Source organism: Corapipo altera, unplaced genomic scaffold (assembly GCF_003945725.1).
Source record: "Corapipo altera isolate COAL_440 unplaced genomic scaffold, ASM394572v1 78, whole genome shotgun sequence".
NCBI classification, from domain to species: Eukaryota; Metazoa; Chordata; class Aves; order Passeriformes; family Pipridae; genus Corapipo; species Corapipo altera.
The window spans coordinates 2,463,030-2,740,277 of NW_020884904.1; the positions used below are offsets into that span (position 1 = coordinate 2,463,030).

Genomic DNA, 277,248 nt, shown 5'->3' on the forward strand with positions numbered 1-277,248 from the left:
GCTACACCACAAAGCATACACAGATTCTGATGCTTAGAGATTCCTAGAAAAAGGCAATTTCAGACCAAATCTGTACCAAGACACAGGGAGTATTACTGCCAGTTTTGTCCTTTCTAACCATTAGGATAGAAAAAAGTCCAGAGCTGTAGTGACAACCTTCCCAAAAAAAGACACAAGGGGAGACACTTCATCCCATCTGCTCTCTCCAAATCAGCCAGCACAAGTCTAAGGAAGGACATCTGTTAATTGGACTTTTGGGGGGGGTGGGGGTGGGGGGTGTTTTGCTCTGTTTGCTTGACCCTGGAGCCTGAATCTCCAGGCCACCTTTTCCATCAGTCACAGCAGACCCTCTGCCCTCACTTCACTACTCTCTGTAAGCAATCACACTATGTCACACAGCTCTACATTACTCAGCTGTGTTTTATTGGGTCGTACCACCTACAGTAAATTAACTGTTGTATTTTGGATTTCTCCCACGTGCACCTGATGGAACAGGGATGTTCTCTTTCACACAGACTACTTCCACCATGGATCTTGAACTGATAAAATCATTCAACTAGGGTTGGTTTTTTGCATTATTTCAGTGCAAAGCTCTGCTGTAAACCATCATCACATGAATGTTTGCGACTCTCAGCAACAACACCTTTCAAGAAATACACTCCTAGGTAATAAGAGCACCCAAATCAAGATGTGGCTTACAGCTTTACTGCTAGTGCCTCACAGGGCAGCAATCCAAAAATCCAGCATCAGGGACTTTTCAAGTTATTACATAGATCAAAAAATTGAAGTCCCAATATTAGTTCATATATCCCAAAGCATACAGGTATCCACAACAGCCACCTGGGATGTTATACAACATAATTTTAAATTTGGAGGAGTAGTTAAATGCATTTTTCAGTAGCCAGGGATGGAAGATGAAGACAACACAGAGCAATCATGTATCTTTGAGACACAGATGGTAACATATCTCAGTATCAGGTAGTTTTTACTTGAAAATGAATCCACAAGTCAGTCACAGTTAAACAATCCTAGATCTCAACACAATATGACTTTTCTCACCCCATCTATCTAATTAGTGTTTGGGCTGCTGCAGCACTTAGCTCTTATCACGGTTTCAGTTTACACTGAAAAAGCAAACAAGGACAAAAGCCCAATATCTAACCATCACTACAAAATTAAAATGTCAGGTGAACACAAGGGAAAACATAGGAAGCCAAAACAGAGTAAGGCTTCAATTAGATGAATATCTCAACAGCACAAAGTAAGGTGACCAAGCCTCTCTGCATCACTTTTCTAGAAAACTGGTTGGCTTAAGTCTCCCTTTTCACAGCATGAACACCTCTGAAATTCAAGCTTCTGAACCTTTAGCTTTAAAAGTACTGCCCATCTATACAATGCAACTTTTGGTAAAGCAAAACACACTTCCCCAAAAAATTATTTGAGAATTATAAATCAAATCAAGTATGTTTTCTCTTGGCCAGGTAGTCACAAGACATTGATGGTACTCAGCTTGAAGCCAGGCTTAATCCATGTAAAATGTTTGCTTCATTTTTCAGGTAGATGCCAACACACAGAGAAGTTCCTAACAGTCTCACTTGATATTTCCCAGAACTATCAGGGATAAGTATTCCTGTAGTCTGTGGTGATGGAGCAGCCAGATCAGTCCATCAGAGAGAGGTGGAAGCCCTGCCTACACCACAGAAGTTTTTAGCAATTAGGATGTACTTGAGATAACAGGACTATGGCATGCAAGGACACAGGAGCACAGTTCACTTCACTTTTCCTGGTAACATACAATAACTGAAAGAGAGGGAGTGAATCTGAGGACAGGGTGCCTGGATCACCTCCAGGAATACACAGGAACATTCCAAGTTATCTGCCTGCACTAAGACTCCTAAGGCCAAGACAATGGGGCCGTTTATGAAATTTGTCCCTAAGAAAACCACCATGAAGGCTTTAAGGAAGGACTGTAGGTACAGACCTATTGTACAATTTTTTTCTCCATGACCCAATGCCTTCAATGGCACAAAACATCAGTGAGTGCAGGAACAACCTGGACAGAGGCATTATCTTTTCTGACAGTTCTCAAGGAGGTCAGGGAGAAGGTTTGAGTCTTTCATGCCCTGTTATCTTTCTTCTTCTGTAAGAACAGTATAACAGGCATAAAGATGATTCCAAGTGGAATCCTAAACCTGCAAGTATTCCATTTCAATACAAGAACTCTTGGAAATAAGCCAGCTGATGGAACTGCAGTTTTTAAGCACAAGGAGCATTTTTGGCAGTCTGAGAGCTTGCAGGCAGGACTTCTGCCAAGTCAGTGTTTACACACAGGTTATAAAAACCAAACTAAAGTGTGGCAATAGGCCGAGCGAAAAGAATTGCACAGGAACACACTCTAAGTTGTTTGCCAAACCAATTTCCAGAAAATAACCGTGTTCTTAAGTCTTTCCCCAGCCCCCAAAAGCTTACAGAACACAAGTTTTCTCTGTGCTAACTGTTGTATGAACAGGTCCATTGATTTTGTATTTGATTCTACAATCCCCTACTGAAAAACTCTTCAGTAATAAATCCAGTTTCATGACAGACTTGAACACAAGCAAACTTTCATCACCCTGAAAAAAGAGGTATGATTAGCTCAAGCATGCCTTTGGCATTAGGGTTAAACAGACTGAAGGCCTGAAGTTAGAGTATTTTAAGAAATATACCATAAAGGTCCGTCTGTAGGAAGATTCTTCTCACCCACAAGTGTACTGAACTTTGGGTCTGTTTCTGTCACAATTTGATCACACAGAGGCAGGTACACTGCACACTGTGACGTGCAGTAATCCAAGACATCAACTGCAGACGTAGGAGCCAATCTTTCTAGCATTTAGGATGTGCTTGGAAGTTATGCAGTATCATGAGGGAGAGATTTGAGTGCTCTCCCGCATGTCTCTCAGATTTTATTTCAAAAATTACTTACTGTGTGAAAACGTGTGTATAAACTCAGTAGACTGAGAGAAAAAGAAGTGCTTTCTTAGAAATACCCTTACAAATGAAATCCAGTTCTCACTGTGGCTCATCAGTGCCCAGCAGGGTTGCACATCACATCTACTACAGCAGCTGCTTCGCACTTCAAGCAGCCTTGAGCTCTGCAGTTGAAAGATTCTGTCCATTGTAATGGATGTTATGCCCTTAATATGACATCAGCTTAATACGATATTAGCTATTACAAGAAAGGCATTTATATGCCTTTGAAAATCTCTCTCAAAGTCATTATACATAGGTAGCTAATTGTTACCATTTCAAAATATAAATCCTTATTACAACCTGAGAACCTATCTAAAGTAAAATATCCCTAATAATTCTCACTGGAAGCAGAATTACAAGGTTTTTAAACCCTTCATGACTACTGAAAATGCCTTTTTTTTTTTTTTTACAGACCTTTTCAGTAAAGTACCCAAACTGTCCAATATTCTAGACATGTGTCAACTAAGAGCAACCTCCTCTTCCTCCTCAGGCTCTGAACCTTTCCTCTGAAGTCTGTTTGATCTTTCCTAACCATCAGAATGACAAACTGATGATTATATCTAAGCATTTTACCCAGTGACTACTTAGTGTAAAATACATGAGGAAGTTTTGGAGAAAGGACTAGAAACCAGGCCTGCTCTCTTCCAGGTAAATGCTTTCATCACTGGGATATGGGTTCAGGCATCTTTCCCTCTTTAGCCCATGCAATCCTGCTCTTTTTACTGCACAGAGAGATAGTTTTAACAGGATTAACAAGTCTTACCTCACCACACCTCTGAATACCAATCTCACCCAAGAGGAGCATACTACCTGGTAATGAGAATTCTGTGGAGTGTTTTTTGAGAGACATATCCAAAATTCATTAATGTTTGAAGTAAAAAAAAAAAAACAAACTAATTTAATCCAGTTTCATACATATATAGGGCCATGGCAGAAGTGAAGATAAGGGCTCTTCTGTACTCTTTCAGGATCAATGGAATAGACATATTCCAGTCCTTTCCACTCCTGCTCCAGTATCTATCAATTCTGCTTCTGTCTCCTGACACAGTTCTCTTTCATTTTCTAATTTGCAATGCAATTTTAATGTTTTTCACATTTTTTGCCTAACCAATTGCAATTTCTGAGTTTTAGCTCCAGCATGAAACCATTCATGTTAATGGTGTTAAGGTCACCAGGACCCTTCTCCCAAGAATAACCTCAAAAATATCCTCCTGGGAAAACAGGAAAAGCATACCATAACACACTGGAGAGAAAAGGAAAAAGGACACATGTGACAGAACACGATTCAGGATGGAGAAAAGCATGCAGCAATTGGCAGGACTTTCATATAGACGTTGCTGTTATTGTGTGGTTTCATAGCCCACCCTATATGACACATGCATTTCAAGAGGCAAAATAAGATGCCAAAGACGTCTGTGGGCATAGATAGGCTGTCTTCTGCTCTGAATAATTAAACATAAATGTGATGCTCTCTACTCATACCTGATTCAGATCAAATTTGTGGTTAAGTGATTTAGCAGTGCACAAATCCATTATTAATGAGTGTGAAACCATTCATAATTTGAGTTATCTTATGTAGCTATTCTTAGAAATTGGGTTCAGAGACCATTAAAAAAAACCAAAGGAAATACTTTGACTGTAGTAAATTCTGAGAGAAAAAAAAGAAATCCCATGAGATTAAAATAAAACCCGGAATGACAGTCACAAAACTCTGACTTCTGCACTCAAAACATATATTTGTCTAAGATGAATTGAAGTAGAAGAGTCTTCTGATGGAAAAAGAAGTAAAAATATGAGTGCAATAACTATTTTTGCCCCCGAGTTCCCCCATGACCCTGCTCTCTCCATCTGTGCAAAAAGAACCTTTCATATTCAACTGTTCTGTTAGACTTCAGAGATGGTTTCATAATTAGTCCAGATGCATAATACCACACAGAGAAGATCCTGACTCTGCATGCTACCAGAATACATTTGAAGTCACGTTTTCTTTATCTATCTAGGTAGTAAACTTCCAAAGCTCCCCTCAATATAACTAAAAGCTAATTAGGATATATATGTCCAGATGCACATTCCAACAGGTTGAAAATCCTCTGCCATTCAAATAAGAGCCTGGCAATATTCTCAAGACAGAAAATGTGACATTCCAGAGGACAAATCCCAGTATTTTTCCTAGAACTAACAGGCCTTAATTTAAATCATAAATTAATCTCTTATTTTACGTGTCGACTCATAGGAAAATCATTTTAGGAAGCAGGAAAAACAATGGAGCTCTTTGAAAGATAAGGTGTAAACAGAAATATTTCTGTAAAGTTCTTGTAAATGGATATTTTCCATCAACCTATGATGATGGATATGAGAGTCACCCTCTACCCCTGTCCTTGGAGTCTGGGACACTAGAAGGAACTAGGAGCAGTGTTTCCCAGAACCTGCCAAAGCCAGGTAAGGGGAGCTGTCATGTTAGTGCTCCTATGAGTTATCTGTTACACACTCCATCATTCCTCTCAATGAGTCTTTAAGCAATTTCTCAGGTCTATTAAACAGATCAAACAGGAAAAAATGTAGCTTCCAGAGACAGTGTGGCTGCTTTTTGGTTTCTTCACTGTTTAGTACTTTTCCCCATTTATCAGCTTCCTAAATTTTCTTTGGGAAAATTCGATCACAAACTTACACCAGAAACTTCAACTCTGGTTGGAGAGATTGCAGCAGTATAAGACCTGCCTGAAAGCATCAAGAAAAGATTTCAATGTGCAATCCTGTAGTCAGACAGTGCTGACAAACATGATAGTAACGTAGGGTAGACAGCCTCAAGTTGTGGCCAGGGGAACTTTAGATTCGATATTAAGAAAAATGCCTGCACCAAAAGGGTTGTCACGCACTGGAACAAGCTGCCCAGGCCAGTGATTGAGTCACCATCCCTGGAGGTATTTAAAAGCCATGTAGATGTGGTACTTTGGGACATGGTTTAGTGAAGGACTTGGCAGTGCTGGATTTATGGTTGAACTCGAGCTTAAAGGTCTCAAACTACATGACTCTATGGCTCTATAATTCATACAGGGATCAAGAGGAACATCAGTCTGCATAATAAAGACCTGGATAATTAATCATTAATGTAAGTGTTGGGTGATGATCGTAAGAAACACAAATACATTAACTTTCGTTTTGACTATGCCTTGAGAGATCTGAGAATGAATGTCTTTCTTTTTAGAAGCATTAGTTAGCTACAATGTTTATTTTTTCCGCCAAAATATATAATAATCTGTCTATTGAAATTGATGTTACTTTTATAATGTCTCCCATCACTGCAGCCATGCAGTTGCAAAATTTCAATATACAAACTACTTCCAAATTACATTTTATGTTTTAGCAGGCTAATATTACATCCCCTATGGATTATTCCCTGATAGGTTGTCCCCAAGGAGAAAAATTGTAAAAGTGAGATAATTTAAAAGAAAACTCATCTTGCTCCCTTTGAAGTTGCTGGAAAATGTACTGTCTGAGTAAAATTATAACTATTATTTTAAATACCAATTTTCTATTCTTGTGAATAATAATATATCTTTATTCTACCAGATCATCTGATCAGTAATTTAACTGATCCTTCTCTTCCTACTTTTCTGGAAGTCCTCTTCTGATCTTGATGGATATCAAACAGAATTACTGTGTTAACCTGTGAAACCTTTGGAACATTGATGCTACCTTTCAACAGGAATCACTGTCTCTGTAGAAATGACAGCATGACTTTTGAAACAACAGCAGGCCCACGAGCTACAAAATCTTCTAGATTTACCTTCAAATAAATAAACTGCAGTGAAAAAATACTAGAGTATCTTTCAGCCCGTTTTAGCCATCTATGGAACATTTAATCCCAATAAAGAGTCAGATTTTGTACTTAGTCGTCTCAGTGAGAGGTCACTGCTCATATTAAGAAAATGACATTAAGAAAATGCATATAAGTTACTATAATTTTTTCAAATGTGGGTTGTTCAGGTTTGGTAATGTCAACTCTACATATTCTTAAAAGAAAAGGTGCTCAGACGTCCTACTTTTTTTTTTTTTCTAAGGAAAACAGTATGACACAAATACTCATGCTGATTTTCCCATAAAAATGCCCAGCAGGTTCAAAAGAATGGACTGATACACTACTCCTATGGAGTTCCAGTAGAACAGATCAAATTGGATGTTTGCACAGAGTTTCAGCACTCAGTGACATGCCATGGTAGTTTTATTTCACTTCTCTGGGTTGCTGGGTAAGCAGAAAACCTTTTGCAGACATCTTGAACGATCAAAAAAATCTGCTCTTGCCCAGAGGAGCCCTGTCACTTGGGAAAAGGCACAGCAGAAGGACAGAGTTTGTCCTGTATGCCTGTTAGAGCTGCACAGAAGGGACCAGGACACTGAGTAGGCCCAGGCATGAGCTTAAGGCAGCTGCAAAGGATGTGGAGATCTGCTGAATACGGCATGGGAAAAAATGCCACACATGAGAAGCTGACAAGAGGTACAGAGAGCATCATCAAGAACAACTGGGCTTCATAGGTGGTAATGTGGAAGTTACATGAAAAACAGATGAATTCCATAGATAACTAAAGGAGAGTGCTGGGGATCTTCTGGAGAGCAGAGGCCAGCAGCATTTAGGTGACTGCACCAGTAGCATCACTCAAGACTGGGATTAGCTAAGTAATGGTATCAGAGATGTCAAATCTGGGTATAGATGCAGCAAAACTGGGACCAACAGGGAAAAAGCAAGGGGAGGCAGGGAAGGGAAAAGACTGAGGTGTGAGGTGGAGAAAGGGAAGTACAACAGCAGGAAAAAAGGAGGGCCAGGAAATGGGGAAGGGGATAATAAGGTATGAAAACCATGCTGCCTTGGGGTGCTTGCTGGGAAGCATTGTGTTCAAACATCTCAGTCTAAATCAGGACAATAAACCAAAGCCCATTGTTCTGGCCATGCCACACAGCCCAAACCAACTCCCATTAGTTAGGAGACACAGGAGGAAAGGAGTACTTTCCCTGACAAGCAAGGGAACACCCCACTAGACAGGTCAAGCATGTCAGTACTGCTGTGACAGCAAGGGTGCTACCCACTGCCTCATAACAGTATCATTTTTTAAGAGAGTACTGTCTTACAAATCCTGATGCTCTCAGTGAGCTAAACACTTTCGTGGCAATTATTCCAATGTCACTGAATCCAGTTACAATACAGAAACTGGCTAAAATATGCTGCTTTTACCTGGTGCCTGAGTTACCAGATGAACAGGGGTCTTAAAAAGATTATTATCCAAAACAAAACAACAGCAAAACCACTAAGAACAGCAAAATGCATTCACATGGATTTAGAACTCAAAATTCCCTTCAGACCAACTCATGTTGGGTTTTTGGGTTTGGTGTTTTTGAACCAAAATGAAATGAAAGCTTAGACTTATAGTTATACCCATATAAAAAAAACCCCCAACAACAAGTCTTTGTGCCATATAGTAAACATTTTATTATAAATGTGATCAGGAGTTCGGAATTTCTTGCACTGCAAGTAGAGGAGAGTTATACTATCACTTGCTGCCAAGAGCATGCCATTTATAAAAAGATCCTGAAGCTAACACATTTGGAGTCAGGATGAGGACTAGTCCAGGTCCTTACAACATGATTTGCAAAGTAGTATAAAACTGCATTTGAGATACTCAGAACTAATCCAGATCAAAGATTAACATATTGCCTCAATGGAAACAGCACATGACTAATTCAATATGTTACATTCATCACAGCACTGAATTTAACTGTTGGCTCAATTTAGAGTTCTACCACCTGACATATGGTTCTTGGCTGTATAAAAATGCCAATTTTAACATGTTCCAACTAGGATTTTAGTAAGAACATCTTTTGCCTCTCACTCTCAAAAGCAGAAAGAACTGCCAGTGGCTCTCTGTGCATATTCAGAGTTTTTTCACATTTTCCTCTACGTTTCTGAGCATGTTGTTCTATGGAGCTTGCATAAATACATGGGTGAGCGCCTCTGCACCACAGGCTGGTGAAACTGTTAGATACTAATAGGGCAAATATCTTTGGATCTGAAAGACATTCTCACACTTTGTGTGGAAAGGATCACTTTCCATCACTCCAACTACTATTGGCCTACAGCCTCTTTTCAAACCACGTGCAGTGCAGCAACATCAGCAGTAGAGTTTTCTTTTGGTTTTTTTTTAAATAAAGGAGAATACAAACCAATGAATATGCCAGGAGTTTGTGTGCACCCGACCATTTTAGGCTACCTAAGCAAGGACACGCAAATAAGCTCTGACACAGGGTCAATCTTTAAAGAACCACCAGAATCAAGGACACAAAAGGCATCTGTTTCTCCTCTAATCAGAGCACAAAGCTATCAAGGCAATCACAGCCTCCCCCAAGGATCCCCTAGTCATAACTCACTGATCAGCTGGACCTGAGCTAAACAGCAAGATGTTAAAAAAAATTGAGGCCTTCAAGGCTTCAACCACACTGAGGGGCAGGAGGGTGGGAAAGTAGGAAATCCAGGGAAAACTGGAAGAACAAGTTAAAGCAAACTCCTAAATTAATGGAGGAAAATACAGAACTTATAAAAAGTTATATACTGGAAAAGTGTTTCTCTCTAAGTTAATCTAAGAATGATAACTATCTTCAGAGATAAAAAGCACTAAGGCCTACCATCTCCACTGTGTTTGAGGAGTAGGAGCCATTTTAAACACTGTAAACCAGACATTTATGGACCAGCATCAGGCACTGGAAACAATCTTCTCACATAGCAAGAAACCATCAGGACTTCTCCCAGGGTGTACTGCAGGGTTTTGAGTCATCAGTCTGGAAACACTGCATACAGACTTCCTGACAGAAGTGAGCTGTGCTGCAGCCCCATTCAACCTTTTTGTAGAGGCTTTGTGCAAAACCTGCTGCTAAGAAAACAAATCCAAAGCTATTTTCTCATCCTTGACCTCCAATCCCCCTAGACATTTTTTCTAGGTCCAGGAAATGCAAACAGACCCAGATTTTTTTGAAATCCCTTTTGTATGCTGGGAACATTGCAGGTATTTGACAATCCTCAGTTTAGTCATCAAGAAGTGCCCTCAAGCAAACTTCATAGAGCTTCAGTGTTATTTCTGAAAAGCAGCATACTACTGAAACAGCAAAGTGCTATGTACTAGTTGCCAAGAAAGTTAAGGAAAAAAGGAGTTAAGTCCTTGAAATGTAATGAGAAGGATTATTGCAACATGAAGCCACCCTCTTGAAACAGATTATATCTGGAAAGGAATTCAAGTCCCATTAGAAATCAATGGAAGAAAGTTTCAAAGTGATTGCAAAGTAATTTTCTTTCAAGTTACTTAGTTAATTTAAATGTATTAAACCATTAAATTAACAAAACACATCTTTAAGTTGCAGCAGTTTCTTTAAAGAATCTTCAAAATCGAATCTCACTGGATTCAAATATAGTCTAAAGGTTAATTAGTTTTAATTGTCACATTAAAAAAACAAACCCTTATCTTAAAAATATGTATATTTGAATGTGGTTGAACCTATTCTCCCATTCCATAATATTTCTTTAACTTCTTGATCACACCAAAACCACATGATTGAATGAAAAATGAGCTACTATACACTGACCATTCAGGCTTCAAAGCCAGCATGGAGAAAACAGGACTGAGAAGAACTCTGATAGCAGAACAAAAAAAAAAAAGAAATTCTTGTGGATAAAAGTATCAGAAAATATCCTAATTTGGAGCTCATTTTGTCAAATATACCTAGTGTCTTAGATGATACCACCTGCAAATATTTTTTGAAAAAGTATTTCATGTGAAACTATGCAGAATCCAATAATTCTAGGATTTCTGTTCACATACACAACCATTAAAGCAGTGTGAGGGTCACTCATATGAGTCAATATAAAAAAGAGGTTAGCTTTTTTCCCCCACTTATGCACACTACAAACCAGTAAGAGATGGGGATTTTTTAATATCTCTGCAATTGCACAATAAAGGTTCTCTTACAAAGGTAAATTAAGTGATCTCAGCAGTGCCATTCCTGACAGTGGCACCATTAGGAGCATTAGCATTGAAGTTAATGAATCTCACAATTTAAGGAAGGTTTCCACAATGGCCTAGCTGTGCTTTCACTCTTTCAACCTGATTAAACTTCACTGACATGGAAGCTAATTAGCTCAGTGCAGAGTTCTACATTTGCCTGTAACCCCTTCTGGGGTCATTTGGGATAAAGGAGGTCATTCATGTCACAAGTAGTTTCTTGAGCACCAGCAATTTCCAAATCACTATGGCCCAAGCAGTTCTTCAGTTTCCAGCTTTTGTCATGTCCCAGAATGTAAGAATATGACCCAAGCTAGCTGTTCTAGCTACCTGTGTTGGCATTAATTGATTTAGGACCTTCTACACTGGAATCAGAATTACTTGAAACAGGCCATAGATTACAGTGCAGTCTTGTTCTGATTCAACATGTATTTCAAAGCCCAGAACTCAAATTGGATATAGGCTTAAAATGCCTTATGACTCTCATTTGGGTTAATAGTCTAGTTATAATTCATTTTCTTTCCTCTTTGCTGGACTTGATTTGCAGCTTGAGCAGCATCACAGTTGTTTAATTAATACAGTAACAAGGAAAAGCACAAATACTGTTAAATCTTAACTAGAAAAATGAGCTTATAATGCTATTGTCAGCAGCTTGGCTTATGTCCCCTGGTTCAGTAAACTAGGAAAATTTAAGTCGACTCAATTGTACTTCCTACAGCATTAGCAATAATCCAGACATGCATCACTGTGCACAAGAACATCCACAAAACCTTCATGACAGCAAGTTTCCCTTGTAGCTCACTGCAAACCTTTTAGCTTATTTAACATTCCCATTCACGCAAAAACCAATGCACTTCAGAGAAGAGATCCAATTTTTCAAGGGTTTGATTGTTATTCTTAACAACCCCAGTTTTACAGGTTCACTAGAACAAGTGTGAAGTTTGCCTAGTGACTGGAGGCCATTTCACTAGAGGGAAGTTATTACACATCCTCCTCCCTATACATAGGGACTTCTATACATCCCATTAGGTTCTGTCCATTCCACAGACATCCTGTTGCAGAGAGCCAGGTTCATAATCCAAGTAAAGTGATCACTGGAGAAAAAGTCAACCCTAAAACCAGTAACATGGCCCATGCAACGACAAAGGATTTACCCCACAGCATGACAAATGCTCCTCTCTGTAACCAAAGTTACTGATTAGGACCACAGCATTGTAGGAACTTCAAAGTGTTCCTGCTGCCCATCAGTAATTAATACAGCCTAAATTTCACTACATACATTTTCTTTCAAAAGGCTGGTACTAGAAAGGCTTAGAAAACTTTCAACAAGAAAATAATTTCAGCAGAAAATGTTATGTTGGGGGGGAGGGGTGAAACACAGAGAAAACCCCATAGATTTTACCACATATTTAATACAGTTTCTGTCAAAAAAGGGCTTTCTTGTGTATAAGAAGAAATTTTGTTCCTGTATATATGTGAGGATGTAGACTGTGGCTTCTCCATCATTTAAAAATGTCTCCCCATCCCTCTGCAGCAACTTTGACCCACACTCACTCCTGCCTTCACTGTGTTGATGGAAATGTGTGGGAAGTCACTTTACAAACCAAACAACTGAAATATTTGAGTTGAAGGTGGACAAAGGAAGAGTTCAGTGGTAAATCATCTCCCCAAAATGTAAAAGAAATGCCAAACTATTTACTTCCAAACATTCTCCTCCACTGTGCATCATATATCAAACAGTGATTTTTTTTTTCCCCAGGGAATCTCCAGTTTGATATGTTTTTGTTAAAAACTGTAGATAAATTCGGGGGGAGGGGGGGATGGTGCACCATGGAAAAATAGCTGTCTGAGAAACATATGAATAGGGATATAAATATTTTTTAAAGGTTACAAGACAGGAATGAAGATTTTCACCTGTGCCTAACTAGAAAAAAAAATAAATGATAGGTCATATCTAAGTTGTTTGGATAATTGACAGATCCTTCTACCATGAAGACAGGATGGATGGTACAGACTTTGGACTCATTTGCCTCAGAACAGTGACCATTTCTTTTTATGTACTGAGTCAGAAAAAGAAAAAAAATGTAGAGCCAGACAAAGATTATCATTCCCTGGAATTCTCTGAGAATAACGTTGTAAGAACAATCAACAGGAGAGCTGCAAAAAGAAGAGATCAATCTCTTTTTGTGCTGTAAAAAAAGAGTGACTAGAAATTTCAGAACTTGATAGCTTTGCCAAAAGGGAATCAAACTTCTGAATTTATGTCAGTTGGTATTTCTGCATTTCCAAAAGACCAAACACAAAAAGCTCTGAAGTTACATTCTAATTCTGCAACACTGCTTTGATTATCAGTGTTTAATGACTAAAGCCAGAGAAGAGCTGAGGTACTTTCTGCAGAACATGTGATACAAGACAACAAGAAAAATGACATATTAAAGCAAGGACGAAAGTGTTTACTGTTCCTTTTGAAGAAAACAACAGAAATGCAACATAGACAGAAAACTGAGCAAATTGATTTTACAAAGCTTGATTTAGTAGCACTCCTTCATACCTTTCTTACTGCACCGTTCATTTAATTCCACACTTATGGGAGGCCTAAGGAGGGGGGGAATCCTCATCTTCAGAAAAAATAATAATGTTGGTAGAGTAGGGTCATTAGTTTTTGTTCTGTCTTCCACTTCCAAACAGAGAAGCTGTTTCCTCTTCTCTTCTTTTCACTGCCCCAAGGCATGAAGTGATTAGTAACCTGTCAACTATTTTCATGATGACAACTTATAAAAAAAAACCTTCAAGACTCCCAGTAAGACACTGAATGTACCTTAAGAGGTGAAATAATTATGCAAAAATATAAAAATAAGGCAGTTCTATATTTAGGACATTTCTAAGAGAGAAGTCATAACCCAAAATTGTAGCAAATAAGTCATGGTTAAAAAAAAAGGACAACAAAAAAAAAAAAACACCTGTTCCTATTGGAACAAAACAAATGAGATTGTTTCTAAACAAATGCACACAAAAGAAATAAAATAAAAAAAAAAAGAATAAAATGTAAAGATTAAATACATGAACAAATGAAAATATGGTATCTCTGATCAGTAACAAGCCCTAAATTCCAAGACAGCCAAAGGAGAATCAAGGTAAATTGGAGTAGTGACAGACTGGTTCTAAGGTACTTACACAAAATGGACTCTGACTAATGCACCTCATACACAAACACAGGAGGAAAACACATAATGGTGCTCTAGATACCATTTTTTATGCAAAATGTCCTATCCTTCCATCTCTTCAGGAACCTCCAAGCAGAACTTGGAGTCTGAGTCACTCTTTTTTCTTTACTTTTGCCCCTCTTTAATTGCCTAAAGGCTCACATTGTTTAGCAGCAACAGGTACCTGGACTCTTACCTATATTTAATATTACAGACATTTCCAATGGAACCAGAAATATATTGATTTGTATTGCTATATTTCCCATTTCAATTCAAGAAAATACAAAATTAATTCCTGTGTACTATACTAGATTTGCCAAACATGGAGAGGGAATTTCTCCATTTCTTCATACCATTGCCACCTGCCCGATGGCAGCAATTTACTTTAACCCATGTATCTTAACCCTGGTCCTTGGAGAGAATTTCTAAGTTGACATCTATACCTAGTTTAATTTTAATAGTTTAATCGGTGAATTCATTTAAAATGCTCAACAGAACAGGATTACATGTGTCTGCAAATAAATTCACTGCCTAAATACCCTAAATATGGTGTCAAACACACACACTCCTTGCTCCCTGCTGTTCCACATTTCCTAGAAACCCCATAGACAGTACTATGAACACAGCTTAACTGTGACTTCCCACCTACAATTCAGGTAATTACCTGATACTTCAGTTACTACTGCAGCAGCCTTTCTTCTTTTTATGATGTAAAAAGCACAGATGAGTAAGCAACACTGTGCTGCACTTCCTCATATGAACATCTCCTGAGATCAACCAAATCATTTCCCATAGACTGTTATGTTTCATGCTTAAAATGATTCCAACAGGGAATTGAGACAGTATTCTGGGTCAATACTTTCCAGTGTGACTCTTAGCAACAAACTCCTGTACTAGCCAAGAGATTCACTGTGCTGCCAATCCACGTATTCGGATCCCTACCTGTGGGAGGAAAATTCATGCATTCTCAGCCTCTAAAAAAAACATCTAAATGCCACTCCAGAATTATTTTATTAATTGTTGCATGATTCAAGGGGGGGGAAATGATAATGTCCATTGCTGTTCAGAGAGATTCTTGCCATTAATTTCCAGGGTGAGAGATAAGACATAGTCCTTCGTATGTATTGGTTTTCCTTCCTTAAAGAGTGTATTTGTGAATGTTTTTAAGTCTGTATTTAAGCCCTCCCTCCCTTCCAGGTCTTTGCTTATCAGGTTATTTTAGATGAAGCAGCTACTCTTCAGAAGCTTTATCAGACAAATATTAATATTTTTTTTCAATACCTAGACACTACTTTAGTTGCTACTATTACATTTGACTTCACACTCAAAAACACTGCAAGACATATCCCCAAATGTCAGAAAACAGAGTGCCACTTCCTCCAGTTTAAAACAGTAGCAAATCAGTTACAGTCTCAACAAAATAGTAAATACCTTGTTACTGAAGCATAATCGAACTTAACAAATGAGTAGTGTTTAATGGAACTACTGATCTACACGATCACACTGGAAAGCATCACCGTATCTCCAGCTGAGCTCCAAGCCTGCATGACTCCAGCAGGTCCTCAGGCTTCCCCTAGGCAAGGTTCAGACAATATTCACACATTAAGGGGTGCTACTCCAGCACAGAAGCAAATACCAATCACAGTCTGTGATATTATCCTCAAATCACACCATTTTTGCTTTATCATCAGTCGTACACGATTTCGTCTTCAGTATCAGAAATGTAAAGAAATGGTGCTTTTAAAAAGTCTTAATGAGGACAGAAATGAACATAGCAAGTACTGTGAATACAATGGAAACAAACCCTTGAGAGTTTTCCTTTATAAAAACTGGTACCAGAACTGCTCTGTACAGCTATAATGTGCCATGGCGTTCATGTCTCTCTATTTTGCCAGAGGGAAGGTGAGAAAAAGAGGGAAGATCATGCTTACAAACTTCTGCTTTTCCACTGGAAAATTGTGATGACTGATATTAGGAGATAATCATACAAGCAAACCCATTAACAATTTGCATTTCAATGCCTAACACAAACATATGTTCAGGATAAGATGGAATAACCACATGTTATTAAAAATTAGGCAATTATGGACAGATGCAGAGAAAAGGGTTTTAGGTTTACTATTATACACATTAAATATCTGATAAAAAAACCTGAGGGGGGTAATTTTCCCAACTGCACATAAAGGCCTAAATATTCAAAATGTCTCTTCTCACCAGTAAATGCCTGTTTGATCAGACTGTGTCAGCTTCTCATTTGTACTGAATGACCCAAATGCAATCTGAGCATAACTCTGAAGGCTTAAACTGCTCAGAATATAATTATTTCAAGATAAAAAGTTTATTTAGTCCTTGAAAATAGAGCAGAACTTGTTAAACTTCTTTTACAAATAATCTTTGCTGTGCCCAGAATTCAAACCAGTTCAAGACTCAACTCCTGGTAGCCACTGTTTTGCTAGAAGTTCCTCCAAGAAAATAAAAACTAAGAGGAGAGCTAGAATTGGGAAGTCTCTCATCCTGTAACTTCTAGGGAACATGATCTTTACAAAATGAACGCTTTTTGCATAGGATAATATAACTTTTTTTAAAAAATTAATGGACACAAGAGAGGAAACGAAAATGGTTGGTTTAAATTACCTTGTACTGTCTTTTACCTCTAAACCGGAAAACTTTTAGCAGAAGGCTGGGCATGAAAACACTGACACAACATTTACCAATAGCCTCCCAAAAATGAATCAGATTGTAGGACAAGAGGTGTGATTTTGGGTCCTGAATACTCAGATATCATCAAATACATTAATGATTACCACAGCCAACATTTTCGACGGAAATGTCCAAGAAAACTGAATATAAATATTTAAAGCATATTTTTTCAAATAGGAACAAAAATTCTGCATAGCAGTAACACAAAAGCAAAGCACAATAACATCAAATCACTTCACTTGGCATGAACAAGATGCCAGATTCCTCACTGCATTTAGCAGAGCCGATACCACAACAAATAACTCAAGTTGCTACCCTCTGGGTGGGATGTTTCTTCTACTGGCACAGGTTCTACATTCCATTTTCTCTTCGATTATCCTTTCACCTGTTCCCCACTCCAGAGGCTGCATGTGGAGTGAGGTGACCATGCACAAACTGTCATCCCTCCCTCTTAGGCACTGGCAAGGCTGATTTCTTGTCAGTGTCTCAAAGGCCAAGGCAAGGAAGGCTGCCAAGGGCCACGTATAATCTGCAATAATTTAGGCCTCCTTATGTTTGTTCAATAACTCACAGATGGGACTGGAATACAAACACATCGATTTGGCATTTAGGGGATATACACGGAGTAAATGCTACTGACAACTGAAAAACTAAGTTAAAACAGATTGAAATACTTAATCTCTGTATTGTTTCTGGCTGTTCAGACTCACATCAGCTGTTTAAACTTCCTCTGTGGGAACAAAGTCATCAAAGTACAGAACTTCCAAACTCAGTCTTGGTGCTTCACTTTCAGCCCACAGAAGTGTTTACTGTAATATGTGGTCACAGGGAAGGGAGAGGAGGATTTCTGCATCCATTTTGTCCCTTCTGTTCTGACTTTGAATCAAAGTAATGTGACATTTCAGTATCAAAGACTTGAACTTCACAAATCACCTTAGAGGAACGTTAATTTCAAATCTCATTTGTGACCAATATATGTTGACATTGTAAGCAGCAAAACAAAGAGCTAAATTTCTGAGTTGTGTCATTGAAATGTAATTACAGAGGGGCAGCTTTGTGCTGTTCTGTGTGACCCTGAGGAGTAGTACAAAATAAAACACCACAGAACCAGAAGCATCCTGTGACAACTTAATGGAACACAGGCAAACAAAACCTGTGTGATATATTTTAAATTGCTGATTCTAATGGAGCATTACAGAACATCAATTAACGAGCAGTTTAGCTCATTGGCATAACCTAAAATGACTTTTGGGAGTGTCTCTACTGGCATCAAATCCTTCTTGTATACTGAATGTATGAAACGAGCAGCAAGTGATGGAAAGGAATGCAGTTTTATCCTCTCCGTGAAAGTCACTTCTATCTTGGGACTGTAGAAAAGCTACATTTTCAAACGAACAAAAGCTAAAACCCAAACAAAGCAAGTAAACAAACAAATAAACCCCAACATTTTAAGCACGGAGATTAAATAAGGAAAGGTTAGATAACAAAGGAAAAAGAAAGGAAATTTTCTGTGGAGAATCAGGTCTACCAAGCCCAGGGGAATTGCTTGCAACAGACTCATTAATATATTCTTTCTTACTACCTGAGAATCTTATCCCAGTGCTTCCTTACACTAAGTTTCACACCATCCCCTCTTCAGAAACAGCCTAGAATCACACAAGCAAAAACTAATCCTACAGATCATCATTAACATTTTCAGCACTTTTTCTCCTTTAAAAAAAAAAACAACTTAAAGCCATGAGGTTAAATAAACCTCTTTAAAACTTCACATTAAAAAAAAAAAAAATCCCAGCAGACCAGGTATCAGGTTTATGTAGTCAACGCCTTAGTATTAAGCTACCACAGATCTAAGCTAAGAGTGACATCCAGTGGAAAGAGCCTATATCGTCTCCATTCATGCTACTGTGGAGACACCTTTAGCTCAGATAAAAGCCTGCAATAACCCATTTACGTTATGAATATTCAGAAAGACATGTCTGACTTTTATTATACATGTCACTGGGAAGGCAAAGGTGTGCAAGAGTGAGAAATAGTACTGGATTTCCAGAGTGTCACACCTTGATTCATTTGGCCTAAGACACAAAATTCTTATCAATGCTTCACCAAAACAAATTCTTTGCCGTAGATTTCACTATTAAACCAGTGAGCAAGTGAAGATTTTGCATTTAAAAAGTAACGTGCTTCTGACAATACATTTGCATGGGCCAGTTGTCATCAATAACTAAGTAAGCTATTTTTAGTAATACTCTATCCAACTTCCTAATGGCAATTAATATTACAAGTTAAGAGAGACACTAATGGAAGCTGCTATGTTTTGATCAAATGGAGCTGAACAGTGAACAAGCTAGGTAAAGGCTGGCAAACAATTTTTTTTTTTTTACAAAATGGAAGCAAATCCCTTGTATGTGAACAAGACTGTTTCCCCAGTTTATCACTTTGGATATACACTCTCCTTGATCAAAAAAAAAAAACCCAAGGAGATACACTCTGGACTCCCAGGTACATTTCTCTGCACTTGTGAGCTGTGGGAGATACAAATACTTAAACAAAGGGAGATGTGCTCCATGTCACCACCATACTTTACCTTATTTTCTTTCCTATACACATAAGGGAGATGCAGGATGTTCCCCCTTCTCTCAGGTGTTCCCAATGGTCCCAACACACTGGTTTCTCATTCCATTATTCCCTGACCAGACTTGGAAGAAAACTTCCCAATACTCTGGCTCCATTTTTACTATCTCTGTCTCCCACCTTGCTTGATCTTAGATTCAACACAGCTTGAGAAAGGACTGGGTGAAAATAGTGCTTTTGCTTTCCATCATATGTCTGCAGCTAATGGCTGTTCCCATATCAGGTCTTACTTCTGCAAACTCATATTTAAATCAGTCAAAATCTCTTTGTTAGACAGGCAGCCTCTGCTGCAGAAGTCTGGTAGGCACTGGAAAGTCTCTCTGTCCCTGTAAATAAAGGCACTCACTTGTCAACAGGCACTGATAGAAGACAAAATAGGCAAATTAACCACATGATGATTGTATGAAGCTTTTTGCAAGATTTCTGGGCTCCTGAAAGAATTTCCAAGTATGTTCTAATCCCAGCTTCAAAGTAAATCCATACTCACTATAGTTAGACCTGGTGTTATAACCAGGCAAATTCAAATCCACAGGCAGGAGCTCTTATCCACCCTCTCACCAGGACTGCCCTACACACAATATTGCCTCTCCAAGAAAAATTACATTATTTAACTCTTAAGTTTAATAATAGCTACTTATAAGGTATGGCAGAAATAGTCTTCCTTTGGTGTAGTCATCTTTACAATATTCAAAAGCATTACCTTTTTCCTGGATACATCTTCAAGTAATTTTCCTAATATGCTTCCTGGCTTCCAAACCAAATAAGTACTAATAAAGAAAAGATAACATTTATATTTCTAGCATTCCACAGCCAATGTCATGTATCAAAAGATACAGAATTAGTGTTGAGTATTATTTCAAATTCTTAGACAAAATAGGAAAGACATCAAAGCAAGAACAAGTACCTGCCTTATTTTAGTGAAGGTTCCTTTCCAGTGCTTAGCTTTCCATTCACAGATTCTAACTAGGACTTAGTGTACTGATAATATCTTTATTCAATGAGATTCTTTTTTTATAACAATAACTAGGCATAGTACCAGGTACTGTAGCATAAGTGTGTCTGTGGGAGTGTTCATTATTCAGAATGCATCACCCCATACAATACTCTTTCCATAAGTAAATACTGAAATTATTTTCCACTCAAAGTGTCCTTAGAGCAGGAGCTCAGTAGGGTGGTGAAGCAAGCCTAACCAGATGATCAATAGCACTACCCAAAAGCAGAATTTCACTCCACAAAACTAGTTTCTACAGGTATAAAGGATCAACCTCTCAAAGCCACAACAGATGAGGTGCACACCTGCATAAACAGAATCTTGTGTCTAATCAGTACATGCACTTTGTGTAATAATATTAATCACTAAATGGGCAACCAGCTGTGGGAACACTTGTCATAACTAAGCAATATCCCAGGTGGTCAAGAAGGCCAATGGGATCTTGTCCTGTATCAGAAATAGCGTGGCCAGCAGGAGCAGGGAAGTGATCCTACCCCTGTACTCTGCGTTGGTGAGGCCACACCTTGAGTATTGTGTTCAGTTCTGGGCCCCTCAGTTCAGAAAGGATATTGAGGTGCTGGAGTGGGTCCAGAGAAGAGCAACAAGGCTGGTGAAGGGACTGGAGCATAAGTCCTATGGGGAGAGGCTGAGGTAGCTGGGGTTGTTTAGCCTGGAGAAGAGGAGGCTCAGAGGTGACCTCATCACCGTCTATAACTACCTGAAGGGAAGTTCTAGCCAGGTGGGGGTTGGTCTCTTCTCTCAGGCACTCAGCAATAGGACAAGGGGGCACGGGCTTAAGCTCCGCCAGGGGAAATTTAAGTTGGATATCAGGAGAAAATTCTTTACAGAGAGAGTAATCAGGTATTGGAATGGGCTGCCCAGAGAGGTGGTGGATTCACCATCCCTGGAGATTTTTAAACGCAGATTGGACGTGGCACTGAGTGCCATGATCTAGTAAATGGACTGGATTTGGACCAAGGGTTGGACTCGATGATCTCGGAGGTCTTTTCCAACCCAATCAATTCTATGATTCTATGATTATATGAATATTGCATAACAGTGTATTTTAAAATATACACGAAATAACGTGAAACAGAACACTGAAATATCCCTCTATAACAAATAGAAATTATATAGATCTTCTAATTACTGTATTGTAGATGGAGCTAGTTAAACCAGGAACACGACTGGAAGTGTGAATATCAGAAAGATCTTTCTTTAGAGACAGAAATAGTGGCCATAATAATTGAGAATGATTATAAGTCTTAGAACATTTTGATGGGAAACATGGGAGACAACTTAGATAAAAATAGAAAGGCATGCCCTGATGTACTGGATACACTATAATTATGAGTGGAATTTTTCTCAGTAGAGGAAAAAAACAGTCCTTGATTACTGAATCCTTTGAAAGCAAATTGTCACTTTTTGTCCCATCCATTTATAACTCAGTCCTGCAGCTGGAGCTGCATGAAGAGGCATTTATTCTTTTTGTGTTACACTTTTATTTTAGTGAGAGACTTCACTTCAGTGGCAAATATATCAACCTTAATATCTAGCACATCTATGCAACAGCTCAAGAAATACTCTTTCTAAGGATAGAAGCATAGTCTGCTTTTTGATAGAATTTGTCAAAAGCCTACAGTTGTCTCACTATAATTAAAAGCAGTCTGGAAAGTGAAAAAACAGGCCTACTTCTCAAAACCAGACATAGTTACAGATAAGTAAAACGAGATTATTAACCTAGTACTGAAAACATTGACTACATGTTAAACTGCAGGCACTACAAACAGTCCCAGTCATTTCTGTGCGGCTACTTAAGTAGCTACAACATGGCAAGTACAGTTTAAGAACCATAAAAACTTATTAAAAACAGAAGGCAGTTCTTTCATTGCTTTAAAGCAACGAAATTCTATTTAAATCAACAAAGCTGCGAAGGCTGCATCAGTTGAAATGCGAATTTGACAGATGTCAACAGAAAGGCAGTTGATTACAAAACTGCTGTTCATGTGTGTCACCTTCACTACACTGACAAAGTTACACAAACAGGGTGCTGATGGCACCTGAGTAGCCAAGAGTCACATCAGATTAAACAATGACACAAACAATGATAACCAGCTCTTGAACCCAGGACACTCAATCAACAGCCATTCCTAAGAAGTCAGTAGAGTGAATTAAGTAGAGTACTTAATCTTTTCATTCTGTGAATGAAACAAAGGAACAGAGCAACAAGACCCTGTATGGGTCTCAGTGATCCTTGGGAGACCCTTCCAGCTCAGAATATTCAGTGCAATCTGTGAAGACATTGGCAATGACTTGCATAGGCAGCACAACTCAGGGACTAGAGTCTCCTGAGTAAACAGAATAAAGAGATCAGAAAGGCTAAGGGATGTTTCTGGTCCCCAAATCTCTCTTAACAGAAGAATTAAAAGGTTCCCTTGGGTCCAAAATCCACAATGAGCAGAGGAGGAAAGATCACTGTGTCTGCACCAAATCTCATCAGCCTGGGCTGAGCTTTTATACACCCAGTGATTTGTCAGTAAAAGCTGACAAAGAATTCAAAGAGTAACTATATGGGATAGAGGGCAGCAAGTTAGAAGAAAAGAAAGGGTTGTGTAACCAGGTTTAAAGAATTTGATATTAAAAGATGATAGGAATTTAATTTCACAGAGAAATGTACATCACCTAGGGACAAAGCAAAAGAAGGATCTCTATATTAAATAAGACAACTGTGCTGGAAAGTTGGTAAAAAAGAGCAAATGAGGCTCCCTGAAGGCATTTCTGTGAAGTTACCAGCACGCACTGACAATATAAAAAGGAAAAATGGGTACAAAGATTCATTCCCCAAACAGAAAAACAGTCACAAAATATGATGTAACTCTCAAGGCAGGTTTATGTTGTTGCTAAAAGAAATTCTGGGTATCCTTACTCATACTTCTGAAGCCTTGAGGGTCAAGCAGTCACTAAGGTCAGAGCTCCAGGTTTTCACAGTACCTCATGCAGACACAGTACCTCATGCAGCAGCATCTAAAAGCATCATTAGAATTTAGAGCTCCATTAGAACAGGGACACTGTAACTACCGACCACAAAAACAGGAAGGAGAACTTTTAAAAGTATCCATCATTTCTCTCAATTATTTTCTCTGTGTCAGGAATGTGGCCTGAAACACTGTAAACAGCATTAAGCAGAAAGTCATTGTGTTTTACTTGTCAAAACAGCTTCAGAGGGAATGAAAGTCAGACTTGCTTTTTCACAGCAAGAATTCCACTGGAACTAAAATTAAATACAGAAGAAGCAAGATAAATCTGCCACTGGTACCAGGCAAAACTCAAAAAACGTCACAAAAATAACAACCAAATCTAAAGATGGACACAAGTCTTTTAACAATGGGACAGTCTTTAAGTGGACTGGGAAATATGTTCCATTTGCTGTAAATGATAGCCCTGGTAGAACATTGCACATTAAGTAACACCATTGAGTGGCTGCTATAACAGGCATAAATTCTCCAGAAGTGTCCAGTCCTACAGCACTGCCAATCAAAGTGAGTGTCACTAAGGCTCTCTGGAAAATACCATCACAGGAATAGTCACTGCAGATTGCACAGGCACATGAATTCAAACCACTATAACAACCTTGAGCCACTGTGTTTGCCTTACCTTTAGCAGCCCAGGTTAATGGGTTCTGTGAGGATCATAAGGCTGTCAAGAAGTTTGGGCACATTGAGCTGGAGGTTTTTGGTTTGGTTTGTGGGTTCTTTGTTGTTGGTTGGGTTTTGTTTGTTTAGGTTTTTTTGTTGATTTTTTTTTTTTTTTGGAGGGGGGGTTGTTTTATTGTATTTTGTTGGGGTTCTTTTATATATGCATTGCAGCAGCATCTAAAAGCATCATTAGAATTTAGAGCTCCATTAGACAAGCAGAGCAAAACATTCAAACAGAAACAGTTCCCTGCAGAGTTGATTCAAAGGGGAGCTAATAGGGTGGGAAGTAACTCGTGAAAAACATCATAAAAGCATAAAAGATTTCAGAACTTCATTTAAAAGTTACAGGTTTCACTTTTTGGCCTAGACACATGACAGAACAGACTTCTTCAGCAAAACATTCTAATTATGCTGAAAACAATATTTTTTTAAGTTCTATGCTTAATCACTACTCAAAACACAATCTCATTTAGCATAAGATATAATAAGAGAACAGAACAAAACACTGTAAGGCAGATAAAAATTGCTAGCATAACTATTGAAAGTACCAATTAAGTTGGTACTTAATCTTTTGAGGGATCTGTATTTTAATATTTGCCTTGTTGCAGTCTATGTTTCCCTTAAACTGCCAGTTTACAGTCTCTCCAAGACTAGTTATTTCCAAGCCAAAATCCAATTCCTCTTAGATCAAACTAACTAACCACATACTAATAATTTGGATTTGTACAACAGGATAAAATACATGAGCACAACAAAGGCTGAATATCAGATCTAGATCCAAAACTATTCAGAAATGAAGACCATTTCTGGTCAACTAAAAGGAACTAAAAGTCTAAATGTTAATTACTCTTTTCTTATAAGATTTTGAGAAACCTACATGGTAAGGAACTAAAATATTCTGTATGGTATTTGACCACTGAAATTAGTACATAAAGTGTTCTAAATTTTTAGAAAGAAGGTCTATGATACAATCAAAACTTTTGTGATTCAAAAAAATCTGATGCCAAAAGCTCCAAAGACTAAACAGTATGCATAATTTTATCTTCTGACTGTATTAACGCAGTGCTCTGCATAATAGAACAAAACCACGTAATACTGAAGAATACTGATAAAGAGATTTAATTCTTTATATTCAGTCTATTAACTCAGCCACTATCCACCAGTGAGAATATACATTATGTTGTATCAGGAAATGGCAGTAGTGTATTCCATTAATTTGTATGCGAGAATAATTCCCTTATCTTAGGAAGAATTGAAACCATTTTAAATTATTTTAATTTGTGCCTGAAGCCAGCTGCACAAAAACTTGTGTAAAATTGCCAACTCACCAACGACACCTATTCTTTACAAACCTTCCATCAGGGCCTCGAGTGCCCCAACAGTCCTTAAATGCCCTGAGCAGTCTGAGTTGGGAGTTGCAGCCAAATCATCACTGCCCGAGGGCCCAGGGACCTTGCAAGGATTGCACTGCAGGCAACAAGGACACTGTCCTGCCTGTGCCACTCGTGGCTCCCTTGCTCTTCCTCCCTCATGGAACAGCCCACACCACCCTGCTCCCAAAACACAGGTTCTCCAAGACATAACTTATCTCCTTGGGAAGGGTAAGGCAGGGGAAGTATTACCCATCTATTCGATCTCAATGGCCAAGATGTCAATTAAAGCTATGAACAGGATTTCATCTTTCACAGATACAGCAATTCCCTCTCCCTAGAATTAAAAATTTAAGCCTGCCATTCCATTCCAATTCACTTGCCAGTTTATCTCATCCCCCTCTAAAAAATACTAAAGACAGCAAGTTGGAAATAATTGGAATAAAAGCAAAAGATGCAGTCAGTGACCAAGGCCTACCAGAGAGAACACTGAGCCAGGCAGCCAGTCCTCAAAGATGGAACTGCTGCACTTCTGCCGACTCCAGAAACGATGAGGAATCATCAAAAGGGCCTTCTCTCACACCAGTGATGGCAGCACAACAGCACTAATTAAATAAGAGTAAAATATCTGGAACAGAAACTGATGCTTCAATGATTTCATGACAAGTGATAAGACTGAAAACCCAGATTATTAGTTGAATTTGTTCCAAGTGTCAGGTAGAATGTTCTTTATCTCTCAACAAGGACTTCCAGTATTTTCTTCAGACCGAAACTCCTAAAAATGTTAAAAGAATATATTGCTATGCTATTCTGTGAACACACCAGTGGAAAGGTTTTATTTTACAGACCCATTCGTATGTAACTCTAGAGTACAAAGCAGTAACATTTACAGAATCGAAGTGTTTCAATAAACAAAATTTGGAGGAAAAAGAGAAAAAATAACTCAGTACAGGATTAAACCCATCTTCAAAATAGGAAGGTGAGATTAAAGCCCTATCAGTATTTAAGTCTAACTTCTACCTCCTTTCTTACTTCATTCAGTACCTAAACGACTCCATAACATTTGCTTAATAACATCTTATTGTTATGTGAATTACCATCAAATTGTGCTCATGAATTAAAGCATTGAGTTTGGGGGGTTTTTTTATTATCCCCAAGCATCTTCAGTGTGCTGAAAAGTGATACACAGACTGAACCTCCAGCGACCCCAAAAGGTCTGTCCCAGTTACTACGCTCCCAGTTATTTCACTACCATGATAATTCAGAAGGTTTGTACAATTAAAATATTGGTATCATTGATGTTCTGCTGGTTATTTTACACAAAAAGTCAAGCTGGGTAAAGCAGCCACTGCTTGGGATGCTTTTACTGTTCAGCCACTGCAGAACACAAATTACTCTACAGGACAGACATCACAGAATCATAGAATGTTAAGGGTTGGGAAGGACCTTGAAGACCATCTAGTCCCAACCCCCCCAGCAATGGGCAGGGACACCTCCCTGATGATGCTGAGTAACAGGGAGCTTAAAACATTATCTTTCATTCCAGCACAGAATGCTGAAACTTGGTAATTAGTGCTTGAATAAGGACTTTGTCTTTCAAGTAAATTCTTTTTCCCCCCATCTCCTCACTCAGGAAATAGTTTGGTCTTCTGTGACGTAACTGCAATGGAAATGAAAAGGGACAGAAACATAACTTTTCTGCAGAATTAACGGGGGAGGGGAAAGAACAGGCTATCAGAAAGCAAGCCCTACTTTTGGAAATTCATATCTTCATTTCTGGAGGGTTCTTTCACTAGACAGCGAGTAATTTTATTTATTTTTGTTGCTTCGTCTGCAAGTTTCTTCCACTGCAATTTCCCCTTTCAGATGCAATTAAAAAAAATCCAATACTCAACAGAAAGTAAGCTAATTGCTTGATAACGACCTTTTAAATGCCCAGATTAACCTTAATGGCTTTAAATGGAAATTTAATGAGTTATTCTGAGTATAACTAATTATTGGCTATTTATACACAGACACGTACAGAGTATTTTTTATTAAATGGAGTTTTAGCATAACTGTTATTTTAAGCTGCATTCTTTGCACAGAGCTACACCATAGGAGAGGCATACATATGTATATATTCACATACACTTGATAAACCTGTCTAATCAAAAGCTGAAATTCTGGCTTAGACCACCCAATTTCAGGAGAATGGTCAAAACATTTAATATTACTATGACATAAAAGAGTAAAACAACTTGAATCATCAGGAGTTCCTGATTTGATTTAGATTCGCACTGCACTTGCACAGGGCTTTACCACGAAAAGAAAAAACTCAAAACATTTTATCTTCTGGAGGAAGGAAGCCACACTTGCCAAAGTCCTAATTTATTTAGCCTCTTAGTCAACTGATGAGGTGAAGACACTTTTTTTTTTTGCTTTGCTTTTGATGTGATTTTGTTTTATTTAAGGGGTAGTCAACGTTCCTTTACAATTCTTAATTCCAATAGCTGCAACTCCTAGGGTATGATGACTGAGGGAAGAGAACACTACTTAGAAGATTTACAAAGGACAGAGAGGAGAAAGAGAAGAGGCAACATTAAAAGTTGTCTCAGAAGGAGTTGAACAGTGGATGTTTTGAAAAACTGGCTTCCTTCACAGGTCCATAAAACCAACACTGATATGTGAACATGGCATAAACTTGGACACAACTACTGCTACACTTGAGCTGGTGCTTGAACATTTATATATCTTCCAGACTGCACTGGCAAATGAACTTCATCCATCTCCATTTCAACCACTCTAAAATTGCATTTCAAAATGTTTTATATGAGGTTGCACAAAACTGCCTTTAACTGCGAGCATGTCACCTGGCTATAACAGAACTTCAGGACATCATCCCAAAACAAATTACGGATAATCATTGAGTTCTATTCTCTTGGTCTTAGTTTCGATTAATGCATTCATTTTTATTTTGCACTTCTCATTTTAAAAAAAGTATAGTATGCCTCAAGATTCTCTGTAGAAGAAAACTGTTATTAAAATTCAAATCATCAGTTTGCAAAACTGAAGTGCTCCCTCCATTTTGGATTGCTAAAGTAAACAAAGACATTTCAGCAATTTCAGTATTAGTGCAAACTTTACCCCATTGCTAGACTAACTCTTAACTTTCCATTAAAGGAATTCAAATTCTTTCCACTTTTTTTGATTTGTGTTTTTTGTAAGGTTCATATGAACAGTTCCAAAATCTCTTCAATACTTTCCCTTTTTATCATTAGAAAATATTCTAATGGAAACCTTACTTTTCTGTATGTCACACAATATTTTTTTGGATATCAAAAGTCACGTGACTAACAATCTATTAATCCCTTTGTCTTTTCATATTTATAAAATATGTTCCTGGCACCACTACTATTTTTTTTTTAATTTCCCACTAAAGCAAGTTTAAGAGTCAACTGAAATAGGTTTTTTAGAATAAATGCCAGCAGAATTCCTCCAAGTAGCAGTGCTTGCTATTACATTGAAGACAGAAGTATGACAGAGCAAAGATAACTTTACCCTCAGAAGTTCACTGGCCATATGTCTGTACAGAATTTTGGTTTGGTTTTTGGGTTTCTTTTTCAAAGAGTTAAAAGGCTGTAAAACAATATTGCCTTTGCCTGACTGACAAATTCATGATGTGCACTTCTCACACAGCAGACAGGCTGAAGAGAACAGAAGCCCCACAGAGGACTTGAAATTTAAATCACCATCATTAAGGTTTTTCTGACAAACAAGTGTAGAAATTCAAGTCATGAGGAGCTTGGCACAGAGTGATGGATTTGTCATTTAAACACATCATAATCCTCTTGTGGGTGATGTTGTGTGACGCACAACAACATGGCATGCCTAAATGATAAACCAGCAGCTTTGCACTGAACAAGTTCACAGTTATTGTCACCTCAGTAAGCTGCAATCATTCTGCATTTCCATGATAAAAGGAAGCAAAAAATTGGTGTGGCGTAAATAGAAAAAATGTCCATGTGCATTATATGCTTCCAAGTAGAAAAGGGAAAGTTAGTTGACCCTTGGGAGTAGAACCAAACTGCTCTGTTTCATCCTCATCTCCTATGGGGCCCAATGGGATTCATCCCAGGCTACTGAAAGAGCTGGCTGATGATATTGCAGTACCCCTCTCCATTATTTTTCAGAAGCCTTGGGAGTCCAGAGAAGTTCCAGCTCATTGGAAAGTGGCAAATGTTAAATGTTGTCCTAATGCTCGTGAAGGGTAAGGAAGACCCCGGTAATTATAGGCCTGTCAGTCTCGCTTCAGAGCCTGGTAAAATTAGGGAGAAAATTATCTGGGGATCTCAGGATCTCACTAGTCAGATTCCAGCATCTCACAGTTGGGATGTATCCCATGTTTGATAAGTAAGCTTTGGGAAAATGCAAAATAAAAAGATACACAGAATTACAGAATAGCCTGATTTGGAATGGACCTTAAAGATCTTCTAGTTCCAACCCCCTGCTATGGGCAGGGATACCTTTCACTAGACCAGGTTGTTCAGAGCTCCATCCAACCTGGCCTTGAACACTGCCAGGGATGGGGCATCCACAGCTTCTCTGTAAACCTCTTCCAGTGTCTCACCACACTTACAGCATAAAATTTCTTCCTAATACCTAATCTAAACCTTCCCTCTTTCAGTTTGAAGCCATTCCTGCTTGTACGAAGTAACCTGCTCCTGATTCAAGGTTTCTTCCTAATTGTCAAAGTTGACAGCTGTGCACAGTCACCCAGGAATTATCATGTTCCAATACCATCAACCTCAAATACAATTTTTCCTACTGTAGACAATTTTTGGGTTTATAAAATATAATCATTTGCATAGGGTTTTCACCCCATTACATTAAATGAAAAAAATTAATGCTCTCTACAATCTTAATACACAGAAAGCATATTTTAAAACGAATTTCACATGGAATACACTGGTGAGCAGAGGAGGACACAGTTAACCTGAATCCTATCAGAACCTAGGTTCTCACTTACATATAACCTGTATTTTCATTACAACTGATATATCCTGATATCCTTAGTCTTCAGCAGGCCTGATTATGACACTGAAATATTAAGAATGTATTTTTTAATTTGAAACAGAGTTGCAAAACACAATTCGAGGGAAAGTAGTTGCTGCTGTTCATGGAGGAGCCTAGCAATCACCTATGACATATAAAGCTCAACTTTGGTTTCTCCTCAGAATGAGGGAGCTCAAATTCACGTCTTCCATTTTCCCAGAGAACATATTAACAAGCAAGGGGAAAACTATTCCAAAACATTCAGCTGAAGCTGCACTGCTGTAAGGAAAATAATTCAAGATTTCCTGGGACAGGTAGAAGGATCACATATGAGAGTGCAGCTCAGCACCTCATTACTGATTTTTACATTTGTTATTAGTGATAGAAACTTTACTGGAAGCCAAAACAAAAACTCAAGATATTTCTCTTCTCAGACAGATGCTCTATTGAGTAGAATATAAAAATATCACATATTTTCTTGATGGCATAAATACAATTATATATGCCTTGAAGCCTGCTCACCACATACTTACACAGAAGAATAACAAATCCATTGGTTTCTAATGCTCAGTTTGTCAAAATTGAGAACACTTTGGTCATACTGGGGAACTTTCAACGACAAAAGAAAAAAAAAATGACTACACAAGCTAAGAGAAAGCAATTGCAATTTTCAGAACTGCAACTTAAACAAGTAGATTTGCCAGAAATTATGCCTTTAAATGTGTAATCTTTTGGGAGCAGGAATAAGATTCAGGCTCTAAGATACTAAACATATGTAAACAGAACATAGCCATGGAAAGACAAAAAGAGCACAAAATCCAGTATGTTTCAATATGCCACTGTTAAATCTTCTGACTGGGGTGGGTGTTTTTAAGGAATTAATGGTCAAATAAGTCCTACAATGTTTAGCAGAAGCAGAGACAGGATGTCAGGAAACATGTAAGTTACATTTCTGCCTTCTGTAGTCTCTCTTCCAATAGACAATGCTATAAGGAAGCAGGGGTGGTATTTTCCCACATGTCCACCCATTAAACACAATTCTCCTCCCATGTAAACTTACCAGGTACAAAGGTGGTATCAAACTGACATCCTCAGGTAGGTGCTGAAATGTCTCATTTATGCCTTCCTACTACAGCTCCGGGCATGAAATCATTCCACAGTATTTGTTATCATCTGCTGGATAATGGTATTTCTTTCTCTGCCTTAATGCTGAAAAGTATTTTGAGGATAACTTTTTGGAACGTACAAATTAACCACACACCTGACAACCGCAGCAACAGCTCTCCATGGAGGGGAGACTGAGCTGTTCTCTCTCCCCCTCACAGCTGGGAGCTCCAACAAATTACAACTTCACTCATGGAATATCTATCAGAGAATTTTATGCCTTACAAAAATAACAGCCTTTGGCATTAGACCAGACACAGATCTCCTGGAGAGGCAATGTGACAGGAAGTTCATTTAAAAAGCTTCCCCAATTAAGTGTTCTAACCTCAGGTGATTAGATAACTGCCTGAGCAGCAAAGATATCCAAGAGAGTAATCAAACAATTGGAATCACAAGGAAACAAATACTATCATTGTTTAATGGAAAGTTAATTTAAAATCAGCAAAATCTGTTTAAAAATGGTGTGTTGATACTATCAAATGAAGGAAAAATATTTGGCATTAAGCATGCTCAAACTTCTTGCACTGCTTGTCACAATAACATTCCTGATAAATAACTGAATAAATCTGAGTCAAGCTCAGTCTGGTGCCTCTGAGAAACTAAAGGCTCATTACCAATATCATTATCTAAAACTAATTAGTAGTTGGTGATTGTAGCCTGCTGGCACTAGGAAGCTGATTAACATTCCTGAGAAACAAATAGGACTGGGTTGGGGGAGGAGAGGTTTAGTTTCCTTTTGCTTCAGACTCAAGGACCAGAAAGGGAGTTAAATATTTAACTGTTCATACCTGTGCACGCTGCAGCTCAGCTTCTTTCATTAATTTATAAAACAAGGTGATATTTGATGTGCTTGAGCCATTTTCATTGCTTGACATACGTTGAGTTCTGAATTTTCTGCCTGGTTGGATGACAGACATAGAAATCTTAAAGCACAATTAAATATTTTATTACCATTGTTTAATTAAATAAATACTGGATTAACTTGTCAAAGCAGATTTCACTGGCGTGCTAGAACAGCACTTTCGTTTTTCTTCATGAATGTTATCTGTGCCTAAATACTGTGATGATTAGTATAATTACTTTAAATAGTACTGGATGTATTTAGGGGAGAGGGATGGACCAGTCACTGACAGTTCATTTCATTTTCCTAATAATATTCTATGTAACCAATTTCCTCCTTTTTTAACTGAAGAACAAGTTCATTTAAAAATCCTAAACTGAAGTTCAGGTCAAACTTAAGTTCCATACGAGAAGAAAGCCCTGCAGTGTGACATAAGTGTCAGTGTCTAATTTAGTGGACACAGAAAGAGCCATATTTGCAAGCAAGCTTTCAAAAATTGAGATATATGTGTTGGAAGATTTTCCTTTTGCTACCATCCAGGCACCTTGTAAAAAAGTGTTACTGTAAATAGTTTATGTCCTATGTAAATCTACCACAGTAAAAGCTCAGAGGAGCAGGAAGAGGTGAAGTTTCACTTGTAGCTCTGTTGTGTGCAAAAAACACACAATTAGCACAAAATATTTGTACAAAGAAGTGAGCAGTACCAGTAACACTAAGCTGGACTATGTTCATTACAGCAGAATAAATTGAAAATGCTCAAGTTTCTTAAGCTTTGGATTTCAATGCAGGTGATTATGAGGCTGTATTTATAATGCTCAGACTCAGAAATGTTCACAACTCATATACAGCAACTGAAACAAATTACAGAGATATTTCTGATTAGACTACTAGTTTATAACAAGATTGATACCTTTTATATAAATACATGTCTAAATGCTACAGAACTATACGGTTTTAAATAGGAACGCCTGCATACCATGATTCTAACGTGGCTTAGGAGGACACCATGTGGCAGAATAATATATGAACAGACCTCGTAACTTTCCCACACAAAACCCCTCCTTCGACAGGGGAGCAGCCCTTGCAGCCAAAAATATTCAGTACTGTCGACTAGGCTCTGTGAACACAGAAACAATGTCCAGTGCTGGATATGAGAAACAAGAGAGGATTATTGAGATGATCTGCAATTCTGTTATGAAGGTGTGGGTGAACGATTGACACAGAAGAGGTTTCCTCAGTTACCAAGCCCTAAGCAGCCATTTTAAAATTTTGGAAGTACACGGTCCCATTTAGAAGGTTAAATTTCATCCTTCTGTGCACTCAGATCAAACTGTCTTTGCCAGGGTCCTGCCAAAAACAGGAATTTGTGCACCTATGACCTGAAAGCATCAATAAAGAACTCCCAGGCATATACATGAAAGTGCCCCATCCTACTTCACCAATAAAATCTCCCCTGAACAAATTTGTGATTATTAGCACACGAATGAAAAAAAAAAAAATACATATATTCCCAGAGTGGTATTTCTGGAACTATGTGGTTTATGTTGCATTTTTCTAAAAATATCCATATGATTTCCCTTGTCAGAGGGTGATAATAAATCCTTAGAATATCAGATGAAGATGGAATCTACTTATACTTTAATTTTAAAACTTAAAAATAAAGCAACCAGTTTTAGTTATAACACTAGTCATAAATTATGGAATCGATTCAGATGTTATGGTATCAGTCCAAGAAATAATACAGAACTGGAAGAACAAAGAACAATTTAATGGCATGGCTGAGGATGTACACAGTTAAAATTTCCTTCCTGAAGACAATGGAAGTTCTGAATCAGAAAAAAAAAATCTGAAAAAGAGAAATTCTAAGGAGATTTTTCTCTTTCCTGTTTCTGGCCAGAAGACATAGGCTTGGGTCATGTTATTTCCTTTCACAAAATCATAAATTCACTCTTGAAGTACTTTTTTCACTGAATTAGAAAAGCTATCATAGAGACACTACTTTTCAATACATTCTAAAATTAAAACCTCCTATGGACGAGAAGAATTCTACAATGCTGACTTTAAGCATGTCCTGAAATATTTTATTTACAAAGCTTTTGTAATCAGTTTCAGGCTGTCATATTCAGAAAAGCCAAGCATTTCTTCCCCTCCTACAGTAACATTTAGCAACCCTGGCTCTTCCACCCTCTTCCTACATTCTTTACAGAATATACACTGACAAAATCCATTTGTGCATTCCCATAGCTCACCTCAGTGAGCAATCTTAGACATATCTGACACAAACCTCCCCAGAAGAGTTCTGGCAACCCAAGAAACCACACAATCAAGCATAAGCTGGGTAATACCTTCCAAGGCCAGGCCAATTAGCCAGGAAGGCTGAACACAGAACTCTAAGCAGTGGGGTCCCAGAACAGCATCTGGCACGAGCAACTGGAAAGAAACAAACACCTACACATCATATTTCCAAGTGTTTCTCCAGCACTGAGCAGAGCTGGAGCCTTTCAAGTTCACGAACAGCATTTTTTAAACAGTGTAGGATAATCTCAATGCAGGTGAGGTGGGTGACAAAGTAGTTTCAAGACTGAGTTTGGTTGTTTTTAAATGGGATTTATGAGATGTGATGCCTGCTGCAGCAGAGAGGTGGATTCTGTGATCCAGTGAGTCACTTCCAGTCTCACATTGCTACTCTGCAGGCAGAGACTGGGAAAGTTATTGGGAAAGTAACAGCAGCAACCTACAGCAAGACCACAGTTGCTCACTGCCTTAATCAGAATCAAACTTAAATACAAAACAAAAGAAAGCTTCCTTTCAGGTTACCCTGACAGAGAAAAAGGGAAAACTGCATGGCTAAAATCACACCATACAAAAGGGGTCATAGGGCCACCAAGTCTTCTATTGGCTACATTAAGTAAAACTCATAACTGAATTTAAAAAAAAAAAAATTGTCTTTACCTGCTCCCATAAAACCTGCTGTTTATTAGTTAAAAATGTAGAGTGATTCTTCTGTCATATTCACTCTCTATTTTAACTGCTTTTGCTTTTTCCTAGGCAAATACATCAATAGATACAATATTTTTAGAAAAGGAAAAAATCAGCATCAATGAAAGCACATTGGTGTTGCAGAGGAGGCTTCTATTTGAGCAACAGATCCCTCCACATCTATTCCAGTGAAGCCACAAAAAGATTACAAAGAATGCGCCACCAGAGCATTATTTTACCTCAGTAAATGGGGTAAGGGAAAAAGAAGAGTATTTACAAATGAACACACTGTTTTAGAACCCTGAAGGAACACTTCCCAAGGTCTATCCAACAAATACTCCCTATGAGGGACAGAAATCTCTGCATGCCAGCAAGAGAGTTTGCAAAATGGAATTTCAGTCTCACCTGCCCTCACCAACCCTCTCTGGTAAAGCCAGTAGGATAAAATGCAAAAAGTAGGAAAGCAAATTTCTTCAGCCACAGTGCTCAGACAGCAAGGAAAAGGCTTTTATCTGCCAGTATCCAAAATAACCTGAGGTCAGATTTCCTGGCACCCAGCTGCAGAGGGCACGCACTTGTGTCCAACCCTCTGCCATCCTCCTGTCTCCTGATTCTCTCCAGGCTGCTGATTTACATCTCCCACCTGCTGGGGAATCACACGCTCTCCAGCAGTGAGATTTGTCCTCCCCATCTCACACATTGCTGTTTTCAATCTCAGGACAGTTGAAGTTCCAAATCCCAGGTGACTATTCCAGTTGTCTGAGACAGAATTGTACAGTCTGGCTTGGCAGGTGTTTTGAAAGGATTTTGCATCTCATCTTGTTGCCTTTCAGCAGTCAGACGAAAAATTTCTTGAGCATCTGGGATGACATGTATCTGGGGTTTTACACTTAGTCAAAAAAATATTTATCCAACAGATGGAAACATGATAAACCAGTCTCTAAAGTAAGCATGTCTTCTGAAAATCTCATGCCTGAGTCAATAACCACAGTTGGCAGGAGACTGTTACAATTTCAAAAGTGTCATTGCACTCAACTGAGAAAATGTCAGAATCAATCCTCCTTCTCCTTTATATAAAAAATGTGTTGATAACCTAAGAAACATATGAGTAATCTGAGTAATTGAGAAAAATCTCTTACTTTAGAGGAGCTATTTATACACAGGATGAGTCAAAATTACATTTATTTTACGTATGGTAATAAATTAATCCAGTCTTTGAAAAATCCTAAATAGGGCCTGATCTACAAGTAAAGGCTTTTGCCATCCTAGAGAGGCTGGCTAAAACGATGACAAAAAGAAAATCACTACCCTACTTAGTAGTTTTATTGCAGCAATTCCCTCCATAAAGATATAACTGTATTTGAGAAAAGAAAATTGCTTTTCGAGTTTATTTTATTGAGGTGTAGGGGCAAAAGAACTATCTGTTTAAGTTGGTTTTATGTGAGTGGGGATTGTCGATGTCAGCACAAAAAAACTGTGGTAGGAACCAAACTAAACACTGGGCCTAAACTAAACAACTGATTTAACATTGGTCATCTTTGATATTTACTTCCAGATCTGAACTTTGCAGACAGAGCATTTACCCAACTAGTAAGAGGTGGTACAGCTGTGTTTGTATTAGCAGGCACAAATATTACCTCGATTTCCTTTATTTCCACTACACATTGTACCATCAGAGTCACAGAGAGCCGAAAAACCTTCGGACATGTAGACACAATAAACTCTTTCCTAACAAAAAATTAGTCACCCTTGCATTTTGATTGAATGACTTATCACAAGCCACAGGAAGAAGATGTGACATTTCATTCTGAAGAGCCCTTTGTCAACAACTATTCACGGAGGTAAAGTTCAGGTAAAATTGCTTTCTACTTCCTCAATGATAACATTTATGAATATCATCAATTAGATCTTAAGAGTATCTTTAAAGCTTTTGTTCTGCTTCGAGGGATTTCACAAATTATCTGTACATAATATAATAAGCAAATTGGTAAGAATAATCTGTATGAATTACCTGAACATACCTGTCTTTATTCTTCACACATGGGGTTTTTTGCTGCATTTTGTTTTGTTTTGTTTTAATTTATTTAAATATGCACTGCTGGCTTCTAGAATAGAAATTAATTAAAATGTTCTTGTTGAGACTTCATAAACATGATCATGCACTTGGAAATCAATTATTTTTGGTAAAATAGCTTTCAGTTTTGTGCAGGACCTTCAATTTGACAGATGTCAAATATCACCTTAAAGGAAAATAAAATAAAGGAAGAACAAAATAGATTTTCTTTTGACAACACAATGTCTACTGACAAAAAAAAAAAAGCATTGTCTACATGAGTTCTTCAATCATAAGAATATATTCTTTTGACAATATAGGCTATGGTCAATCTGTTAAGATTAGGGCAAAGACTTTCAGAGGTGAGTGAAATTTGGATTTTTAAGTGTTGTAGGCTCATATGCAGGAGCTGATTTCCAAAAATATCAAGACAATTTCCTTAACTACTCAAAATCCTCAAATGTCCATGATCTTGACTGTTCAGTACTTCTGAAAACTGCAATGACATCTGTATTAGACCTCCCTCCCCAATTAGTAACCACTTCCAAATGCACACAGAAGAACAATTAGAAAATGTGTTTGCAAAAAATTTACTTTGCCTTTACTTTTATCCATTTGTCTCATCTGTCATAAGGCTTCCCTTATCCAGGGTACAGCCACTGATGTGCCTTTGAGCAGCACCTGCACCTGCACATGAACCAAGGGATGGTCTGGCAGGTGTGTAACCTGCCCTGACTGTATCTCAGAGTCATCTCTTTAGTTGCATTCACCCGAATTTCAATAAACAGAAATCTTCTGGGTTGAAACCTTTTTTTTCTGGATCTCACTTATTGATATCATCTGCTTTTCAGATCAAGTAATTCCTCTAAGGTAATTTAAATTCTGAGGCATTTCCTATTTTTAAATGCTATAGTTCACAGACCTAATACATTTTCTTTTGCTTATCATATACCTTTTGTGATGATTCTGCTATTACTTGTAATTATCCAATTCCAATTGGAATATAATGCCAATCGTATTTGAAGTTAAATAACTTTCAAGGAACAAAATAGTCAGATCACAACCTTATGGAACTAGTGAAGTTATACTCAAGCACTAATAATTTTTCCCCAGGAAAGTTCTCTCTGAGTTCTACAGATCTTCTCAGTGAATAATTTTTGTAAAGGTGAGTATTTTGGGGTCAGATTTAGTACATTATGTTATACTTCTTTCTTTGCTGCTTTCTCAGAAAAGGTGCTTTTAACCTGCACATTTGAGCTTACTCATTGCTCATAAATTGACACATCACACAGAACTTGTTATTCTTGTCCTCCGTCTGTATCCAAAATTTGAAAGTATCCCCTCATTCACCATTGGACACTCTGAGGAGCTCTCAGAGGTGTCACAGGTACTTCAACAGAACTAATTCACCATCCTTACAGTACTGCTGATAGATATGTCAGCCTTAAATGCATATTGACAGACACCATTTTTCAAAAGATTTCAGAAGAAACATACTTTTAAGTTTCATTGCAATCAATAAAAATGACCAAAGATTACACAGGCAAAAATGCTTCTTAGCTATTTGCTCTTCTGAGTCTCAAATCAGCAGGTAGTAAAATTCCTGACTCTCTCTGTTGCAGGTATCCTATGAAAGGTTGGAGGAGGGAAATAGAAATTTGGTATTTTTCAGGTTTTTTTTTTTAACCATAGTTGCTTAGTTGCTGAATACATATGAACATGCAGAAAGATCCAGAAAATCAGATTGAGAGTTAAATAGAATTCAAAAACCTGCAGGGAATTAATTAATTCTTACATATGCTGTAGCCTTAAAAAAAAAAAAATAAAGGTCATACCTTGAGGTACCAAGTAGCACTTACTAATCAAGCAATGGTTAGAATTACTCGTGCCCAAAATATGATTAAATAGTAGATGTTCACAGTAAGATGTTCACAGTAAGATACCTCAAATGGTCAGGGGGCAGAGATGTTTCAAATGTATTATGCTACACTTTACTCTTTTTTTCCCAATAAGAGGCTGACAGTGTTGACACTTATCAGAATTTAAAAATGCCTCCAACTCTAACAAATGAAATGCTGTTCACCATGTGATCTTAAAATCAGCAGTATGATGACAGCAGTGCCCAGCTCCAGGGCTTCTGCTGAGTTCTGAAGGAGATATTGGTTCTCCAAGCCAACTCTCTCAATGTTATGGCTCCTAACCTCATGCTAACTCTGCTGCCAGCCTTTTATAATCTGCAATCATGGGTTGCCAAAACCTGCTTTAGACTGTACTCTGGTAAAACTCCCACTGACCACCAGACGTGCTGATGTAGTGCTGAAGGAAGTAGGACATGGGGAACACCAACATCTAGTGGTTCAGAAAAAGGGAGAGAAAGTTTGAGTTAAAAGAACGCTCATTTTACATGTATTTTTTAAAATACAGCTCTTCAGTTATGTATTTACATAAAGCCAACAATACTGATGTTTAAAGCTACATGAATGCTGCAGCTATCACGCTAAGGGTTGTAAAGGCTTTGGCAACTAATTTCTACATGGCTCATTACCTCTGCTCACTTGATCCATTACCTGTTTCAAGCAAAGTCTGTGTAAAAAGTACCATGGCCTCTTGTCTTAGTGTTTTTACCTGGGTGGTATATACTGTGTTACTGGTTTCTACTGAGAACCACACCAAACACAAGTGCAATAAAGCATTGTGCATACAGTTTTTTAAACAGAGTTTGAACACTAAGATGTAGGGTTCGATTCCATCCTGCTTTAGAAATTCATTATTAGGCTGCCTCGGGAAAATGAATATATTCATTACTCAGAGCAAGTCCTGCTTCATCTCAATAAAAGGCTGCAGCATCAGCCTCCTCATATTGTCTTTCCTCACGGGCTTCTGGGCCAGAATTCCTGTAAACAATCACAGTCTCAGAAGACAAGACTTGGCAAGAAATCCATAATTCTGCTAATTTCACAAGTGTTTGAATTACACAACCTTCTTCAGTTCCACCATTATTACAGAACTATCACATTTCTCTGTATTCACTGCTGCAGTATTTAACAGAACTGACTCAGAAGAATAAAGGTAGCAATGGTCTCCTGTGTTGTCTGCAACTAGAATTGCACTGCTATAGAATTAAGCAGTGTATTGGATTTCTTGCAAGGTCTTCAATTTATCAGTTTTCATTTTATGAAGAATAAAAATATTTCAAATCAGGGAAAGCTGTCTTAGTTGTAGATTTAGAAAAAGGTAAATAGTGAAGGCTTTCAAATAGTAAATTCACATATATGGAAGACATGTTTCTGCCCATGTACACTCCACATTAGTTATGAAACAGGATGTCATCACTTACCAGAACAGTCCTTTGTTATTAAATGAACAAGTAGCTTCCCTTAGGAACGCCCTTATAATCTATCATGTTTCCCCCTCTCTCATCCTAGAACAGAGAATATATACTGGAATTAGTTCTTTTAAGCATCAGTGAATACAGAGAGAACTTGTTTTCAAAGGGGAGAAGGCACTAATTCCCTACAGTCTGTGCTGGCTGTATATACAATCCCTACAGGCTTTATATGTTTGCTTTTCAAAAGATCCAGCCAACGGATGCATCTTTGTAAGTCCAGATCAGGAGTATGCTTTTGAAGGGAATCTCCTGTTCATTCCCTCTTACCCTACTTTGTTTCACACAGCCCAGACTACAGAGTACAGCCAGATATCCCCCCAAATGAAACAAAGCTCTACAGAGCATCTCACGTGCTCCAGCTATTACTGGACTTTTAGTTCTTGGGAGCAAACTGGAGCTAGTTCAAAGCACATTCCCTCCTTTCCACCCACTCACATACAGTGTGGACATGAGGTTCTTGGCACCAGGGATAAACTGGCTCTAACTGCACTGCACCACTTGCTGCTGTAGACGCCGACAATATTAGCTCAGGGTGGTGGGTAGGCTGGAGCCAAATTATGCACGGCAGGATGTATTTCCTTTTTCCATCTCAGCTTTCCTCTTAATAAAATTTCCTTTGATTTAATGATTTTAAAAATAGATCTTTTTGTTTGTATAGGAGGAATGGAGCAAGCTAGATTCACGTATGTCAGGAAGTTCAAGATGGAAACTCAAAGTTCCAGCAACCACAGCATGTTATCTGCATGTACAAAGATGAATATCCTGAATGTGTGGCTTACACACTTCTTTTTATCATGCTGTCATGCTTATCCTGTGACTACAACACATTTTACCTAAAGTTTAAAAACCTATGTATTTATTTCAGAATATTTTGTGGCAAACAACTTCAAGTCTCCATTGAAGCACTGTAAAAAGCAGAAGTTTGGAAATCAGAGCTAAATCAGTGAGAGAGAACTAAGAATCTGATAGATTCATAAAATGCAGTTATTTAGTCTGGATACAAACTCATGACTGAGATGGGTTTTGCTATTTTTGAGGGGCTATCATGGAAAGGCTGAGGAGGGTGGATGAACAAGCTCTGTTAGAAGACTGAACTGTTTCTTGAAAATAACCCCAATTTTTCTGTAAAAAAAAAAAAAGAAAAAATAAATGTATTGAATAGAATAGAAAACTTAGGTTGGAATGATCATCTAGTCCAATTGTCTGACCCTATAGATACAAGTTTTTATAATCAAGAGATTTGGTGATGTATCGTAAGAAAATTGCCCCATAAGAAACTGTCCTATAAGAAATCAAAATTTACAGTATTTTTTTTAGTGAAAACAAGCTAAATTACCAAAAATATAGGATTTTTTTTAATGGCATAAAAGACAAAAGTATTATTAACATTGTAGGTACTATTTGTAATTATTTAATAACTTACCATTTTCCTGCTTCCGTCTGTAACATCTTAGAATTAGCTTCTCTGCAACAAAATTCTCCTATTACAAGAAAAAAAAAAAGACTGGCTAGAATCAGTAAAAGAAAATAGCTAGGGTACAAGTATAATATAACATTATATTAAAACCAATATTTATAGTAGGTTTAGCTTGGTCAGATGTAGCAGATGAAGACATGGTTTAGTAATTTAGTGGTGAACACTGTGGTGGTGCTAGGACTTGGTGATCTTTTGGAGGTCTTTTCCAACCTTAATGATTCCACGACTCTGACTTGGGATTTGACCTGAAATTTGTAACTGAACCACCAGCACGAAAGACAACCACTGCATTTCTCCATCTCCTCAACTGTACTTGCCAGATTGCCTCAGTCCCTAAATATGGTGAGTGAGATTGAAGAGGTGAGAAAAGCAGTGGTGCCGTGTGGGAGCCATAAATAATAGCAGTGCTATGACAGCAAAGCAGAAAAGAGAGTTTAAACCCTCCCTTCACCTGAAGCCCCACTCCATGGGATCACCCACGGCATGCGATCATTTCTATTTTTAAATGCTGTATTTGTTAACATGAGTCAGATACCAATCTATTTCTGATCTGAACAGGAAGGACAGCGGAACAACTTTAATCACAGCTGAACCAAAATTAGAACAGAAAATGGATCAGTTCAGCTCCTTTATTTATACTAACCACCTTTGGGTGCACCTATAGGAGCCAATCAGAATTTAAAAAGGAGTATCCATAAACTCCTTTTGTAGCTCCTCAGTAGAGGATCAGCAGCTGGTTTAAAGAGGAGTCAAAAATTCAGAAACGCATATTGGAAGGGGCCTGCTCTCTCCAAAGATCTTACTTGGAAAATTAATCCAGCCAGCCAAGTCACCATCTACAGGGTGACAGCAGCAATGCCTGCAAGCGTCACCTCTCCCTCACCTTGGTCTCCTTGAGGTGTTTGTGTGGATCCAGGGAAACACCTCCTTGGATCTCACTTCTACACTTCCAAAACTGACCCTGACACGTAGGAATAGATATGTTAAAAGCATAACCTGAGCTATTAAAAATCAATGTAAAATAATTAAAAAAATAAATAAATAAAAAGGTTATGCCAATGTGTGACATCAGAAGCCTTTTCCTCCCTGGCAGAACCGTGATACTCTAGCAACAAAAATTACACTGAAGAAAATAACAAAAACCCCATAGTAACAAGGCCATGATGTTACAGAGCACATATTATTAGAAGATCAACAAAATACACTGGATGTCAGTGGAAATGCAATCAAGCACCAAGATGGCAGATAGGAGCTCACTAAATTATTAAATGTATAAGCTTTGTTAAAAGTGCAGAAAGACTGCTGTCACTATGATCTGCTGAAGCCCTGCTGTTGGTTTTCAAACTAACTCCTCTGTCTCATAATTCCTTTGGAAAACCTTGCAAACAGAGAATCACAATAATCAAAATCTTACAGAGGGATTAATAAAATTAGGGAAGTATCCTGATGTGGAAAGACTGCAGTAATTAATACATAAATCTGTATTTTTTTAGTAGCCCAAAACACAGAAGTAGTTTTCAGCACCAAGGCTGCCCTTTAAGTTAGTTGCATGTGGGGCAAATAGATCTAAAAACACAGTGGTAAAAATATGTGCCTTTTTCCAAGCTGTTTGGAATATTGACAACTCAATTTCAAGATAAATTCAATAGGTCTAATATATGCAGCATGTTTGCACTCACCATTTACAGCTGCACTTATGTAATTTTATAGATATATGTATAGATAAGCACAGGGTCAGCCATGGATACAGCAAACTGCTTCACACAAAGATGGGGATTTCTTGTTTAGTTGCTTAGCAATGAGGTCTGACTCCTGGAAGCTAACAAATACTGATTAGAAAATGGAATAGAATTATTTAATGTATCTAATGCATCATACAGAAAGGAACATAAGGCTATTAAAGAAAGGGAAATGCTAGGCCAGAAAAAATAAATTCTATCCAGTGAAATCTATTCAGGAAATATGTGATATTAAGAAGCTACAATATCTAAATAAAAGAAAGCCTCAGTCTGTTCACTCTGACGGTAATTTTCATCATTCTTCTTTTAGCAGAAAGTCTAATTCCATCTTGGTTAATGGATCTGACTTTTGAATTGCTGTGTTTAACTTCGTCCAGCCCCCTGAATAATGTTTAGAAGCTGGAGACAGAGAGATATTTTTAAAAATCGAACTGGATGAACGTGATGGCATTTCTCTTCTTGGAAAACACAGCATGGTACTAATGGAAAGTTTGATGACATCTACTACACAGGTGGAGAGGCAAAAGTCCACACTTGTGTTTCACTTTTTACAGAGAGCTTTAAAACTGCACTGATTCCTCTCAACACATTTATAAGGTCTCTTCTCTCAGTTCTTTCAGTATTACAAATGTTTTTCTTTCAGTACTTCAGAGGAAGAACAGGAAGATCACAATCCAAGGTTAGGTAGCACACTACAAGTCCAGCACACATCAGCAGTACTCACTTCTTGGAGCAGTACTGACATTGGCCTTTTCCCCTTATAGTCTAAATTTAAATAGATTAGTCTACATTAAAACTGGGAAAACAGGGGCCACTGGATAGTATTCCAGCATTATAAGCAGTGTGGACTTGTAATGCACTATTCATGCATTATTCAAGCTTGAAAAAAGAACGTGACTCCTCTTTCTGCTATTTCTAACCTTTCTTTAAAACATTCCTCTTTAACTAGCCTTTAAAACAGCACCTCCCAAAATCTGTTCCTGTTGGAGCTGTCACTTAGCAGTATTCCATCTGTTTGGGACAGAAACAGTCATAAAATTTCTCTCATGTGTCCTGTTACATCAGCATAAACCCAGAGTAACTCCACAGACTTCCTGTGTGACGCATTTATTCGGGGTTTATCTACACAAGGAAGTAAACATAAAGGAAAATCAGCATCAATTGGAGCACAGCACCAACCCTGGACTAACTCCTGGTATAAACATTCTTACCAGACAGAAAAAGGCAGCTTTTCCTACTCTGAATATGGATTAAACTACTTTGAACAAAGACAGTCCCAGTAAAATCCAAAGGGATAACACCATTCTACAAGGCAGTGCTTACAAAAATAAAGTGTCAGCAGCAGAAGCAGCCTAATCATACATATCCTGCCTCTCAAACACTCCCTAGTTCAATTTAGAGGTACTTTTACATACTGTACACAGCTTTGCATTTTGGCACAAAAATACCCTTTCACCGTCTGTAACACACATTCATACAGAATAGTCTGTAACTTTGTACTGAAAAAGCACTAATTTTTTCATGCAGACAATGCCTTTATTTCTTAATCTTCCTTCCCCAGCTGCAAAGACAGTCACACAGACCAATTAACTACATCTTAATTTGGTCTTGTACTGTGGCTCCTTTGTCCTTGTTACAGCAGTGTAAAACACCCTCCAAAGGGACATAGATTATGTTTACTACATGAAAGGTCTTAATAAAACAGGAATTTACATTAATTTACATTAATGATTTTTCCATGTTGTTCAGACACTACAGTGATAGAGACCACACAAATATCTAGAAAAACAAAAGCAGATAAAAATTAAAGACACACAAGTGAAGATTTCGACATGTGAATCATGGTAAGGTATTTAACAAGTTTAATTTACTGAGATGCAAATCAATTGGTGGTTTCATTACAGTACTTTCTGTATAATAATAATTCACAGATTTCTAATAATTAAATCACTTATGTGCCTACCACCTACACATTTAAAAAACGAAGAGAGAATAGAATTTATTTATACACATCCCTTAAAAGGCACTTGCTGTTTACAGAGATCTGTCAGTAAAGAATAGATGGTCTGGGATGAAAAGCATGGCTGAGCCTTCCCACACACATCTGCAATTTTGAGACTGCAGAGTCAACCCTCTCTACCCATCTCTCTCATAGATCTCCAGAATAATCTGGCACTAAGGAAATCCATTTGGTCAACATAAAAAAATCATACTCTTATTGGGGAAAACTGTAGAGGGAGTAGGGAGACAGAGCTGGCTCTGATCTCTTGTTGATTCTCACAAGTTTCATACACGTTCTGTGCTATAAACAGTGGCTTCCGAGAGCTTCAGAAAAAGAGCAAATTGGACAGAAACCTGCAAGGTGGAAGTAATTAGTTTCCTCATTTGGGGTGATGTGGTCATCTCTGCATCTATTCTCGTATGCTAAGTACAGAATCCAACTTTTACTTTTTCCCCTATGTCACAAGACATAAGAGCTTGAGCCATTAATTTCAGTAACATCCACCTGTCATTTGAGCTCTGCTCTTCACTCCATTTTTTTTGATTTTGACAAGTCACAAGAAAAGTAACATATTAAGTTTGGACTCTTAATTCATTGTGAAAGTTGTACTTCACCTACCCCACTTCATATTTCCATGCCACTACTGCCTGAAACACTATTCAAAGACCTGCTGTCAGATATGCAGCAAAAATCACATCTAATTTGTGAGACAGCTTTATGAATGTATGAATTAAAATAGTTCATGTTCTCAACCACAATTCAGTAATGGTGGTTACTTATGGATACCCCAGTGTGGAGAATGTGAAAAGGAGATGCTCTGGAAAGTATTTATATACTACATACGACTCCTTTCTATCTTTTTATCTAAATTATACACTAGAAAATATCCAAGAAACTGTCTTAGCAAATCAATTTGATAATAAAATGTTACACATATATGCATCTCAAAACATTTAAATGTTATGAAGCTAAATGCATCATAAATTCTCACAGTATCACAAGCAAAGTAGAAGTGCCACTCCTTCTGCAGTTAGATGTCAGTGTGGTGTACACTGCTTTAGGTAGTCTTATCCTCTTCCTTTTTTGCCACCCAAACTACAAATCTTGCTTTCACTGACTACTTCTAAAATTCAAAAATTAGTAATTTTAAGGCCTGCATGAATCCTGCTACTGAATAACAAAAACCACATTTTGGTGCAAGCATATTTAGAATAGTTTTGTCTATAGATTTGGAGATTTACACTCTCTAGGTAAACATACTTAAAATTCAGATAAAGCATGTGTTGTACTCCCTCACTGTAAGTGGGAAACATCCATCCCACTCCATGTTTGTTGTCCTCTTAGCCAGGTACACCTCAGGCATATTCTCCCTGTGAGGCAAAATGTTGTCCTTTGAATTCTCCCTCTTAAAGAACAGACCATAAAAGCAAGAATCAATTTTATAGTAGTCTGACCACCATTTTTTAGATTACAGTTAATTCCAGTTGTTATCTGTAATAGGTTATAACACCATAGAGAGGAGCTGGCATCCTATGAGGCCAGATCACTGACTGACATCAAAAGGAGGCCAACATGTTCTCAGTTCTTTTTTTCCAGACAGCACCACTTGCATTAGCAGCAGAGCTCAGAGGGGACAACAGAAGTGACAACTTTGCATCTTGTAAAAGAACAAATGGTTTGGAACATCAATGCCAACCCTTTTAAGATCAGCTCTAGCAAGACTGAGGAGTGAGACTTCTGACATCAGTTTTGTTTGTTTACTTTCCTGTAAAGTTTGTAGCTGCAAAAGCTTCTTTTGAACCCTGAGGTTCAGTGATTCTGAGGCCTTGCTGGCCTAGAGTATAAATACTGAAGTGTTTTGTTGGGGCTTTTTATTTTTTCATTGCTAGTTGGCTAAACCCCAAAGAACACAGTGAACGTTTCTCAGTAATATTTTACAGAGATTTTCACATCTGTAAACATAAGTACCATGGTGATGTTCTGTATTTTCTCAAAGAAGCCTGAAGACTTCTTTTAGATTCCTTCTGCCTAAAACATGTAAATTAATGAAATAGCAGTCTGAATAAATTTTGCCATACCAACTAGGATGTGTTTTCTGTTGAAATGTTCTCAGTCTCAATAAAGACTTGCAACTTGTGAAACTCACCTTTCCTGCAAAGATTTGTGGAAAGAGACCACTATCTTTCTATGTGGACTACGTGGAGGAAGTCCACATATCAGCAACACAAATATCAGATCTTCAAATGACATGTCTTACTCCAAATTTCTGCAGATCTGGGCAGTCACTGGACTTGAACATTGATAACAATTCCTTTTAAAAGAGCTTTTGTTCTTATTTCAATTGAGAAATGACAAGACTCTCCAGAAAATATAGAGTTAAATTTCCTGTTCCACTGGCACTGAACTAGATAAGATTACACCTAAAGGTTTAGAGTGTCTACCAGCTTTGATAAGAGTGGAGAAAGGATCTCAGAAGTATCCAAATCATAGCTGCTAGGAAGTAAAATACCTGCCCAGGTGGGTTGGTTTTTTCCCTGTATTCTGTCTGATGTTTCTGTAGCAGTTATGATACAGTTTGGGCAGGATGAAGCTTGTTACAGATAAAATCTGTCTTCTGTAAGTTGGCTTATACTGCTTTGCAACTTTTGCTAACACAATACAGCAAAAAAAAAAAAAAAAAGCTGTTAGAAGGGAGCACTCTGCACCCTGAGTTCACCTCCAGTCAATGAAACTGGAGTGTAACTGTTCCTGGCACCTCTCTTTGCTGTGCCTGTTCATGCTGTGCTGCTGCTCACCATTCACTCTGCAAAGCACTGTCAGTCCCTTTTAAGTGTACTCTTCTTAAAGAAAGTATCTTTTCAGCTGGTGACCCTCTTGGCAACTCATTATCTGTGAATACAGTTGTGTGTTAAACAGGAAAAGTATAATGCTGGTCGATCACAGGTAGGAGGATGGATGAGATTACCCATAATATAATCTAGCTTTGTATGAGTTCTTCCTCGTTTTAGTCAACTGATGTGACTACACCTGTTTCTACCGAACTTCATTATCTATTTCCTGGAAAACAATGCTTACATTGAAGAAATTAATAGTATCCGTGGTCCTTGCTTGGAAAATAGAGACATTAAGGATACTGCTCAAATCTGCTGTTAAAGAAACAAAAGCACATTATGTCTTTACTATTAACTTGAAGGGCACAAATATGAAAATCAGAAAGCTGTATATTTTGTTCATGAGGAAAACACAAGTCAGGAAAATGCAAAAAAAACACAGAACAAAAAGGCAAAAATTACGGAAAATAAAGCTCAAATTGTTAATATACCCAAGCACTGTGGTCTATGTCACTAACATTTATGCAGGAGCAGTGTTTTCCTTTCTGCAAAAGTCAGCATTACCAAAATAAGCTTTTTTTCCCCTGTACATACTCTACTTGAAAATCAATCCCTTATGAGTTCTGATTGCCATGAAAAATGAAACAGAAACACAGCTTAGAGTACTGAAAAAGGATAACAGTTTTATAAAGATCACAGAATATGACAATTGTTTCACTCCACTTTAAAGGCAGACAGCTTTAGTCCTTATTTACCTATATGAGGTGAACTGCTCTGCTTAAGTCCTCTGTTGTTTCTATGTAGGTTATATTTCCCCCTACACGGGAAAAGTAATCTTAATTATCTTTTCAAATAACCAGTCAAACTGTGCTATATTTCTAATCAGACACTCTTACTGCTCAAAATTAATTTGGTTTAACTGTTTTTATAGTTTAATAACTTAAGAAAGTGCTTTAATAATCTAATTGAAGGCTCCTGGCTGAAAGTACTCAAGTTCTAATTTTGATTAATCCATAAACTCCATACATTTGGACTCATCTTCCAGAGTGTTCTACTGCTGACACATCCTCAGCCTTGCACTTTTTCTATTTGTCACAGTGCTATCTGTGATTCTATATCAGTGATTCTATATCTGTTTTGCTAAAAGACACTATGTGAGTATAAATATACCATGTGGTTGCTGGGAGAGACATGAATGGGGAACTGGCTAAGAATGTATTTATCACTTAAGAAAATCAGAGCCAAGGAAGAGAAGGACAAGTGTAGAAGAAAAAGAAAGCTTTTAGCAGGCTAACTGAGGATGAAAATACCCACTGGGAGAAATAGCTTTGACATTGTTTATGTATGTTTTGGCTTTTGGCTTCCCTTGGTACTTCAGCCCCTTAGAGGAGTAAGAATCTCAGCTCTTGCTGAGGTTTTCCACTTCAGCTTCTAATTTGCAAAGGTGGACAAGCCAAGCTGTCTCCTTTAATCAGAACAGGCTTTAAATTTAAATTACTGACTCCTATTTTTCTTAAGCTTTTCCACCATTTAGGAAACAACACTAAAACAAACCTGTTATTTACTAATGAAGCCAGGTGGAAATCAGTATTTGAAGCAAGCACTCTACAGTTCTGTTCCCAGCTAATTCTCTGAGATCTGCTGCATTCAATAAATGAGTCAATGAAGTATATAATATGGATAAAATCCTGAGTCAAATTCACCCCTGATAAAACTAACCTTAAGTCACTAGTTACACAGCCATGTTCTTTTGAATCTGTTTAGGGCCTAAACAGAGTTCCATTGCTAAAAACACAACACTAAGAGTCTGCAGAAGGAATAAAAGCTTTTGATTAGCTCTTGATGTCACTCTTTCAAATATTTTGTTCCTGGGAGTCTCAGCTCTCACAGTATCTGAACAATGCTTGATCCAGAAATTACCTAAGAGCTTAACCTACAGAAACTTCTTTAATTCAACCCAATATCCTGTCAGTCTAGGGATCCAGCTATTCACATGGGAAACAAACATGTGTCTCTGGGCAGGTGCATTAACTTGGATTCACTGTGTGTTGGACTTCTGTTTCAGACACAGAGAACATAAATGCTAAGCCTGGAAGCCTTGCAGAATTAGTATCATTTCAGTAAACCATTGATGTTAACCAGAATAACTACCTGGTACGAAATTATGCTTATGCGTGTCATTTCCACTTTAAAAACAGCACCAACAACAAAGGAACAAAAAACCCAATGAAAAACCAAAGCAAACAAACAACCAAAACCCAAACAAACAACGAGGGGAAAAAATACATATACCAGAAACAAACCCACTTCCTTTATACAAAGTAAATCCAGGAAAACATGCCCCAGTTGAGGATTCTTTTGATTACAGGTATTTTACAATAAGCACACACAGAGTTTACCTCTCCCATATGACCCCATTCACCTTGCAACCCTTCCTGAGACCACTCACCAACCATAACACAGCAATTCCCACACTTCCATGTGAGGCTGTGCCAGGTGGCAGAGGCCACACTAGCTCAGAACTTTCAAAAGAACTAGGTTTTCAGAATCTTTTCTTTTCAGACCTTTCATTTTTACTCAAAATTACACAAGAGAGAACCCAGAGAAATGGGACCATGTTATTCAAACGCATCTCTGAAATCCTTTTTACCTTTTGTTAATGACTACTCATTTCCTACATTCATTACATTTGTGAAGCTGCCTAGCTGGAAATAATTCTATGGTGCTGAAGTGGCCTGTGTTGCCCCTGAGAATTAAGTACTTTCAGTCCACAGAACACATTTAACATTTTCATAGAATTATAGAATACTTTGGGTTGAAAGGGACCTTTAAAGCTCATTTGGTCCAAACCCCCTGTAAGGAGCAGAGACACTTTCAACTAGATCAGGTTGTTCAGGGCCTCGTCCAACCTGACTCTGATTGTGTCCAGGGATGGGGCACCTACCATCTCTCTGGGCAACCTGTGCCAGTGTCACACCACCTTCATTGCAAAGAAATTCTTCCTTATGCCTAGTCTGCCTCTACCCTCTTTTAGTTTAAAACCACTGCTCCTCGTCCTGTTGTTACAGGCCCTGTTAAAAAAGCTGCCCCATCATTCTTAAAAGTCCTAAAGTACCAAAAGGCTGCATTAAGCTCTCCCTGAAGCCTTCTCTTCTCCAGGCTGAACAACCCCAGCCCTCTCAGCTTTTCCTCACAAGAGAGGTGCTCCAGCCCTCTGATCATTTTTGTGGCCTTCCCCAGGACCAGCTTAAGTTTTCTGTGTGATATAAAATCATGCCACATGAAGCCAGAAATACCTACTGGTTAATAAAAGCTACACTTCAGAGTCAGATTTAGCCTTTTTTTTTTTAACATCTTGGAGCCTCCCAATGTTTTCCCTGATTTAAGTCACATTCCAGTAGTGGTTTTGGTTCTCTTCTCCTGTCTCTCTTCTCAAAGTAGGTATGAGCAACTATCTGGGTAAGAGTAAGAAAAAAGCCTCCTTTATGCAATTTCTTTAAAAACAAAACAGATTTCACCAAAATAGGAAAAAACATCATTTCAATGAGCAGCTGCACTTTTTTTAAATGGACTGAGGACTAAGGAATGACAATATAAAAATAATCTCCATAAATGCAAAACAACTTTAACACACTCTAAGTAGACTGGATTTAATAAAAGGAACCATAGGTCAAAAAATGGAAATGCTGCTTTTTGTAATCTAATGGTTTAACGTTGCTGAACCTAGTTAAAAATACAGGTTTGCAATAACACCCTCATATGTACAAGTAATCATCTTTTCTTTTAAATTAAAGAAAGGTTTTGAACTTTTCAAATGAGTAACAAGGGAAAACAGCAGGACTTCACTGCCTTTCAAAAGGGTAACCTGGATTTGTAACTGTTTTTGCTTCCTCTTGATGACTGAAAATGCTAAGTCGTTTTTCCTTACCCTTTTTCCAGCTCAAGTGGATCTTTGACCCCTAAATAACAGAAAATATGGCCCTTACAGAAATCTAAAGGAGAATTAATGCTCTCTCTTTTCATTAATAGAAATCATATTAACAACAACTACTAATAACTAATATATGTGAATATTACCTTAAATTGCAAGAAGACATGCTGTGTTTCTGCTCATGGAAAAGTAAGGCAAACAACAAGGAGTAGCTCACTACTTCCAAAGCCCTTTCCTACAAGCAGCTAAACATATATAAATGTATAGAAATGTTCTGTAGTGTATTCCTACAAACCACAGCATTGGCTGCAATGAAAAAGATAATATAAAATTAGTTTGGTAAGACCATGTGCAGCATTTTAATAACAGTAATTTCCTATCCATGCTTCTGAGTTCATCAACAGAATGTATTTTATAAAGATAAGAGAAATGCAATGGAGCTACAGGACATTCTGATGCTCTTCCAACTCCACCAACTGTACTTTGTGTTCAGCTGTTTCTGAATATCCTAAGTGTTTCATATAGAAGATGACTGACACAAAACCACTTAAGCAAGCAGATTACAAAGGAATCAAGCCAATACCTTTTAAAAGGTATTGATACAAGGACTATTACTTCTTAAACATGGTACAATTAAACAGAATTCATTAAGACATGATACTGGAAAGCCTAAAAGGTATAAAAATGAGACATTACATAGAAGATCAAAATACTAGTAACTATAAAAATTAAAAATCATAGACATGCTTTCAGGTAACTCAAACATGAGCTGGCAGTGTTTAGGAGAAAGAAAAGCTCTTCTCTTGGCAAATAATAAAAATTATAAATTGGAAAGCTTACTTACTTTATGATAAAGCTGGTGCTAACCAATGCCAGAAACAGCACACTCACTCTGCTGAGCTACAGAAAATGAACAAATATGTTGTTTTAGAAGACTAGAGGATGTAAAAATTTTGCAACTTATATATTTCATTGAACTAGACCTGCTGAGAAGACAGTCACTGTTGGGTTTATTTTTTGGTTGGTTTGTTTTCCAAAACCATTCTGGGAATACATATGCAATCTTCCTCTTTGCAAGTTATGATGATTATGCATTAGTACAATTATATTGGCTAAAAATATTCCCTGTTCTAAACAGGACTCTGAAAGCAAAGCAAGCTGTGCTGCTATGGGCACTGCCTCACTTTCTTTAGCAGCCTGTATAAACATTCCCTGGTGAAACATCAGTATCTCTAACACTTGAGGATTCTACACAGTTTTCACTGGCTAACTCTCAAGTCACACCCCAAATATCTGTCCAGATATCTGACAAAGAACCACTGTAAGACTCCTGCGCAACTGTAACTGCCAGACAAATTGTTACATTTGAGAAATCTAGCAAGTCTTCTGGGCCTTAAACTGGAAATAAGGAGGTGAATTGGTTTTTTTCAGTATCTCTGGTTTTGAACACCACAAAATCCAGCCAGTGAGTTAAGGTATAGGGTGCAGCATGTCAGAAGACAAATGTGTGAAAGCAAAATAATTTGTTTTATTAGACAGAAGACTCAGTGAAATCTACTGCAAAGGATTTTCCAAAGAAAGGGAAGAGAGAAGTGACTTTCCAGGTGGTTAAAAGTCCACCACTGTCTAGAAGGGTTGGAATGCTCTTGTGTCAGTGAGCATTGTTAAATCAGCCTCACTAAAAGTCATCTCTACATATATTCAGATTGAATACCAACATATATTCTGCAAATTAAAATCCTGTAGAGAACAACCACAAAGCCTTCTGCAATGCTTTGATACTCTCCATGCTATGGTTTACAAATTAGGCACATACCCCATATATTAGTGCATTTCTGCAAGTGACAATGCAAACAATTCTTATAATACTGAATCTGCACAGTAGAACCATAGAATCACAGAACGTGATGAGTTGGAAGGGACCCTGCACAGGACACCCCAAGAGTTACACCATGTGCCTGAGAATGTTGTCCAAATGCTCCTTGAACTCAGACAGCCTGGGTGCTGTGACCACTTCTATGGGGAGCCTGTTCCAGTGCTCAATCACCCTCTGGGTGAATTATATCCAACCTAAATCTGCCATGACTCAGCTTCATCCTGTTTCCTCAAGTCCTGTCACTGGTCATGAGGGTGAAGAGATCGGCACCTGCCCGTCTGCTTCTCCTCGTGAGGAAGTTGTAACTGCAGTGAGGTCTCCCCTCATCTCCCCTGGCTGAACAGACCAAGTGCCCTCAGCTGCTCATCATAAGGCTTCCCCTCCAGACCCCTCACCATCCTCATTGCCCTTCTTTGGACACTCTCTAACAGCTTAATATCTTTTTTATGTTGTGATGCCCAAAACTGCACACAGGACTTGAGGTGAGGCCTCCCCAGAGCAGAGCAGAGCAGAGCAGGACAATCCCCTCCCTCAACCGGCTGGTGATGCTTTGCCTGATGCCTCCCAGGACAGGGTTGGCCCTCCTGGCTGCCAGGGCACTGCTGACTCATATTCAGCTTGCCATCGACCAGGACCCCCAGGTCCCTTTTCGTGGCACTGCTTTCCATCTCATTCCCCAGTCTGTCTGTACATCCAGGGTTGCCCAATCCCAGGTGCAGAATCCAGCACTTTTCCTTCTTGAACTTCCTATGGTTGGTTATTGTCCACTCCTCTAATTTGTCAAGGTCTCTCTGCAGGGTCTCCCTGCCTTCGTGAGAGTCAACAGCTCCTCCCAGTTTAGTGTCCTCTGCAAACTTGCTCAGTATCCCTTCCAGTCCTGTGCCCAAGTCCTTTATGAAGATGTTGAAGAGCACAGGGCCCAAGATGGAGTCCTGTGGAACCCCACTAGTGACAGGTCACCAGTCTGATGTCACCCCATTCACTATTACCCTCTGTGCTCGACCCGTGAGCCAGTTGCTCACCCACCACATGATGTGTTTATCCAGCTGTGGGCTGGACATTTTGGCCAGAAAGATCTTGTGAGAGAGTATCAAAAGCTTTGCTGAAGTCCAAAAAGATTATATTGACTGGGTTTCCTAGATCACTTAGGTGGATTACCTTATAAAAGGAAACCAGGCACAACAAGCAGGACTTCCCCCTCATGAAGCTGTGCAGGCTGTGACCCATGACTGCATTGTCCTCCAGGTGTTTTTCAATACCTCCCAGAATAATCTTTTCCATTATTTTACCAGGCACTGAAGTGAGACTGACAGGCCTGTGGTTTCTGGGGTCCTGCTTCTTGCCTTTCTTGAAATTCAGAACAACTTGAGTTGAGTATGAACAGGTTTGCCATCAAGAATATTCTGCTTCAGTACAAGTGCCAAAAAAAAAGTTTAAATGAAAAAATATAGGTGTATTTTTTAGTTTGGATTTTGTTGTTTGCTTGTTTTTTCCCCCACGCCTTTCTTTCTACAATACAGCTCTCCTTGAAACAGGCTTCTATCACAGGAAAAACTAGGAGTACATTTGGTTAAATGTGTGTGCCAACTGCTTCATTCATGGGGTAGGTCAGGACAGCTTTGGAGAGAATTAGGCTCGCTTGAAAAGGCAGGCAGAAAAACTGTTTGGAAAGTAAGAAGGTGCAGGAGGTCATTATGTTGGAGAAATTAATGGGGAGCAAACCAGGGTGTGAATTTTCAGTGAATTACTTTGCAGTACTTATCCTCTACATGGATGTTTTGGATCACATTATATGCATGTGTACACCACATTATTAGGGCACTCTGCATAAAACCCAGCCTAGCCAGATCCACAACCAGCATGAGAATGAGATGCAGGATGAACTGGGGATGGTACAGTGCCACACTGCCACAGCTACCCTGTCATCAGCACTGTCTGGCATCCCCACCCAGCAGGGCTCAGCTTTGTCATCACTGCAACGCGACCTACTACATGGATAAGTTGCAGTGATTCCAGCTTGGCAACAGTAAGGAAAAACTTCTGTCCCACATTTTGCGGGTTGTTTTGGTAGACAATGCAGCCTGTCCAGGTTGTGAGCTATGCCATATGTGCAGCCAGAGGTATCCCTCTTCCTCTCAGCCAGATGCTGCATCTGTGGAAGCAATTCCTGTTCCTGTGCCACACAGTCAGCAACGCAGAGGGTTCCTCATGACACTTTACAGACATCCCTTCTCCAAATAACCAGTGGCAGTGCACTCAAGTTGGAATTACCCATAGATTCTGCAAGTTCAGACTTGCAGAAACAAATCCAGAACTACCACTATGCCAATTGCAAACCACCTTATTTGAATTAAAGCATCACTGGTGTTCAGAGCAAGTGGAAGAAAACATGGGGAAAATACAAAGGGAAGGTGGAATTTGTACTAGTCACTCAGGTGACTGATGGATGCAAGGTGATACCAAAAGTGGTAGCTATTAAATTCCATTTGCTGATTTTCTGGTTTTCCTTTTTTTTTTGTGTGTGTGAAGTCAAGGGGACAGATTGAAAAAAAAAATCTTTATCTAAATTTGTTACTGAATAATCATATAAACAATTGGGCTGCTACATTCGCAGACATGAATAATGGTGTCTTCCATGCCAACAAGTAAAGGAATTTAAGAAGAAGGTGAGATGTATGAACTAGAAGGCATTTCACAATCTTTTTTGTCCTCTGCACTACAGTTCACTGCCTTCATCAACTGTACTCATGCAGCAGGTCCCTGAGGCTGACAAAGTGTGGCACACATGAAGGGAAGCTACGAGCAGCCGAGCACAGAAACTTCTTCGGCTCCTACCTGCCAAAGTCAATGTGACTTATGGAATAGCATAGGTGTTAAAAAAATGCAGGTTTCAGTCATAAAAAACCAGTCACAGCTTTAAGAAAACAGTGATCATTCTCTGTTATTCCCTTACCGACCAAATGTTGGGGGATTTTCTGTTGTTATGGAAATAAGTATTTTACAGTATGCTTTAAAATAAACCAAAAAAGGTGATACTTTAGTCTGTCAATAGGTACCTACCATGTTTTTCAGCTTTTCCATTCTGTCCTCTTCCCCCTGCCTCCAAAAAAAAAAATTATTACGTGTGTGTGTGTATAGATATATATACACATAAATTCTCCTTAGTTTTCATTTAACAGGGTAATGGTGTTGGAATGCTTATGCTGGAAACACTGCACAAGAATATTCTCCCATTCAATGCAAAACAAAATCTTTGCTTTCCCTTCCATTTTTAAGATCTGCAAGTATTTTTACTACTTTTTACTCCAAAAATGTTCATTTCAGTGACATTAATTGCTTTAAATCTCGTTGACTTTGCTGTTTCCTCTGTGCCCCTTGTCACCTCCTTTCAAACTGGATTCCACGAATTTCAATGGAGTTCTGCATAATTCTGTTCTTGCAGATTTACATGTGAGGTCCAAGCTCTTGCAGCAATACGATTATTGTTACATGCAGGAAAGTGCCATTATATAAAAATTCTGTATATCTAAAATACCTGTCACAGTTACATTCACCTTTATTCAACATGGATGTGCTCAGAACTTACTTTCAGGTAGTTTATTCAAGACTTTCCGTAACGCAATCCGCTAAGTAAACTGTCCTTAATGCTTACGGGTCTGAGATGGGGAAATCTACCTTGAACAAACTTCATCCCAGATAAGATGCAACATAAGAACTCCTGTATGACAGCCCCCCTTAGGCCTTACATAACCCTCGTGACATTGTGGCACACTGTGTCGAAAGCATCAGGAATGAGGATGTTTTTGGGAAGCTGGAAGTTCTGCAGTATCATCTGTCCAGACTTGCCATGTGTGTGGCTCAGGAGTTACTACATGTATCACTTTCTCCCAGGCATCTGAACTGTGAGTCATACAAACCGAAAGCGGAAGGCAAGTGTGTGAACAAAGCAGATGTAGCTGTTTATGGGGTTTCTCGTCACCTTTACTTAGCCCTTGTTTTTTCTGTATGGCCCCTCCCAGGGCAACTAAGTTTGATCCTTTCGCAAGTCGGGGGAGCTGCCACCTCAGCGACCACCTGGGATGGAGACCTGGCTGTTAAAGGATGAAACCTCTCGTGGGTGACTCTCTGGAAGTCTCCATGATTTAAACTTCCACCTACAGCTGGAAGCCTGGCCACCTTTGTTTTGTTTGACTGAGAGGAGCAGGAACATCCCACCAGCGGTGTGCTTAGCATGAGAGACACACAAAAATGTCTCTCCGGAGCTCTGGTTGTCCAGGGGCCGCCTGCAGCCGCGGACAGGCCAGTTCACAGCTGAAAAGCACATGCAGAGGGAGAAATAGTTTCCAACCCCAGAAAGCAAACCTGAAACTAGATCCGTGCAGACGGGCTCCTGGAGCTCACATGGCAACCCTCCTTCTCCGGGTCTGATTGCAAGCTCGAGGCTACAGTCTGTTATCAGCTTATTTCTTTTACCTCCAACAAAACCTGAAATGTGGTCTGTCTGAGGGGGAAACTGGGGAAAATCAATTTATTAAATAAAAAAACAAACCCCAAACAAACCAAAACGTTACGAGGCTACATAAACAGTAAACTACCGTTGTGTGGACGTGACAGAAGCGGCTACAGCTCGCACCGCAGGCCCCGAGCGCTGGGGCTGTGTGAGGGGCTGCAGCTCGGTAGCGAACAGCGCAGGGGAGCAGCGGCCAACCGGCCGCCATGGAGCGCTTACGCCACTTGCGCAGGTACCGCGGAGCTGCCTGGCGGCCCCACCGGCCCCCAGCGTAGCGGCCTTCGTGAATACCGGTGCTGCACTGCGGCGGCGGCGCGGCGCAACCAAACCCCCGCTCCCCCCCGCCCACCCCGGCCCTGGCACCGCCCCCCGCCTCGGCTGTGATTGGCAGGGCGGGCGGAGCGCTCGGCGGCGATTGGCGGGTCCCGGCCGGAGGTGGGGTAGGTTGCGTGAAGGGTGATAAAGTTAGTGGGGCTGCCGGGGAGCGTCCGAGACGCGGCGGCGGCGGTCGGCGCTCTATGGAGGTGGCGGGGGGAGGCGTCGGGCCGGTGCTGCTCTTGCTGTGGTGATTCGGAGACTCGCCCTGTCCCGCGCGTTCCCCCCTTCCCCTCCCCAGCCCCGGTCCCCGGCTCCCTTCCCCTCCCCCCCCTTCTCTTGCCTTTTCCCCTGCCCTTGGTAGCCGCCGGGACCCGGGGAAGCTGACAAGGCCTTAGGGAAGGTGAGAAACGCGTGAAGTGGTGAGAGGAACGCGGGTCTGGGACCGGGAGGGAGCGGGGAATGCTGCAGCTGCAGCCTAAAATGGCGGCTGCCCGGCGTGGCCGCCATTTTCTCACCGGCTGCTTCTCTGTGGCTCCCGCACAAAATGGCGGCCCGAGCCGGGGGACGCTCCCGCTGCCGGCTTTGGTAGTGCTGCTGCCGGCTTGGGGGGTCCCGCCGCTGCTGAGGGAAGGGCTGCAGGAGCTGTGCAGCCCCCACCGGGCGCGCAGGGGACGCTTGAGCAGCAGTGTTAGAGGTTAGAGCGAGGGAGATGGGGTCGGGTGGTGCTGGTCCGTAGGGACGGTCCCTTTCGAGGATCGGCTCAGTTTGCACAGTTGCAGGATGGTGGTCTGGCTGCGCGCTGTGGGCACCCACGCTGCCCCACTAGCTCCCCTTCCAGGGAGTAGCCTCGGTTCACGTAGCAGGCTGCGGATCCTTAGGGATCCGCATTACCAGGAAAACGTGGCGAGAGGATTTTCTAATGTATGGGGGGCTTTTTATTGTTTATTCTTTTCTCTTGGCTCCTCGTGGGAGGGAAGAGCGGGCGCTGCCGAGGCGCCGCGTCAGCCGGGCAGCAGCCTCGCCCACGTTTCCTGTTGCGGGGGTGGCGGTGCAGGGCGATACCGGCAGCTTCCCGCGGGCGGACCGGAGGGGGCCGCCTCCGTTTGGCGGCGGCTGCGGAGCGGATCCCTCCCGGAGAACAAAGAGCGGGGAGCGGGCGGCGCCCGCCGGGCGGGGCGGGGCGGGGGGCGGCGGTGCCGAGCGGTACCTGCGGGGGGCGCCCTGCGCGCCCTCAGCCCATTGTTCGCCGCCGCCGCCATGTTGTGTCCGCTCCTCGTGCCCGCGCCGGGCGGGCGGCGGAGCCTCGGGGGGTGCCCGGCGCTGTGAGGGGCTTTGTGCGTTCCCCCTCCCCTCCCCCCGGTCGTTTCTGTCCCCGTGGTTAGTTTCCTGCTACGTGAGCGGTGCAGCGAGATTTTTTTTTTTCTTAGTGCAAGCTAAAATTTGACGGGGGGTTGGAGGGGGGTGGGCGGTACCTTTTTTCGTTATTTTGCACCTTAGTAGGCAGTTTAGACGCAGATTACATCCCTTTTACTGCGTTAAGTAGTGCGTTCTGTGGTCTGGTGCTTATCACTTCAAAACTTGGTTACTTTGTGTTACTATAATTAATCATAGTTTATAAGCCATGTTAATAAAGGATTAGTTATGCTGTGTTAAAAAAACCGTACATGTTATTTTCTGCAAGTGCTTTTCAGAGTGGACTGGGTAAATAAATATGAGGCTCTTCCTGTTTTAGTCTGTGATTCCCTTATGTCTGTTCCCTGACCCCCGTTGGAAAACGTGGCTGTAATGGTGAAATTGGCCTTTCTGTGATCACTCCCAAGTATCAGGATTATCCCAAGTATTATAAATAAGATTTTTCGTACCTTTTGTGAAGCTCAGTGTTTTAGAGGTTCTCGTTCTTAAGCAAAATTTGTACTTTTATTGTAAGTTAGACACTGTGGCTGATAGTAAAACAACTATAATATGAATGCTTGGTTTGTCTTTCTAGGTTTTGTTTTTCCCCACCCCGTCAATTTAATTTTATTCTTTTGAAGATTCTTCGTTGTCAAGCCGCCAAAGTGGAGAGTGCGATTGCAGAAGGGGGTGCTTCTCGTTTCAGGTACTAATGCCTTTTGTTTGATGAACAGTTGGCAGTGAAAACTGTCCTTTGAGAATTGAAATTCTTAGGATGTTTATACCAAAACTGAGATGTAATTGAAAGCATGGAGTTTTTGAACTTAGCAAGGATTATGTTTTTTGTTTTTTAACAGTGCTTCTTCAGGCGGAGGAGGTGGTAGGGGTGCACCTCAGCACTATCCCAAGACTGCCAGCAACAGGTATGTCATCTTGGTCTCTAATTTGGCGTGATTTGAAGGCAGAGCATGCTTGATGGTGAATTCAGAACTGAAAATAGTGCAGCTTTAGAGTTGCAAGAGGGACACCTACTGAGTTGATAACCTTATGATGTTCTGCAGTCTGTGTCTGTTAAAAGTGTGCATTCTGGGTAATAGGTGCACAAACTTGCTTGCTCATGCCTTTTACTTAAAAAGTTTAGAGGGTTTCCTCTGGGGTATGGGGTTTTATTGTTGAGTGAGTACTTTGCTGTGCAGCAGATGCTGCTGTGTTGGCAGGGCCAAGTGCATGCTTTTAACAAAGCAAGCAGCAGAGTTGGTCTGAGTAAGGCAATACTGAAAGGTTAAAAAGCCAATTTTTTAAGTCATTTGTTTAAATCATATTCTTCAAAATTCTACAGCGAGTTCCTGGGGAAAAACCCAGGGCAAAACGCTCAGAAATGGATTCCTTCACGAAGCACTAGACGAGATGACGACTCCGCAAACGACAAAGAACGACATGATGCAATCTTCAGGAAAGTAAGAGGGTAAGTTCTTCACAGGATTACTTCTTTCTTTCCTTACTGCTTTTGTTAGCAATGTGTATCTAATAAATGGGCTGGAGGAAAGGAACTCACGTGGGTTGAGTTTGGGAGAGGTGAGTCCTTTAGAGAAGACAAATTGATCATCTAGCAGCAGCAAACACTTGAACCCTTTAGAGTAATTCTTCTAAGAGGACTGGAATTTTCAAAAGTACATTATCTAAACATCTTCCAAAAAATAGTTGAAACAAAAATTGCACTTCTTTATTTTTAGTAGGCTTAAAAAGTAAAGATAAATGTGACTCTGAAATGACCTGTAGCATGCTTACAATATCTGTATTCTTGTTTTTGTTTGTTCCTCTTTAGCATACTAAATAAGCTTACTCCTGAAAAGTTTGACAAGCTATGCCTTGAGCTCCTCAATGTGGGTGTAGAATCTAAGCTCATCCTAAAAGGGGTCATACTGCTGGTAAGATGGCTGCATTTCTTTAAACTACATTTTTCTTGCATGTTAAAAGTCAGAAGGCTGGTTGGTTTTGGTGGGATACAGAAGTAGTATGTCTAATGCATGTGTGTATTTGGATTATCAAACACCACCTCACACCTGCTTTCTGTGTGAGAAGGGTGTACTAAGGAGGAAGTAGGTTTAATGCTTAACTTGTTTAGAAGTTTCAAGAATCACTAGATGTGATTGGGGATTCTATGACAGGCTTTTTAAAAATGTGAGATGCTAGTTAGCAGTCCTGTTTCTGTGCCCCTTCACTGCCCCCTGCCCTTCCTGTTTTCCTGAGGAGCAGGCCTTTTGGTCTTGGAAAGGCTTCTGCAGGTGACTTTTTGGGACACTGATGTAGGTGTTATGTTGCTTTGTTTAATCTGAGATCAGATTGGCAATGCTAACATAGGTGTTGTGATGATCAGTTTTGTTGACCAAGGATTATCGAGGCTCTTGAATAGCATAGAAGAGCTTTTTCCCTTCACTTCAGACTAGCGTTAAACTACATTAATTCTGTGCTTCATTTAGTAAAAAATAGTTCTGGATCACAGTGGTAGTAATGCCTTCTGTCTTCCATCTCGCTTTCCTAATAACATTTGCATCCTCCTACATGCTGCCTTACTGCAAATCCATCTGTTCAGATCGTAGACAAAGCCCTTGAAGAGCCCAAGTATAGCTCGCTGTACGCTCAACTATGTCTGCGACTGGCAGAAGATGCACCCAACTTTGATGGCCCATCAGCAGAGAGTCATCCAGGACAGAAGCAAAGCACAGTGAGTGTATCTGTCAATCTGGAATGATAACTCTTGCTAGGATGTGCAGTTGCACAGATTAGCTTAATTGTTTTCTTTGTTCTCTTTTTTTAGACATTCAGACGCCTCCTAATATCTAAACTTCAAGATGAATTTGAAAACCGAACCAGAAATGTTGATAGTAAGTTTTAAAACCACTTTAATACAGCATTTGTCTTTTCCCACAGCCACACTAAACAGGCTTCTTTGTTTTCCAGTCTATGATAAGCATGATGGTCCCCTCCTCCCCGAGGAGGAGGAACAGAGAGCCATTGCCAAGATCAAGATGCTGGGGAACATCAAATTCATTGGAGAACTTGGCAAGCTTGATCTTATTCATGAATCTATCCTTCATAAGTGCATCAAAACAGTGAGTATCCAGATTGGGGCAGGGCCAGGAGTGAAATAGGACTTAAAAAAAAATTGTTATGCTGCTTTGGGAATGTTGAAGCATAAAATAACATGTAAATGTTTCCTGACAATCACCTGCCCCCCACTGTTTAAAATGATCAGTCTTTTGGCATGATTAAGAAGTAAAATTGGCTTTGTTCAAAGCCATGGGAATTGTCTCCAAGAGAAGATGTAGTTTGGCCCAGAGAGAAATACCACAGGTACTTAAAAGTACATACACTTAGGAGTAATAAATACTTGAATTAGCAGTTCTTAAAGTTATTGTCAAGTCCATTTGCCTTTAGAACAAGATAAAATGTTTCTGTATTTGCCAGTGTACTAAGTTTGTTGCTTATGAATTGTTAATATGCCTAATTCCTCTTTCAGCTTTTGGAAAAGAAGAAGAGAGTCCAACTCAAAGATATGGGGGAGGATTTGGAGTGCCTCTGTCAGATAATGAGGACAGTGGGGCCTAGATTAGATCATGCGAAAGCCAAGGTATGTGCCTATCCCTTGCAGTCACTGACCTAATTAAATTATGTGGCCAGGACTTTGATTGGCTGAACCTTCTGTATACAGTATTCATAAGTACAGAACTGAGGTTTGACTTTCAGAGAGGAGTGCCAGCTATGGCTCCTGCATCAGGAGATAGCAAAAGCAGTTCATCTTTGGAATGGTTTTTAACGTCTTCCTGGGATGTAGTTAGGGCCATCAGGAAGTCAGAAATGCAAGACTGTTGTTTCTCTAAACATGGCTTGAAATAATGTCATGAACTATTCTGAACACAGCTGATTTGACAGATGAGTTCTGAATGTAAACTTGAAATGATGTCAGAGTAATGAGGATTTGGGCTGTGTTATTTATCTCTGACTCAGATGTCCTGATGCATTAGCTTGCTTTAAACTGGACTGCCATCAAGGAGATAGAGATGGCAGGAAAGGGCAACCTTTTCTATTATTTGATCTTGGGTGTCTTGAATGAAAATACTCAAGACACTGACAGAATTACTCCAACTTGTAATTTTGTTCCCCCAGTCCTTAATGGATCAGTACTTTGCCCGTATGCGCTCCTTGATGTCAAGTAAGGAATTGCCAGCAAGGATTCGTTTCCTGCTGCAGGTATGATGGTGAAATGGGTTGTACTGCTGCTTTTTTCTTGTGAAGTTGTCTTGAATCGTTTCCTTATAATCTTTTATGTTCCAAGGATACTGTGGAGTTGAGAGAACACAACTGGGTTCCTCGCAAAGCTTTTCTTGACAATGGACCAAAGACTATCAATCAAATCCGTCAAGATGCAGTAAAAGTAAGTGTTGCATGTGAGGTCTCGTGCTTGGCTTTGCTCTGTGTCCCAAAACCTACACTGCACTTGTGAGTAGTTCTCATAGAGTGTGACAGTCGGCTTAAGGGTTAAAATCAGATGTATTTCTGTAGTTGAGGGCTAAAAACTTTAACTTTTTGAGGGACTGTGAGTCCATACTAATAAAAATTTACAATTCCTGTTTTAAAGGATCTGGGAGTTTTTATTCCTGCTCCTATGTCTCAAGGGATGAGAAGCGACTTCTTTCTGGAGGGACCCTTTATGCCACCCAGGATGAAACTTGACAGGGACCCACTCGGAGGGCTTGCTGATATGTTTGGACAAATGCCAGGTAGGCTGGAACTGCAAACCTGGTGGGGGTGGCTGTGGCTGTGCTGTACTGAACAAGAACTAAAGCTGTCGTTGGTCTCGTCCAGGTAGCGGAATTGGTACTGGTCCAGGGGTTATTCAGGATAGATTTTCACCCACCATGGGACGCCATCGTACAAACCAACTTTTCAATGGCCATGGGGGTCACCTCATGCCTTCTGCTCAATCCCAGTTTGGAGACCTAGGCAAATCTTTTCTGAAAAGTCAGGTAAGGAAGATATTCACACAGTGACTTCAGCTTGTTTAGGAGCTCTTCCTCAGATGCGTATGTTACGGATTATAGTCTGCTAATGTTAAAAGACTTATTCAGATTTGATTCTCATAAGAACTGATGCTCAGCTGATACAAAAATTCTAAACGACTTTTTAAATTGTGCAGAAGATGAAAGCAATACACTTTTTTTGTTGTTTTTGGGGTTTTTTTAACTGCAAGAAAAGGTGCATGTGGCTTTGGTGGGTCAGAATGGTGTGTTTTATTTAAAAGATAGCCCTGTTTTTAGGGATAGTTGCTACTCTCCCACCACCCCTGCTCCTTCTTTCTCCCTTCCTGGCAAATAGAATCTTTGTTCTCTGGTCCCTGTGGTACTACTTACCATATGATGTACGCCACTCCATCATCTGCACTTCTTTCTCTATATCTCCCTTTCTGAAATAGGGGCAAAGCCAGCTCTACCATACCCAGAATCAGGGACTCTTATCCCAGCAACAAGGACAGTCGAAGGATATGCCACCTCGGTTTTCTAAGAAAGGACAGCTTAATGCAGATGAGGTACATGACATGCCTACATTACTTAAAGCCTATTCTAAGTATTGCCCAATGATTATAGCAAGACGCGTTATTATGAGGACTAATGCTGGAACTCTTTCTTCTTCTTCTTCTCCTCCTCCTCCTCCTCCTTTGTCCCTTCCTTTTTCACCTTACCCCTCTCACTTTCCTCAGGGTATCCAGCGTCCTATGAGCAAGACTGAGATATGAGGGCAATTTTTTGGGGTGTCCCTTCCTTCCCCCACACTTCCATGAACACTACTCTGACATCAGTTCCCATGCATCATAGTCATAACAATACATTTAATTAAAAGTTCAGAAAATCCTGAACTTCACAAACCCTGAAGTGCTGGACCAGGCTAAATATTTTTTTTGTTTTGTTTAGAACTGGCTAATAGGCAAAATTTCAAATGCAAAGTAAAACTGCATTGTGATTTTGAGTGTTAACCAGACTTGTATCCCGACTTCTGAGCAATTGGCGGACTATTATCTTGGCTGTAAAATACATCAGCAAACATGCTGATTATCTTCTTGGGTCTCTAACATACTGCATCTAAAAGGAGCATTTCCAGTTCTTGATACCAGTGGAACTAAGTACCAGTAACTTGCTTTTGGGGGAATTTCAGGACACATGTGGCTTAATCTGTATTCAGGTATTAACACTGTAGAAACGAAGTCGTGCTTCAGTGAGATCACTTGGTGTGAGTCCACGGCTGTGTTTTGTTGGTCAGAATACTTGAAACAGTTTGAGTTTTTTCTGACTTATCTGTTTACAGATTAGCCTGAGACCTGCTCAGTCTTTTCTAATGAATAAAAACCAAGTGCCAAAGCTTCAGCCCCAGATAACTATGATTCCTCCCAGTGCTCAACCACCACGCACTCAGACACCACCTTTGGGACAGGTAAATACATAAATCAGTGTATGTTGTTGGCTGTACTCTTCATGCTTGCAAAACTTAATTTCTAATGGGGGAAGGGAGAAGCTTTTGATTGCACAGAGCAGGACATACAGAGAGAATGTATGAAAACACAGTGATTTGACTCCCATCTGCCTTCGTATGTTAGATGTTGTTCAGCTTGATATAAGCATAGGTAGATGTGCTGCAAAAAATCAAATTGTGGTATCTTTTTTTCAGCCGCCTCAACTTGGTCTTAAAACAAATCCACCGCTTATACAAGAGAAGCCTGCAAAGACCACCAAGAAACCACCTCCTTCTAAAGAAGAGCTCCTTAAACAAACTGTAAGTTAGTGTGTAATAGTGATTCTTGAAGCCTTGTATGTGCTCTTCACAAAGAATGCTCAACTCTGCCTTTTTCCTTTGCAGGAGGCTGTGGTGACTGAGTATCTGAACAATGGAAATGCTAATGATGCTGTCAATACTGTGAGAGAAATGAGAGCTCCGAAACACTTCATTCCTGAGATGCTGAGCAAAGTAATCATTCAATCCCTAGATAGATCAGATGAAGACAAAGAGAAAGCAAGCACCTTGATCAGCTTGCTCAAGCAGGAGGGAATAGCCACCAGTGACAACTTCATGCAGGTACTGCGGTCTTACAGTCTTGCAGTCCTTGTTTCTTGGCTCTTCGTGGTGGGTGGTGTGTGTAAAGTCAGCGTGCAAATTTTTGATAAGTCACAGTGATCTGGGGAGGTAAAATAATGTTTAATCCTGTGAGGGGCAAATGAAGTGACAAAAGGAAGAAATGTAATATTTGGGGAACCAGAAACTGGGAACCTCTTTGGAAGTGGTTGAACGCAGAAAAGAAACTTGAGGCTCCTGTGTAGTACAGGTATTAATTACTGTCCACAGGTACAAAATTACTTCAGAATTTCAGCTTGTGTGTGTACTGTTTCATAGGCATTCCTGAATGTATTGGACCAGTGCCCCAAACTGGAGGTGGACATCCCATTGGTGAAATCCTACTTAGCACAGTTTGCAGCCCGTGCCATTATTTCAGACCTGGTGAGCATTTCCGAACTGGCTCAACCACTGGAAAGTGGCACCCATTTCCCTCTCTTCCTGCTCTGTCTTCAGCAGTTAGCTAAGTTACAAGACCGTGAATGGCTAACAGAATTGTTCCAACAAAGCAAAGTGAATATGCAGAAAATGTTACCAGGTAAGAGTTGCCACGTAGCTCTTCTGACACCCGATCCTAGTGCATGCGAGATGTTTGCCCTCTAGTTTATGCCAGAGTAAAATAAAATACAGGGTTATCTTGGTGGAGTCACCTGTCCTCGTTGTTGGGAGTGGTGTTTGCTAAGAGATGTTTAGAACCATGAACCACTGAGTGCAGCTCTTGGTCAGCACAAGCCCTTAACCTGTGTGTTTTACTTGTCAGAAATCGACCAGAACAAGGACCGCATGCTGGAGATCTTGGAAGGGAAGGGGCTTAGCTTCTTGTTCCCGCTTCTGAAACTGGAGAAGGAACTGCTAAAGCAAATAAAATCAGATCCATCCCCTCAAGCCATCTACAAGTGGATTAAAGATAACATTTCACCCAAACTTCATGTAGATAAGGGATTTGTGAATATATTGATGACCAGGTGAGATGTTGTTTTGCTGTAGTTTAGACACCTGTTCGGTAAAGCTACTGACAGGTCAGTAACTGTAAAGCCTGACATGTAGCACTGTGTGCAGTGCACAGGGAGAGACAGATGGTTCTAAGTGAACCTCCTCTTAAAATCCCGTTGTATTTGAGAAGAAGAGCAAGTCTCTGAGCTTGCATCCAGGGGAGGTGTTTTCTTTGGGAAGAAGTCTAGACTAGACCTGTGTGTTTGTAGAGTCATAATAGAGGCAAAACAAGGATTCTTGTGGTGTGCTGTCAGCCACAACACAAATCCCTGTGCGTGCACCTGACTACTGGTGCAAGCAGGAGGCTATTGGTAGTAATAGTCAGCTGAACTTGTTGTCTAAGGTGCTCCATTTCCCAGTTTACAGAACTGAGCTTTGCTTTTCTTTGTCCAGTTTCTTGCAGTATATTTCTAGTGAAGTAAACCCACCCAGTGACGAATCAGATTCTTCATCTGCTCCATCTAAAGAGCAGCTAGAGCAGGAAAAACAGCTGCTTCTTTCCTTCAAGCCAGTAATGCAGAAGTTCCTCCATGACCATGTTGATCTGCAAGTGAGTGCTTTATATGCACTCCAGGTGCACTGCTACAACAATAATTTTCCAAAAGGTGGGTGCATCAAGATCTTCCCAGAACTGAACTTGTATCTGTGTATGGCTTTCAGGCTTGTCACTGCATCTGTTGAGAAGGTGATAAAGCTAACAAAGGTTTAATTTACTTCCATAGGCATGTTACTGCGCTTCTTTGTTCATTTCTATGACATGGAGATCATTGAAGAAGAAGCCTTCTTGGCATGGAAAGAAGATATTACTCAAGAGTTTCCAGGGAAAGGCAAAGCTTTATTCCAGGTAAATTTGCTAATATCAGAGTAGAGATTTGGGGTTGTGATCTCTGCTGCACTGGAGTTCTTGAGAACACTTCCAAAGTGTCTAAAAGAGCAACGAGGCTGGTGAAGGGACTTGAGCACAAGTCCTATGAGGAGAGGCTGAGGGAGCTGGGGTTGTTTAGTCTGGAGAAGAGAAGGCTTTAGAGGTGACCTCATCACTCTCTTCAGCTACCTGAAGGGAGGTTATAGCCAGGTGGGGGTTGGTCTCTTCTCCCAGGCAACCAACAATAGGACAAGGGGACATGGGCTCAAGCTCTGCCAGGGGAGGTTTAGGTTAGATGTTAGGAAGAAATTCTTTACAGAGAGGGTTATCAGGCGTTGGAATGGCCTACCCAGAGAGGTGGTGGATTCACCATCCCTGGAGGTTTTTAAAAAGAGATTGGATGTGGCCCTTAGTGCCATGATATAGTAATTGGAGTTGGATCAGGGGTTGGACTTGATGATCTTGGAGGTCTTTTCCAACCCAATCTATTCTATGATTCTATGAAAGTGTCTAGCAGCTTGATGGAGTATTTCGCTGGGGAGGAGTTAAGCAAGATGAACTAAACCTTTTTGATTTATTGGAGGCCTATGAGTAGTGCAAGTGTGGCTGAAAGATTTTAAAAATCAGTTTGGTGGGGGGAGGAAAAGCAGTGTTCTGCAGAAGTAGCTAGTGGGGAAATAATTCCTGCTCCCTTAAACGAGTTTTGTGTAACTGCAGGTAAACCAGTGGTTAACCTGGCTGGAAACTGCTGAAGAAGAAGAATCTGAAGAAGAAGCTGACTAAAGAACCAGCCAAAGCCTTAAATTGTGCAAACATACTGTTGCTATGATGTAACTGCATTTGACCTAACCACTGCGAAAATTCATTCCGCTGTAATGTTTCACAATATTTAAAGCAGAAGTATGTCAGTAGGATATCCTCTGCAAAAGGTTTTTGTAGTATGTCTTAATAGTCTACAATAAAAATATTTTAGAGTATCTTTAATGTTTAGATAACAGTGTATTAGCAGCATGCAATAATTACATCATAAGTTCTCGAGCAGAAGCAGTCTGTTGCAAGGGTCTTCTTTGCTGCCAGTTATCATAGGCTGTTTTTAAGTTAGAAAACTGAATAGCAACACTGAATACTGTAGAAATGCACTTTGCTCAGTGTAATACTTGAGTTGTTGCAATATTTGATTATCCATTTGGTTGTTACAGAGAATCCTTAACTGTAATCGATGGTTGGTTGTTGCCGTAATAGTATATTGCCTGTATTTCTACCTCTAGTAATGGGCTTTATGTGCTAGGTTTTAATATCCTTGAGCCTGGGCAAGTGCACAAGTCTTTTTTTTTAAAAGGAACAGTTTACTTGCACAAAAACTGATCGGCTGAAGAGATGGTTTAATGCCCTTTGGAAGAGGTTTTTGTGGGTGTGAAACATGGCATGGTGAGAAATTTGAATTGGTCCCTCTTATAGTACTGAAATTAAGTCTACTTAATTTATCAAGACATGTTCATGCCCTGATTTTATATACTTGTATCTATCAATAAACATTGTGATACTTGACTTGTTTCTGAATGTCTCCCAGTAGAAAAGCTTTGGACTGGTGATTAGTTCACTTAAGAAAGGAAATATCAGTGGGAGTTGCTTTAGATGGGAGCATCTTGAAATTATTTTTACACTCATTGTCTGAACATGCAGATGAATTCTAAATAAGGTCACGGACAAGATTAAACACTACAGATGTGTTATGACAGGAGAAAAATGATGTAATTCTGCTGAATAAGTGGTAGGGGTTTGCCTTGTGGTCCAGTGTATGCTTTATCAGTGAGTATGTGCTTTTTACCTTGGTAATGCTTTGAGCTTCCCCAGGCCACATGCATGTTTTCAAATTAAATGGCATTGTCTGTTAGCTGCCTGTTTCTCAAATCAGATTGGCAAAAAGTCCCTACAAAGGAGTTCAATGATGTTGCATTGTACAGGCTTGAAATGTCATCTATTAAATACTCAAAATACCTTACTTCTTAGAACCTTGTCCCTAGTGAATTTTTTTTTGTCCTCGCTGATACTCAAGACTTCACCTGTTGCAAGGTGATGTATTTGTTAATGGCAAAACAATACTGTCTCCTGGGTTTGCCAGTGATGGAAGTGCTTTAGTCTATAAACCCTTCTTAACCACTGGAGACAAAGTGGAGCTTTTCTGTGACTGGGAGAGTTGTGCCTTGGAGAGCAGGTCTTGGCTTGCTGTGAAGAGCTTCCCAGGTACAGTCCCAAGCCAGTCCCAAGCCCTGGTCTCTTGCACACTGTCAGCCCGGGTGTCTCAGGGTGCCTCAGTCACTTGCTGTACCAGCTCAGTAAATCAAGGTAGTGTGCTTCCGTAAGCCAAGTGTATTTGACAGGAATTGCTACCACAAGTTCCATGACACTGCACTTTCAGAAATGTGTATGTAGCAGTGAACAGGAGAGCAGGATAGTTCTGTGAAGTCTGGCTCAGGGGAGACAGGAGAGCCCCAAGTGCACTTCGGTGGTTCAAGGTTCAGAGCTGGCTTTAGGTGCAACTCCTGTGTGACAGTGGGAATCACTGGGGCTTCAAAAAAAGTACTTAAAGCTATGGTGTTCCTCCCAGGCATGACAGAGTGATCTGAAATTTATGACTATTTCCTATCTGTAAAGTAATGTTGTCAATGCTGGAACTACTGGCATTGCAGAGTTTGCTCCTCCCTTCATATGTGGTCTCAGGGAGATAAAGGTGGGTCTCAGGTGTATGTCTGCTGTACTCACCAAGGTTCTGCAGTTAAATACAGGATAGGGGTACATAAGTACAGTTACAAGGTTCATCTATTAGGAATAAATTCAGAATAATTCTGTTTTAGAATTGCAGCTTTACTTTGTAGTAAGATGCAGTGAACTTACACATTGTTTCAGCAGCAGGGTGGTGCTCCTCCAAGTTTGTTAGTTTATCTCTAAGTTTTGCTGTTACAGCTCACTGGTTAGTGGTGTTGGCTGCTCTAATACAAGTTTTGTGTGCTTCAGGTGTAGGTTACTAGACAAACAGTGCACTGCATGCCCATGTGCTGTGGAGTTGGAAGTCTGAAGAACCACAGGTCATGAAAGAACAGTCCTAACCAGTAGTTTCCAACTAAATTCACTAGAGGTGGAAGAAAAAGGCAGTAGTAGAAGGATGTGCAAGTAAAACAATTCCTAGTCAAAACTATAGAGTAGATCCAGAACCTGTACCTAAGCTTTTCTGCCAGGTTTTGGAGAAGGTGAAGCTGGCAGCAGCTGTAGGCTGTTGGAGTAGTGTAACTAAGTCTTGTATTCTTGCCCAGCCCAAAATGGAATTACTACAGTCTTCCATACTTGTGCATGAAGGCTTTGCTGCTTGGCTTGTTTATAACTAGTCACTGTGTTGGGAATTCTGTTGGAGAAAACTCCTGTGGGATAGAACAACGACTAAACACACAGAATAGAACATAAACAGTAAAATGCCACTAAACTCTGGGATTATTTACTGCCATCGTGAGACACTTGCAAAGTTTACATTTAGTTAGTGTGATCAGATCTGGGTTCTTGAAACTGGTATAAAAATGGTGCTCGTTGCAGTGTGTATATCCAAGTGGTATTTCCCTAGATAAGGAGATCTCCAACTGCTTGTGGAGTTTTTAGTGCTCAAGTCCAGTGCTGTTGGCTAAGTGATCTGGAACAGGGGATGGGTGTTGGGTTGGTCTCACTTCTGTGTTCTTTCACCTACAAGTTGCATTGTACTTAAAATGCAACTTTTAAATGTACTTTTAAATAGCAAAGTCATAGCAAAATTAAACCAATATAATTGATCAATAATGATGACTTTTATTGATAGTCATTTTTTAAAATGTTAAGGCGTAACTACATTGGCAGGAGAGTGGAAGAAACTGCTATTAAACACATTTCACAGCAGTTCAGTTTATCTTTGAAATCCTGGTCTAGGTTGCAGTTCCCACTCAGGAGCCTTTACTGAACCAACAGTTGTGGGTTGGTTATTGAAAATTACCTGTCGTGGTGAATTCTCACCTGCTCCTAGTGAGTGTCACAGTGGGACAGCTGCTGCCTTGTCCCTCTTTATACCAGTAGGAGACCATCTCCTTTCCAAGCTGCAGGGCTGCTTAGGTATTAAATCTGCGTTTCAGGAGTGTGTTCTGATCACAGAACCATGGAATGGCTTGAAGTGGACCTTAAAAAGTTGCCATGGGCAGGGACAGCTCCCAGTACACCAGGTTGCTCAAATCTCCATCCAGCCTGGCCTTAAACACTTCAGGGATGAGGCAGCCACAAGTTGTCTGGGCAACCCGTTCCACTGTTGTACCACCTTCACAGTGAAGAACAAATATTTTTTTCTAACCTAACCCCGCTCTCTAAGTTTGAAGCCATTCCCCCTTCTCCTGTCAGAAGTCTCTCTTCAGCTCTCTTGCAGAGGAACCTTCTGCAGGCTGAACAACCCCAACTCTCAGCCTCTCCTCCTGGGAGAGGTGTTCTGAATCACCTGATCAGTTCCTAAAAGTCAAAACATCTTCATAACTCTGCACAGGCATTTTTGGGGGAGAAATTTCAGGAAGTCTTATGGGATTTGGAGATGGGTGGGGGGGTTGGGTATGGAACAAAATCTTTGAGTGTGGCTGAGCTGACCTGCTTTTTTAGCAGATGGAAGCTTCCATCTGAATGCTATTTAGATTTGGAGGGATGTTTTCCCCAGAGCAGTGAATAAATCCAAACAATCTGATCATTTCGGCAGAGTCTTGAATAGTTGATGTAAATTTTTAGAACACATCTGAAACAGGAATTATCACAGCGTATGTTGCAATCCAGGCTCGCAGCTGCAGTGACTGATTAAAAAAGTGAGTTTATTGCCAATTCATGCTTATTCTCAAAAATGAGTTCCCAGAGAGCTGGTGCAGTGCAGTGAAGCGGAGGGAGCTCACGTTTACAGGTACCTGAGAAACCTCCTGTTACTGACTGGCTGCTGCAGTGTTTACTTCAAATGCTGCATCTCCTACGTACAATTTTATTTGAATGAATAGGGGAAATGGCAATTAGAGTTCTGGGAGACCAGTGGCAGAATGGGTCATGATGTCATGCAAAGACTGTGTACTCAGTCACCGAGTGCCCTTGGCTGAAGCTTCTTCCCTGCCCTCACATAAATTGCCAGGTCCTTGTAGCTTTGTTGGTGCTGCTTTTTGTCTGGAATGATGTTGGCCAGAGAGCAGAGGTTCACAGCAGATACAGGCTCAGTTCAGGGGTGAGATCTCCTGAGGGGCATATCTATAGCCTGGAACAGCTACTCAGATGTTGCTTCTTCAAAAGCAAACCAGAAATGGTATCTGCAGCTGAGCTCTGAGCTGCAACAGGAAAGGAAAGCTCTAGCAGAGCTGCAGGCATCAGGGTTTAACTGTAATCTAAAGGAGACTCAATCAATACGGCCTTAAAGGTTCTGCATGGTGGTTCTACATCTGCTTCCAGGACAAGATATCCAAGAAAGTTTGCCAATCCTTCAGAAATAGCTGCATTTGTTACTTAGTAAGATACAGACCACTTCCAGTATCTCCCTGGATCCTCTCCTATCCAGGCATTCCAGAATAAGTTTCTCTTCTAAGTGACCAAGAAATCTCTAAAACAGAAGCAGGCCTTTACCTCTGAGAGTCAGGGACACTGAGTAAGACTCCTGAGGTAGGAGCTCCTTGAATAATGTGGCTTTTAAGTGGTGATGCAAAGGGACACAGGCTCGTCTGGATTCAATTTAGAGAGCGCCCACATCCCTTTCCTTTAACGGAGGGGAGTTGGAGACCAGGGAACTGTTATTTTTAATGAGTTGACGAGGCAGCCATGGCAACAGTTACACTTGGCATAAATACATGGCCAGAGTGAGGAAAGCAGCCATCTGAGTGGGATTTTCATCTTCAAATATTTTGCAGTTTAGAACAACGTCAGTCTCACATTTAGTTTTTGTTTATGTTCACAATGGAAGCGTCTGAAGGATCTGATGTGTGAAGTATTCACACGATTTTGTTATCTAAGCAGCTATGCAAAACACTTGAGTTTGTGAAACAAAAAGGGATCTTTAACTGGTTTGATAAAGTGTGTGGAGGATGAAGTTTATAGAGTTCGTTCTGTTAGAAAATGGATGGTTTTTAAGGACAAAGTGAGATTGGAGAAGCGAAGGGTAAATTAGCAAGAACATGGAGTTAAAACTGCAATACAGGTGAAGGCTTGGTCTCCATTTCTGTGGTGATTTTGTTAAACCCTGTAAGAAATGATTGCATATTCATAGGCAGTTGAAGATTTAATCACTTTGGAGTGTAGAATGCTGGGTGACTGGCCTTTCCTGGAGAGGAACCTTGCAGATTTAAATGTTCACAACAATGCTAAATTACACAATCTTAGAGTTCAGTGGGGTAGAGGCTTGATTTCTGCTCTGAGCCAGGGCTGTCATCTGCCTCAGCTCAGGGGCCCGTGGTATCCACTGAAAATACATTTCATTGGAATTGGTCCCCCTAACATTTCTCCCATATAATAGTCAAGTTACAAACCCAAAGTCTAACACACTTTTGTACTGGGAATTTGCCTTCTGGAGCAAATGAACTGTGCAGATTCCTGTGGTGCTGCACTGCCACTGTTATTCAGGATAGGTGCCATCACCTAAATCTAAGGCTGGAGAACCCAATCCGAGCTGCTCCTTTGGAAAGCAGTTGCCTCCACAGCAGAGTCACAAATGAGGCATCAGGTACGTGTTTAGGCCAGCTCTGCATTCTTTCACAGAGGCATAAAGCACGGGAAGGACTTAAGGTCTTGGGCTTTTCTATATTATTTTAAGCTTAGTGGTTTGCTGAGTTAATATTTCAGTTTCTGGGTAACAGGAGAAGCATCGATACTAATCCCCCCTCCCAGTACTGACAACAAACCAGGAACCATCCTGGGGTACAGCTGACATCTGAACCTTAAACAGCCCTGTGAGCCAAACTGGGAAGTGCAGGGCTCTCTCAGTTCCATACCAAGAACACTTCTGAAGCAGGGAGAGCCCCAGCCAGGCTGCTGGAGGAGACAAAGCCATGAGGGGCAGGGGAGGTGCACTGCACTTTTTGGGCTGTAGAGAAATGATTATTCACTTGATCAACACAGCAGTTTCATTTCCTGCTCCAGCGAACGTTTCCATGGTGACCTCCAATTTCCCATAGTTTTCCATCTATGGAATTGATGCAATTTAATTTTCAAGACCATGAAGTATTTAGCTATGATGAAAGGCCATTCATAAATTCCTCGAGATAATTATCTCAGTAGATATACAGTGGGAGTAAGGACCATAATGCAGTAACACCCCAAAACCCCCTCCCTTTCCCTGCAGGTTGGCACATTCCTGCAGAGGCCCACTGGAATCCACTGGGAGTGATTGCAGCAATTCAGGGGCTGGAATGTCTCTGATAAAATACATCAGTTATATAAGTACAGAATAGGCTATTATATCAGCTATCCTTATGGAATTGCCAGTGCAAATTCCATAGTAACCTTCATAAAGGACTGAAGCAGAACTCAGTCCAGAAGTGGGCCAACATGGGAATAATTTGCTATTTTGCTTCTCCTTGAAGACTCTACACACTTAATCTGGTTTGTAAGGGGAAATGTTATTAATTCAAACTCTTCCTTTCCCTCTTACTTTAGAAACAGGCTGCTCCTTGGATCACACGTAAATCTAGGTAACACTGTTATTTCTGACATCCTGTGAGCTTTGGATTTCATCTTTAAATAAGGAACATTCAAGACACTAAATGATCGAGTTGAATCCTGGTAATACAGGTGTTCCCTGTGCAGTAAAGCACACAACCAGCAGCTGAGGAATCAGACCCTGGAAGCACTTACTGGGCTTCCCATAGAACCCAGTGCAGGCACTGGAACACCTCAGGCTTGCACGTGCCAGGCTGAGACCTCTGTGCCACCAGCACTGCACCGATGAAGATAAACACTGTGCACTCACCCCAGAGCCTCTGAGAGCTCCACCTTGATTTCCCAGACACTTTGCTCAGTACTTCACAGATCCACAAGAAGCAATCCTTAAATTTAGGAAGGAAATTTCCTGTGAAGGAAATTTGCTGTTGGTATTCGCTGAAGTAGCAAACCTAAAATCCAATGTGGAAATAAACCTCTAAACGTAACAAAAAACTCTCATAAAAGCAAAAATAAGAAGGGAACTGGTAGATGGATGCCATGCCTGTTTGTGGAAATCTCCCTTTCAGTTCCTCAGTGTGATCAAGGTTCATGTAAACTTGATCCTACTGGATTGTTACTGGGAGGAGACAGAGGGGAAAATTGCATCTAAATTGGAAACTAATTCAAATGAATAACAAAGAAAACATCTGAGCTACTGTTGTGCTGTGTGGGATTCCTCGCTTAACTATCCAAATGCTGAGTGTCTAGACAGCTGTACAGAGAGAAACAGGTTCCTCACAGTGACTCATCCCACCTAACTTAAATTATTACCTTGGGAGGGGATGATTTGCCCTCTGGGGGTGCCAGTCCATGGGCCTCTACAAGGTGTCTAGACTGCTAATTTTTAGATGTCTGAAGATAACTAAAATTCACCTAAATCACCTGGCCATATAACACTGAAATAAAATGTGCCATAATTCTGTATTAACACATAATTGTACTGCACACACACCGTGCTGTCCTTGTTCTGCCAGGACTGGGCACATCTATGTTGTGACACCTGCTGAAGGCACAGCACAACTGTCCCAGAAGAGCAGTAGCATTAACAGGTGCCTCTCGGTTCATCAAGGCTAAGTTTTAAATAGATAGGTTCTGTTTTGATAGGACACTGAAACCCAGTCCCAAACTGCATTGGGGGAACAAGCTAAACCTCCTGCTCCCAGCAATGTTCTATAAATGCCAGTGTCTAGAGATCTGGAATTGCTAGAAGTTCAAATCCTTTGCACTACTCCACCGATTTTCTATTACTTTCATCATTAAAAATTTACACTTTATTTCCTCTTTAAATTAATTCATTTCAACTTTTAGTCTATGAATCTTGCCTTGCTTGTGTTGGTAGAGGAAAATTTAGGAATATGATTGATCCAACCCTAAATTTCAATCTAATTTTCAGTATTAGATTGATTCATCTTTGGAAAGGAAATTTTAAAACCAATATGGGAATTTTCTCTATAGAGCACCTATGGTAACCCATTTCATTACCATTTTAAATTTAGATATGTGACCCGTAAGATCTGATGCAGGAAATACATCTGTATGGGGGAAAAAAAGACAGCAATACACATCATGAAAATCTTGAGCAAAACATCTCCCAGGGTCTCTAAAATTAATATTTTTAAATATCGCCTTTCAAATGCTGATTTTATCAAACTATTAATCATTATATACAGATTTATTTTGTCTTTTTGTTTTTCCTTCCTGATTTTTCTACTTCTGGATACTTCAGGAGTTTTTCCAAAACATTGTGTTTCCACATCTATAACCCACATTCCTTTCCCTTCTCTCCTTTGCTCTATCCAAGGGTTTCTGCCTTTCAGCCCTCACATCCCCTGCAGCCTCTTCAGCTGCTGCTGCCCGTACTGTGAGCCCAGGGGAGACAACTGTTGTGAAATCTGGAACCACCAGAAAGGAAAAGAAATGCACACGTGCTTCTCCACTCATCACCTTGTAGATGTGCAATCTCCCTCCTCATTTTCCATCTTAACCGTTCGAAGATGTGAGATGAGTCCAGCGAAACCTAAACCCAGAAGGTTTGAATTAGAAATCTTGACACATAGTAAAATTCTGGTTTGTTTTGATTTGCTTTTCCCCTTTTGTATCTCTGGGGGACTGTCCTTCAGACATCCAGACTTTTCACTGCAGCCACAAGGGCTGCAAACAACCCAACAGAAAACCCCAACCAAGAACAACAAAACAGAAAACCCCAAAACACTGAACAGTGTTAGTTCTTCTCATTCTTGCAGGTGAGGTTTAGCAAAAGCACCAGGTAAAACAAGAACTGGGATCAAACAAGGTGGCAATACTGGATACAGAAGCTTGATGCTCTTCTTCTCAGGCTTTAATCAAAAGTAACTTCTATGAAGCAGACAGTAAATAAAGAAGTCTTCTAATCTGACAAAATTCACTAGATTTATCAATATACTGATACCTTTTAATTAAGGCACTTACTTGCCTTTAAATTTAGATTTTTCCTCCCCTGATTCTTTTCATGCTCTACATTACTGTTTTCAAAGATAACTTTCTTCATTATTCCATGCAGCCCATGAGCTACTTAGAGCACACAAAAGGAAGTATATGCCACATGTTGGTTGCCACTCCCAGCAGAGAGATGCAAACCAGAAGGGTTTCTGCTTTCAGAAAAAGAAATGTACTGGCTATGGAATAACCAGCCCTGCTGAACCTTTTCTCCTATACCCCAAGTTGTAACACTAGCTCATTTTAGTCATGTCAGATTTACTAATTTTTAAAAAGAGATCATAAAAATGCATCCTCTGAACTATTAATAGAAGCAATGTCTGCATTTGTAGCAATTAACAGCACCATAAGACAGTTGACCAGGGAGTTGACAACAAAGATGATTACAATTGGGCATTAAACTAAGCCAAACTGGAAGGTAGAGGGAAGGATACTAAATATTAGGATAATATTAGGAGATACAATCATTGGACTGCATTTAATGCAGTTGTGGTTCACTGATTGTGAGATCTGTGACCCTGCAGGTTTGTCAAGAGAAACATTTCCAAATAACCCCCAGAACAGAATCTATGTCAGGACCTACCAGGTGTTTGAAGGCAGAGCATTCTTGGTGTGAAGTCCCCACCTCTCTGTTCGCCTCTAGGTTCTTCTTTTAAACTGTCTCAGTTATGGGCTGCCTCCTTTTTCTCTTGAAAATGCTGCTCCTGGTCATGAGCTTCTGCCCAGGATTTCTCCACCTCTGCTAAGGGTGCAGCACAGCTCTGCTTCCCGCTGGGAAGTGCACAGCTTTGGCCTCAGCTGCAGGACATCCAACGGAGGAGATGTTCTATAACCCAGCCTCGAGCACAGCTTGAACACTGAGCACAGGTTCTGCTTAGTTGGGCAGCTCCTTCCAGAAATTCTGAAAGAAACATCTGACCTGGAACATTTGTCCTGTCCCTGCTGTTACTTCGGTGTGATGGAAACCCTTTGCAGCAGCCACCTCCGAAGGGATTTGGAGCCCTGCCAGTGCCAATAGCAGAGGAACTGGAACCTTTCTGGTCTGAGTTCCCTCAGGCACCACCTGTGCTTCAGGGCACAGGGACATCTCTTCTCTTTCCCCTCTACACTAGAAAAGCTCACTACTCTCACAGAATTATCACACATTAAATTAGCTCAGTCTCCCAGGGATTTACAAGTTGGTCACTTATCCGTATTTCTGGATTTTGAGAGGATTTTTTGTGGGTTTTTGGTTCTGCATCCCACACTCACCCTCGCTCCCACCACCGATGATTGCTCTGTGGTTGTTTTGGTTTTGTTTTTTTTTAAACAAATCATCACAGGGAAGTTTTCCCAAACAAAACAAATGCATGTGATTATTTGGCAACCTCAGGGATTGTGCAACTACAACCACAGCCCATGCTGAAGCTCTCCTGGAGATAGCGATTAATTGCCCACAGAAAATACTCAGTAAAAGCAAAGCAGCTTCATAGCAGTTTACTTAAGACAGGAATTGAATCAAGGCCTGCCTGGCCAAAACCCAGCCCCTCAACATGGGGATCAACAACAAAGATCGGCTTTTAGCAGTAAAGGTTTAATTCTGTAAGACAATTCTGGCCCTAATTTGTTTGCAAGTCATACTCTTGGCCAGGCCCTTCGACCTTTCTACTAGTAAAGTTATGTGTTTATAACCTTCTCTTTTTAAATTAAACCATTCAAAACCAAAATCAGATCATTTTCACTACTTTGTATTATGAAGGTGGAGAAAGAGGCTGTGGTTCTATTACTAATCAAGCAACAACATTTGCCATTTTATAATCAACTTATGCTCCAAGGACCTTGTAGATCAGACAAAAATCCTGTACAACTCAGTAAGAAATCACCCTGGCACAAAACAGCTTCAATTCTCTTTGAGTCACACAAACTGTGAAAGGGGAAAAATGATTGCTCCTTGGCAGATCGGTGTCAATGAGAACATGACACATGAAATTCAGTCCTCCTGACTGTGGTGGGTTGACCCTGGCTGGACACAAGGTATCCACCAAAGCCACTCTCTCACTCCACTCTGCAACTGGACAGAGGAAAGAAAATACAACTAAAGGTTCATGAGTTGATATAAGGACCAGGAGAGATCACTCACCAATTACTGTCATGGGCAAAACAGACTCAAAATGGGGATATTAATTAAATTTATTACTGACAAATTCAGAGAAGGATAATGAGAGATAACATAAAACTTAAAAACACCTTCCCCCCACCCCTTCCTTCTTCCCAAGTTCTACCTCCACCCCCCGGCAGCACAGGGAGATGGGAATGGGGGTCATGGTCAGTTCATCCCCGGTTGTTTCTGCCACTGCTCAGGGAGAGAGTCCTTTCCCTGCTCCCATTGAGGGTCACTCCCACAGGAGATAGTCCTTCATGAACCTCTCCACTGTGAGTCCATCCCATGGGCAACTGTTCTTAACAAACTGCTGCCACGTGGGTCATTTTTCCAAGGGGTACAGTCCTTCAGGCACAGGCTGCCCCGGTGTGGGTCACAGGGCCACAAGTCCTACAGGAAAACCTGCTCCAGTGTTGGGTTCCCTCTCCATGGGTCAGCAGGTCCCTGGCAGGACCTTGCTCCAGCATGGGCCCTCCACGGGGTCACAGCCTCCTTTGGGCATCCAACCACTCTGGCATGGACTTCTCCACAGGCTGCAGGTGGAACCTCTGCACCTGATGGTCCTCCATGGGCTGCAGGGGCACAGCTGCCACACCATGGGCTGCACCACGGGCTGCAGGGGAACCTCAGCTCCAGAGCATGGAGCACCTCCTCCCCCCACTTCTGCACTGACCTGGGGGTCTGCAGAGCTGTTCACATGTTCTCACTCTGCTCTTCTCTGGTTGGAATTTTTATCTGCCCAATAACTTTTTTTCCTTCTTAAATATGTTATCCCAGAGGCATTACTGTCATTCCTGGTTGGCTTAGCCTTGCCCAGCAGCAGGTCCATCCTGGAGCTGGTTGGCATTGGTTCTGTCAGACATGGGGGAAACTTCTGGCAGCTTCTCACAGAAGCCACCCCTGTAGCTCCCCCACTACCAAAACCTGGCCACAGAAACCCAACACGCTGATGGACAATTTGGATCCCACCTCTTTGCCTACTGTGCTTTCTTACACCGAAATCAAAGACAAAAATGTACAAGAACAGTAAGAAACACAACATCCCTTTTGCTGGAGTAAAGCAACAGGGCATTCTGCAAAAGTACAGTTGAGGGTAACTGCTGCTGTTTGCAGGCAATTCACCCAAAGATGACAAACAACTTAAAACTTGCAGTTCTTTATCACTGAGAATCATTTATATGAAAAGTACCACCAACCTTTCACTTAGGTACAAGCCTCACTGCAGCCAGCTGAGGTGAGCCTTGGGTTCTGAGGATTACACCACAATCAGATTGGACTGGACAAATCCACTTGGATCCATGATGCAGAGGCACCATGGCAGTTGAGAGAAGCAGTCAAGGCATGTTTTTCTCCTCCTGCTCCATTCAAACTTTCCATTAGGAATGCACAAAACTCCACTGATAATGCTGCTGCTTATACAAGAAAGTACCTCTGCAACTGCAACCATGGAGTGCTGCTTGTACGTCTGAATGATGTTATGTCTCTAGATTAAGGATTTAATGTTATATTTTTTCTATTTTTAATGTATATTTCCACTTGATTTTCCTGCTACTCTCTGGTTTTACAGCTGGATAGATGGATAGTTCTTGCACACCTGCTAAAAAACCAAATATATCCTTTTCCTGCACAGTTTAAAGGCAACAGAAATTGAAACAGTCTTGGGCAAGGTGAGTGTCTCTCGGGGCTTTACTTATAAATAAGTGAGTGCAGAGCAAAAGGTAACCAAAGTAAAAGATCCAAGTTAGAAATACAGAGAACCAAGTAATTAAGGATCAAGACTGTAAATAATATCTATTTTAAGCGCTAATCTGACACATAATTATTTTTTCATTCCTTTCTTACCCCTTCCAGTAATGGCATTCTGTTTATATGGCAACACCTTACAACCATAACTCAGGTAATGCCTGTGCAAACCTTGAGCAACCCAGACTGCAGAGAGAAACAGGGAATGCTCCAAGAGTTATGAGTTAAGCCTCCTGCAGTACGTGCCCGTTCCCCTGATGCAGTGACCATAAAAGAGCTGCATGAAGATGAGAGGAACTTGTCTATGTGAACACCAGGCAGAAAGCCCAGTGCACCCAGGTATCCATCCAGGGCAATGCCTGTTACTGTCTAACCAGCACAGTCTTCATCTGCAAGGAGCATTTAACAGAAATTCAGCTTTAACTGATAATAATCTGAAAGAGAAAATCTGACCAGAAGTAGCAGCTCTGGCATTGAAAGAAATATTCCAACTTGTAGGTCCTCAGGACAGTGAACAAGAACTGGTGTTAGGACATCACCTAAAGCAGCCAAATATGCCCCAGGAGCAGCCCATACCCACCATTAAGCATGAGTATCCTTAACAAGGATGTCCCTGCTGCAGTTCAGAAATACATGTGCTGGAGGTTAAAAACATATGGACCTGGAAAGCCAAGATCACTTTGACTAAAGTCACCAAGTTGAATTTGTGCATGAACATGCCTCGTTCCTGCAAACCCAAATGAGACATAATTCCCTCTTTCCTTTTTAGTACAAGAAAATAGCTGCTGACAATAATTCTTCCTCTCCAGCTGGTCTGGGACAGCTTCCCACAAGAAAAAAGAATGTTACCTTTTGCTTAGACAGATTCCCATGAGAATGAGACATGTACTAGAATAATTTAGCTCAGCATAACAAATAGACAGAAGAGTCTGTTTAGAGCAGTTCAAAATCTATTGAAAGCTGGAACAAAACAATTATCTGTCTTTAAAGACTGGAGATGGGTGAAAGGATGTTTCATATTCTCTGAGGCATCTTCAAAAATGGTAGTAAACTGTCATCAGTGCAAGGCAAGACTGGTATTTATTAGTATTTATTAGTATTAGCCCTGCTTAGAGGAGTCTGTTGGTTCAGCAGTGCCTGTATAGCCAGAACCTTCAGGTGCAAAGGTGAGAAGACTCCAAGAACAGTTTCCTCTGAATAGACCTGTGGAACCAGACAGAGGGAATATAGCATTGCATAAGCTTCTTCTTAAACTACAACCTCCTCTGTCCTAGCGGTACAGAATGAGCAGCCAGCAAAGACTAAGCTCTCTACTAGTACCTGTGTGTCCTAAATTAGAAGGTCACTTCTGCATTAGCAAAGGAGTCTAAACCAGACGTTCCACACTGTATCTGTCACTGAAGATACACTGTGTAACCAAGTCAACTGCACCTTTGACAGGAGGCCCTAAAAACCAGAGTGGACCCACGATATTCCTCCATGTGTCCAAGAATGCTTTAGCTGTTGCAGTTAGCACATGGGACTTGCACAGCCTTAAAGAGAGGCAAGATTTACCTGCTGAGAACTCTGAAGGGCTCAAAAATGTTTTAAGAGCCAGAGCGTTGCCTGGACCCTTCCAAGACAACAGAAAACACCCGTGAAGTCACTGCCACGTGATACTCACTCTCAGGTGCCACACAAAAAACCCTAAAGCTGGGTATTTGTATTTTAATCACCATGGGTGGGAATGTATGAAATCCTTGTATGCTACTGAGCCAAACAGCACTTATGGAGTTCAGGCAACACTAGAACAGTGTTGGGGGCATCTCCTAACAGGCAGATACAGGGACACGTGCAAGATAAGCTTTTATCATTTCAAATGGAGCTGTAAGAGAACAGTAAACTCAATCAAGGGTGCCAGTGACACTCTGCAGTCCAAACACTCAGCAAGTCCCAAGATCTGGAGGCTGCAGAGAAAGGGAAAGTTTTTGCCTAAGGCCAAAGGACATATTAAAAAGGGGCAGAGAACAACCCAGAGGCACAGGTCTATCCCTGGCAATAAAATAAGCTTAATTCAAAGAACAACATAGCTACAATGAGCACTCTTAATTTCTCCAGCAGTTATGAACCAAAGGTAAAAATGACATTACAAGCTGCATGACTACACATTTGTACCTTCTATAGGTGCTGTCAAGACTAAAATACCCTGAAGTTTCAAGTATTTCTAGTATAAGCCATAATAAGCTTGAGCAAATGCAGACCAAAATTCAGAGACAGGATAGAAATACTACACATTTTCACTATACTTACTTTGAATTTCTCTCCTAAGTATTCTCATATTTGTTATTCTCTTAGATTGCATCTCCAATTCAAATCCTCCTCTGTAGAGCAATTATTATATTTAGCTAAATAACAAAACACTATTATGAGTGGTAAGTACTATTAGCTATGAGAATAATGAGTATTTGGTTACATACCCTTCTTCACATCCATTTTGTCAACTTGCTTTTTTACCTCTATTACTACTGACTTTGTCCTTGCTGACTTCAGCTCCAGCTGTAGGAATTTTTCCAGGTAACTTGTGAAGTCAAGATTCATTTACTGTAAGGGAGCTACCACTGTTGAACAAGTGGGTCATCAGAGAGCACTACACTGTAGGACCAAATAAAAAACAAAGTAGGGAAGAAACTTGCTCCAGAAAGCTTGCAAGTTTTAACAGAAGATGTCAATAGTATTAATTAACCCCCAATGTAAGTTTAAATCTGTGCAGAAGGAAAACATTGCTCTAAGTAGTGAAATATTTAACATGGAAAGCAACTTATTCCCATAAAGTGACACTTCCTTATAGAAAGAACTGATATAATTTTAGCTGTCATGCTCCTACCATAGGTCTTGCCTTGTCCAAAGCATTCCTTGGCAGCACATTCCAATATATTCCTGCACCTTGTTTCTATGTAGATAGATGACTGTGTTTTTCAGAGTTAAATTAGCAGAAGTGGACATTACACACAGATGCTTTGTTATTCAGCAGTGACAACTACTCCTTCCCACGAAGTACTGACCTGGAAAAGTTTCTGAAAGAGAAAAACTTGAATAGGTGGATTAAAGAAAACCCCAAAAGCAAAAAAACCACCACAAAAAAACCCTCCCCCAAAACCACACCCAACCCCATAACTTCAATTACTTTACTAAGTTATATTTGAAGTGTTTTGTGAAAGCCAAACCTGTAAATTTCAGGAATGAACATGCTGCTCACATGTGAGGAGAGCAAAATGCTAAGCTGCAACAGAGCTCAAGAGAAAACACTTCCTACAGTCATGCAACTGTGGATGCAAAACAGACACTAGGAATAAACCACTCCTCTAGGAAGGCAGTGTTACACTTCTAACCCCCTGTATTTTATCCTGGAATAGATTACTGCTATAAATAAAGGAATTTAATAGCTGCAAGCCAACCACCTACTTCAGAAGGCAAGGAATGCTGCCAAGAGAGAATTACAGCAATGTTATTCCACCACTGCACTTTGAAAACACAAGCTTTATAAAATATGAATTAAGCTGAAACACAGCTTTCAGTCCAATTACAGCAACATGTGACTTTTTATATAACGTTAATCCTCCCATTAACCATCCTCATCAAAGAAAGAAATAAGAAAAACTGATCTCTATTTTTTGGTGGGGTTTTTTCCTCTTCTTTTGCTTTGTCAAAGCAGAGAAGCAACAAAGCAAAAGCAACCCCTGCCCCCTTTCTGTCCCTGTTGACTGGCCTCTTGTATATCACACAGGTCAAGACATATTAAGTCATAACCTCTTCTTACACGTGTCCTTTCTGTGGAAAGGCCAAAAAATACACTTACCTCTCAGATAAGAGATGTATGAAAACCCCTATTATTTTACACTTACTGAAAGCATTTCTCTCCAACCGGATATTAGATCTGAACACTCACTCAGCACTTCATCTACAGCTAAATTTTACCTACAGAAAACATATTTTTGTACAGTTAGCACCAAACAAGACCTTCAGAACTTTCATCAGAAGAAGACGACCATGCTAGTGGAGATGTATTTGAAGCAGAAAAAAGTTTCTAACATCCCATAGTAAGCACTCTACGTTTTTTCCTTCCCATTTTTGGTTAAAAGCTGGCTCCTCTCATACCTGGCATCACCTGGCATGTATTAGTCTTCCTTAGTTGCTCTAATTTCCTCACACTTCCTCAGAGCTTCGTAAATGAAGCAGCGTCACGTCAAGTGTAACACCTCATCCATCCACTGCTTCCTTGTGGCTCTGGGTCATGATTCTCTTGACAAGAGAATCATTTCCTACAAGGGCCCAACATTTTCCTCAAGTCCATGTCTTCAAAGCTAGCTAGCTTCCAGCCTTGGCTGTCACAAATCTTCCCCCTAAGCGACTCTGTGACAAGCAGACTGAGTTAAGATTCAGTTTTGCTCTAACCCAACAAACATGAACAACACTGTTGTTCTACTCTGAATGTTGTCAAACACGTAAGTTTTAGGTAAGGCCTCAGACAGAAACTTGATACTAAGCTGAGCCACAAAGAGAGACACCCAACTGTTCTGTGTGTCTGCTGTGGTTACCAACAGCCCATAAACACATGAAAACCCCATAAACACGAAGAACAGCTCATGCTCACAGCACACCACAAATAGCAGCATGGGAAACTTCACTTTCAGGCAGTGCTTCAATGTGAACTATCAGCAGTGACAACCCAGAACTCCTAAAAACAAAGCACTATACTTTGGGTTACGCAGTCTCTTAAAACTGGTAGTGATACACTATCCAGATCTACATAATCTTCTCTTGGCAAATACTTAACACAGGACCGCATGACCAGTGCAAAAAAGAAATATTACTTTGGACTGGTATAAAATACAGAACTGCAGAGAGAAATCGGATTTACTTCAGTCTACAACACAGCAATTTTTCACTGTTATTCCTGAACACATTGTATGAAAGGACTTAATTCCAAAAGCCACATACTTAAGCTAAAATATAGTTAAGACTGCTTCCTCAAAACAGATTCCTTTGTCAAATTTAACATTTTCACATTTTCTGCTTATACCTTTTGAGGGGCAAAATAAATCACTCCAAGCAAATAAGCAGGAACAGTTTATTGTGACATTGGCAGCTTTACCCTTCTCAAGCAATACAGAGTTCTCTCAAATGTTTTTACCTGCCAATTTAAATATTTCACCCACATCTGCATTGCTAGTTTGTAAAATTTAAGATCTGCATCTTTTCAGCTGATTTAACACAAAAACAGAAGCAAAAGAACAAAACCTCTTGGAAACATAAAGAGTCACACCATGGCACATTTATTCTTCATAGAAAGTAAGAAAAACCTCCCTACTGACCTTTACTTAGAATGAGGAAAAAGATAAATATCCACTTCTTTGTCCCATGTGGTAGGATTTTAAGATCCATCTATGCATGTACAGGTAGAGAACACGGGTTTAGCCACACTGAGCCACCTAAAGAGATTTTATGTTCCATAGTTTTTAAATGCATTCTGTCTTTGGCGTGCTGACTACAGGACAGGGACTCTGTGCATCTACAGCAGTTTCAAATGAGGAATACACCAGAAGCCAACTCAGAGAAACATCCATTAGTAACCAATAGAGAGAATCACAAGAAGGTCTCACAACACCTCACTAAGACATTAAGGGCTTTTTAAATCACAGTTTTCAAATATAAAAATTGCATTTTCCCTATAACTGAAATATATTTACATGAAAATTTTTAAAAGATGGTCTGTAATTCAGATCTAATCGCTGTCATCCGAACCACCTTCAGAGCCCTCCTCATTGGATCCCTCTGGTTCAGACTCGTTCCCAGACCCTCTGGCAGAGCCCTCGTTGTCAGACGCTCTCTCAGACTCTCTGTCGGACTCGGCGCTGCGAGAAGCCGGTCGAGATTCGTTTTCGGAGCCCCCGGAGCCGCGACTCCTCCCCGACTGCACGGACTCGTTGTCCGACTGCTCCGACTCCGAGCGCCTCCTCTTCCTGGGTGACCTGTCGCTGTCAGACTCTTCCTCGGAGGCGCGGACGCTGTTCCTCCTCGGGCTGCCTGCCTCGCTGCCAGACTTGTTCCTGTTGTCGGAATCACTGTCGGAAACGATGCGCTTGCTGTGCTGCTGCTCCCCCTCCTCTGAATCACTGTTGCTATTTCTAGCATGTCTGCAGGGAAAAACAGAGGGAAAAAGGTATTAAGAGGTGCTGTAAGGTGCCATCCTACCTTCAAATGAAAATGAGACAGCAGGATTTGAGCAGTGCCAGTGCTAGAAGAATGAGCAGAATTAATCTGTGATGGGAAGTGAGTACAATGAAAGAGTTCTCATTACCTTTGTGTTATCTCATTAACACTGCATTTTCTCTTGAAGACATGCACTGAAACTAAGTTCACACAAAGTTAATTAAGGTTCTTACCCATCATCAGCAATCTTGAGTTTATCCTCATCAGAAGAATCATCACTTGATGAAATGATGGCTTTTGATTTGATCTTTCCTTTCATTGAAGGAGGCAGACGTTCTGGTTTGGGCTGTACAGGGGGAAAACAAAGATTGTCCATGTGGCTGGTTAAAGCACAGGGCCCAAACACATTCACAAAACCAGACATGCTTTTCAAAAAATTTTTCCATTTACTATCACTTAAATTCTAGATGGCTTTGGAAATATCCTTTTTATCCTTGAAGCAGCAATAGCAATAGGAGAGGATAAAAATAAGCTCATATGTAGTTGGCTTCAAGAAGTTTTGTTGGAATTTTCAACATTACTAAATCTCTCTTGACTAGGGTAAATGCTGAACTCCAAATACCCATTTAGAAAGCAATGCAGCTATTCAGGGTTTAACTTACAGCTTTCTTTTTCTCTGCTTTGGGTGGACGGCGTTTTTTAGGTCGTGGGCCATTTTCGTGTTCTTCATCGTCACTCCCCTCATCTGCCTTCTGGGGCCTTAAAGAGAAACACATTTCATATGATATAGAGCATAACGTTGCAAAAAAACCTTAAACAAAAATATCAATCTCAAGAAATGTCCAGTTTATCAAGTGTTACTTGAACTTCTTTTGCAGAGTGGCTGTTTAAGTTTTAAAACGTGCATGTGTAAATTAAAATTAACCATGTGACCTCTTGCCAACAGTTCATTTTTAAACCGTTAGGAAAGAGAACATACTAAAAGCCCTACTATTTCTCAGGGAAGTCTAATATTAAAGTATCAGCTACCTCCTCCTCTTCTTCTTCTTTCTCTCCCCCTCCTCTTCTTCCCCATCTTGTTCACTGCCACTGCCCTTCCTCTTCTTTTTCTTCCTAGATATGGGTAGATCTTCATCACTGTCATCATTGACGAACTCATCGAATTCCCCTGCTCCTTTTTTGGAACGCTGGAATAAACACACACAATGCAATCTATTATTTGCCTTCCAGTTACAGAGCTATCAGAAAACAATTCATAACAGACACGTCGTCTGAACATGTTTTGCAAGATATGAAAACACAGAGATTATGGAAAAGCTGGCACAAGATTGATATCATTTAGAAACTGATCCCAGATTTGTGCATAATAAAATAATCTGTTATTTTAACAACCACATTGAACAGACTGAAGTGATGCCACCATGCTCAGAACTTTCACGTATGAGCTTCCAATTTTTTCATTTTAGTATTAAACTTGTGCAATTTCACTCAGTGGAGCCTAGGAACTTGAAATTAAAAACCTGTGCTCCTGCAGGAGACCATATGTCAAAAAGGGAATATGAAAGACATTTAATTTAAAAAAAAGAAAAAAAAAAAACAAAGAGAGAGAGGAAAAAAAAAAAATCTGTTCTACCCTGCCTCCACCGCCACCACGTTTTTTCTCCTTTGATCCTTCTACTTCACCAGTGAACATCAGAATATTCTTGGTTTTCTCCACATACTGAGCTCTTTGTTCCAGAAGTTTCTTCTGTTCTTCTTTTTCTCTTAGGCGCTTCTCTTCCTGAAACATGGAGAAAACCAACCATCAGTGCTGTATTTGCAGCATCGTGGTGATTATAATCACAGGGGAAAATTACTTGCTGTTAAGAAACTGGAAAATTGCTTTCTGACAGCCTATGTCACAAGAAGGTCCACAAAAAAAAAATAAATTTCTACAAGCCTATGGTAGAGAAGGCCAAAGTCCAAAAGAACTCTTGCATCAAGTTCTTCCTCATCCAGCCTCTGTCAGTACAGAAATTTGATGGCAAAAAAACTTCTGGCACGTGTATTTTACTTCATTATAAAACTAAAAACTCTATTTCTGAGGCTATGGGGAAGAAAGAGTGAGTATCACCTCTCAGCTATAATATTTTCTGCGAGCACTTGCTATGACTAAGAAAAACAGCACTATTAAGTACCACCCCAGAGCAACAGAAGCATGCATACTGTTAATGTGTATGCTTTGTAAAAATTAAGTATACTTAAAAAAAAAACCTGTAACATAGAGAATTTAGCAGAATAAAACCTGTTCTTTAAGCAGTTTTTGGCGAAGCAGCTCCTTCTCTTGCTCCTGCTTGGCACGCAGCTCCCTCTCTTCTTCATCCTGCTTGCGTGCCCGAGCCACGTGGTACTGGGCCTGGCTCAGTAAGTCGGAGCATTGCCTGCAACGGGCAAGGTTCTCAGGTAAAGGAAGGTGGCAAACACACATTGCAAAAAGAAATGGCAAATTATGAAGGGCACACACCACAACACTGCCTTCATATCCCCAACAAAGATAAAAAAAGGTACTTGAAAGAGCACAAAGAAGAGCAGCGCAGGTTTTTGAGTGAATTAAAGCACTTTCTAGTAAGCTGATTTATCTTGAGATATATAATTTCAGAACATATGGCTTCACACTCACCATTCAGCCAATTCATACACAGAAGACCCACACATGAACATAAAAGGAATCATCCCAACTAATTTGGATAGCTTCAGAAGGATGGTTAATAAGAATTTATATTTAATCACAACATCCTAATCAGGAAGGTAGGTCAAAATTCTAGCTTAAAAAGCCCCATTGTGTCAGAGTTAAGGCTGCACAAAAAGTAGTCAAGTTGCACAAAACATTAAAGTAAGGTGCTTTCAATACCCTCTTAGCAGATGTTAAAATGATATTTCTTTCAACAATAAAGTTTTCTGCTCTGCACAAAATGCTTTAATGATACTAATTTCAGATGTACAGTGCACAATGGCCAACAGATGTCATTTGTATAGGGCCAAGGAAATCTTACAAGAATGTGTAATAAATGAAACACAGGCCATACTGAGTGAAAACCTAAGAAAAAAGCTTACAAGGAGACCAATTTGGACAGGCTTGTGTACAAGCTCATTACCCCTGAGCAAAAGTTAAAGCAGACTACTCTGCAAAACAAAAGCTTTCCATGACCCACGAACATTCACACTCAAAAAATCTCCGTGAAAGGAAAGCTGTTGCTAGATTATCACACTCAGAGTCAAAACAGTAAGAGGTAGAAATGTTTAAATAAATGTCACTGCACTCACTGATGGAAAATTTGCCATTAAAACACTAAAGCTTGGAGACTTCAGCTAATGGCAGATATCACATGTTGACAGTTTTAGACCACATAAAAATGGTAGAAAGCAAGGACAGGAAAAGAAGGAAATAGTAATAGGGAGTGACCCTGCACTTGTATTTCTGCTGTTCTAAGAAACTGTCAGTTGAAATCTTGAAATCTAGTTTTAATACAAAAAAAAACCAGGGCAAAAATATTCCACTTGGTATCTGAATGGAGGATTGTTTGTGGTTTTGGTTTTTTACCTGGCTTCTGTAGCAGCAAGGGCCAAGTCAAATCTCATCTTGTCACCTACTTTACTCAAGTAACTGAAGTACCTGGAGAAAAAAAAAAAAAACCAAAACCAAATAAAACTTAGCAAATATGGCATTACTTACATATTTATTGCAATTTTGCCTTAGAAGAAAAGCATTTACTCCTGAATTACAAACGTGGAGAACTCAACAGATGAGGAAATCTCACCAATTTCCTCTGTTCCAGCCTCTTTTAATACAGAAGATAAAAAGTACATTAGAAGTTCTCCAAATTTAAAACACTTAAAACATTTTAAAACAGCTCTAGAGAGGAAAAAATTCTGAAGAGAGTTCTAAGAATTCATTCACTGGCTCCAACCAATAAGTACATTGCTGACCCCAATAGGTTTATTCCTTATCTGTCCCAGCTTACATGCTTGAATTCAGCATAAGAAAAGGAAGGAAAACTTATTTTTTTAAAAATCCTTTCAGAACAGCCTCTCTGACCCAGTGACCCTTGCACATACAGCAAGCTTCTGAGTAGATTGGTAAGCTGTGAGGATCAGTGCTTGGAAAAGCTTCTCCAACTTATTTACAGGAAAACAACTTTCTTGCTGTCAAGGTTGCCAGTTTCTTCCCATATACCCACAGAGACATTTTAAATTAAGTCCTTTTGCACTGGACTGTGCATGAATAAAATAATCCCTTGCTCAAGTTTTAGACTATGGAGAGTATTTTCCAAAAAGTTTTCGTTAATAGGCAAAAATAAATTCATGTAACCTCTTCAGGACAATAAATAACAAGCTTCTTGCTAAATGTACATGAGAATTTGTATCCTCCACATCACAGCAGAGCTAGGAATGCACAAAGCATGCCCCAGCTACACCAGAAACACCCAGGAGCACAATAAATGGTTCAAGGATGGTGACAATTGGATCACATTAATCACATTGGTACCCACCTAAAATTTTTTTAATTTTTTTTTAATAGAACTAAAATATCTCAAATGCACTTAAAAAACTGCTTCTGTTCTTGAGCTGTGACAGTATTTAGGCTTTACTTGCCAACAGGAGGGTGAAACTAGTTTTCAGGAACTGCCAGGCATTAACTAGACTTATACAACATAAGATACATACAACATAAGCTTACACAGATTTGCTTTTAAGCCTTATAGTTTGCTTTAAAAGAAGTCATAAAAAGGTATTAAAGTCACAGAATAATTTTCAACATTTTTTTCAAGAGTGCATTTCCAGGAAGAAGGGCATCTTGGCTGTAGCAGTAACAAAACCCTTTGAGAAACACACACTGGCACCTGCTCAAACAAAAAGGGCTCTGGAGAAAGTCTGAATGCCCAGTTTTGTCAGGTCCAATCTTTTGTTTTCCTACCAGAAACGCTGGAATTACACACAGTCCTTCACAGATGACTGCTCTTCTAACCAGATTAACAAAATAGATTTTAATGACTAGAACTAAATGACCTTTACCTGTGGGCGAGCTCCAGTTCTTTCACAGCGTTAAGCACTTCCTTCAGGTTGCTTTTCTCATCTTTCAGGACAGAGGTAGCCAGTCTCTGTAGCACTAAAGCCACATTAAACATCAGCACTGTATCACTTGGTGCTACGTGCCTGGCCTGTGAAAAAGGATGTCAAGATAAGCTACAGTGTGATACAGAGGTGGACTGAAATGACACACAGAGAATAAAGCACCATCATTTAAATCCCAGGGCACTGAATTTAAAGAGACACAAACACATCAACTCACAGTACTTTGTTCTGTGATACGTGATGTTCTATAGTCGTACCTTTAACAAAGTTTGTTTGCATTCCTGTAATTTGCCACATTTGAAGAGCGCCCGGGCCAAATATAACAAGACTTCAGTATTTTGATGCTTATAGAACTTTCGGAGGCAGTTTTCATACTGAAATGAAGGGGAAAAAAAAAGTAAGAGGTGACAGTGGTTTGTTACTTTGGTTAGCTAACCCCAGAAAATGTTTCTCTTCCTAAAAAGCATTACTGCTAATATACTTTTTGTTTCTTAAAGAAGTGTGTTGTGCTACATGAATGCCTTCTTTTCACTGTGCAGAAAACTTTTTCTCATATGCCACTGCAAGCACCCATATTTTCTAGAAACTGGCAGCAGCCCAGGAGGCTCTGTAGGTCTTAAAATACAAAAGAATACTTTGCAAGTACCATCTATTGTAATTAAGCCTAACCAACGTGACTCATTTTAAGACCACTCAAATATTCTCCACAGTATGGAGGGAGGAATAAAAGATCTGTTTTCTCTACTCACACAAGGTATTTTACAAGTTGAAATATACCTAATGTGGTAATTCCATCTATCTGATGCAATTAGTTTAAAAAAACCCCACACCTTTCAGATAACTCAACATCAAATTTGTTCTGCCCACCTAGCTGATGAACCTGGCATGCCAAGGGATATTAGTTGCTGTAAAGTGTAAAAGATGGTTTGCTACTTCAGGTTTTGTGGGCCTAGAATTAAAGGTTCAAACAGTTACCAAACTTATCCTTTTCAGTAAAGACCATCTTCTGTTTGATATATTCTTTTTTCAAGCAATCAATCACCCTTTCTAAATCTCCAAAAAGGCAAGTTTTATTTCCAAAGTAAGTTTTATTTCCAGCTCAGATATGGAAACCACCCTGAACTGTAGTGCCTGAAGTCACCACTCTTGGATCCCACTGTGTTGTGACCACCCAGTTTTCACTCACCTTTAGCATCAAAGATTTTGTACTTAGCTTAAGACTGCCTCGGATTTGTGTGCTTTAGGGTGGAGAACTCACTAGGGTAATTGTCATGGCTGCAGTAAGCTAGGCTAGCAAATTCAACTCATCTCCCCTTTGAGTCCAGTATCACATATTTCAGACTGTGACTGCATAGCAGAACCCAGGGAACAATAAAACACCTCAGTAAATAAACACAGTTCCAGTAACATTGTTTCTCAAATACATTAGCAAACGAATGAAATATTTTTTCCTCACAAATCAAAAGGTGAAAGTCACACCCAGTCTTCCACCGTGATTCGCTGCTTGAACAATTGCTAAAATTAGATTTCCATTAAGGTTTTTGGCAATAAAAACAGAGTATTAAAAAAAAAAACCCAACAGACCCAATTCAAACACAACAGAATGAACACGGTCATGGTCACATGTTAATATGTTCAAGCTTGTTAACAGCAGTTCACTGGACGACAGTGACCACTGAGGTCTTGATCAGGTAAGAAAGGCTCAGTTACACTTCCTTATTAAGCATCACAAAAAGCTTCAGAACAGCTCTGAATTAAGTATTTTCAAGCCTCAGTCTTAATGACATAAGTTTGTTCTGAGCTTCTGTCCTGTCTAACACACGCTTTTTTTTTTTTTTTTAAAGCTTACTTGTATGCTTTTGATCAACTAATTGAGTCAATTTAGTTAGGACTGGCTGATACTTGAAAGTTTGCTTGCTTGAGCAGGTCTAACTAGCTGATCTCAACAGATTTCTTCCTGCATGAATTAACCACTGATGCTAACTGTGGTGAGAGAAATTATGGCACAGTCAGCTTTTCAGACAGCTCTGACTGTTCTTCATGCAGCCATTTGCAACAACAAAAATAAGAATTGTTGCTATTAAAAAAATCCCAGCAGCAAATTGTATTTCTTTACTTCAGTAACATCTGAATGTAAATCACGTACAGTAAGTACACCGACTGAAACCTCTCTGACTAATAATTAATTCCAAAACCAAAATTCCAAATTATGTTTGAACTTTGCTACAAAAAACCCCCCAAAACAGTGCAAAAGCCGATAGGTGCTTTGTTACCCTTAACCCACATTTGGCAGTTTGTTTTTAAACCTAGACTTGACAGCCAACAGCAGGCTAGAAACAGACCTAGAACTCATTAAGATATTGGTCAGAAACTTTCACAAGCTGCCATGTCAACAGAGAAAAACCCAGAAGTCATCTAACACATTACATAGTTCAATTTGGAGGTGTTACCATCTGCACAGCACTGATGTACTGTTTCTGCTCCACGTAGATATGTGCCAAATTCAGCCACACATCACTGATGTCTGCTGTCGCCTCCCTCACTTGGGCAAACACATCACGAGCTTCACGGAAATATCCCTTATGTGCCAAGACAGCTCCTAAGAGGAAAGTAATATGCACAGTGTAAGCTTCCAGATTCATGTGCTGTGTACTCCTACCAGAGAAAATTAAATACTGCCTGAATAAAGCTCCCTATCAAAAACTGACAGAGTTGCCATTTCCTGTGCTCCACTACAGAGTGTTCAGGCCTCAAAAAACCAATTATATATTAAAGCATAAAACATAAGAATATGATCACATCTGAAGGAAAACTAGAGTCTAATATTCACCTATGCCATTAGCAGCATACAAATTCTTTGGATCATTTCTGAGCACTTGCTTGTAGATCGCTAATGCACGGTCTTGATGACGTTTCTCCTGCAGGAAGAAATACCCCCAATTCATCACTCACTTTTCTAATGGGGAATTAAAAGATCATCTCAGAAGTTTCATGGTCTATAAGGTGCCAAACAGGCATCAAGAAAAGGCTCTGAATAGCTAACAGTGTTCAAAAATTAAATCAATAAACACACACATAGGGCAGCCAGATGCCCATTACCTTTTCTCTGTCTCTTGTGGGTTGATGAAGAGTCTGCAACCAGACATTGCCAAGAGCCAGCATGGAATAAGTATCATTTTGTGTGGAGGGTTGTTTCAATATCCTTTCAAATTTCTTCTGTCCTGGCCCCCACTCTTGTTTAGCCAAATGAAGGTTGCCAATCAGAGACCAAGCATCCGGATGGTCCTAAATAAAAACTCACTGTAAGTTGCAAGAGCATTGTTTTCCTTTGCAAGAATTACTTTTCCAAGTCTAAAGTGCTATTTTTCTTAAACAGAATTCCATATTAAAAAAGAAAACAGCAAACAAAACACACAGAGAGCAGATTATGGTAGTTCTCTCTTCTTCCCCTAGTTTATGTGAACAAACAAAATAAAAACACAACAGAAGGAAAATTAAAATTTAAGTTAACTTAGTATTTCAAGTGTTTTAACTTTAAACACTTATAGGGTCACAAACCTGATTTATTTGAAGTGCTTCTTTAAACCAATCAGAAGCCTCATAGAAATTTCCTTTATCCCTGGCCATAGCTCCCAAGCGCAAGTAACCTAAAAATAAAACCAGAAAATAAAAATCAGGGAACAGGTTGAAGTCATCCTGAACAAAGAAAATATTTCAAAATTTCAAAAGCAATCTTTTTCTTGATGGGCTAAGGACAGCAAACACTAAGACACCTTTCATGTTCTGTTCAAAACAAGACAGAGCACGTGAAGAGGAACATCCATCCATAAGGGTGACAAAAAAAACCTACAGCTTCAGTCGGGGTGGGGCAGAAGTATGCAAGTCTAGAGCAGCTAATTTTGCTAGATTTTTGGAGTATGGTATGATTTACTAACATTTAGAAGGTTTAAAGCTGGAGATTGGACTATAGGAACGATGCAAACCTTGAAATAAAAGAAAAAACAAACCAGTGGGGAAAATAGTGGGTAGGTAAGCAGAGCCCAAAACAATGAAAAGAAGGGAAGATAGATATAAGGAGACCAGAAGACACTAAACAGGAAGATTTTTGGTATTATAAGGATGACTGTTGAACTAAAATACCACATGTTCCTTACAATCCACGTAATTAGGATGTTCTCTTAAAATGTTTTTGTACAGCTTTTCTGCTTCGTGGAATTCACACATGGCCTCATAGAGCCTGGCAAGGTTATAGGACGTTGTCACGGAGATGGCATTGTAGTAATGCTCGTCATGCTCAGCTTCTGCCTTGGCACGATCCAGGGACGCCAAAAAGTATTTCTGAAGCATTAAAAGAAAAGAAGAGTGAAACACTTTTCTTAAAGGAAAAGTTTCTGGGTGATCAAGAAACTCAGTTAAGGCTCTGAGGAACTGCACACCTTCGCTTCTCCGAGGTTCCCCAGCCTGAAGTGCAGAGCACCCACATTATTCAGGATCTCTGGTGGGACATCAGCCTGTACCTTCTCCTGCAGGATGCGGGTGGCTGTTCCATAGGCTGACAGGGCACCCTGAGCAAAGGGAGAGAAAGGGGATGAGAGAAACGGGACAATGAGCTCTATGTGCTCTTATGAAAAGCACACCTGTAATTCACCAATTGTGTATTAGTAATACCTGGATATCAGTCTGTTCCAGAATCTGGGCTAGTTCAATCCATGCCTCCACATCATCAGGATATTGCTCTGTGACTTTCTTTAAATGTCCCTGAGAAACAGCAGAAAATAATTATGCCACTTCATAAACACACAACCAATTTAAATAAATGGAAATAAAAATCAAAAGAAGGAGTGAAGGCATTAACCTTAACACTAGGAATATATACCATACTGCAGGAAAAAACATCCTAACCATTTGCACAATGTGGTCACAGAAAAACCTGTATTATTTTCCTTCCTTCATTATTCTGTTTTTCTGTGGAACAGAACACCTGCTTCAAGTCTTAAAGAAGCAGAAACTATCACAGCAACATGAGACACTACAGAAGTGATGTCTACTGGTTTTTTTGCATTTATTTACCCAACATTAGATTTAAAACACCTTTCATTCAAAAAAAAGCACAACTGTGCTTCCACATAAGCCAAGTGTTTTCTGGAAACCACCAGCTAATTTGCTGTCTTCAGGAAATCACAAGCTAACTTACCACCTTCAGAGAATTTTAACATATATGGGAAGAATTGAATTCTGCCCTTGTTATAGTACTATTTGTACCAATACCATAACACCAAACATGAAGCTGGGGATCCTGTGAACTCCTGGCCATGCTTTAGCTAGAGCCCACTAGAGTGTCAGTTCTGCCCAGAAGTTTTGGCTCTTCGCAGACAGGAGGATCTCTTGGGACAGCCCATACGAAATATTCCATACCTACAGCCAACTAACTCCAAGTTTTATGCAACTTAACGAGCAGTCTGATTTCAGGTCTGACTTTCAACTTCAGCTCTTGGATATAAAAGTATGCCAGTGGCAGAAGCAAAACTCACCTTTGCAATATCCCGTTTCTCCTGGTCTTCTGAAGCAGCATAAAGAGATCCAAGGATTTTCATGGTCTCATAATTGTTAGGATAGGCTTTCAAAACTTTTTCAAAGCACTGTGATGCATTCTCTTTGTCCCCACGATAAATGTACATTTGACCCAATCCAAAAAATGGAAGTACAAAAGAAGATGAGGCAAACTGAGTGGCCTGGTAATAATACTGGAAAGCTTGATCATAATCTTCCTAATTAAAAAGAATTAAATGAAGAAAAGTTAAGTGTTTTTAAAGGTAACCTTTGCATGAACTTTTATAACACAGATTTTTTTTAAGTGTAAGCTCAAAGGGTGCTTTTAAAAGCTGCCCTACCTGAACATGAAAAGATCTTGCCAGCTGATAACAGCTCTCTGCCTGCATTGCTTCCACTTCTGTATTATGGAAAGCATGAAGAGCCAAGTGCTGTACTTTACCATAGTCCTGAAAAAAAGGAAGTCAGATGAAATTTGAAAGCCTTCACTTTATTTATGGTCAAGTGATTTATTATTTAAGCATGGATAGCTGGAAAATACAACAAAGCTTTAGTCACAGCACTGACTAAACAACAACAGATTTAGTTTTAGCTGTTACTGGTCTTTTCTCTATTTCATACTTTAAAGGATGGAAGAGTGGGGAGGAGAAAAAAACCAAACAAACCACCCAAACCCAACTAACCAACCAAAAAATAAAAATCTCCAACAACAAAAACCCTTCAGGACACAAAGGTGACCCTGACTTTAGAAATAAGTGTACATTTTCTTGGTTTTCTTGACAAAGGTTTATACAAAATTCAGATCAAAACCTTTATACTTGTCCATCTAAATTAACAGTTCCATATTAGGCACCACCAAAATGAGGTTGGATCCAACACTGGAATTCTTGCTGTTCAGAGGTTAACAAGTATTTAACTGTAAAATTTCACAGATCTCTTACCTTCTTGAAAAAGAAGTGATTAGCCAGGTGATTCAACACCATTGGATTACTGGGGTCAATCGTGTAAGCCCTAGAGAGGAGCTGAACACCGTTCTTGATGGAATCAGCCTAAATGAAACATTGACAGGTATCAGCAGCACCTCAGGAGCTGTATCTCAGTAACAACTTCAGAGCTACTCTTCAGCCTAGGCTGCTGCAGGAATTCTGACAGAACCATACTGAGCTCACAGAAAAAGGTAAATTCAGCTATTAGCTTTTCTCCCTGCAGCATACAGGGAAATGAAGCTACCACACAGGGATGGAAAAAAAGCAGAGCAAGACTTTCTAGGAAAAAAAAAAAACCCCAAATGGAAAACTTAGTCTTGATACCCTTTGACATTTCACACTCACACCCTGACAGCCTTCCCTCTGTTCCTTCTACTGTTCAGTGTCCCCAGTTTGCCTGTTTGGTTTAGGTTTCAACGTTTTACCCGACTCGTTCAACAGTGAAATGAAAATATTTTCATGTTCAAATTAGTTCTAATTTTAAAAAATGGTAGAAGTTTGCAGTTTTAAATAGGAATATCATAATTTCAACTTACTCTTTTCTACGGAAACTTTACACTTCAAAGAAAGTTTTCCATTTGACTTACCTACAATTTCAAATCCATAACTGATAAAATAATTGCTCTTTATTTAGAATACCCATGAAATCTGGATCACAAGCATGTCAGTTGAAATCTGTATTTATTTCTGAAGGGAAACACCAAGAATGGTATCTAGCAATCATCTAACATCTGTGCTTTACTTTGCAATTATTATTAGCAGAAAGGTATCCTATTGAACAGATTAGGATTTATGAGGTTGAGATATAAGACTGAAGGCAGCTAAAAAAAATAATGTCAATTTGAAAAGGTGCTATCTTTCCAAACCTAGCATAACAATATAGTCAGATTAAGAGATATTGAATCATTCCTGGTTCAATTTTCAAAGGCAAAGGTGTTTTATAATAACACTGTGCCTATGTTCGAGTTCTCCAATAACTTGAGACTCATGTCCAAATTCAAGCAAATGGAATAAACAGGCAGAGGTCTCAAGGTTCCTGAGCACTTTCATTTAAGAAAACCAGAGATCAGACAGACCTCAATGAGAACACAGTGTGACCTCAACCCTGATTTCATACCATAACATCTTCTGGGAGGGAGAAACATTAGAAATATCCAAGCACAGAAAATATGTCAATTAGTTTGCTACTCAGAGAGAATCTTTTCCCCAGAGAAAATGTTCTCCCTCCCTCCCCCGTGTCAGCTCTTTGATGTTACACTAATTTTGCAGTAAAAGTGGTGAAAACAGTTAGAAGTAAAGCACAAATGATACATTGCTTAAAAAAAACACAAAACCTATTTGAGTGGCTCAGCTTTTAATCATGGCTTTTTGAAGCTTAAGGTGAGCGGGCTCAGCCCTTGACTTCAGTCAAAAGGTCTTCAGGAAAAAAAATGGAAGATACCAGGTTTCATTAGTTTTTCATCTATGGAATTATTTATTGAAATCTGACTTTTGAATATTTTTGGTTCTTTCTGTAGTTTTAGGAAAGAAAATTCTCATGCCCACATGTTTTGAATTCTTTATGGAAGCCTCAACAGATACACTTTTTACCCATGATGTAGTAAACTAAGAAATTTTCAGACATTCAGAAGATCTTTCTAGGGAACTAAGTTTTCTACAGATTTTAGCAACACACAGTTTTGTAACAATGTGGGGTTTTTAACACTTAAAGGTCTCATCTTCCACTGATAATACCTGAGATGGTTAATGGAAGCTCAGGAAGTTACGATCCCAATTAAGCTATATGAGCATAGGTATTTTTCTAGTGATACACTATCTAGAGAGGCAGGATCACCACTTTATCAAAGTTTCATCAGTCCAATTAAAATTTCTTCTTGCCTACTCTTGGCATGCATGCCAAGACTGACTGACTATGACTTTAAAACTTGTTTGAAAGCTTATGCTCCTTAAAGCCCAGGGAATATAACTTTTACCTTGACCTTCCTTCATATATCTCACCATGGATTTTTATTATTTTAATTGAAATAGTTAACCTAGCACTGTTGTTCTGTAGCTAACACCTCTAGAAATAACAGAGTTGAAGATTATTAACAATAGAAGACAGCTCTTTTTTTCAGAATGTGCTGCTCACAAGCACATATCTATAATATCATTCAACAGTGGCACAGATTTGCAATCATTTAACTACGAAAGGCATTACCCATTTTAAAAAATCGACTCCCTTTCAGAGGATAAAAATTTTGCTTTTTCAGCTGAGAAGAAAGTGAACTGAGCACAGATTCTTGCTAAGGCACACCCACCTCCTTGTTATTGAGTTCCAGAACAGCCAGTCCAACCAAGGCCCCCACGCATTTGGAGTTGAGCTCCAGGGCCCTGCTGAAGGCCAAGCGAGCTTTCTCCAGCTTGTTGAGTTTCACGAAGCAGTGGCCCATCCCCAGCCGGACCTCGGCTACGGAACAAGGTGACACCATTCAGAATCCCAAAGTTTCAACTTTATGACTTTTTTTTTTGGTTTTTTTTTTTTTTTTTTTTTTTACAATCTGGACATCAAACAAAGTGAAAGCAGAATGTTTAAAACCTATAAAGCCATCTATGGATTTGCAGTTTTTAAAGTCGCCTCCCACGCTTGGCCACAAAACTTGAACAGATTAGTGAGACTTTATTTCTTCATACTCCCGAGAACATTGGGTTATCTCCCAAAGACTTGGACACTAAACAAATAATAACCTACTTTGTGGAAATGTATTAAGAAATAATGGAGGAAAGCATTAAAAATTCACCAGATGAAAGGGCTGGAGATTTCTCAGGTAGGTTAAGCTCACCCAAGACTATCAGGCCTTCAGAAAACACAAATAAGCAAGTTAGCTGGCATTTCTCCTCAAATGACCAACTGACTCACTGCTACCAAAAATGCTCTTTATCATCCTCTAACTTCCATGACCATGTACAGATAGACTAATACATAAAATTTACATCATATTGCCCTTTCAGACTGCTTGTGATCTAAGAATACAAACGTTTATAAACAGCAATTTCAAATCCGTGTCCGTATGAAAAAGGGGAGCGAAGGAAAGATGTTTCTTGAAAAGTAAGGCTGGCACTTCTAAATGCACTTTTGCAGCAATGAGTCTTATGGTAAAGCAGACCACAGAACACACATCAACTTTGTAATGAACCCTTTTTCAGAAAGGTTATGACAAATGTCTCAAGAGACTTTTGAGTACTTATTTCCCTAATGTAAATACCTTGAACTAATATATCTAAAGCACATGTATCACTTTTACAACTGCCATCCATCACTTTCCCAGACTTTTGCATATGGAAAATAATAGAACACCAGGAAAATTCACATGGTGCACTAAAGGGAAGAATTCTACTTTTCATGTCTTGGTTCATTATTGATATGTCATTTCTGAATCCTTATTCCAAGAGCTCACAGATATATTTTCCAGGAATCTTGAACAGTTTCCTCCCCTCCCTTCCTTCATTTTCTAATAGGTCTTTAAAAAGTAATACTCGGAAAAAAAGAACAGTATTTTCCTAAACACAATTTCCTTCTCTAACAATTAATACTTCAAGTCAATGAACACCTGAACTCCTCTATAATGAGGGTTGAGGTTTTTCTGACAGATATAAACCACAAAAATGCCCTTTGAATCTAATCAGTTTGCAAGGACTGCAAATACTTCCAGCAGCAAATACTTTCTGCCTTACCTGGGCAACCTGGATTGGTCCGCAGTGCTTTCTTGTAGTAGGCAAGGGCTCCTCTGTAATCTTTCTTGTTGAAGGAAATGCATGCTTTACCTGTTGTGGATAAATCAGAAGTAAAAACAAAGCAGTTATAAACCAGAAGCACAAGTACTATTCAGTAAATTGTGCCAATTTTCAAAAGTTACAGTTAAAAACTAACAGAAAATTCAGACAACTACATCTTTGGTTATCTTGGATGATGTCAAGTATATGTAAAAAATCAAACATGGGAACACATTAAATTTACATTTTCTTTTTTTTTTCTTTTTCAGAAACTTAATTCCTTCCTGGTCCAGAGGAAAGACACTTACTAAGACTAGTGAACAACTTAAATTACAAGTGTTACAGCCCACTGGCCCCTCACCAGCAGTATCTTCACCCTCAACAGAGTACACAGCTTCACTGGCATCATCAGGGAAGTACAAGTAGCTGGACTGTAGGTATGGCCACAAGTCCCAGAAGATGCCAGCTAACATTCCACTTTCTCCCAGCTCTTCCACCTATGCATGCTTCCCAAGTTTAAAGTAGCCTCTGCCACGTGTTTCTGGTCACCTCTTGACCACATTCTCTCTACTCACATATGAGCCCTCTTAAGGACATAATCCATTTCAAAACTCAACTAAAAAGATCAGGTTTTTACAAATACACATAAACTCATACCGAGAAGGGCAGGAATATTATTTGGAGATTGGTTGAGCACGAAGTGGAATTGTGCATCAGCTTGGTCCATCTTATCACCTTCAAGCAGACAAAAGCAGGCTCTTCCCAACAAGTGATTCTAACCAAGACAAAAAATTTGCAATAAATTTCTCTTCGTAAAATATGAAGTTTGGATGACAGGAAAGATTAACTGGCTACACTATAATGCTTTCTATGATTAATTGATTTCTCTTACATCAGCAGTAAAATAAAACAGAAAGGGTCTTCATCATCCCTTCTAAAGTTCACTTATTACCAAGCAAGAGTGTAACAATAAATGCTTCTTTCCCAACCCCCAAGAGTTGACTGAAGTCGTTCTATCACATGTGTCAAGCTAGAGATAATCATTCCTGGTGGCACCACACACATTTTAGGTACTTACAAGTTTTGCTTACATGTACCAAAGCCTGAGCAGCTCCTGTCTTCCCTTTAGTGAATCAACACTTGCTCTCTTTACATAATCATGGCTAGGCTTCGTGAACAAAGATTTAGGTTGCTCTCTTTCCAATGACTAAACAATTTACAAATGCGGGTTTTTAAGCAGATTCTGGTCTTACCTGATCGTACATGATGATTTTGTCAGCCATAGTGTACAGCAAGGTAGCCTGTGTAATGAGCTCCTTCTTGTTGTCTTTGTTCTTCTCCTTCCGAGCCTGTTGCACATAGTAGGCTGCCAGGGTGTCCAGACACGTCATCTGATCCTTCTCGTGGTCTCTGTAGTCCAAGTTGCCATCGATGCGCGCAGCTTCCAACAGCTTCACAAAGTCTTCTGTTTTCCCTTGCTTGTAGTATTCCAGCTACGAAACACGGAGTTTTAACACACAGCACTACCCCAGCAAGCACATAACACATCAAGTGGATGCCTTAGGTGTCACACAGATTGTTTTCCCAGCGTGTAGGGATAAAACAGATGTAAATGTAGGGATCATCAGACAGAGGCATTCTGAGAACGCCGAATATTCTTGTTATAGTATCATAGAATGGTTTGGGTTGGAAGGGATCATAGATTATCTACTTCCAACCCCTCTGCCATGGGCAGGGACATCTTTCACTGGACCAGGTTGCTCAGAGATCTGTCCAACCTGGCCTTGAACACTTCAAGGGATGGGGCATCCACAGCTTCTCCGGGCAACGTGTCCCAGTGACTCACCATCTTAAAACACAAGGGTTTGAGGCATTTATAAGTAAAGATTCCAATGGCTTTCCTCTGAACTTTTGTCTTTTTGCACATTTCACCATACTTTCCATAGTATAGACACTGCCCCCTACTTTTTTATGAAGTGCATAACCAGAGGCACAAATCAGGAAAACTGTTGACTGAAATATAAAAAACAACTTAGAAAGCAAGGCTCAAGCAGCACTGCTTCACGAAAAAAGGCTGAAGTTAAGATCTCAATATGCATATGTCAAATCAGAAATATCAGGCTTCGAGTCAGTGACTGAACGATCCCATTAAGTTCCTGTTCAGGATTCAGTTATCACTGGCCATAAAAGCAAGGAAGTGGAAATTATTATTGTTATGTGAATATAACACTTAAATACACAATTTGTATAAATACTAACCGCTAAGGCAATCCATATGTGCAGCTGGGTGTGCTCCTGTTTCAGGATACTTATCACTTCATCACCCTCAGGCAGCTGATCGAAGTCAAGCTCGATAACCTAGAACCAAACAGTACAGATTAGCTTCTCACAAAACATTAATAAACATTATCTATCACTGAGCTCAAAGGAAGCCGGACATTTCAGAGCACAAAACATAAATAATTGCTCGTGTTTAAACAAGGTTATGGACAAAGAAGGAAGAGATAAGGTAATGTATTCTGTACAAGACAAAAGCGACAGCCTCTCAGAAATAACACAGAAAAGACAACCCAATATTTGGAATAATATTGGGAGAATAAGCAGAGATGCTAACTCAACTTCTTTCACCATGGACTTCAGGCTTGGAATTTTTACAGTCCAGCTGATAACCAACTTGACTGCACACTGCTGAATTTCTAAAACTTTTCCTACAGGTAATACAAAAATCTAGGACAGAGTCAAAATATTCCAAGTTATCAGACGTCAGAGGGTCAATACTCAAGACTTATCTCAGAGTCCTGAAATTTCATAAAGTCCTCTTAATGCCCAAGGAAAGTAAGACACTACTGAAACAACTAAATTTCTGAAAATTCACAACTGCAGTCATCATCAGTAAACAACATTAACTTTTCATCATGCCAAGATTATTTTGCAAGACTGTCTTCCCATGCTGATCCACTCTTCTGATATTAAAAACTAGGAAAAAGGAACAGATACTACCCAGGGGGGATATCTGGGAACACAATTTAACTGCCTGTTAGTTCACCTGCTACTCAGTCATGCTACCTTTAATATTAGTCATCTATGTTACAAGTCAATTTGACAGTAAGGGAGAGGTGCAGTTGTTGTACCCAGGCTTGTACCCTGATTATCAATGCAGGGACTCCTTCTCTCTAGGCTGAATTAAAGCAATCCAATTTATATGGGCTTATAGCTTTGCCTATGCAAGACTTTAGAGTACCAGCAAAAATATTTCTGCCACTACCGTTAATTTTAGTTTTGTCTTGCACAGTACCTCCTGTTTCAACAGATAATGATGTCTTTAAATTTGGGCAACACTCATCCATGAACTAATAGAGTTATTAAGGAGAAACACAACTCAGCAAATACAAAATGGAAGTAAAAAAAAGGCTGGGGGGAAGGGGGGTAGTATTTTAAAGCAATCTTTACTGATTAATTTAAACTTCAGGATCTAAGTAGTCCCAGGCAGAAGTTGAAGAGCAGCACCATGATCAACTATTCATGTTGACACCTCACACAGAAATTTCTGTCACTGAAAAAAACACCCTCCAACATCTAAAATCCATAAAGTACCTTTGTGAGACTTGAAAATTCAATGGCAGTCACGTGAATTTTTTTCTATATATACATATGACACGTGCATATACATGTATGTATATATATGTATATGTGTGTATATATATACATATATATATATAAAAATATATATACCAACATATATATAAAAGAGTGTGGATGCATATGTTCACAGAGAATATTCTTCAACCTGTGAGCAGTTATGTTTCAATAACTTCCTTAGCTACACTATTCACTTAGTATCTGATATGGAACGATTTAACTTCTCACTTCATAACACCCTGGAAATTTCCAAAGATTTCGCTTAAATCTTTTTTCACCTTGGCTTGGGACAGTCTATCTTAACTAAAGAAAACTTAAGTAAGTTTCTAAACCCACCCTGAAGTAACTTTACCCAGAGGACCCGCTGCCCAGCCTGCCTGAGGAGCGCCAAGCTGTTTACAAACAGTGCGGTCAGAAAAATCTGACAGAACAACCTACGGGGAGAACTCCCCTGGACACACACCTGCGGCCGCGGCACCTCAGGGAAAGCAGCGACACCGCCCCCCGCCCCCCGCGGCAGAACTACGAGGGGCAGCGCCCCGGCACCGACCACCCTTCCACCTGCAGCCCCTCCCGCCGCCTCCCAGAGCCCGACTCGCCTCGTCGGTGTCCCGGAGCGGGATCTCGATGGAGCCCCGCGACATGTCGGCGACTGCTCTGCGGGGCCCGCCGGACCCTCCACACTCCGGGGCCGCCTCAAGCCGGGCCGGGGCCGCCTCAAGCCGGGCCGGGGCCGCCGCCGCCGCCGCCGCGCGCACTTCCCCTCACGGCACCGCCCGACCCGGACGTGCTCGGGGACGGGGCGGGGCGGCCGCGCCAGATCCGCCTCCGCGGCGGCGTGAGGGGAAAGCTGGGTGTTCTCCCTTCCAGTTCGTACATGCATCACGTACCTACCCATAGATATATCTATATGTATATAAAACACTAAAAGGCAGTGCCGCGTGTTTTTAGTTGTCCTCGCACCCGCTGGTCAATGGGGTAGATTTGCCTGGCTGCTCTCTCTGGTCTTGGGACCGCGACTCCCTCAGGGGCAACGCCTCCTCTCAGGATGTTTTAAAATCGTTAAAAAAATTTCCGCATAAGCGCGTTAAAATATGCGGATTTTCCCCCGTCTTCGTGGGAAAGCGGTGTGTAAATCCAAACAGATTTTTATCCGACTAGCTCAGCTGGTGTAATACTATTAAAACATATTTGAATTTTTCAGCCGCAGCACGGCCAACTATTTTCAAATTATCCAAGTGTTTCTAATTACAAATACTGAATCTGATAAAACCTGGTAAGATGCTGAGCCCAGGGGCTGATCCTGTAGCCTGTTCTGTGTGAGGGATTCAGCCACAGGGAGGCGCAAAGTAAAGAAGAAATTTTAAGATTTGACTGCTCCTAAATTGTGTTTTTCCAATTATGATGGCAGATGCATTGGTGTATTTGGATAAAACACAGCAAGCATAGTAATATATGACCAATCTCTTGGGTTTTTTTTCGCCACCAAAAGAGGAAAAAAAAAAAAAGGATAGTAAGACTAAAGGATCGTCTGGCACATTTCTACTGAGATGATTAAAAAAAAATTAAATCTGTGACATTACTTACACAACCTGTTAAACCCTAAAGCAAACAATTTTGTCCCATAGCTAATTATCCACAGAATACAAAATTTTGAATGAGTCAATAGTCACAACTATAATGCATTATATTACTAAATTTGATTTTAAAAATAGTTGTGAATTACTGTGATACTATGTATTACAGTAGCAATGACTAGATGACTTGCAGTGTCACCTGTTCTCTGAAGCCAAAGTAAGTAATATTTTTAATTACTTAACATTTTGAATGTGAACTTTTGATTTTTATTTATGCACTAATTATTCTGAACTGAGTTAACTGGTCCACTACAGCAACAAGTATTTCTCCTGCTCTTTGAGTAGATTTGTTTCATAAATGCCTTTTGTAGAGAAACTTTTGCATGTGGCAGGAAAGCTGAGTGACATTGAAATTAGTAGGAGTGTGCATTTTTTGCATTGGAAACATGCCAAAACCAATGTTATGCAGAGCAAGATGCTAATTAATAGAGTTTCTAAGCCTACTTTACTGATTTATAGGCTGATTTTTCAAAATAAGCTACTTTTTAGGTATTGTTGCTGATGCTGAAGCTGTTTGGACTGAAAAATCAGCCTGTTCCTGAGGTGTTTGCTCACCAGTGTCTGTAGTAAATTTACTTTCCTCACAGACAGAAAACTAGTTTTAATGAAAGGTTTTATAGGGTCAGACCTTAAGAATATTCAACCGAAGTTAAAGAGGGAAAACAATTCTTGCTTCCTGCTATAAACCTAATAGAAATGTTTTTAAATGTTTAAAATTTTGTTGCTATACTATGCAAACTATTGACTTACATATTGTTTAAAGCAGGAAAAGTCCTTTTTTTCCATATACACTGATAACAATAAATCACTATTGCTATGTAGAACCTATTTTATGTATAAGATATTGTTCTAGTGGAAAGAGCTGCTTTTTTTCACATTATGAGTGCTTAGGGACATTTCAAGACACGAGGCTCATTTTATCTTGCTGTCTTTTGTTTTGACTTCTTTGTGTTTTATTACTATGGAAATTTAAATCACTACTTTTAAACTTGGATTGTTAACAATATCAGAAACACTTCTATAAGTAAAGTATCATACAGCAAATTGAACTTCCAGTTGTGATATGTTATATACAGTGACAGAAAGGAATCAACACTTTTACAGTGTAACTGTGAGTCCTGGGATGATCTTCAAGTGGCTCCTGGGCTCCAGGCAGGGCAGTGGTAGGATGCACCTCGTGGGGTTGGTCAGGGTATTTAGAACTCATTAATTAATTTAGGCCTTGACATGGTGTGTATCTTGAAAAGATAGCAAGCAGGTTTAGTAAAATGCTGGGCTGGTTGGTTAAGAAAGCACTAAAAATGAACTTAATAGGTATATATATTTTTTTTGTTCGATAGTTTAATATTGTGCTGGCTCCAGAGGTTGTTGGATTAGCTGTGCATCTCAAACTTGTTCCTGTAAGGAGCTGGGATTTTCTGTCTTGCTGGTAAGGAACACTGATGAAGGCTATATCAAATGAATTTTGAGCAATGTTGTAGGTACTCTTTTCCTACAAAACTAGCTCTTTTAATAAAACAATATGAAATCTAAAAAGACAGAGCTGTAAGAATGGGTGGTCTTGACTGCTTTGTGTTAATGTTTCACTGGGAGGTGTAGTGAAATATTTTGTGCAGCTACTAAAACCTGCATCATTTTATTCTGCCAGAGTTGTTAATTTTTTGTTGTTTTTCATGCTTCTTCACATGATTATATTTCCCTTAGCTGTGTCCTACTGAGTTAGATAGTCACCTAAATCTACAGAATTATTTTGCAAGCAAAGGCTGTAAGGGGTACCTGTGATTGTGGTTTGCAAGCAAGTTGTGTATTTGAAGATGGAGAGAGAAAACTTGAAGGGACATGAGACACACTTCATGCTTACCTGTCCTACTGACTTCTTTCTAATCCTCTTACCTGGCACAAACATTTCCTCTTTGCACAGGCCCACTTCTATTCACTCTACCACTGGTTATGGTTTGCCTGGGTTGCATAAAATGTAATGTCTCCATACTCAGGAATATTGCAGTGCTGAAATTGTAGCTGCACTTCTTTTCAGTATCCTTCTCCATGTGGGATGCAGGGAAATATTTCCATTTATTTTTAGATGAACACAGAACCTGGTCTGACCCCGGTACGCTTCATGGTTGGTTTTCAAAGGACGATTTTTGTTGTTGTTTTTGTTAGTTTTTGCACTGATAGCCTTCTGCCTTCTGTGTATTATACTTAGCGTTGATTAGTAGGTATACAAGTGTGGTTTAAAAGAAACGAATCCCAGAAACATTACAATCCTTGGGTTTGCTTTGCTTTGTAGAGTTTCTCTTGGAAAACTCCAGAGAGGCAGCTGTAGGATGCAGGAGACTTTCATTCTGTTCTCTGTGGGGCTGGCCAGAAATAAATAGTGCCATAAAAAGTTAACAGTACGAGTGCAATTCTATAAAGTGAAATTTTTTATGCTTAAAACCTCACCAAGTTTCTAAATATAAAACTGTCGATGCAAGAACGGTATCGCTGTTGCCACCTTCTGGCGACTGTTCACAGTCAGCATCCAGCGTTCTCGTTACAGAGGATTTGGACTTCCTCTGTGGAGTTCAGTATTTTCTCTGGTCACAGCTCTGCATTTTCCTGTCTCTTGGGCTTCAGTGTGTTTCAAGATGTCAAAAATATGTTACTTGTTCCAAGAAACTGCGATTGATAAACACTGAATTGTTAAATGATAATTTTCTTTGAATGATAAACATATCATATGCAAAAAGGGTGATTTTTTCCCCCTCCCTTCTCTTTCTAGTGAAGGCTTTTTCAGGGATTATGCAATAGCATTACAGGTTTAAAATGCATGTCAGCAATTAATAGGACAAGTGAGGATTATACAAAAGACAGGAGAGGTATCAGATGACATTGTAGTGCTGTAAATGTCAAGAATGAAAGTATCACTAATTTTTAGTATAGAACATTTGCTAGGAAGACCTAGTGGCTTTAAGACTTTAAACAGATTTACAGCTGAAGAGATATATCAATTTTTTTATTAGCTTATTTATTATGAACTTCACAAATTTTAAAAATATTTAGTTTACAAAAGCTTGCACTTAATCAGAGCAAAACTTTTAAAAAGAAACCAGAAGTTTGGGGTGGAGACTACACTGACTATTCTTTGCCAAAGCTTTCTTCCAGGAGGACTCCTGAGTTCTGACACCACGTTCTTTGAAATGAAATTGCACAACCCATTTCTGAACACATTCAATCACATTAATGCTGTAATGGAGATGTTAGTAACTAACCCAGAACACTGAGTTCTCCATCATCCTCTAGTCTTTTTGATAAAATTATTTTTCATAAACTGTTTTTTTTTTTTGACAGGTACTTTGACATAGAATATTGTCATGTAATAATGACAGTTGTTTTTCATAAAATGCTTATGATAAAATATGCTTCCTCTATTCAATGGAATGTTATTGTATCCTGAAAACTGAAGGTAAAAAAGACTACAGAATAGGTACAGATTAGTGTCTTCTGATACTACAGTGGTACTTTTTAAAATATTTTGAAAGTAGTGGAGGAACTACATCTTATTTAAAATATCTCCTTCTTGCATTATATGCCTGTTCAAACAATTCTTTTCGTTCTGAAACCTGTGCATGTTCTCTAAAACCCAAGTTTTTAACAGAAAGCTTAAGGAAAGGAAAACACATTATACAAGCAAGGACATGAGTGCAGGAGTCAGTTCCAAAAATAACAATGAACACTTGTGCTGAAATTCTCAGGAAGGATGAAGCCTGAGAATCAGCCTGAAGATGAAGAAAACTTTTGGGAATATGTCAACAAATCTTTCTCTGTTTCCTGGCAGTGACTGGTTGTTCTCAACATCCTTTTCATTAATGTGATTCATCATATAAACTATATACTGACTTCTATACATAGAATGAAATAGGAAAAACAATTGATTTTCATGTATCTAACATCCATAGTTCCTTCTCTGAGTATTTACTTTTCTTCTATATCTCCATTATTTTTTTTTTTTCTTTTACAGAACCCTTTCCACTTTTGTTTAAGCACTAAAGGTGACAATGTTTAAACAGATCAGTGCCCTTACTTTTTGTGGGCAGAGCTCTGTCCTGCCAGATGAGATCTGAATGATCTGTTCAATAGCCTGTGAATGCAAGTACCTGCTGATCTAGATAAAAAAAATTTCAAAAAATAATATAAATCTGGTTTGCATCACACAGAAATCTTCTGAAAACGTTAAACCTGTTTCTAATGTGCTTGGAAAGATGGAGAGCAAGATCCCATGTCTGCATGAGCACAAGGATGAATGGCATGGATGTTGCAGAACCTGGGTATGATTTATATTTTAATTCATTAACACCTTGGAGTTCCTGCCTGTGTAGATGTTCTGAAGACATAAAGTTAAAGGTGTAAACAGGGGACCCAAGTTTGGAAGTTTCCATCTTGTGTTGATTTGTGAAACCTGTATTTTTAATATTTTTCTGAGTAAACCTTTAAAGCTATTAAAAGCTTATTCCATAACATTTTAAGATCAATTTTTAAAAGGAGGAATGGCAAAATAAATATTTGTGTTTTGAAATAAAGTGTGTGTACACACATAAACACATATATTTCCCTGTCCTTGCACGTGTTCATTAAATATAATGTATAACATTTTATACTGTACTGTGTAATACATTATGTATGCATTTAAAATAAGAAACTGTAAGTAGCCTTGCTCTTTTGTCTATTTACATATTCATGAATTTAGATTTCATGGGTGTTTTCTTTGACCTTAATAGAAGCACTGCTAAAATATATAGATACAGGCTGACTAATATTTACTCACAACCACAGCATTAATTATTAGAGATGCTGGGATTTTTATTAAGGTTTACTTTATGTTCTCATCAGTGTATTTATTTAGAATTTTGCTCTCCCCCCCACAGTGTTTCATGAATATCTCTTGCTTTTTAGATAGAAGTCATTAATTTTTGTTGGACACACTAATAACTTTCAGTCCCAGGGGAAAAAAATAAATCTTTATGTGGGAAAGAAAAATAGTAATTTTAATTTTTTCCCACTCAAGATGGAAACTATTATTCTATTGGATCTAAATTACTAGTTGTAAAGGAGGTATATTATGTGTAATTTATTTCATCCCATGAGGAAAAAGTGCACTTTTAAAACCTGACCTTTATGCCAACGATTCTATGTCCTGTCTTTAAGTGCATCTTTCTATTAATAATGCAAAACACCTTATTTTTTATCATCTTACATTGTGGATGGAAAACATAAATCAGACTACTTTAAAATTCCAGTGCAATAGCACGATGTGTATCTAGCTATTCATTTATTTAAGAAATGTCTGTTCTGTGTTTCTGTCTAGCACTTGATGTGTTTATATGCACATTCTTCTTAGAAGGCCAGGGACAGTTTGTTCAGTGATTTGAGCAGTGATGTGGATGGATGCCATGCTTGAGGCCTGTTTTCATATCTGCCATCAACACCTAACTCAAGTTTACAACTAATTTGATCCTTGCAAGTAGAGCCATTGATCCTTGATGAGGCATTAGCCCAGCTGTCTTCTTGAATTAAGGCCTCAGATTGGAAGAGAACCAGTAAATGTTATCAGGCAGAAGCAAATGTTATTTTAAGATGCAAGGAGGTATTCTAAGCACTGGTTCCCTAGATAATTTGGAACCTATTTCCATGTACTGCTCTGAGAATATCTTCTTGCTCAACTTCTAAACCATGTGGCAAGTGGATAACTATTCTTTTAAAAGTGATTTCACTGAAGGAGTACCTGTTAACTGGAACTTCCCAGAAGCAGGTAATAACACTTAAAAAGCAGAAAAAATGTACAGTTGTAAATTTTCAGGCCTCCCTTCTGCCTTCTCAAGGCATCTTCTAAAATTGGTATTCCCTGATAAGTCCAGGTAGTTATACTGGGAGATACTGGACTTAGTATTCTCAACCTGTGTTGTTAATGGAATCTAGGCTACAGTTCACAGCAGTAGCAAACTGCTGCACCAGAAATACTGTATTGTGAACTGCCTGGAAATTCTTGGGTTTGCACATTTATAGAAGAATATCTGTCGTCATTAAAGTGGGTGAGACTGAATAGTGTAAGGGATTAAATTGGTCTCTCTCAGTAAGATGCATATGGATGTCTGCCTGGAGTTCTGAGGTGATTTCATGTGCCAAAGAGTGCTGTTAGTGCCTTGTAGTCCTCTGCTGCTGGAATTGCCATCCATGATGCAGTATGTTTATAAATAAGACTGTTTCTATCTGCAGGCTCAGCCTGGGATGTAAAGTCAACTTGTGTTTTTTCCAGGTCGCACATCACCACCAACAGAGCTGCTGCTGGAACTCAGTCAAGAATTCTGTTGATTGAGAAGCCAGTAAAGAAGCTCACAGAACTATGTTGCCTCTGCAAGTATGAGTAAAAGTTTATTTATATCAGTCAAGTGACTATGCATGCTCACAGATCAGACCATTCAAATGAAGGAAGGTGCAACTCTCACAAGTTACTCCTGATTATTATCCTGCTGGATAAAGAGGGGCTCTCATTTACACCTTAGTAGATGGTACTGCAATTTCAGTGGTCTATGTGTGGTAATTCATCACGTGCTGGAAACACAAAACTTGTGAGAGAAACACCTTTAACTAGTTTATAACTAAATATTGTTCAGGCATAACTCCTTTGTGTTAATCAAAGGTAACACAACTCCAGCAACAAAATTGGTAGACGTAGTACAGCTGACAGCTGTGTGACTCAAGTCTGGAGGAACAGGTATGTGTGCCTCAGATTGTCACATTTTTAGTCAGATGTCCCTCTAATATTGAGCCATTTTTTAAGATTGACAAGGGTGGTTGTGTTTTCTAATGTAATCTTAAAAATGCAGGTTTCTTTCTTAGTTCAGCAGTGCCATTTTGTGCAGAAGCTGTACCTAAGGAATGCAACACTGATATCAATCTGTCTGAAACTGTGGTGATGGAAACCTTTCAACCCTTGTGGGGATCAGCTTCATTGCTTAACTTTGCTCTTAGAGTTTCTCAGGAAGTTTAGCCTGAATTTCCCTCACTGTTGTGTCCCATTCAGTAATACACAGAAAAAGATGGGGGTTTACTTTTCTTTAGGGTAATTTGTGTTTTCCATGGGCATGTAAACAGAGCAGTCTGGTCCTTTGTAAACAGATGCTGTTTATGAAAGACATTTATGCACCATGAAGGAGATGTGAAATCCTTTGAATTCATACACATGTGATTAGTAATATAATATAACTTATACAAACTTTTTTCCTAATAACTCCTTATACAAATTTTTTCCTAATAACTCTAATAGGAAAATATTTGTATTACTTGCCCCTGGGAAAGTTCAATCATGGTGATTGCTAATAGGCTGGGGAATAGAGCCAGTTTAGTAGGAACTCTTGCTGCCCATTGAGACTGTAGGAATATAAAAGAAAAAACTAGCACACAAATTTAGCTGTGATACACCTAAAATAAGACAAAACACTTCTGCGTGGCCCTTCAAAGCTTGGACAGTAGTGTAAGATTTGGAAAAAAGAATGGGTTTACTTAGAACTTGAATTTAAGTAGACTGAAAATTTTGAAGGGAAAGCTTTGACTTCCTTTTGCAAAGCTTTATAGCAGTTTTAATGAAGTTTAATTCTCATACAACTGAGAAACTTTTAAAACAGCCAGTCACAATCCTGACAAGCATTTGGAGAAGCTGGCTTTCTGTTGTGTGTTGTAATGTTTGTTTTGTACATACATCCATTTTAACTGTGTCTTAAAAGCAGTTTTGATGTTGTCCTCCTAAGCAGAACCTGCCAAGAGTTTGCACCAAATTACACCAAAATCCTCTTTACTAAAGATTATGTAAAACTATAGGTCAGGCAGCTGAAGGTGAATGGTTGCTAATTCTGATCCCTGTGATCTTCCAGGTTTGAGAGGTTTTTCCAACATACCCTTTTCAATCTCCTCCTTCAAGTCACCTCCATGGAACTGCTATTGTTGTAGGAAGGAAGGCTGATAGTTCTTTTTGGAGGTTTTCACATGTTTGGATAGAGCTGTTCTGTGGCTCTGAAGGCTGCTGTGAAGTATCCTAAATTTTCATGGCTTGAGGGAGAAGAGACCTGCTTTGACTTTAAATATATTCACTCTCCAAAATGACCTGATAAAAGTATTGATCATTTACATTCTCTGCCCTAACCCTACACATTCATCCTGTACTGGTTGGATGTGAGACAACAAGAACATTCTGCAATTGTTTCCTTCCTTCTTTTGCAGGAGAAGTGTTAACACATTCTCAAAACATACCCTCACGATTTTTCCATGCAAATAATCAAGCACGATAAACATCAGCAGAGGGCACTATTGAGGTATAAATAGAATAATAATAAATTGAAATAAAAAAAAAAAAAGGTGTTGCCATGTGTTTTCAGTTTTCATTCATAAAATCACAGCATAATTTACAGTGAAAGGGGCTCTGGAGGTCATCAGGTCAATCCCTGCCTCAGAGAGCCAAATTGAAACTTAGATACAATTACTGTGGCCATGGTAATGTGTCTGCATTTTTGGATAATCTGTAACAACCTGCAATCAGATTAGTTTTTTCTCCAAACCATTTTTGTATTCACTTGTGAGACGGGATGCAAAAAATGCCCAGAGCTGAAGTGTAGTTATTTTGTATGAAGAATACTAGAAGAAAAAGGTTTAACCATTTTTGTTTCCAAAGTCAGTAAATAGTATTTTCTAACAGTTGCTCAGCAACTTTAATAGTAATAATAATAATAAGCAAACATGAAAAAAAAAAATTAGTCCTAAGAGTATCTTGTTACTTCTGTAAAGCAAGATTGACCAGCATGGTAATATCAATGTAGCTGCTGTTGGAGCAACGTGTTATTGTTGGTTTGTGGGGTTTTTAAAGTATGGTTTCTACAGTATTTGCTACTCAATAGTATGATTTTCTTTTTTTCTAACACCCTTGTTGGAGAGCTGAAACAGATAACAACAGGAAGAATTTTAAAAAGTGAATACTGATCTCATGTTTTTAAACTTTGAAGATGTGCTGTATTGAATGTGTGGACAGAATTATAGAAAGCAGAGGCTTCTCCAAATCAGTGAGTTTTATTAAAGAATTTTTTTTCTTTTTTTAATATACACACAGTCCTGGCCTGTCATCATTACTTGAATTAATTCCAGTTCCTTTTTTCAATCTGCTTGCTTATATTAGCTAAAATTTTATTGGCTAACATGGTAAATTGTTGAATTTTGTGGGATACAACATTTTCCTTCAGCTTATCCAATTCTGCAATGCCTTTCAAGAGCATATTTGAGACAAAAATGCAGAAGTCTGAGCTGTGGAATGAATGCCTGTTATAAAATACCAAACACAGTGCTACATCAGGGAGTTTACTGACACTCATGTCACATGAAAGAACTTCTGACATTTACTTAAACCACTTGCATGCACTAATTATTTGTATAATTGATTTGAGACATGTTTTACTACTGCCTTCAGTCTGAGGAGCAACGTTGTTACTCTCAGTGCCTAGTTTTCAACATTTTTTTAATTGGCAAACTGTTAGTCACAGTGTTTATGCAGACAAAATATTTGTGACTTTACATATTAAATAGAAATGCTAAAAAGGAGAACATCTTTTTAAATTCTCTTTTTGCTCCTAGAAAAGTGAAATATAGAAAAGTGAGGATTGTTAAGTCACTGTTACGAGTAATACGTTTGCCTTCCTCTGTGGCTGGCAAACTGAAACAACTGGTAAAGACATCACTGGCCTCTTAAAAGCACTTTCCCCTCTCAGTTGAATCAACTATATTTGAAAGCTGTTTAGCTTTCAAATTCTGGCTCCTCTCAGATGGTGAGCTACCCCTTTAACATAAGCAGTGGGTTTAGTTAAATGTCAGTTTAGATTCCTGGCAGCCCTCCAAATAAATCAGTTCTAACCAGCTCAGGCAAATGGCCCCATGAGCCACGTGCAGCCTGGAGTGTTGCTGTGCACATCCCCTTGTGAGACCCAACACCAGCTGCTGTGGGATTCAGGGGAGGCTGAAGGTGCTGTGGGGCCCTAAGGTGGAACTGTTCTGTCCTCAGTACCCAGCAGAGCTTGGCTGGGGCACGTTGTGGTCAGAACCTTGGCAGGAATTCTGTGATGTTTTCTGTGTGGTTGCACTGCTTCCAGTCGCTGCCTCTTGGAGCACCAGGAGAAGGCTCTTTGTGCCACTGTTGAAATATCCCATTGGTGTAACAGTTGGAGGCAGGTCCAAATGAGCAGGCAATGTATTTTGATCACTGATAAGAAGCTTTTGACTTTGATGGATGGGAATGTTTGCCGTGTGGGAACAATATAAAGTCGGAAAACGTACTCTCAATTAGTATAGTATTTAAAAAACCCAACATTTTAAAAAACTTTGAAATATTCCTAGCTTCAAAATGTTGAAGTTCTCCTTATTTTTTGTTTAGGTAACATCAGCAAAGCTTTTTTTTTCCTGCTTGATTTCAATGTTGATTTTATACTGAACATGCAGCTGAGTAACACTAGCTGTGGAACAGAGGTAGGGATAAATATCTGTGAAGGTAATGTGATAGCTGGGTGTGTTGGAAGATGATGGCATGAAGGAGGGGAAGTGTTTGTGTAGTGAGCTTTAAATGGCATACAGTGTGAAAGAATTGGGGCCATGCAAGGCACAGAAGGAGAAAAAAACAGTTTAGGACAACTGCTAATGACACTATCTTTTCTGAGTACTGGCTGGGCTTTAAACAACAAAAAATTCACAACCTGGCAGTCCCAGCAGTGCAAATGTGGGAAGGGCCCCTGCTGTAAACTTGTGTATCTCCTGCAGAAAATGTAGCTCAAAAGGAATATCAGGGACAATTATGAGAGGCTGACCAAACCTTAACAACGTGCGAGTTATGAATGGCCTTTGTTTAAATGGTTGCTCTTAACTCCTGAGGCACAGCAGTGACCACGGTTGTAAACACACATTTAGCGCTCCTGCTGGCAGTCCTTGCACTGAGTGTTGGGAGGGCTCTTGGTGGAAAGGAATGCAAGGTCATGCATTGTATCATCCAGGAACAGGAAAGAGTTGAGATAGGTGAAATCATGTGGGAAAGCAGCTGAATTACACCTGATCTACCTCCAAGGCACATATTCCTGGTGCTTCTCAGGGGCAGGGACTAAACTTACAAAAGAACAACTAATGATTTTAGTCATGACCTTGTGAAATCAGTGTTACTGTGGCTGATTAAAATCAAGCACGCAGCACTACAGATCCCTCACGTAACATCCTGTCTTTGGTGTTCCTCTTCCTCCCCCCACCCCAAACCCCAGCACAATGCCCTCAAAGGATGTTGTACTTGCATAATGAGATTCTGGTTTGTCTACTTTTTGGAAAGATATTTTAAAATTGCACATCATTGTCTTTTTTAGATGACAAGTTTTACTTCAGCTTTGTAGCAAATCACAGTGAGAGTTTTGTATTTTTTTTTCTGTTATCTTAATATTGTAAAGTTGAGATTCTTTTCATGACTTTTCCAAGAGGATGACCAATTGCTCTCTTGCTTAGTTTATATTCTGTTGCTATTCTAATGGGATGAGTGAAGAGAAGAGGATATTGTTTATTTTTACTTTCCTCTGTAGGGCTTTGCTTTGTGACACTTCTCTGTGAAATTATCCATATGTTTCCTTAGCAGTTTTCAAGGAAGACTTAATGTCACTATTATACAGAAAATGATGACGTGCAAGGTGCTGCTCTTTTTCTGGCAATCTCGATTTTGTTCCAAAAATTTTGTTTAAAATAAAATCCCTGGGATTTACTGTCAAGGATGTTAAAATGCTTCTTACATTGTGGAAGAAGTTAGAGTTAATTTAAAATCCTTCATTCCCCAAAATTTATTCTGAACCTCTGAAAAAAAAAAAAAGAGTGGTGGAAGGAAATTTCTTATAAACACTTGCAGGGCACTTATAAGTTTCTTGAATTCCTGGAATTGAAAGCAACTGTATGTATGTAGTGCATCCTCCCAAATCCAGGTAGCTAATTATCTACAATAATCTTTCTGAAAGTAAACAGATTAGATCAGTGTGTCTCACAAGAGAAGCTTTATGAGGCTGCTAAATCTCTGATCTGCAAACACAGTTGGTAGGAATTCCCCATTTGGTTTGGAAATACTGACACTGGCAACAGTGGATTACCTATGGGTTTTTAACTAGGGAAATGTAGACTGAGCAACTGTATAAAGAAAGGAAACAAGCCTTTTGCCTTTCATTCATTCTACTGTTTTTAAGAAATGGTAAATTACCTTAACAGCTCTATTTCCAAAAGGGAGGAGGTGTGCCTGTACCTGGGTCTGTCCTAGTGGTCTTCTGGGCTTGGTTAAGGTTTGTAAATTCTACTGTATTCTTGGAGTCAAGTTCTTGCCCAGTAACTCAGCTCACAGATACTTAATGGCATTTTTTGCAACGCTGCAAGCAGGAATGGAGATTTAATACTGAGCAGGTGGTAGAGTACTGAGGAATAGTTGTCGAGTTGATATTCTTCAAGTGATCTATTTTTAAAGCTGTATTCTTTTTTTTATTACTGAGGTTCTGTAAAAAGGGAAAAAAACCCCAAACCCTGAAATTGTGTAGTGGTTAAATATCTGGGTGGTTGGTGCATAACTAGAGAAGTGGGCAATGGCTGCCTTACCTTGTTGTGTGGCAGTAAGATTGGATTTTGAGGACTACTGATAGCCATGTCAGTTGTTATGTTTTTTTCTAGCATTTTCTCATGTCTGTGTTTGAAGACTTGGAAGGAACAGCAATTCAAGGACCCTTAAGCAAGTATTGTATCTCAGCTTGGCAGTTCAAAACCATAAACCTTCAAAGGCCAATGCTTACTTGTGAGGAAGACAGGATCAAGCTCAGCTGGTACTTTAGCCTACTAACTCATTTAGGTGTGTTTTCTGCTAGTGCAGTAAATTTGCTCCTCCTGTTTAATATCTTTATTGATAATCTGGATGAGGGCATCAGGGGCACCCTCAGTCAGGTTGTAGATGACACGAAGCTGGGTGGGAGCATTAATCTGCTGGAAGGTAGGAAGCTCTGCAGATGGATCTGGACAGGCTGGATTAGTGGGTTGAGGCCAATTGTATGAGGTTCAACAAGGCCAAATGCCGGGTCCTGCACGTGGGTTACAACAACCCCCTGCAGTGCTACAGGCTGGGGAAAGAGGGACTGGAAAGTGGCCCAGAGGAAGAGGACCTGGGAGTTCTGTTTGACAGGTGGCTGACCATGAGCCAGCTGTGTGCCCAGGTGGACAGGAAGGCCAGTGGAATCCTGGCTTGGATCAGGAATACTGTGGCCAGCAGGACCAGGGCAGTGATTGTCCCCCTGTACTTGGCACTGGTGAGGCCACACCTCCAGCCCTGTGTCCAGTTCTGGATACAAGACACTGAGGTGCTGGAGCAAGTCCAGAGAAAAGCAACAAAACTGGTAAAGGGTCTAGAGAGGAAGTCCTGCAAGGAGCAGCCGAGGGAGCTGGGGATGTTTAGGAGGCTCGGGGGAGACCTTATCACTCTCTACAACTCCCTGAAAGGAGGATTTAGTAAGGTGGGGTCACCCTCTTCTTCTAGTTACAGGACAAGAATAAACAGCCTCAAGCTGCACCAGGAGAGGTTCAGGCTGGACATAGCAGGAATTCCTACACAGAAGGGGTTGTTAAGCTTTGGAACAGGCTGTCCAGGGAGGTGGCGGAGTCACCATTTCTGGAGGTGTTCAAGAAAAGACTGGCTGTGGCACTGAGTGCTCTGGTCTAGTTGACATGGTGGTGTTCACTCAAGGGTTGTACCCAATGATCTTGGAGGTGTTTTCCAACCTTAGCAATTCTGTGATTCTGTGCCCTGTACAGTGGGTGCTCTGTGTGGCAGCACAACATCCAAAACATGTAATGCAAAGGATCGATATTTTGGGGGCAAGATTAGGAATACAAGGTACTTTTACAGCAAGAAAAGGGCTTACATGGGATTTAAATGCTGTGAACTGTATGGCAACTTCTTGCAGCCCCTAAAAATTTAAATGCAGGCATGAACTAAGCTGGATGCACCATGAGCAGCAGGGCCAATGTTGTCTTGCTGTGACTACAAAAATAGAAAGGTTTTTATTACCATATTCACAAACTTTTGTGAACTTTATATATAGAGTTATTGCATACAATGTTGTATGCAGAGCTGCAAGAAAACAGTGTATTTGTTTGAAAAATACAAACATACTACTGAGCAGACAAAGGGGGGAAAAACCACCTGAAAATGGATGAAATTCTATGAAAGTTTAGATGTTGCACTTTCTTGTTATGCTTACGAAATGCTAAGCAGTTTGTTGAATCTGTTTCTAAATGTCAAACTTCTGGGGGTGGCTTTGAACCAAGGCCTGTGCTGGAGGGTAGGAAGTGACAGGCAGCTGGTTCCACTGGCAGGAAGCTGGAGCCAGGAGCATGGAATACAGGGTGTAGTGGCATCTGTTGTGGTGTTTGCCTGGACCATATTTACTCCCTCATTAGGTCAGGTCTGACTGAGGTTTGGGAAATACTGCTTCTTAAAATGGCTTTGTCTCCCAGATGCAGAAGGCTTGAAAGAAAGGGACAACAAATCAGTAGCACAGACAGACTTTTCTGAAGAGGAGTGGGAGGGGGAGTCTGGTTTGTTGTGGGCAGGCAAAGCACAGGAAATCCTCATATATGTGACTGATGGAGGTGGGGAGGAAAAGCCTCCCACAGAAGGAAAGCTTTGGGCACAGAGGTGGTGGTGGAGCCAGTTTTATGGTCAATCCAAAACTGGCTCCCTTTGATGTTGTTTTATAGTTGTCACTTGTTTGGGGAGCTGAAGGGTTGAGTTTTAAAATTTTAGGCCTAGAAATTCCAAGATTTTGTTCTTGTAAACTTTATGCTTGTATGGAAGTAATTGGGTGCAAATGTTTGCTCGTGGCAGACTTTGTGCCCCATGTTACATCTTAAAAATCAATGGAAATGTTTGGGAACTGTCTGATTGTTGGTTGCTGGGTTTTGTGGTGGTTTTTTCATTGTATTTTTTTTAATTGGATGTACAGAAAGAGCTTGGATGTTGAAGGTTTGCTTTTGAGCTGTTATTCCCTAGGGAGTGATCTAGTATTGCAGATCACAGTGAAAAGCAGTTTCAAGGTGTTTACGTATAAATGAAATTGTTTTCAAACATATTGAGGTGTGACTTGCAAGACCATAAAGTTATGACAGCACACAATGAAAAATGGTCGTGGTTTTCTGAAAGCTTAAGGCCAGGCAAACTTATTGAAACTTTACAAAAAGAAGCTTACAGCAATTATGTCTTGCTAGAATGATACATGCAAAAAGAGAAGGCTTTCAGAGACCAAGGGAAGTGCTGGTGTGCCTGAAGGCTTATCTGTGTTCCTCTAACTTATCATTTAGTGTAATAAAATATCTTCTGTACAGGAAATAGAAACTGGAGCAGTTGCAAGTCCAAAATACCAGCAAGTCTAGTAAAGCTGACTGTTCTCTGTGGGGTAAAACATCTAGAATTGTCTTTAATCACAGGATCATAGGATGGTTTGAGTTGGAAGGGACCTTAAATATCATTTCATTCCAAGCCCCAGGAATGATATTTGTCAGACAAGGATTTGAAGATGACAAGAGTGAACACACAAGTACCTTGAGTGCAGCATGGATAGAACAATATCTGTGGGCAGCTGTGTGGGTGAAGCAGCAGATGCTCAAAGCATAAGCTGTTTATGACAATAGCAACTTACAATATCATTAAGTGAAAAATATAGAGAAGTAGAACTACAACTGAGAAGTTCTGAAGATTGTTGCTTTCCAAACACTACATGGGCACATTTAGGGCATCAGTTTATCCATTTATAAGCTTCTATCACCTTCTGTGTACTCTGTGTGACTTAACCACTGTAACACTCCAACAGAAAGAAGTAACTTTTAAAATCATAATTAACATACAAGTCTGGTCCTTTGACTGGTTTTGATTGTCATTTTCCTCTTGCTGAGTAGTCATCAGTGGTTTAATTCTCATAATTAAAAAACAAACAAGCAAAACTCAAAACAAACAAAAAAGCACAAACACACACATGCAAAGCTAAAATTTTGAAAATATTGCAATAAAATTAAATTCTATTTTTTTCCTTTTTTTTTTTGATCAAGATAGTTTTTAAAGCTTTCACATGAAATTCACTTGTTCAGAGTTAAAGCTAAGCTTTAGTAATCTAAGCATTTGTAAATGAAAGTTTTCATGATGGGATGAGTAAACACATTTAAATATTGTCATGCTTAGGTATCTTCCCTGCCACTGCTGCCTCCCCTCCTCCCACCCTGTACATAGACTTCCTGGCACTTCCACTTAGCAGGATCCTAGTAAATGAGCCAGAAGAGCTTTGCCTTGGCACAATTCTGTTGGCTGCATTTGAAATTCAGTGATGAAACCCAGAGAGGTAACAGAACCACAAGAGTTCAACAGTCTGGTACTAGTGCTGCAAAGCAGCAGATGTGTAAGGAATCCTACTATTCCTGAGGCAGCTCTTTCCTGAGAATTTGGGGGCAGGGGAAAGGCATGTTGTGTGGTTGGTTTTCTTAGTTTGATTCTTCTTTTTTTTTTTAAAGTCTGAGTTTGAACTGCAAAATCTGTAGCACCTTCAAACCTGAGCTCATGTAACTAAAACAGCAGTGTAAGGGTTTGTCTGTGTATCAAACTAGGGGAGAAAGACAAAAATTATAATGGGATAGGATTTTAGAAATCAGGTACTGTTATTTTATGGCAAAGAAGAGGAGTTTTTTTTAGTTGGATTTTGTTTGGTTTGGTTTTTTTTGTTATTGCATAGATATTTCTGTTGGGTTTGTTTTCCCAGAAGGGAAAATTATACCTGTGTTTTCTTACCATTTAACAGACTAATATTTCTCCTGTTCATAACTATCATGGGATGAATATTTGTGCACTACAATCGTGGTACAGCAAGTGTAACAAAAATCCAGAGTGATGACAATGGTATTTTGTATTACAACCAGTCTATTTGTAGCTGATAAAACACATTTTTACACTTATGTTTTAGTTATCCTCTCACAGACTCCTTAACATGACACATATGTGCTTGTATTTTTCTGAAGGAGGCAGTTTGGTAGATAATAACCATCTCAAGCAGCAAAGGGAGAAACTTAATCCACTGTTTAACTACACTGACTTTTTTTTTATGAGGAGAAAATGAGTCATAACTGAGGCAGGGGAAGAATAAGATAAATAAAAGCTGCCCACAATAGCTAATAATAATTACAAAAAGTACTATGCTGATCTTGGGATCTGGCAGCTGAGAATAATACATTTAATAGCAACATTCCTTGGTAACTTGGTGAGAATGAATGTCAAAGTATTTAACTGGGAATGCAGGCATTCCTTCCTGTAACAAGCATCTTGGAAGACCTCCTTTTTTCAGTGAGCTGTGCATAAAGCTGTGAACAGGACAGTAATGTTCGTGTCAGCAGTCACTCGGGGCTCCATCCAGCCCTCACTAAAATCAGTGACAAAATTCTTGCTGGTGTCACTGAAGTGGATGGGACCTCAGATTGTGTCTGTGAAGGGGGATAACACTTGCTTTCTTTTTTGCTGTCAAGTCTGAGTAGTCTCACCTACATCTGAAAATGTAAGTTATGAAATTTCTAAGTTCCAGGCACCATTATTTTTCCTTCCTCTTCTGCTTCAGCAGCAAAAAACCTGCATCCAGTCAGTATATCCATATGTGTCTCTATTCCTGGCATAAATTTACAGTGATTTCATTTAAATGTAGGATTACTATCATAATGTGTAAGCACATAGAACATTTGAACTTCCCTCCACATAAATTTATTGCTTTTATCTTAATTTCATACAGTGTTAGTGTTTAGTAGTGAAAACTGGTTATTTACTTTCAAAAGGCAGTGCCAAAAGGGATAAATTTATTAAGATATACTTGCTCTTCCCTGTTGTGGCACATAAGGTAATCAAAACAATGCTTTTGATGAAACACTATACATAAATGATAAAATACATGGTCTGAATTTTAATGGAAATGGCTATTTGTTCTCCTCAGCTTTGCTCCTATTTAATGTAAAAGGAAACAATGCAAGTTTGTTCTTCAGTCATTTTCAGGAAAGGAAAATTAGAATTTAAGATGTTATTGCTTTTTTTTTTAAACAAAATCCAAACAACCACAATAAATAATGGAGGGAAAAGGAAGAACAGGCAGAGTGCTAACTTTTGATCATACTTACACATCTATGTTCTGTGGCAGAGTTCCTTCTTTAATTAACACAAAGGGCACAAAGATCCCAACACTGTTGTTCCTGACACTGTAAAATTAATACTGTTGCTGTCCCAGAGAGCTTGAAGTCTAAACATGCTCCCTCTTGATATATTTAGTCAGGAAGAATAAATTGAAAGGAATTGACCTAAATAATTTTATCAAGCAGATAGCTCTGCTAAGTAAAGCTAGTTTCAATATTTAAAAGTATGGAGAGGCTTAAATTATTATGAGACCTGCTTTTTTAGGGGACAAATGCAACAACAATTTTCCCTTGGAGATGGTTCCTTCAGCCATAAGCATGCAAAAGAGTTGCCACAGCTATTGCATGCTAACAGTACTAATTCTATCCCCTCAAACTTCAAACAAAACCTATTTTTAAAGTATTCAAAAACTGTCTCATTTAGGAAGGGGTATTTAGAGGGCTTTTTGTGCTTAAAGCATCTTAAGCAGACATTAACTGGTACAGTTGCAAACTTGTGTTTGTGTATGTGTTGTATAGTTTAAATCAGTGCCCTGAATTTTATAAACAATTACAATTAAAAGATATTCTTTTGGTGTCATGCTGTCACCCGTTGCCAAACATACATTTGTTTGCAGTGGGTTTGGATTTGTATTATCCCTGTTTAAAAGGAAGGAGTGTTTAACTTCTATAAGTCTTCAAAACTCTCATGGCATTTGCTGGGCCTGTACCCATGTTTCTCCCAATCTTTCCCAGCCCTGTCTGTTCTTCAGAACCTTCTTAAGCAATTAAATTTTTTAAGTTTTGTAGGAAATAAATGGAATAATTACATGTGACTTCATGGTTTTGGTTTTGCTTAGTTTTTCCTCCATCATGCCAAAAGAGAAGCTCTATTAATCACATTTGTGTCTTCCAAAATATCTCAGCCCAATGTTTTTCTTCCCTCAGCTTCCAGCTGAATAGAATTTACACAGCTGACCTTCTCACCTTTTAAAAGAAAATCTTCACTGGGGGATCTGGCACAGAACTTAAGTATTTAAATGAGTGCTTGTATTACTTTTTGGATCATTGTCCTCTCAAACATGAATAAACCTGGAAAGTAAAATCAATAGAATGCGGAAACACACAATAATAAGAGATTAAAAAAACCCAAACCAAACACCCAAACCAACAGATGGGCAGGTCTCAGTTCCATGATGCAAAGTTAATGTGACCAGCTCTTGGTTTCACACTCTAAACAAAGGGCATGTTTAGCAGCACTTGCGTATTTCAAGGTACATTTTTTCACACTGTAGAATTTTCAAAGCACTTACTAATGTAAAACTGTGCCCATTTTGAAAGAGATCTAGCACTGACAGATTGTGCTGGCATGCAAAGTAAATTTCATGTTACTTTCTTATTGTATTTCTCGGTATCTTTTCAGTAAAATCAGTTTCCAACAAGTGTAAGTGAGTTTTCTAATCTCTCTCTGCCTTGCAAAAGCAATTTTAACAATGCAGTGCAGCTTTAATTTGTGAAGCAAAGTAATACAACATGATTTAGCCAACAGTAGATTTCTGAGAGAATCTTTTCATCTCATGCTCAGGTATTCAGTTTCCCCTTATCTTACAATGAACCTTTCATGTGTATGGTGCCATTCATGGTAAATATACACACTCTGTTCACTGGCTTTGTACCTGTGGAAAAAACCAATTTATTAGCAGATAAAATGGTTTGACCATTGGAAGGATACTGTGTAAGAAACAGGCTACCTTCAGATATGCTTCAGTCAGTGCTCCTTCTGCCAATGGCAAAATTGTAGCCCCCAGGGATAGGTTTGCTAAGCAGCAAAACAGTTTTTCACATTTTCTTAAAGAATTCACAGTTCTGAGTTTAACAGTGAGCTCTAGACTTTGAATTGGAAAAGCAGTTTTTTCATTAAAAGTTGAAAACGATGCTGTCTGGAAAGTGCAAAGAAGTGAGTTATTCTGAGCAAAATAGTCAGAAAGCTTAGGAAAGCTGCCATGAAAACAGATGAAATCATGAAGAATTATGTAAATCAAAAAATTGACTACTGTTTGGGATGGCAGGCAATGTGAGAGAAACAATTTAGGACCAGAATTCTTAATCATGTTTTTTTTTGAGCTAAACATATGAGTGATTGCTGAGGAGAAAAGTATGTCTTTGCAGACATTTTAAGTACAGTTAATCAGTGCAGTGACATTGTAGATGTCCCATTCCTTAGAGGTTTCTTTATGTGCTTCTTATATAGAGATATGCCCTTATTGAAGGACTATATGTTGTGGTATGAACAATGTAAGCCAAAAAACCAGATCAGTGCACTGGGATATTCAGTGTTATAGAATTTAGGCTCCTTGATTCTGGCTCCCAACCCACCAGACTACACATAAACTCTATAAAGTCACCTTTTGTGGTCAGAAATGTTTGAAGACTGGGTAGGAAGACTGAAGAGCATGTGGCAGCAACTCTTGAGCTCACTGAGCAGTTGTCACATGTCAGCTGTCAGAAATAATGAAGTCTGTGCTCACCTACAGCAAAACAGATACTGAAACAAATTTCTGCCATGGGAGGTAAAAATGCTTTGCTTAAACCTCAGCGAGGTACAGCTTGTATTTCATCATTCATTAAATTATAGTAAGACTCATGTATAATAATTTTTTCTGTGAACCAAGGCTTTAGGAGAAGTTTAATATGTCCTAAAAATCAATTGAACTTTTTACTAAACATATATCTGTGTAATATTCTCATATAAGGTGATTGTCCCGCTCTGCTCTGCACAGAGGTGGCCTCAACTGGAATATTGTGGCAGTTTTGGGCACCACAATATAAGAAAGATATTATACCATTAGAGAGTGTCCAAAGGAGGGCAATGAGGATGGGGAAGGGCCTTGAGGGGAAGCCGTGTGAGGAGTGGCTGAGGGCACTTGGTCTGTTCAGCTGGAGAAGAGGAGACTGAGGGGAGACCTCACTGCAGTTACAACTTCCTTGTGAGGGGGAGAGGAGGGGCAGGCACTGATCTCTGCTCTGTGGTGACCAGTGACAGAGTCAATGGAATGGCCTGAAGCTGTGTCAGGGGAGGTTTAGGTTGGTGTTTAGGAAAAGGTTCTTCCCCCAGAGGGTGGTTGGGCACTGAACAGGCTCCCCACGGAAGTGGTCACAACACCAAGCCTGACAGAGTTCAAGAAGCATTTGAAGGATACTCTCAGGCACATGGAGTGACTCTTGGGGATGGTCTTGTACAGGGACAGTTGTACTCAGTGATCCTTATGGGTCCCTTCCAATTCAGGATATTCTGTGATTCTGTGATAAGAACACGTTGGGCTACATTTTGGAGAGATTCTCTGATGGCTTTGTCATTCATCTGATGTAATGGCAGTTTGATTTCCTATTTTAGTTTCTTGCTAATTCAAAGCCTTTTATTGCTCTGCTCTAAAAATTCCATTAATTTATCTGTTGCTGCCTTTTATAGTCTCTAAAGAATGTCAGATGTGGTGTGAGAAATGCACCCACTGCAGGGAGGTGGTGCAGTAGCTGCTCTCCTAAAGACTCAGCTGCACATTCACTCTTTTCTCAGGATTGCTTTTGGAAGTGCTCACTACAGAGCAATGTGTGGAAACAACAGGCAAATGTGCCTCTGCTTCAGAGGCTGGTGGTTGTAGCTGCCTTCTTCTCACCAAAGTGAGGTTTAGTGGAGCAATGTGACAGTAGGACTGTTTTCCCCACTGGGAACTACTGCTAGTTGTTTATAAATGTTTGTCTTTTCTCCTTCTGAGAGCTTCTTTCTTTCATGAAGTAGAAAGAAAACAGCATTTGCATCTTGCATTTACTATTCAAGTCAAATTTGTCAGACTGGTTCTGTTCATTTTCCATGTGATGAATTGCTTGTAAGCTGCAAAACAACTGACAGTAACTTTCAAAATACCAGAGTGACAAAAGAAGTGAGACCAATAAATAAAAGCTACTGAAAAGAATTAAATCTTAACATAATTTAAAAGCTAAATTGAAAGTAACCTTGTAAAAGTATAAAAAGAATCCTTCAGCTCCCATCTATTCCTTTTTGCTAGGCCATTGTAGTCTCTCTAGATGAGATATCCCAGCCTTTTCAAGCAATCCTTGTATTTACAGAGATGAAATGGTGTGAGCTATTTGTTGTCAATCTGTAGCAAAAGCTGCTCTACTTCATGATTCATAATGAAAATATTCTTGCCCTTTCCAAATGCTGGAAGGGCACCCTCTGTGCAGAAGCTGATAGCAATGTTTTGTTTCTGTTGACATGTTGTGTTTTGTCCACTTGGGCAGCAGGAGATGATGTGCAGGTGTGTGTTTTCCTCCTCTGCTGTAAGTGTGAAAAATGCTGGCAGGCTTTTTCCTGGTTAGGTTTCAGCACAGTAACTGGGCAGTAGAATGTGAGCTGGTACTGACTGAGCATGTAATCAAACGGGGAAACATTTTTGCTTTCTTGGCCAGGTAAAATGCAAGGGAAATTTTGAAAAGAAAAAGCAAATGACTGGGTGGACAGAGTCTTCTGAGGAGTCCATAAATAGAACTGGCACTGTGGATCTGTGTGTTTTTGCAGGGCTATGGTTTCTACATGTTTGAGAGCCAAATTTATTCATACACATGACCTATTGTGATAGGTTAGTCTCTTAACCAGGCAAAATATAAATAAGGCAATACAGTCTCTTCACATTGTGCAATTGAACCTATTTGCATTTGATAGTTATGGTTGTGAAGGTGAGCTTGAAAAAGGGAATGATGAGTCAACCTTCTTGGAAGAGGGAATTTAGTTTCTTTCTTTCCCCCTTACTTTCTCACGAGTTCCCCCAGGGTATTTGACTTTGCTAAAATGGGTTACTGTGGAAGTACCAGTCACCTTAGATATAAATTGTGAGAACAGAAATTTCCTCTCCATTAATCAAGTTTTTACTTTTCAGGAAGGGAATGAGGTAGTTGTAACAGGTTAGACTGTGGTCTAAGGTTGAGGTGACACAGTGCAAGGAAACACAGAGTATTTACACAGGTTACCAGCTCTGCTGTGCCTGTCACCATAAGGCCTGTTTCTTAACACCTCTTCTGGTGCTTGTTTCGGGACAGTGAGGTCATCACATGGTATCTAAGGCTGAGAATTGAATCCTAGAGATAATGAGTTTGAATGTAGATATGTAGATATAATACATCCCTACAGTTATTTTTATGGTTTTTTACAGTTACATTTATGCATCTAAAACCCAAGAAAATGCAATATCACTTCTTTTGCTTTCTGCAACAGTCAGTTTGAGGTCTGATTTGACCAAGAGGGGTGTGATTTGTACTCTGCTGCAGAGTAGCATCCCATTCTGTTTTCCCTTTCGGAGGAATGGTGTGGCTGCTGAGGTCTCCAGATGTCAATGTACAGGCCAGAACAGTTGCTCATGTGACCATTGAAATAAAGGGAACTCAAAAAGCTCTGTATTATTGAACTCAAGCTTTATTGTCTTGATCTAGTAGTAATTTGGCTTCTCCAAAGGGATTAAGCTGTGCAGTTGCAGAAGTGTGGAAGGTTTTAACTAATGATATATTAGGAATGTAGCAAAATGTTTGTGTGAGCAGATATAGTCAGGATGTTAATGTATCAAGTGGTTTATCAGTGCCGTGAATTCAGTCCTTTTAGCCTTTATACAGAAAATACAAAGCTTGACAGGGTTATTAGTGAAGTACTAATGAAATTCAGCAAACCATGCACATGTCTGCAAAGTATAAGGTACAAACCAGTAAAGTTCATTTTTGAAGTTCTCAGCAAGATGGTGCCGTGAAAGGCAATGGACAATGGCAAACAAAATTAAAGGCTCTGGAGCTCAGAAACAGATAACATCTTACTTAGCTCTATGTAGCAGATTTTTGACCATCTCTTCCCAAATGACTTAGTAAGTCTGGTCTATCAAGTGGGATGATAAAAAGAGATGGATTCTAGATCTAGTCATTTTAATTACCTGGATTTGTTCCATTGAAATGTGGTTGCCAGGATATTGTTGCCTGAGTTATATAGAAGACAAATGCAGATGCTATATTCCTGCTTGTACAGAGGATGACAACATTTTTGCAAAGTTTCCCCATTTGAGCATTTCTCATGCCATTCAAAAACACTGTTTAAATAGTCGTATCTGTGTACTTGAGGTGTGGCATTATCTCCTCTTCTAGTCATGAACAAAGAAATTACTCTGTATGTGAAGAATCCATCTCAGATGAAAGAAACAAGAGAGACCTCAGCAAGGTAAGGGATTAAATTTGAGACAGATATTTTCATTTTATTTCTGGTTTTATACTTGTGTGAATCAGATCAACTGAGCATACTACTCCACCAGATCTCACTTTTATAGGCTAATATAGGATTATACAAGGACTACATTGAACTAGGATAATTCAGGCTGCTTATTCAGATGACTTGCCTTGCAAGGGTTTATAAAACCATGAGCCTTGCTCACCATAGTCTGGGGTGTGACATACCAGTACTAAGGCAGCACTAGCCCAGCAATGGCAGCACAAAGTTAATGAAGTTATTGCAATGCCCAGACCATCTTCAGCATCTCACTTAAAGCTGGCTTAGCTCAGTTTGGTCTAGAGCATGAGGACTGGACATGTTCAAAAGAGGGCTTTCTAAAAAGTCAATAAATGACTTTGAGTTCATAGGGAAGAGAATAAATTTACTCCTGCAGGGTAAACATGCAGTTATCCCAGAGAAGACAGCAGATGGGTTCAACAGCTAATAGATTTAAAAAGAGCATCTGCAGTTTATTTCTTCCTTCCTTTCCTTAAAATTGCATATATAGGTTATCTGAGTGTAGAACATGTGTGGGTTTCTTTAATCATATCTGAATGATTGAAAAGAGCAAAAAATGTGTCTTCAGGATAGAAAACATTGAACTATTTTTCAGTAATTTGGTTCAGGGTCTGGATACACATTTGGGTCCAATTTCAGTGACTCTAGATTTCTCCTGGCTTATTATTAATTCTCATGTTGCTGAAGGCTTTTTGAGGTGTTTGGGGTCTTTTCCCCTTTTTGTTAAATGTTTCATCAGTAAAATATTCTGTAATCCTGTTTGTTAAATATATTAACTTGTGTTCAGGATTTCTGTTAACTTCAGGTCCTTTCCTGGGAGCAATGTCTGCTTAACATTCCTCCTTTGCGATACGGTATCTTCATTCTCCCATGGGTATGCAAACAACCCTTCTGCCCCTCTTCTTGTTCCTCTGCCTTGCAAGAGTTAAATAATTCTAACAGTCAGTAGAATTGTTCTAAAATTCCTCTGATTTGACTAAGAAGTAACATTTTATTAGCCCTAGTGACAGCAAGGGTGACAGCTCCCAGTTTCCTCTTTGGTTCCACTTAGGTTTTGCTGAGGTTTTATGCACCCACTTTTAACCAGTTGTTTAGTAAAAATTCTTTTTTTAAAAAAGTACTTGTTGCACCCCATGTCTAATTGATTTATAAGAACAGTGTTCCTGACAAAATACTAGAATTCCTCTTAAAAACAGAGCATATGAAATCCAGTGGATTGTAGGTTGATCTGGATAAACAGGGGGACAGAACATGAAAACTGTAAGTAAACTCTTACCATTTATTTCTCTGCAGGTGAGTAGAATCCCAGTCAGCCATTATATAACCAAATTTACCTGTGATAACGTGTCACCAAAATATTCAAGCAAATTAAAGTGTACACAAAAGGCAAGGCAATTTTACCATGCTGAGAAGGGACACAAGGTGTTCTCTGGTAACCACACCTGATACATAGAATTATATTTTGTCCAAAGGCATCTTTAGATTTCTGACTGAAGTGTTAAAAACGTGGATAGCAAAATGTCAAGTAACTGTTAAGTCACTCTTAGAAGGAAAATAATCCTAAGCTTTATTTGAGGAAATCCTGGAACTTTTCAAATAGTGCTCTTATTTTAAGACATTTTCTTGTTTATGTGGCACTGATCTGGTAAGTGAATCATTTTTTTTGTTCTATAGTGCAAGCATAGTTTGGTTTTAATCATGCTGATACTTACTTTCATTCTTGGCCTAAGAAATAAACTGGAATTCACTATATGTTTTAGCAAACAATAGGTATTTGGATGAGGTACCTCACAACTTAATGCTTATAAAGCTTTAAACAAACAATCTGCTCTCCAATTGTTCCACAAATGTGATTATACTCTTCTTGTTCAGGCTTTTGTTAGACTCCTGGGCCCACAGGCAGTGGCTTCCAAGGATTTTACTATGCACTGACACGCTTTCCTCCTTTGGCTCTGGCATTTTTCCTCTGCTGCTGCTTCACAGTAGTAGGAATCTAAATCCCATCTGTTTGAGAAACATCCTGAATGTTTGGTTTTCTGTCTTGTTTGAGGGCAAGTGACTGACTAACAAATTCCTCACATTGCTCCATGGATATGTTGTCTAAGGGCTACAGTTAAACCCTTCCAAAAATGATAGAAGCAATACAAGAAACTTCTAGTTTTCGGGGAGTCTTAAAACAACCTGAAGCTTTATTTTAATGGCATGAAAATACCCAATTTCAACAACAACAACAAAAATCTTCCTTTTGTCTGTCTTCTCTCATCTGCCTGAAACATTCAGGGGGATGAAAGATGTTCATGAACCTCTGTCATAATATTTCTCTTCTATACCCTGGAGTTCATCCAACAACCCTGACTAGGTTTCTGCTCCTCACCTTGCCTGTTTTGTGTTGTTTTCCTTTTCCAGTTTTGTGAAGATTATGCTGGTCTCTTCTTTGTTTCTGTGGACTTAGTCATGACTCATGACTTCTTCCCAAGAGACTCCATCTCTTTTTTTTTTTCCCTTGTTTATGGAGGACTCCTAAATGCAATTCCTCAGGAGGATAATAATAGCAGCTCTTTCTAACTCTAGCCAATATCATAAATATTTATTTTTTCAGTCGGAGCAGAAGAGACATTTCAATGTTTTCCATTGTTCCTGGCTTGGGGAATATATACTCTACTAGCAGAAAAAAATCCAGCTTTTTCTATGGATACAGCAACTTTCATAGTGATACTGTGGTATGAACTGGTATACACATAGAACAGTTCCACAAATGATTACATATGTTCCATTGACTTCCACTTAATTTGCATGTGTGCACATGGTTTGTGGTAAAAAATGTAGCAGAGAAGCTTAAAAAATGTCTCTAAGAAGTCTTTTCTGCTTGTCATTAATTTATTGTCTTTTTTTTTTTTTAATCCATGGTGCAAGAACAGTTGCACTTCAATCCGGCTGGATTCCTGTTGGTGAGAAGGCTTGCACAAATCAAGGGAATTTTATTAGAATTTGACATGTAAAATTCAAATTACGGTCACTCTACTCCTGTTTAACTGGCTGCCAAATTTGGATTTGAGAGGAATGTTCTCCAGAGTGCACAGATAACCTGTTGTTCAGTTGCTGTGCTCCAATTCTATTGTTTCACTGCCAGGTTATGTTCAGAGGTTTTTATTTGTTTCAGGTTGGGGTGGTTCTTGCCCCTGCCTTTCCCTTCCCTTTTAGATCCAGGCTGCCAATGTATAACTGCAGCAGAGCAGGGCCCAGGCAGGGGCTGAATTGCAGCCCCTCCTCTTGCTTTCTCTTTCCTGTGTAGTAGAGTTGTAACTGGCTATTTTGATTTTCATTTTAGAACAGAAAAGATTCTTTTCTTGTTCCAGATTTGAATGAATCCCTATGAAATTCAGGCTGATCAAAATCTACTGAAGCTGCAATAAAAGTCCAGTGCAGTTTCAGACTATATAGCTACATCTAGCCCTAGCTAATGCATCCTTACCAAGGGAAAAGCATGGAGTTATGCTGAGCACTGACTTAGCCATACATATTTACTGATCTCTGTACCTTGTAAAATTGTATGGGATTTATACATGCTCATTTAAGATTTGGTTTTTAATTTTTTTTTTAAGATGACAAGCTGATAAAAGGAGATTTTATGTCTCAGTTTGCCTGATATCAAATAATTGTGCATATTCTCTTCTGTAGCTGAAATAGCTTTTCTGCACTTCATCCTATTGACTGAATCGCTCCCAGTTCATGCTGATCTTTCCCAATTGTTTGCTTTTTACTGAAGATTTTCAGAGCTTTGTTTCAGCTGGATGTAAACTCAGTCACTATAAGAAACGTGTGAAAAGAGAAATTGGAGTTAAAGGGTTTTTTAATGTATTTTGGGTTACAAAATGTTATCTAAATAGAAATACATTTGAATCAATTGGGAAAAAACATCTTTGCCAGACACAGCTTTCCTTTTTTCGTTTGTAAAGAAAGCAGAACAGCAATAGCTGTGTAAGCAAATACCAATATGTATTTTTATGTGATCAGACCTTGAGGAGCTGATAAGAAAATGCAACAATCCAGCACAGATTCAGGAGTACAAGGATCAGCAGCCTTGCTAGTTTTTAGAAACTAAAACTGGAAACAAGTCTAAGAAATGTAAATGTGAAGAGTGTGTAAGTCTCTGAATAAAACAGAAGGAGCATAGTAGTTTGGGGTTTTTGTTAAGAGGCATCAAAGCAGGACAGAAAGAAAGTTTTAAAAAGTTTATCAGAAGGTTTTATCCAACTGTACATTTCCCCAAAGAGGGATCAAATACCGGAGTGACCAAGCAGCACTTTGAAGCCCGGGCTTTCAGTGTGCTGGATCAGAGTGCTTTTTGTTGGGGTTCTCTGGACAAAACTTTTAACAATTATAATTGCTTCTGTTCAAAATTGCAACCACATGGTTTTCCAGGAGGACTAAGAATTCAAAAGAAGGGATTATGAACTTTGTGGTTATAAAATCAGCAGGTTTTATTTACCTCTGTGCAATTGTTATTTTTCCCTGGCTTTTTTCTGAATAAGAAATTAGTATTTATGTTTGTGAATCAGGTAAACAAAGGTTTTGGTGGCTTTTTTATTTTCTGTTTTTTAATTTTTGAGTTACTACCTCACCTTACAAACCTGTCTGAAAGGGGTTTTTTATGGACTACACTTAATTGTATAAACTGACTTTTATAGAGAAACGTATTTTTAGGTAAATGCCTTTGATATGTAGTATTTCACACTTGTAACTGAGTGTAAAAAGTATTTTATGAACCCTTTTAAAGTCATATGAGTAATCACATGCAAATTGCAGCCTGGAGCTGCATAAATGTAAGCTGTATTGCTTGAATAGTTTAATGACATTAATTAACAACAACAGTAAAAAAGGATTATGATGTGATACCAAGACCATGTCACAATACTGTTAAAGCAGCTTTAAAAATATTGCAATTCAGAACCTTTTGGCTTGTGACATAACTAATATCTGGCATAAATAGTTCTGATATGAAAGACCACCAAGGAGGTTCTGAGGATGAGGACAAGAGTGAGAGTTATTTTATTGTATTTTGATTGAGGAATCAACCAATAAAAACTAATTTTCTTGCTGTCTTGAGCAAGTTCCTTTATCCCATGCAGTTAAATGCTTTCTAGAATTAATAAAACTGTTTTGAAAAAATACAGTTTTCAGTGTGCAGGAAGAGGAGTGAAGATTGTCAAGAAGAGTATTCTCCTTGAGGAAATAACTGTTTTTCAAACTCTGTATTGTTTCAAAAGAAAAATGTCATCTTAGTGTAAAATTAAGGTGGGGGGAGGAAATATGTCAAGTAAATGAAGTTATAAGTGCATTTGCATAGTCTGGAGCAACAGCTTGAAAAAGGGTGATTTGTATTTCAACCTCAGGCTCCCTGGAATGCCATAATTCCACAGCTCTATCATTTGCCTCTCTCACAGTGTCGTGCAACTCAGAACTTTTTCTGGGAATTGGCTATTTTACAGTTGATGCCCCTTCTTGTTTTATTTCTCCATTATCCAGCTCTTCCCACAAAGAACAAGTGATTGAATTAATTGTGTTGTACTGTAGCTGGACTTCAAGGGCAAGGGAGACCAGCAACCAGATGTCATAAGATTCAACTCTCGAGTTGATTTGGAAAAGGATGCAGGCAGCTAGGAGAAATACATGGCTTTTCTGGCAAACAGAAACACTGTGAAGTCATGAGATTGTCTCCAGAAACAGTGGGAGCATTTCTAGGAAAAAGGAATGCTGCAGTCATTTTTCCTAACTGAAGCAATCCTCTGCAAATGCAACTAATAATGTCAGTCAAGAGCAAATGATGAAGCAATACTGAATATTTTCCTTCCTTCTCCTGGTCAAAGCTATGCAGCTTGTTCTAGGGAAAACATTTGTTTGGGAAAATCTACATCACTGCCATCTCCATCACTGTGTGGAGGATTGGAGCATAGTTTTGCCCATGCTGTGTTTACATTCCTTCTAGTGCACTGTGCAGGGGATCTGAGCATATCTGTGTGTGAATCCCACTCAGGGGGGAAGAAGGGGCTTCAGAAGCCAAGCTGCTGCCAGCTGTTCTCACCCTGCTGGTAAAAGCCCAGGTGTTCCCATGAACATCTGTGGGATAGGAGGTAAAAAGTGGAGTGGTTTCAGCCTGCCCTGTTAGATGTCTGTTTTAAAATTAGAACAGCTGTTTCCACTCTGTTCCAACCCTACTGGAGGGAGAAAGGGAGGACAAGAGCTCGCTCCATTCTGGGACTGGCAGGAGAACTGGGCACCTTGTCAGTGCTGGTGTCCTGTGCTACAATATCCACTTCAGAGCATGACACTGTGACACTGCCAGGTGCAGCACAGTGATATATCACACTGACCATTTCTTTTCTTGCTAAACTTTGCTACAATGGCAGCATCAGAATGCTCCTGGATCATTCCTGTGGCTTTAGTCCCCTGAGCCTGAAGTACAGGATATATAAATCCTTTTCCCACTTAATAGTTGGGCCTTTCAGGAAAGATAAGCAGGAAGAAATGCATAGGACTGCTTTCTGCTGCCCCTCACCTTGAAACTGGACAAACCTTTAATAAATGTGAGGAGAACAAATGAGCTATATTATAAAGAAGAAAATAAATATTGTCTGTGAGCTGTAAAGCATCCTGCGAGGTAACAGAATGTAAAACTGCGTAGTTACAGGATATGTTTAAACATAATCATACTTTTCTGCCCATATTCTGAGCCAAAATTGCTGGATTCAGGGTTAATTAATATGCTTAACATTTAGTTAAACCCTCTTCATCTTGGGATCACCATATCTCATCTAAGTTACTGGATTCTCACATCTTCAAATAATATTGGAATTGTTTTGGTTTTGTCTTGGATTTTTTTTTTTATGTTATGGGATAATAGATGAAAGAAAGGCCTGAAACTGTTGTGGATGAAGATTCTATGTTTTAAATAAAGCAAACACTGTCTCAAAATGGCAGAATCACTTGGTCTGGTGATTTAAACACAACACTGGTGAGGTTTTGTTGCCTTATTGCAGTATGACATGATTCAACTCAAAATATGTATTTCCTAGTAAAAGCATGTCAGTCTTTTGTTTCGTGAAAGTTCAGTATATCACAAAGTAACCATGATTTTTATATAAATATATACATGTAGGTTAGAGTACCTGCTCATCAGATTCTTTTGGTGTTGAATTTCTTTATACAAGACTGCTGTTAGGCTTAACATTCCTTTTAAAAGAACAGATAAACACTTACTTGTTGTAATTTTGTGAACATGTGTATAAAAAATAGAAAATATTGCTCATAATTTTAAAAAATGAAACAAACCTGAGTTTGCTGGCGTTTTTGAACAAAACCACTTCTGTCTTCTAGAACTAGGACGTTCATCTTGAAGAGAATCTTAGGAAGAGAACAAGCAGAAAAATAGGTTTCTCATTAATAAACACCCATCAGGAAAATATGATCAGACTCAAGTACGGGAACAAATGTAGAGAGGAGTTATCAGGTTTTAGATTTGAGGTGAAAAGGATACAATATAGATCAGAGGGAAGGATAAAAAGAGGAGTGTGGAAGGAGCAGGCGGAGAAAATATAATTTTAGAGTCTCGTGTCAATACTGGTATATCCTTGCAACAAGTCAGAAAACTGTGTTTTGGGCAGTTCTGGAAGCTTGACAAAAATGCAATGTGATTTAGGGGCTATCTGAGAAAAAATCTCACTGGAAATGCATCCTTTTGAATGGGTGCAAAGGATGAAGCACCAGTCCTCTGCCCAACAGCTACTTCTATGCGAAGCTACGAAAGAGTAGAATAAATTATTCTATTAATCCCAGCTTTCTTCTTGCAATGCTTTGATGCAGAGAAACATTTAGCTGTGTACATATGGTGATACTGAATATGCATAATCAATTAATGTTGTATTCTGAAACTGCAAAAGTCTTAACATCTGCTTGGTAGAAATGTGTTATTTGAGTGAGACTTTTAGAAAAATTTAAAAGTTGGGTAGTTCCAAAGAGACAAGTGAAAGACATGGTTGGATCCCCAAATTGAATCCCCTTTCTATAAAACATAAAGTTACTTCCTTAAAATCTTCCTAAAATGTTCTTACATGTATTCAGCCTATATAACACAAATTTTGCTTTTTTTTTTTTTTGAAACAGTTGAACCGTGCTGGCTGAAAATCAACATTTTGAAGCCAAACACTTTAACACAAATTATCACAATTCTGTCAGATCTCAAATAACTGCAAAGCTGCAGTGTTGCAATAGGAAGTGACAGACAATTTTATCTACAGTCATTCCTATTGATACTCTTTTTTTTTTTTCTGCTTTTTTTAAGTGCACTACCTTAAAATTCTCTACGGAAAAGTACAAAGATACGAACCAGCTGATGAACCCTGCAACAGTCTGACAGCAATCATCCAGTCAACAGAAAGGTATGTTAAAGCTTTCCTCTAAAATTCTACTGGTAGAGGTGCAATAAGTTTTCTGTCCATATTTTTTTTCACAAGCTGCTTGGAAACTTCAGAATAAATGAAAAAAAAAGTAAAATTCCACCACTGAAAACAAGTATTAACCAAAATCAGTCTCTGATCACAGTTTATATTTTTTTTTACTTTCTGCTGTAGGAACGGAGAGCAATTACAGTGTCCCTGATAAAAGCTTCCCACTTTGCTTCCTGCTAAATTTATTTTTACCATGTGGTAAATGTACTCTTCACCCTGCAAATAATTCTTAAATCCTTAGGGCTGTTAATTGAGTCTGCAAGAATTCTGGATCCGTATGGGTAGGGGATATGCAGGTATCAAATTTCACATGTGATTAAGAATCATTATTTAGGATTAATTCAGCAAGGGAATGCCAGCTTAAACCCTTTTTAAAAAGTCTGTCTTGCATCTTTTTCCTAAGAAAAGTCATGCTTTTCTTTCTGTGGATTAAAGTATCTTCTTGCAATATTTTAATTATCCATTTTTTTAGGCTGGACTAGGATAGGAAGTCCAAATTCAATATGAATTCTGAATTCAGGGAGAAGTATAACTTTTACTATCTTGGCCTAGATTACTTTGCAGCAGCAGTCCACTTGTACTTCAGATTGCTGTAGTATGAATGTACATCCATGTGGAAGGAGAAGCCTGCCATCCTTTGGAATTTTCTTTTCCTAATTCTTCATTTCTGTCTAACTTCTCCCAGAGAAGGTAAGATAGAGATTAGTTACAGTGATTTTTAACCTCTTCAGATTTCTGAAAACATCCCCTGAAAAGTTATGTTCAAACTTCATCACTCCTCTTTTTCTGGGATCCTTCTATTGTAGATCACATTTTAACCCCTTACCCCCCCAAAATCAAAACACAAAATGAGCTCTGGTGGGACCTGTTCGATATGGATAATTACTCACCCAGTGCCATGAGTGTGTCAAATCTTCTGGATTATTTTCTTTCACTGAAAACCTTTTCCTTTTTTTTTCTCCCCCAAAAAATAGTAGAACTAACAGTGCATTTTTTTTTTCATTTGGATCATCTTCTCAAGCAGTTTTTCTGTAGAACACGGGACAATCATGTAACAATGTATGAAACACATTGCTTGCATGTGTGCTAAGGTTTCAATTACTATTAACAGAAATTAGGGCTGAATCTCACAAAACAGTTAATTAGAGGAAATGAAATGCATCCATGACCTTGGAAGACTCCATGTGTGCTAAAAAATATTTGATATATTTAGCTTCTTGGCAGGCTAGGTTTTAAGGGCATGGAAACAGGGTAACTTCCTTGCCCACAAAGGTTTAAATTTCTGATCCTGTTTTGCTTTCCCTTAAGCTATTATAAACATCCTAATATGGTGGTTTATTGGAACTTTGTTTTAAAAACCACTTTCTTAAAGGGAGGAAGAAGGAAAAAAAAATAAGACATGGATATGAGAAATGAAAATGCAATGGTTGCTGCAGATGCTTTGTGTAAGATTTGTCCTGAAAGACTTGGCCATTTAAACTGTGTTTGTCAGTTTGGATCATTTTATTGATGATCTGGGAATGAATGCTAGAAAACAAGTTGGCATTTTGTTTCTTGGACTCTGCCTGTTTCTCATATAGAGATTATTAGCTGGCTATTTTTAGACTGAGAAAAATGTTAGCTTTAAAAATAAAAAGGCTCATTAAGGCTTAATGAGTAGGGTTTTTGCAGGCACTTGGAGTACTTCTCCCTGAAGTCTCAAGTCTTTCTGTGCAACATGGACTAGTTTACAGGATCATCTGCACCTCAAAGCATGCCCTCAAAGCAAACTTTATTTACACTGTTTTCTTTAGGATGGCTGGGCTCCAGCATGCACCTCCTTGCCTTGTTCTGCAGGCTCTGCAATTGAGTACTCTTTAATTTAACAATTCTGATTCATGTGAAGTGCTTTTCTTTTGCTGCAGAAAGTTGGAAGCAAATCTCCTGCCTTCCAGAAGACTCAACGTAGAAAAGTTGCTGCTTAAATGTTATTAAAGTGCCATAAAGTTTTGTTCCATTTTGCATAAATGATCCAGCACTGCTGCTCAGCTGACTGGCAGAGTGAATATCGACTTGATATCATCCTGTTGAACCAGCATCCATTTTAGTTCAGTTATTCTGGATTCCATTTGGGATTTAGTATTCAGCAGAGTGAGCCCCAGATGGGGAAATCTTATTGCATGTTTTGCCTTGTATTTTTTTTCTTTCGTGTATTTACTGATCAGACTTGCTGTTATTTTGAGGTTTTTTTCTCCTCTCTGCATTAAACTGCCAGATAAGAATTCCATACATGAAGGAGATTTGCATAACAATTGTCAACAGGGGAGAAAAGGTGGCTTCACTTTTGTGTGCACTATAATGTTAGCAACATACAAGCCAGAAAACCCACAGAGAACACAAATCTGATGCAAGACTAAATATTTAAATTAGCAACAAAATTCTCTGTAAGACAGTGAAGGGACATAGCGAAAATTGGACATAAATCTTAACTCAGTTAACTAGTTTTTTGATACAGTTGAGAAGTAAGATGATGAGAATGGCTAATTCTGTTGATTCCATAAACAAAATTCCCAGTGCTCATTGTTATTTTCGAGGTGGACCTGACATTGACAGAGGTGCATTCTAGATGTGCTGGGACAAAAGTCTTAACTGATAAAAATCCTTTTGGGGTGGTTTGAAAGTGAAATATGAAAGCTTGTGCCATAGAACTCCAGTTTTAAGTGCAAATATTATCACTTCTGCTGCAAATATTTCGCCTGCCTGATGAATAATCTTTATACTTTAGTCACCAAATAAAAAATAGAGCCTGTAATCGTGACTCGTCCTTATGGATGGTGAGTATGTATGGGCAGAAAGGATAATAGGCAACATTTTAATGCAATGTATTTTAAAGTCCTGAAACAGAAAATCTTCAAAAATAATAATAATTGTAAAAAGTAATAAATCTCAAAAAATAGGAATTCTCAAAAACACCTACAACTATTTCTACCCAAAAAAAGCCATTTGAGTAAAAGTTTTTGTATCCCAGTCTGCCCAGTTAAAGCCAAAACTAGAAAAAAACTACTGTGGCAAGATCACTTGTCTGCTGTTGCTCAGACAAAACTTGCACTTAAAATTGGTTGTGCCCCAAAAGTGAAGTCACTGTATGAAATCTTACCTACACTTCAGCCCCAGAGGCAGAACTCTTTGTTATTTCAGTAAGACAAGGATTTTAGTGCTTGTGTTTATCTCATTAAAGATACAAGTAAAAATCTTTTAACCTGGGGAGCCCAACTCATGAAAATTTGACATTAATATGTCCTGCACTGCTGCTTTCATAAGTCACAGAGCCATGAAAATCAAGAAAATGGGAACTCAGCTGGTGGGAGAGGGGCACATCCCACCACCAAGCCATATGTAACCCCAGAGAACTGCATCTAGCTACTCTGAAATACTCTAGAATATTTATAAGAGAATGATTTTATGTTATTCCTGGGGAATACAGCACCGAAATAATGGCAGCATAAATATGTTGTGTTATGGGGGTGTGGCCAGCCACCTGCATTAGAATATTTTAAAAGAAGCAGGTATCACCAGACCTTAAAAAACAGAGCAAACAAATGAAATTTTTTTCCTTATATGGTACATGTTGCTATGCATTCTTTATACAATTTTAGCAATCTAGCTAAAATAATTAAATTTTAGATGCCAATATTTCCTCATTCAAAAATTTAGATTTTTAGCTAGCAAGTTTCACTTTTGTCTGGCCCGAGGTCTTTGACGTTAAAGAAATCTCTGGGCAAAGCACCTGCCAAAGCATTGAGGGTGCTGTAGGATAGAATACACAAGCAGTTTCAGGAGCTGAAGATTGATGGAAGCATTGTTTTCCCCTTCTTGTGATTACCTCCATGGTCCTTCTGTGTCCCCTAAATATGACAGAAACAGCAGGGGTTCTCTTTGTGGATAGCCAAGCAAAACAGAACCAAAATTCTGTCACTGTAGGTTTTTCCCATAGCAGGGGCAATAGCTTACATCTGCTTTACAAGCTACTGGCTTCACCAGGTTTTTGGGAACTTGAAAATATTTCAAGACCTCCATTTCTTGGCTAAATTTGGCCAATAGGATGCTGGGCCAATGAACAACCAACTTAAGCAAAAAGTTTTATTTCCCAGAGGACAGTAGTGCTAAAAGGCAGTAAACAACTTGTTCTTGCCCAAACTGGCTTCAAAGCAGTTGTTGCTATGATGAGGATGAATGCAGATTTAACAGAAACACAACTTCTATTGTAGACAAATGAAACATTTGACACTTGTGGCCTAGATATTCTGAGAAAATAAAACCGAAAAAATGATGAATTACAGATGCTAGTAAAAATTCTGTAGCTGCACACAACTAGATGGAAGATTGAAACTGTGCTGACTCACAGGAGTCTATTTCAGAACTTGAGTTTGTGGGTAATAAAATCGTAGTTCAAGGAGATGAAAGGAGGTATATTAGAATGCCTTGTCAGAGAGCCAGTAATGGTGCAAAGGACTGTCAGTGGGCAGTGGACATCAAAACCTGAAATGACATTTGGAAAACCTACTCCCATTATGTTGGGGCCAAGCTTAAATGCAAATGTTAGAGAAGTTTTTCAGAACCTTTTTTTGCGATGTTGATTTTGGGAACTAAGAATACCTTAAGTGTGGAATAATTTTTTCCTTAAATTACAGGACTGTGCTAAATTGCCATCAACTCATCTTTGCCCTCTTCTCCTACCAGCATCCTCATGTTGCCATGCATGACTCCCCTATGGAGTGTGCTTTCCAAATCAAATCACTAAATCCTTAGTTTCCTTTGTGTGATCTCTTTCTGCCTCACTGCTCTTCTTTCAAAAGGAAGTTTATCATTCTTTGCTCCTTTCTCCTAAAATAGTTCTGATATCCCCTCCAAACTTACTATCCAACAATTTTACAAAATCTGCTGTAATTTTTTGACATTTCCCACCCTCCTCTCTCTTGTCTCTACTTCAGTTGCGAAAGGTTATTTGGACAGGGTTTGGCTTGCTTATATTTAATAACTTTACAGCACCTGGCATAAGCAGAACTCTTAGTTGGGATGCATTGTAATACTTAGAAATAAATAGTCTGAGTTGGTTAAAGGGCTGGATTAAGATCTGTGTCTGTTTTAGAGCTGAGAGCTTTGAATCACATGCACGTGACTCCTCTGCAGGTACCTGCATATAGTGTGGTAAATGTTTTGGGTTTATTTTCCCTCTTCATGCCCCATTTGTAGCTACATTCTCTCATGGGATGCAAGCAACTTCTGTGGACTTCAAGAGGAATTATTCCTACTCTGCAAGTGGAGAGCAGAGCCCATAAACTGGACTGAAGCCAATGTTCTTTAGAAGTTCACATGCCTTGTATTTGCTCTCTAAAGAGGGAGGGAGAGGAATGAAAAATAGTAGCATCTGTGTCAGTAAAAAATTCTAAGGGTTAACATAACATGATGTAAACTGTTTCATCTGTTCTTCCTACTTGCCTGTTTTAATCAGAAATGAGTAAGTCGAGCTTATATGCACTGAACTTGAAGAATGCTAATGGGATGTCTGCATCGTGTTGTACTCACAGTACTTATGCCAGAATAGGAAAGCCTTTAATTCTGTAATTCTCTGAGGCAAGAAAGGCTTTCTGAAGAGTTACTTTAAATTTAAACTCTCATTCTAATGTTAGGCAGCCTGTTGGATCTCTGAGTTAAAAATTGCTTCGGCTTTAGTTACTAGAGCCAGATGTAACATTGACCTTAAATGGTAAAAGCTCCCCAGAGTGAAGAGAGGCTGGCCTCAGGGAAAAAGAGGAATAACTCAAGTTTTAGGTAAGTCATCTCTATAACGGAGAATAAGCTCTTTCTCAGCCGTGAGACAGAACGGAACCATGTTTCCTCCTTAAAGGTACAGTACCTTGTTGTTGTGATACCGAGTGGCTGGTTCTTTCCACCTTTTCTCCCCCACCCTCTTCAAATTCTACCTCAGATTTTAGCTGCTTAAAAACTGGGTGTAGCTAATGAAAGCTCTCTCTTCGTACGTGCTGTTTGGGAGTGTACAGGAATGAAAGCGAAAAAGCCGTGTTAATTACACTGAGCCTTGATTAATAAAGGTACGTAGTCAGTAATTCAGGGCGACCTGATTCACAGATACTGTATCTGTATTGTTAACCAATAGTGAATCTTACTGAGGAGCATGTTATAAAGAAAAAGATATGTCACAGATGGCTCTTTTTATCTTTTTTTTTTTAAATTGTATGACTTCCCTTCTCATATGCTTCTAACAGTGCCAGAGTGGTTCACGTTGATGGGTTACCTACTCATCTGGAACTTATCTGTTATTAAAACCATTTCCAGAGCCATTCCTCTATACAGTGTGTGTTTGGTTTTAATCCTGATAGATGTAGATTAAGACCATGAAGTTGTGACTAATTGGAATGCTGTACAGAAAAAAACCAAACCCACCCTCATATGTTAAAGTATGTTTGCTTTAGTATAGAAAATCTTGTTATTTACTTTCAGTCTCCAGTTTTATCTGTGCTATTTGCTAGGTGCCCTGCAATGAAGTGCATCTTATTTTCTCAGCAAATTAAAACACATTTTTGTCTTACTAATATGTATGTTAAGGTCTTTTTTTCCTCCAGACAGCAGTGTGTAAACCACATGAAAGAATGAGGTCAGTGCAAGGAAATGATAGCTGAAATGGAAGACAGTTTCTATTACTAACTCATATTAGTGACAGTTTGTGTAAGGGAGTTGATTTTTCATGTCTGTGTAGCATGGCTTCACCTGGTGAACAATTCTCTGTAAGCAGTAAAGAATCTCTATCTGTGCAGAATGATTAGACATTAGTTTTTAGTTTATGCTAAGTTTATGCTAAAGATTGGGTGAATTTAGACTTCTGAGCATAGATAGTGTTCTGTGAGTGCTGACAGTTACTGCATTTGTATTTGATTTGGTAAATGCTGTGCATGCTTTAAAGAAAGTTTACCTCATCCAGCTTCAAGAGAATGTGAAAGAGGCATCTTACTCATTAAAGCATTTCAGATTCTGTTGCAAAACTTGTAATAGTTTTCCTTTTATTTTTCTCACAGCTCAGTACTTTTAGGTTAATATTCTATCTGACCCTCGTGTTTTAAATCAACAATTATATCCCATATCAGCAATTATACCAAACTTAGAGCTTGATAATCTAATGATACAACTCATAGAAATCTAAGTTTATTGGAACTAACAGTAGAAATTAAAAATCACTCCAGTATATTTATTCTTGTATTTAATACCCTCCAAAGGCCCTTGTTCTGATTTGCTGGTCTTGCATGTGTTACTTTACTTGTGATGTTTTATGCACCCCTTCAACTTGAGCAAGGATGTATAACTTTAGATGGTATTTTAGAAGGTGCTCAAGTTTTATCTGTGTCTAACTCCTCCAAGTCTGAACTTATATGTTTCTAATATGTGATATCCTGTGGCATTTCAGCAACTATTGTTCTTATTCCATACAATTCTTTTTTATTTTGTAACTTTAATGTATGGTGTAGTGCCTATATGCAAATTTCTATTTTCTATATGCAAATATCTTCACCTTCAGTGAAGATATTATGATGACAGTAACTGTAATTTAATGCAAAAACTACAAGTTACTTATTTGTAGATAGTGAAAATTGTGTGTTAACATCAGTACTGTGATAAGTACCTGGGATTATCAATGTATTTGACTTATAAAAATCCATCTGCTTTACATCCTTCTGGATTAAGTTCTGAATTATCTGTGGACGTAAAACTTGTACACCTCCTCGCTTCCTATCTTTTTACATGTCTGAGTCGGTTTTAATAACTATAGATCTATTTATCTGGGACCAAAACAGTGGAATTTGGGAATTTTTTAGCAACCAGATTCATAGCTCCAGGGTTTAGCACCAGCCTTTTCCATCCTCCTTTGGATCAATCTGCTTCCTGACAGCTTTTGAGGATAGCATGGTGTCAAATAACTTTTGGAAAAACTGGATAAGACAAAGTATGGCAACTGAGGTGAAGGGAGTTGGTACTGAGAAGAGATTGATGTGAAAGCTTCTTCTTTCAGGGGTCATATGTATATGTTCTGGAGTTCTCTTGTCTATTTGCTCTCCTTAGAGAAGTGTGTAAGTCCAGGAAAAAGAAGCATCAAATGGCTTATGAGTGGAAGGGGAAAGAAAATGCTTACTGTTTCAAGGTTTGTGGGTTATTTAAAGATCTGGGGGATTTGTGGGCAGAGAGAGATCTCTTTTCTGTCCTAACTTGCAGCCTTCCTGTAAACTAAGCAGATTTTCCTTGTGATGTGTTCTCTGCTTGTGCTTCCTTTGAAAAGTGGGTCAAAGAGATGTTTTGGATCTCAGTATCACTGACAGAAAGGAAATCTGAGTGGGTGATGGATCTGTGTAAGCTTGTAAACCAGTGACTCAAGGCATGAATTACTGCTTATGTACATGTGTAATGGTATGCTGTGGAGAACCAAGACTGTGACTTAGGGTAGTGCTCTCAAATAATCAGTTTCCCTCCCTGGAAAGTATTTCCTAAGAATTCTGAAAAGGAGAAAGGGATTTGATATTTGAGCAAGAGGACTTGTAGCCTTGGGTTTTGTTGGAGAGCTTGGCCTCAAAAAGCGTCCCTGGATTTAATTCTCTGATGTAAATAGGTGTAATAATTTTTTTCTCTTTATTTCTGAACTTTAATTTATTTAAATGTGCCTATCATTAATTTCACAATCTGAAAAATAATTTGAGAAATTCCATTTTACTTAGGAATTGCCAAATGTATTAAATATCTGAAAGATTTAAACAACAACAATGACCACCACAAGCCCTAACTAATAGCTTTTACCTGCCCTTAAAATGCACGAAACACAAAGTCTTTAGGGATCACAAGTCTCTGGGGACCCGTAGTGCTGCAGATAAGATCATCTGTGGGTTTGGAAAAGTAAAGCCTGTAGAACACGGTCTTTTTTAACGCTAACCCAGATTTCTGGGAGCGGGGAGGATGAGGGGAGCAGGGAAGGAAACATGCAAACCTGCCAGCTAATGTATGGCAAGTGTCCATGCAAACCTGAAAGTTTCTTTCCCCAACTAGTGCTAAAGCATATTCTGTTGTGTTTTGTCATGATACAGATTTATACTTTAGAATCGGTGTTATCCTCTAATTTACCTGTAAATACACTTGGTGATTGTCCAAACAGAGCTGCTGTCTAATGGCTATGAAATAGAGTCCACTGGGCTAGGTACTGCAACCTCTGCAAAGAGAAAAGGGGTTGAAAAGTTGATATCACAAACTCCCAGTTTACGTGGGAGTTACACACTCTTTTCTTACCCATTGTAATGTTTTGCACCCTGGAAATGGATACACGATAGGAAATCTGTGCTGCTGGGTCAAGTACACCCATTGCTTTGGGGTAGGTGTTTGCCTTCTGAGTAACATTATTGCTGTTTATAGAATTCTGCAGAATGTTTTGTAGTGCTGAAATTATACATGGGGAATTTGGCTCTGAGCCTCTGCTTTTGAAATCATCAGCAAAGTTTCCATTGATTTCAGTGGTGACAGAGCAGGCTCTCAGTGAATACCTCAAAGGTAAAACTACATTTGTTAGCAGGAAAGATTCTGCAATATAGGAGAATCTGAGTAGGGGAAGTGGGTCTATTTTCACCCATTTTATTTTGGACTTATAGGCATGCCCTAACAAATTACGGGATCTGTAGAATTAGATATTTTTCTGAGATTTTGGAAAAGAAAAATCCACTATTTCATTTTCAAATGTTCCCCTGGTTTCTCTGAAATGTCTCTGAACAGGCCTTTTTAGAAGGAGGTGCACATATACACATAGTAGAATATAATGAAGTGTGGTAAGTTAATTAGCCATTTCCTGTTAAAACTTCCAAAGCTGTGCTGAACTGTGCTGTAACTGCCGAACAGAAAAATAAAATAAAATGTCTAGCCATAAGCTGAAGGAGAGCTGGTGGAGAGGGAGGGAAGTAATTTAACAATGTATAAAAATGCACACATGCTTCACAATTTCAGCCACTGAATTACCTGTATTTTTCTTTTTAAATAGTGAATGAAAGGGACTGACCTTTGGGCTCATGATAATAACACGAAATAATTAAGGGCCTAGTTGCAGTGGAGGGTGGAATTTGTCCCAGGAGGAGGTGCTAAGTCAAGCCAATATTCTGCACATCACCTCAGACTGGAAAACTCTTGGAAGCAAACCTACATACTGTGCAAGTATAATGCTGCCCATCATCTTGACCTCCCTGAGGGCTCTTGCAGTTAACAAACTTATCATTCCTATTCTTTGATAGATATAATTATCAGCATTGCTCTAAAAGCTGTTTTGAGTAAGTGCAGTAGTTGGTGGAGCAGGCTGTAGGAAACCACGCAGATGTGTCAGAATTCCCAAGTATCTTAGGCACTAGAAACAAGATCAGGAAGACTTGAAAACTGCTCTCTGTTTACTCAATGAATTGAGTGAAAATATCTGTAAGGGGCATGGAGAAACAATCTGTGGGATATATTCTAAAACCTCGATATGTAAAACTCAGTTTTTATCTGCATGTTGAGCTTTTGGGATGTTTGAAATCTCTCCTGCATAAAGCACAGCATTAAAATGTCCCTTCCAAAGTTTGTATATTGTGTGCTAATGGAATAGAGTCACTGGAATATTAAAAACTTTGTACTCATGTGAGAAACTTTTGACATTTTCTGTTAGATTCATTTTTAAAAAAGTCTTTGACATTTCCTGTTTAACAGATTTTGAATGTTTTTCTTGGTAAAATGGCAGATATCAATCATCTCACTTTATACAAAGCTGACATATAATTGTAACAGAACGGTGAATAATACCTAAAGATCCCCCAGGAGATCTGTTCTGTTGCTGTTTGGCATTTTCCTGTCTAATAATGTGCTCAGGAATTTTATTAAATACCAAGTAGTGTTTTTTTTACTGATTGTTTGTAGAAATGATACAGATTTTAAAGGCCCCAGAGAAAAAATATCATATAAGAGAAAAGCAGCCTGGGGTTAATTGGCAAGAGTGTGGCCAGCAGGTCAAAGGAGGTGATACTCCCCCTCTACTTGGCCACATCTGGAATGCTATGTCCAGTTCTGGGCTCCTCAGTACAAGGAAGACAAGGAGCTTCTGGAGAGGGTCCAGGGGAGGCCACAAAGATGATGAGGAGTCTGGAGCATCTCTCCTATGAGGAGAGACTGCGGGAGCTGGGCCTGTTTAGTCTGGAGAAGAGAAGACTGAGAGGGGATCTCCTTAATGCATATAAATATCTCAAAGGGGTGCCAGGAGGATGGTGCCAGACTCCTTTCAGTGATGCCCAGTGACAGCACAAGGAAAAATGGCTGTAAACTAAAACACAGGAAGTTTCACCTCAACATGAGGGAGAGCTCCTTTCCACTGAGGGTGGCAGAGCACTGGAACAGGCTGCCCAGGGAGAGTCTCCCTCTCTGGAGACATTCAAAACCCACGTGGTCATGTTCCTGTGTCACCTGCCTCAGGTGATCCTGCCTTGGCAGGGGGTTGATAAGTTCCAGAGGTCCCTTCCAACCCTAAGAATTCTCTGATTCTGTGAGTCTTAGCATGAAAATGCTGAATTGTATTTCCTTAAACCATACAGTAGGCCAAACTCTCACTTGTAAATCGCTGTTGCTGTGTTTGGTGTGGAGCTTTGCCCACGTGCATGAACTAAGGATCTGTTTCAATGGATTTTGATCCCTCCTGAGAATCTGGCTCCACTTAATAGGAAAACAATTTCCCTTTTTTCTTTTGCTTAACAGGTAAAGATCAGAGTTGATGGAGCATTTTCTACTTCAGAGCAGGACCTGCTTAATTTGTCATACAGCTTTTTACGAAATGGGCACAGATCCACCAAGTTTTTCACCTAATCTTGTCCTCAGGTATTAGTTAGTAATATGCTTTCTCAGAACTAAGTCCTTTAAACTCACAACAAAATCCTTGAAACTCACAGTATGCCTCTCACTTATCTGCTTATATGATTCAGAAATTGTGAAGTTCTTTCTTTTGAAGGTGGGTATTGTACAATCATCCTGTGTACTTATCTTCTGAGCATCTGCTTGGAAAATAAAACAACATGCCATTTTGACATCCAAGAAAGTGCTATAAAAAGGCTGTTGCTATGTTTAAATGCCTACACTCAGTTGCTATAGCAATAAAAAATATCAAAAATTATGTACGAATTGCCACAGTGCATTACCAGCCCTTTCCTGGACAGGGAGATTGTGGGAGTGGGAATGTGACAGAGATGCTCAGTGTATTAGAGGGCAGAGTTGCCCCATAGTTCCAGGTGCTGTGTGCTGTCACATGTGAGCAAAATGTGGCCTAATTGTATAAATCCCAAAGTAACTGTGTCAAACAGGACAGTTGGATCCCTGCTTAATTCAGTTGCTTCTTCATGACTTGTGTGACAGAGTTCAATATTTTGACCAAGTTCCCATTTCTTTGCAAGACAAGCTGCTGAAAATGTTGACCTTTCTCTAAATTCCTTCAGTCCCATGATATCCTATGAAAATCAGAATACAGAGTGCACCTCCCCGTAACCTTACAATAGTCAGTGTGGAAAGCCCTTGTTCCTGAGGCAGTTATGGGAACCCTGCTATCAAAAAGAAAAGAAATTATATAGTAGCTAATGGAATCCTTAGCATCTCTCTAGGGCTCAAAGCCTTGAACATTCAGTTGCTTCTTGAAGAGAGCAGGAAATTCAACTTCCTTCGCAAAGCATTTTCAATAGAGGAAGGCATGTGATTCTGGCAGCTGCAAGTTCAGTTATGGAACTGAATGGTTTCTTCAGACATTTCTATGCCTTGTTCTCTCTTCTACTGAGTAATGTTGGGGGAAAGACTTGGAAAAATTGGAATCTTGTTTGAAAGCAATAGAGCTGTTTGGTTCTCTTTATTCCAATTTGCTTGAAGAATCCTTGAAATTGGCTTGAACTGCAGAAAAGTGTGTTGGTCAGTTTGATTATGGTGATCCACAACAGTCTCATAATTATTTAAAGTGTTTTCCTTAACACATGCTTTGAAGTCCAGTTGAGAGGTCTGATAGCAAGAATGTAGCAGTGGTAGAAATATATATTTTTAGTGTTTGTTTCATTTGTTATCTATTGATTAATATACTTGTTCAAGGGTGTTTATGCTAGTAAACATATAGATAAAGTGATTCTTAGACACACTTTAGTATAGGTTGAGGGTACACTTAAATTCTCCAGTACTTCTAAGTACATTTGGCCTGTTTTATTTTTATAAAAAGTCTGAATAAACTACTACCATGTACTAGGATTGTAGGTTTTCTCAAAATAAGAGTTACAATGTTATGTGGATAGTTGCACCCATCTCATTTCTACTAGCTTGTATTAGCAATCTCATTACAGTATTTTTCTCTAATGAATTCTGAGCATCTTTGGGATTTAATTGCAGTGTTTCAATTTTGGTTTTAACCATTAAGAAATGGGACATTTAGTAGCTTTACAGTTGCACAAACTTCCAGGAGTGTGGAAGGACGTGTCTTTCTCAACCTCTATGGGGATTCTTGGTTTACTTTCCTTCTCAGCTGTTCTGCACGGAGGACTGGACAATCACCTTTCAAAAGGGTTTATTCTTAAACAAAAATGTCAACAGCACTGATTGTGGGTTTGGTTTGTTGGTTGTTGAGGGTTTTTTTAACAGATTTACTAGGAGAGTCTGAACATTGGATCCATAAATATTTACTGATACCTGTTTATTAAACTGTTCTTAAAATTCACAAAGTTATCTTTTTATGTCAAGATTGGGAGATGTTTCTGTGGCAAATTATAATGTGCCTTTAAAATCTGTGCTTCATTTACAATATGGTAGCTTTTACTGTTGAGAATATGTGGTTATATGAATTACCCAGTTGGGGAGAGGGAGAAGACAGCAGAGGAAGAGATGTGTGAAACTTGGAAACTGTAGCTTTTATTTTTTGTGAAACTGCCAAATACTTCAAACACAGAAACCTGATTTTCCTTAGATCTGTGTCTATACAACCCTCACTACAACTGATGACATCAGTTTGTTTTGTATTTAAAAGCTATTCTGTGTAGTCTCTATTTTGGACACTGTACATCTGAACTTGCTTCTGCCATGGAAATGCAAACTGCTTGATACTGCCAGTCCCTGCAGCAGCTTTGGTTGGAACTGCTCACCAGCTTATTGCAGAGCAGGGAGAAAGAGGGAGAGTTGAACAAACAACAAGGCTATGTAAGCTTTTTCCAAGGAAAGAAGTATCATATGGCTGTTGGTTAGAGACACTTCACATTATATATTGTCCACTAGGCCTCTTCGAGTGTTAGCTATGCATTTATTCTTTCCAAAATCTATTTTTGGTATTGTTTTCCTTGGAATAGAAACTGTGCTGTTATTCTGGTGGTCAGCCAGCTATCCTTCCCCCTCCTTCCCTGCCCTCCCTTCATTCCCTCCGAGTACCCTTTGAACTTGTCCAACTTGTTGAATTTGTCAAGAGAGGACTGCAGAAGTATTACGTTCCTACAAGTGAAAATCAGTGGTGTGGTAAGAGGAGAGACCCAGCTTAGGGCTGCTGAGGGGAAAGGCTCCACTGTGAGCTGAAATCACCATGGATCCTGTTTGCTCTGCCAGCTGGCAAGCGGGCACGTGTGAAGCTTAAAACCAGGCACAGCAAATGCTGTCCCTTGGCCCTCCAGATTGGCAGGAGAGAGGAGACAAGTGAGCTTGTTATGAGTGAGATAAGATACAAAATCGTTAAAATACGATACCTGAAGAACAGGTTTTGATAGCTCAGCTGCTTAGAAACAACTCGTTTCTTAATGATAGGGAGATAGAGGTTACAAAACCGTCTTTTTTTTGCACTGATATCTTTATTTTTTAAAATTTTTGTAAATGCCTGTGAAACAGATCGTGAAAGCTACAGACTGATAATTCTCATGTGATTTCACACCAACTTCTAATAGTTGGTGGCAGCCCATATGTTTGTCTTCTCTCCAAAGCAGTGCAGAGCACTGTTAGATTGTAACACAAGCCCTCCTCTGTTTTGCAGATTTTTCCATTGAGGCTGCAATGCCTCAAAGGAAAAGTTCTGAGGTTGCTGCAATCTTTGGGAACAGTCTATAGACCCTGCTCAGCCAGCTCTTCAGGCATGTCAGTCAGGTTCATGGGAACGTTGTTAGTGGACAGGTTCTTCCCATGGCAAGTAAATGTCAGCCATCCGGGTAGGGGCAGCCATTCCAATTAGACTTTCCTTATGCAACAGATGTTTTGAATCTAAGCCAGGGAGAATAAAGTAATGCCCAGAGACACTGGCCCTTGTCTGCTTTCTGGTCATTTGAAGGAGGCAGCTGAGGCTCAGTAAAAAATGGCAGGATGATATCTCATTTGCTCCTAAGCAAACTGACTGCATACTTTATTTTGGTTAGTCACTGATCGGTTGCTCTCTGATTATTTGAAAGAAATTAACCTGTGGTAACATCCTGTTTTCTTTCTTTGCTTGATCATCTGTTTGGGAGGAGTTGTTTGTTTTGCTTGAACAAACAAACAAACAAAAAAACCTTTTCTGTCTAGATAACATTAAATTTGTTTCTTGTACTTAAAAACAGGAAGCTCCTGCCTAAAGCATTCCAGCCATCAGACTGCTGAATATTCATTATCCTTTCCTCACCTGTGCTGCAGGGCACTATGCTGACCTTGAGAGTTCCTGACCTTAAATTCCTCTGATAGGTAAGAAGCTTTCTGGTTGCATTTTAAATTTTACTTCTGTTATTTGAAACAGTTGGGCTGAATTCTCATTTGTGTCTCATCCAATGCAGTTAATAGGAGTCTTGTACATACGAGACTTGCATAGGTCACTTGTTATTCTGACAATTTTTAACACATTTCAGTAATTTTTTTTGTTGATCAACTTATATGTTGGCCCTTTGCTAGTTTTTAAATTAAGTGTTGCTTCATAAATGAATCTTAATTAAATTGTTCCTTAAAAATTAGTATAAAAGTTACAGATGAGAATATATGGAACACAAATAAAGTATTTCTAGAAGATAAAAATCATTGCTGGATTGTCTAAGTGATATCCAAAAGCTATATTTTTGTCCATAACTCTCAAACATAATTCCTCTGAATTGAATGCTCCACCTGGATGGATGTTCAGGGAGGGAAGTTATGTCATAAAACTCAGTCTGTAACTGTGCATTCTTGGGGGCTGAAAGTGAAATGTGGTTTGGGTATGTGACAGAAGTGCGATTTAGTTCAGAAGTGCACAAGATGAGACAGCTGCTATTAGATAACAAAGTGAGTTTTACTCCAGTGAATGTAATAATTTGAACCCAGGCTGAAGCAGAAGGACACAACACCAACATGTGACAAACAGTTCAGGTGTGAGGAAGGAAGAGCCAGGGGCCAATTTCACCCCAGTGGCTTGGGGAATGATCATTTCTTCTTCACAGTGGTAAATCTCTGCCCTGTTAGCAAGTGTTTATTTGAAAAAGCTGAAGAATTATGTTGATAGTGTTTTGAATGTTCTGAGATTCTTAAATAGGTCTTTTGAAAAGCAAACAAAATGGGGGGGGGGGGGGGGAAATCATCTTTCAAAAAAATATTTGTAGGATACAGTGAAAGCTGTGTCATTATACAGTAAAAATATACAGGGAAGATCCACATCTCTTGAATAGTTCAGAAGTGAACTGTTTTATCCCTCACTTTCTTAAACACATAATTTTCTACTGCATTTCTGCTATGAAATAATGATTTCAATGGGTGAAATTTCAGTGTTCTGGTCAGTTATAAAGATTGAGGAATGCACCAATGTAAAGCATATTCAGCATGTTTTCAATATTCAGACCTTCCTCAGGAATATTAACCCACAATAGTAAGGATTACAGCTGGGGAGCTTTGTGAAACTCAATTGACCAAATAACTTCTGCCTGTTTCTGCAGAGTAAATTGATTAGAAAAGTTACATGACTTACTAATGCCTGATTTATGGCTTGGTGTAGTTGAAGAAATACAAGGGGGAGTATGAAGAGAGTATGAACCTGATAAGTAAACTGAATAATATTCCATTACTCCACTCTGCTTCAAAAACTGAGGAAGAAAATGAAACTTTTTTTTAATACCAAAAGCACTAATGTTGTGTATTTGGTTACTCTGTTGCTGAATATTCATGAAGCTCTGCAGTATGTTCAGTTAAGGTACTGGTTGCAATTAAAACAAGCTGTGTGATTGAAATTTGCTTTTTGCTTCAACTTAGCTCAAAATCACACTCAGTATCCATTTAGAATTGAAGTGCTCTTTTCTTTCGTGGATGTGATAGAAAAGTGTAATGCCATTCACTCAGGTTGGCAAGTAAATTGTTATGGAAAATATTGTAGATACCATGTTTATCTTCTAGATTCCCTTGTTTCTTCAGAAAATAATTTCTGAAATAACTGGATAATGAAAATTTCAGAAACAAAACTTCATAGCTGGCTCCGAGTTTAAATTTAAATATTTCCTTTAACAAAAACAGAAAAAAATACCATGTTCAGTTAGTAACTTTATCCTCTTTGTTCTGTAAAAATATACTTTTTTTTTCTCCAAGAAGGTTAAAACCATAACACTTGGAGGGAACACTTAGAAAATGAATTTCTAGGTTGTCTTTAAGCTCCATGGAAAATCAAATAAACATTGTTCTAACTAAGAAACATTAACAACAACAAAAAAGTTTGTGTTGGAAAAAAATCTTTACATGCCTTAGAAACGTGTTCAGCACAATTTGACATCACCTTATTTGCACAGATCAAACAGTACCATTGGTATTAATTTATCTTTAGATAGATTGGAATTAGTTTTTGCATAGATTAAGACATTATATATCTTGTTTGTCAAGCTAGCTTGTCAATTGTTACTTTTTTGTAGTCAGTTGTTAGGTATTATAGAGAAGAAATAAAGGAAAGATGCAAGAAAAAAGATTAGTGGAACATACACTAAATGTTTTCAGAAAATCTAGTAACTCTAGTTCTAAGTTCTACCTTTCTTAATTCTTTCAATCTGTGAGGCAAAACAAAACTACTGGGAAGATGGTTTCCTAATGTCTGCAGCCTGGGATTTGGACTAATAAAGAGAATTGAGATTTTAATTCTTAAGAATTTGATTTCTTGGCCAATATAATTAAGAATTAAGAGAAGGATAGAAGCTGTCTCTCCTTAGCTCACTGTTCCTTCCCCTGCCCCAGGCAATTTCTTTGGAAGGTAATCTGAAGTAAGTCACTTCAGGAAAGGGGGTTATATAAAAAAGGTTCATTTTAGCCTAATGAAGTTTGTCTCCCTGGGCTTCCCTGTTGTCGTCTGAGAAGAGAGAGGTTCCTCCAGAATGCAATTCAGAGAGCCTAAATTAAGTTCCTGATTTTAGGACAAGAGCTTAAGTTGATTCAAAAACAAACAAACAAAAATACCCCACAAGCCAACCAACCAAGACTGGGGGAGACAAATGGCCTTAGGTTAAAATGACTCTTCAGGAAAGGTCCCCTTTTTACATATTCTCACACCTCTCTCTCTCTCTGTTGAAGGTCTGTGGTATTGTAATAACTCTGGTATTGAAGAAGATGTACAGAATTAAATAGGTCCAGGTTCCTTTTCTTCTCTTGATCCTTCTCCCGCACAGAACATAAAATTTGGTGTTACTGGTTTTGGAAGAAACATTTGAAAGAAATCTTAGATCAGTATTTAGCAACTGTGTACCCAGCCATATCCAAACTGATGAATCTTTGACTGAAACCAGCATTTTCAGCTGACAAGTGAAAGCAAATATCTGTGTTGTCTGTAAGAAAAAAGGATCACTTCCTCGGCTTATCAAGTTTTGGTTTCTTTATATCAACTCTAATAACTACAGTAGGACTAATGCAATGCTGGTGTTCACTGTAACAGAACTGAGAAAGAGAGACAGGTAAACTAGAAATGGTTTCGTAACGAGTATCAAGTCACAATTCCTAAGGCAAAAGTGCAAACAAGAGCTCCAAGGGGAAGAGATGAGAATTTGATTTTTGGATGTTGGAAGAACTGTTTGTCATGTTCCTTCGCTTGTCCGTGCTCCCAGGGTTTGATGTTAGTAAGCTTTCCTTGCTTACTCCTGTCCTGCAGGCCACACAACAGGAGGATGAGATATGATGCCCTAAGGTTAAAGGTATAATAGCATTTCATCAAAAGAGCACAGGGAAAACTTGCAAGTTTAGAGGCAAACAAAATGTACAGTTTGTCTCTTCAAAGCCTTTCTGCAGTGAGTGGAAGCTTTGGTGAAAAGAAAGGAGGTTGCTTACGAGGTTTGGTAGACAAGAATTAAATATAATTTTTGTGTTTTGATCTTGTGCATTTATGATGTAAAAACTAGCAACAGTGCATGAAAAATTATATATATTATCTCTCTGTTTTTAAGGCAACCTTATTGTGGAATTTCTCTTTGAGATTCAATTTACTAGGTGTACAAGGAAAATAATACTTACAGTGTGAAATAACTTTTACAGTTGTGAAGTGGCTGGTGTATAATAGTACTAATTTATTTTTCAATATTTTAATATCTCAGGGGGGAAGGTCATCCATTGTATCTTGGACCAATCTTATATTTTATTTTTTTTTTACATTTCCTTGCCTACTAAACCCTGATGCTTATACAGAACTGAAGAAATATTAATTAGAGAAGGAGAAAAGAGACTTCCAGCCTCTATCCCAGAAAGCTGGGGTTTATTCCTACCACTAGAGGTTCTGTGAGAGGAAACCAGTGGGAGTGCAAGAGCATCTGAAGACATTCCCTCAGTTTGTACCATTTGAGCAGAGATTATTCCCGTGTTTTTTCTGACTCAGCCACACGTGAGGCATTTGGACCAGGAGTGTAGGCAGCACTGTGCAGCTGAATGTAGGTGATAGGGAGAGGTTTCATCTCAATATAAAAAAGAAATGTTTTTGCAGTGAGAGCAATCCCTCACTGGAACAACCTCCCCAGGGCTGTGGTAGCATCCCCATCGCTGGAGGTTTTCAAGTTACGGTTGGACAGGATGCTCAACAATCTCATCCAGGCTTCCTTTCCCATGAAGGATTGGGCCAGTTGTTCTTTAAAAGTCCCTTCCAAACTGGGATGTTCTGTGATTCTGTGATAATGAGTAGGAAAAAAAGATGGAGAACAGCAATCAAGAGGTGTGTAAACCTTCATGCCAGTCTCAGCTTCTTGATCTGCTGGGGAAAGAAAGGGAAGAAGATTCCATACTGCTTTGCACCTTTGTGTCTTCTACTAAATAGTATTGCAAGCAAATGGAATTTTCTTCATAATTGGGAATGTCATCTAGTGTTTGTGTGGGCAAATGTATGCATGTATGTGTAAGACTACAAAGTTTGAAAACTGCTGGCTCACTGTCTTTTCTTCTGTGAAATTCAGTTCCTTTTTGTTTGATGCATCTTAAAGAACTGAAAATACTTTCAGTGACTTGCCACCCAAATAGCCTCTAAAAAATATCTGAAGTTTGTTCATATGCAAGAATCTACAACGTGACAAAGCAGGGAGATGCCAGACATTCTTAAGATTGAGATATGTTTACTTCTTCAAGGAGGCTATTTAGGAATCCAGCACAGTACAGACCTATGGCAGCAGGATCTTAATCCTGGCTGTGGTTATAGCGTGTACTGTTTGTATTGACTAGAAAAATGGAAAAGTCTTTTTTTCCCATTACTTCTTTCTGTCTGTTCTGTCCATCCCTTCCTTCAGCATTGCTAATTACTCAGGATGGGCAAAAAGGAAATTTCCCTTTGTTCACTTTCTCACAATCAGTCTCTTTCAGAAGTTGCACCTTCTTCCCCCAGTGAACATTCAGCCTCCACAGCCAGGTCATGCAAACCATTCACCTGATCCCACAAGAGGATCATGTTCATGCTACTCCAAAAGCAGAAATGTCCTTTAACCCTCGCTGTTTTCGACCATCTGCAAGTCAGGCCTTTCCAGGCCCAGAGGCTGTACAGAACTACCACTGTACCTCTCCTCTGAATGCATCTAATCCAGTTTTGAACTGTTTTATGTGCTCCAATTCCTTTACAACTTCCTGTGGTAACAAATTCTATTATTTAATTATATACTGTTGTGAAGGAGCTTCTTTTGCACTATAAGCTATAACTAATAACTGCTTTTGGCATCCTTATGTACTGTGAGGAATTGTGAGCAAATAATTGATAGGCCACCCCCTCCAGTCTCTTCATAATGTTCTAATCTGTTTCTATCCAGAACTGTCCCTTTTTCAAGATTAATTGCTCTTGTCTTTTTTCCATGGAAACTATTTGCAATTTCTGACCATTCATTCTTCTATGAACCCTTTGTATTTATATTGGGTTTTTTTAGTTTTTTGGTTGGTTTTTTGGTTGGTTGGTTGGTTTTTTGAGATGCGACCTTTTTTTTGAGAACTCTTTTAAAATTTGGACCCATATTCTGTTAATTCTTAACATTTTTGCCTTTTTGGCTTGCTGCTGAATGCTATTTTCTGAGAACTATCCAAAATTACTCAGGTCTCTTTCCTGACTGGTAAAACATACGATGGGCTCAGATTTTAGCTTAAGCTTCTTCTTTTTCCCCAGGTGCATTGATTTGCATTTTTCAGCAGCCTATTTCACCTGGCATTTTATCATTCAGGTGCTCAGTATCCCATGAACTGCCTTGGCTGTCTTTAGATATGATTTTCCCATTTCACCTCTAATCACCTGTACAGACCCTCTTTTCCAGATTCTCCATGACTCTGTTGAACACCTCAGTACCTGTGGAAGTTTAATCTCTGCAGGAGACAGGTAGACCTGTAACTCCTGTCCTTTATATTCTTCCTTAAATGACAAGAAGTATTTCCCTTTTGTCCTGGGAGAGCAGAGTTTCCTTAAGGTGCTTGGAAGAGAATTTTGTCAAAACCTCTCTTCAAAAAATGCATATTTCCTCTATTAAAATGCTTGTTGACTTTTGTAAAGAAATTTAATGAAATAGCAAAGTTTGGAATGTTGTACAGTCCTGTATTAATTTATCATTCTCTGATCTGCATCTATTTATTAATAAAATATTACACTAATTTCTTATCTAGGACAGTTATTACCTAAAAGTTAAGAACTAGGATGAAAGTCTTAAGTGATAATAAAATTATAAAGCAATCAGTCCTCAAATAAGAGGTTTGTTTTGTTTTGGCAGAACAGCAAAACAGTTCAAGGGCAAACATCAAACTATTGAAGGAGGTGTTTGGAAAAAATGAACATCATTCATTGCTTGTACTGTTTGCCTTTATCTCAGTCTCTTTAAGGCTTTTTATTTGCTTGCCACTACCTCAGGTAGCTCATGCGCAGCTTTTTGTTGTGGCATTTGCCAGAATGTTGTCCAGAGGCATTCTAAAACCCCCAAAATTTGATTAATAATAAAACTTTTGAAGCATTAGTATTTCAGCATTTCTTCTATAAAATATTGGTCTTAGCTGTGTAGTTCTATGGGATGGTTAAAATTACAATGACTTCTTCTTTTAAGACACATTTTCTAAATATTTTACCTGGTTTTGTATTTTTTATTTCATGATACATTAGACTCACTGAATCTTTTTCAATCCAGACCTTTCTACACCTGTTTTAAATTTCAAATAAAGTAGCCACATTCCATTACTTTAATATAATCATGTTTAGTTTATTCAATATAAGGAAAGAAAAACAGTAGTAAGATAATAAGTCTTAATGTATGGAGACTATAAACTTATTGTATACAAATTGTTTTTAAGTAGGCAAACACAAAATGCCATTTTGACTCATTATATATAAAGTTATAAAAAGAGCATAATTAGATACACACCACAATTTCTTAATAGAGTAATGACAGCAGCAATATTGAGTTGACCCCTGATATGTCCTGTTTCTCTTTTAAAACCTCACAGAATATGAGTAACTCTGTTCCTTTTACACCCTTCTCACTTTCCCCATTTTTATTTTCAGTTTTGAGGTGAAAATTTTAAAACTTAGTGTATAAAATGTAACCCCCAAAGTCCAGAGTTCTTTCTCCCTGCAGAAGTAATTCTCTGGTTCAAGCTCACCTCTGTGCTAGGGCCTCCCTGTGCATAACACTGATAAAACCATATTAAATGACTGTGGGGGTTTTATAGATGTTGATGAGATGAGATTGTGCAGAAAGCTGGTACATTATTTTTTGGATCAGCTCCTGGATATAATCAGGGATGGAACAGTGTTGGCTAAATAATTTTATGAGGGAAAGATTTTGACAAAGGACATGAGGAACATTTTGCTACATTTGGCTTGTGCTATTCCAGAAGAGCAGAGCTGTTGTTTTCCTCAAAGCTTTGTTCTGAACTGTCTAATTACCCAGAAAAATGTGGCTTTTTGGTACAGTACATGCCAACCAATGCATAAAAATTGCTTTCTTGTTCTGATAGCTTTGATCTTTATTATTAACTATCCGACTTCTGGGTTTTGGAGAACAATCATTGAAAATGTAAGAAATAAAGTTAGCAAACCATCTGTTCTTAAGGTGTGGTGTTTGGTAGCTTTCTAAAAGAAAATGAAAAGTTACTTTTCTTGCCATGCTTTCTAGCAGATGCAAGCCAATAAGAATGGTTTCCAAATTAGAATGCAAGTAGTAAAGCTCCTGAATCTAGAACTTTAGCAAGTAACCAAAATAGGCCTCATTTTCTTCCTGCTGAGAAGAGTTTAAAAATAAGAGGAATTATATACTTCATTTACTTAAATCATCAAAGGTTAGCTTCCACATTTGAGAATGCTTCAGAAAATGAAGTATACATATCCAGGATACATCTGTGTTTGCTTAGAGTGAGGAAACCAGCAGGAGATGGTTAAAATCTTCTTTGGGTCCTCAGTGTTAATATCTTGAAGATCAAGTCGTACAGAACGATTGAGCTGCTGTTGGAGTGGATGCTGTTTCTGTAGGCAAAGACTTTGTAGGACAGATGGAGTGGAAAGGCAGCTGTGGAATTATTATTTTTTTTTTGTACTAGCAATAACCATCCTTCATTTTGGATCCCAACAGAGTGCAGAACTTGGAGAACACAGGAAATGGGGACTTACTTTTCTTTTTTCACAAACAACTGTTTGCTTTCATTTTCAGACCTTCCTTTCTGCAAGTCAGCAAATCTCTTTCTGCAGTGATAAAGCAGTTTCCCCACGTGAAAATAAAGGGCTCAGGTTTAATTTTCCTGAAGCTACCTCATCTCCATGTCAAATAAGGATAAAACAAGAGCAAATTATTTTTCCTGTAATTTTGGCTGTGGGTTCTAGACTTGCAAAAGAGTTCATCTCACAAAGTTCAAAGCTCATCTCACCAAATGTTATTTATGACTAAGGTTTAAATTAGTGCTGTGACTGCATTATAAAATACTATTTTAAAAAATGCAGGTGAATATTTTACTGTATAAGGTATAAGAACAGCCATGTCAGGAGCACTCCTGATGGAATATTTTCTGTGCTAACAACCATTGATATGTGGAGTTTGGAGTATCTATTTTACCTCTCTCTTAATTACTACATCATCCTGTCTGATGCAACACCTTTGCAGCCCTTAAATCATTAAATCAAATATGCTTTGTTGCTTTCACCTTGAAATTCATAACTGTCTCAATTAGGCCAATTAGAAAAAGAGGGACTTTGAAGAATTTGTTGCTGTTTCAGCTATAACATGTACCTCATTGGGGGGGTTGGTGTCATCCAATCCATTTCTACCTTAGTCAGTCAAATGCACACTGAATTTCTTTGCCAAATTCATCAGTAATAGGGTGGTCTTTCGGTCTCTGGGAATTGTGGGTCTTTCTTTTAAATCCCAGCAGAAAAAAACCTAAAAAACCAAGCTTCCTCCAAGCTTCTGAAAGCCTAACTTTACATAGTACATAGATTGAACTGTCCAGTAAATGCACTGCCTCTTTCCACCACACCTTTTAAAAATTAAATTTAAATTAAAGACTAAATCAGTTCAGGAGTGCTTACTGCTAGAACTTCATAGTGTAAAAATGACACTGTGTGACTGCATCTGAAGAGTACTTTCGGCAGCAAGGAATAACACAGGGCACAGAAATCTGCAGATGATTCAGCAGTACAAGCAAAAGACCTTCTGCAAAGCATGTTTGCAATATCTTATATTGCATTAATAGATCTTTTGAGCAAGAAAGTGCTTTTGGCTCTGAATCTGCATTGACATCACACCTGAATGAGACACCAAGGACTTCCTCCCCCACCTCACCTCTTTGGATAGTACTGAAGTTGAGCAATCATCCTTTGCACGATTAATTATTAATAATTAATTATTATTATTATTATACCTGTTTCTGAAGCTTGATAAGAGAAATTAATGTAGCTGCTGGCTTTCAAGTTGTGTCTGTTTCTAGGAAAAAAGGCTGAAAGGTGGTGTTATAAAATGTTACTGCTTTTGCACACATACGCTGGCATGAGGGAAGAGATGTACATGTTGGGTTTTGCTTATTCACAGGCAGCAAGGCCTGCAGATTTGTGTACCCCAGGGGTAAAATTTAGGACTGTTTCTAGCAGAAGCAACACTTCTTGTGATCTGATATGCAGCATCCCTAGATACAAGCTGGCACATTACAGCCTGGATGAGTTAACTACCAGGTCAGTGGAAAAAGCAGCTGAATAATTAGATTCAAATAACGTAGTTAGTTCTTACTGCTGGCATTCCATTTCACCTGATGTTACCAGTCAAGTCCCTTGAGGGTCTGCCCATTTAGTAGACATGGAGGGTGAGTGGAAATACATTCTCACCACATCTGGGCCCCCAGGATGTTGATAAACTCGGGCAAACCCAGGGAGAACCACTGTGGTAGTCAGGAGGCACAGATCCTGTGGGAGGATGCCAAGGGAACAAACTGGTACTGCTTAGCCTGGAGAAGACCTGAGTTGCAGCCTTGCAATACTTAAGTAAGAGGGTGCTAAAAAGATGGACTGAGGCACTTTACAGGGGGGCATGGCAGGGGAATGAGAGACAAGGATCCTAAAGGGACAGTCAGACTGGATTTAAGGGTGGAGCAAGGGGGGAATTACTGTGGGGGTAATTAAACATTGGGTTAGATCTAGCAGGAATTCTTCAATTTCTGTCCTTGGAAGTTTTCAAGCTCCAACTGGACAAAGTCCAAAGCAACTTCTAGTTGCTTCAGTGCTGACCTGCAAGGGTCAAGGAGGAGGTTGGCCCAAATGACCTTCCAGCCTAAAGCATTCCTTGATTCTGGGAATCGATCTTCCAGTCTGGCCATCTTACAGTAACATGTAAGTTACTGCAGTCAAATAAGCAGTCAGCAGCCAAAGTCCAGACAATGGCTGATTATTTGAAAAAGTTGATACTGTAGATATTCCTTTCCTTGTGTACAGCAGTATTTAAAAAAAACTCAGTGGAATCAGATCCATAATTATTTTCTCACGAAAAGGAGAAATGAAATTCTTGCTCTTTTGATGTGTGTTCATTTTTGTAATGCAAAAAACCCCTGTGTACATGTATCACTAAAATAAGGAAATGTGAGTCTGATTGTGTCCAGGAAGCATAAAATGGGAATAAAATGCTTGTTTTGCTATTTATCTATGCAAGATGGAGAGTAGAGTATAATCTCCCTGCTTGAAAGCCCACAATAGCATTTTGGGATGCCAGAGAAGGCTATTTATTGCTGGATTGTTCAACAAAGTGTGCCCTCTGGGATTACCCTTTGTGATTGGGAAAGAAAGAATTTTGTTTCATTTCTTCATTTGGAAAATTTTTTTGCTTGACTAGCAACAAGGCTCCTGGGTCACTAAGCAATAGTGTTCTGCCCTAATTGCCTTCAACTTATTTATGTTTCTAAGTTAGGCCTTTGGTAGTTGTTTTTTTTCCAAATTATATAAGGTCGATATCCCACTGCCCTGGAGAACAGAACAGTTTATAGAATGTTTATATATAAAAATTGCTTTTGAAAATGTTACTTCATGTAGCATTCTTAAGGTTTTTCTCAAATGAGGAGGATCCTACACCAAAATACACTAATTTTTTTTTTCCTTAATCTTGTCTGACTCCCCTCCTCACAAGCATATTTGTTCTCCTTTTACATTAACTAAGAATATAGTCAAGTGGAAATTTGAGAAAATATCATCTCAAGCTCCCAACTCTGCCTACACCACAGACAAAAATAAATGTGTAACTAGAATGTGATGTATAATACATGCAGTCCAGACAGCATGGTTTCTGGACTGCGTTTGGGTTCTCCAAATCTGTGAGAAGAAAGAAACCCAAACGACTGTTTGTTGACTCAGTGTCACTGAGTACATGATGCTCATTTAGGCAAAGGCATGTTTGGTGGTAATATCATCTCCTGGTGTTGTGAGTGCTACTGGCATTAACAATTTCTGCTGATTTATCAGTGAGCAGTCCTGCATCAGAGGGGTTGTTCAGCACCATGCAACAAAACTGAGGCTGCCTCCTAAACTGATTTATGTGGTTTTTTCAAATAGTAAGTTGTTTAGGAGGAAGAAGAGAGCAGCATTTTTTACTCATGTATAATTTTCAACTTTTTTTTTCATTTTATCCTGTTTTAAGGTCACTGCCTTTACATTGTAAGACAGTGACATTTTTTTCTCTAGATACTTCCTAGCTCTAGATTTCTTTTGAACTACCCTCCTGAATGACACTTAATGTACTGTTCTCCCACTCTTATCTTCACACTTTCTTATATGCTATTCCTTATGCTTAGAAATCCTTACTCTCCATGAGAAATATCCACCCACTCCACGTTCACATTCTTCCTTTAAACTGCATTTCCTTAAAGTCTATCAAAAATAATCTTCAAGTTAAGAAACATATCAATTCTGCCCTGAGATCTGACAGTCTGCTGATCATCAGATTTCCTACTGCTGGCTGAATTCTTTAATTTGTGCATAATACTCCGTAAATCAGGGATTAGTTTTTCCTTAGTATCACATGTACTGCCTTTTTTATTAAATATATATATATATGTAAAATCTTTTTTAAAGTACCCCAAATTCAGCCCAACTGGTTTCCTAGAGGCCATCTGGCTGAGCACTGCTGCTTGTTAATTTGCTGTTCACAAATTAACAGAACTTATGGAAACAGCTACCTATGAATTGTAGAGTGGCAGGGAGTTTTCACTTTGGGAAGGTGTTTATGTTTGGTTTTGGGTTTGTTTGTTTTTTTGTTTTTTTTTTTGTGGGAGTAGGTTGTTTTTTGACACAAAATAAGGGAAAGAATTGTTGAAATTATAAAAGCATATTTGGGGTACAAGCTGAAAGTTAGAATGCATGAGGCACATCTAAAACCTTCTGGATGGTGAGAGCTGATAGGCAGCTCTGTTTCATGACCTAGCTTGGCATGCTTGTGCACTTTGTTCTTTGTGTGTAGCAGAGGTTTGTGATGTGGCTTTGGAAGACAATTTCCTGGGAGGTAAAGGATCTACCACAACTAACTGGTTCACTGTTGGAGAGCTTCCTCTAAGGATTTGAGCATAAAACTTTAGTAAGCTCAGTGAAATATGTAGGTGGCTTCCACTGTTATGTTTTGAAAGACTGAATATTTGGCTTCATATTCACTTCAGTTTCTTCTACTTTCTTAAGAGGCTTTTTTGCTTTTTGCTATGAAATATGCACAGGTACTTGGAAAGCAATAAAAAAAACAAAACCAGGCCATGCAGATAACAAGAAAAGGGAAAGGAGAGAGATACATGAATTGTTTTCTCTTTGGCCATAAAAGTTTTTTACTCTGGAGAATGTGTCTTAACCTGACTGTAGTTTGTGCTGAATGCAAGTCATTGAATGAGGGGGAACAGATGGGCAAAAGCTTTCAGGTCTGGAATCCATGAGGAAGTGCCACCTCCTTTTGGTTCTCTTGCCACAATTGTCCTGTTGTCTCCAGCATGGAATGTGGAACATGGGGAGTGCCACGTTCTTGGAATGGCATGACTGGGGAGAAGCCTCTGCTCCAAGAACCTGGCAGATCTATTGTTTTCCATAGCTCCCTTTGGCTGTCCTTCCCATATGAGACCTGGGTCCAGTATCTTAGGTATAGACTTAACCAGATAAAATTACCTTATTGGACTTCTGTCTTAAGATGATTTGTTCAAAGAAAAGCCCCAAAATGAATAAACACTACAAGCAAACCAGAACATTTTTTTTGTGAACTTGTATGCAATTCTTAAAACCATTTGCTTTCACAGGGAGGTAATGCTACTTATAACCTCATCTCCCTACATTCTTTTTAGTTCCAAATAAAAACCAAAAACTGAAGATAAAACATTTGCATCCAAAGCAGAGTAATTTATTAAAGTTTGATTTGTTCAATGTTAACTCCTGCTTGCCCCTCAACAAAGTAGTGGAATAGGGAAACTTTCAAGCTGCCTAAAATATATTTACCTTAAAAGAAAAACCTTTTTTTAAAATCTGAATCTACCAGTCTATAAAGCTAGTGAAATACTGTTCCTTAGTGTTTCTAAAATATGTACATTCTTAATCTGTTTGCTGATTGTCTGCAGCATAAAACTCAGCCTAGAAATCATGAGAAAAAAGAAAGATTGTAAGACACTCCTCTGGATACTTTGCAGCAAGAGAAGTAAATCAAAACACTGCCTGCTAACAAAATCAAAATTGTAAAAACATTGCTAAAACAAATGAAGCTGGCAGGCAGCATTTTAAAAAAGAAAAAAAAGTGCTATTTTCAAATACAGTTATGATCTTTTAGTAAGTCTTAAATTTCCATTTAGCTGTGTTAAAATGATTGTCTGTGACTGAAATCAGGCCCAATTCCTTTTTCTTTAATGCATCAGGGAAAAGCCTAAAGTTGGGATCAGAATGGATCCTATTGGAGTTAAGTACGTAACTCCCAGGAAATGTTTTCCACTAAACTCCGTTGGGGTTAGTTATCAGATTTCTTTAAACTCTGATATAAAATTTTTAATGCATAACCAGACCAAATGCCTTGTTTTAGGAGTTGATCTTGTTGGTAATGGACCAGCATAACCTTTCACCCCCAAAGCTTTTGTTTTTCAGTCTCAACAGTGTCATAACTAGCCATTGCTGGAGATATTCTCCTGAGTGCTCCCAATCAGATCAGGCTGCACATGCATCAAAACAACATTTTACTCTCTGCCTGACCTAACTTTTCCTTTCTCTCATTCAAGCACATTATTGAAAACCATCAAGTTTTATGTGTTCCTGAGCTATGAGGAAAACAGGAAGCAGACAAGGAGATTCTTTCCTGTCATGGTGCTCTGTAAATCAAGTCCTGCATGTGTAGCTTGTAGTCCCAAGGAAGTCTGTACACACTTAATCTGAGAGATGCTTTTTAGAAGCTGTATTTTCCTTAAGCTTTTGTTAGTTTCTTCCTTTAAAATACCTTTGTGACAGAATTATGCACATTTATCCCTTGTCTCTGAGGCTGCAACCTGGAAGTGTTCTTCAGTCAGGAAGTATTATTTAAGTTGCTCAGGAATTAACCTCTGTGCTCAGGAATTCATCTCTGTAGTTCTCAGAATGAAAACAGATGCTTTGAATTCACATAGTGGCTACATACACTTTGCATGCCCCAGAGGAGTTGTTCTGTATCTCATAAACAGAAACACCACTTTGTCTTCCAGATTTTACCTTGTACGGTTGTCTGGCCCTGGGCAGAACTCAGGACAGTGAGGTTATCACAGAGAGGCCTTATATTGGTCCTTGGGGCTATGACTGTGTGTTTTGCTAAACTGGCTGGAGCAGGATCTTAGTATCTTGCAAACCTAAGTATTTAGCATGAAAATGCACTCTTTTGTCATAAAAATGAGATGTAGTAGGAGACAGTCAGTGTTTTCCTGTGCTGCAGACAATAAAGAAAGTGTCTTTCAACTTCCATGTAGTATCTTTTGTCACATAGAGTAAGGATGTACATGGGGCAGCTTTAGTTGTGGGTTTGGTTTTTTCCCTTTTTCAGTCAATATTTCTATTACACAAAAATGTTGAAGTCCTAAAGCAAAATATTAAAGTATTTCTATTAAGATACCCTGGATCTGGTTTTATGTGTTTTGTTTATTTGGTTTGGTTGTGTTGTTGAGGTTCGTTTAATTTTTTGAGATAGCTAATGCATGCCAATAAACTTTGTTTGTGTATCCTAAACTATAATCATGCTTTATCTTTGAAAACTTAATCTATGGTAAAAAAATGAGAAAATCACCCTGTTTTGCTCACACTTGGTTTGAAGGAAGGAAGTTTAGTGGTTTTTAAGTACTTCAAAGCTGCAAAACATAATTCAAAATGTTGCACAAATTCCATATGCTTTTACAGCTATACAAAAAGGACTGCAAACAGATCCCTTTATAACATGTTAGTGTTTTACAACCACTTTGCAGCACAGCAAAGAAAAAGGCTACAAAAAGCAACCGAGGGTTGGTGCAGCTCAGCTGTGTTCATGAGCACGCAGCTCCCGTTGTTGACAAATGAGAGTTGCTTGACTTGACCACAGGCAGTATGAGGTCAAGATATATTAATAAAATGCTTTCTTAAGTGTTTATTTCTGCTCTTTTTTGTATATCCTTGTTGTGACGTGACAGAGCATTCGAGGTCAAGTGCCAAGCTATCAGTGGGGATGGAGTAAAGCACCTTTATCTGAGCCTTCGCTGACACGGGACTCGGCCGTGACTCACAGAGGGTAAGTTAACTGATCATACTTAACTTTCTCTACTATGGTAAAATGAGTTGCAGAGAGAACACACTGAAAGCCAAGGGCCTCTAAATACTTTTCCCTTTTATGGAATAGAGCTCCCAGATTTCCATTTCCTGGAGATTGTACTCTAAGCCTACACAGTGGTAAAAGAAAGTTCTCTGCATTCACTGATCTATATCTGACTACAAATTTGAGCTCAGGGGATCATTTTTTTCCTAACTATTTTAAGCAGTAAGTTTATAATAACAGACCAAAATGTTAAAAAGCACTCTATCCTCTCTTTTATTTCTTTTTCTTACTTTCTTTTTCTTTAGATTGTCTCCTCCTAGTGTGGGAATAAGCAGAATCTGGTAACTAGGGTAGGTCATTTGTTTGTTTTTTTTAACTCATTTTATAGGTGCAAAAGACTCGTGCAGACTGAGATTGTAGATCTTCACCCACATCCACTCTGCCTGTGACATGTGAGTTAATCTCTGCTGGTATTTAATTTTAAAAGGTAATTTTGGAGCTCTTGCAATTTCAAAAAAATGGAGTTTTGGGAGAGATCATTTACTCTGATAAAATACTACAATAATGTCCTGACATCCTTTCATAGGACATAGGCCAGATAGAGTTTGATCAATGCCTAACAAAAGAAATAACAGAATCTTGAAATTGTCTCAGTGCCTGGGATGCTAACATGTGCTTATGCACCTTGACCATTTTTAAAATGCAGGTGTACTTTTTTATCTCTCCTTTCAGTGTCTTCAGGGACAATAATGACAGTTGTTTCAGTTGGCACCTCACTGCATTACATGTATTGTTAGCATATCATTTCCTCCTTTGACTGAAACCTGTTTATTCTTGTGGAAAGGAGATAAAGCTGGCAAAGCTGATGGTAGCATTATTCCAAAGGCTGTTCAGCTGGCAGATGAGCCAGGCTTAGAACCAGGATAGTGATGCTCTCTGCACTGTGGCTCAATGTTCAGGGAGGCTGTGAGCTGGTTTTGTAAATAGAGGTGTGAGTTTCTGTAAGCTCCAAGGCTGCACTCATCCCTGATGCTCAGCAGCAGAAAAAATGTACCTTCCAGTGAAATACATTTTCCGAGGACATTTCTTTCTTTTCTTTCTACATCTGTGAGACACAGATAAGCTCCTCTAATTCTTGTTAGAGTGTTCTCACAAAGCCCCCTTTTTCTATACATTTTGACTCTCTGTGACATTTACTGGGGCTGTTTTCATTGCCCAACCAAATGGGCATAAGGTCACTTCAGCAGTGATGGAAGGACATTTATTCACTAATATCTTAAGGTTCCATCATTTCTAAACCTTTGCCTTTCCTACCAGTGTCAGAAGGCAGTAGTTGATGCACAAAATGGCAGAACTCTGCACAGCATGGAGCAAGGAGGTGTTTCCATTGATTATATCGTTTTGCATTTACAATACATGATGTTTGTGCTGGTTAAACATCATAAAGTCTTTAAAGGATCTGGACTACTGATTTTAAGAACACTGCACAAGTTAAAGATAAGCTTTTAGATTGAAAAAATTAATAGTTCAGGAGCTCTAAGTCATATAGTTTATTAATTGAACTACATCTTTATGTAGAAATACCAATATGTAATGGCCCTCACTTTGGCAGTGTGCAGGACTGCAGCAGTGCAGTCAAGGTGTGCAAAGATGGTGTTTGTTTTAAGAAGCCTAAGAATATGAATAATTATGTGCAGGCTTTCACTGTTCCAATATAGTCCTCAACACTGGGGTTTTCTGGAGAGATATTAGGAAAAAATGGAAAGTCAGAGGACGAAATTTTCCTACTGATCAGCACAAAGATTTGGAGCTTATTTGCAAGATAGCTCTGTAAGGAAATCAGAGTAAGGTTCTAACTATGTCAGAGACAGCCTGAGCTCAGTCCACTCCAAATCTGGGGGTTGTTAAGGTGGAGTAAATTCATCTTTCTCCCCTCTGTTCTGCCTTGGCTGTACTTTCTGTGCTGTATCTCTAAGACAACACAGCTCGAGATTTGTCCCTTTCTATTCTTAGACAAGCCTGCTGATTTATTTCTTCTGCTTTCAAAGTTTTCTTGCTTTTTAAATCTAAAAAATGAACTGAAACTTGATGTGCTTAACAGCTCTTTCTTGTTTCAAGATAACTTGCATTACTTCTTTTAAGTTTAGTATGCACTGGGAACTCAGCTAAGACCCGGAATAAACCACTTTGATGCAATAGCTTATACAATTCCATGTAGGACTGCAAACATGCTTTGGCCATGACTCAAAACATTCCTGATTTTTCAGGCCCAGCATTCTGTTGAGTTGAATCTATCAGAACCAGTATAAATTCATAAGGCAAACACTGAAGAAGGATTAGATAAACAGCCAAATTTGTATCTTCTCTTTTTTGTTTTTGTTTGAATTTGAGTTCTTGCAAACTCAGAAAATGCATAGGATGCCAGGATTTTGCTACAAAGGAAAAGCAAGCCTGTGCCACTTTTTTTTTAGTTACCTTGCTTCCATCTCATCTTTGTGTGTTGTTCATAGTCACCTGGTTGGTGACTGTTGTTTGATACTTAATTGTTGAAACACAGAGATGTTTAATGCTACAGTTGTCTAATCTCTGAGGGTTTATTAAAATCTATGTAATCATAAATGTCTGTTTTCTGTCGTATTAGGGACTTAAAAGATGTTTTGCTATAATAAACATTTTAAAGCATTTTATTCAGAGAAAGCTTCCTCTACTCTTATTTGAAGTCAGAGATGGGTAAAATCATGATATAAACATGAACTTCCACTTACTTCAGTAGAGGTAGGAATTCTCCTGTAAGAGGTTCCAAATGTTTACAAAAGCTTGAAACATGCTGTCCCTAAAGCATTTACTGCTCTGAGAAATCTTCATGCTCACTGTTCAAAAACAGTCTCATTTGTAATGATGATGTATATGCTGCATCTTTTTCACAGTCTTTATCAAAGGACTGCAGTGAAATAATTATTTTCCCTGAACACACTCATGCTTGTGTAGGATCATTCTTATAACCTGTTAGTTCTGCATGAAATTTCATGTGAGGTGGCCTTGTATTCCTCCTCTAGTAAAAGAGAAAATTAAGTTTCCAACATAATGTGAAATAAACATCATAAAAGCATCAGTCTTATTTGCTTCTGCAGTCCGAAGTTTTCACACATCCTGCAGGTTTTACCACACAGATTTTTTTGCTGTGAGAGCTGAGGTGAGGAACTTGTCACTACTGAGACTGCTTCACTAATTCTTGTGAATGGTTCTGCCTCTTCTTTCTTTTTGCTTTTTTTTTTTTAAAGATCAACAGCTTTATTTTGACAATTTTGATTGTCAGTCTCAATAAACCAACATGTTCCTGAAAACATTTCTTAGCCCACCCCTGAAATGAAAGGGAAAACTGTAGAAAGTTAATCTTAGAATTCTGCTAAATGCCTTGAACTTCAAATCATCTCCCCGTCTCAACCTCTTTATTCCATCTGTCTTGAGTTCCAGAAGAGTAAAAGAATTGAGATGACATCAGGAGTTCTGGTTTGGGAGAAGATAACATGCTTTTGGAGGTTGAACTTGTGCTTTCTGGGTATACTTATTTCCTGGGCAAACTACTGAAGTTGTTATGGTACTGTTTGAGTACATTGCTCCATGGTGTGCTCAGCTGGGAATTTGTAAGGGGGATGCAATCAGCTGGCCCTGGTGCACACAGGAGCTGTGCAGGGGGATGCAGTGCACACAGGAGCTGTGCAGGGGGATGCAGTCAGCTGGCCCCAGTGCACACAGGAGCTGTGCAGGGGGATGCAGTCAGCTGGCCCCAGTGCACACAGGAGCTGTGCAGGGGATGCAGTCAGCTGGCCCCAGTGCACACAGGAGCTGTGCAGGGGATGCAGTCAGCTGGCCCGGGTGCACACAGGAGCTGTGCAGGGGATGCAGTCAGCTGGCCCCGGTGCAGACAGCAGCTGTGCACCAGGCGGTCTTTGATGCCCTGCAGGCGCCGCCGGGGAGTGCAGTGGTGTGTTGCCGAGGTGAGTGATGTGTTGGTGAGGACAGTTCCCTAACTCTCGGGCAGGTGTCGCAGTAAGTATTGCAATCCGCCCACTGCTGCTGTAAGAACTGATTTGTTCTTCGCGCTGCTCATGCTCAGACCTCGATACAAACTCTCTTGTCTTGTGAATGCAGAACCTCCCCTTGACACTAATGACAAGAATTTTCTCAGCTAATAGGCAGAGAATTTTTTTTCCCTGTTATCTTGTGCAGAGGTACCAAGTCTTTGCACAGCTGACCTAGACCTTGCTCTTGCTCAATTGAAGAGTGCCACCATCTGAGGTTCAAGTTTTGCTCCTCTGAGATCTGAGGTCACTCTCTGTAGCTTGAAGACTTTGTTAGTTGCTAAAAGGCACAGTATGGAAGAGATGACTAAGAGGGAACATCATCAATGTGTATAAATATCTGAAGGGGGGTTGTCAAGAGGATGGAGCCAGGGTCTGCTTGGTGGTGCCAAACAATAGGACAGGAGGCAACAGGCAGAAACTGATGCCCAGGAATTTCCACCTGAACATGAGGAGGAACTTCTTTCCTGTGGGGGTGACCGAGCACTGGAACAGGTTGCCCAGAGAGATTGTGGAATCTCTCTCACTGGAGATATTCCAGAACCATCTGGATGCAATCCTGTGCCATGTGCTTTAGGATGACCCTGCTTGAGCAGGGAAGTTGGACCAGATGACCCTCTGTGGTCCCTTCCAACCTGACCCATTCTGTGATTCAGTGATATCAAAGATGCTGTTGACTTCTTATAAGATTTTTAGAGAAGGTAATTTGGTCACAGTCATAATGACAAAATAAAAATCAGTAAAATAGAGGGAAGAGGTGGAAATAGCAACAAGAATGGAAGGTTGTCTGTTTTGAATGCATTTGCTAGGTTATACTTGACCTTGAAAGCTTGTGTTAATAAAACACAAGATAGCATTTTTAATTTTAAACCTTAATGCTGTTTGTTATTGTAAAGTGATCTCAGTGTGAGAGCACAGAGTTTTAAACAGATTTGGTTTGTCTTTTTGGCATCTAACACAGCCTGCAGATCACAAGGCCTCTCAGAGCTTATGCCTTCAGGCTGACTTGAAACAACCACTGCCAGCAGTGCATGGTCCTGTTAGTGCCCAGTGCAGCTCCACGTGCTTCACGCTGCCCACCATGCCAACCTCACCTGAAGACAAGGGACAAGCACAAGAGGCACAGCACAACAGTTCTCCTCCAGCCAAAGTAAGCACTCTTACAAAGGTGTTTTCTGACTCTTGTTGGAAACCCAAGGGTGAAACCTCTTTGTGTATATCTGGGAGTTTATAAAACAAAATCTAATCATTGCTCTGAATTAGTGTGTTTTGCTTGGTTGATGAAGCTGTGAATGATCCTTCAGTTGATATTCTTAGAGTTCTTCAAATATTTTATAGCCTAAGGGATGAGAACTCAAGTGGCTCAGGCAGTTGTTTATCATTTTGATCTGGAGGATTATAAATGGTTCAGAATGGACAGACATATATCAAAGCTGTCCAAAGATGTCTTTTCTGATGTGATTACAGAAAACTGGAACCTTTGAGAAAATAATTTAGGCTTGTACTTCACAGTAGTCTTGGAACAACTAGTGTTGCTTTTACAGATATAGATGTTATGCAATTCATGAGGGCTTTTTGGTTTGTAGTCTTTCTCAGTAGTAACTGAACATACATGGGAACTGTGCAGAGAGCAGGTGGGTGCTCCCCAGACATATTCATCATTTTGCCTCTCTAATTTGTGGCATCTATATGTTTTTACATGTCTTGTTTGCAGATAAATTACAAAAATCAGTAAGAGATGGCTCCTCTCCCTTTTCAATAATCTATACCAAAGATAAAAAGTAACTTTATGTTTTAATAAACTGGGGTGGTTTGTTTTTTTTAATCGTTATCTTAGCTGAGGTAAAGAACCTGTACTGATTAGAAAATCACAGCTTATCCAAATCATCCAATTGCATGCAAACTGGTGTAAAGAAAGAGAGGATTTATAACCTGGCACATCCTCAGTTAAAAATGTCTCACCATCATTGGGTTTGAGGACACTACAGTCTACACTTTAGATGAAAACATCCGCTGCTCTAACATTGTTGGAAAATATTGTGAGCAGTGAGCCCCACACTGATTTGTCATGCATTCAATCTAAACTGCACATTGTGCTGAGTGTTAGTTTCCTGGTTTAAGATAAACACCCCAGGTGGATGCAAGTTCATCAGACTATTAGCTGAGAGCATATATTAGCTCAAGAAGGTTTTATTGGGTTTTTTTAACTCACCTATGTGAAAAGTCTTTTTGTACAAAAGACTTGCTGGGTAAAACATACCCAAATAGGAAAAAAACTATGAAAAGCCAGCAGGCATCAGTGATTCCAGTCTTAAGCGTGCTTGTCGAAGGGGAGAAATGAAGATTTCTAGCCACATAATATAAAAAAAAGTTATTTTTTAAATACATTTTACAGGCCTTTTAGAGGTGGGTCTTAAATGAACTATGATATTGTGATAATTCATTAATCAGTTAACTGTGCAAAATGCCCCATTTTAGATGCATGTTTATTGTTAGGCACAAAGTAGCAGTGGAAGGATTTTAAACACACACTGCTCATAAGCCTTCTAAAATTAAGGTTTGCCACTGGCCAACATTGTGAGGATTTGATCCTGCTCATACCTGTTGTCGCTCTTGGGTCTTGCTGCAGACCAAGTTCTGCAGTGTGACTATAAGTCACTAAAAGTAAAATGGTTTATTATTGTGAGATAAGGACTTGCAAGCCAGGAGAGGGCATCGGAAACAACCAACAACTGCTGGATTTGTTTTCTGCCATTCAACAAAACTTTCCAAGTCCGGAATCTCGTCTTTTCCAAAGTGCTGCCTGGTATTTAACAATTTCCTCATTCTGTTTCAGGAGGTCCTTCCCCACCTTTTCCCTGCATGACCAAATGCACACAGATTCACAAAACAGTTCTGATAGAAAGCAAATGAACCTTATATCACATGTTGTTTCCTGCATGCTCCAAATACCTTTCATATGATGGGAAGACCTGGGTTATGTGTCTCAAATTCATTTTGAAAAAACAAATACAGATTTCCATATCAGTATTTCTTGCAGCAGCCAGTGTTCACCATTCTGACTGATTCTAAACAAAAATCACCACAGCATTCCTCAGCTCTGTGTTCCTAAGGGAGGTGGATGTGAAATTCCCATTAACACAGGTGTAAGGGCACTGAGCCTAATTCAAAGAACTTTAACCTCTGATCTGAATTAAGAGCATGTATTTGAACCCTTAGTTCAACCTTAGTTTGTGTGCTGTCTTGTTGCAGTAAGTATTGAACATTTTAGATTTTTTTTTAGTACAAAATCATTTTCACTACCATAAATCATAGAACTTCATGGTCAGATGTAACTTTTAATCATTTCCAAATTTAAATTTAATTAGATTTATTTCACATAGAGTAATATAATATTATAATATACTTTCACTGACACTTTTAAAAACTCATTTCACATTTTTAGTGTTAAAAATGTAATTTCTATAAATGTAATGCATACCTGCATCAAAGAGATTACATCCTTACCAGTTATGTTAAAATTCATAGTGGCCTATAAATCTCCCTACACTTTCTAGGTTGATTGTGAGCTGTCATCTTTCCCTCTTTTTAAATCAAAAATTCCTGTGTCTATTTCCAGCTTGCTCTCTATGTGTCCTGATCACTATTTTACTGGCTCTTCTGACTGCTGAGGAAAAGTCTGTCTCAGATGTTCATAATGTTTTTCATACGCTGATTATTCCATCATTCAAACTCCTGCATTTCTTTTATCTCTCATTATCCTTATTTAAATTTGTATTGTACTTTTATCAGACCACTGCATGTCATCTGTTTTGTTCTGAAGGTGGTGTCCCATGTTTGCTTTGTTCTCCTGTTTCAACTAGATACAGTTATACTACCTTATTTGCTAAACTCCAAGCTGAGCACCTCATTTAAACATTTAAAATCAAGCTTATTTAAAATCCCATCTCACTCCAGACACTGCTCTCTGAGACTCATAACTTTTCTGAGGTCTTTCACATAAGTCTCTGTTTTGGGCCAGATTTTTTCTGAAATTCCATCCAGACTTTTAATTAATATCTAAGAATATGATCAGGTGGCAGAGGATTTTCTTTTTTCTTTTTTTGTCTGAATGCTTTAAGGGCTTCAGGTGATATACAGTAAAGCTCTATCATCTGACTTTTCTGGCATAGTAGGTCTTTTAGCAGAGGGTATTTTTGTATTCCCCCCTCATTAATGTTCACATCCATCCAATTCTGGCTGGATTATAAAGCTTTCAGAAACACATTTTCTGTATGCTTAGTGAGGGTCTGGTAGAATTTAACAGCCAGAATGTCTGCAGGTCCTATCTCCACCCTCAGAATCCTGGTCCTCGTGGATATTCTCTTATGGACCAAACTGCATATGCCACCCTCTCAGCCCTGCACACATCTCTCTGCAAGACTAGGTGGCACCTGGTCACCCCTGTGGAGCAGTTCCCACCTGAGCAATAGAGATGGAGTCAGTTTTACCCTACATTTTTATGGAGGGAGGGACTGGGACAAAAAGGAGGCAAAGACTTGGGTAGCAGGGCAGCCACTGGCGAGGCAGCTGTTGGGAATAGCTGAAGAGCAGACTGGTCTGGAAGCTAACAAGGAGAGCACAGTTAAAGGCACACAATGGGAGGGTGATGGAAAACTTGTGTGTCATCTCTGTGCAGTTGTACAGCTTTGTGAGACAGACTAAGCTTCCTGTTAAAGCTTCTCTTCCAAGACCTGCATAAAGCAGCCCGAGCGCTCTTCGGAGTACAACGATTCCTTTTGATTCGAGCCAACTGACCCTGCAAAGAGAGTCATTCCCTCCCTCTTCCTGCCCCTCTCCTGCAGAATGTACAGTAGGTTTGGACAATAGAAGCCATGAGGTTTCACTTGTGTAGATGTTGAACTGCTACAGCTGCTGACCAAGATTAATATTTTCTACCTGACCTGAACTAGCCTTGGCTGCAGCTTCTTTCTTTTTCTTTTCCTTTTTTTTTCTTTTCTTTTAATCTTTTTTTTTTTTGTTAATAAGCTGGTTTTAGAGTCCTAAAATGGACTTGAGTGACTTCAAGGCTGATGTTATGTCGTTCAAAAGCTTTTGCTTTTTGGCAGTCCTGAGATGTGTATAAACAATGTGACTGTGTATTCAGCTGCTTTGCCCTACAGGCAGGGCAGTCCCTGTCAAGTTTTGTCATTGACAAAAGATATGATTACTTAGCAACATTTTTGAGAATATGACTAAATATTGCTTTCAAAGTATTGTCATCAAATGTCAGTTGTGCACTTGAATCACAAAGGCATTAGCATTCTAACATTTACAGTCCTACAAGGGTATTCTTCTAAAACTTAAATCTTCCTAGTGTTTTCTTGACATGTTTCCCATATTGCTCTCCTGTGATTGATGAGGTGAACTTGCCAAGGAACTTCATAGGAGAATTATGAGTATAGAAGTGTAGAGCTGCATGACATGTTTTTGGTTTAGTTAAAAAAATATGCTATTTACAATAGAATCAAGAATCCTAAATTATGTCCAAATCAAGGCATATTTCATTGCCTTTGAGAGGGAGAGGGGTTATGATGGGAAGTTTCCTCTCCAGCTGCTTATTGGTTTTAATCTGAATGTAGTGCTTGGGGTAGACATAGTCATTTTTTTACTACATATGAGAAATCCACAGGACTTTATTCCAACCCGAGGCACCTCCACTTGTGATATCTCACAGGAAACTGATTCCTTCTCTTCAAGTGATTGGCATCACTGTGCAGAAGGTGTGGGATTAAGTTCTTGGGGCAAGGTCTCATATTTTTTAGGCAGGCAGGCATACATTAATATTCAGTGCCAATTTCTTTTATTGCTTAAAAATTATCATTTTATTAAATATTACAATTATATTTTTTAAAAATATTTTTCCAAGTAATGTGAAGGAAAGCCAAGTGCAACTCTTAGCAAAATAACATTAAAATTATTTTCTGATGTTTTGGGTATCATATCTACACTTAATACTGCATTTATTCAAGCTTTCATTACACACTAGTACCATTTGGAGGGTTTGTGTGCCCAGGTTAGCCCTGTTAGATAGAGCTGCTTTTCACTCCTGCATTCAGCTCATAAATTCACTATAGTGCTGTACATTTACTTCAGTAGAGGAATGGTTTGCTGTGTGAAAAATCAGTGTGTCTGCCATTCTGAAGCTTTCTCATTAGTTCCATGCCTAGTGAATTTAGCTTGCATGCATTAAAACTTTTTAAAGGAAACAGATATTCCAGGTCTTCTTCATCTCTTTTTGGTAATTTAAGTATAGACCTGTAATTCACATTTGTTTTATCTAATTAGAGCTAATTCTCTCTTAGTTCAGTCATTTTCTCTTCTAGCCAAATTGAGCAATGCACATTATTTTTCACATAGAGCATCAACATATTGTGGTTTGAATTTCTGTTTAACTACATTTTTATATTTGTCACAAACCATGCAGGACACTAGAGCTGAAGGGACAACATGCAGCACACCTCCTTCTATTGTTCTTCCAGAGAATGCTGTTACACCAGATTCAGAAATTGATAAAAATCTGGTTAACAGGTACTGTATAATACATTACCCATCTATGCATAAATTGTACAGTAATTCCAGGTGCTGTGTTTCTAAAATACTGCTTTGAAATGTATATTGTATGAAAGTATTGTTACTATTTCTCCATTTGTGATTTGCTTATACTGTCTTTGCATTTTGATGATGGTGTTTGGGATGCAGGGTGGGGGAACAGGAATATAATTGATACTAAAAGACCAGACTTGCATATAATACTAAGCCTGCCAACCTGACTCATTGAGTTGGACAACTTAAATGTCTTGAATACAGATTTAATAATTTAATACAATGAGTTTTGAAGCAGATATTTGGGCCCTTTCACATGGATAGGATAAGAATACCACCTTGAGGTGAAGCATATATGAAAGTAAGCTATTAAATGGAAATAATAATTCTGTTTGAAGTGGAAAACTTCAATTCGGTTTTAAGTTGAATTACGGTTATTTCCACTCTTCTGATAAAGCATACTTCCTAACCTGGGATTTTTAATTTATTGAACTGCCATTAGACTTAAAATACAGGGGGAAAAAATGAATCAGAAAGTATTGATTATAAATCTATAATTTGCTTGTACTTCACCAAACTTCAAGATTATTTTAGAGTCAGAACTGCAATGCATCCCTTTAAAAGCAAAATTATTTGCCAGATCAGTATTTAAATTTCTGCAGTCCTTTGAGACTTTCGCCTGGTTTGTGTGTCACTTTATAGGAGTGTCAGTGTGGGAGCCTGAGGAATTATTTCAGCCTTAAAACTTAGTTTAAGAAGCTGTAACAATTCACAGACTAAATTTTTTTCACTATGTACCACATTTACATGAGTTTTAAGTCATGATGATGGTCTAAAGAGATATAGGATTTTTTCTGGGAAATCTAAACTCACAGTGTATGAGGTTATTAGCAAATTTCAGAACTCCTTTGTGAGAGCAATTTCTACAATTTTCCTGCTTTCTGCAACTCCTCCATTTTCCAGTTGTTTGGAGATGAGAGGAACTACAATAAATGCTTTTTGTCTTAATTTTTTTTTAATCAAAGTGCTTTCTTTTTAGTGTTAAATTTTTATAGATAATTAAGACTTTTTTTTTTAAAATTCTTCTCTCTAGGTCTCGTAGTCCTCATAGGAGACATTCTAACCGTGCCAATAGGAATTCAACAAGTTCATTGACTTCTGTTGGTAAGAAGAGATTACTCATTTAAGCTGGGATGTTTTCTCAGAAAATGTTACATGCAGTAAGGACCTAATCATGGAGTCTGACTGTACTGACTACAGTTTTTTCTTGTGCACACTATGTAATGTGTCCCTCACATGCACAGGGAATGCTGCTGGCAGGTTGAATTTTGTAAGTGAATTGCGTGCAGAGTGACTCAGGGAAATATGTGTATTATTAGATTGCTGCATTAGCTTAACATTTTTAGAAGGCTGGAGATGTATGTGCTTTAAATTCTTGTTGAATAGAGACTACTATTCAGTAATAATGGGTTTTGTTACTTTTGAACTTACTTGCTCAAGGAAGGTAGAAATTATCATGTCTTGCAAATCTTCTCTTTTGCTGGCAGAGGGAAAGTGTCATGGATAGGCCGTCTCTCAAAATTCTAACACACAAATCTTGGTTCAAACCAAAACAGATATTTCATTGAAAATAGGTTGCTTTAAGAATATTCATTCTGTGGGCATGATATTTGATAGCCTTGAAATTGATGTAAATTTAAGGAAATTAAAGCCAAAGCACCACTCCCTTCCCCCCAAAAAATCAACTAAAACCCAATAAAGAAACAACCCCACACCCACAAATCAAAAACCCTTGAATTGTTGTTGCTTACTCATTTCCTTAGCTTTTCTGAAGATTGGTGGTTCTGTAATGGCTCTTGTCAAATTTTAAAATGTTTTTCTTATATTACCTGGTGACTTTCCTCCCCCCCATCCAAGCTGTTTTTTAGATGCTTGTAAAAGCCATTTATACCGACTCACAAAGTTGCCTTCCCGACAACTGGCTGCCTTCTTTGCTTCATCATAGCCTGGAGAATTGTAAAAATTGGTGCTCAAACTTTCGTGTTTTGAAACAACCTGGAAGCCAGGAATTAATGGGTTCATTCTACAAATAATTAAAATTGTTTAGAAAACAATGCATTAACCTAAAAGCCTAAGTGTAAGGCAGTGACCTTCAGTTTGTGCTCCATGCGCCCTCCTGGGTCACTTATCTAACATCAACATAAATGTGCATGAGGAAAAGAAATCTCTTACAACACCCTCTTTAACCCTTGGATATTCTAATGGGTATTTTCTTGGGAATTTTGCTTTGGAAAATTCTTGCAGGTCCACCACACGGTAGAGATTGATTTGCTTTTTGAAACAGCTTTATAATTCTTGGGCTTTAACTACTCAGCTCCTGCCTGCAGCTTTGCCAGGTGCAGCTTTACTGTTACTTCTGCATTTGTGGGGAAAGCTCTTCTGTCTGCATAGAATAAAATCTTTATACTTCCAAACTCTGCACTTAAGCTATAGATTATTTCATTTGATCACCTGTTTCTTAAAACTAGTGTGCATAAATCTTTGCTGGGTGAATTTGTGGGATCTTAGCCTTGAAAAACCGAACATACAAATTCCAGGAAAAGACTCAATCTACAACAGAAATGCCATGACTGTTAGTTGAGATGGATCTGATGCCACTTCTATTTAGAAATTAGAACAACTGTATTTGGGACACTGCTGAAAAAAGCAGTTTCACATATCAGAGCATCTTTGATCATAGGGATTTAATCTTAGTGGTTTATCTGTGTTTTGGAGGACTTGCTCTAACCCTGAGAATATAACATTAGAAATGAGCAGACATTAATGTTTGTTAAATGCAAGCTCAAAGCTAAATTTGTAGGTGTTACTCCAACATGCCACAGTATATCTGGAAACTGGAGGTACAGCTCTAATTCTGATGTTTTCTACACAGACAACAGTGGGCACGTGATTGACCTGGTAAATGATCAGCTACCAGATGTCAAAATATCAGAGGAAGACAAGAAGAAGAACCTTGAGTTACTAGAAGAGGCAAAGAAAGTGAGTGAGAGGTTTCTGATGCGCAGAGGCAGAAAGTCAAGGAGCAGCCTCCCGGAGTCACCCACAGGTAGGTGCAGATTCTGAAAACAGGATTGTATATTCTACTTCAGACAAGTACTACTGTAATCCATACATTGCTACTGTTTACATACATTTTGTTCATTTGATGGTCAGAATCCCTCTGCCCCTCTCATGATTCCATATGAAACAGAAATGACCGGTCTCTGTATTCAGATGTGTCAGTGGAAAACGTTGTGAAGTTTTTAAGTGCCTGAATGTCACACTGCAAATACTGTAACAAGAAAGCACGAGGTATTTCTATTGAAATCTAAAAAATGGTCACAAATTACTGTTTGTGGGTATTTTCTTCCTAATGCTCCTATTGTACCTTAAATGAAATTTTAATGATTCATACTGCTGATAAAACATTACCCCAGACATAATTACAGACTCTTATTCTGAACATAGTTATAAACTAAGCTAAATGAACCAGATCATACTTTGAAAACAGCAGAATAAAATGTTTTGTTCTAGAATGTCAATTGAAATTATTTTTTTCCCCTTATATGAAGTGTTTGAAAACTGGAACAAAGTGCCATTTTACCATGAAATAGGACTTTCATTTAGCTTTGAAAAGGCAGTTCAAACAAATTTTCATCTTAAAATTGGCTTGAAAGTTTCTGGAGGGAAAAAACCCCCCACAGCTACACTTACTAGAATTAAATTTTCTTTTTTTCCTAAATTCTACCTGAATCCTGTTTTATGCTACTTCTCTGCAATGCTTACAGTATCAGAAAACTGAGGAGAACAAGGATTCTCTGTATCAACAAAATAGTATTAGTTTTTGGCAGGTATAAAAAATAAAGCCTACTTAAAGTTCCTAACTTACTTAAAATTACTTGTCAGGTTCTGGAAAAACACATGACTGATGACTATGATATTCATGCTTTAATCTTACCTGAATTTTAAAAATTCAGAAGCTACAAGCCTAGAAAGTGAAGTTACTTTTTTGTTGTTGTTTTTGTCTTTTTTCTAATGAAGCAGTTTCCCCTACTCTTAGTCCTAAAGTTTCACCAGTAGCATCTCGGAGTAACTCTCTCACTCTTCCAGTTCCATCAGGTAAAATGATCATAGAATAGGTAAGGGTGGAAAGGACCTCTAAGATCAACAAGTCCAATCATTTTCAGGTTCAAACTTTAATTTATAAAAGCTCACACAAAAAAAAAAAATTAATATTTGTTGAGGAGAAGTCAAGAGTAGATTTAAGTCTCTACTCTTGAATATTATAAGGCCCATGAATGTATATAAAATACAGTTTTACATATATATATTTAATTATGTTTTTATTCCTGTGGTGCTGCAAGGTAACATGTTCTATTTTTTTAAACTATTCAATAATGGAGTTTTGAGAAGCTTTAGTGATCTTTCACTTACTATATTTTTGAATATTTTTTTCATTGAAATTAGTTTTTTTGACCTTTAAATTTTTTCCTTTCTATATTATGGGGAACTGTGCACATATGTGTTGCTAATGCTATAGAGGTAAAAACTTTGAGCAGAATATCAGGATGTGTCCTAATTATGTGTGTATCTTTCCAGGGTCTGATGCATGCACAACCACTAGTATTGAGTCACTGTCTCCAGGGCAGGTAAGAGCTGAATAGTCTGGGCAGTAACCTGGTTTTTACAGTACTATATTTGTATGTACTGCCCTTTTAGTCCCCAGGGAAATGGGATGTTTGGAATACTGGTTTATATACAGCAAGATTGGATTATTGATATGTTTTTTCTGCAGAGCAAGGGACTATTAAATGTTTACTCTGAAGACAAAAATCCATGAGGTAACAAGTGCTGAAAGATCATAGAGTTCTGTTAAGTGTAGAAAATAGAAGAAGATCCAATATAATCCTAATCTACGAAAAAAACTAATCCCTAAATTTATTTCATAAATAAATGTGGCAAGCAATGTAAAAATTAAGAGATTCAAAGTTCATTCACTAATATCTATATCTAACATTTGCAGCATAGATGTGAAAGATAACCCTGTAAGGCAATTCTTTCTTCCCTTTTTTTGCTAGAATAACAGAACTGTGAAAGAGGATGACAGGCAAACTGCAGAGGTAAGTGTTTCATGTTAAGAGGTGAACAAAGTCTGCTGGTTGTGTCTTAAATCATATGACTTGTTTCTGTGACTAAAAAGGCTGAAAAACTGTTCAGTGAGTGAAAAGAAAATTATACTGCTCTAAGAAATTGTGAAGCACCTGCAAATGTGGTGGAGGACAGTGAGCCTGCAGCTCATCTTTACATCCTATCATGCACCCTACACTAGCTCAATTAAAATCAATACACTAAATGACTTTAAAGTAAAGCAAAAATATCTACCATAGCCACTTTGGTGTATGCCAGTGTTTCAGACAGACATCCTCTTCCAGACCCCTTTGGTTCAGTGGAAGAGGTTACTGAACTTTGTGTTCCTCACCACTGATGGGATGTTACTGCTCCACACAACTATCGGTGGAGATGTTTATATGAATGCTTCCTAATTTGTTTTAGGTGATATTGGTTAAAGAGGTTTCTCTGTGTGTGGAATGGGCCACACTTACAAAAACCACTATGGCAGCAGAGTTTTGGAGCAGTAATTATAAAGGAGAAGCAACATATCTAAGGCAGAGCTCATGGTCAGATTGTATGTTGGTGGCCTTAAATTGCTGACATAGGTACCCTTAGACAAAATACAGATTCTGTACCAAAGGAGCCAAGGTATAGGCAAAAGTTCTTCTCCTGTAGAGATTGCAACCAAATTATCATGTGTGGTAGTGCACACAAAGAAAGAAGAGAGAAATTACAATATGTGCTTTAACTTAGTGTACAGGCCCATGGGGTTTTGTTCCCTTGGGAGGTGAGGGACTAACAGAAAAGAGACAAAGGAAAGTAACAGTGCTGTAAGATACAGGGTTAAAGGTGTGTGTTCAGACAAACCTTACATTAAAATGATGAGGAACTTGGCTGTGTGAGCATTGCTGTAATGGACTCTGGAATGGGAGAGGTTAACTCAAAAGTTCAGAGAGGAGATTCCCAATTCAGTATTCTTTAAATGCCTTTTAAAAATTATTTCTTTTGTCAACAGCACATGTTTAAAAGCAAATGTCACTGAAAAGGAAATGGCTTTTTACAGTGAAAATCTGTCCTTGGGCAGGAGAACAGAGGAATCTGGATTTGTTTCTTTGTTTTATGTGTGTCCCTCTACTTTCAGAATGCTGCAAAAGGATTAATTGATCGAAGGCAGAATGATCAAAGAAAGATTTCTCAGGGAAGGTTGGTTCCTCGTTCTGCTGGTTTTGAAAACTCCAAAGAGAAGCTCTCTGACCAAAAAGAAAACTTTGATCCACGTAAACATATGGATACTTTGCCTAAATGCTCCCCTTCAGGTGGTGATGGTGGCAGAATGTCTCTTAATACTTGCGTGAATGTTTGTGAAAATGAACTTGGAAAATCATTCCTCAAGAAAGGAAAAGAAAATGATGTTCCTTTAAGAACCCATCTACCAGGACCAGGGATAGGAAGTATGGACTCAAAGCTAAAAATGCCTGTTCCAGAAATGAGGGACCATAAAGTTTCATGTAAACCAGAATTTAAACTGTGTGGACTGCGTCCTCCTCTACTACGGGCTGTGTCATGGGACAGCTTGGAGCCTGGGCAGAAAGAGAAAACACCTTCAAAATTACCATCTGAGGAAGATAAAAGCTTTGCTGGTAATAAATCCAGCAATCAGTTAAAAGCATTCAAAGACCTTCAAATCCAAGTTCAACCAGTTCGAATGCAGAAGTTGACAAAGCTCAGAGAGGTGAGTCCTAACCCCCTGTATCCTGTTTTAAAGTTGTTTTCCTATCTTGCTAAACTTCCAACTTGCTTAGCATTATTTTTATCATTGCAAGATACATACAGTGATATAGTAGGAAACAGTTTCAGCAAAATCAACACGGAATTGTATCATGTTTTTCCTTTGCAATGTTAGTAAATTGTAACCTGTAAGTAATTCCGTGGAATTATTATATTCAACATGCATCAAGTGCTCTGTGGTATCTTCAATATGCATGTATGCACGTGCATGTGCTCTGGCACATTGTCATACTGGTGTCAAGAATGTACTAATTGCTTTCATTCTGACAAAAAGGTGAGTCTGAAACACAGTATAGCTCATTTTTTGCATCATTTACATGACCTATAAAGAGAAAGCAACTGATTAACAATCATTTTATTTGTAAAACGTACATGGGACCTAAATTGACCTAATTTTATTTCTGAAGAGAATTTTAGACCTGAAGTTCCTCCCTCAGGACGTAGCAACATTCTCTTTAAAAGAGTCACTTGTGCTTTTTTTCTTCTTTTGCTTCCCCATGATAAGCTTTTTCTGCTTTTTCAGAATTGTCCTCAGATCCACAGGCTCTCACAATATAGTGACTAATTGTTTCATTTCTGTATGAGTGGGCTGAGACTTCTGCATAAACAGAAATCTGTTACTGAAGTTTGGAGTTACTGTACTCTTGTATAAGGGCTTACAAGCCTTTGTGTATCATATATTGTTTGTAAACGTCATTAGGATTTAAAATTCACTTTTACCTTGTTCAGCTGAGTGTCTTTGAGTCCTGTGTTGGTTGGTACTCTCCCTTCTGAAGGCAGTAGTCCTGTCATTCAGGAATACCAGCCTTTGCAATAACATGACAATTGCAGGTCTGAGGGGACAGTAAATGGTTTTGGTATGATTATTTGCTTATTGAACATTCTCAGAAAATGTCTCAAAGTGTCCAGAGCTGTAAAACTGGGGGTCTCTGAGAGCAAGGGCAGGTAGAGAATGTCCAGATTCACAGTTCCTAATTCTAACATGGTGCAAATATGTCAGAATCCAGAAGAATAGACTTGGACACTGTGGTATCTATAAACTAATTGTTAAATAATTGTCTAAATGATTAGTAAAAGTTAAGAATTAAACCCTAAGAAAAAAGGCAGAAATGTCATGAAATGACATAAGAAAGCAACTACCATGTCTCTGTTACAGAAATGACCTTTGAAAGAAAAAAAAAAGTAACAGAGTAGCAGTAGGTACTTTTTTGAACAGCTTAATAAGAATATTTTCTTCGATCCCCAGTAGTCAATATTTTAATATGAACAAAGGGCTGACAGGTGAGGACCTCAGATTCTGCACTTTGGTTAATTCATTCTCATTGTATTGGGAATGGCAGCTCAGTTACTCATCTTTTCCTGTTTATATAACAAACATATTCTTAGTGTACACATACTGTAAGTTTTGATTATAGAGACATTTGAGCAATATAATGATGGAAGAAAGTCTTCACTGTGAGGGTGGTGAGGCACTGGAACAGGTTGCCCAGAGAAGCTGAGGATGCTCCATTCCTGGAAGTGCTCAAGAACAGGTTGGATGGGGCTTTGAGCAACTTGGCCCAGTGGAAGATGTCCCTGGTCAGGGCAGGGGGTTTTGATCTCAATGATTTTTAAGATCCCTTCCAAACCAAACCATTCTATGAGTCTAAGATTCTCTAGTTCTGAATGGCCCAGAAGTTGCTAAGCACAAATAACAGAATTAAAAAATCAATACAACATGATATGTAATTCCAGTTAGGTGAGCTTTGAACTTTGCTTCCAGTAGGAGTTGTCTACTCACAAACAAAAGCAGATGTTTGTGAATTTTAAAAAACGTGAGAATATGAAAGAGACGACAAAAGGAGAAATAACACAACAAGGTTTAATTCTGGAGAGCATTCTTCCCTACCTGTAAGGAGTAGGGGCAGAACACAGTGACAGTGAAGCATCAACTTGCAGCTGTAGCATCCCAAGATCTTAATCAAGTCAAAGTGGCCAAGTCTCATATATATATGATTTTCTGAATTTTCTCTGTTTTCTGGGATGCTTATTAGTTAACGGAGCTATGTCCAAAATTGCTTTTTTCACTCCCAATTACTAAAACTCTCTTTTTCAAAACTCTGTATTTCTAATTGAGTAAAGGGCACTTTTTGCAAATCTCTGTTTGCATGACCAGGATTTTTTCTAAATAATGCCTGCATGAAATGTGAAATATGTAATAATGTAAAGTGTGTGTGAATGTCTGTGTATCTGTGCTATGTAGCACCTGACTATAAGTTAATATAGATAATCTGCATTATGTTTATTAACTAAAGTAAATGTTATATTCCCTGTTCACATGGAAGGGATATTTAAACTGTGATTTCTAGTTCAGTTACTTAGATATGTTACTATTTTTCTTAACAGGAGCATATTCTGATGAGAAATCAAAATTTAGTTGGACTTAAACTTCCTGAACTTAGTGAAGCAGCTGAACAGGAAAAAGGTGCAGTATCATAAAAGCTGAAAGGAGCGTTTGTTATACACTGATTCTTATAACTGACTGTTGGGGGGGTGGGAGGAAAAGTCTTTTTGTTCAGTTGCAACAGTAGCTGAAGCAGTCACAGAGAAAGGTAATAAATGGTGATTAAGAGAGACCAATAATCAAACTATCTGAATTTCTTGACGACCTGAGCCAAGAAGATGTTGTGGGTATTATTACAACCAAGTGAAAAGATACACATGTGGAACTGAGTCTATTTTGGGCATAATAGCTGGAGGACTGCCTTGAGTTTCAGTGACTTTCTGTAAAAACTCTTCAGCAGTGATGGATTGAATGAATGTGACCCCTGCAATATATTGTGGTCAGAAGGGTGAATTTAATCCTTGGGAGTATAAACAGGAGATGGAATGCTTTATTCCTGCTTTTTTATTTTGGTATACGTGTGGCAAGCATTGAAATGGCATTTTCACTTCTGGTACACATTTCTATGTCAATGTTATTAGAAAGAGTAAGGCCACAGAAGAGTCATAAATGTGACTGAAGGATTGGAAAAATTTGCCTTGCCTAAGGGGGATTTTTTAAGCTCAATTTCTATGATATTTAAGGAAAAATAAAGGAAATGTTTTTTTAAGGAAAAGGCTTAAAACTCTACACAAATGAGGAAAAAGAAATCCGGCACCAAATGGTTTTTTTCCAAACTAATACAAGCACAAGAGATTTGATGCATCTAAAAAGATTCAGGATAAAAATAAAGAGCAAAGATATAAACCTGAGGACAGTTCAACATGTGGAAGAATTAAATAGCAATAGTGCTGAGCTATCAAATGAAAATATTTGCACCAAAACTGTGTATTTGTTTGAAAGTAGTAAAGTCAGGTCTTGTTCAGAGTGTTTTTAAGGCCACATTAACTGAAACTGATTGTCCAAAATGTGATCCAGAGACAATCTCTATTTTTCTTAATGCTGTTCATTTTGCTAATTCTTAGATCTGCTTTGGGACTATTTCATAAGGCCTTAAGTTTCTGTTACACTGAGAGATAGTTGAGGCATTTCATGTTACCTCTGGAAAGAGACTCATCTTCAATCTGAATGAAACAAGATTAAAAGACACTTCTTCTCCTCTATATTTAGTGATTATAGCTTTGAATTCTTAGAGGTGATAATATTATTCCTGTCACTCTGCTAATATGTAATTTCCTGGAAATTATTTAGCAGGCTCTGTTTGAAAATGTAAAAAAGTTGCCATTTTACCAACCCGTTGGATAATTTTTTCAGGTTTGAAAGTTGTGAGCAAAACATTATGAAAAGCTAAGCATTATTTTATCCAGCTTTCCAGCCAAGATCTCATGAGCATCACAAGTTTTTTTAGAGTCCAGTAACTTATCTAAATGATAGCTAGAACATTAAGGGTCAACTCTTTGTCCTCAGTGGGGAAAACAAGCGAGGGGTCAAATCCTTAGTTTATTTTTTAAGGAGACTTCCTTACATCGTCATAAAAGCCACCATATGTTTTTTTAGCTGGAGTAGTAATTCTGCTTAAAGAGTAGGAAAAAGCCAGATACTTTATTATTACTGTTATTAATCCAATATACTGTCTCCATGATGTTTTCTATCAATAATGAGTTATTGTGATCATCTGAGTAAACACAACTTTGCGTCTCCAGAAGTTTAGATAAGTGCAATAAATTACATCTGGAGACATTGTGGTATCAGGCTGCATTTCATGGGGAAACACATGATTTAAGACAATACTGGAGTTTTTTAATATAAAGGAAATGCATGTAACTAAAATGTAGCTAGAAAGAATCTCCCATTTTGCTCTGACTTTCATGTTAATGCTCTCCACATTTATAAAATGTGAGCTTTTTCACACTATTTGTTTTGCAAGTCTAAGAATCTTTCTGTTACTCCTAATGAAAAGCAGACATGTACAAAGTTACCTTCCCAAGTCTGAGATTTAAACTGGGAAACCTGCCTTTCCTACTGAAGGAAGGTCCTTTAGTAAATTCTGGCAAGATAAGAGGAGAGAAGGGAATCATTATATATGAACTTAAATAAAATTAAAATACAAAAGCTAAGTAATATGAATTAAAAAAAAAAGTTTCAGCCATATCTTGGTCCTTATGAAAGTGATAGAAGTAGAGAAAGTAAGGATAACCTTTATGTCTTGTTTCAATGAACATGGAAGTACATGTTCATTGTACTGAATGTAATTCATTACCATAAATGGTGCACAAAATCTCTAGTATAGTACATTATACTAGACTTTATCTTGGTAGGTGGCATTTAAAGTCTCAGAAAATGACAGTATTCTCCTAGAAAATCTCATGTAAAATATTCCAGGAATGATGTAAAGCATGAATGCAAAACATTAGGTTAGAAGTTCAAGTGCTGAATCTGCATTCAGTTTGAACTCTAGGAAAAATACTAATACAAAAATGATTTTTCAGTGCATTAGAGACTGTCAGAGCACATATTACTTCAGTTTTTCAATGACGATTTTGCAGATTACTTTTGTTGTCACTGCTCAAGAGGAAGACAGGGAATCTTTAGCAGTAAAGGAGGGATGAGTGATGTATCACCACATGCAATAGAGGCAGTAACATTCTGCATGAAGGGATGGACCTTTACTTTTTGTTCACTTTTCTCCCAGTGGAGTTGGGTGGAAGCCTCACCGATTTTAAAAAGGACATAGTTAAGCTAAGAGGTCCTATTTGCCTCTGAGATGCTGACTTTTAATAGTTAATGCATGACTTTTCAAATAACATAATTTTTTTTTTAAATCTGAAAATGTCTTCAGGCCCTTCACCTCTCCCTTCCCCCACTGAAGAGGAAGAGCCAAAGAATAGCTCTGATGTCATGCCCAGCATTCCCGATGTATTGCTGCGAAAACTCCGAGTGCACAAATCACTTCCAGGAAGGTAAAAGCTCATTAGAAGTGGAAAGATCATCCAGGAGAAGGAACACTGCTGGGTTCCAGTGAACTCCCTTTATGGAGTTCCATTCATGGAGGTCCATACAAGTAGATAAATCTCTGCATCTTAAAATGGGCAACACGGATTTTCTGAAAAATTTTGAAGAGTGCACCAACTTCCAGTAACCAGCCAACTTTTAAAATCAGTTTGTAAACTCTACATAAAAAGTCTGAAACCTAAATTTCGTGTTACAAGTAGATTTTAATACGGATTTTTCCACTCCTGGTTCTGGGATTGCTGCTGCAGATATAAATTCATGTTGAAAGCATTAGTATTTCTCTCCCCCAGAAAAATAATCAGGGCAGATAATGCTTACCCGTGGTAGAATTGGGGCAGGTAAGAATTCTGCAATTTTTCTGCAGGTGGCAATTTTTTGGGGAAATTGAGTTTATTTTGCAAATGTAGTTGAAAGACTCACTTGCAAATTCACTGATTTGGGCTTTGCAAGACATTAAAACAATTCAAAAAATATTTGGCCAAAACTAATTCCTACATTCACCCAAGTGTTTTTGTTCCAAAAACGCCAGAGGCCTTCAGTCATTTGAAGCAGTCAATAAGTGTCCTCTGTGCCAATGAAATAAATATTTAATATTTGTCATGAAGGAACTGTTATATACAATATTTTATAGAAATGAATGCACGAGGTGAAGAAGTTCAGAGAGAGCACTGCTTGATTGTAATCAGTACTGAAATGTAGTGGGAAACTCATAAACCTCAAGTATAAGTTACATTGTTCTTTTCAATCAAATATTAGAATAGCTTTGATTTTAGAGACAAAACACATTAAAACGTGATTTGTTTGCTTTTATTTCTAGCTCCCCTCCACTTACTGAAAAAGAAGTTGAGGTAAGGATGTTCCTAAACGAATTATTTTGGGCATATGCTTCAATTTTAAATGGTTACTGTAAGTCTAAGGGTGGTTATTAGAACAAGGTAATGGGATGATTCTTTTTCCCAAAAAAATATTTCTCAGAAAAAAACATTTTGACCTCAATCAACAGAACGACTTTGTGAAAGAAGAGCAACATGAACTGTAAAAAGACAGTAGGAATAAGCAAAACATTTGTATGTGCGTTTTTCGTAATAAAATAGACATTCATTTTGCAAATTATTATATACCTAAAGCAGTGAAAAAAATGAGATTAAATGAAAGCAGAAACTAAACAAGTTAAACTGCATTTTTATTGGGCAATAGGAGCTTTGGGACAGGTTTTAATAATATCTTGCTGTTAGTTTATATAGTTTTTACTTTCTCAGTTCAAGCCAATAATTTTGTTTGCAGGTTGCTCTTTAGCTTGCAGGCTTTGTTTCTTTTTTTCTTTTTCACATACCAGTCAAGAAAATTATCTTTATTTACATAGATACAGGGAACAGTTGGTGCCTTGTGCTTTGCAAAGTATTAATCCTAAGAAATGACGTGTCTGGTGAAGAAAGAAACAATCTTTAAAAGCAGGGTGCAAGAGAATAAAAACGTTAGCACTTAATCTTTCGCTGGCTTCAGTGGTAGGTGTTTATCCCTTAGGTAAAACAATGCTAATGCTGAGCTCATCTCTGGACTTCCTCTGCACAGACTATCTGTTTAAAAACCTTGGGGACCCTTGGAGGAAGTCCAGCTAGAAAACAGATCCATTGTGATTCTGGTGCTTCTGGAAGGCTACTTCCTTCATTGTGTCTCTGCTCTACTGAGCTCCCAGAAAAACATTCAGGAAAAGAATTTAGTGGAAGTAAATAGAAGTGATTTTTGAAACAAAATAATTTTCAAAAATATCTTCAGTTTTCCGTTTCAATACTTATTTAAGCACTGAAGTTTGTTAAACACGTACTATTCATAAATTGTTTTTGGAAATTACATTGCTGTGAGACTTATTGAAAAAATGCCTTTTTTTAATCCAAACAGAATGTATTTGTACAACTTTCCTTGGCCTTTAGAAATGATAGTTACACGTTGGAATCTAGAATTAGCCAAGCAGAGAGAGAGAGAAATCTTACAGAAGAGAATGCTGAGAAGGAACTGGAAAACTTTAAAGCAGCCATTACGGTAAGAAAACAACAGGAATTCCTTTCCTGAACTGTAGTGTCCATGAAAGTGCACACACATTGGAAATATGCATGACTGTTCTTTCTTACATGTACTGTAAATTCAGCCCCAAAACTTCATTTTCTGCTGCTTGAGCTCCTTACCGTGAGCTGCCTACCAGAGAGCGTTTTCTGCCACAGTAGGCCACCATTGCTGGAAAGGCATAGGGGATGTTGCCCTACATCTGGCAGATTTCAGGAATAAATACTATTAATTTGCTGGTCAGTTCTGAAATGGTCTGAAACCTGAGTCCTGACATTTGCAACTTGAAAGATGCAGATACAAGAAGGTGGTACAGGAAAGGAAACAGCGAGGATTACTTAGGGAATACATGCACCCTCAGGATCAGGTTTTGGGCCTGAATACACTTCTATTCCAGCTATCCCTGATGTTCCTTTATAGCAGCAGTTTTCAGCCCTTCCTGCCAGCTTTCTCTGCATTTTCTAACTGAAATGACAAATATATCTCTGAGATGTATCAACCTATGTGCTGCACATGTTTCTGTGCAGAAAAGGGAAGGGATGATTAGATGCCATGCTGTTAAATGAAAGATGTAGACCCAGTTTGCACAAGGAGGTGCTGCCATTCTTATGAGAAATAGTGTGGAAAACATACATTTCTCCCATTTACTTTATCAAGAATGTCATCAGGTAAGAAAGCATACTATCAAAAAGATACTTACATCTTTTCATCTGTAATTTCAAATCTGCATTTCCAGATTAATTGTTTCTGGAAAACAAAAACCAAATGTTTTGAATGCTTTGCTGCTCTTCCCTCTGTTCTCTATGTAAAGAGCAAGCAAAAACAACCCATTAAATCTCAGGATTTTCAGGCTGAAAAAATGTCTGTTAGGTTTGCCGTGTATTTCTCTTAAGAATCCCTAACTAGGCACCAAGGACCACATTGCCAGCATGAGGCAGATGTGATTAGCTTTTTCTTCCTCTGTGCAGTTCACACACTACAGTCTGGCTTTTACAAGCTTTTTTATGTAATTTATAACCAAGTGGAAACTGCCATTCCTATGAAAGCTTTTGTTCTATACAATGGAATAAACTACAAGCAATTAAATTTAGTGATCATTTCTCTATAATCTCTATCATATTAGACCCAGACTTGTTCCAACCTCATTGAGAGGTTATCTTCATTTCTGTAGGGCAGGCATACGTTATATGGCTCAATGACAGTTTTACCAGTCTTTCTGATTCTTTTAAACAATCTGATGATAATTGATGTTTGTTATTCAAAAACCTAACTTCCAGAGAAAGCTGATCTACATGAACTTCAATTTGTTCAAGAAAATAAGCAGGTTACAGCTGCCAAGGAAAAAAATGGAAAATCTGAAATTCTGTGCATGATTTTTCCCAGACAGATTCTTCCCTTATGCCTTCTTGGTTCTTGCAGTCAAATTTTGGTTGCAATTTATTATCAAAGTAGCTTCCATGATAAATAAGTGTAAAAAAATTTTTGTGGCTGCAATTGTTGTTGTTGTTGTGCCAGATTCATCAGTCTCTTGGCTGTGTTTCTACACCAAAGGTTCGCACTACAAATGTGATTTCTGAAACAACTCTACTCAAAAGTTACCGCACATCACTCCTTTCTTTTGGGGTGGGGGAGAAAAAGAGGAGCAGAGGTTATTCTTTTCTCACATCATTTCAACTCCTTGACTTACTCTTGCGGCAATGCAAGTGAGGGGTTGCAGAGAACTAGGGCACATTGCAGCTGGACAGAGGGAAAATGTGTGGACAGCAGCACAGTGATTAATTACTTAACCTCATTGCCAAAACTGGTCCACCCTAAAAATGCTCTTTTAGAATATAGAAATCATGCAGCATGACAAAGTCTGCCTATAAGATTGGACTAAATTGTATAGGGTTGTCTCGTGACAAATTTCTCTGTGAACAGAAAATGTATTCAGTGAAGAGATATTCTCTAAGGCTTTGGCTAAAGAAACATCTAATGCATTCTTGCTTTTGGGAACCAATCCCAAGGAATTTATATGCTTTGATGCTTTCCAGTGTTAATCTGTGCTGTCAAAGTGACAATATTAATCCAGTGAATAGATGTGCCTATTGACTGACAAAAAGAGGTTCAGAAATTGCAATTGCCATTTGATTTACAGGCTATGTTATTTTTTTAATTATTCTTTTACATCTGGAATTCTTGAGACTATAATGTCTCATGTTCCAAACGAAAGTGGAGTATCATGACACTGAAAGGAGATGCATGTCCTTCTTAACACCCTGTGCCCAGGGAATTAAAATGTTTGTGCTTCAGGAATGATTTTTTAAGTGCTAGTTCAAATAAACTTGTCATCTGTAAAGTGCACAGGCAGTGAGGCACGATTCATGACAAATTTCAGGAGGGAGAGTGTTGCAAATGTGCTGAACACTCTTTAACTCCTGAAACAGCAGCAGCACTCTCTGGGTCTTCTGTAGTGGTAGCACTGACACTCCTCTGGGGCCACTCTGTCCGTGGCTGGTTCTTCCTAGGCATCTTTACCCCTTTTTGTGGCTCTGGCTACTTCATTTGAAAACTAGAAGTGGCAAGACATGATGATAAATCTTATGTATTTCCCCTCCAGTCCTCAGCTCACCTGTGGCACCACTATGAGCACAGGGAAGCTTACCAGAAGCTGCTGGAGGACATCGCTGTCCTGCGGCGTTTGGCTGCCAGGCTGTCGAGTCGCGCAGAGATGGTCGGAGCCGTTCGCCAGGTGGGAACATCCTGGTGTTTAACCTGTATCCTGCCTGCACTTGTTCCCTCTCTCTCTTTTTCAGCCATAGCTAGAGGTTACACTCGCCCTTTGAGTTTTATTTGACAGATTAAAGACGTTTATTGCAGCATCAGATAAGACACCATTTCAGTCTGGAAATAAGATTCAAACAGGAAAAGGTTCCCCATTAAGCTATTCAACATCTGTACAATAGGAACATTATTCTGAATGCATTATTCAGAATTACAGCTGCATCACATGAAACTTACCTCAAATCAGTGCAGCACTAGTAAGAAAACCTTTCTGGGTCAAAAAGCTCATCTAGTTCAGTCACCTGCCTTTGGCAGTGGCTCAGTCAGACAACTATAAAGAGTATAAGAACAGAGCAAGTATAAATGAGAACACAGCAATATCCTCCCAGGTTCAAGACTGTTCCCTTTTAAGCAACCAGACTGATGCCAGTGACTAAGACCCTTGAGGGTTTGAAAACCAATCTAGCATGCCATATAACTAGTCAGATGGGCACACAGGCAGGCTGTATAAATACATGTCAACATAAATTATGATACTCTGTGAAATATGTATGAATGCGTGTGCATTTGTCTTTTAACTAGCTTAGGAATTTTCAGTTGTGGAGGTACCAATATTTCTTAAAGAACAGCTATTCCAGATTTAGCCCTGACAGGGAGCATAGATATAAAGGCAAATGATTTGTTAGAGGCACGTAGAGTTTAACTGGGTGTTTCTTTCTTTTCTTCCTCAGGAGAAACGCATGTCAAAGGCAACAGAAGTAATGATGCAGTATGTGGAAAATCTGAAAAGAACATATGAAAAGGATCATGCTGAACTAATGGAGTTCAAGAAACTTGCCAATCAGAATTCTAGCAGAAGCTATGGTGCATCTGGTAAAAAAAATTACAATTTAAGGGTTTGTCTTACCTCTATACAGGGAGATGTTGGTGCTCTTGATGATTATAAGTGAAGTACCATGAAACCTATTCATGAAGTTCTGATGTACAGGACTAGATTTAAAAAAGTTGTAGAAATAAGTTCAAATGTTTCACGTGAACCATACTTGATGCTATAGTACAGTAATTTGAAATCACTTTCACTTACCAGATTCTGATGAGATTCAATGACATTTTCATTGGCCTCTTTCACATGCACATAGCCTGTGCAATTTTAATGCAGCTGCCTTTTAGGTGATGGACAATGGCAAAATTTCATTATTCAAAACTTTTTTTTTTTTTTTTTTGCAACCTTGCCTTTCCTGTGCTGGAAACTGAAATATGAGTATCTTATTTTGCAAGTATCTGTATGTGGAGGTAGATAGTGGCCTTTTGCCTGGTCTCAGTAAAGATAACTAATGGTTTGATTTTTGCAATTATTTCAAATTTCTTCTGCAGGTGAAGCTGAGATCAGAACCACATGACAGATAAATATGTGGTCACTACAGACCTTGTATAAATATACTGTATCTGAGTTTGAAATACAAGCAAAGGCTCTATTTAAGGCTGTTTTTTATCTTTTTCTATGTAGAAGATGGAGTGCCTCGTTCATCTAGATCCATGTCTCTTACTGTTGGAAAGGTAATTCTACAATATTAAAAAAAAAATGAGCATTCAGTGTAGTGAAATGTCTTTTTCTACCTGTGCTTCAGAGAATGGCTTAGGTCCTGTGCTTTGTTCTGGTTCCTCAGTGAGGAAACTGAACATGGGATCAAAACTTACCATATGGTTCAGGATTCCATGATCACAACATTTTCATTATCTTAAGAATTTCATCATGGTCAGAGCACCTTAGGTGGGAGCAGTTATTTTGTAAGTGGGGCTCATTTTTCAGTTAGCATCAAAGTATCTTGTTTGATTTGACAAAGTATTCAGAGTGAGAGACCATCTCAGATTGTTTTTGCTTGACCCATTAGTAGCTTCAACATGTCCAGTGTTTCATTTCTGCAAAAATTCCAAGTGTTGGAGATAAAGTTTATTACAAAACTTTCTAAAACAACCAGTGATTTGAGAGATATGAGTCCCAGTGAGGCCATTAGGAAATTTGGTGGTCAGAGGCATTATACTCAGTCTACTGTTTGTTTTCATATTTTTATTTGTTTAGGTTGTAGTTCCTTAGATTTAATTTGTTCCTGCCACCTCTGAGTGTTGTATATGAAGAATTAGAGCACAGAGCCTGCTAAGGGCAACACTGGATTTCAGAATGAGAACCAGATAAGTTGAAACAGAGGTCCCAAAAAAAGATTAAATTTAAGAAAGGCAAGTCCAAGTAATAAAGAGGGGGGAGAAAAACCCAAAACATTAAAATGGTCTGCCTAAGATGGCTGAAGACTCCCCTGTGTAGTTTTGTGGCAGTAAATTAAATAAAATTGTCATTAATGAATAGGTACAGTTGGTTTAGTCTAGAACCAGGATCATGGAGTAGGTGACTCCTCCTATGTATTTACTAAATCTATATTTAACTCCTTTCCTGTAAAGTTGTCTAGACCAGAATTGTTTGGATTTGCACTGAAACAAAGCTGTTAGATGCTGTAAGTGTTTGATGTTTTTAGTCGTTTGGAAGCACAGATTTTACATAGATTTTATAGGCTGAAGCATTTAGCTACTTACCAAATGACAGCAAAAACTTAAGTGATCTGTACTTGAGCTCGAATATATTGTGTACAGCTTGCAGGTGTTTGTCATGTGAAAAATGCTCATGATCCTTGGGAAATGTAAGCAATGTCACATGGTGGTATCTAACAACTCAAGGGTGGGGGAGAAGGGGATGTTCACAGGACATTCCTGTGGAAGGAGTGGGTGTTGTTGGTTATGTAAGTTATAATTAGTAGGTTTAGATGTAATTAATATATCATAGTAGGTACAGGATATCAGAATGGGTACATGGCAAGATAAGAGTTTCATGTGCACCTTCACTGTTTTCCAGTCATTGTGACACCAGCACCTTCCCCAGTATCATTATATATCTGATTTATTCAAAGATAATAGCATATATAATAAGAGCTGACAATATCAGCTCAGACCACATCTGTTGTGTGACTTACTCTACTGTGCTTTCAGTATGGAGGGAAAAGAGCAGCATCCCTGAACCACACTCATTTCACACTAAGCACTTGCCACAGCAAATCACACTAAAGGAATTTCTGGGGAAAACCACAACCTAGCCTCCATTTATCTTAATTTTGTTCCCAACTCTCCTTTTCCCCAAGAGACATTAACCTACATCTTTTCCACACCTGTTAACCTACAGAATTGTTCTTCAGTCTGTCTTGCTGTGTGATAGAAAAAACCATAAATTGTTGTTCCTCACAGAATATGCCCCGGAGGAGAGTCAGTGTTGCGGTTGTTCCTAAGTTTAACTCCTTGAACATTCCTGGTCAGTCACCAACAGCTTCACCTATACCTTCAATGCCATCCCTGGTAAGTAAACCCCATATTTTATAGGTACTATTTTTTGTCTAAATTACTTTTACATACAGCCAAGCCACAGTTACTAAAAAATGGAAGCCCTTTTATTGGTTTAACTTGTTTTGACTCCATCCTAGTGAAGGGGGTGGACAGAGGTGATTCCTATTTGGAAGGGACATGTGCCTTCAGAATCTACCTCCTTAAATGATCACTTTAGAAACTGCTCAACAGGGAGGGCTGGTGATTCAGAGGCATTGCACATTAGTGAGGGAATTTACCTTTTCATCTGTAGTAACATACAGGAAAAAAGTTGTGAAAATAGGTGTCCAATGTAGGAGAGGAGTTTTAACTAGAAACCACAGAACACTAAACAGAAACACGTGTAATCAATGTACAGAAATGTATGTGGTACAAATGTAGAAGTTCTGTGATGATCTGGGATTAGTGAAGTCATCAGCCTCTGTGTTGGCTGTTTATTTATAAAACTTTAATAAATCAAATGATAATCTAATCTGAACATAATGAATCCATATAAATGCTTTGGAGGAAAACTGCAAGGCATTCTAACTGTTCAGAGATGAGCTATGATGGGACATAACCTGAAAGTTATGCAGGTAAAAATGTTAAAAATGTAGGTTTATTTAAATGAGGGAGTTTGCTGAGAAGCTAAATCCATTTTAGCTTTAAGAAAAGCATCTGTTTGTGCAATTTACTTATTATGTCCTCAGAGTCAATTGTTTCAGGAACTAAGTATGTTTGTTTGCCATGGTTTATTATGATTTGGTTTTGTTTAAAATTTCCGTTAGAAAACTCAGCTATTAATGTTCTTCAGATAATAGGAGAGATAAAATAAAGTAATTATACTATTCAGTGATCAATGTATTTTGGAGAAAATTCTTAGTGTGCAAGTCCCCTGTTTACTGTGGTAAATTTGGAAGCTCCATATTAAAGATACTTTGCTCGTGAGTGTGGGAAGAATACATTGACTTTGTCACTTTATTGAACACTCATTTGAAATTTATTAATGGATACAACATTTGTTGCTGTGTTTTACTTACAGTCTGAATCACCTAGTAATGGAAGGAGCAGCCTAACATCTAGTCCTGCTCTGCCAGCACTTCTAGAAAAGTGAGTTGTCTAGGTCATCTTCTTACCTATTAAATCCTAGTATGAAGTGATAATTGGATCATTTCTGTCGTTCCTAAACCAAGACATGAGGTATTGAAATCAGTGACACAGCGTCAGCTTAGGTTGATTCATGATCTGGTAACTGTATTTTATCATGTCACCATCATATTTTTCTTTTCATGGTCAAGTTTACAAGCAGCATCTCAGAACTAAACTGAGCTTATAATCATTATTTGTTTAAAGTCCAAGTGAAAATAATGTCTCCTGTTAATATGACTTCTTTCTTAAGAGAAAATCCATCACCCACAGATGGCGTCAATTTTAGTGCCCAAAAAATAAGGCCTACAAAAAAGGTTGGATTCTAGAAGTTGAAATGGGTTCCACTGTTGAGTTTATTAAACCTGGACTTTGATAGATTTGCTGTTATGTCTCAATCACTTAAACTCCTTGTCCCAGATCAAATAAATAAAGATAGGAGAACACTGCAGGAAGAGAGCAATATAAAATGGCTTAACTTTAGGCTAAAGGCTCAAAGCTTTTGCTTAATAAAAGTTTTAGTGACTAAAGAAATGTATGTGTTTGTGGGTTTTTTCACCTGTACATCAGTTCAGCATATAAAGTCAGCAGAGGGGAGTACCTAAAAGGCAAATAAAACCAATGTTTTGTTAAATTGGTATTTGATATTATTTCTATTTTTTTCCCCTTATGTAGCTGGTTACAATATCTAAGATGATTTTTAGAAAATTGATGGAAATGTTTTCAAGAATAGCAAGTAAATGCCATGGATGAACCAGGAAACAAATGTAGGGGTTTTTTTCTTTTTTTTAAACAAGAAGCAAAGTGCAAGTCATATTACCTTAGAAACATAGTAATTACTGTTCTTAAATTACAACATCTTGAAACTAATATTTTTCTTGATGTTTAGTTTTTCTTTTGAAAGACATTTCATTTCTCTAACGTACATTAAAAAAGACAAATCACGAGTCACAAAACTGTAGTGTGCTCCAAATACAGTAGATTTCAGTGGCATTATTTTCTATTTGTCTTTTCTTTTGTCTTGGCAGTGGAAAGTCTAATGGAGAGCATGACTGTGAAACCTCTACTTCTGTGCTGTCACAGAGCGGGTTGGAAGAGATCAGCCCTGAAACTAAAGCCAAGATAGAAGAGGAAGCATATAACAAAGGGTGGGAATATTTTATGTGAACTGAATCTGTAAATATGTGCTACCAGATTACTGCATATGTTTTTAAAATTTATTTTTAAATGCAATTTTAAATGAGTGACATAATTGAAAGGTGCTCCTAGAAGACAGTAATAATTGGAACAATGTGGGAAACAACATGAGTGAGCTTCACTCATTGTATTTGCATGGTACCTGTTGATTTTCATCCTTTATTAATGAAAGGCAAACTGTGGGAGAGCAGTTATTTCAGAGATTCTGAGTTGGGTGGGTGTTCTTATGTCAATAGTGCTCAGCTTCATGACAGGATAATCCAAAAACAGCCTTATGAAATATTTATTCTGAAAAGGCTACATGGAAACGAGTAAAGAGTAAGTATCAGCTGTTGCAGTAGTCATGTTGTTTGTGTCACAAAGTGCTTTACACAGCATGTTTTGGGGCAATTAACAACTTTGGGATCTGTTTCTGAATGCCAAGCAAAGAACTCTGTACTAGGATTTAGAGTGAGACAAAAATTTTGATCCCCTCCTGCAGAATCCAGCATGCCATCTATCTTCAGCATTGATTCATTCTCCAGGAGAAAAGAAATACCTGGAAGGTGTTCAAAATTATTGAAAAATAATAGAGAAATATTTACCAACTCCTTTACAATAGAAAAAAGGTTTTCTCTGTTGAGGACTATAACCTCTTTTTCTCGTTCAAGATCATAAATTTTGTATCAGCCCTTATATAATCCTCTATTAAGGCTGTCTGTGTACTGTACTCACAGTCTTCAGCTAATTTTTACTCTTGTCTAAGTGCTGCAACACTGCTACTTCTGTTTTATTGCATGTATCAAAGCATAAAATTAATTTTTCATTAAATAACGTCAGGCTTATACAGCATGCTAGACTAAGAAATAAATGTTTTGTGTGTTGAAGCTATCAGGAAGGCTTGAAGAAAACCAAAGAACTTCAAGAACTGAAGGAAGAAGATGAAGAGACACCCAAAGAAAGTCATGATGAACATGAAGAAAGTGAAAATGAAGATGAGATTAAAAACCTGAAAAGCAGGTGAGACAGTGGGGTAATATGTCCATAAAAGAGGGGCCGCTCTGTTCTATTTGTGGTACCCAACCAAGTGTTTTGTACTATCACCTTGACATGTTTTCCAAAAGTCTACAGAAGCACATTTCAAATAACAGTATTTTCACAGAAAGGCATGTTCCAAGACAATGGAGTTACAAAATGCAAGTTTTTATTTTGCTGTTTCAGCTAAAATTGTATGTTGACATCAAGACGCTTCATCTTAATGGGGTTTGGTTCAGATTTGAGGCAAAAAAACATTCCAGAAAAGTTCTTTAGGTGCCAGAATGTATCTCTCTGTAGACACGCATTGTCTCATGGAGGTTGTAATTCAGGAATCCGATGCTCAAATTTGTGCTGTATGTCATTCCCAAAGGGTCACCTACAAGCTGAATGCAGAGTAAGACAAGCTCCTCAGCTATGTTGGGCTTGTTCTGACCTGGACAGGCAGGTGCTGGCTGCCTCTGGGAGCTGAGTGGGTGCAGCAGGACAGCACCAGGCTGGAGTTCCTGCCTGTCACTGGAGCGACATGCTCATTGCACCCTTCTGTACCCAGTGCTCTCTGTCTGTCCTGGGGACTTCTGAATCATCTGCTCCATGTCTTCCCTGAAGCATCTGGTGCCCAGCTGGAAAACACGCCTGATATGTTCCATTTTTCTTACAGTTCATTATTGAGTCCCCTCAGTGGCTCTACCACCCAATTCCATTCACCTGCCGCTTCCTGCATTCGAAAAGCAGCGAGTCTTTTGAGTTAGAGGAGAATGAAATGCTGGCCAAAGGAAGTAGTATGTCCAATCCCAAGCTAAGGCAGGGAACCTTACTTGACCAGAAAGAATTCGTTTCCACTCCATAAGCATTGTGGTTATAAACATTTGTTGATTTGAGACTTCAGCCGTGTTCAGGGGGCAGCCATCTCGCTAGTCATGACACTCGCAGAAAGAAATGTTTATGACATGTTCTAATGTTTAATTTAGTTGATCAAGCTATGAACAGTGCAGGATTTTGCATCATATCAAGCTCTGAGACAGGTGGGAGAAATAGAAGTCAAGTTTATAGTCTTGCAAATATTACTTATATCATATCATGGAATAGTTTGAGTTGGAATATCTGAGTGTACAGCTCTCCTTAGAAGAACTTGGCAGTCTGTTTCTTCTTTGGCAAGGTGTTTGTATTGGGAAAAAAAGATGGTGCACCATATATCTATGAAACCTCTCAAACTGTAAAGCTTAAGATAATAAATTCGCGTATATAACAGTTTTCTTTTAATTTTACAGCAGACTTGAAGTCATCATTAACTATTTATATATACTGTACCCCAAACTGTGCAAACACTGGAACGTGGTATGGCTTGTAGTGGCTGCAATCATCATTTTTGCTGTGGTGTTGGGAATCTACCATTCCTACAACTCCTGCGACGAGAAGTCCGAGGGAGCTGAAGGGAAGGCCAGCTGCTCTGCTGCCCACCAGTATTCCTGGTGGAACTCAGGATTTCGACATGAGCAACGCACTGAATAATAAAGGAACAACCACATATTTCTGGTACCTGAGCAAGTTTGCATATTAGACCACTGTTGTTAAAGGTAGTGCTTAGTCACCCCTACGGCTGTCACACTTGAGCTGTCAGACAAGTGAGTTGCTCCACACCCCCAGGTCTGGGGATGCAGGGTGAACACATCTTGCCAAGATGAAAATCTGATGAATAATCCTGTCAGTCCTCTTGTTGTAACTGACTGATACAAATAAAGTAATGTGGAATCATGATAAGGTTGTGGCAGTAATGAGCAACCAGCAAAATGTTTAAAAGAATGATTTGCACAGGACACTGATGTTTTGAAGAAAGTCATAAAACCTGCATTTGCAGTTAGTGCTTTACTTGGCATTTCCTGAATTTATTGTTGATTGTTGAAGTACTAATTGCATTTAAGTCCTTTGGGGTTTAAGAGTCTAATTAATTTCCTTATTCATGATTATTGGGTAGAAATAGAAGTTCTTCTATCGAAGAATCTAATTATATTATTAGACCAAATGCCTTGCTGATAGAGTAATTTTAAGAGGAATTATCTGTATGATTATTTAAATGGAATGCTAAATACATACATAAATGTGTTTTATGATATACTTTAAGAGTGGGAGCACCACTTTTTTTGATATGGGATACTCAACAGAACCTAAAATGGGGTCTATGTGACATCATCAAATAAATCTGGAAACTTCTGATATATCAAAGGAACATCTTTGCAGAAATTTCTGTATGACACTCAGAGCCAGGACTGGTTACAGCAAAAAGTAGTTGCTGTCTGGAAGGTTAGATGAGCTGCCCAAGCCCAAAATACAGCAATGGGAATTCTTTATTAAAAAAGAAACAAAGAAAACAAGAACTCTTCAAACCTCAGTATACAGGTGTTCACATTTAGTGGACTCTGCCCTACTACTAATACTGGAGATAGATATTCTTTGAGATCTGCAGCAGGAACACAGTTCTGCAACAGCCAGAACCCAACCGGTGCCTACGTGAATCAGGACAGGGAAGCAGTGAGGACTTAAGAAAGCTCACTGTGTGTTTTTAGTAGTTTGTTTTCAGAACCTGATGCCAGGTATCCAAATGATCTGATACACCTCCAAAGCTGAACTGCCAGGTCATGAGAGATTCATCTCTTGCAGTTCTGCCTGTCTGGGAGTTGCGAGTTCTTACACAAGAATGTGAAAGCCTGAAATTCTTGGATAAGCAATTCCAAAATGGTGAAGCCATTATCTGTAAAAACCCCACCACCTAGGGCTGAGACCAGAATGGCTGTCACTGAGGGTGTACCTCATGTACCTGCTGAACGTCACTTCTGACTGAAGGTGAATTGTGTCTTTCCTCAGCTGTAGCCACAGTATCAAAATCAGTGTGACACTTGATTGCACTCGTATCTTGCATTCTTCTGGCATTTTCTGACTGAGAAGCAGGTCTGTTCACCAACTGAAGGAACATTGTGTTATGAAGTACTGTAATTTCAGTTCAGACACAGATAATATTGTCCTGTTTTCTTTTGGTGTAAACACTGAACCTCAAGCTAATTTTCAAAGAAAACAGGTTCCTAAGTCAGTCAGCAATTTAATTCACGTCTAGCACTAGTAACAAATATCCTGCTAGTGAATTTTTGTTTGTTACATCTTTAGCCACGTGTTTCTTAGGAGACATTTATAAAAAAGAGAAAGAAATGAAAAATTAAAAAAAGCAAACCATAACCACTTTTTTTTTAGGGGCGGTGGGGAATGAGGGAGTCTACAAGCAGTTAGAAGGGGGGGTTTGTATTTTAAAATCTATATTATTGAGGAATAGTTTGCCTAAGGAAGTTCAAAAAGGATAATGGGAAAGTGTCATTTGGTCTAAAATTGTAATTGGTAAAGAATAAGACAGAAGAAGGTTTCTTGCAAATTACTTGGAATCTGTTTGGTTCAGTTAGAATATCTGACTGTGAAGAACTACTGTGATATTTCACATACTTTCAGTATTTGAAGAAACTTGTCAGTTGTTCTTTCAATACTTCTTTATTCAGCTTCTTTAACTTAATATTCTTTACAAATAACATGCTTAATAAGGCATTAAAAATTGAAGGTAAATAGTTCTGAATATTCAGAATTCTCTATGCCAGAAATCATGGAGCGTATTTGATTACGTGATTGTGGACATGGTGGGCTGCATTGAAGAAAAATAATTATCAGTGCCTATAATCGAATTAATTCACTTTTATTTGCATCTGCACTGATGTGGGCCCAACAGCTTATTTGTACACATAGAAACTTATTGATATCAACAGGACTCTCAAACTGCTTAATGTTAAGCATGTTCTAAAGCTTTTTTGGTCAGTGGGTGAACAAGGTCTCCATCCTTCCCTGAAATTCAGCACACTGCCTTTTTGTGGAATTAGTGCAGCAGGGCCAATTCCCATAAGTAGTTGTACTGATTTGAACTGAACTACTTGCATGTCTAGCAAAGTGCCACAAAGTTTTTACTTGTTTTGGGGAATACACTGAAGGAGGCAAGAGATTTTAATGAGGGTGCAAAAATGAAGATAAAGTTTATTTTTTAAAAAATTCTTCTTTTTATAACTACTTTGAGCAAACTGTCCACTAAAAATAACAAACCACAATGACTAACAGCACAGTAAATAGTTTTGCTTATATTTTTCAGTTAGTTAATGAAAACACCTTTTTTAATAAGAATCTAGATTAAGCTCAAAAACTATTCTAAATGTCATTTTATTTGTTGGATATTAGTTTGCTTTATCTGGAAAAAAAAACAAACAACAACCTCTTCTGTGTTCAAAGATCACATCAGATAACAAGAAACAGAGCTATTATTTATGCTATTAACACTGAAATAGTTTTCTTGAGGTGCAATATTTATTTTTCTGCTTTAACAAGACACATTTATTGTTTTTCCTGCACAGCACAAATGTTTCTAGTAAAAGGAATTTCAAAAGGGCACTATTTTTGTGTATCATATTTAAATTTGTAATATTGTAAGATTTTGCACAAGTGTGCTGGTATTGTACTGTATAGTATCACATACTTGAGTTTTGAAATAAAAGTATGGTTTCAAGTCCTCAATGTTGTTACCTTAAGGATTTGGGTTTTGCCTGTGCTCTGTCTGCACATGGATGGCTGTGTTCTCATGAAATACATCCTGCCTTGGCTACACTGCAGCGTGTTACCTGCATCAAGGATCTTGTTCTTAGTTTTCCAGTTCTTCAGGAAAATTCTGTAGAAGAAGCAAGCAAACTCCTGTGTCAATAGAGAGAATGTTTGTGAGCAGGGTCGTCCCTGTCACACCATAGCAACGAGATGAGAGAGGAAGCTGAGATATCCTGGAGAGAGTTTAACACCTGCTTCAGAGGGAGGCCACGTGTCACTGAGGAGGGCAAACATGGAGAGCCACAAGGGAAATCTGTAAGCAAAGGATTCTGAGCGGAAGGTTAGGATTCTTTATTTGCTTTGTGTCCTCGTAGACTTGAGAGGTTGGGGAAGGCTGGGCTTTGTGGAGAGCTGTCCAGTGGGTAGGAGACAGTGCTCAGCTTCTGAATCTCTGATAGACAGTGACAGGGAGATAAACTCTGGGACAGCGACAACCTTGAAAGGAATTGCTGTAACCGTGGAAAGACCCCAACATTTGTATTTTCTGCATAAACGTGTTTCCTCTCCTGCTGTTCAGGTTTCAAGGGTCCTTTAGAAATGATTGTAGAGAACAGTTACTTCTGTCCTCCCATATGAAAAGTTTTCTGTTTAGCAACCCTCATCAGCATTTTAAAACATGCTGGCATGAGAGGCTGGGAATTTTTCTTATAAGTTACTACAAGTATTTAGGTCAAACACTAATTAATCATTCTGTATAAGTCTGCGCTTTTTTTCACCGCACTAATTATGATGAAGACACAGAAAAAGGTTAAAGACCTTTTGTACTGTTACAGTCCAGATAACTGATCTTCCACACAGTTTTAGAACAGCTGAAATACAAAAAGGAAGAAAGCGACAAAAAAATCACTTCATCACTCTAAAATTCTTTTCTCCCTCCTCTAATCTGTGTTTTGCTCTTACAAGACCATGTGAAGCAACTTATATTTTTGTTTGGTTTTGCAAAGGTGTTTATCTCATTTTTTCAGCTAAAAGTCCTACTAAAGATCAAGAGCATAGACTGAGTTGGACGAAAGGAACTTTGCCACAGTGAGTATAGTAGGCACAAAATGTTAAAACTCTGCAGGACAATTAGCACACAATTTTAAAATGTCAGAAGCCCAGCTCTTGATTAGTTTTCATGGTAGGAAGTACTTTGCAGTTCAAGTTAAGCATGGAGATGGTAAGATTTTGTTTAATGTTCTCAGTGTTTTACAGCCACAGTCTACTTTTCTCCTCCCACATTGTAAATGCAAGTGAATCCACTTGCAACCTGCTTCGAGTGAGAGTTAGGTCTGATTACAGTATCTCACATTGCCATCACTTTGTAGAGGCAGGTTAGTACAGAACAACAAAGGAGGGAAGAGAAACTGGAGCAAGAAATTTGTCTGAAGATCTCAAGGAGCTTTACTAACATTCAGTTCCAAACCACAGCTCAAGCACAACCCAATTTTCATTTCGTTATTGCTGATGGAGACATTATTTCACTAACCGACAGCATTCTCCCATTTTCCTTAGGCCCTGTAGATGCCTGTCTGTGTTACAGAATACCAAATCATATCATAATCACGTTATATGCTGCTCTAGGAGTTTGGGCCTGTGCCCAGTTAAAAGCTAATATTGCCTTAATATATTAAGTGGGAACTTTCTACAATACAAACCACAGCTTAAAGAGGTAGCTACTCTTACATTTGTGTTTACAGGACTTTGAAAACAGCCTGAGGACATAGGGTATTGAAAAGTTTTCTGAATCACAAAGTGAACATGATGTAACAAAACCATCTTGTTGCAAAAAAAAGAAAAATGGCTCACAGCATTCTGAACTCTGTAAGCAGGTAAAGCAATTTATTAATCAGTGCTTGGCATTGGCAAGGCGTCACATGGAGACAAAGAGTAGGCCAGCAGGGGTTTCTTAGCTGAGAGAAAAGTGGGAGCAGAGGCAGGAACCTGTCACTGGAAGTCTTTGAGAACAGGTTCAACAAATATCTGTCAGGAATAACAGAGATACAGCTGATATGACTGACAGCAAAGGAACTGCTTCATCTCTGGAACCCCATTTCTGCTCTGTGTTTGGAGGAATCTCTGAATCAAACAAATAATTTCTCTGCTAAGACTTCCTGAAGGTTTTCTAAGTTACAGCTGTGAGGATCATCCGTGTTTTGAACCCACCTGTGGAAATCACTGTTTGTTGGAACTTCACAGAAGGCAGCAGTGGTGGGACTGGCTCCCACCTCCGTACCTACGGTCTCACATGGAATCTCATTTACAGTAGTAGATCTCCAAATCTGTTCAAAACTGGGTTTCAATTACCTCTGTGTTATGGTAACTCTGTGCATTGGAACTCTAAGGGAAAAAACCAGTAAAACTACTCCACAAGACATATAGGATAGTGGGGAGTGGATGTCCTTCCAATTCTGATAAACAAAAGAAAAATCCATCGTGGCATGCTGTGATACAATAGAGGACTTGATTTATTTACCAGATGAATAGATAACATGAATAATGAGCTGATAATCAGTAAAAAAGGAAAAAATAGCAAAAGAAAAACTTCTTTCACAGTGTTTACTGACTTAGCAGCCTACCAGTCTTATCTCCCTTCCTCAGCCCTGTTTTCTGAATCAGCAGTAGTTAAATTTTCCAGCAATCCCTACATGAAAGGGAGTGTAAAGGGTGACTGGGGATTTCCGGTGAGTGACCTCGCCTTTGAGTGGGACAGTCAATGCTTTTGCTCTGACATTCTTTCTATGAAGCAGTGCAGTGACAGCTGAAGTTGCTTTCCAGAAGTCATCTCAACAGAGGTCTGGCAGTATCCAATACCTTAATTTTCTTAAGACAAACCACCTTGAATTCTCTAATTTCCTGAATTTTTCAAGTTAGTGACAATGGCAACTAATTTTGGAGTTACCTCAGCAGTGTTTTTCATCTGGGCGATGACATTCATGGCTCAAAATTACTTTGTAACAGGTATGTAAAGTTCCACCTTTTAAAGTGTTGAAAAAGGTAGCTAGATTTACAAAAATGGGGGGAAGGGTGAGTGTACTAATGTGTTTCTGGCATAGGAAATCACAGAATTTTGAGACTATAATGCAATGAAAACTAGCGTATAATGATTTAAATTTTATTCTTATTTAATTGCTATCTAAATGCTGAAGCATTTTTGTCTGAATGCTACAGAACTGCATATTTTAAAAATTTTGTATTGCATTTAGGATTAAGTTCAGATTTATTGAAATGTAATTTTATTTTGTACTATTTAAAATACCAGAGAAAAAGTCTCGTATAACCTCAGAGGGCAAAACATGCATGAAACCAGTTCTCTTTAAAATTCCATCATCAACTTGCTGCAATGTATTCTAACTACAGTAGCTTCTGGATATCTGCAGATACTCAATGTGCTTCAGAAGTCTCCAGATGCTTCACTGTAATTTGCAAGGAGTAAATGCTTGTTCTACTTATGTAAAAGAACACACACAGTTAGGGCAGACAATTGATTTTGTCACCTACTGAAAGATTTCCAAAGGAAACCTGGACTGAGTAAATTAGATGCTCACATCAAATCCAATTGAAATTCCACAGGATTGGAGTACCTAACAACTCCTAGTCTCCTGCAGCAAAACTGTATAATTTTCCCTGGGGAAATGGAGAGCTTGAGTGTTGTTCTTTGCAGTTGTTTGGATGCCCTCCAGCTCCACTCCAAGAGAGCACCCTCCCTTGGGGTACCTCCTCGTGCACCCTCTGCTCACTGGTCCAAGAGCTGCAGTTAAGCTCAGGGCTGATCTCCAGCTGTGTTTTCCAGCTGTGTTGTAGCAGGTCATGTCCCTCCTGTAGTGACTTGCTGCCTGGGCTTCACAGATCAACTCTGAATCCAGGCTGTGGGTAGCCTTGTCTCCAGAATGGACTTCAGGCACGTGTTGTAGGTAGCACCATCTTCTGCTGTTCCCAAACGGACTTTCTGGATGTCTGACTCATTGTCTTGCTCTCTCTGGGGCTGGCAGTGAAACCTGTCACTGTCACTGTGATGTGGGACTGTTCAGTGCTGTGGGACTGTGCCCTGGTCAGTGAGGGCACTGCCCTGCCTGTGCTGCCCTCTGCTCCTGGCTCCTCTTTCCTCGTGGAACAGCCTGCTGCTCCCTGGCATCAGCAGCAAAAGGAAACTCTTTCTAATAAATCAGAGTGAAGGCTAGGCACAAGGCAAAGAGAAAAACAACAGCTTCCCAAAAAAAAAAAAAGCTAGAAGGAAACTAACATACAACAAAGTCAATACCCATAGTTTATAAAAATTGAACTATTTTCTTCCTGTTCTGTGACAACTTTGTCTTGCTGTGAGATTCTTTTGTCTAAGTCTTTCCATCTATCTCAGTAAAACAGATTTTTCACCCCAGACCTAAATACTGAGGAGAATGTCCCAGTATTAGTAGGTCAACTAAGCACAGCAAAGCTCAAAGCACAGCTATGTGTAGCTTGTGGACAGAAAAGGATAATGTGCTTCTAAGGAGTTAGTCTGTCTCCTGTACAAACTCAGTCATCTTTAGAATAGAGCTCAGAGGTGATTTAAGAAGTGATGGAAAGACTTGAAGAGGCTACTGTTCTCTTTCTGGGTTTCTTCCTCACACTGTAGAACCATCCAGAATTTAGATTGAATCTGATAACTTTTATGAAACACATCTTTTACTTCACCATTTTGTTTTAAAAAGCTTAGCAGATTTTAACGTACAACTTCTTCACCTTTATGATCACTTACAACTTCAGTTTCTGGTACTGAATTTATATATTATACTTTGTATCCATCATGTAATTCATGTGTAAAAATATTTGTCCTGTAATTGAATGACTAAAGACTGTAGCAGTTTACAAGTACCTACATAATTTTCTAAGATTTCATTAAATTCCTTTCTGTCAGCTGCTCAGCTTTATTTGAAATTTGTAAAGCTGATCATTGAGAAACTTTCATTCTCAACATCACATTTTTTAAAAGTTGTGCTGCTCAAATCTAAAGATAGGAAAATAATTGACTAAGTGAGCAATAAGAGTAAGAGTAAAGTCAGAGCATAAAGAAGTAAAGAAAGAAAGGAACTAAGCATAAGAGGACGAAGAGCACAGTATTAAAAACTGAGAAAGAGGAACTGCGGATGGGCCTCAGCAGCCGAGATAGGGACTTATTCAGGGAACCAGAAATGGTTCTCAAGAGACTTGCCTTTAACAAAAAGGAATCAAGAAAACTTAAACCTTTTACACATAGAATAGCATAGAAGAGAATAGAGCAGAATTATTTCAATTGGAAGGGACTTGCAATGAACATCCAGTCCAACTGCCTGATCAAACTGGGGCCGACCAAGACAAAGCACCTTGTCAAGGGCCTCTTAAACACTCCCCTGTGGGTACTGTTCAAGTGTTCAGTGGCTTTCCACCTCTGCTGAGATAAATCTACCTGATTCAATGATTGCTCCACCAAACACTGAAGTCCAATTAAACAAAATGTAAGGACAGCAGAGATGCATCTTTTTTTTCCAGAAGCCATTTCCAAACCCACCACATCCAGTGGGAGCAGGAGCTAAGATCCTGTCTTTCTTTTAGCACTCCACACAAGCTTAGTCATCTTCTCATCATGAGGGTGGCTTGGCTGCTAGTTCTATCTTTTCATTCATAAAATTCAATTTAACTTGTATTGCTAAGAAGTCATGTGGTGGATTTGCAGGCATCACTTCAGCCTGCTTTGAAGAGTTTGTGGGTTGCCTGTGTTCTGAAACATAGATTTTATGAACTGTTCATTATTGTACATACCTGGTGAGCACAGTCTGCCAAGCATATTGAGCAAGGAAGTAACACCTGGGGCTGTTGGTTATCTGATGTGCTGGCAATGAAATGCTGAAATGTTTCATTTATCAGGGCAACTACTGTATGTAACTCAAAAAGAAAAAATCTTTTTTTTCCCAGTATATGCTTCCAGTGAGACATGGAGGCAAAACAGTAATATCCTTTCTCCTTGTTTGTGCCACTTCCTGAATTTTATCCTATGCCCTTAACAGAGGCTAAGAAAGCAGAGGAGGTGTAACCTAAGCTATGCACTTGCTGGTGCAGGTGTCACAAAGAGTGGACCAGCTGTGCTTATCTAAAAAGCTGGATGAACTGCCTGGAAAAGTGTCATAAATCCATCCTATCTCCTCTTTTCCTGCCAAGTTCAGTAAACTGAATGCTTGACAGTGGCTGGGGGGTGGAAGCATCATGCCAAGATAGGAAGAAAAAGAAAAAAGAGTTTAGGAGGAATAAGGAACACCAGGAATGACAAAATCTTTATATTTTCTCATTGGTATATTAACTCCATGAAAAATTATGCGTAATACTTTTGATATTATATACCTTATAATCTTGATAAGAAGGGTGTAATGATAGAATAATCAGTGCCTCAGTGCAACTGCTGGTTTTAATTTGTTAGAAAAAAAAAGACTGTATATGCACTCAGTCTAATAACAGCCAAATCTCTTGAAATTCTAGACTGTTGTTAAAAAATATGTTCTGTTTTAAAATATGTCTTTTACACTAGAAATTAGTTTTCTACTATCCTCAAGCTCGAAACTTTAAAAAATTTCAATTCAGCTAAACGTGATCTTAAATCCTTCATGAGGAATAAACGTTAATATTCAAATACTAACCTTGAATATTTTTTGGCTTAATTGCAGGTTCCACTCATTCACCTTGCAGGATCACAGGTGTAGGACTTTATCTCGAGAAGAAAGTGAATTTCTCAGAAGCAAGTAATGCATGTAATCAACTGAATCTACAATTGGCAAGTAAAGACCAAGTTGAAAATGCTTTGAAACATGAGTTTCAAACATGCAGGTATATCAGTTAGTGGCTCATTGCCTTCAGTGAACACCTTAACACATCTATGAGGCTGGTGATAAATCTAATACTAAAAGGGCTGATGCTTTTTATTGTAGCTTTGGATGGGTGAAAGATGGATTTGTTGTTATTCCTCGGACAACACCCAACAACAAATGTGGTAAAGGCAAAACTGGACTAGTGCGATGGAATGCTGACCTCCTTCAAACATTTCATGTTTACTGCTTCAATTCCTCAGGTATGTAAACATGACAACTACATTTCTTGTGTTTTGGTTTTTTTAATGTCTGCATGAAAAAATAATAACGAGAGTTCTTATAATTTGTCGACCCTTTCCCCCAAACTTAAATGTTATCAAGTCATATTTGCCTCAGAAGCTTCCAAGAAATACAAAGGGTCAATTCAGTTAATCCAAATTAATAATTTGGTGCTGCCATGGAAGCTCTTGAAGAAGAGTTGCTTTTACCATTCTGTAATGTTGATGCAATGCTCTTAATATGTTTTGATTATTTAGGCAGGTTCATTTGAGAGACAGTGAATCAAATCTTTGACCAGGGTGTCTGTGTGTGGTCTGTTTGTTCTTTCAAAAAGGCCAAGAGCGGGGTACTTCAGGAAAACTTGAATGTCTTTTGATAAAGGAAAATTAAACTGAATTAAATTATAAGGCAGAAGAGCCAAGAGACCATAAACCCAATTAGATTCCCAATCTGTTATCCAACAGCTTTCTTTAATGTGCATCATCCTATGTGTGAAAAGGATGCTGAAAAGTTAATTCCTTACCTTGCTGATAAAGAAGTGCTGCACAGGAAATGCACTCTTAAACACTGAATTATCACCTTACCTGTAAAGTTAAAAATGACATGATCAGGCTAACTTCGTTTTTCTCTGCAGTTCAGAGCTTTTATTGATGAATGCATTGATATATTAGTGCCATGGCAACATGCTCTAAAAGAAGCTGCTCCAATTGGTATTGTTATTTCTTCTGTTCCTATGCAACATGGTGTTTCAGTGCATGAAATGTATGTTATTCTGCATCAGAAGCATTGGGGAAATTGAGTAATGCTAAAGAGGTAGCAAGTAGTTTCAAATTATTGCTTTGTTTAGCTTTAATTTTAAAATAATAATAATTACATATATATTATACTGTTGGAGTATGTGAAGAAAGCTAAACTTCCCAAATGGTTAGAGTACAATTTAATGTATATTTAACATTGGGATGATTCTGCATTTTTTTATCTTTACTTCCAAACTGTTGCCTGTTCTAGGCATTTCTTACCCAAAATATTTGTCAGGAGCTCATCCTGTCGATTTTCTTGTGCCAAAAAAGATGCCAAAGGTGCTTGAAAACCATCATGGAAAAAGTATAAAGCCCCTGCCATTTAGCTTTTTATTCTGTGAGTGTAACTGCGTCATCAGACTTCCCGTGGGGATTCATGTGGACAACAGTGCATACGTCGTTTCCCTCTTATTTATGTTGTAATTTGGTTGTTACCTTAGTGAAATTTTTATAGCTTTACAGAATACAGAACTTCACTAGCAAAGAAGAATTTCCTTGTTTTCACATGAGCCCGATTTGGAATTCAACTTTTCCACTTGCATAAAAAAATTTCCCTTGCACCTACATTTTTTATATTGACAACATTCACTTCATTTAAATGACTTAATTTCTGAAAATTACTTTTTTTTTTCAAACATGAAGTTTGTCTTTTCCTAGCCCCCCCCATCCCATTATAATCATGTCTCTTTATTATTTCACACTAGTGCCTGATGTATCTGAAAGTTTTATGGGCTACTTTTGTTTCCAAGATATCAAATCAGTTTTCCAAGTATCAACAGTGCATGCATATGTTTTGAACATGCACATAATATCATGGAAATATTTTTGAACATTGAATCTGCAGTAGTTAAGTCTGCTGCTCTGCAGGAGGTTGTACTGTTGGTTTTTATATGCAATATTATTCTACGTACTGTCCGTAGGGAATCTTGTCATTGATTTGCAAAAAAAAAATGAGCGCTACACTTGCTCAAAAGAGTGTTTAACTATGTGAGTAATGATAAAAGCTGCGTAATCTGCATTGTAACCACATGTTTGAAATAGCCATGGCTGATTTGGGTAAGGCTTTTGTGAAGAAATAATAATTTCCAGAAGGGAATGACTGAGGGACAATTTCAATAAACATGTGCACAGTAAGTACAAAACTAGCATCCAACACAACTGTTCATGTATTTCCTTTCCCTGTTGCAGATGTCCAGATTAATTCGTGTAAACCAGACCCAACCACAATAACATTTCCTTCATCAAGTGCATCAACGGACTCGACTGCACATTCAGCCTCTGATTTCACTGAGAACATCACAGCAGTGCCCACTGTGACTGAGCCAGAGCAATTCCTGAAAAACAGAAGGTTTCGTGTCATATGTGTAACTGAAACGTTACCAACAGAGGGGACCACCACAGCACTGCCAGAGGAATCCTCTGGGACTGCCTCTCCCAGCCACACTGCCCGTTCTGCCTTTAAGAACGACTCTGTCATCTTTGGAGGTAAAGGCCTTGTGTGGCAATTATTTCATCAGAAGAGTGACTTGTGTAGAAGTCAGTAGTCAATCTGTTTACTGCTATTTTTGGTTGCTACTCCAGCATCCATTTTGATGAACCTGGAGGCAGAAGAGGAGTGTTACGGTTTTGCAGAAGCAAAGCTTACAAGGCAGAGGATTTTAAAATAATTTTTAAGTAGAAGTAAAGTCTGGTTTTACACTCTTTGATAATACTTTGATATGAAACAGTGGAAGTTCATTGTGGTTAATGTGATTTGGGGGAAATACATCCCTAAAAAAGCCTTGGCAAACACTATGTGCTCAGAGTAGTGGAAAACTCATCAGGCTCTTAAAAGCAAAGAAGTTTTAAGGAGAATTGTTGTTCTCTAAATATGGAGGTGTTCTCGAGATGTGAGATGTGAGTAAGTAACCCTAATACATAGCAATGGAGAAATGGACTAAATATGAGGAAAAGTATTCCAACTGTAAGGATAGTTAATCCTAACAATGTGTTCTCTAGGCAGGTTGTAAAAACCCTCCAATGAGCAGATTAGACAAATATCTGTCAGGGATCGCCTAAATACCTGGTTTAGTCTCTCTTGAAAAACTGAGCAGGAGTAACTCATCTTTTGAGATTCCTAATACCCCTATTCTTGAGTTGATGTGTATGTTCTCTTACACAAGGCTGGTTTTGGAAGAATCTGGATTTATGCTCATGAGCCTTTAGAAATTCAGCATTAAGTACAAATAAAATTCTATGATTATATCACTTTTATCTCCAGGTATCCCCACTGCACTTCTTGTCCTGGCAATCATCTTCTTCATTATTTCAGTTGTTCTAGCAGTCTGTTATATCAAAAAGTAAGTTTGTTTGGGTTTTTTTCTATCTTAGACTGAGTTAACCCCCAGAGTACAACCAGTGAATATTTAAAATATATAGCTAAAGAGCAGAGAAGTAATGATGATGACAAAACAGTGAAGCACGGAGAAGAAAAACCTTAAACCCTGTTGCTATACAGATAAGTTTGTTGTTGCTGTTGCCATTCTCTGCTTCAGAAAAGGAACCAAAGACAAATATTGCCTATTTTTGATTGGTCAATCACGTCTAGTGTGAAACACTTCCAAGTGTGTCAAAATAACGACACTGAATTGTGCATCTGTTCATTTACAAGCCTGTTTATGCAGTTTTATCCCTCTTTTTTTAATATGTCAGACTCGAGGTGAAAGATTTTATAATTGCACTGTGATTGTGCTCAGAAAAAAAAAATGTTGAGCTCATTTGTCACGTGTAAAGATCTTCAACACAGTGCATCACTAAATCCTATCAAAAAGTTGTGCATTTCTCACCTCTTAGCCCAGACAGCTTTATTGTTGTGTACCACAAATCCTGAATATATATTGTCTGTTTTTAAAAAAAAAACCAAAACCCAAAATATTTCTTTAGAAAGCTTTGTGCTTAAAAAAGCACAAAGATCTAGCATGCCATCATTCTCTGTGAGATTTTTGCATGAGCATGGCAGAGTAAGTTAATTCTAGCTTTTTTTCCACTTTATTTCCAGAGCGATACTACCAAACTATGTCAATGTTTCTGCTTTACTGTCCTTTTCTTTTCCATTTAAAGGTACAAGAAAACCTTCCCATTTTTAAACAAGACTCAGGAAAAAGAAATGGTTGGAACTGTTGCTCTCAAAGAGGCAAAGTTAAATGACAAAACACCTGAGAAGGAAGCACAGACTAATGGAAGTAAGGTAGAAGAGTCTAAAACTAAGCCCGAGGCCACAGTAAAATGTCTAGAAGCAGAAGTTTAAAGCAAAGAATGTACAATTCTTGATGGAAATATAAAATTAAGCACACAGAACTTTGCAATGCTTTTAAACTTGGCTGATCGTGAATACTCATGAGTATTTTCTCTATCTTAACATATGAAACCTTGTTTTTTAATAATTACATCTTTGCAACTATTCTTGCGGGAGAACATGGTATCTTATTTACTTGAAATACATAAAAAATCCATATTACAGCTCATTTTTCATCTATAATAAAAAAGTAATTAGGAATATGCTATTAATGACATGCACTGTGTTAACTATTTGCATTGAATTCAGATCAATATATCATTAAAAGGTTTTTATATCCAGCTGAAGGATGTCTGCTAACTTAATGTCTAATATAAAATAATGATACTCTAGTTATTCCTCGTGTAGATTAGCTTATTTCCATTCAGTAGTTGCACACTGTTTTTAAAAGTCTGTTTACAAACAGAAGAAATAGTTCTGTTTACAAGTGCGTGAAAAACCAAAGGACTAACCCACTGTCATTCAAATACCCAAGAAAGGGTACAAAGATGCTGATGTCTATATATACAGCAATGAATAACTTTCTTAGACACCTTCATCCTATCATAATTTTATTTATTAAAACCAGTATCATCTTCTGCATCAGATATATTGACAGGGGTGGGGAAAAAAGCCTTGATCTGTATCTCAACCCTTATATTTGAGATATTTTGTGCATATTTAAGTGTGGGTTTCATAATAAAGGTCTCAGGTGGTATGGGATGTTTACAGTGCTTCGTAAAAAATAAAGTATGGTTGGTATGCTTGTCTGGACAATTTGTTCTCATAAAAACTGTCTCACAGTAAAAAGGACTCATATAACCTTAATGTTACAGAATTAATTAGTTATAAAAGAACAACACCAGCAATTAATCAAATATTTTCCTGAAGGAACGATTTGGATAACTTATTTTTATATGTGAACGGGATTATTACGGCAAAGACAGTTTCTTTTTACATAAAGAAGCTTGAAAAACATAGTCTTAAATAAAATAGCAATAAATTGCTCATTATATTGTAGGATACAATAGTCACTATCGTGTAGGATACCAGGTTATGAACTTTGACATTTTTCATTCATGTAAGTTTAAAAATTGTCCAGTGCTTATATGTTCTGCTAGATAGTGAGTTACAGTTTATTGCTACACTAGAGAGTCCCTGTGTTGCTTTTTGTTGTTTTGTTTTGTTTTGTTTTGTTTTTTGATTACTCAGCAATATTTTATGGCTCCAGGACTCTGGACTGTGGTGACACACAGCCCACCACTGCCATTAAAGCCTTGCTACTGCAGAAAGACTGTGATTCAGTACTGCTCTAAAAACCACTCATTTCAGATGCCCATCAGCAGAACTTTAGCAGCTAAATGTGCAGCAGAGGACAGCACTAAAAACACAGCCTTCTCACTCAGATAAGTAATTGTTCTCCTTGCAAAATACCACAGTAATGCCTTGTGTCTCTCCTGGCAACCTGAATGAAAGCACTCTGTGAGAGAGCAGGCAGCACAGCTAAGGCCATCAGGAGGGGCCACAGCCAACACTTGTCATGATGGTGCCAGAGCAGTAAATGGGCCTAAGGACAAAGGCAAAGCTAGTGGATTCCAGGCAGCATTTTATTGTCTTTGTGACATATTATAATCTCCCTTCTGCCTCTCTTTTTCATGTTGTAGAGATCAGAAATTAACTGTTTCTCTATTCTTTTCTCCTACCACCAAGGGATAATAATCTACCTCTCACTCTCCTACTAGCACTACCTCTGTTCCACAGATACCAGGTTCCTTTTCTCTCAGGTTATCTCATTCCCATGTAAAGAAATTTGGAGAATTGTTCTCTAGTTTCACTCTGACTGGAAGTTTGTTGCTTCTGTTTTAGAGCTAAATAAGGGTGCTTTTTTCACCCTGAAGCATTTGCTTGCTAAAAAAATCTCTACTAGCTGTTGTAATAAGATATTGCCTTAACCTATGCCTTGTTTTATCATATACTTTAGAAACTCAGCTTTTCATCTTCATCTTCCCACTGACAGCTGACCAATGCACATGGCCTGATCTGCCCCTCCTTTCCATTACACAATTTATGCCAAACTACAATGAATAAAGGACCTGTTACACTGCTCTGTATGTAATAAAGGTAGCTCTAATCAACAATTACTGTATTTGATACTGTCTGTATGTAGTGAGTACTGCTCAGTCACATTCAAATGGGAAAGTACAAAACATTCTTGCTCATTTTGTATTGGCATTGCAAGGGATATACTATTACAATGCAGACAGGAAACATTTAAGTATCAAGACAACTGGAGGTAGCAGAAACTTAAGAGAAATTCTTCGTTATGTTTCTGACTTTTCCTAAGTGTTGTGCTTTTTTTTTTTTACAAGACCTTCTCAACAGCTCTGAAGTTCCTTGATGTGTCAGAAATTGTATTATGTTCAAGTACCTCGGCGTTATGTTCAAGTACCTCATCCCACCGAGCAGGAGAGCACAGTTTGTCCTGTCACTTGACAGTAACACTACTCAGATTCCCACACTGAGGCTACAGATGTTTGCTGACCTTAGGTGAAAGGGGTGCTTGGCCTGCAGGAAATACAGCAAGGTTCCCAGTCCAGCCCAATCCCTGTCTGGAATACAGGGGTGCCTTTATCATGGGAAGTACGTGTGTCTATGTGTGAACAGAAGTGGGCAGGAAGGGGAAGTACTACTCCTTTTCTCCTCTTTAAATTAAGTTAAAAAAAAATAATAAATAAATCGGTAATTAAACATTGCAACACCAGGATGTGGATGACCCAGAGGATGTTCTAGGATGTCTGTTCCTCGGTGGCTTGTTGTCCTTTATGGGTGTTGGGTTTTTTTGTGAGAAGGTCAGTGAGCATTGACCTTTGCCGCACACATCCACCGCCCACATCCTCCCTGCAGACCGGGATTTGCACCAGCAGCCACTGGCCTGGGATGATCCCACCGAGGCAGGAGCTCACACTCCATTAAGCATCATTTAAATCGCCCTTTATTAGAGATCATAGGAAAGAGTGAATAGTACAGGTGGTCCTACGTCCCCTGGGGCGCTGGGAACCCTGAGCAGGGCAGCACTGAGGCGTCGTCTGATGAGGGCACAGAAAAGTGATCCTGTTTGGGTCAGTCAGGATATTACAGGATGTTTCTTTAAAAAACAAAAACACAAACAAGCAAACAAAACAAAACCACCAAACAACAATCACCAAAAAAACCCCAAAACACCAAATAAAAAAAAAAAACAAAAACAAAAACAAAACAAAAAACCCAAAACAAAACAAAAAACCCAAAACAAAACAAAACAACCCCCCAACTCTACAGAGCACTTTTGCTGCGTGACAGGCAGGAGGCTCAGCGGGGACCTCATTGCTCCCTACAACCCTGACAGGAGGCTGTAGCCAGGTGAGGGTTGGGCTCTGCTCCCAGGGAACCAGCGACACCACAAGAGGACACAGTCCTAAACTGCGCCAGGGCACGTTTAGGTTGGACATCAAGAGGAATTTCTTCACAGAAAGGGTGACGAGACACTGGAACGGGCTGCCCAGGGAGGCGATGGAGTCACCATCCCTGGAAGTGTTTAAGGAAAGACTGGACGCGGCACGCGGTGCCATGGTCTGGCTGGCATGGTGGCGATCGGTCAAAGGCTGGACTCCATGATCTCAGAGGTCTTTTCCACCCCAACGGGTCCTGTGACTTTGCGGACGTTCCCGCAGGACCGGACCCGCTCCCGCTCCCCTTCTCTTCCCTTCCCGCTCCCGCCGTGTCCCGGGGGCGGCGCGAGCCGCGCGATGACGTCACCCGCGCGCGCCGCCGCCCCCCCCGCGCGTGCGCGTAGCGCGGCGCTGCGGTGCCCGTGGGGCGGCGGCGGCTCCGCGGGATGTGCCGGGGCTGCGGTGAGCGGGAATGCCGGGACCGCCGGGACCGCCGGGACCGCCCGCCCGCAGCGCTGGGCCGGGGGGGCCGGAGGGAGCGGGCAGGGCCGGGGGGCGCCGGGGGGGGGGAGCGGGCGGGGCGGGGCAGAGACGCCGCCGGTGTGAGCGCGGCCCGTCCCGCCGCCGGCGCTGAGGGCCCGCACAGGGCGGGGCGCGCCCGGGCCGTGAGGGGCCGTGCCCGGGCCCCTCAGGGCGGCTCGGGGGTGTGCGGGTGAGGCGGGGTGTGTCGAGTCCTGCAGGATACACCGCAGGGAACATTTCGTAGAACCACAGAACATGCCGAGTTGAAGGGGACCCACGGGGAGCACCGAGTCCAACCCTTAGCCCTGCACGGGACACCCCGGGAGTCACACCGTGTGCCTGAGAGCATTGTCCGAGCGCTTCTCGAGCTGTGTCCGGCTTGGTGCTGTGACCACTTCTCTGGGGAGCCTCTTCAGTGCCCGACCACCCTCTGGGGGAAGAAACTCTTCCCAATAACCAGTTCTGCAGACATCCTCGCAGGTTTTTTTCCCCCCAAAACTTCTCAGTGCTGGGATACAAGTGCTGAGCTGGGCAGGCCCGCGCAGGGCAGGTGCTCCCTCGGGAACGTTCGATCTCCGGGGAACCCCAACCCGGGACATCGGGATGAGGAGGCTGTGGAGAGTGACGGGAGGTGTTGTTGTGAGGTGGTGCTTGACATGTGTCTGCCGGGCGTGTGCTCACCAAACACGGCCCGGGGAGAGAGACAGGAGGGGACTGCAGCGTTATTGGGAAGGAGAGCAGTGACTCCACTGGGAGCACATCTGTCTGGGAACAGAAATCGGTCACAGCTCAAGCTGTAAATGGGAACTTTATTTTACGTTTAGAAATGCCCTAATCCTTCACAGAATGCTCTGGCAGGAGCTCCCTTTGTGTGCTGTGTGTTTCTCACACCGTGGCAGATCTCAGCAGCAGCTGTAGGTTGTGTCCCTGGGTGGGTTTATACCCAAGTGTAGCCACAGGTACCTACAGGGTGAAGTTCTGGTTCTCGGGGGTGAACACCTCATAAGGTGTTTGTAATGCAGCTGTTACCTGTATTAATGCAGATTAATCTGTGTTTAAGCTCAGGTGGGTGTGCTGCAGTTAGCTGGGCATTGCACACCTCTGCCTGGGGACGTCTTAAAGGGGTGTGAAACGATGGTTTACATTACAAGTGATGAACTCAGCAAAGGGGCATTTGGGGGAAAGTCAGATCAGAGGGATCAGAGAGAGGAAGTGGATAAAGACTGGGAAGGCACAGGGTAAATCCTTATCAGACAGCTAGGGGAATTTCTAAATTGGTTTATACTGACATGGATTCCTTGGCTTACCAGTTTCAGAATGCTGTGGGAGTTCTTTTGATCTGCCAATGTGAGTTTGATGTAAGAAAGCTAATCCCTAATGTAATGTCTATGTATAAACAGAGGTAGATGTGCTTATTTGCAGACATTCACATGCACAAATATTTGGGATAAACAAAGATTATCATAAATTACCATTGTCATCTTAAGATTTTTTTTTTTCCATTTCATTGGATGTATTTATATATGTGTGTGTTGGATCTGAATCTGTGTGAAAAACATAAATACTTTAATACAGGTATTGCTGTAAGAAAAATAATACATTTTTCATAAGTTTTTAATGCCACTTTCCAGTCACTTCCAGGTGTTCTGCTTCATTGCTGGTTTGATTGCTCAGGTTGTGTTACTTGTAGAATAATTATTGTAGACTAGTTAGTTGGTGGCTACATTCTTACACTAAGAGAAAATGAGGGAGTAGCCGCTCAAAACCATAAAATGTAACTCTCTCAAATATTTTTAGCAGAGACTCTGCAAATGAATGAGAACTTCTTTCTACAGAACTGAGGTGAAGACCTTCACCATGGGTCAACAAATTTCAAACCACACACAAACTGTAATTAACAAGTTGCCAGAAAAAGTAGCAAAGCACGCCTCTTTGGTTCAAGAAAGTGGTTTCCTAACCTATGAAGAGTTTCTGGGAAGAGTAGCTGAACTTAATGACGTGTAAGCCTTACTTTGTTTCTTTCTCTTTTTTTTTCATGTTTTACAGAGACCTTATATGCAATATATTATTCTGTGCTGGCTAAGCCAGAACTGGCCATATGCCTTTGAGATGTTTCCTTCAGTTCTTGAAGTTTCTAGAATGGTTGTGATTATACTTCAAAACCAAAGCCATTTCTCCTCCTTAAACTCACTTTTCTCCAATGTTCTTCTTCCAGCAAGCACTGCTCTCACTTAGAAGTTCACAGGAGACAGACATTTAGTGGCACCTTTTTGCTAAAGTGTTACTTGTCTCCCTTCCTCTTCTCCCTTCCACCATCCACCTGAGGAGGTAGTGTTGCTTCCTCTCTGCCTGTCACTTGGGGTAGGAAGTAGCAGTGGGAGCCTTGTAAGGACAGCACAGCAGCAGGAGGAAGGTGGCACCTGAGACACAAGTGTTTGTGGCCATCTCTGCCCCCTCTGCGAGGCTGTTCCTTGCTGAGCATGAGCTGTGTCTGGGAACCAGTGACCTGGATAATCCCCAACAAAAGGCTGCATAAGTAAGATTTTTCATAGCCTGCCTTTTGTTAGACCAGTGATGGTAAAAAGAAATGAACAGAAAAGCAGAGTTGTCGTTTTTACCCTGCATTTATGCTATAAAATAACAGTGGGAAAGTGAAGTGGGAATGCACACACACTTTGTAGTGTTTGATCTTTAACTGAAATGTGAATTTGTGTTCAGTTTAGAAATTGTCTTGGAGAGTGTCATATTTTTGTGAATGACCTTCAAGAACAGATAGCTGTCTTCTGGGGAGACATTATATAAATAGATTTTGAAGAACATTACTTGATGTTTTGCATGAGAATCTAGGCACATATCAGTATAATTAACTCCAAAGTACTGTTACTCAAGTGTTTTTTTCCTTTAGAGTGTTTACTTAAGGCTGATTGTAATACAACTTGTTCTGGTTCTTGTGGTATAGACTATTGTGTCTGTGTTCCATTAAAAAAGTTAAAAAGAAAATCTCAGGTCACCTGACACTTTCACCTGACTGCATCATTGTTAATATATACTAACCAAAATACACCTCATCTGCATTTGTTGGTACTCACAGGCTTTTTTTTTTTTACATACATGATGAGGAAATAACCTTTTTAGATTGAACACAAGATTATATGATTACTGTAATCAACAGTGAGAGCATATATAAATTAAGATGTCTCTAAAGTACACTTGCTTGCTGATGCTGGATCAAAAGGCTTGCACATCATTTTCTGAAGTTTGCTGTGCAATTTAAAGCGAAATGGATTGTGTATTTTATATTAAATGACATGCTGAGGAGGTCATTACTCTTCACTTTGATGTCTGTGGGCAGTATTGCTAAAACCTCTGGAAGGATAAAGAGCAGACAGGTGAACAGTAAATAATCCCACTGTGGCTGAGGCTGCTGATCTTTGCACGTCTGTCACATGGTGTAAAACTGATGTTGCTTTCTTTCAGTACTGCAAAATTGGCTTCTGGACAAGACAAACATCTGTTATTTGAAGTGCAGCCTGGTTCTGATACTTCTGCTTTCTGGAAGGTGATAGTTCGGATCATCTGTACTAAGGTAAGTTTGACAGTTTTAATTGGATTGGCAGTTTGTGTGCAGGTGTTTGAGGGCTGTCACTTTGACTGGTAAAATCCAACATCTGCTACATGTATTTTGATACAGATGATGGATTCAAGGATGCTGTTGGAGATAAATTAAGTCTAAATTATAAGTTTCTCCAAAAAGCACATTAACAAAAGCATTTTTATAACTAAGTTTAAAGGAATGGTATCTTCCAGTGGAGCACTTACAGCCCTTTGGTTGCCAGTTCAGATGATCTGTGAGGTCAAATTATCCAATGGTACAGCAAACTGGGAACTATGTAGTCTGATAGTAGAAGTTAGTCAGCAATTCCAGGCATTATTAGTTGAGCTGGTGTGGCTGTATATGGTCTGATTCCTCAGAAAACCAATCTAAAAGTTAAATGTTTAACTTAGGAGGAAGACCATCACAAAAACTTAAAAAGTTTGCTCTTTCTAACGACATTTTCCCCTCTGTATCCTGTGAGTAATGTCCTTAAATGATCCTGAATCCACTGAGCAATCTTAACATGCAGTTAACCAAGCCAACCCTCAAACCTTTTTTGAAACTAACAGATTGTGCTTTTGTGTTTACTCTTAGTTTTCATTAAGGCAGCCATCATTGTAGGAAATTTTAAGTTCAAATATCAAGTGGCTGATTATTCTGGTCTCCGTTCTAAGTTCAGTCCAGTTTCCTAGGCATTAGGTCCCTCCTCACAATTTAGTTCATTTGACTAATGATGGCAAGTGCCTTGGCCTAAAAATGTGGTCTTCCCTGTGGCATTCCCCGAGCTGCAGCAGCTGTGTGTGCAGCTCTTAACTCTGCTGAAGCACACTGTGGCTTGCTAACAAGGTGATGGGCACTTGGGAAAGTGGCTGCTGCCCTGAGAACTGCAGTGCATTCAAAACATTGTGAGCAATGTCAAGTTGAAATCTGATAAGTAATTGTGAACAATTCTTGTATCTTAAGATAAATAAAACAAGTGGCATCGTGGAAGCTTCCAGAATCTTGAACTTATATCAGTTCATTCAACTTTATAAAGACATCACCAGTCAAGCAGCAGGAGTTCTTGCACAGAGTGATACTTCTGAAGAAGCTTCTGAGAGTTTGACGTCTCTGTCATCGTGTCAGGCCAGCTTGTGGATGGGAAGGTATTTTGGTACACTTTAGCTTCTGACCACAGTTACAACATCAGTATTTTGGAAGTTGTGTTTAAAACCTGAACTACAAATACCTAAGGATCAGAACTGCTTGCTCTTGGCAGCTGCAGGCTTTGTATCACCTCAGACAGGAGCAGAACACCTTCTCTTGCACCGAGGGATCTGTACTTGGGTGAGGTTCTGTTGGTGCTGCCATACCTCAGCTTCAGAACAATCCTTTTAATGATCAGTTCTAATATAAACATGGTATATGTTGGATCTCCTGAATAAGGAAACAGGAGGAAACGGAATCAGCTGCAGCTGCAAATCTAGGGGGTTTGACAGTGTTTGTTTAAACAGATTTTGTTATTGTTCCACTTTAACTTTCTCTTCCTCTTATGTTTTGGCATATGAAAGTTCCCATCTGTTGCCACTAGAAACTCATCAATTAGGGTAATAATTTAACTTGTAAGACTGGAAAAATGTGAACTCTCACACATGTTGACATTCTGCTTTGTTAACCAGAGGAAAAACAAAAGACTGAGGTCAACACCTGCAATAACTTCAGTTCAAACTGAATGTAACAGCAAGAAGCCTGTCACCCTTTCCCTGTGTGGAAGTGTTGCTACCAGTAATTCCTTAGTTTTCACTTCCTGAATTAGTTCAGAGTTCTAAGTCAGTTTTAAGTGAAGTAGGGTTAGGTTTTACAAGAAAAAGTACTAAATGGTACAGTTCTCTGTATTAACCAGTGGAGAGCTGGCAACCAGGTATTTTAATAAAACCAGCTGAGTGTCACCCTTGAGCTGTTAGAATTCCAAAGGGGTCAGCTGTGCTGTCACTCCACAGATAGAGCCCACTGGTTTTTCTAAGTCAGTGGATTGCAGAATGTTATTATTTTCATTTAATTTAATTTCCTGTTTCTCTGATTTGGGAACAAACAATCTTAAATTACTGGCTGTCCTAAGTTATTAGAATGCTAGAATAAAGTGGTACATTGTGGACATGTTCCAAAAAGCTTATTTTCCTGCTCTTTCTCAAAGTTATACGAGAACACACATTCAAACAAACCAACCAGACAAAACAGACCCCCAAATACTTATGCAAAACAACTTCATATATTGCTAAAGTCAATGAGTAAAGTTAAAGGTTTCCTATGTGAGTTTCTTTTTCAGTTTTCAGACTTTGAGGTGGGAGAGATGAGCATCCTTCTTGTTTGTAAACTTCATCACTTGAGGTAGTATTAGTGACATAATAATAGAATATACTTTGCTAATGTGGGGCAATTGAGTGAGCTTGTGTCTTATCCAAGCTTTTCAAGTCATTAAGGAAAGCACAGGCTGAAGCACCTTCAGGTGTTTTACACAAAGAAAATCTTCTGTTTTTCTGAGATAATCACCCATTTGCCCAAATTCTTCTCACCTTTAGTCATTTTTCAGCTCTGCAAAGTCAGCTGTCACTGTCTAAAAATAGCAAATGTTGTCTGGTTCATTCTTCTTATCTTAATTCTTCCACTGGAATAATACCTCATTTCTCTAAAACATCTTACTCAGAGCATTCCAAAATATGCATAAGTGGTTTATGCTTTCTGATAATGAAGGGACAAGCATTTCCATAGTCTGCCTCTCTTTTATTTTACCTTTTCTTCAGGAACTTAGTGCTATGACTAAACCTTCATTTGCAGAAACTTTATAAATAGGGCTTGTATAATTGCTTGTATATTATAGCAATATACACTAACAAATCTCAAATATTGAAGTGCTGTCAAAGGTTAGTAATCAGAGTTGCATGGGGAGGGAAATGGAAGGGAACAGGTCCAAAAAACATAGTGTGCTACCCAAAAGGTAATTTTTTTTTTGGAAACTTTTGTCCTCACTGTATGCTAATCTCCTAATCTCCATCTGTAAAAAAATCTCCTGTGATTTTAAAGTAAGATCTCAAAAAGCAAGTTGAAAAGGGAACCCCAAGGACCTACAGAAAAATAAAACAGGAGCATGTTGACTGCTGTCCATTAGCTGGCTAATGGGTACAGTTAAAAGATGAGGCTGTATTTGACAAGCTCACCAGATGCCTGAGCAAAAGTGATCTGGTCAACAGTCACTGAGGTGACTGTCTCTCCTGAAATGAAATCTGTTCTAGAATGCTGTCTTGGTGCCTCAAGTCAGAAAAGGGATTCCCAAATTAGGATTTTTGGAAAACCTAAGCAGTTCAGATCACTTACTTGGTTGGTTTAGAAATGAGCCATGCCCGTAAAATTAGCAAACTTTCCATGTCTAGTTAGGTCACTGAAAGCTGAAGATTCTCTGCAGATTCTCTGCACCTTTTCACACTTCAAAAGTCTTGATGATGCTTATATTTGAAATACTACTGTTAGGGACTTTTCCATTAAAGATTTCTATTATTTGGGAAAAAAATGAAGACAGATAAAATGGCAATGTCTGTCTCGGGGAGTGATCTAATTTTTTAACTTCCCCTGTTTTAACAGTCCACTTGAGATTCCTAATTTGAGGAACAATCATGCTGAGTGTAATACAAGCTAAAACTTTTCAGTCCAACGAGCAGCTTAGCTCCTGGCATTTTGATGGCATGAGAAATCAGTGAACATGCATAGTAGTAGGGATCCTCTTGACATGCATGTTTTTGTCTAGGACATAAGCCAGCACACGGAAATTTGGCAGAGTTTGTTATAAAATAGTTCAGCCTGACACGCTGTGAAAGGAAGGCAGGTTCTTCTCCTGCCTTTTAATGCAAACAGTGATTCTGTTCATTTGCCCAGTCGTGTGATACGGAACAGTTACAACTCCTCAGGCTTCCTTGTTGATAACCCTTCTGAAAAGGGATTTACAGAACCCTTTTGCAACACCTGACACAAAAAAATAAAAGCATATTCTAAGTTTAGTTCACACACTGCTGTTTGCTGTCAGCTTGAGGCGGTGTCTGCTGACACAGAACTAGTCCATTCACAAGTTACAAGCACAGGTGTTCCTTTCTGTCCATCACTAATTATTGTGGAAAATGTAGTTACTAGGGCATAAATTTAAAACATGTGGAAGAAAATAGTGTCTTCTTTTCTGCAGGGTTAAGCAGCTGACAGATGAAGAGGAATGTTGCATTTGCATGGATGGGCGTGCCGATTTAATCTTGCCCTGTGCTCACAGTTTCTGCCAGAAATGCATCGATAAATGGTAATGCATATTGAAGAATTTTAATTATTTTGCAGTATGTACTGGTTACCTGACATATTTCAGTTTGGTCTGACAAATTCCTTAGTTCCCATATAATTTAATATCTGAAGATATTTCCAAGCTAACGTACATACGATACATAACAAGCTTGAGTAAAATCAGACCGCAGCAGAAGGAAAGCAGGGTTTCTAAACCTTACAAAGAATTTAATTTTGGAAAAAAGAGATGTGAAAGTGCTTTTCAGCTTTTTTTTTTTTTTTTTTGTAATTTCTTAAGCCTTTTTATTCTTCTAAAATTAAATTATTTTATTCCTGCTCAAAAACTAGAGAAGACAGTATATGTGGATGCTGGCACGTTATGCTTCACAAAATCTCAAAACTTGTAAGACTATGCAAATATGAAGGCAAGTTGGACTGTCTGTCACTCGTTTGGGAAATAACTACCAGAGGGATTTTTTTCCATATGTTATGCTTTCACTTCAAATACCATTTACTGATTTGAATGTATCAGACTTTTACAGAAAAATAATTCTTCCCAGTGGCAGCACCTTCAAATATATGTATAACATGTATCCTACAATGTTATGTTCAGCTTCATAGTAAACTGAGCAGCTTTTCAGCCTCTGAGTCTCTCTGATACTCCAGTTGTTGGAAAACAGAGAGACATTGCTTTGTGGAGGAGCAGAGCTCTTCCCTGGCCATGCAGGCAGGCAAGGATTAGGCAGGTGTGCTGGCAGTCTGGCAGGAGGGGGTACACATATGCTCTGCTAAAGGCCTTCTTTTGCCTAGTTACTGCAAATCATTTTGTATGTAATTTGTGCATAAGAATTTTGGTTTGTGGCTTTTCAAACACTTACCAAAGAAGTCGCTCTTACGTGCTCCCACAAGGAAAAACCACAGTAAAAAAATCATTGGGTCTCAGAATATAACGAGTCATCTTTCTCTTCTGGGAAAACATTAGAACATTTATCAGCAAGACAGGGCTTAGTTTAACCACTGTGGGGGAGAGTGGATCCTGTGCTGCTTTTGCTAATGAATCAGCTGCATTCCTAACTAAGTTCCAGTTATACCCTCTTCTTTTTTTGGTAGGCAGTTTTTAAGGTTCATCTCTTCTTAATTTAGGCATGTAACAGAGGCTCCCAGCTCAGAAGCATAGTTGTTTGGAACCCCTGAGGTGGTGGAGCGGGATGGGGCCCTCAGGGACCAGGTCCAAACTTGAGTGATGTTTAGTTTTTCCCCCAGGAAAAAGGGTCCTTCTCTTTATCAAGGAAGCTTATGGGGTCTGGTTTCTGCAGTACCTCAGCTGAATATCTGAAGATAGGAAGAATTAATTTAGGCTGTGGATTTCCATTTAAACTTTCCGGACAGGTAGCTACATACATTCTGCTTAACCTGAACAAAAGATTATGAGGAACACGATTCCAAATTTTCTCTCCAATGGAGCTCCACTCAGAATTGTTGGCCAGTCTTCCTCACAAAGTTTTTAAAGAAAAAAAAAATAAGATAAGCGGTCTAATCCAGTTAACCTCATCATTCTTGAAGTTCTCACTGGGTTGATTTTTGGTTTCTGTGTGGGTTTTTGTTTGTCTGTTTGGGGGCTCTTTTGGCTTTTTTTGGCCAGGAAGACACTATCAGTGAAAAACCCTCATGTCTCTGACTTCCTAACAGGAGCGACCGTCACAGGAACTGTCCTGTGTGCCGGCGGCAAGTGACTGGGGCGGGTGATTCTTGGGTGGTCTCAGACGCACCTACGGAAGACGATGTTGCCACTTACATCCTTAACATGGTGGATGAGGCTGGCCAGCCCCACAGACCCTGACCCTGGCCAGGCTGAGCAGAGCAGAGCCACTTGAAGCTTTCGTTTCCATGGACGGCTGTTTTTACCTCCCGTTGCCGCTCTTCCAGAGTCCGTCTTTTCCGTCCCCTCTTGGCTGCTGTGAACCGACGCTGCTCCTTTGAAACACTGGGTGTATGAGCAAATCTGTGTGTGTGTGTGTGTGTGCAACCCTAATGATCAAACTGCACCTTCAGTAAACTCTTTTGATATTAACAGTTCAACTACTAGATGAAGCAATTCGTAACAGCACAACCGCGACTGCTAACTGCTGTTTGAACATGCCAGTGTACTGCTGCAGAGATGAACCTTGTCAGATGAACCTTGACCTCACAGTTCTTGCCCTTAAAAGCAGTCCCTCGTAGTTTCCCAACAAACGAGAATAAAGGCGATGAGTTAGCACGAGTGACTGGTAATTTGAAATTGCTGAAACTTGAAGATGTCCCACTGCCTGTTCTTCAGTAGTCAGTTATTGCTGCTTTTAGGGTTTACAGGCACTTACATCAACCTGATCTGTTATGACTTTTAGCATTAATTGTTTTAAATCTGTTTTGGAGAGTGTAGACAGCCCTGTACATGTACTTGTGCACTTCCCCTTATTCTTCTAACAAGACTTATCTCTTAGAATATTTTTATATGATGTTTAGCATAGTCTTATTAGCTTGGAAACATTAAACAGCTTCATACACAATCCTAAAAACAGTAAATCAGTTTCTCTATAGTTTTTGATAAAAACCAACCAAAATTATTTCTAAACATTGGGCATGTCTGAAGAGAATGCCTTTATTTGAATTAGCAAATGAGGTGTAGTTTAGTCTGATGCTGTGGTTTTACCTGCTCCTCTTGAGTTTTTGAAATCAAAGTTATAAGGTATGTGAAGAGTTACAAAGGTGATAGATAATCTGAGGGTGCTGTGCTTTATATCTACAAGTGCAATATGCTTTTATGTAGCAGAGGGGAACTCCAACAATAATGTTGCTTGCAGCGAGATGTGCATGTGACAGCTTGGGAAGAGGGATGTCACAACTGGAGTGCAATGGCATTTTGTGTCTAGCAGAATAAAATCTTTAAAGTGCTCAGTTGAGGCAGTCTACAATTGTTAGTACTTGGGAAACCCATCTTAAGCCTCTTTTGCATAAGTAGTGTTAGGGAGGTGAACTGCTACTGTAGAGAATTAATTAATAAAGTTTTTTAATATATATTAACAAATACTACTTTTTCTCACTCAATAACCTCAAGTTAAAATATACAAATGTAGCGTTTTATGGAATATCAGCATAAATCTTGCTTACTGTAAGACTGCATTTTTATTTACCATACTTGTTAAAATTCAGTGATGCCATAAGGTAAGGCCTTTTGTCCCAGACAGGTTCTGAACCTCAAAGGCATGTGCACACATAGATATGCACATTTAGGTTATTTTTCTTAATTGGCTACAAAGTAATTTAATTACATTGTGAACTAGATCTTCAGAATCTCTCTATTATACTCCAGTTTTTTAAAGAATGTGCATAGCATATGGCACCTGTTTGAGCTTGGCTTATGGCACAGTTGTCAAATTTATAGACTTTAAGACAGATAAGCAATGTACTCTTCCTGTGTCTGTTATCTGAAAGCCAGTATGGCTTAGTGTGTAAATCTGTATTTAGCTATGGAAAAATCCATTTAGGAGTGTGTATAGATTAGAACCCATTTTTTTCCTTTGTTAAGCCATTGATAGCAATGAGATATTCTTCAGAAAATGTATGGAGTGTTTGGTTGTTAAAAATAGTTTGGTTGTTAAAGGCAGTCATTGTTTGGGCTGAAAATTGTTAATGGCCCAGGATTTTCCACTAAAACATTTGCAAATGTTCCTAATCACACACCAGTTTGGTTTCTTTTTGCTCTTTGAGCTTGCATTAGTCCATGTCCAGAACTTTAAAACAACCTTTGAATTTTTTAAACTTTTTATATCACTGGAACAGAAAGACCATCTAAATGAAAGCTTCAAGCTAACTTTATTTTTCAAGTATTTCAAGAATTATTCTTCTGAACTGAGATTTTATAAGTTGACTTTCTGCTGAGAACTGACATGAACTTCTTAAAATGTAATTTTATAATGATGCAAACAGGTTGTTAATTGCAGCATAATGACACTTGCAATTACAATATAAACTAATGCAAAAGTTATTTAAATAGTGAAAAAGTAAACTTTGTATTCTGTACAGCTTTTTTTAATTAAGTTGCTGTAATTCACACTGCTGTGATGTAGGTACTGTAATGTGTGCCTTGTAAAATATATGTACTGTATGTTATATGGAAAAATAGGTATATTAACACTGAAAAACTAGTAATTTGGTATTGGTTGGTATTACTTACTCTGAAGTGCAACATTTAGCAAAGAAGTTTGGAAAAGGAATCTCATTGGCATGGACATGGCAATGAGTTCCAGAAGCTAGACCTTGAAAATGTGAATTACTACAAATAACTGTTGGTGGGGGGCATTAGAACAAATTAACTTTCTTGTGTTAAGTGAACATTTCTTACAGGTTTAATGTGAAATTGCAATTTAAACATTAGAGATCATATTACTGGCTAAGGACATTCCACTATATTAAACTTTGTGTATGAATTGTGCAATAAAGTTACTTTGGAAGAAATGTCAGAGTTCTTTTAAGCTTAAGGAATCTCTTGGATTTTCATACCACAGAAGTCTGAAAACTGAGTTTTAATCCAAATACAATTGCCTTGTACAGGTGGTGTGGTTAAAAGTATGCCATTGTGAGTCAGAGCTCTCTGAAATTTTGAAGGGTGGTATTAACAAGGTGGCTTAATGCAGCTCTGCAATAAAGAGTTGCTCTGATTCTTGAGTACACAAATAAATTGGGATATTCTGCAGTGATGGGAAAAATAACTCTTAATTCTTAAAAGGACAATATTGAGGAGCAGGTTTCTTTAGGGAAAGGATTTTTACTTTTATTTTCAGAGAAGTGTGATATACTTTTTCCCCAACTTATTTCATCATATTTCAGATGGTATTTTAAAGCTTAAGAATGCTAAGGTTTGGAATATTTTTTTCTTTTTAATTTTTCCCTGTTATTTATTTAAATAAGAATTGAATTATGTAATTAATGTAACTGTTTCCTCTGTCTAGTTACTTAGCTTACCTGTTTGGATCTTTCGAAGCCAAGTGAGAAATGAGAGAGGAATTCATTAACAGATCAGGAAATTAAAATGGAAAAAGTGACCAGCTGACAGGCACACCAAGAGGTAGGTGTACTTGGGCAATCAGGAAATGTTTCTATTTACCAGCTTTCAGGTTTAGGCACCTTATCAATGTAATGTGCATGTTTCTTTTTTTAGTGGGAAATGGCACATTTAACTTCCATATCTTTCCCTTCAAGAGAATTTTATATATAATTATAAAAGTTTTCTAATCCCTACTCATTCCAGTACTGGAAACCAGGCCAACCAGTGAGATCTCTGTGCTATAGGTTTGAACTGAACTGTTAAATTCCACCCCTGTACAGCTCTATGTGCCAAATGCATTAATTTTAGAAGGAACATTCAGCTGTGGTTCTTTGTGTCCAGCTGAATCCTAGAAGGGTAGCCTGCTTGGGGACCCTTAAAGATGTTTGATATAAGTAGGATATGATGTAAGTATGTTAACTTGGCTGCCCTTAATCCTTGACACTGCATATACAGAACTCTTTAATTTTGTATCCACTAACTACTCACACTCTTCAATGGAAGTAATTTCATTGTGACTAATATTACAGTAATTAATTATTTTTTCTGTTGTTAAATCATTCTTGAAGGTAACTTGTTAAAGGTTTTATCCTCACCCGTTTTAAGTGGGTGAAGGGAATTCTGCTTTCTTATTAGCTGTCTCAAAAATCAGTAATTTCAAAACTGGATTTTTGTTAACTGTCATTTCTTCACGTTTGGTTCTCAGGCCTACAATTTACCATATGGTAATATTCTTTAAAGACTGAACATTCTTTTCCTGTTGCAGTGTGTCACTGAAATTATCCTGAATAGGACCCTGTGCTTTTCCAGTAACCACAGTGTGCAATCACCAGATAATGTTTTTCTGGGAACCAGCCATGTCCCAGTGAATGTTGTGTCTGTGAGGGATGTGACAGCACGTTCTGCTTTTGTATCTGAGCTGTCATGATTAATTATCAGATGTTTGCTTACATATTGCTTACCCCACTAACCTATGAAGATTCAAATATTTAACACTGGGCATGGGGTTTGTAAGTCTAATATTGAAAAAAAAAATCAGCAGTTTTGGGAACTTGGGTAGAACTTTGCACAGTGTGTGTCTGCTGGAATGAAGAATACAATCCAGTAGGTAATTAATGGAGCACTCTTCTTTGGTTCAAAGTGCTAGTTAAAAATGCAAGGTGCTTTTAGGAAGAAAGCCTAAAGTAGCTGGAAACCTGCCTTTCTGAAATCTGTGTGTGGAAGAAGGTAGGGGGTTGATACAACAGTCTGTGCTTCCATGCTGGTGTGGTTCTGACCCACTTTAATAGACCTTCAAAAAAAGACAGTCATGGTGAATTATTAATGGATTAGTGGTGTTGGTGTCTCGCTGTTATAAAGTGTTCTCTGTGCTGTTTAACACTCAATATTTACTGCTTTGATAGGTATGGGAATGTACATTCTCCAGTTATAGGAGAACCTGTACTCTTGTGCTTCACTGGTGCTGCTCACGTACAGAAATAAGGGGTTTGTGTACTGGATTTTAATCTTCATCTAAGGATCCTTATAACATTTCTTACTGAAGTAGCTTGTGTTAAATTTCTCAGTAGTCACCCTGACTGTGGCAGGATATCTGTGTTGATACCATCTATTTAAATCTGTGACTTGTTGGCTTCCTAGTTGTGTTCTGTCAGATAAAGCTGTTGAGGTGCTCACAGAACCACAGCACTGCTGTTTCAGCTGTGGGTGTCAGCACGGCTTTGCTGCTCCCAAACTCGGTGTTTTGACTTGCAGTTCAATGCCCAGATGAGGCTGCAGGATCACAAAGAGCTGCTCCATGCCCTTCCCTGGTGCCCAGTTTGGATGATCAGGGAACTGGGGTGGGCACAACAACACAGAGAGGGGGGACAACAACACAATTTCAGCTTCAGAACTTAATGCCAGGTCCGAACAGTTGGTTTTCATTAACAGCTTTAATTCAGCTAAGCTTTTAGCACCTTCTCCTAAAATATTGCTTGTGATCTTCTTTCTCTCCACTGGGGTGTTTTCCAGTTTTCATGCTGTGGTAGTCCTTTAGTTTGGTTTAGTCTCCTGTACTGCTAACAGTTGAATTGCACAGGTTTTCAGCTCTACTTAAATGTGGAGATTTTGAGGAGCTATAGTTTTTTTGAGAGGTACGCACACAAAAAAATGTAACCATATTCCTTGACAATTCATTAGTTTAATGCTTCCACAAGAGGCAAAAGATAAACATCATTTAACCCAGGCACAGAAAGAAGAAGCAGTTTTTACAGACACCTTTTCAGACTTGCATTTTAACTAGGCAAAGAGAACAGAAAGGTTTAGCCACATAAGAACAATGATATGAGAAGATAAGGTGACTATGGGGTGAGAAAAAAAATTATTATCCCATAGCAGAGCAAATGCCTGAAGTTTGCTACAGTAACAGAACAGAAAAGAATCACTGGAAATTGTTCAGGTAGATAGGCTGTAAACATCAAATAACCATAATTAACCATTTCAGGTGAAGGTATAAAATGCTCTGAGCCAACAGATTTAAGGAAGTCTTGAATAATGTTGGAACCTTACCTCCAGTGCAAATAAGAGAAAACACGATATTCTTCCAGTCTGAAGCCACATTTACCCCATTCCCCACCCACAGTGATGTTCTTTCAGTCCCTTTCAGTGTGAGTCAAACAGGCTGTGTTGTAACCAGGTTTGACCCTCAGCACTGTTGGGAGGAATGAGCCACTGCCCTGTCCTGCCTTTGAGCCAGTGTGGACAGCAGTGACTCACACTGGATCTCCCTTTCATTCCAGCCACAGCTGAGACCACGAGGTTATTGGGAGCAGCCTCCCATTAGCACAAAAGTGCAACTTTATAAAAAGAAAAGGCGGCAAAGATGAAGAACTGAACTTGGGAATGAATAACTTTTGCCTAATTAACAGATGACCAGAAGAGATGTAGTAGTGGAAGCTTGAAAGGATGTTGCTTTGTTTCCCCAAATATAATACTATTAGCCCAGTTTATCCTTAAAAGCAGCACACAAGGAAGCACAGAAAGCAGAACTTGTGGTCGTGACCACTTCTGTGTTATTGTGGTTATTGTCAAAATCCCAGTTTCTGTCCATCAACTGAATATTCAAATCCAGTTTTCCTTTTTTTTATTTTTTTTAATAAGAGCTACAGACGTATTAAAACCTGATGTGTTTGAGGTAAGGAAAGCTGAAAAGGTATTAAACATACATAAATGTGGTATAATAGTAAGAAATGTGACAACAAAAGCAACACTGATAGTGATCTTCAGGTAAAACAACCCGAGTAAAGCAATGTTTATCAGATGGAAATACTTAAAACTGAAATTCTTCAACCAGTCGTGTTGCTTATTTAGCCTGGATGCAGATGCTTTTCCCAAGTAAATTATGTTATGTTGATAAAAATTTATTAGGCAGTTGTACTGATGAAAACAAGATATCTGCATTTTATGCAGCTAAAATACTTGAACCACGTTTTCAGACTTCATCCTAAGAACAATTACACTCACCAATCCTGAGATTGCTTTATATGAGCTGCTAAAGTTTCTAACGGTGAGGCCAACAGGCACTGCTGACTAAGAACTTTGGACCATTTTATTCTCATACAGCTGAGCAGCATTACATGGTTGCATGTGATTTTTAGGTGTACAAGGAATAGAAAACCTGGCACTAGTTGTACACTGCAGACTTTATGCTGGGGCACTGAAGAGCCTAAGTCCAGTCTCCCACCACTTGTGTGCAGCCCTGTTTTTGGATGAAGAACATGTGCAATCACTGTGCATGACACTGGCTGCCTGTGACAGTGACTGGAGGAACCAGAACTCTCCTCCTGTGTCTCGATCTCCCTCAGAGCAGCCTTATTTCCAGGCTGCTTCCTAACAGTCTTTAGGTTTCTCTCTCTCTCATGGGGCTCTTGCAGGGCTGCACAGCTATAGGAGGTGATAAGGAATTCATTCCTCCTTCCCTTTAGTGCCATTTCCCTGCAATCAGGACAGCAGGTCCATTAAAAAAATGTCCCAAAGTCCTACCTTAGGGACTGCAGGCCTTTGAATTGAGCAGTGCAAGGTTGGACTCACAGGACCCACTGCTGCCCCTGGCCTCGAATCTGTTGTGGTGTGGAACTACTGCAGCTTCTACAATACACAGATGCCATCATGGTATTACCTTTAATCCTTTCTGAATGAGTAGTACTGTGTCTTAAGGATGATCAAATAGAAACGAGATTAAAAGTGATAAATATTCCAGTAGCTGTATTTTACTAACTGCTCCATCACAAATAAATAGTTTAACACGACATGATTTGAAACGACAGATTTCAAGTGGAATAACTTCTGTATAAATAGACAGCTTGACTTCCCATTCAGCTCTGATCGACTGAAATACAGACTAAAACAAAGGTGTAAAAATATGTCAGAAGTAGGACCAGAACCCAGGTCTGGTGTTTCTACCACTGATTCATAAGAACACTTCCTTTTTTCAAGTAAAAAATTTCCCTTTACATGCAACCAAAATTATCTGCATAAACTTCTAAGTAATTTGAACTGGCATATCCACATATTCCCATTACAAAGCAATAAAAAAAGTGTTGTCAACTTTCAAGGCAAAATTTGTCATGATATAATTAGGCTCATTACAGTGTACAATAGTGATTTTGACACCATGTTTTGTACTTGCTAGATTAAAAAGCATTCATCTGTTGTTCTTCACTGACATCCTACATAACAGGAAGTAATTAATTAGTCACCGAACAAGATTACCTGATTTTGGTTTTCCTTGTTTTCCAATATAACTGCTGAAACATTAAGTTAAAAACTGTGTCAGAACACCCTCCAGAATGAAAGGGTAGCCTTAAAATTATGCACCCCATACAAAGTGTTAATGAATAAAGGGTTAAACTTAGGAGTGCTAAATGCCATGATTGGTACCGAGGCTTGCAGGACAAAGCCAGGTGCATGTGTACTGTCAGCATCTGTGGCATCCTCAGGTGCATGTCACAGATGCACTATGGATGTTCTCTCTTGTTTCCCAAGCTACAATGCAGGGCACAGTTAAGACAGTATGAAACAAATATTACGTGATTCTAAGTTTGCATTTAATATTTACAGCAATTTTAAAAAGCCTAATGTTCCTGGAAACTGAAACCTTTGCAATGAGAATAATGCAGGAGAAGACGGCAGCAAACACTGTTTACCTTCCACAGATACTCTCTTTTTTCTCTGTACTGCTCAGTTCTGTCCTGGCAGCATCACAGACAGATGATTTGATGTTAATTAGCATCTTATCCTGCGTAGGGGTGAAATGTTCTGGTTTCTCTGAGTTCATAGCTACTTTGACAGAGTAGAAATCTCTTCTGTTCTCATGGCATCTGACAGGAAACTGAGTTCATTGCACAGTGTCTCGTACCTGAAGGCCATCCGGATCTGTGCAACATTTGTCTTTCGAATGTCATTTCCCTCAGGCCCTTCTTTACAATAATTCACCCCTAAGAACTTCTGTTTTTCCTGTGAACGGGATTAAATGCGAAAAGGAAGAAGTCAGTTCAACTGCTTTGATTTACTGCAGAAATGAGTGTTTGTTAGTTGAGTGAGTCCAGTACAAGTGAAAAGAGCAGCTTCAACCAGCTGGCCATTGAACTCTACTTCAGAGTCTTAACCAGTTTTGGAGATTTTTGAGGCCAAAGTTTATACTTATAATCACTCAGAAATGCACTCAGTCTGGCTTGCTGAAACCCTCAGTGCTAGTGTTTGGCCTTCACTGCTACATCTTTCATGTAAGAGGTCAAAAAGAGGCTTAGGTTCCCTTTGTTAGTTAGATGTTGCACAAGAGGAAAACGAGTAGTTGTCACTAAGGGAGTATTGGAAGAAACAACAGAATATACTTCTGAAACCCCTTCACATAACAGCTCCTCGAGAGAGATGTTCAAAAGTGACAGACGGGAGGATGTTCTAAAATAACTCCTAGAGAAAGCCTTGGCTGTATAGAATTTTAAAGCCAAAAGGGGATTTAATCTAATCTGACTGCCTATCTAAACCGGAATATTTTCTGTAGTTCTCTCTTCTAAGCAAAAATATGTCTTGCTTATGACAGGCAGTTTGTTTTTACTTAATGCAAGACATGATGTATAAAATTACTGGCAATGACATATCACCCAAATAATTAAAAGTTTGGAACTGGAGACAGAACTGAGTTTAAACAGGCATCTGGTCTCTCTACATGTTTTAGGAATTCCAAAACAAAGCTAAAGGGGAAAAGTAACATTAATACTTCACATATAAGGAAGACTGCACAGCAGATAGTCTGTGAATATTTCTGGAAAAGAGGACAGGGATGTGCATAAATACACCACAGAAGCACCTGCTATTCAGTGTTCAGACTGCTGACTGCTCAGTTCCAACTTGTCCTAACGTTCCCAAAAGGGATTTTCCAGCCATAATTACCTTATCTGACAATCCACTCTGTAGGACGCTGTTTCTGGCTATCTCACACAAGTCACAGGTACTCAGTTTCCACACCTGGGCTGCAATGGCATATTCTTCCATGAGAGCTTCCTGTAGCACCAAAATACATTTAAATTATATGTAAATAAGATATAAATGGAGATATGTACTCATTACTAATTAAGGAATTTATACATGCTCTTTAGACAGCTGTGAAAAATCAGAAGTTTAAAACTTTAAAATTACAATTACTACAAACATAACTGTTTATTTCAAGTTTCCCAAGGACTTGTGGTAAAGAATTAATAGGCACAGGGGATCCAGTTGTCCTAGTCTAAGAAATTACAGCCTGCAGTCCAGATCCTTAGAGGCATTTATTAGGGAATTCCAGAGGAGATCCCAGGGTATATAAACACTTTGGAGGACCTAAATCTTCACTGAATATGCACATGGACAGGTAGCAGGGCAGTGTCTCGCTCTGGCCCTTCCACACCAGGTGTGGCTCTCGGGGGCTGTCCCAGCTGAGGCCCTTCCACACTGGTGTGACTGGGCTGGTGCTGTGGGACATCCACACCGAGTCTTTTCCAGCAGAGACAGGTCCCAGGCCAGGAGCCAGCCCGGGTACAGCACACCAGAGCTCAGCCTGTCCTCAGGACACAGTGGCTGTGGCACAGCACGACTCCAGTCAGTGCCAAGCACAAAATGAGGCCATCAGAACCAGTGACCAGGTCCTGCCAGGCCACCCAAGGGCAAGAATCTGTTCCAGTTCAGTGAGCAAACAGCTCATATGTCATCTTGAGATTCTACATCATGTTTCTGTCATGTACTTCCCCAGATTTATTAGTAAGGAAACTGGACTTTCCTGGCACTCTAGAGGCTTGTTTGTGAAGGCTCAAACCTCCCTTCAACCTCATCCTTCATTCTATACTTCAACAGCCAACACTGGAGAGGCAAGAGTACAAAAGATACATAATTAGGAAATCAGACATCTCCCTCTGAAGCCTAACACTGCCTGAAAATGAGGAAGAGGAATGAATGAAGTGACTGAAACACATGACACTGTATCCTAAGCACAGACACAAAAGAGCTTCCAGGTCATTCTGGACCTGCATGGTACTGTTGCCAAATTCAAAGCCAATGCTTTTTACAATTCTTACCTTTGTGTAATGAAACTGCATCGGATCATCTGTGGAGAGAGAGACATGTAGTCCCTTATGGAGAAATTCCCTTAGTGGATTTTTGGAGTACTCCAGGAATAGGCTGTTGTTACTAAGTGGAGACATGGCAATGGGTATTTGTGCAAGATAATAAAGGTACTGGAGGACAGGACTCTGCAAAACAACACAGTTGGCATTTAATGGTGCTATGGGATAATTCAAAAAAGAAGGATTTCCTTTGGATAAAATGGAAACAGCACTACAGAGGGAGGACTAAGATAAAAAAAGTTGGCATTAAACCCTGACTTCTCTAGAAAATACTTAAGAGTCTGAATTTTAAATGTTACTGATCTTTTTAAAAATAATTTACATTCTTCAATATATGTCACCTTTTTAAAAACAAGGTGATGTAATACTACTGTCGATTAGTAAGTGTATATAACTATTATATTATATTGGCACTGTATTTGATACTAACTGTATGCCTTCCCCCAAAACCTGAAATTCATGCACAACAGATGTACAGGAACTGCTAAGCAATTTGTTATTTTCAAAGCTGCAGTCCAATAGGTCAATTTTAGGAGCAAAAGAAGTTTTAATTAATTAGAAGGCATGTGTTGCTGTTGTACGTAATATAAATGATCTGTGATTGCCTCATCTTTATTATTATTTTGCCTTAACCAACCTAGGAACCTAAAAAGTGCCTTTATGAGTGTTATTATTTGCAGTATCTGCTATGCCAGCTTATTGCACCAGGTCAAACAGGAGAGAGTGAAGAGGAGAATGCTTTGGTCACACACAGCCTTAGTACTACTTCATTTTAGGAATTACTAATTGTGAGCATACTATCAGACATGATTTTAGGCCAACTTTTTCTTTGTTCTTGGATATGTTGAAAAATACAAAGATTTTTCCAGCATTAACCAAAAAAAAAGAAATCCAACTTGTAAGGGAACTCTTTCTAAAAAATTACAGTAAATTCAGTGCAAGTCTGCCACCCACTGACCAATTATTTTAATTATGAAACAGTGCCCTGCAGATGAGTTGAGTGATGGTTTTTATTAACCACTGTGCCAGGAATTATAACGTTTGTTCTGTCATAACAGTCAAGTTCTGTCTAAAATACTGCTGTGTTGTTCAGCTATGTTAAATTTCTTTATCAAAATAATCAAATCCCGAATGAACTCTGAAGTACAGAAATGCCAGTCAGGGAATATGACCTTTGTCCCTGTACAGAAAAAAACAGAGCTTTCCTTAAGCTCTTCTGGGACCTAAACCAGAGTGTAGTAACAAGTCTTGAATTTTTTCTGTGTAATTTTAGCTCTGCTTGGAGTAACCAAAAACAGGTGCTGCCAAGTCTTTCACATATCTGAACAGTTGATCTTCCCTGTAAAGACATAGTTTTAAAATACATGCTTAGGAAAAGCTCTCTCTTTGTAGCTTAAGAAATAGGAAGTTCAGTTGAACTTATTTATTTCATTGAATCATGAAATAGTTTGGTTTAGAAGGAACCTTAGAGATCATTTATTTCCAACCCCCCCTGCTGTGGGCAGGGACAGCTTTCACTAGACCAGGTTTCTCAAAGCCCCATCCAGTCTGGACTTGAACACTTCCAGGGATGGGGCATCCACAGCTTCTCTGGGCAACCTGTTCCAGTGCCTCAGCACCCTCACAGTGAGGAATTTCTTCCCAATATCTAATCTAACCCTGCCCTCTTTCAATTATTCCTTGTCTATCACTGCCTACCCTTGTGCAAAGCCCCTCTCCAGCTCTCTCAAAGCCCCTTTAGGTACTGGAAGGTGCTACATGGTCTCCACGGAGCCTTCACTTCTGCAGGCTGAACAACCCCAACTCTCAGCCTTTCCTCATAGGAGAGATGCTCCAATCCTCTGAACATCTTCATGGCCTCCTCTGGACTCTCTCCAGCAGATCCAACGTGTTCTTGTGTTGGGGCCCCCAGAGCCCCCAGCACTATTCCAGGTGGAGTTTTTGACCAAACTGAGGAGTTACTTGTGCCTTGCTAAGAAAGTTAATTAATGAGGCAGCCCAATAACTAATGTGGGCTGCCCAGATAAAGTCAGTTTGGTGGCTGCTGTTTGAACCAGTGACTGATGGCTAAGCACACAGTGATTAGTTTAGGTGAGCAACCAAACAATACCTTCTTCAAGAGCAATCCGTGGGAGATGTTGTCTGCAGTCAGGAAGGCTGACACAAGGTGTGTGATAGACCCAGCTTCTCCACAGTGAGGGCGAAACAGGAAAGTGCACATGCCTCTTTCCCTGAGGAGATTAAAAGCAAGTTTCACTCACAAAAAATGCACTGTTCTTTATCTGTTTGGTATATAATTGTCATTAATGTGGTAACTTAAAAGAAGAAAGTTAAAAGTTACACATTCTCATAGCTGGACGTGACATCTAATCAGGCCTACCTGTGGGCTGCTGTCTAAAGGGGCCCCTTCCACCCCCTGACATATTTGTGTCTTCCTCCTTCTTTCCTGCCCCAGTTACACCTCATTTAGCACTTGTCTGGCTACTGGGTGAACAGTTACTGAACAGAATTCAGTTGAGGGAACTGACAGATGGAAAATTAAGTGAAGCCATGCAACTTGTGGCCGCAAAATTCCTCATTCAAAATGAGGGAAGAAGTGAAAGCACATTGCCAAGAGTTACTACCTAGTGTGAAGAGAACCTGCCATCTCACCAGGTTAAGTGTAGCATAAAACCACACCCTGAGAAGCAGAGATGACCCAGGAGTGTTAGGTATTACACTAGACTGTAATTTCTAGAATTATGTTATCATCTATACTAACAGCGATGTTGGGTTTTAGGTTTTAATGGACCCTGTTATTCAGTGTAGACAAATGTCCCATAAGTATTTGGAGATGTTCAAAACAAAGAATTTCAACAAAGAGTGCTAGAGTATAAGGCAATTCTAGGACAGATGTTTAGTAACATTTCTCCTGAAAATGGATGTGAGGATGTAATTAATCCATCCTCACTAATACCACCAAAAGTATACAACAGTCTTGTCATGGACTGGCTGTCTGGACTCAAATGCTCAGTATGTTTAACAGGGTGAACAGTTTTACTGACTCATTGATGAATTGTGTCATTACCTCACCTAGTAAAGAATATTTAATGATTATCTGGGGGGATTTTAAAACAGTAGTTGAAATGACCTTGAGGTAAAAAAGAAATGTGTAAGTTCTGACAGAATCCATCTTTGGAATAGAAAAAGCATGTAGACTACAGAGAATGTAAAGGAAGTCAGGAGAAAGGGATGACTTAGATAACTAAGTCATGTCTCAGTGTATCCTTTCCATTACAGAATTAAAACTAACAACCAGGCCTGTTTGTTGCACATACAAGGTAATTTAAGGTGGATGTTCTTATTATGAGTTTGGATCAAATAGGACGATAGAGAAAGAAATGCTTGAAGTAGCAGTGGGAGAGAAAAACTAACATTTTGAATGTTAATTTGGATAAAATGGTAAAATGACAAATCTATGCACCTTTTGTGAGAAAATCCTCAAACGTTTTACAAATAATAATGAAGCAAACCCTTGCAAGGTAAGTGATGGTACCATCATATCAATGGACAACCTCACTGTGCCTCAGCTGGAGTCAGTTGTGCAGGTCACTCAGTGAGTCAGCTGCAAATTTAGCAACATAACCTCACACTGAATTTCAGGCTTTACTGAGCCTGATGCCCAAACCTGCTTTGACGGTCTGACCTCACAGTCAGTAGTGTAACTCCCTGCATTACTTGCCCAGACACTGGGCTCAGAGGTAGTAAAACTGAGTGACTCAACAAGCATGCTAAAATAAGTTAGCTAGAGGTGCAGTTTATAATTGTGTCCTACTTTGTCTGATAGCAGCAGGCCTTAAACCAGTATTTCACAACAGAACTTAAATTACTCCTAAATTACCAGGAAGCTACCAAGAGGCAGGTACATTATATTTGGAAATCCACTGTGAAACCAAGCAAAGATCAGTAAGTCAGCTTTGTGGAGTTTGTTCTTTTGTTTTGCTTGATATATTCAGCTTTAAGGAATTAAAAAAAACCCACAAAAATACACACAGATATCAAACCAAGATATTAATCTGATGACTTTACAATTTCTGAGTATTTCATTTGAATTAATTTTGTAGTTAGTATTTTCAAAATAACTCAAGTACTCCTCTTGGACTCTCTAAAATAATTCAAAATAACCCTTGCTTCAGAGGATATGTAATCTAGACATGTAGTTAGAGACCAAGATACTGATTTTCTGGAAGCTTGCAAAGGAAAAAAATGACTACTTACCTCCTAAGGTTGTTTAGCAACATGATGTTCACATACATATAATACAAATAATAGCTATATGGGGGATTCTTCTCACTGGTCCAGAGGTCAGGGTTAAGGCTCTTGTCAGAGAACATATGGCCACTGTGCTTGGATTCATCATCAACACTGTCAAAGCCAGTCACCTGGTGGGAGGAGAGATTCACAGAAATCAGGGTTTTCAAGAAGCAAATTTCAAATGTCACTTACTCTTGTTTCAGGACTTGCTTGAACAAAGCCTCCACTCCCTCTTCCTTCATCTCCCTCCTGTGCCAGCAGTCCTGCTGCCCTGCCCTCCTACCATGCCATGCAGACAGCAGGAATAACATGTTTTCTTGAAAGAAGTTTCACCCATTTTTTAGTTCTGGGACAAACGGGAAGCCCAGGTGCACAAAAGCCTTCGGGCTCCTGTGGGGGCTTACAGGGCTGTAGGACTCCCTCAGATCCAGACTATAATCCTTTGAACTCCTCTGCTTTGTTATTTGATAAGCAGCTGAAGGCCAGAGGCTCCCAGGAAACCTCAGAGTTCCGATGTGGGGCACACTCAGACATGCCTCTCTTAACCTCGTCCCAGCAGCAACATCCCCACCTCCCTCCTGACTTCCACCAGGATCTACACAATGCTTCCTTTCAGCTGCCTCCCTTTTGGAGGCCAGTCCCAGAGGAAAGCTCCAAGTACACATCCTGGACTGAGATGCAGGAGAGCATGCAAACATTTTTGGTCATGGCTGAAAGAACAAATAAATAGCTGTTGAGCTGTTTCAGAGGAAACAAACAGCAACTATTTCACAACAGGACCTCACTCAGACTTCTATTAAATTACAAGCAATAAAATAATCTAATATAACAAGCAATCCATGGAGAAGGAAACTTTTTTAGTGTTTGGGAACAGCTGTGGATGAAAAAAGAATTATGAGTAGAAGAAGACCCATTTCATATAAGACAGGAAACCCAAACATACTTACATATTTAAGGAATAGGTGCAATTCTTTGTGGTCTTTGGGATTGATTGTTGCTTCAAACAAAGGTAAAAAGATGTTCTCCAACATCTTCCCAAAACTAGGCAGAATATTTTTAGACCTAAATATGTCACTGAAGGGGAAAAAAATAGACGTATTTTTTAATTAGCTTGCATTTTCCTCCACTTTCATATTTTCTGTTATTTGTGTATATTCTACAGCTTCAGTTCCACCAGGACTCAGAAACTCAAAGTTTATGTCAGGGCAGGGATTGTCTTTGTGCTCTTTTTCCTGCACTGCCTGGCACTCTGCTTCATCCAGGCTCTGCTGAAGCTCTCGAGTGCTCCAAAAATAGAGGCAGTATGCAGGGGTAGATGGTGTCTAACAACAACCTGCTGTCTCGGTGACCCTTTCCCTTACAGCAACCCAAATACTAATGGGAGATAAGGAATTACCTCCCGTGAAAGCTGCTGTTTTCTGGGGCTGTAACTACTCCAAATGAAAGCAGAATGTTCTGCTGTAGTGAGCCCCTCAGAAAAGAGGGACAGTACTTCTGTGAGCCCTTAAGGGCATGACCTGGACTCCAAGTGCCAACTGCACTGCATATGCAAGAAAGTCACTCTGGGGGATATATGTGACTGTGACAGCTCTGTCTCCACTCATATTCCAACCATGCCATTTCCAAACATGAAGCTCAGCTATTAAGGCTGACAAGATTATCAGGGGAGACTGTATTACAATACTGTGTATTGGAAACAATGAAATCCCAAAGGATGCTTAAAAACTAAGAAAAACTGATACTGATTTAAGCTTGCAAATCATCAGTCTGGGTTGTGTTTCCAAGTTCGCTGTCATTTAGTCACTGATCTTGACGGTAACAATTTTACAGAGCATTTTCTACTCCTTCATGGAATCGATTTATGGAGTTGATTTATCTCATTAGTAAACTATATTTTAACTTGGCTTTGAATGCAGCTTGATTTCACACAGTTGTAATTTTTGGTTTCAGTGTCTTCAGACTTACAAATAATTTACAGTAGTTTCGAGTAGCTTCATAAAGAGTAGATTCAAACCCCATCTCCTCTATTCCACCCCCAGACTGTCAGGAAAACTGCACCAACGGCCAAAAATAAATTCCCCAAGCTATTGCTTACAAATAGAACTACAGGACGGCTAATGAGCCATCTAAATATTATCAGAAATAAAGTCATTGGTATGATTTCAAACTATGAAAATTACCAAGAGCTCCTGATTACTTACTAGATTCTGGGAACCTGAATTATCCAGCGCATATTAGGGGAATAAACTTTATGCTTAATGAACCATTTTGCCAAGTTCAGCCATTCATCTGGAGACCGTCCATAAATGGATAAGCGGGGTTCTGTATACTGGTACTTACTTTCTTCTAGTTCACGGGCTACTTCCTAGTAAGTAATAAATATATTTGCTTTAATATGGATACTGAAGATCATTTACAGCTAGTAATAGATTTATCACGGTATTTTCCTCAGACCAGACATAACTGTATTGACACCCTTTAAAAATAAAGGGAATCTCATGTCTACTAACCTATTATTTTATTTTAGGCATCTTAATAATCTACCATCAAGCTATCTCATGTCATTTGAGTATAACTGTATATATAACTGAGTATAACTAACACCTAGATTTAGAGGACAATATTCTTGTGCAGTTATTACTAACACCCTTGTCAGGCCTATGTTTAAAGTTGGTAAATCAGAGTTACACTGTTTAAACTGCAGTAAATGTCTACATAAAATATGCAGACCAATTGAGGATCTGACCCAGAATCCATGGTAGTAAGCAATTTTAAGGAAATTCATTTTAGACAAGTACTTCTGTACATTTAAGAAGAGGTGACACTACATCACGAAAACTACTGATTTTCTTGTTCTGAGAAATTAATTTGAAGCCTGTTGCAGGCATGTGCAGATAGAGATTTCTGCAGAGGCACTTCCCTAGCTCCTCCTTCCCCAGCAGCTACCACTAACCAACTACATCCTAACAAAATATTAAGCCAGTGATTTGACCCTCGGCCACTCTCCATTAGTTTGAAACTGCCCACAGCTCTGCTTTGAGCTCATACACAGCTTATGTGCATGTTCCAACTCATCAAATTATTCAGAAAGCAGCAGGGGCTGACTTAGCAGAGAGGTCTTTCTCTGAGGAATTGCTGGAGCGAGATCGGTACTTGGAATCACTTAACCACAGTGTTACCTCTAGACACAAATGCCAGCACAAATCTATTCCAAACCTTCATTTCTCTACAGCTGGAAAAGCTTGAAACTTATTTACCTTGACCATACGAGCGAAATATTCACCACCAATGTAGTTCTCAGTTTTCAAATACAAGTCCCTCAGCTCACTGGCACCAACTGGATTGTACTTGGAATTGAATTTGTCAAATCGATGAAATGTTTGACGACCCTGGAGGAGGAAAAAACCCAAGTAACCATGGTTTTAAGAACACACAATAGTTTATAAATTAAATTGCCTAGCAATAAAAGGCACAAAAAGAAAAAGCCTATGCAAACTTCCTTCAGACACGCTATGTAGTCAAATTCTGATTTAATAACTTATCACGCAAAAACTGTAGAAACTAGAGTTTCACACTTGGAAAATGTCTCTTTTTCTCATTTATTTTGTCATTTTACTAGACTTACTGCATGGACATCTAAAGAGTCCACAGTGAGGTCATAGGGGTCCATGTGAAGGCTTTCAAAGACTTGCTTTAAAGTCATCTTCCTGCCTTTTTTCTCTGCAACAATCCTGTCGGGCTCCGTTTGATAGGTGTGCTTAATAAACCTCAGTAAGTGCTTCTGGTTCATGCAAGCAGCAGCGTGGATATGAGTATCAACCTGAAATCAAAAAGGTTGTTCATGCTTATCATCCATAAACTTCGGTTAGCAAAGTATCCATGTCACTGACAACAGCGACTAAAGCCTTCTAAAATATTCCTTAAGTAATAAATGGATTCTTGCCTAAGCAAATCAAAATGTTTCAGAACCCTGAGATTTTGATTTGGGGGGAATTATTCAATAAGCAGCACTATAAGTAAAGTAGCCCTTAATTAATAGTTTCCTATTTAAATAAGAAAATTTTCAACGAGATACATTCTAAGACCCTGGGTTCAGATTAAACTGGATACTTCCTTAACAGACACCCTGATCCTTTAGTATCCTTTTTTTTCATTTATGAATCAACAAAGTCTTTCTAATTATAGACTGCAATTATAACTATCCTTTCTGACTGAAAGGACCTGGAGTTCTCAGCCATTTCCAAAAGCACAGTTCATTTTTGTATTTCAGCCATATGAAGTATCTTAGGTCACCAGAACCAGAGAACATACGCATGAGAGATTTTTGTCACTATTTTTTCCAAGTTTTATTATAATACAGCAACTCATAATGCTGATTTATTTTTCAGATCTCTTCTCTTTTCTTAGATTTCCTCACACACTAAGGGAAGTGCATATTCTAACTAAAGACCAGAATATAAACTTAATCCTAATCACTTAATTGTTTATCACTGCCTAATTCAAATATACCAGACACATTAAAGCTAAATGAACAAGCAAGAAACATCTTGCTACCTCAAAGTACAGAACATAAAGTATGTTACTAAAGCACAATAAATAATACTGTGTCTAAAACAGTAAAAAAAAAAGCTATGCTTAACATATCACACTCCTCAGAGTACTTGTATAGATATTTGAGCCCAAGTGCATTTTATACATGTGTTTATTCAGGTTAATAAACATTTTCTGCTTTAGCTTTTTGTTTACTATAAACTATTCCTGTATCAGTGAAATACTGTTAGACTTGGTCAGTTTGTATGGGAGACTGAAATAACAGTTAAGAGATGCCCCATAAGCTCTAAACATTCAGGAAAAGCAAGTCACAAGCACAGAATACAGGTGTAGGGAACCTGTAAGTGTAGTTTATTTAATTTCAGAATGCCCTGGGCTCAGCAGTGGCTCAGCCACTGGAATTAATGAGTCTTGAAAAAAAGCCAGAACAAAACACAACACAACACTTCCTCTTTATTTAAATCCACATGAATTCGCTGCTGTCAGGAGAGGAAGGAGGGAAAGCAAGGACGGGTTTTGTTTCTTTTGTTTGCCTGTATGCAAGGATCACATGACAGCGAGTGCACTGCACTGCTTTTAAAATCCTGCTTCCCCTTGAGAAATCATTCTCTGTGCCTCTGCCAGTCAGTGAGCTCCTGTGGCACCTTCTCCACTCACCACAAACACATCACATGCAGCCCTCCAGCTCGGCTAACCAGGTTTATTCTGAGAACCAAGATCTTCCTTTGTTGTTTTTTTAACTCCTCCTTCTCCCTAAACATGTATATATCCCAAAAGTTAGGAGACCTTTCCGAATCTCCTTCATGCTTTTTTTCCCAGAGAATATGCAGTACTTTAGCTACCTTTTTTTATTACCCAGTATATTTTGACCTTTAAGTAAGCAGCAACTTCAGTAACAAAGAGTCGTAAGACTCAAGTCAAAAGTCATAAAAGTATCACAAAGCTTTTTGACTTCATTGTTTTTTAGGAGCAATGCAACTTTTTGGAAGGTTTCAATGACTCGAGCTTTGAGCTACTCAAGCACATCATAAGTTACTGTTTATGCTCTTGTGTATTTTCACCATTCAGGGTGAAATCCTAGCTAAATGAAGTATCTGAACACAGAATCCTCAGACATAGAATAGTTGGGCTGATTTGGTGAGGGATATTGTCATTATTGTTGTTGTTGTTTGAAATGTTACTAATTTCATTGTTATTTATTTTGAAAGGCTTCTACTAAAAGAATTTCAACATATTGAGTTCATATAGTGACAAATCCCCCCTTTGCCTCTTCCCTCTCCCTAGAAAAGACAAAATCAGTCCCATTTTAAGCTGTTACTATTTTGTTCTTCATACACTACATGAAGTAAGCTGAAGCTTTTCTGGGCCAGGAGTAACAAGCCCCTGCCACAAGGCCTACTTGCTTCTATTTGCAAACATTCTGCTTGCATTTTCAAATTTGCTACAGTGCCACTCCAGCCCAGTTTCTCCTTAATGGAAAAAAACAGGGCTGCATGCCCTTAGCCAGATTTCCTATTGCATTTCTTATTCTCCCATCCCCCCAGGACAAAACCTTTCACTCAAGGTCACATTAATCTTCAACGAAAGGAAAAACAGAATGACCAACAGAAGCCTGTCTTGGAATGCAACATTATGTCTTCAGTGAACTCATTGGTTTAAAAAATGAAAACCATTGTTAACAAAAAGGTTTAATTCTTTTAATTCCATCATTCAAGCAGTGGTGGACATGAGTTTTCTTGCAATTAAAGGATGGTAGAATTCCCTTCACTCAGCAGTTCTCCATGTAATGAAGACAACCTTTCTTCCCCTGCGCCTTTCAGTTCAGACTGAGAAGGGGCCACCTTCCTTTCCTTATTGACCTGCCCATAAAGTCTGCAGGCTTTGGGCTCAAATGCACACACTTCTCAGTCAAGGTGGCTACATCTGTGTACGACTTACAGCTTGAAAGAGTTCCCATTGCCCTCCAAATCATGTCTCACCAGCACCAACTTCCATAAACCACTCTGCCTCCTCCCTTATCTTCCCACATTCCTTCCACTGTCTCTCAGATCTCCACAAAACATCCATCTCATATCTATTTGTGGATGCTTATCTGTGCATATCAGACAGTGTTGCCCTGAATTAGGCACATGAGCTAGATTCACACTGAGAAGTGGCAAGTACAGCAGAAAGGAATGCCAAGGCCGCCCCAGTGTAATGCCACTGAACTCGCCCAGTGTGTAGGTCAGTCATACCCACAGCTGCATGCTACCGTGTTTGCTAAACACATACACTTGAACTTGGAAATAATTCCAGCCCAGGAGCTCTGGGCTGCATGAACTTGGCACTGAATCCTCTGCAGGCTTTACTTCAGTGCTGGATTGAAAGGAAATCATTCCACATCCCACTGCTAGATTCCCTGCTCACCAATACATCCATACTGCCTTAGCTCTGCAGATAAGATGGCAACAACACGCTCGATTCTCTCCTTGCAGTTCTGTAACAGGCATGACAGAAGCACAAAATACTCTGCCCTAGGGTAGAGCAGGAATGCTCCTGGTAGCAGAAATAGTCCCTAGAGCTTGTTAGCTTGCCTAATTCATAATTATGGCATCCAGAGCAACCCAGAAACCAGGAGAGACAAGACGAGAATCCCTGTGCCTCCAGCTTCTTGTTTGGCTGTGCTTGCAAAACACGGAATCAACCCCCAGAGTGTTTGTATTCACATAAGTACAAAAATACACTGCTGTGAAGAGAAACAAATCTCTTTTTCTGTTACTTTGATTACTAAAAGAAGGGATAGAGGAAAAGCTTTCTTGAGGGTCTCTACAGAAATTCTGCATTATAACGATTGATGCCTTTACACCTGATCGTAGTTTGTGCTCACTTGTAAGACTGAGGGTGGACACAGGGATTTACCTCAGCATCTATTCAAGACAGGAGGGCAGAAGTAGCACTCCCAGTGCTTTGAAAGCACAACATACAGCTCTGCTGCCAGTTAACAGTAGCAAGGCACCACCACATGTCATGCTAACAAAGGTGCACAGGGGCACTCCCTTTGGATCTCATGCTAACCCATAAGTCTTCCCATTCACTATCATTTTGGTTGATATGATGAAACTGAATTCCAGCACCAAAGTCAGTAAGTAGGTACTGAGGAAAAAAGAAATTTAAAAAAAGAAAAAAAAGCTAACAGAATTAATCAAAGTTCAGGGAAGTTAAGGTATAGATTCAATGTTCATTCATGAGGCTTGTAATCATATATTTAAAAAGCAGACATCTGTTAATTTAATTCAGTATTTAGTGAGATCTGTAGAATTTAGTATTATATAAACCCACTCGAACTTCCTTTCTTACAAGTAACAAGTGGTATTTCAACTCTGTGGTCATAAAAACCACCTAGAATTTACTTCCTTCTTGTCCAACCAATAGTTATTTAAAAAAATCAGTTGCAAGAGCCTAAATGCAAACAGTGAGTCACAGCAGCAGCCAGCTATTGCAATACAGCCCTCAGCAGGGCCGGGTGAGACACTCCAGCAGCTGCCCTCTTCCACACCCAGTTCCCCAGCCCAAGCCAAAGCTCTGCTGCCACACAAGGCTGGGCACCTGAGGGAGCCTACGGGCAGGAGAATGTGACATGCAAAGGTCACTGCTAGGACATATCCCCTCAGGTCTGGTTTGCTGACACACTGAAATAATGGCTACACAGAGAAAGAACATCGGAAGAGGCTTAGGCTGTAATTGTTTCATCTTTAGAAAATTATATCAAATATTTGCAGTGAAGGAAACCTCCTGCAATTAGCAATATTCTAATAAAACTGAAATAATATTCAGGTGTAGGTCCTTTATTTGAAGGTATATTTCAGCTAAAAAAATTAACTGTCTGCTCTGAATTATCTGAGGCTGTTTGGAAGCCCTGCTCAAAGAAAAAACGTCACCTACTTGCTTTGGAGAGCAAGACACTCTGGTACACAAAGCTTAAAACCCAGTTCTGAGTTTGTCTGCCGTAGAGCTAAACTCTTATTCCTTAATTTCATCCCTAGTGCAGGCAAACCAGGAGTTATGTGGAGAATGTGTGTTGACTGCACTTTGCTGTGCATCAGCTGGAGGACGTGGGAGAGCCCTGCTGGTGGCACACTCGAGGGTCTTCTCTGAAGTCAGCACTGTCCTACATAGACAGTTGTCCACCTCCTGTGGGGAGCCAAGTGGAGCCAGCCACACTGTCTTACCACCTGTGGATTCTTGTCTGTCTAGAGAAATATGTGCATCTTTATTAAAGTGCAATTTTCCAGGTCCATCTTGATCAAAACATATCTTTGGTTGCACTCTGGTTAAGTTCAATACATAAGATATACACATACATGGGATTTATGAAATAGGTGAACTCGCTGGAGGAGAATTCCTATTAAATCTATTAAATCAGGAAAAAAAAAAAGGAGGCGGAGGGGGCAGGGGAAAAAAACCATTTTTTTTTCCATTACTTTGGTTGTCATGTCAGCAATTAATCCTACAGCTTTCTACTGTACCTTTCTAAATGCAGTAATACACATTCACTGACAGACCTTGCCACTGCATTCACAACTGTTCTAATTTTGATATTTTCCACCAGTTACTTTGGCTCTTTTATACAAGCAGACAAGATTTTACCAGGATCTCCACACTAGTGTCTGAGGGGTGTGATAGACAACTTCACCAACCCTTTTGGAAGGTGAAGCTTATTTCTTGCTTTCCTTGTGAGCAGTATACACTGTCTAGGATTGACTAACAGAGAGACAACTTGAAAACATAGGCCAAGAAGTGTTGCTTTCAAAAGTTTCACTACTGATACTGTTATTAGGGAGGAACAGGGAAGTTACAGTTTCAAACATTACCTTGGGTTAGCAAGAGATACGGAAAAAAGATTATTTGGAGGCTTACAGGAACTCTGTCTTTCCTGAGTGCTTCAGAAAAATACTACTCATAAGCTTGCTTCATAAAAATACTTTGAGCAAGATTAACTCTGTGCAGCAAGAATTTTTAAAGCAGTAACTGGCAGTAGGAATGATCTCTGGCAGAGGACAGTAAGCTTGTTCCTGCTCTCTTGAATGTGGGTGTTGCCAGAGGGGAAGCAATGCACATTTTGTGCTTTTGAACAGCACGAATCCATTTGTAGATGGACTTATTTAACAGTATATAATTAAAAAGTAATTAAGATACGCCCAGAGACACTGGACAATTGCTTTGAAAACAAAAGCTGAACTTAGCCAGTACAATCCTGTTAATTACAACTTCTAAGCAATTGAATTGATTGTGGGAGTTACCCGACCCACACCTCTGTCCTCTGTGTGTGTCAGTCACCATGTGTTTTATTATTAAATTCTTGTCAGCTAGTGAAGTGTTTTATCTGAATATGGCACAGGGAAGTATCTTGTCCAGGATTATGTCAATTTAGGAGCTGAGTCTCTGCCACTTGAGCCCTGCTTGAGTGAATTAGCTGACAGATCCTCCCATCCCTACACTTAACAGATGGAAGTGTGCAATGCATTAGAATCTACCTGACAGCTCATCTGCTTCTACCCTTGTGATGGCCACTGGAACAGCCACCAGGCACTTTTGTTTAGCAGATTTTGTCTTTGACAGTTTGTTATCACAACAGTAACAAGCATTCAGTAGGCAGCAAGCACACTGAACACTACAGGGAAAAGCCAAGAGGACTTTTTCCATGTACTAGTACTAACCAAAACCTAACAACAAGCATTAGTAAACCCTGAAGTTACAAAATAAGGACTGCCATTTCCACTTGTATATAGAAACAATGCAAAATGGACCTGAAGTGGTTAAAAACACCAGGAACAATTACTGCTTTGTGAAGAAATCTCACCTATCAAACCAAAGCATTATTGCTCCAGTAACTTCCTCTTCACTTCAGGAGAGGGAAGCAAATGAAGCAGCATAACACTGTTGCTTCCACGCTTTGAAGAGAACACAGCTCCCATGGGTGTGAATATGACAGGAAATTAAATCAGCTCCTTGATTCCCTACCTGTCTCCTAATTACATCCCAGTGTATCTCAGAGGCAGCCAAGACTATGACTCAAATAACAATCTTTTTGTTTAATATTTCACAGACTTTCTGTACCAGATCCTGGTGGCAGCATGAACCCTCAGTTCAGTTTCTGTGGGAGGCCTTTTGACATGTATTTAAATATCTATATTCAATATGAAGTGCAATAATTATCTAAAATCTATACAGCTGTTCCTACTACAGTCTAGTAGGATTTACCTACATGAAAGCAGAAAAATGCACTTGACTGTCTTTAAGTGAGTTCATTAAAATTAATTAAACCTCCATGTGGATATTTTTATACATAATCCAAGTGAGCTTCATTTGATTAACTCTGTTTCACTGCTTTAAAGCAATCTACATACAATTAAGCCCCTTTGATTCTGAATAAGTAAACAAATTAGTTTAGCATAATCCATTTAACCCATTTACATTCAAGTTAATTTTCCTGGAGTGTTCCCATGTAGAAAAATGTTAATATCCTTAAAATAACTTAATTTGATTGAGTGGTATGCACACACCACTTCATGCATATCATCTACACCTCCCATAAGAAAGGCAAAATTGCTGCAACTCCTACTAAAAACAATGTCATGCCTTTAATCCTTTTCACACTTACCTTTCTCACGTTATAAAAGTCTCGATGGGGATTACTCTTTAGTTCTTTAAATTCCGACATTTCATTTAACATCTCATGTAAACTAAATTTAGACTCTAAAAAGTTAAGCCTCCGGTGACAATATGTTTTTCTGCAAAAGAAAACACAAAAATTAACTGTAACTTAAAACTACTTGTATTAAGTCGAGAAAGAACATTGAAGTTTTCACAGTAAAATCCTCAAAATTTATTTGCTTTTTCAATTGAATATGAGAAGTCAAGATAAAATGAGATATACTTTCATTTTTTACACCTTAAGAACACATATATTGTGTGGAAATACCTTTTTTTCCCCCAATAATTTCTTGTGCCCTTTTTAGAAAATCATGCTGTTTTGTTCCTGCTTGCCTACTCAGAGCTCTGCCTTCACTTTCATCTTCTGTCATGTTTCTCATTCTATTTTTAACCAATGACACGGTTTTTCTCTTCACCATCTGTCAATTCATATTGACTCTACAATATTTTGGTAGCACTATTAATGTAATAGCCTTCTTTTTCCTGCTTTATTGTTGCCAGTCTCTCCTCAATGGGACACAAATCCCATTACAGTTTTGCAAGTCCGATTCAAGCACGGTCTCACTTTATCCCACACTGATCAAGCCCTGTTTGCCCACTGCAGGAAATCTTTGTTGGGTTATATTATTATCCAAGAGACCAGAAGCCTGAGGAGTAGGGGTGAGATTTCATCAATTTACCAGCAGCAAAGATTAAAGAACAGTGGTTCTTGATCTCCGAGCAGCCCCATGTGTAATGGGCGTAAGTGAGAGGAGAGCACTTGCTGCAAACAGGGAAACAATACCATAAGAAGAGCTTATGAAACAGGATTACTGGAAAGACCTTTTTCTTTTGGTTTCTGCATATTTATCAGAGAGTGGGAATCAGCCTGCAAAAGCTTACTGTGAAGAAGTGAAAGGAGCAGATGATGGCTCCTACATTGCCAAAGGTGCTGAGTGTTCTAACTTGTCCTACCAAGGCCCTTCTTACTTATGCCTTCCTGTTAAGACTGTTAACAGTTAACTTAAACCTTAGAAGACTGCTAACTTAAAGCTACAAAAAGAAGGGTCTTCAGCACGACTTTTGTTTCGAGTTTTTTCTCCTTGTCCTTTTATTGTCTCATTATCTGTCCCCTGGAATATAACGCACTGGAACTGGAAATGCATTTATCCATTGCATACTGTATCCAAAGCCTAGTCAAGCTAGCACAGATTTGGAGCAGGAGTGCTGATAATGCTGGCAGAAGCACAGGGTTTTGCTCTTGAAAAAGGGCCTAAAGAATGGGACAGATCTGTTTAGCCCACGTGCTCTGCCACTATCAAAGCACAAGGCAGACAGACGGACACAGGTGTCAGACACAGACTCAAGGGGGAAAGAATGCATCAGGTGTGACCAACTGTTCACATTGCCAGTGGTGATCTCTCCAAGGCTGAAGGACTTGGAATGCAGTGCTGGCAGAGAGGGCAAACAGCTCAGAACAGTCTGGGTTCCTGATTAGTTCCACCCTAAAATGGATTCTTTTCCTTTCCTGGTGCTGAGGCCATGCTGTTTCCAAGCCCCAGCTGGGAAGTAAGTTTAAAAACTGGATGCACATGCTTTCATTACGCACTGGGCAAGGACACTGCTTTGTCATGAGTGTGTCTGTAGTGACTGTACTAGACTGGTATATTTCCAAGAGACTTTTTTAGAGACTTCCCAGGAATTTGATGGTTCTGGGATATTTCAGGACCTATTTTGATTGTGCAGGCATGAGGCAGTTTTGCAGCATATGAGCAGTTATTTCACATCTGGAAGAAACTGGAAGTTTCAGTTCCCATGCTTCAGGAAGTTTGGGTCAGATTTGACTTGAATCCAAACATTTGACCTATTTCTTGCTGTTAACTGCTTCTTGTTTTGCCTTGGTTGATGCAAAGACACCAAAGAAATTAAATATAACCATATGTGGCATCGTATTTCCTCCTTTTAAGTTCTTCCATGATGCATTAATGCTCAAGAAAGGCAAAACAAAACATTACTGAGTATGTTGAAGAATTAAATATCCCAAAAGAGAAAAGTACTAAACTAAAGGTAACCAGCAGCCTGAAAGGGCAGAGAATAACACAAGAGACACATACGTTGGACCATCTGCAATCAGAGCAAGAACGTGGCTCAAGTCAAGGGTGTAGGTCTCCAGGTCAGGATACGGCAAACTCCGAGGCTCATTGAGCTCCATCATTTCCTTGTTATCATAAACAAAGGGAATTCCACCTTTCAGCTTGATAACATAATCCAAGTTATCTGGAGCATCATCAAGATTGTAAGGATCTTCATTTTCTTCTGGGGGTGAATGGAAATCTGCAAATAAATTTACATCATGTTTAGAAGAAATAACCTACAAAAAAGGCAAAACAATTACAAAAAGAACTTTCTGCTTCTATAGTGCTTCATTTCCAGCAGATCTTCATACTTCCATTAAAATCACATTTTCAGTTACTATAAAAGATCTGCTGTTACAACACAGCTTGATTCTGACAGGTTTGAACGGCAGTCCCTTTCTAAATTAAGTGCCTATCTTAATTCAAATGTCATATGTTATAAGAGTTCTCTTCTGAACCCATGCATACACAGATTTAGTGCTATTCTTTATAACGTATGATGGAACAATTTTCAAAGCGAGTTTGCAGAAGTGTTTAAACTAGGATAGTTGAAAAGTACAGTTGAGATTTTTGAACAATAAAATAGTTGTTGACTTCATACCCACCTTCATTATTTTCTTTTCAGCTTCTGACTCACTGTAGCAATTTTGGAAGTTTGTATTTAACCACACAGTAATGCAGCTGTTCTCACAGTGAGAACAGCAGTCAGGAAAGAATCAGCTGTGCCTTACTGCTTCACCTCTGCCCTCTCAACTGCCCTCACCACTTCCTCTCGACCATCAGTGAATGCACCTCACTCATGGCTGAGAACAAAATAACTGAAACACTGGGGACTTCTCCCTCTCATCAAAGGAGTGGCCAGTTGGCAGGTTTTGGAGGGGCCTGTTTAATCAGTTGGTTCTGTTGTGTTTTGATTGGAGTTTTTCAGTTTGTGGGAGTTTGTTTGCGTTTGATTTTGGGGTGTTTTGGGTGGGGCTTTTTTTTGGTTGGTTGGTCAGCTAGGTTTTTTTGTGGTGATGGTCTTGTTTAAAGTTTTTTTTAATAAAACCTTTTTTTTTTTTCAATTGCTTTCAAATAGAAGCAAGAAGCATAGAAGCCAAAGACAGTACAACACAACTCTAGTTTTTCCCTTGACCAGAATCAGAAAGTACCAGAAGCATGGCTGGGATTTGTTCAGCACAGTTTTGTAATGCCTTCACAAAAGGACAATTTTCTTTTCCTAAGAATCAAGTAAACACACATACTTCTGTCTAGGAGATTCAGCTCATGTGAACTCAAATGTTATCACTCATGCTTAGTGAACACACATCGCTTCTTTTACAATATCTTACTACTGCAACTAGCACAAAATAGGCTTCTTGACTACATTTATGTCAACTGAACTACATTCTTTGGCTCAGTCTTATCAGTTTTACCTGCTCAGTTAAGCCAAGACAGAAAAGTAATTAACCAGTCCTTTTATTGACCCAGAGCACCTGAACGTATGTTATAAACTGATGCCATTCTTATCTCTAATATTCGTAACTATCTAGCTCAAACTTGTGCTAATTAAGATATTGTGTAATGAGATTTGCATTGTAAGTTTGAAATCATAACTTTAAAAGAGTTGTTATCGTAATAATAGCTTGGAAATATCTCCCTGGCAGCTGTTCCAAAATACTCCTGTCTTGAATATTCAGCATACTGTCCTCTTTACACTCTTACTGGATAAAAACTGCTTGAAAACATTCATTCACCCTCTTTCAACCACTGAGCCAGAAGGTAATTGATTCAAAATGTCACTTCGTGGCTGAGAATAAACTGCCAGCAAAATGGACACATCTGCAGTGGCACATCTGTACAGACCAAAGGTGGCTCCTCACAGGCTAATCCAAAACCGAGCAGTGCAAACAGCTGAACACACAAGCAAAGCTTTCACAACACAACCCACCTAAGTGACAAATATAGTTTGTGACATACAGTGGGGGAATATGTTCAACCTAATAAGCCTTGTTGAGAGATCAGAGTTTATTTACCCAGGCAGAATGCCCAACAAATATGACTACACAGCTTCCAGCCTTGACCTGGCAACAGTACCCTGCCTGCGAAATTCCTGACTCAGGGCTTGCTAACTGGCATGTCTGTATCATGCTTCCATTTACGATGTAGATAAGCTCATCATCCCTTTTATGCCTTAGTTCTGTGTGCCAAGATGAGGAAGAATGACTTTTCCCTTTAAACCGTATCCACGTAGCTTTCTCCTGGGGGAACACAAGTGTACTACTTAACATCCCATTTGCTGCAAGAAGATAATCAATGAGAGTCTAGAATGGGTTTTTAAGTTTTGACAGCTTCAAAGTTTCAGATTAGACCCAGGATTTATAACTCAGGTCTGTCAGTGATTCTCCACTCACTAACAGAACAAATCACAGAGGCAAAGACACTCCGAAGAGATCACCACAAAAATCCAACTTCCCTTTACTACAGGAGTGCACGGCTTTAATTCTGTACTTTAAAATAATTTTGAAATTTTTAGAATATAATTCAGTATTTTAAAAAGGACACTGACCTGGACACACTTCATCTTCAACCTTCCATTTTTCATCCCGCATGCTGCACAGGTACTGAGACGTTGTCCTCGGGAAGCGATGGTAGGCAAGGCGGGAATACTTCTCTCGAATGAGAAGAGCTTTCACCAGGCTCTTGGCAGCTTGTTCATAGTCATCAACTGTCACCTGAAAGGAAAACCTGGATAAATACTGACAAAAATAAAACAGCCCCGTTAGCAACAAACCAAGTCCACGCCAGCGACAAGGAGACTGAATTCCCAGAAGTATTAGTGTATGACCATAAGGATCTTGCCCCAGGTGTCAGGAAGCCAGTGATAGAAGCAGAACTTAAACACCATAGGCAAAACAACACACACAATTTTTTTCTTCCTAGCATACATTACCCATTTGTTGAGTATCTGATTATGTTTTTACCCAATATATTATTATAAAGAGTATAAAACAATCTGACCTTCACTTTAACCATTTTAAAAATCACTGCATCCACAAAGCAATTTAGAGTTTGTTGCAGAAAACCATCATATATTTGCACTTTACACTTCATTTACCTATATGGGATTTCTTTTTTCCCCCCCTCCAGATACAGAAAGGGAAAAACCAATGGTTTCTTACCCCTGCACAGTAGTCCCCACTAATTGAAACTCTCTGGAATTCTGGTACATCATATGGCACTTGGACTGGCACAAAAGCACTTGGAAGAACTGGTGTTGCTGGAGACAGGACAGGATTGGCGGGTGGTGCTTTCCATTCCTGAGATGGAATTTGTAATGACAAAGACTGGGATCGAATCATCTTGAAACTTTTCTTCCTAGGAATTCACGGTATAAGACATAAAAGAAGCCATGGTATAAAACACTAAATACAGTGGGAAACTGACCCCAGCAAAGAAGTCACTCCCTAGAAAATTTTACAAAATAAATTTCTCATACCACAGAAAAAATGTCGGTCACAAAGTATTTGTGCTTTTAGCTTTTTCCTATTGACATTTCCCACGATATACACTACACACAATTGCACTTACCCTCCACGTGAATCCAATATGCCATAATTTATTTACAACCACCCTAAGATGCTCTAAGGTTTTTGTTTCACTTCTTACAAATTCAGTTTCAGCAAGTCACTGTACAGAAGGAAAACGTGATTACTGTCCTCACTTTAGTAAGAGTCAATTCTTAGAGACTGGCAGCATCAGAATTTGTGAAGTACGAGACAGAAACGAGTGAATGTTACCTATGGTAAATCTCTTAAGTTATCATGCTGCTACACACTCTTCTCATTCTTCCCAATACAGCAAGACTTAAATCTCATCTAGCTGTCAGACAAGACTATGCATCAAAATGTCACAAATAGTTATTGAGTTAAACTTGTAAGAAAAACAAGGAGCACCTAGTTATTCCTTAGGCAGTGTTTGATGAGATTGGAGCAAAAGGCTGATGTTGTTTATCAGAGTGATAACATAGTATGGCTTTGATGTGTCAGTCTTTTCCTCCCCTCAGGAGGAACTCACATGAATTTAAAAATGTTGTCCTTTCTCAGCAAAACTGTGATAGATGTGCACCTCAGATAAACCAGCTGAAAAAGAATGCTGTGTTTTTTTCAGTGAAGTAATTGTAATGCCTTAAGTGGAGTTTTGGAATATCTCTGAAGATTTAATTCATTTTCCTTACTCTGGTTAAATGTATTTAAATGTATTTTAAATATTCATATAATAAACATACATAGCAGAAAATAGTCCCTAATTTTATAAATTAGATACTAAAACCTTAAAATATCAGTAATAAGCACTAACAGAGAAAAAGGAACACTGGCATACTCTCTGAAAGTCACATATTACTTCTTAAGAACAAGAACATGCAGTGCTGGTACAATTAACATCCTATAACCAAATTCCATGTTCTTCAGTACTTGTAGCCCCCTTGGAAATGAGTATGAAATTCTTGGTAACGTTGATGAGCTGCAGCTTAAAACAACACAAGTTGTACTGGTGTCACTGTCCTTGAGTGTGCATCAGTCCTGCAGGACAGGGATGAATACTTGTTCTGTTCCCACATGTAAACAATATACATATAATATCCTGCTTCCCACAGCTAAACTTGTACAAAACTTGAGTTTGTTTGAGAGAACATATTTCCACGAGACAATTCCCCAAATCAAAATGAAACTTATTGGTTCGGGAGGAAAGATGTACCAAACATTTGCTTGAATGAAAACATCTGCTTTTCCCTTCTGTGCCTGTTTATGTCTATGAACATGCCAACTGGGAAACCCACTTGCACAATTCAAAAACCAGAAGCCTCAGCCTGTATCATCAGTGAGTCATACCTTAATTTAACTAAATTGACTCTTCTCCCTTCTGTTCCAGAAATATGATTCCCAGTGTTGCCCAACCGACTGCATGCAGCTAACCAGGTACATGTGTTTAGTATCACTTTCAAAGGCTTTCTTGTTTGCCTGCTTTTTGAAGAGTCTGTACACGTCCACCCCATTTGGTGTCAGGCTGCTGCTGGGCTCACGTGGCTCCAGGAACAGCCCAGCAGTCCTCTGAAGGGGAACAGCCTGACATCAGGGGAAGGCTGCCTCTCTCACAGGAGAAAAATCATAAACCAAAGCAAGTTTGGCTTCATTAGAGTCCTGGATAAACCAGAGGTAGAATGCAATTTATTTTGTTTTAATGTGCACTTTTATGGCTGGCAGTGGCTAGATTTTCTCTCTGTGAGTAAAGGAAACCTATGAATAACCTCATTATGCCAATACCACTTTGCACCTTCTCCCTTGATCTTAAATGTAATGTCTTGGCTTTCATCTATTTTTACAGAGACAAAAAGAAATACCATGCCACTGTCATTTTCTGTGTGTTAAAATTTTCCATTTCTCTTAATGAAACTAGAATAAGGTGAGGGGAGTGTTTCTTTTTCTGACTTACATTAAAGAGTCTTAGGGTTGTGTTCATGTCTACCCAGCTGTGCTGTTTGGTAAAACTTGCATAAGCAATATCTGTGCTATTGCTGGAAACAGCTGAGAGAAGCTCACCAATCCAAGCTCCCTAGGGCCCAGCCCCACACCTTCTCCCTAGGACAGAGGGACATCACACAGCTGCCCCAGGTACCTGCTGTCCACCTGTCTCCTGAAGTAATTAGAGGCAGAATGTTATTTACCAGGTATTTCAATATTAACTCAACCTTATTTAAAAGGTAATTTTCCACTAAGAAAGCAACTACTGAACAAACCTTTTAGCTGTTTCCAGGGACTGCTGTTCTGCCAGTTCCTTCTGCAGTTCCCTTTCCTTGGCCTCCTTCTGCCCAATAGGGCAGTCCTCAGGCACAGTGAAGAGTGACAGTGCATCTTTGCTGTCTTCTTCCCTCAGAACTTTAGCAAAGACCTTCTCCGCCAGAAGTCGCACGTGCTCGTCAACCTCCGAGATGTTCAGCTTTGGAAACTGTCGGGGCATCTCGGCTGGGAAGGGAGACAGGTGACAAAGTTACAGCTACAGGAATGCAGATATGAGGGAGACTGGGCTTTTTTTCAGAGCTTAGGGCGAAAGCAGAACAAAGGAGAATGCATAATTTAAACTAGTATGCAGTACACCAAGAACCACGGGTATCCACTCCACTTCTGGAGCCATGCTAGTTTTCGCACCAGGAACTCCTCAGTATGTCCACAAAAACTCCTAAGAAACGTATGTAGAGCTGTGCCAATGGATTCCACTTACTTGCACAATCAGACAGACTATTACCTGTGCTATAGTGCACACTCAGCTGTATGTACTTGCACTGAACGTGGAAATCGCATTCACTCAGTTGCCTGACTTCTTCCTTGCTCAGCAACTTCAAACCAACAGGCAAGTTAGAAAAGAAGGCTGCACATTTCTACCAAACCCCATCCCTTCCACAAATCAGTAAGTCACAGAGCTGCTGTGAAGTAAAAACAGTTGCAGAACAGGAGTAAATATGCTATAGTTAACTCCGTGACTTTTTTCCGTTCGTTTTTAGCGGTTCATATCTTGCTTTTGAATGCATGTGGGAAGCAGATAGGATACGGACTTTCATTTCTGCTTGACATTTAAATATTACTTTTAAAAAAAAAAATGTTTTATATTTTATTTTAAATTTTTAAGTAGCCTTTCATCACAAAACACTTCCATTTTTTTCCAGCATCACTATTAAAACGCCATCTTTAGAGTTTCTTCTGTAGTTTCCTGGCTTTATTTTTATTCCGTTTTCATACAACGAAGAAGGTGAATTTTAACATAACTTGTAGCATTCCAGAGGGAAAAAAATACAGTGCTGGTAAGCTACTGACCAGCATTATTTATTACGTACTGTAATGCCTTCTGAGTGCCTTCAGTATGATGGAGTTTGTAACAAATAAGATTAAATTCTTATTACATAAGTTAAAAATAGCAACGAACATGTCACAACAAATGGATCCAAGCACTGCCAGAATGTGAAGTCTGGGTCCAAAACTGGAATTTCAGTATCCTTTTTGGTTACAAAAAGGAAAACATATTCAGTAAGATGGTATTCATTAAATAACGACATATGCTGGGAGTTAGCACGGAGCGTGGCAGTTTTTTATCACTCCAGGCACAACTTATCAGGGTCCCCATTACAATTTTTCTGTAGGCATGCCGCAAGTTTCACACGTTGACATGTGATCCTTTCGATACGTGAGCCCCTTTTCAGCCTAAAAGACCCTAATTAATGTCCACCTGTTTTCACAGTTGTTTTCAGAGCAGTGTTGCTTTTATTCTAAAAGCCAATATAGTATAAAAAAAATCGGTAAAACTTATACTGGACCATAACGTGGCAATTTAGTGATCACCTACATTACTTTTCATTCTTATTTTGTAAGAACCAATTCACAGCCCAGTGGAAAAGCATCGTGGGTGTTAAAAGAACTGTGGATCTGACTCTGTGCTGGTTTTCTGCCCGTAGAGTACTTGTTTCTTAATCAGTATTAAGTCTTCACAAAATCCAGTATAACTACAGAAGAAATTTAAAAACGCATTCACATTCAGCTGAATGATGACAGTGCACTACAATGCCTCAGAAGCATCCCAGATTAGATTCACTTTCTCCATTTCAGCCCTCAATGAAATCATAGCAGTCTTTCCACTGACCCCAATGAACACGGCTGTCAGCAACAGTACCTGCCTCACATGCTGCTGCCAGCAGGAAGGGCCTTTGGGGCCACTTCAGCCAGGCAAAAAACTGTCTTTGTGGCTACTGAACTACAGTAAGAGTTCTAGCAATACTAGTTCAAAGTGAAATAATAATGTTTCTGCTGCTGCTAAATCAGCAATTTAAATATTTTCAGTACTAGCAGAAAAAAAAAAAAAAATCAGTGAGCTGTATGTTCATCATTGGCTGAACATTTTTCTAGTCTAAATGAACTTTTTCCTAGAGCACTGTGATCAGAACCAGAAATGCAGTAGGTAACATACTGCATGAGAAACCATACTGTATTTTAAGTTCTTACAATAAGGCAATGAGAAAGCAGAAAGTATAGACATAAGTATAAACCTCTACTGACCAAGTTTTTTTTCTTACTCCATTCTCCACTCAAGCACGACAGAAAAAGGCATAAAACAGTTTGAAATGTAGGTTCAGCCACATCACTGCTAGGTCATGTCACTGAAATGAGTCTAATAAACCTAGAATAGTCATAAGGCACTTCATGCAATACTCGTGCAAGCTGTGCCATCCTGAACTGGAAAAGGGATGAAGCCCTTGTATCCAAGTATCCTTCTATAGAAGTGCTGTCCTTTGCCCAAGGTGAACGACAACTACACATCTTAAAGGGATGGGGAAGAGTAGAAATGCCCTCCAGTACATGCTCTTTTGCTAAATATCTTGGTCTCACAGAAAAGCTGCTTTGGTGTGCTCTTTAGCTCTGCACCTTTGCAGAAGAAGAGAAACCAATTTCCCCTGAAGCAAGCTGCATTAAAAAAAAAAAAAAAAACAAAAAAAAACATGGAATGATTTCTTAAAAAGCAATTATCGAGTAGGAATTTAATGGGCTTGCTCACATAAGGAGCACACGCCACGAAAGCCGCCGCCGCCCCCGCTCCCCCGCGGGCAGCCCCGGGCGCCGCATCCCCGGGCAGGTGGGGCCGGGCCCGCGG

The 277,248-nt window shown here is 39.1% G+C and overlaps 6 protein-coding genes, 2 long non-coding RNA genes and 1 other non-coding gene across 29 annotated transcripts in view; 6 read left to right on the forward strand and 3 right to left on the reverse strand.

Moving 5' to 3' along the window:
• Window positions 1–59,765: 59,765 nt before the first annotated feature.
• EIF4G2 (eukaryotic translation initiation factor 4 gamma 2) lies at window positions 59,766–72,201 on the forward strand (the record flags this gene model as incomplete). The annotated part of the gene is made up of 22 exons (XM_027651081.1): window positions 59,766–59,903; window positions 61,815–61,879; window positions 62,031–62,096; window positions 62,513–62,638; window positions 62,999–63,101; window positions 63,767–63,898; window positions 63,992–64,058; window positions 64,135–64,286; window positions 64,694–64,804; window positions 65,341–65,424; window positions 65,510–65,608; window positions 65,813–65,954; window positions 66,040–66,200; window positions 66,647–66,760; window positions 67,534–67,659; window positions 67,894–67,998; window positions 68,083–68,298; window positions 68,614–68,872; window positions 69,095–69,299; window positions 69,721–69,932; window positions 70,050–70,171; window positions 70,910–72,201. Coding segments are annotated over 22 exons (2,871 nt in total), but the record flags the coding sequence as incomplete, so codon positions are not given.
• LOC113950959 lies at window positions 66,802–66,973 on the forward strand. The gene has a single exon (XR_003528947.1). It is a non-coding gene; the product is annotated as a small nucleolar RNA SNORD97 (small nucleolar RNA).
• Window positions 72,202–77,145: 4,944 nt separating the features above from the next.
• On the reverse strand, window positions 77,146–81,291 carry LOC113950919. Its single transcript, XR_003528933.1, has 4 exons — window positions 80,964–81,291; window positions 79,850–79,922; window positions 78,174–78,272; window positions 77,146–77,387 (listed from the first exon to the last, which is right to left on the reverse strand). It is a non-coding gene; the product is annotated as an uncharacterized LOC113950919 (long non-coding RNA).
• An 8,065-nt stretch (window positions 81,292–89,356) lies between these two features.
• Window positions 89,357–110,203, reverse strand: CTR9 (CTR9 homolog, Paf1/RNA polymerase II complex component). The gene is made up of 25 exons (XM_027651317.1): window positions 110,092–110,203; window positions 108,113–108,211; window positions 107,107–107,346; window positions 106,511–106,628; window positions 105,815–105,904; window positions 104,401–104,549; window positions 102,056–102,163; window positions 101,456–101,563; window positions 101,096–101,332; window positions 100,233–100,322; window positions 100,001–100,129; window positions 99,719–99,902; window positions 99,123–99,211; window positions 98,664–98,849; window positions 98,395–98,482; window positions 98,015–98,163; window positions 95,822–95,938; window positions 95,505–95,650; window positions 94,033–94,104; window positions 92,737–92,872; window positions 92,086–92,232; window positions 91,482–91,639; window positions 91,115–91,211; window positions 90,686–90,798; window positions 89,357–90,436 (listed from the first exon to the last, which is right to left on the reverse strand). The coding sequence occupies exons 1-25, from the start codon at window positions 110,134–110,136 to the stop codon at window positions 90,025–90,027; spliced, it is 3,507 nt and encodes a 1,168-aa protein (XP_027507118.1). The 5' UTR covers window positions 110,137–110,203; the 3' UTR covers window positions 89,357–90,024.
• Window positions 110,204–110,588: 385 nt separating this feature from the next.
• Window positions 110,589–119,473, forward strand: LOC113950910. 2 transcript variants are annotated; one of them, XR_003528929.1, is made up of 3 exons: window positions 110,589–111,286; window positions 112,470–112,558; window positions 119,040–119,473. It is a non-coding gene; the product is annotated as an uncharacterized LOC113950910 (long non-coding RNA). The 2 variants fall into 2 exon arrangements; XR_003528930.1 differs by lacking the exon at window positions 119,040–119,473 and adding an exon at window positions 115,329–115,620.
• A 16,048-nt stretch (window positions 119,474–135,521) lies between these two features.
• MRVI1 (murine retrovirus integration site 1 homolog) lies at window positions 135,522–212,264 on the forward strand. 13 transcript variants are annotated; one of them, XM_027651298.1, is made up of 24 exons: window positions 135,522–135,625; window positions 159,813–159,933; window positions 175,762–175,859; window positions 176,272–176,335; window positions 180,927–181,115; window positions 186,432–186,535; window positions 187,644–187,714; window positions 189,483–189,656; window positions 190,631–190,708; window positions 191,189–191,238; window positions 191,668–191,709; window positions 192,843–193,433; window positions 195,875–195,953; window positions 198,751–198,871; window positions 199,741–199,771; window positions 200,823–200,963; window positions 203,584–203,715; window positions 204,479–204,620; window positions 205,255–205,304; window positions 207,036–207,143; window positions 208,192–208,259; window positions 209,324–209,443; window positions 210,360–210,491; window positions 211,778–212,264. In XM_027651298.1, exons 5-24 carry the CDS (start codon window positions 181,047–181,049, stop codon window positions 212,016–212,018), a joined length of 2,544 nt encoding a protein of 847 aa, XP_027507099.1. In that variant the 5' UTR covers window positions 135,522–135,625; window positions 159,813–159,933; window positions 175,762–175,859; window positions 176,272–176,335; window positions 180,927–181,046; the 3' UTR covers window positions 212,019–212,264. The 13 variants fall into 13 exon arrangements, with proteins under 13 accessions (XP_027507099.1, XP_027507104.1, XP_027507105.1 ...); XM_027651303.1 differs by having other exon boundaries at window positions 135,554–135,625; window positions 159,886–159,933; XM_027651304.1 differs by lacking the exon at window positions 135,522–135,625 and adding an exon at window positions 143,906–144,126 and having other exon boundaries at window positions 159,886–159,933.
• Window positions 212,265–217,466: 5,202 nt separating this feature from the next.
• LYVE1 (lymphatic vessel endothelial hyaluronan receptor 1) lies at window positions 217,467–226,671 on the forward strand. Its single transcript, XM_027651388.1, has 6 exons — window positions 217,467–218,123; window positions 221,837–221,996; window positions 222,098–222,237; window positions 224,245–224,541; window positions 225,317–225,395; window positions 226,156–226,671. Exons 1-6 carry the CDS (start codon window positions 218,042–218,044, stop codon window positions 226,340–226,342), a joined length of 945 nt encoding a protein of 314 aa, XP_027507189.1. The 5' UTR covers window positions 217,467–218,041; the 3' UTR covers window positions 226,343–226,671.
• A 3,524-nt stretch (window positions 226,672–230,195) lies between these two features.
• Window positions 230,196–242,701, forward strand: RNF141 (ring finger protein 141). Of its 8 annotated transcripts, XM_027651073.1 has the most exons (7): window positions 230,196–230,259; window positions 231,630–231,666; window positions 232,117–232,319; window positions 233,797–233,905; window positions 234,878–235,059; window positions 238,122–238,229; window positions 239,897–242,701. In XM_027651073.1, exons 3-7 carry the CDS (start codon window positions 232,135–232,137, stop codon window positions 240,045–240,047), a joined length of 735 nt encoding a protein of 244 aa, XP_027506874.1. In that variant the 5' UTR covers window positions 230,196–230,259; window positions 231,630–231,666; window positions 232,117–232,134; the 3' UTR covers window positions 240,048–242,701. The 8 variants fall into 8 exon arrangements, with proteins under 8 accessions (XP_027506874.1, XP_027506873.1, XP_027506879.1 ...); XM_027651072.1 differs by lacking the exon at window positions 231,630–231,666; XM_027651078.1 differs by lacking the exon at window positions 231,630–231,666 and having other exon boundaries at window positions 230,210–230,259; window positions 232,155–232,319.
• Window positions 242,702–245,449: 2,748 nt separating this feature from the next.
• AMPD3 (adenosine monophosphate deaminase 3) overlaps window positions 245,450–277,248 on the reverse strand; it is a 32,386-nt gene continuing 587 nt past the window's right edge. The window contains exons 2-15 of the mRNA XM_027651070.1: window positions 274,352–274,577; window positions 271,737–271,932; window positions 271,124–271,289; window positions 268,555–268,774; window positions 266,409–266,538; window positions 258,843–259,037; window positions 258,475–258,606; window positions 257,419–257,582; window positions 256,165–256,291; window positions 255,182–255,345; window positions 253,035–253,155; window positions 250,877–251,050; window positions 249,720–249,830; window positions 245,450–248,783 (exon numbers count right to left, since the gene is read on the reverse strand). Of these exons, the coding sequence (XP_027506871.1) occupies window positions 248,607–248,783; window positions 249,720–249,830; window positions 250,877–251,050; window positions 253,035–253,155; window positions 255,182–255,345; window positions 256,165–256,291; window positions 257,419–257,582; window positions 258,475–258,606; window positions 258,843–259,037; window positions 266,409–266,538; window positions 268,555–268,774; window positions 271,124–271,289; window positions 271,737–271,932; window positions 274,352–274,572 (2,298 nt within the window). The 5' untranslated portion in view covers window positions 274,573–274,577 and the 3' untranslated portion in view covers window positions 245,450–248,606. The remainder of the gene's footprint in view (window positions 248,784–249,719; window positions 249,831–250,876; window positions 251,051–253,034; window positions 253,156–255,181; window positions 255,346–256,164; window positions 256,292–257,418; window positions 257,583–258,474; window positions 258,607–258,842; window positions 259,038–266,408; window positions 266,539–268,554; window positions 268,775–271,123; window positions 271,290–271,736; window positions 271,933–274,351; window positions 274,578–277,248) is intronic.

Coding starts and splice junctions, on each gene's coding strand:
- CTR9 (XM_027651317.1), bottom strand. CDS start 110,136: ATGTCGCGGGGCTCCATCGAGATCCCGCTCCGGGACACCGACGAG. Junction 102,164..104,400: donor TGGAACTCAATAACAAGGAG/GTGGGTGTGCCT, acceptor TGTTTCATTTAG/GCTGATTCCATCAAGAACGG. Junction 99,903..100,000: donor GGAACCTCGGAGAAGCGAAG/GTGTGCAGTTCC, acceptor TTAATGCTTCAG/AAATACTTTTTGGCGTCCCT.
- MRVI1 (XM_027651298.1), top strand. CDS start 181,047: ATGCCAACCTCACCTGAAGACAAGGGACAAGCACAAGAGGCACAGCAC. Junction 199,772..200,822: donor TTACTGAAAAAGAAGTTGAG/GTAAGGATGTTC, acceptor TAATCCAAACAG/AATGTATTTGTACAACTTTC. Junction 208,260..209,323: donor CTGCCAGCACTTCTAGAAAA/GTGAGTTGTCTA, acceptor TTGTCTTGGCAG/TGGAAAGTCTAATGGAGAGC.
- LYVE1 (XM_027651388.1), top strand. CDS start 218,042: ATGGCAACTAATTTTGGAGTTACCTCAGCAGTGTTTTTCATCTGGGCG. Junction 222,238..224,244: donor TTACTGCTTCAATTCCTCAG/GTATGTAAACAT, acceptor TCCCTGTTGCAG/ATGTCCAGATTAATTCGTGT. Junction 224,542..225,316: donor CGACTCTGTCATCTTTGGAG/GTAAAGGCCTTG, acceptor TTTTATCTCCAG/GTATCCCCACTGCACTTCTT.
- RNF141 (XM_027651073.1), top strand. CDS start 232,135: ATGAGAACTTCTTTCTACAGAACTGAGGTGAAGACCTTCACCATGGGT. Junction 233,906..234,877: donor TTCGGATCATCTGTACTAAG/GTAAGTTTGACA, acceptor TTGTATCTTAAG/ATAAATAAAACAAGTGGCAT. Junction 235,060..238,121: donor GCCAGCTTGTGGATGGGAAG/GTATTTTGGTAC, acceptor TCTTTTCTGCAG/GGTTAAGCAGCTGACAGATG.